The sequence below is a fragment of the Salvelinus alpinus genome, chromosome 6 (genome assembly GCF_045679555.1).
Source record: "Salvelinus alpinus chromosome 6, SLU_Salpinus.1, whole genome shotgun sequence".
Taxonomy (NCBI): domain Eukaryota; kingdom Metazoa; phylum Chordata; class Actinopteri; order Salmoniformes; family Salmonidae; genus Salvelinus; species Salvelinus alpinus.
The window spans coordinates 22803653-23092010 of record NC_092091.1 but is presented as its reverse complement, the minus strand read 5'-3'; the positions used below and the strand labels follow the sequence as shown (position 1 = coordinate 23092010).

General features: G+C 44.2%; 6 protein-coding genes and 1 pseudogene across 10 annotated transcripts in view; 2 read left to right on the top strand and 5 right to left on the bottom strand.

Annotated features, from left to right (window-relative positions):
- LOC139578392 (metalloprotease TIKI2-like) overlaps positions 1 to 10338 on the top strand; it is a 105275-nt gene extending 94937 nt beyond the window's left edge. The window contains exons 5-7 of one of the 2 annotated variants that reach the window (XM_071405902.1): positions 7478 to 7574; positions 9302 to 9553; positions 9770 to 10338. In XM_071405902.1, the coding sequence (XP_071262003.1) occupies positions 7478 to 7574; positions 9302 to 9553; positions 9770 to 10007 (587 nt within the window). In that variant the 3' untranslated portion in view covers positions 10008 to 10338. Of the gene's footprint in view, positions 1 to 7477; positions 7575 to 9286; positions 9554 to 9769 lie in introns of both variants that reach the window. The other variant, XM_071405901.1, reaches the window with a different exon arrangement.
- A 132425-nt stretch (positions 10339 to 142763) lies between these two features.
- Positions 142764 to 144655, bottom strand: LOC139578375 (forkhead box protein D2-like). The gene has a single exon (XM_071405869.1). It carries the CDS (start codon positions 144653 to 144655, stop codon positions 143549 to 143551), a length of 1107 nt encoding a protein of 368 aa, XP_071261970.1. The 3' UTR covers positions 142764 to 143548.
- Positions 144656 to 145098: 443 nt separating this feature from the next.
- Positions 145099 to 182715, top strand: LOC139578377 (protein FAM78B). 2 transcript variants are annotated; one of them, XM_071405871.1, is made up of 2 exons: positions 145099 to 145244; positions 180930 to 182715. In XM_071405871.1, the coding sequence occupies exon 2, from the start codon at positions 181078 to 181080 to the stop codon at positions 181450 to 181452; it is 375 nt and encodes a 124-aa protein (XP_071261972.1). In that variant the 5' UTR covers positions 145099 to 145244; positions 180930 to 181077; the 3' UTR covers positions 181453 to 182715. The 2 variants fall into 2 exon arrangements, with proteins under 2 accessions (XP_071261972.1, XP_071261971.1); XM_071405870.1 differs by lacking the exon at positions 145099 to 145244 and adding an exon at positions 178494 to 179750.
- Positions 149791 to 151567, bottom strand: LOC139577825 (forkhead box protein E4-like). The gene has a single exon (XM_071404994.1). The coding sequence runs from the start codon at positions 151429 to 151431 to the stop codon at positions 150181 to 150183; it is 1251 nt and encodes a 416-aa protein (XP_071261095.1). The 5' UTR covers positions 151432 to 151567; the 3' UTR covers positions 149791 to 150180.
- Positions 169493 to 173173, bottom strand: LOC139577824 (UMP-CMP kinase-like). The gene is given in 5 exon segments (XM_071404993.1): positions 169493 to 170267; positions 170383 to 170459; positions 170775 to 170927; positions 171066 to 171212; positions 173096 to 173173. Coding segments are annotated over 5 exon segments (600 nt in total). The 3' UTR covers positions 169493 to 170122.
- A 1754-nt stretch (positions 182716 to 184469) lies between the features above and the next one.
- Positions 184470 to 192075, bottom strand: LOC139578376 (UDP-N-acetylglucosamine transporter-like; annotated as a pseudogene).
- Positions 192076 to 195863: 3788 nt separating this feature from the next.
- LOC139578374 (neurogenic locus notch homolog protein 2-like) lies at positions 195864 to 255508 on the bottom strand. Of its 3 annotated transcripts, none has more exons than XM_071405866.1 (34): positions 255173 to 255508; positions 245739 to 245820; positions 225420 to 225685; positions 224509 to 224850; positions 221958 to 222080; positions 221556 to 221789; positions 221245 to 221400; positions 220907 to 221104; positions 220689 to 220802; positions 220478 to 220591; positions 220113 to 220346; positions 217030 to 217140; positions 216730 to 216922; positions 216490 to 216635; positions 216252 to 216365; positions 216016 to 216135; positions 215750 to 215902; positions 215335 to 215563; positions 214896 to 215097; positions 214656 to 214809; positions 214294 to 214478; positions 214061 to 214193; positions 213679 to 213930; positions 213470 to 213582; positions 212293 to 212834; positions 208548 to 208901; positions 208268 to 208410; positions 207840 to 208044; positions 207477 to 207558; positions 206617 to 206770; positions 206172 to 206491; positions 205301 to 205448; positions 202480 to 202577; positions 195864 to 200085 (listed from the first exon to the last, which is right to left on the bottom strand). In XM_071405866.1, the coding sequence occupies exons 1-34, from the start codon at positions 255243 to 255245 to the stop codon at positions 198694 to 198696; spliced, it is 7479 nt and encodes a 2492-aa protein (XP_071261967.1). In that variant the 5' UTR covers positions 255246 to 255508; the 3' UTR covers positions 195864 to 198693. The 3 variants fall into 3 exon arrangements, with proteins under 3 accessions (XP_071261967.1, XP_071261969.1, XP_071261968.1); XM_071405868.1 differs by having other exon boundaries at positions 220907 to 221092; XM_071405867.1 differs by having other exon boundaries at positions 207483 to 207558; positions 255173 to 255507.
- Between the last annotated feature and the right edge of the window lie 32850 nt (positions 255509 to 288358).

Genomic DNA, 288358 nt, shown 5'->3' with positions numbered 1-288358 from the left:
CTAAACAATGCAGAAAGAAAGAAAATAGAGAAGTAATAGAAACGTGACCGTGGGTCTTGACCACATGGACCAAGTCAGTGGATTTCTGTAGGAACATTTAAAGTGTTTCCCGCTGGCTTTAAATATTTAGTCTGTCTGTATGCTCTCACTTTAATAATAATAGATACACAATGACTAGCGATAACTTAGCTATATACAAGGAGTTACAGTACCGAGTGGATGTGCAGGGGTATGAGGTTATTGAGGTAGATAGATACTGTATGTACATATAACTAGGAATAAAGTGATAGATAATAAACAGTAGCAGCAGCGTATGTGATGAGTCAAAAAGGTTTGTGTAAAAAGGGTCAATGCAGATAGTCTGGGTAGCTACTTGGTTTACTATTTAGCAGTCTATTTAGCCGCCTTATGACTTGGGAGGATAAGCTGTTCAAGGTCCTGTTGGTTCTTGACTTGCATCGGTACCTCTTGGTTGACCTATAGTGGGTAGATGAGTATAAATATTACTATTATTATTGCTGATTTGGTTCATTAGGGGACCAGGATCGGGACACGACCATTCACAATTGTCGGTCATCACACCCCACCAGTCAAGGCACTCCGAGGGTCTCACCCACAGGGGGTAGATGAGGGTGTAATGTGGGATGTCTTACTTAAACAGCTGTAAAAGGTTGCTATTACCCAAGGAATAATTCCATGTATTACATATAAAAATGTCCAGTCGCAAAATCCTGCACGGAGCCTTCACCGTGCGCTGCCACTTTAAGAGAGCATCAGACGTAAGGAAGGAGGAAATAAAGACAGCTCTTCCGGCTCTCTGGAGTGAACTCTCGTTTGGCCCGACAGTTTGATAGTGTGTGGAATAAAGAAGTCTTCTTTATTTTCAGTGTGCATTAGGGGAACAGGACTGGGACACGATCGATCTCGGTCATCGGTCATCACCCCCCTCTGGTGGAGGCACTCATTGGGCTGCATGCATAGTAGGGTTGGCCGGTACCTTCATACAGTTCCTGTAACAAAGCATCCTTCACTCATGCTGCCAAACTTACCCTCGTAAAACTGACCATCCTACTGATCCTCGACTTCGGCGATGTCATTTACAAAATAGCCTCCAACACTCTACTCAGCAAATTGGATGCAGTCTATCACAGTGCCATCCGTTTTGTCACCAAAGCCCCATATACTACCCACCACTGCGACCTGTATGCTCTCGTTGGTTGGCCCTCGCTTCATACTCGTCGCCAAACCCACTGGCTCCAGGTCATCTACAAGTCTCTGCTATGTAAAGCCCCGCCTTATCTCAGCTCACTGTTCACCATAGCAGCACCCACCCGTAGCACGCGCTCCAGCAGGTATATCTCACTGGTCACCCCCAAAGCCAATTCTTCCTTTGGCCGCCTCTCCTTCCAGTTCTCTGCTGCCAATGACTGGAACGAACTGCAAAAATCTCTGATGCTGGAGACTCTTACCTCCCTCACTAGCTTTAAGCACCAGCTGTCAGAGCAGCTCACAGATCACTGCACCTGTACATAGCTCATATGTAGATAGCCCATCCAATCTACCTCATCCCCATACTGTATTAATTTATTTATCTTGCTCCTTTGCACCCCAGTATCTCTACTTGCACATTCATCTTCTGCACACCCTACCATTCCAGTGTTTAATTGCTATATTGTAATTACTTCGCCACCGTGGCCTATTTATTGCCTTACCTCTCTTATCCTACCTCATTTGCACATGCTGTATATAGATTTTTGTACTGTATTATTAATTGTATGTTTGTTTATTCCATGTGTAACTCTGTGTTGTTGTATGTGTCGAACTGCTTTGCTTTATCTTGGCCAGGTCGCAGTTGTAAATGAGAACTTGTTCTCAACTAGCCTACCTGGTTAAATAAAGGTGAAATAAGGGGCGCTATTTCTTTCCAAAGGTAAACTTTTATGCACAGAACGAATTTAGGCAGCAGGGATCTTGATCCAGGAGGGGATTGATTGTCTCTGCTGTAACTAAGAGGCTTAAGCTGGCAAGCTAGCTACTTACTTAGCAAGTTAGCCAACCAAATGCATAGCTGGAGCCCTGAGATAATTTATTTGGCAAATCTTAGATACTTAACTTTTAGTTATAAGCTGTAGCGTAGAAACCCCCTCTATAAGCTATAAGGGTGCCCCAACTGGTATTGAAAATCATACAGTCGGTATTTCAAAATACCCCGGTATACGGTATATACGGTATACCGCCCAAGCCTAAAACATAGGATATCAAATCATTACAGAGAAGAAGGGGAGAGACAAGGAGAGGAATGAGGAGGAGGAGGGGAAACCCTTCTGATTCCCATTAATCCCACTACTAAAACAGTGGGATTCAGGGTGGAATTTTCTGATTCCTTCCTTTAGATTTACACGTCAAGCGAGAGGTGCTCTGTTCAACGCCATGGTTCAGCTGGTTCAGATGCACTGCGGCTAGGATTTCTCTCCCTCGGTTTGTTGACTGGGAGGCTGGGAGGTGATTTATAGATGTGCTGGTACTGTAGAGGTGCAAATGTACACCCAAGGTTAAGGTGCAGGGATGCTGGAGTTATTAAACCTTTGTTACATTACTCATGCTCACGTTGTGGAATAGTACTCTGAACTACAATACTGGGAGTGAGTCAGACAGGGACTCCCCCGAGCATCTCAACACACACACACACACCACACACACACACACACACACACACACACACACACACACACACACACACACACACACACACACACACACACACACACACACATGTGCATGTGAACGTACACATGCATACACGCACACACGTTGTGAATGCATGCACTCAAACGCAAATGCACACACACACACACACCCAAACATCAGATAGCACACACATTTCCAATCAGGGTAGAGGAATCCTTATTTTCCTTGGCCAACTTATTTTATTTAGCAGTCCAGCTTTGTGTGGTTTGGTTCCACCCCTTTCTCTCTACCCATCCCTCTCTTCTTCTCTCTTTTTTCATGGTCTGTTGTTCCACAGCCTGTGAAGCAACAGCTTGTGTTTGTTTGCAGCATAGCAACAGTGCCCAGCGTGGGTTCTGTGTGTTCTGTGTGTAGTGGTCTACATCAGTGTCCTACTTACCCCCTCTTCCTTCCTCACAGGGGTCCACCAGCCAGCCTGACTGCCCATGCTCTGAGGGCATGGATCCCTCTCTCCTTCTGATGCTGATACAGTCTCCCTCTCTCCTTAAATCTGTCCTTATCCTCATCACGCTCTATATTATAGGACCATCTAGGTCCCCCGTGATACAAGTCAGTATTCGACGTCCATTCATGTCTTAGGACGTCAGGAGATGACATGGAAACCGGCCACTAGGGACAACAGAGAGAGCTGTTACCTTCAAGAATGTTTCGGTTTTGCTAAGGCGTTGCTAGCGATTTTTGTTTTACGCCTATCCCAAACCTTAAATCAAATCCTTAAGTCAAATGTCTTTATAAAGCCCTTCTTACATCAGCAGATGTCACAAAGTGCTAAACAGAAACCCAGCCTAAAACCCCAAACAGTAAGCAATGCAGATGTAGGAACATGGTGGCTAGAAAAACCTCCCTAGAAAGGCAGGAACCTAGGAAGAACCAGGCTCTGAGGGGTCGCCAGTCCTCTGCTGGCTGTGCCAGGTGGAGATTATAACAGTACATGGCCATTAAGGCCAGATTGTTTTCAAGATGTTCAAACGTTCATAGATGACCAGCAGGGTCAAATAATAATCAGTGGTTGTAGAGGGTGCAATAGGTCAGTACCTCAGGAGTAAATGTCAGTTGGCTTTTCATAGCCGAGCATACAGAAGTCGAGACAGCAGGTGCGGTAGAGAGCGAGAGAGAGAGAGAGAGTCGAAAACAGCAGGTCTGGGACAAGGTAGCACAGGTCAGGATTCTATAGCCGCAGGCAGAACAGTTGAAACTGGAGCAGCAGGACAACCAGGTGGACTGGGGACAGCCAGGAGTCATCAGGTCAGGTAGTCCTTAGGCATGGTCCTAGAGCTCAGTTCCTCCGGGAGGAGAGGGAATTAGAGGGAGCCCTTACCTTAACCATTCAGAGTTAATGCCTAACCTTAAAATGTTTGAGTTAATGCTTAAACTTAATAACCATTTAAAATTCGAAGTTAATGCCTAAACTAGATTCAGCGGCGGGACGATTTTTGTCAGAATGAATGGTCTGTGGGGGCGGACGGACGGCGAAAATAATTATAAGAATTTGTACAATGAAAGTTGACAACAACTAAGCCCAAAAACATTATCTTTATCTTTATTTTTAAAACTTAAAAAACACTTGTTATGTTGCATGTTGCTGACCTCTGTTATAGGGATTACCTCTATATCCTCTCCTCATCCAGCGTTGCTTGATTATATTGACAGGGTGCAGGGATGGGTAGAAGCAGGGATAGGTAAAGGAATGGAGAAAGGTATGGAGGGAGGGAGGGGTGCAAGTGTGGACAGGCGGTGTGAGTAATAAGGCGCTGACACGGCTGGAATCAGGCCCACAAAACCCTCAGCCTGGGTGGCAACCAGACACACGCTACTATAGAGGAGAGAGGGATGGGTAGAGAGAGAGAAAGAGAAATATAGAGGAAAATAGATTAGGAGAGAGATAAAAAGAAAGAATGAGGGAGCATGTTTTGGAAGGGAGAGAGGGGAAGTTACTGTAGATAAGTAATTAACTCTGGATTGAGGAGGAACAGCCTGGTAGGGGTGTGTTTGTAGCCCAGGATTTTCCAGTCTACCCTGACCAGTGGCACAACAGCAGGCAGGGCAGGAAAGAGCTATTTGATCCATAATAAGGCAGGACTTCTCTCATTAAGTGATCTAAATTCTCAGTGGTCTAAATCCTCAGTGTGGTCACCAAATAAACACACTGGCTGGCCGAGGAGGGCCACATACCGGACAGAGCCACAGAAGTCTGTTTACAGGGGAGGAGGATCTCCTCCTACTTTTAGAGGGATGTGTGTGGCTACTAAATGTGTGTGTTGGTGTGTTTGTTTGTTTGTATATGGGTGTTTATTTGTGTAGGTGTTTTGGGTGTGGGTGAGGGTGTGGGTGTGGGTGAAGGATTGAAGGCGTTTCACATATGACATTTGGTAACCTGGTTTGGTTTCTTGGATCGTTTGTGAAAATTCTACAGAATATGTTTTGCTTTCACAAGACCTGAAAATAACCGTTTCCGGGGGCGATTTACGAGACACACACTCTACATGGCGTTAGGAAGCTTGCTTATTTACAACGGACATAAAGTTCCACGCAACTTCCGCTGCCGTGTCACAATACCTGGTACTCTGGTCAGGGATTTTGGAACCTTTACACACGCAGGTCCAGGATTCATTTTAGCCAGGGTTCATTTGGGGTTCACACATGCTTTATAGCTGGATCAGGGTACCAAAGGCTCCAGGCTCCGGATCATACAGGGGATACGTGACAGCGCCCTCACAAATCAAGAAAGAGAGAGGAACGCAAGATATCAGAAATGTATTTTCGACCTCCTCTAATGGTCTCTTGAGTCAGAAACAGTCTGACCACAGACAGTGAATACACACATTCACTCTGAGCGACAGGTCAGACCAGACAGACGGGAGGGTGCACTTGGCCCCCTGTAGCAGGCGTGTGTTCCTGGCTACAGTCCTGATCTCTGTGGCTGTCTGGTGTCTGGTTAGGGAGATGACCATACACACATATACAGGCCCCTTCACACACACTTACACACTTGTAATTCATCCCACACAGCCCTCAGAACCGACTAAATTACTTCGCCTGCTGGCCTGTGGAAACCGTATGTCTCTGTAAGCCCTCTGTTCAGACTGTTTGTGTATGACATCTAAAAGTGAGAAAATTAACAAGACATCAAACAGACAGCTTGACCTAACAGACGGAATGCACAGGGCTTTTTCACTGACCGTAAAAGGGCTTCATAGCTGAAATTAATGAAATATCTGCTTGACAAAGACATGAGGGTCATTGAATCTGCCATTCTGGGAGCAGCCTTCAGCTGTGGGGGGGGGGGGGGGGGGGCAGGAGAGGATAGGAGAGAGGAAGAAAGGAGTAGAAAGGAGGAGTGGAGAGTAGAGGGAAGAGAGAAGGCAAAAGAGGAGAAACGTGAAGAGAGGAGAGGAGGGGAGAGGAGAAATAAGTAAAAGAGGAGAAAAGAGGAGAGGAGGAGACTGGGCCCCTCAATAGGGTGTCTGTCCCCTCCTCCTCTTCTCTCTTCTCTGGAGGGACTTGGTGTGGTGGAGGGAGAGTGCTGTAATCTGGCCGTCTGATCTGACCGACACTCGGCAGTAGCCTCTCCTCCCTCCCCTGCCAATCCCCTCGCAGTCTTTGAACTCCGCCGCCAAGAAAGTGTAGAGCCGCATTTTCTCCCCTCAGGAATGATCAGAAAAATCATAATAATAAAATAGAGGATCGGGAAAGCAGGCAAGCTAGGGCCCTTGAAGATTGCCAGCGTGCTGTTAATAAACTGAGGGAGCGTGCTGGGGGGGTGATGTCAGAGAGCATTAGGCCGTATTACTGGGTTGAGTGACACCTGGGATTATTCACGGTAGGGAGGAATAAAACTGCTTTCATCAGTGTGTGGCTGGGACCTGTCTGTTTGATGTCAGAATGAAGGAATCAGAAAAAAACAAGGGGTTTGGGGAAGGGGGCAAGGAGCAGAGTGCACTACAATATGGGGTCAATAAGGGTCAGTACATAGGAACAAGTGCAGAGAAAGATCAAGGGTCAGTATATGTTTGGATGGCCCGCCTGCCACCATAAAGGGTCGAACACATCGGACCAAATGTGGATCTCCAATTCATCTACCGATCCTTTAGAGAGCTGTTGGCGTCTGACTACCGATCCTTCAGCGAGCTGTTGGCGTCTGACTACCGATCCTTCAGCGAGCTGTTGGCGTCTGACTACCGATCCTTCAGCGAGCTGTTGGCGTCTGACTACCGATCCTTCAGCGAGCTGTTGGCGTCTGACTACCGATCCTTCAGCGAGCTGTTGGCGTCTGACTACCGATCCTTCAGCGAGCTGTTGGCGTCTGACTACCGATCCTTCAGCGAGCTGTTGGCGTCTGACTACCGATCCTTCAGCGAGCTGTTGGCGTCTGACTACCGATCCTTCAGCGAGCTGTTGGCGTCTGACTACCGATCCTTCAGCGAGCTGTTGGCGTCTGACTACCGATCCTTCAGCGAGCTGTTGGTGTCTGACTACTGACATTTTTGTGCGATTCTACATGTGAAATCGGTTTGCAGTCGGTTCACAAAGTACTCTCGGCAGGAAAACGCTATCCCTGTCTCTTCAGACCTCTGTTTTAGACTAGAGACTATCTTGTAGCCGTCTGTCATCATGACTAAGGAGAAGACATTTTATGTACCACATGGCCTGATCAGGGAAAACTCTGGGCCCTGTCTATCAGGTACAGCGTTATTTGAGATGTGAACTGACCTGTTGTGTTCCCTGTTAGGTCACTTCCTGGGGAACCACAGTGTGTTGGACATCCTGAGACAGGAGGGCTACGAGGTTGTGCACACACCATCACACTACCAGGAACCAATCACAGAGTGAGTACAGAGACACTCCCCGCCCACACAGCAGGGCCACAACCGAAACACATGCACACACATTGACATGTGTATGGGCATTGGGCACTAATTCATATGAACATTCAGAAACACACAGTCTCAGATTTACCACAGAAGTTTACGATACCACATCAACCGTATTCACTCAGAAACACATGCAGAAACACATGACATGTACTCATTGACCCCACTCATTGACCTCACCAGCCCCCTTGGCATGGCCACCTCAACCATCAGCCTTCTGAAGAGGGGTGCTGCATCTCCTCATGGAAACCAGCCCCCAGTCTCCCCCGTGAACTCTCCCACCCCTGAACACCCCGCACGCTGGCACAGGCTCCCTATCACCCTGCAGGCAGCAGCAGCAGGACTTGGGGGGTTGATCTAAGGCCCGTGCAGGTTGGGCCCATTAAAATAGCAGCGCTAATGGTTACAGCACTCACTTGAACCAGGGTGAAAATGGACAAATGAGGAACAACATGGGAAATCACATAAAGCAGAGCTACAGTAAAACATCTAATCCATCCACTGCTTTTACAAACTCACTTCCTTCACTGCAAATTACAGCTGTAACAAAACCATTCCTCCCTGGCTCATACACAGAGCATGCCCAGGCCCAGCCTCAGCCGAGCTGCAGGCCACAGCAGTTCTGCTTTAAAAGCTGACAAGTGGACTGACTGATTGTGGTCGAAAACACACAAAACCGCTCAAAACACTTTGTGCTCTCTGATATGAGGTGACAACAATACAATGTGGCAGGAAGCTTTTCGGGAGGTTATGAAGTGTAAACCTCAAAACTAGGCCTGCACCCAGAGGCATCATGTGCTTTCTGCTTAATATAGAGATGATGACAAAAGGAACCAAAGCAAAGTGACTCAGTGTAGAGTGGCTGTAGCCCACAGCAGCCAACATCTGTAGACAGTGTAATACTGGCTAACACGGAGCTGAACAGTGTGTGGTCTGAACCTGGGGCCTCATTAGGATGTCAAACCTCCAGGGTGTTTACTGACAGGGAAAGCAATATGACCCTTCATATGCATAGTAGGCAGAAGTTGCCCCTAAACGTTAAGGTCATTTTGCGGGTTTTCTGATCCTAGATCTGTGCCTACAGGCAACTACCGGTAATCAGATAGGGAAGGAAGTGGCATAAATGACAGGTAAGGAATGTGGATTAGTGTAGGACCAAGTTCCAATGCTTTTGAAATGTATCCTCCTTTCCTGCTCTCATATGACGGTGTTGATCAAAGCAATGTAACGGAAACCTTACTTTGCCCTATCTGACCGTGTTACATCCTTGACTACTTCAAGCAAATGAATATGGTAAGGATACATTTCTAAGGTATTGAGTTGTCAGGGTGGTCAGAGGGGTTACAGCTACCTCCCTTGTGGCTCGTGGCGGATTTAGACACTCAGTAAACTCTTTACAAGCACAGAGGACATTGTGTCCCTGTTGGAAGTTCAAAGCCCTTTGGAGCCTATAGGTAGGCTGGAGAGCACTGTGGTGGTTAGGTCACCTTAAACCACGCACCATTGCACATTCACACACAACCTCTAAGGAGAACCTCCCTAAAATATATTACATAACATAAATAAACTACTCACTAACATTATTCTGTTATCTTTCATCTATTCTAGTGATGAGGGAACAAACATACAGGTCTATACCACAATGTTCTAATATTTAATAAGCATAGTTCTTTGTCCCACAGAGAACCAACAGAGAGCCCCAGCGATGGGGGCTCTGATGCGGGTACAGTCTCTCCCTCTGACTGGGTGACCAGTCCCTCAGACCTGGATGATGGGCCGGAGGGGCTGGAGGATGAGGAGCTGCCCCACATGCTGCTGCCAGACAGCCTGAGCCAGCTGGAGGAGTTTGGGAGACACAAGCGCCCCCGGAAGGCCCACCGCGGTCACAGCCGCCCCCGCCTCTTCAGTGACCTGTGGGTCCGCATTGGTGACAGGTGAGAGGTGAACAAACACACACACTGTCTCTAGCTCTTTTTTGAAACCATCCAATGGCAACAAAGAATATCGTAACATGAAGAGCAGCAGACAGTGCAACTGCACACTCATAGGACAGGAAGAGCACTCACACAGCGAGAGACAGTAACAAGATCTGTCATTAACTACCGCAGTGTTCCTGTTAACCTGACTGATCTGGTTTTCTCACCCTCCAGTACCCCACCTCCTCAGCCTAATGTGAGGATAACCAAAGGCTACGTGACGGTGGAGCCCGCCCTCACCCACCAAGAGCAGCGCAGGAGGGCAGATCTCTACCCCTCCATGGAGGCCCCCAGCAAGGCTTCCCCCTCTGCCCTGCCCACCCCCAGCTCAGCCCAGTCCAACACTGGCACCACCCACGCTCTCACCTACCTGCTAACGTTGCTTATCACTTACCTGCTGTTTACCTCCTGACCACACAGTGGAGCTCTCTCCACACACACACACACTGACACTGACTGTCTCCATACCTGAGTGAGCATTGTTATGTGTCATAATCCTAGAACATACAAAGATCTACATATAAAGATTCTGCAAACGGGAACTGGAGGTGGATATTAACTGCAATGGGCATGGAACATACATTACACAGATCATTAGAATATTTGCACATTCACAGGACATGGATATGAGGGTTGGGGACAACAGACAGACAGAGACAGACAGACAGACAGACAGACAGACAGACAGACAGACAGACAGACAGACAGACAGACAGACAGACAGACAGACAGACAGACAGACAGACAGACAGACAGACAGACAGACAGACAGACAGACAGACAGACAGACAGACAGACAGACAGACAGACAGGGACCTCTGAGACAGACCGGTCCGTCTTCAGGCGTCTGTGAAGGGAGATGCAACAGTCTGTAAAAAGTGATTTAAACTCACACTGTGTGGAATAAGCTTTTACCCATGATGAAATGGATGAACGGTCTATCAGAGATCTAATGGAAGATACCATATGGCATCTATATTATGAAGTTGTCAGTTGTAGAGGCTGAGTCTTTAAACCTCAAGAAAAAAATATGATAGAATAATGAGTATAGCACAAGGTCTGGAACTCTCAGAAGAGTCTAGAGAGGTGTCTAAAATCACCTTAAATTAGATATTATTATGAATAATATTGATATTAATGATGATAATAAACATACTAATGACAATATTAACAGCTATAACTGTAATAAGGTCTAATATCTTATAGACATAGGACGAGGCACACACAGTGGAAGTTTTTGTAAATTGTGCATTTTGTTTATAAAAAAAATATTGTATATTTATTATTTCTCTAAGAGTATATTTTATTGCGTTTGATCATTACTGAAAAATAAACTTTTGGAAATTCACTTACATTTCTTGGGCTGCATATTTCTCTCGGCCTACATGTCCATATGAATGCAAGTTAGTTTTTTATTTTGAACATAGTGAGTGCAATAATGTAAAGGTCAAGCGTGCAGAACATCTCGAGGTGGAATTCTCTAAGTGAATTTACTCTGCCATCTACTGGTTTCAATGGGCATGCGGGGGTTTGGTCATCAAGTTACGCTGGTGCTACTTTCCCCACCAGGTGGCAATGGTGGCTCACACAAGAAAACAAATCACATGAAACGCTCAAACTCAAATATGAAACCAAAAAAATACCCCATGGTACTGTCCATCTCTTTCAGTAATGCTCTTGTTGGCTTTTATATACAGTACTACAATTATTGGTTATGTATAATTTCCACCAGCGTAGTTTTCAGCACAAAAATATATGTGTTGCTTCTTTTCTGCAGCAGGCCTCGTCTACAACATGCGGGAAGATGGTGACAGTGAGTTTACCATGCCAAGAACTAAAATAGACTGCTTAGTTTATAGAATAAGCTACTTTGAAAACTAGAAAGTAGGATTGTGGTATTTTCACCTGTGCCATATAATTGTATTTAATCCCCTATTCAGTGTCTTAAATTCATACCAATTATAGACCAATAGCATTATATATTTAAACTGCTGTAATTTGGTAAAAAAACAAAACAATTTCAGTGGTCAAATGTATTTGGTTTATGTTGGCCTACAGTTTATATGTACTAAATTCAAAATATAGGAAAATCCACAGTTGGCCTGATGTAAATTACGAAATGCAATGTTTTCAGGTTGGGTGACAAAACAAGGCTAGAACTTTTCCGTGTTTTGCCTAGTAATCCTAGGCCTATTCCATTTTGAATCTATCAGAGTAGTCCTACAGCTATTTAAATGACTTTAGTCGTTGCATTTATTTTTATGCACGGAATAATATAAATGGGTCATTATTTCTCAAGTAAACACTTCACATCAAATCTGACAGGTTTCTGAATAATGTTGCCTAATGTGAGCTAGCATCATACAGTAGCCTAAAGAGAGATGAATGAATTGTGTGAATTGTGTGAGCACTGTTCTGCCAAAGATAGTTCTGCTTCAAATGGCATAGTAAAAATGTTACACACCCTTATGTAGGCAAATCTTATATTTATATGGAAAATATTTATCTATGCATTTGTTAATTCTCATTTTCATTCAGTTATTGTCACACATTCACTCATTCCCAAAATCCACTTTGACAGATATGACTAATGCATGTTGCTGGATGTTCCTGTAGTCCTGTACACCGTCTGCTTTTAATGAACCTAACACACAGAACCTTGCAGTGGATGGAAAAAAAACACTAGACCTACATGTCCTGTATTTAGACCTACTGGAAATATGGATCCACTAAATAAACCGAAGAAGTCAGAGCAACAAAAGCCATTCAATGTTGAATGTGTTGATTATGTTGAGATACTGAGTAATATAGCTAGATATTGGATCACCTATATGTGATCTATTTATACGCATATGTAATCTATTTCAGAATTTGAATGCACAGAAGAACATTGGCTGGCTGAAATAGTGGCTCACCATGGGGAACACAAACCTAACACATTTTATGAGCTCAGTAATTATGACCTGTGTGTGATCCATCTATTCCATTTCGTCTGAGACAATCAAAATGTAGCCTAATATAAACAATCCCTTTAAGATTGAACATCTCTTTCCTCAGAGACACCTATAAAAGTTATTCATTTATGGAAGATGAACTATGCAAAACACAATCACAACTCCCTCAAAAAATTACAATTGCCAATAGTAATAATATAAATCAAGTATAACAGTGTGAATGTTTAGTGAAAGCCACTTCTTCACAAGTAGTACTGCATGCTACCATACACAGCCATTCCTCCAAGTAGTACTGCATGCTACCATACACAGCCACTCCTCCAAGTAGTACTGCATGCTACCATACACAGCCATTCCTCCAAGTAGTACTGCATGCTACCATACACAGCCATTCCTCCAAGTTGTACTGCATGCTACCATACACAGCCATTCCTCCAAGTAGTACTGCATGCTACCATACACAGCCATTCCTCCAAGTAGTACTGCATGCTACCATACACAGCCATTCCTCCAAGTAGTACTGCATGCTACCATACACAGCCATTCCTCCAAGTTGTACTGCATGCTACCATACACAGCCATTCCTCCAAGTAGTACTGCATGCTACCATACACAGCCATTCCTCCAAGTAGTACTGCATGCTACCATACACAGCCATTCCTCCAAGTAGTACTGCATGCTACCATACACAGCCATTCCTCCAAGTAGTACTGCATGCTACCATACACAGCCATTCCTCCAAGTAGTACTGCATGCTACCATACACAGCCATTCCTCCAAGTTGTTCTGCTGGTGGTTGCTTGCTAACCAAATACCCTCCGCCTAATTGAGATGCTCTAATGACACTCTTCTCCATTAATATTAATTGGATAATTATGATGATAACTGTCTAAACTTTGTTCCAATTTCAATTTGCTCCTGTCTTCCTTCCTCCAGACAGACTTTCTGGCATGATGGATAGAGGGGAACAAGTTTTTTTTTTTTAAACAGCTATTTCGCCCCTTAAGCCAAGACAGGACAATGTTTGCCTTTGCTAAAATACCATTTTCCCTGGGCTTTGGGTGTTGTTTGACGGAGTGGGGGTCCTAACAGGGTTCACAGAGGACTGACCCTCACACTGCCGGGAAGGGAGACCTGCCTGCATATAAATAAAAGATTACAGCGGAAAATCAATTTCTGGGCAAACTCATTAAAAATGCGTCTTCTCCTTAAATGATTCCCCTTCTTTTTGTATTCTCCCCTCTCTATCTCCCGGCGCTCACCTCTCTCCTCCCTCCATCCTTGATTCCCCTGTTGCTCTCCCCCAGCGGTAATTACCAGCACAAGTCGTTTTTTGCCCTTTGATTTGCACCGTTTCACAAATGAAGGTTAAGTTTGTTTAACCACGGTGGATTTGCCAGTCATGTTAAAGCATATAATGTGGCAGGTCCTTGCTTTCCCCACACACCTCCAGCCCTAGCCCCACTCCCCCTATCCACACTCCTCCTGGAGGGTTGGGGGGGGATCCAAGGTTAAGGCTCGCCGGTGCCGGGCCGAGGTCGACTGCAGTGGATCAGGCACCAGACTGAGTTGACCTGACTGGAGGGGGATAAGGAAGTTGTTAAAAATCACCTCTTGTAAAAGGATTTCAAAAAATACAACTGAAAAGCTTAGTGGCATGTTTGCCTTGTGAGAGCCTTTAGGGGCTCTTAGGAAACCATTGAAAGCAGAAAGATGGACAAGATAGATAAGAAAGTGATTGTTATCCAGTCCAAGGTCTTCCATCAAGGACCTTAGAAATCAATACCATTTTGCTTCTATGAACATTATGGTTTGTAAATTGTGGATATGGATTGAAAGGAAGGGAAATACACTAAAGACAGACACAACAATTGCTGTATGTTCTCATTTAAAACTATATGCCCACCAAACAAATAGATAAAGCAACATGTAAAGTGTTGGTCCCATGTTTCATGAGCTGAAATAAAAAATCCCAGAAAAAGTGTATTTCTCTCAAATTTTGTGCACAAATGTATTTATATCCCTGTTAGTAAGCATTTATCTTTTTCCAAGATAATATATCCACCTGACAGCTGTGGCATATCAAGGAGCTGATTAAACAGCATGGCCATTACACAGGTGCACCTTGTGCTGGGGACAATACAAGGCCACTTTAAATTGTGCAGTTTTGTCGCACAACACGATAACCCTTTAGCCTAACTCTTAAACTTAACCCTAACCTTAACCCCTAACCCCTAGCCTAGCTAACGTTAGCCAGAAAGCTAGAATTCGTAACATATCATATGTTTTGCAAATTCGTAACATATAGTACGTTTAGCAAAATTCGTAACCTTACGGTATTGTACGTTTCGTAGAAGGACAGACCCCCAAGACATTAACCTCACCTACATAGCTCATGTACAAAGCAATACAAGCTTACTCAACCTCTTCTCAGAGCATTTTTTATTGTTCTGCATGTAAATCTGAGACAATCCATTTAGTATGATATGTATTTATTTGTGGATGTCCATTCCCCATTTCGTATAAATGTTACATATTACAATGCGGATTATTTGTTACGAATTTGAAAAACGTACAATATGTTCAGAATTTGCTAAAAGTACAATATGTTCAAAATTTTTAAAATGTATGATATGTTACGAATTATAGCTAGGGGGCTAGGTGGCTAACGTTAGCTAGGCTAGGGGTAGGGTGAAGGTTAGGGTTAAGTTTAGGAGTTAGGTTAAAGGGAAGGGTTAGCTAAAATGTTTAAGGTTAGGTAAAAGGTTAGCTAAAAGGGTTACGGTTAGGGTTAGGGGAAGGGTTAGCTAACATGCTAAGTAGTTGCCAAGTAGCTAAAAAGTAGTCAGTAGTTGAAAAGTTGCTAATTAGCTAACATGTTAAACTTATCTTTGATGGGATTCGAACTCGCAACATTCGGGTTGCTAGATGTTCACGTTATACGACGCCAACCAATCCACCCCGACCAACCACCCTCCTTTCACTTTTGCTTTAAGTATCCATCTGTCTTATGTAATCATATGAAATGTAACATATCATACTACATGGAGTGTCTTGGATTTATGTACAGAATAATACGAAATGCTCTGAGACCAGATTGGTTTACAGAGTGGCTGATTAAAGGTCCCGCTCATTCATCCTATTTCCCAAGTAAAAATAGCCTTTGAATGACCAAAACCTAACCCATAATATTTTTACGCTATTGAAATGCTCGGAATTGAAGAAATTTTACCTTTTCTCTTATCTCAAACAATCAGGAAGACTGAAAGAACAGGCTAAGTGGGCGGGTAGCTTATATTCCTGAGCTCACCTTGACTGACAGCTCTTTGAAACGCTCTTGTGGTCATTGCCAGGTAACAAGGTAAACAATAGTTCCAGTCAGCATTCACTTAATAATAAGAAATTCCACACAACCACGGCCACACAAAAAAACATTCTATCCTATTGAACCCTATTGTAAAAGAGGGAACTTCGTTGTCAATTTTTTGTTATACATAAATAACAAAACATGCCGAAAAGTTGCTGTGTTGTTCAATGTACATGTAGCTAGTTCAAAAATCCCGAATTGGTTCGCAGTTCTCCCACATAGGGAAATAGAGCCAGCGAGAAGAGCCCTGTGGCTTCAGGTAATTCGGTGTGGGAGAGTGGGAAATGTGGGGACGCTGTGTCCAAGTAGGTTCTTCTCTTTATTATTTCCTATATTAAGCAAACCAGATGACACCATTTTTTTATTTACGGATAGCAAGAGGCACGCTCCAACACTCAGACATCATTTACAAACTATATGGGTGACCAGGGATATTCTCTTGATAAGTGGACCGTTTTCCTGTCCTGCAAAGCATTCAAAAAGTAGTTTTGGGTGTCAGGGAAAATGTATGGAGTGAAAAGTACATCATTTTCTTCAGGAATGTAGTGAAGTAAAAGTAAAAGTTGTCAAAAATATAAATAGTAAAGTAAAGTCCAGATACCCCCCAAAAAACGACTTAAGTAGTACTTCTAAGTATTTTTACTTAAGTACTTTACACCACTGGCTACACAAGTGAGAACGCTAGGGAGCAGGCAAAGTTGAAAAGTCACTTTTCTTAAATGTAGTTTTGGAATTGACTAAAACAAGCAGACAACAAGAAAATTGCGTTTGAAAAATGTTTTGTTTTTTCTGTGCAAAATGCTCTCATGGTCAAAAGAGCTAATCATGAACTGTTGAACATCAGACAAACAGCAACTAGTTACAAAACTACAGAAATGCAATTGTGTGTTGCTGCTGTTTGTCTGATATCCAGCAGATCATGATTAGTAAAGCCTGAGTCACCTTAGAGGGTTAGACATAAGGGAATGTACATGAAAACAACATACAATAAGTGAAATGGACAAGTTATTGGTACCTCTGTTATTGGTACCTCTGTTATTGGTACCTCTGTTATTGGTACCTCTGTTATTGGTACCTCTGTTATTGGTACCTCTGTTATTGGTACCTCTGTTATTGGTACCTCTGTTATTGGTACCTCTGTTATTGGTACCTCAGACCCTTTGCTATGAGACTCGAAATCGATCTCAGGTGCATCCTGTTTCCATTGATCATCCTTGAGATGTTTCCTGGAGTCCACCTGTGGTAAATTCAATTCATTGGAGGACATGATTTGGAAAGGCACACACCGAGACAGGATTGTGTCGAGGCACAGATCTGGGAAAGGGTACCAACATTTTTATGCAGCATTGAAGGTCCCCAACAACACAGTGGCCTCCATCATTCTTAAATGGAAGAAGTTTGGAACCACCAAGACTCTTCCTAGATCTGGCGTCCTGGGCATACTGAGCAGTCAGGGGAGAAGGGCCTTGGTCAGGGAGGTGACCAAGAACCCGATGGTCTCTCTGAAAGAGCTCCAGAGTGCCTCTGTGGAGATGGGAGACTCCTTCCAGAAGGACAACCACCTCTGCAGCACTCCACCAATCAGGCCTTTATGGTAAAGTGGCCAGATGGAAGCCAGTCCTCAGTAAAAGGCACATGACAGCCTGCTTGGATGAAACCAAGATTGAACTCTTTGGCCTGAATGCCAAGTGTCACGTCTGGAGGAAACCTGGCACCATTCCTACAGTGAAGCATGGTGGTGGCAGCATCATTCTGTGGGGGATGTTTTTCAGCAGCAGGGACTGGGAGACTAGTCAGGATCGAGGGAAAGATGAACCGAGCAAAGTACAGAGAGATCCTTGACGAAAACCTGTTCCAGAGCGCTCAGGACCTCAGACTGGGGTGAAGGTTCACCTTCCAACAGGACAACGACCATAAGCACACAGCCAAGACAATGCAGCAGTGTCTTCGAGAGAAGTCTCTGAATGTCCTTGAGTGGCCCAGTCAGAGCCTGGACTTGAACTCGATCAAACATTTCTGGAGAGACCTGAAAAAAGCTGTGCAGCGACACTCCCCGTCCAAGCTGACAGAGCTTGAGAGGATCTGCAGAGAAGAATTGGAGAAACTCCCCAAATACAGGTGTGCCAAGGTTGTAGCGTCATACCCAAGAAGACTCGAGGCTGTAATCACTGCCAAAGGTGCTTCAACAAAGTACTGAGTAAAAGGTCTGAATACTTGTGTAAATGTGATATTTCAGTTTACATTTTCTTATACATTTAAAACAATTATAAAAACATGTTTTTGCTTTGTCATTATGGGGTATTGTGTGCACATTGATGAGGCGAAAAAACAATTTAATACATTCTAGAATAAGACTGTTACGTAACAAAATGTGGAAAAAGTCAAGGGGTCTGAATACTTTCCGAATGCACTGTAAATGACAATATGTTCAGAATTGTATATATTGATCATACATTTATTTGATATTTTACAATTGGCCGGCATAGCCAACATATTGATCAACATGAACACTCAAGAGAAATAAAGATGAGAAATAATGGTGAGATATCATTTGACATAAAAAAATATAGAATTAGAGCCATAAGCCTAATACAGTGTGCAAAATCCATTGATTCGTACAATTTGTAACACTCGTCTCACGTCTGAATGCTTGAAAAACTATACAAAGTGAGATACTGTAGAATTGTATAGAAAACAGTATATACATATGAGATGAGTAATGCCAGATATGTAAACATTATTAAGTGACTAAGATACCGTAGAAGAGTATAGAATACAGTATATACATATGAGATGAGTAATGCCAGACATTTAAACATTATTAAAGGGACTAGTGTTCCATTCCTTAAAGTGGCCAGTGATTTCTAGTCAATGCCTATAGGCAACAGCCTCTAATGTGCTAGTGATGGCTGTTTAACAGTCTGATGGCCTGGAGGTAGAAACTGTTTTTCAGTCTCTCGGTCCCAGCTTTGATGCACCTGTATTGACCTCGCCTTCTGGATGATAGCGGGTTGAACAGGCAGTGGCTCGGGTGGTTGATGTCCTTGATGATCCTTTTGGCCTTCCTGTGACATCGGGTGCTGTAGGTGTCCTGGAGGGTGGGTAGTTTGCCCCAGGTAATGCATTGGGCAGACCGCACCACCCTATAGAGAGCCTAGAGGTTGTGGGCGGTGCAGTTGCCATACCAGGCACCCCGACAGGATGCTTTCAATTGAAAAGGACAGTGGCACGGCGGTCCTTCGTGTGCAAATTTTGTCATCAAAGTCTGGCATTGTCTGAATTTATTTGTGCTTTCAAAACAACTGGGAACTCTGAAAAAAACAAGGATGAATCATGATGATGTCATTGATCTTCAGGCCGTAGCTCTAGAAAGAAGCAGGATTTACAATTCCGAGTTGGATACTCGTCCAAAATGTATTTTCCCAGTCAGAGCTCATTTATTCCCGACTTCCCAGTTGTCTTGATCTTACTGGAGTCAAGTTTTCGCAGTTCTGAATTAACAGTTGCTTTGAGCGTGGCACAAATCATGCTTAATTGACATTATGGCCAATGTTGAATGTTTATAATTTTAAACTTGGAAAAGAGCCACTTAATCCCAGATTTGGGACCACACAGCCACTGTCACTGATTCCTTCCAAACCACTCATTGTTGAATTTGGGATTTCCAACTTGTTGTGGAATGTTTATGTCCAATGGCCGATGAGCACTGAAACGTTTTATCTGTAATTTCTCTTAATTATTTCTCTTCATATGACAAGGATAAAAAATGATTTGCCAGCAGATTGTCAACTTGATTCATGATGATGACTGTTAGCTAAGATTTTGAAAGTATGATGTTGACATGATCAGTCCAATCAAAGCTACTGTACATATAATGTGATTTGACGTAATTTTTATCTGTGGCCAATGGCCTTGAGCCTTCTTGGATGGGCACTTCTAATGTAACTCTATGGCAGCACCCAAGGGGCTATAATATTCTGAGTCTACCCTTAGCCTTGGCGGTGACGTAGTGTCCCCATGATTGGCAGAACACTGAGCCAATTATGGCTCAACACTCTGTATTTTCTGCTGGCTTGCCGCACCACCACAGAAAGCACTGAGCTAGGCTGAAACACCTGCATTTTGGAGCTGCCTTAAGAAAGCAAAGAGACCATGTTTGTATGCGGCTTTATTAACTCAATTATACAGTATATATATATATATTTTTACATTGTTTGCAATTTGATATGTGACACATATTAATGCCAAAATAACATTCAAAACAGGCAAGCTAAAAATGTGTTGGCACAAAACAGGTGGGACCCTGCCCTGAATGACGGGTCACCACTGGATAAGATGATAAGACACTGCCATTGGTGTATAACATTTCCATCTTTTTGCATAAAGCCAGAAGTAAATCTTTGGTTAAAGCCTACCTCCTGAATCCAAGTGTTTGACACGGGGACCAGTAACTTTATAATCCAACTTTATCAATGTACCAGCTACAGTCACCCTACTTTGAACTGGTTTCATCCAAATATCATCCAATTTGATGAAAACATGATTTTCACTGTTCAGGACCTTTCAGAACAGTAATATTTTCTGCCATAAGTACAAATAACCAGACAAAGACATTTGTGACTGACCGGCTCGATTCGGTCCTGTGTAGCAACATTTGAAATTGTGTTTTTTACATTGGCTAAAAGTACATGCTCTGAGCTAGAAAGTGGTACTGTATATCATACACTGCAGTTGAGGAACAATGGGAAAGTAATTCTGCTTTCAAAGTCAATTAACTTGTAACCCTACTTTTGAGAAAATGGCCCTTGAATTTTTTGGTACACCTACTGGAGAGCTCTTCTTTGTCTACACTCATTCAGCATCATTCATACTGTCTTAAGCCTTAGCCCCAACAATCTGTTTAAGGATTCACATGTGAGGCCATGTGCTAAACAGAGTGAGTAAGGTAGTGTAATAAACAACGAAAGATTTCAAGACTAAAAGTGATGAAAGTAGTAGCATAAATACAATTTATCTGGTCCTTGACCTATATCCTAATCTGACTTTGGTGCAGATCATGTTGTTCTTCACATTATCTTCTCTGGTAAACACGCTCTATATCAAATAAGTTTATTTGTCACATGCTCAGGATACAGAAGGTGTAGACAGTACAGTGAAATGGTTACTTGCATATTTGCATAGTAGCAATATCAAAAAGAGAAAGTGTCCAGATAAATATTGTAGAAATATTGTATAATTATTAGATGATTCTTACCCAGACACATTAGTCTAAATTGATGGGTCATGTGAAAGAAATGCTATAACCACCCCCAGACACATCTGGCTAACTTGACGGGTAATGTAATCATCTGGTGAAGTGGAGTCTTTTGTTTAGACATGTAGCTAGCTAGCTAGCTAGCTAAACAATTAACCTAACGGTGCTTTCAAAACAACTGGAAATTTGGAAAAACACCATAAAAAATACCCAACCCATACTGATGGTCATAGCTAACCACCATGCATGAATCTGCAGGTAGCTAAAGCTAACCAAATAGGTTCAATGTTAGCTTGCTAGCTAATATTACGCTATAACTAGCAATACAAATGGCTTTCTGAGATACAAATCATATTATTAAACAGATCATACACGTCACGTTAGCTAGCGACCCAGCCAGCTAACATTAGCTAGCTAGCAAACAGTACGCTTTAACTTGCAATGAAAATAAATTTCTGACTAAATAAGAAATGTATAATATCTGAAAATGTAGCTAGCTAGACTCTTATCCGTATACATGGATGAACGCTTCTCCGTCTCTGTCACGGATGCCTTGGTTGCCGTTAGTTTGAAGATGTAATCTGGAGACAGGTGTTTTATACAATAGCCTTCTGTGTTCTCTTTTCAACTCCCTCTGCAAATTTGTAATCAAACGCCAGAATTTTCTCCATCTCCTTAGCTATTGTGATGGTAAATGTTATGTTTGTGCTTTTCTAATAACCATTTCTGTGTTCATGCAAGTAACTGATTGAACGTTCCTGGGAGGAATCCTCACTATCAGTATCTGCAATTTGGCAGTACGCCCAGAACCTTGTTTGGAGAACAAAAGGGATATCTCAGTTTCAAGGTCTCAGCTTGAAGAGAAGAAGCCTCATGAGGTATTGGTCATTCACATGCATGTGCCAAACGTTAATGATTAATTAATTATGAATGATGAATAAACTAAATCATGTAAATATAACTTGTCTGTGTAAGCAGTATATAAGAGAACTAACGGGACTGCCCCGGGGGAGCTCACTTCAGACTGGTACTTTATGCGTCTAAGTTTGACTGTGACCTCTCCAGCTTGCTGTTAATAAAGATTGATTAATTTAAGATTGACTCCAAGTGTCCCTTGTGGTAATTTCCACGACACTATCAATACTCTGCTTCCACTGATTTCAACTTCTTCCATGACAACAACACTGTTGATCACTGTTTCTTCCCCATCACTGTCATCAGAATACTCTACAATGTCTGGTTCAATGAAAATGTTTTTACCTAAATCCGGGGTTTCCTCATCGTCTGATTCATTTTCAGAGTCAGAGAGTCAGCATGGCACGATCGTCCTCCAGAAAGTAGAGAGCAGTAGCAACACTTTTTCAGTTCATGATATTTTTCAAAAAAGCTGCAGTAGAAAGGATTATCTACACATACTACATTATCTACACTACATGGCAGACCAATCTGAACTCATCTCTCAACATGTCCAGCCTATCCATTATCTCAGCCAATCATGGCTAGCAGGAGGATTCCTGTCTTTTTCCATGGCTAAACCAACTAGGCTTGTAATTTAACAACTGTATTCGTATTTACAGATGGCAAACAAGTTTGCTATTACGGTACAAGGCATTTCGGAAGGCATTTCGGCCCAAAAAACGCATTATGATTTTTAAAAATCATGTTTACGTTCAAATGCCCTTCCTGTGAAGTAGTGACGTGCGACATACAGTACATCTAGTTTCCTGAAACGGATCACATTTGCAGAACATTTTCTAGATATAAATGTTCTCTCAGGTGACGATCACAAGAGGAAATATTCCTAGAGGAAGTCGTAGATGGCCCCTGCTGGACACTGCCGATATTTCTGAATCTCCTCAATACGCTGTATAGTGTCAGTGTCCAAAGGATCCTCAGCTGTCTTCCTCGTCCAGGCACTGGAGCTGGGTCGGGGAGTTGGAGCGGAGATTGATGAAGTGCCAGGGCAGAGAGCGAGGGTGCATCTGGGTGGAGCGTTGGCCCGGAACCAGGCCGGGGCTCAGTTCTGTCTTTGTTTTCAGATGTTTGAACTAGCCCTTTTTATTTAACCTTTATTTAACTGGGCAAGTCATTAAGATAACAACACAGGCACAGGATATTTCCCACTTACAATCTTTCCCATTCAGAAATGAGCTGATTTCTCATGTTCTAATTAGGTCTGCTGAGATAAGATCATGAACACACACAGATACTGTACAAAAGGATTCAGCTGCATGACAAGAGTACCTACACTGAGTATACCAAACATTAGAAATAACTTCCTAATATTGAGTTGGACCCCCTCTTTTGCCCTCAGAACAGCCTCAATTCGTCAGGGAATGGACTCTACAAAGTGTTGAAAGTGTTCCACAGAGATGCTGGCCCATGTTGACTCCGATGCTTCCCACAGTTGTGTCAAGTTGGCTGGAAGTCCTTTGGGTGGTGGACCCTTCTTTATACACACATGAAACTGTTGAGTGTGAAAAACCCAGCAGCGTTGCAGTTCTTGACACAAACCAGTGCGCCTGGTACCTACTACCATACCCTGTTCAAAGGCACTTCAATCTTTTGTCTTGCCCATTCACCCTCTGAATGGCACACATACACAATCCATATCTCAATCGTCTCAAGGCTTAAAAATCCTTCTTTAACCTGTCTCCTCTCCATCATCTACACTGGATTTAACAAGTGACATCAATAAGGGATCATAGCTTTCACTTGGATTCACCTGGTCAGTCTATGTCATGGAAAGAGCAGAAGTTCTTAATGTTTTGTATACACAGTGTACAGCGTGTCTGCCTGATGATGTTTCACGTAAACGCAAAGCTAACCCAGTTATCGGAGAATCGGCAGCAGCCGCACTCCTCGTTTCGTTCACCTTTTTCGAACATATTTGCGAACATACCGGTCCTGAATCGTTCTCCATTTCTCTTTGATATCAGCATCGGTGTTCAAATTTTGGCGATATCTCCCTCCAGCTGTAATCTTTTGTGTCTTCTCCGAATACAACTGCATCGAAGGATTGTAGAGGTCCCACCTCCTTGCACAGACGCTCCTCAAAACTGGACAGACATAATTGCGCATAGCAAAAGTTGAAATAAAAACACACACAAAAAAACGCTTGAAAGTAGAAGAGCAAGAGCAGGGATGTAGCAGCACGTCCATCTCTTCCATGTTTTTACCTGAAGGGATGTGATGTAGACACAGGGCGGGACTTCCGTTGCAAATGTCACTCAATACTGCCCCTCAAGTCCTCGCAAGAAATTATATGGTGGGTTTCAATTTCCAGGTAGTAAAAACTGCTCTTTTTTGTGACAAAAGACAACACTGCAACATTGTGCTACATTCCGTACCTTCTGTCTCCAGAGTGTGTGAATTTATCTTTCGAGACTAATTGCATTGACTGTCCACACATCCAACCCTTACACACAAGAACACCCACACAACCACCCATAAAAAAACACACACAAGCACATACACAAACTCACACACACACACATACACACACACATTGCACACACAAAACATACACACACAAACACACACACTCACACACACAATGCTGCTGTTCTATTATTTATACTTTTTTTCAACTGCGTGACCAACACACTACCCACTTTCTATTTGTAAATACAGTCATACTTGACACATTCATTATCTACACTGTATATCCCATTGTGTACATTTTGGCTACTACTTCTTCTATTACTTGTTATTTTTTATCTGACTCTTTATTACGGATATTGATTATTGTATTACATGTTGAGGGAGCTAGTGCATAAGCATTTCTCGACACCTTTTATACCTGCTGTAAACTGTGTAAGTGACAAATAAAATGTCCACCAAACCAAACGGCTGGTCTTCTCTGTCTAGCCATCAGCAATAAAGCTTTGGAAAACAAAATGGACTTTCTCTCAGATAGATCGCTGCCCTCTAACAGGTAATCCATTTGATAAACAACGCTGAGGCACACTGCAGATGCGGAAACAAGACTGCTCTATTCTAGTGACTGGAACATTATAAGAAACTCTACATCTTGTCTCTAGTCTACTAGGTTGATTGAACATTGGATGTCTGTCCATGTCCTGAGGCCATCGGGAAATGCCTTCAGAACCAGCGACTAGGGGCAACAGTGAGCGCTATTACCATCAAGTAGGCTGTGGAGGGGTGTAATCCCCGGGTGGTGGATGGGTGTAATCCCATGACTCCAAGAGTTCAGTGTTCAATCCCAGTGGTAGACAGTACTTTTACATTGTTCTGTTTTAACCCTATCCCAAAATGTACCCCTTAATTTAACTCTTCTGAATTAATGCCTGAACTTAATGTTTAAACCCTATCCAAAACCTTAACACTTTATTTCAAAATCTGACATTTGGAGAAACGGACCAATGGGTGTCCCATGACTCCGGATCCGAAGTTCTCGTGTTTAATCCCAGTGTTAGGATCCGAAGGTTGTGTGTTCAATCCCAGTTGTAGACAGTCATTTGAAATGTTTTTCTATTAATATCCCAAACCATAATCCTTAGCCATTCTGAATTAATGCCTAAACTTAATGTTTTAACCCTATCCCAAACCATAACCTAACTTCGAAATTTGGCAAATAGAACAAGAGGAGTCAACACAGGGTGTCAAAAACACATCAAAACTTTATGTTTGGAGAAACATGGATAAACGTCAGAATCCTTAGCCAAATTGGTCAAACTGTGAGATCTTGTTGTGATTGAAAAGCTACTGTTGCAGTAAGACTGAGCTCTGTGTGTATGGAGTCAGACAGGTCAGATGCAAGACCCTAAAGCCCAAATAGAGAAATAAACTGGGGAAAAATATAAATATATAATATCTCATATATATCATATGGGGTTCCTATTGTTTGGACTGTTTCCATACGTTTATATTATGCATAAATATGACAACTCAGAGTACTATCAAAGTGGCTGTTGGCCCTACAACATGGCAGTGTTTTGTGACATGAGGTGAGTGTGTGTTTGAGGAGGAGAGAGCGAGGGAGGGAAGAAGAGTGTGTGTACGAGAGACAGAGAGAGAGAGAGAGAGAGAGAGAGAGAGAGAGAGGGAGGTGAGAGTGATGTGTTTCACAGGTTTTTGCGGTGATGCACTGCTTTATTATTCAGCACAAGGGGCACTTCACCATCCGAATGGCTTCTCTTTGATATCGACAGCAGCTTGAGGGGGAGAGTGCACTCAAAAACAGGCGCGGGCCAATTTATTCTTAAAAAAAAAAATAGTGTACTTCTCTGGCAGCGGTGGCCGAACATGAGGCGAGCCAATCGCTTTGATGCTCCAACAGTGACACTCCACACAGTAATGAAATATGGTAATTACACACACATGAAAGCCTTGCGACACAGACCAGGGAAAAAAAGGATAAAAACAAATATGACTTTATCCAAAGATACCCTCTGTAATTAATTATCCTTTTCATAAACATATATTTTATTCTATTAGGGACTTACAAAGCAGCGTGAACCATCATTTGACCCAGTGACGAATCAGGGTGAGAGGTCCACTGATTAAGAATGTCAATAACAACACAGAGACAAACAGAAGAGGGGGATTGTCCACTGTGCTCTTCACTGTGCTGCTGCGGTTTCTCAGTCAGTACTAAACTGTTCACAGGAGAAATGATTGACAGGTCCTGTTGTGTTGGTCAAGGTACTCAAGGCAGTCCCCCAGCAGGGAATGCACCTGACACTGGACATTGGGATCTTCATGTTTTACCTTTATGTGCCAAATTCTGTGTCTGCACTATTGATTGACATATACATCTCTCACTTGTATACTTCACACATGCCTCTCAATAGAACCACATGATGCACTGAGCTTATATCGAGCTAGTTGGCCAAGGAGCATGGGAGGGAGTGGTGGGGAGGTGAAGGGGGGATAGAGAGAGGCGGAGAGGAAGAGATGGATAAAGAGTGAAAGAGAATGCAAGAGAATGGGTGGACAGGGCTATTTGTTGACCATCAGTGTTTGCTCTTGAGTCAGACAGCCAGAGCCAACCCCCTCATCTCTCTCACACACTCTCACACACTTTCACACTTTCACACACACACACACACACACACACACACACACACACACACACACACACACACACACACACACACACACACACACACACACACACACACACACACACACACACACACACACACGCGCGCACACACACACACACACACACACACCTTAGCCTTCATGCCCTGCTCCCTCCAGAGACAGAGCTGGAGGTCAGGGAGAAGGTGGAGGTCAAATGGGCTTGGATCAGTCCTGCTCAAACACTGCTAATAGGACACAGTGTGTGTGTGTGTGTGTGTGTGTGTGTGTGTGTGTGTGTGTGTGTGTGTGTGTGTGTGTGTGTGTGTGTGTGTGTGTGTGTGTGTGTGTGTGTGTGTGTGTGTGTGTGTGTGTGTGTGTGTGTGTGTGTGTGTGTGTGTGTTGGGTGGGGGGGGCGGGGGGGTGTCTGACCAGCTAACTGGGGCTAAATGCTCCATGAACAAACATACCCAGATGCACTGTGCTGATGTGCAAAAGCACACACACATACACTCTAACACGTACGCATGCACACACACACCTTAAGGTCAGAGCACGGGGTGAGAATGTTAAATGCCCATCCTAAGGACATTAAGTATTTTCCTATTTGTCACTAGTATCTGCAAAAAGCCTTCCTGAAATCTTTAAGAGGGAAGGAGAACTGAACCATGTAGTTTGTTAGCCGATAAGAAAAGTTCTCGCTTAATTGAGTTGAGCTGATGATAAACTCTGGGCACCAGTGGACATGGTACAGACATGGCAGACAGACACAGAGGTCCAGACAGACAGATGGGGCCAGGGACCAGCTAGCAGTGTCCTCTCTCTCGGAGTGTAGTGATAGGAGTTTTATTCCAGTGCTGAGCCTCTTTTATCACCCTCCTCCAACTGTATCCAGGTAACCCCAAGGCCACCTGGCTCTTAAAACAGGACAGTCAAGGTAACAGGTAATTGCAAAGGTGTCTCGTAAAATGGCCTGTTTGCCCAGAGCTGAACGAATACGGACTCCTCTATATGTCAACCTGGGACTCACAGGGAGCCCACACAGCAAAGGGGACACTGCCGGATACTGTTCCTCTATAGTCTTACTGTACTGTACCCTGGCTCTATTCCTCTCAATCTTTCTCCTTTCTCTTTACCTACATGTTTCTCCCTCTCTCTTTTTTTCTCTGTCTGTCCTTCCATCTAGATCTCAGTTGTTCTGCCGTCTCATACCCCCCGACTCTGTCATTCTTTTACCTCTTTCTCTGTTTTCATTTGTTTTTATGAGTAACCTGGTTCTCTGTTCACCTCCCACCTCCCGAACATCAGTCTTTTAATGTTTGATTCCAGGTGATAAGAGCATGGGAGATGAGCCAATAAGAGAGCAGGAGAGCAGGAGTTAATATGGTCAAAGGGCAGAGGGTGGGGAGGGGACAGCAGACACACACCACTCACACACACACACAAGCTGCACAACAAACTGCCTTTTGGGAGGCCTGGCTGCCCTGGCTTGGAGTCTCTGGACCAGGCCCAGTTCAGCACTCAAAGTGACAAAGGACTGAGAGGAAACTAGTCAAGAGCCAAAGTACTCCACCAGAACCGCTGCATGGTGGGCCACACACATCCACATACAGTATGCATGAGTGTGAGAGAGAACACCCAACACAATCTACACTACCGTTCAAAGGTTTGGAGTCACTTAGAAATGTCCTTGTTGTTGACAGGAAAGCACATTTTTTGTCCACTAAAATAACATAAAACAGCTTCATTAAATTGTACCCGCAAAACACCAGTCAACAGTGAAGAGGAGACTCCAGGATACTGGACTTCTAGGCAGAGTTGCAAAGAAAAAGACAGACAGTTGTCAGTTAACATATCTTTATTTAACTAGGCAAGTCAGTTAAGTACAAATTCTTATTTTCAATGATGGCCTAGGAACAGTGGGTTAACAGCCTTGTTCAGAACAACAGATTTGTACCTTGTCAGCTCGGGAATTTGAACTTGCAACCTTTTAGTTATTAGTCCAACACTCTAACCACTAGGCTACGCTGCCACCCCAACATACACTTAGGTTGGAGTCATTAAAACTCATTTTTCAACCACTCCACAAATTTCTATAGTTTTGGCAAGTCGGTTAGGACATCTACTTTGTGCATGACACAAGTAATTTTTCCAACAATTGTTTACAGACAGATTATTTCACTTATAATTCACTGCATCACAATTCCAGTGGGTCAGAAGTTTACATACACTAAGTTGACTGTGCCTTTAAACAGCTTGGAAAATTCCAGAAAATGATGTCATGGCTTTAGAACTTCTGATAGGCTAATTGACATAATTTGAGTCAATTGGAGGTGTACCTGTGGATGTATTTCAAGGTCTACCTTCATACTCAGTGCCTCTTTGCTTGACATCATGGGAAAATCTAAAGAAATCAGCCAAGACCTCAGAAAAAAATTGTCTGGTTCATCCTTGGGAGCAACTTCCAAACGCCTGAATGTACCACGTTCATCTGTACAAACAATAGTACGCAAGTATAAACACCATGGGACCACGCAGCCGACGTACCGCTCAGGAGGAGACGCGTTCTGTCTCCTAAAGATGAACGTACTTTGGTGCGAAAAGTGCAAATCAATCCCAGAACAACAGCAAAGGACCTTGTGAAGATGCTGGAGGAAACAGGTACAAAAGTATCTATATCTACAGTAAAACGAGTCCTATATCGACATAACCTGAAAGGCCGCTCAGCAAGGAAGAAGCCACTGCTCCAAAACCACCATAAAAAAGCCAGACTACGGTTTGCAACTGCACATGGGGACAAAGATCGTACTTTTCGGAGAACTGTCCTCTGGTCTGATGAAACAAAAATAGAACTGTTTTGCCATAATGCCAAATGTTAATGTTAATGCTTGGTCGCAAATGGGTCTTCCAAATGGACAATGACCCCAAGCATACTTCCAAAGCTGTGGCAAAATGGCTTAAGGACAACAAAGTCAAGGAGTGGCCATCACAAAGCCCTGACCTCAATCCTATAGAACATTTTTGGGCAGAACTGAAAAAGTGTGTGCGAGCAAGGAGGGCTACACACCTGACTCAGTTACACCAGCTGTGTCAGGAGGAATGGGCCAAAATTCACCCAATTTATTGTGGGAAGCTTGTGGAAGGCTACCTGAAACCTTTGACCCAAATGAAACAATTTTAAAAGCAATGCTATCAAATACTAATAGAGTGAAAGTAAACTTCTGACCCACTGGGAATGTGATGAAAGAAATAAAAGCTGAAATAAATCATTCTCTCTCCTATTATTCTGACATTTCACATTCTTAAAATAAAGTGGTGATCCTAACTGACCTAAGACAGGGATTTTTTACTAGGATTAAATGTCAGGAATTGTGAAAAACTGAGTATTAAATGTATTTGGTTAAGGTGTATGTGAACTTTCGACTTCAACTGTATCTCAGACTGGCCAATAAAAATAAAAGATTAAGATGGGCAAAAGAACACAGACACTGTACAGAGGTACTCTGTCTAGAATGCCAGCATCCCGGAGTCGCCTCTTCACTTTTGACATTGAGACTGGTGTTTTGTGGGTACTAATTAATGAAGCTACCAGTTGAGGACTTGTGAGGCGTCTGTTTCTCAAACTAGACACACTAATGTACTTGTCCTCTTGCTCAGTTGTGCACCGGGGCCTCCCACTTCTCTTTCTATTCTGGTTAGAGACTGTTTGAGCTGTTCTGTGAGGGGAGTAATACACAGCGTTGTAAGAGATCTTCAGTTTCTTGGCAATTTCTCGCATGGAATAGCCTTCATTTCTCAGAACAAGAATAGACTGACGAGTTTCAGAAGAAAGTTCTTTGTTTCTGGACATTTCGAGCCTGTAATCCAGCCCACAAATGCTGATGCTCCAGATACTCAACTAGTCTAAAGAAGGCCAGTTTCATTGCTTCTTTAATCAGGACAACAGTTTTCAGCTGTGCTAACATAATTGCAAAAGGCTTTTCTAATGATCAATTGCCCTTTTAAAATGATAAACTTGGATTAGCGAACACAACGTGCCATTGGAACAGGAGTGATGGTTGCTGATAATGGGCCTCTGTACGCCTATGTATTTCTCCTTCACCCAAATCCAGATAGCTGATGTTCTGAAAGAGCTGCAAAATCTGGACCCCTACAAATCAGCCGGGCTAGACAATCTGGACCCTCTCTTCCTAAAATGATCTGCCGAAATATTTGCAACCCCTATTACTAGCCTGTTCAACCTCTCTTTCGTATCGTCTGAGATTCCCAAAGATTGGAAAGCTGCCGCGGTCATCCCCCTCTTCAAAGGGGGTGACACTCTAGACTCAAACTGCTACAGACCTATATCTATCCTACCCTGTCTTTCTAAGGTCTTCGAAAGCCAAGTTAACAAACAGATTACCGACCGTTTCGAATCCCACCGTACCTTCTCCGCTATGTAATCTGGTTTCAGAGCTGGTCATGGGTGCACCTCAGCCACGCTCAAGGTCCTAAACGACATCATAACCGCCATCGATAAGAGACATTACTGCCGTATTCATCGACCTGGCCAAGGCTTTCGACTCTGTCAATCACCACATTCTTATTGGCAGACTCGACAGCCTTGGTTTCTCAAATGATTGCCTCGCCTGGTTTACCAACTACTTCTCTGATAGAGTTCAGTGTGTCAAATCGGAGGGCCTGTTGTCCGGACCTCTGGCAGTCTCTATGGGGGTGCCACAGGGTTCAATCCTAGGGCCGACTCTCTTCTCTGTATACATCAATGATGTTGCTCTTGCTGCTGGTGATTCTCTGATACACCTCTACGCAGACGACACCATTCTGTATACATCTGGCCCCTCTTTGGACACTGTGTTAAATAACCTCCAGACGAGCTGCAATGCCATACAACTCTCCTTCCGTGGCCTCCAACTGCTCTTAAATGCAAGTAAAACTAAATGCATGCTATTCAACCGATCACTGCCCGCACTTGCTCGCCCGTCCAGCATCACTACTCTGGACGGCTCTGATTTAGAATACGTGGACAACTACAAATACCTAGGTGTCTGGTTAGACTGTAAACTCTCCTTCCAGACTCATATTAAACATCTCCAATCCAAAATTAAATCTAGAATCGGCTTCCCATTTAGCAACAAAGCATCCTTCACTTATGCTGCCAAACATACCCTCGAAAAACTGACCATTCTACCGATCCTCGACTTCGGTGATGTCATCTATAAAATAGCCTCCAACACTCTACTCAACAAACTGGATGCAGTCTATCACAGTGCCATCCGTTTTGTCACCAAAGCCCCATACACTACCCACCATTGCGACCTGTACGCTCTCGTTGGTTGGCCCTCGCTTCATACTCGTTGCCAAACCCACTGGCTACAGGTCATCTACAAGTCTCTGCTAGGTAAAGCCCCGCCTTATCTCAGCTCACTGGTCACCATAGCAGCACCCACTCGTAGCACGCGCTCCAGCAGGTATATCTCACTGGTCACCCCCAAAGCCAATTCCTCCTTTGGTCGTCTTTCCTTCCAGTTCTCTGCTGCCAATGACTGGAACGGACTGCAAAAATCTCTGAAGCTGGAGACTCATATCTCCCTCACTAGCTTTAAGCACCAGCTGTCAGAGCAGCTCACAGATTACTGCACCTGTACATAGCCCATCTATAATTGAGCCCAAACAACTACCTCTACCCCTACTGTATTTATTTATTTATTTATTTTGCTCCTTTGCACCCCATTATTTATATTTCTACTTTGCACATTCTTCCACTGCAAATCTACCATTCCAGTGTTTTACTTGCTATATTGTATTTACCTCGCCACCATGACCTTTTTTTGCCTTTACCTCCCTTATCTCACCTCACATTGTATATAGACTTATTTTTCTACTGTATTATTGACTGTATGTTTTGTTTATTCCATGTGTAACTCTGTGTTGTTGTATGTGTCGAATTGCTATGCTTTATCTTGGCCAGGTCGCAGTTGCAAATGAGAAGTTGTTCTCAACTAGCCTACCTAGTTAAATAAAGGTGAAATATATATATATATTTTAAATGTAGATATTCCATAAAAAATCTGCCATTTCCAGCTACAATAGTCATTTACAACAAATCTACACTGTATTTCTGATCATGTTATTTTAATGGACACAAAATGTGATTTTCTTTCAAAAACAAGGACATTTACTATAAGTGACCCCAAACTTTTGAATGGTAGTGTACATCTATCTGCGTTGTCTATCTGCGTTGTCTATCTGCACAGCAGTAACTATTTAGATACAGTAACTACAGAATCTATATATCTATTACACAAACACACACACACACACACACACACACACACACACACACACACACACACACACACACACACACACACACACACACACACACACACACACACACACACACACACACACACACACACACACACACACAAACAAACAAACACACTAGGCTGCACAACACACTATTTACTGCTGGATTTGTCACACTCCATTTCCTCACCTTCAACAATTTCTTGTTTGTTTCCATCTGCAAACAAACAACAACACAAGCAAAATAGCCGCCATTGACAACGATAACTTAACTCTCTCTCAGACACACACACATCCTCTCTCTCTCTATCTCCATCTCTCTCTCGCCTCTCCCTCTCTCGCTTTCCCTCTCTCTTAGGGTTTCATCTGATTTGATCCCTCTGTGCTCGACATTATAAATTCATTGTGTGCTGCTTGTGGCTGGCGTGTCTGATTGAAGTGATGGGCTGATTCCTCTTGCTTCCTCCCAGATGGAGGGTGCTATAGCAAATAGCCCAATGGGTCTGTTTAGATAACACTGACCTCTCCCTGCCGGGCCGCCCGCGCTGTAAGTGAGCGGTTTAAGGGATTCTGCCTTCCCTAAGTGGAAGGGCAAAAAAGAAAAAGAGCCAAATTGATCAATTCAGAGATGGAGAGAGAAAAAAAGATGTGGCCAATGGTTGTGAGCGTATTGTAACTCCCACCTGCCTCTCCATGTACAGAAGTGATAGTCATCATCAGGCTGAATAGCAGGAGGACACAAGGGCCTGCCTCTGCTGATCTGCATCCCATTGGGTTACCCGGGAAACATACAGTGGGCTGAACGGGAGCCACTTGCGCTCTTCCTTGGAAATGGATATTCACGTCTTTGTTCCGTGTCATGATAGTATTTATAAAATGAATCCTGTTCAATTGTGTGCTCCTCTCAGCAGCCAGCGCTCCTGCGATTGCATCAGCCAACCTTCACACAGGTCAGGATTTAAACACTAATGTTGATCAAAGAAAATGAACCAAAGGAAGAGATGAATAAAGCTCTGTAGAAAAGATGCATAAATATATACTGATGAATTGACATTGAGAGAGACAGATTAAATATGGGATATTATATTTCCTGTTGCTTAGCCTGATGAAACTGCCATTATCTCTCTCTCCAGCTATAATGGTGTGACGCTTTCAGGATGGCCCCTGTGTGTTTCAAGCTAAATGGCCTGATCTCTTAGTCTCACATAAAAAGACACCATCAGCCTGTGTGTGTTTCCCCATCTCTATGGCCTTGTGCTTAAGTGTCCACTTTATGGGACACATCAGGGCACACACCCTGTTTTAATGTGCATTTTAAAATAATGATCTTTGACGTTATGCAACTCCTTGCAAACACAGAGGCCTGTTTAAAAGGGGGGAGATATTATGGCTCATCTCTGAAAGCTGGGGTTGTAAAACATCATTGTAACTCCCTCATGTGACAAGAGGTTTTATAATCGCACCATTAAAAGCCATTGAGTGTGTGGGCCAAGTTGGGCTGGGTGAGCCACTATAGGCCTTCTCTTCCTGGTTGTATGGCTGGATAGAGGTGGCATGCCTTACAGTGAGGAGTGGAGCTGCTCTAAGATAAAGACAATGTTGTTCTTTAATTAAAACAGCACATCTCTCGTCATTGATTCCAATGAGGGGAGGAGAGGAAACTGTGATAAAGAACACAAATAGACAGCATGTTATAAACTGCTTAGTAGTGAGAAATACTGTACACAAGCCATCATATGAAGTAAAGGCCTGGTCAATAGGTGTGGGTGTGTGTGAGCATTCTGGCGTATGCGTGTATGAGAGAAATAGAGAGAGACAGAGAGAGAACAGAGAATGAGAGAAATACAATCCAAAGAGGGACGGCCCTGTGCATAAGCAACATAAGAGGTCATCTAGCTCCCCCCTCCCCCCCCCAAGACAGCCACTCATTTAGCCCATGTCAGTTAGTCAGGAAATTACTTTAAAAACTGCAAAAATGTCTCTCCACCCCATGGCAAAATGTGTACAATTGCAGGAAATTAGCTGTAAAATTGCAAAATGTTCTCTTTGCCCACTTTCTCTTCATGCAAATCCGTGTGTATGCGGTGACTTTTCCTATAATATGCGGTGACTTTTCCTATAATATGACATACAAATTATTTTCAGCCTACGTGCTGTTTAAGGGCTGGGTTTTATTTGAATGTTACCACCCACCAGCACAACATTGTTGATTAACCAGAAACAGGTGCAAAGTTATTTCTCTTTGCGACTGAGATGAGCAGAAAGGCCGCTTGGCCGCCTGAGCAATGGAGTACATTTATATACGAGGTGCAAACTTGGATTTTTGCACATCCAATTTCTTTTACCATAACATTGCCGTAATCCATTGAATCATTTGTCAATTTTCACATATTTATTAGCTAGTCTGTATTAAAAATATATATACAGTACCTGTCAAAAGTTTGGACACACTCATTCAAGGGATTTTCTTTATTTTTACTATTTTCTACATTATACAATAATAGTGAAGACATGAAAAATAGGAAATAACACATATGGAATCATGAAGTAACCAAACATTTTTAAACAGATCAAAATATATTATATATTTTAGATTTGTCAAAGTAGCCCGCCTTCACCTTGATGGCAGCTTTGCAAACTCTTGGCATTCTCTCAACCAGCTTCACCTGGAATTCTTTTCCAACAGTCTTGAAGGAGTTCCCACATATGCTGAGCACTTGTTGTTGGCTTTTCCTTCACTCTGCAGTCCAACTCATCCCAAACCATCACAAATGGGTTGAGGTCCGGTGATTGTGGAGGCCAGGTCAACTGATGCAGCACTCCATCACTCTCCTTGTTGGTCAAATAGCCCTTACACAGCCTGGAGGTGTGTTGGGTCATTGTCCTGTTGAAAAACAAATGCTAGTCCCACTAAGCGCAAACCAGATGGGATGGCGTATCGCTGCAGAATGCTGTGGTATCAATGCTGGTTAAGTGTGCCTTGAATTCTAAACAAATCACTGACAGTGTCACAAGCAAAGCACCCCCACACCATCACACCTCCTCATCAAAGCTTCACTGTGGGAACCACACATGCAGAGATCATCCATTCACCTGCTCTGCGTCTAACAAAGACACAGCGGTTGGAACCAAAAATCTCACATTTGGACTCATCAGACCAAAGGACAGATTTCCACCGGTCTAATGTCCATTGCTCGTGTTTCTTGGCCCAAGCAAGTCTCTCCTTCTTATTGGTGTCCTTTAGTAGTGGTTTCTTTGCAGAAATTGGACCACGAAGGCCTGATTCACGCAGTCCCCTCTGAACAGTTGATGTTGAGATGTGTCTGTTACTTGAACTCTGTCAAGCATTTATTTGGACTGCAATTTCTGAGGATTGTAACTCTAATGAACTTATCCTTTGCAGTAGAGGTAACTCTGGGTCTTCCTTTCCTGTGGCGATCCTGAGAGCCAGTTTCATCATAGCGCCATAGCGGATTTTGCAACTGCACTAGAAAACGCTTTAAAAGTTTGTAAAGTTTTACGGATTGACTGACCTTCATGCCTTAAGTAATGATGGACTGTCATTTGTCTTTGCTTATTTGAGCTGTTTTTGCCATAATATGGACTTGGTATTTTACCAAGTAGGGCTAACATCTGTATACCACCCCTACTGTCACGCCCTGACTTGATATATCTCTGTTTTCTTTATATTTTGGTTAGGTCGGGGTGTGACTAGGGTGGGTACGTTAGTTTTGGTATTGTCTAGGGTTTTTTGAATATCTAGGGTTTTTGTAGGTCTAGGTGATTTGTATGTCTATGGTGGCCTGATATGGTTCCCAATCAGAGGCAGCTGTTTATCGTTGTCTCTGATGGGGGATCATATTTAGGTAACCATTTTCCCTTTGGTGTTCGTGGGTTCTTGTCTATGTGTAGTTGCCTGTCAGCACTCATTTGTATAGCTTCACGTGTCGTTTTGTTATTTTGGTTCGTTTGTTCAGTGTTCATTCTTATTATAATAAAGAATGTACGCATACCACGCTGCGCCTTGGTCTCCTTCTTTTGACGGCCGTGACAGAGGAACCCACCATAAAAGGACCAAGCAGCGTGTTCAGAAGGAGCAGACATCATGGACATGGGATGAGATTTTGGACGGTAAAGGATCCTGGACGTGGGAGGAAATATTGGCAGGAGAGGATCGCCTACCATGGAAGCAGGTGGAGATAGTGCAGGAGGAACGGCGACGATACGAGGGGACACGGTTAGCACGGAAGCCCGAGAGGCAGCCCCAAGTCATTTTTTGGGGGGGGGGGGGGGGGCACACGAGGAGATTGGCTGAGTCAGGTTGGAGACTCTTCCCCGCACTCGCCCTGAGGTGCGTGTCCTCAGCCCGGTACCACCAGTTCCATCCTACCAGATGGAGTGGAGAGGATCTGTGTCTGCACCACTTGCTCTCTCTTACTGGTGTCCCCCAGGGCTCGGTTCTAGGCCCTCTCCTCTTTTCTTTTTACATCAAGTCACTCAGCTCTGTCATATCCTCACATGGTCTTTCCTATCATTGCTATGCGGATGACACTCAACTACTCTTCTCCTTCCCCCTTTTGACACCCAAGGGGCGACACGCATCTCTGCGTGCCTGGCAGACATCTCAGCTTGGATGTTGGCTCACCACCTCAAGCCCAACAAAACGGAGCGCCTCTTCCTCCCAGGGAAGCTCTGCCCGCTCCAAGACCTCTCCATGTCAGTTGACAACTCCACTGTGTCCCCCTCCCAGAGTGCAAAGAACCTAGGCGTGAGCCTGGACAATACCCTGTCGTTCTCTGCAAACATCAAAGCAGCGACTCACTCCTGCAGGTTCATGCTCTTCAACATCTGTAGAGTATGACCTTTCCTCACAAAGGAAGTGGTGCCGGTCCTAATCCAGGCACTTATGTAAATTTCGGTGTTCCTCAAGGTTCCGTTTTAGGACCACTATTGTTTTCACTATATATTTGACCTCTTGGGGATGTCATTCGAAAACATAATGTTAACTTTTACTGCTATGCGGATGACACACAGCTGTACATTTCAATGAAACATGGTGAAGCCCCAAAATTGCCCTCGCTAGAAGCCTGTGTTTCAGACATAAGGAAGTGGATGGCTGCAAATGTTCTACTTTTAAACTCGGACAAAACAGAGATGCTTGTTCTAGGTCCCAAGAAACAAAGAGATCTTCTGTTGAATCTGACAATTAATCTTGATGGTTGTACAGTCTACTCAAATAAAACTGTGAAGGACCTCGGCGTTACTCTGGACCCTGATCTCTCTTTTGACAAACATATCAAGACTGTTTCAAGGACAGCTTTTTTCCATCTATGTAACATTGCAAAAATCAGAACATTTCTGTCCAAAAATTATGCAGAAAAATGAATCCATGCTTTTGTTACTTCTAGGTTAGACTACTGCAAAGCTCTACTTTCCGGCTACCCGGATAAAGCACTAAATAAACTTCAGTTCGTGCTAAATACGGCTGCTAGAATCCTGACTAGAACCAAAAAATTTGATCATATTACTCCAGTGCTAGCCTCCCTACACTGGCTTCCTGTTAAGGCAAGGGCTGATTTCAAGGTTTTACTGCTAACCTACAAAGCATTACATGGGCTTGCTCCTACCTATCTTTCCGATTTGGTCCTGCCGTACATACCTACACGTACGCTACGGTCACAATACGCAGGCCTCCTAATTGTCCCTAGAATTTCTAAGCAAACAGCTGGAGGCAGGGCTTTCTCCTATAGAGCTCCATGTGAGAGACGCAGACTCGGTCTCAACCTTTAAGTCTTTACTGTAGACTCATCTCTTCAGTAGGTCATATGATTGAGTGTAGTCTGGCCCAGGAGTGTGAAGGTGAACGGAAAGTCTCTGGAGCAACGAACCGCCCTTGCTGTCTCTGCATGGCCGGTTCCCCTCTCTCCACTGGGATTCTCTGCCTCTAACCCTATTACAGGGGCTGAGTCACTGGCTTACTGGTGCTCTTCCATGCCGTCCCTAGGAGGGGTGCGTCACTTGAGTGGGTTGAGTCACTGACGTGATCTTCCTGTCTGGGTTGGCGCCCCCCCTTGGGTTGTGCCGTGGCGGAGATCTTTGTGGGCTATACTCGGCCTTGTCTCAGGATGGTAAGTTGGTGGTTGAAAATATCCCTCTAGTGGTGTGGGGGCTGTGCATTGGCAAAGTGGGTGGGGTTATATCCTGCCTGTTTGGCCCTGTCCGGGGGTATCATCGGATGGGGCCACAGTGTCTCCTGACCCCTCTTGTCTCAGCCTCCAGTATTTATGCTGCAGTAGTCTATGTGTCGGGGGGCTAGGGTCAGTCTGTTATATCTGGAGTACTTCTCCTGTCTTATCCGGTGTCCTGTGTGAATTTAAGTATGCTCTCTCTAATTCTCTCTTTCTCTCTCTCTTTCTCTCTCTCGGAGGACCTGAGCCCTAGGACCATGCCTCAGGACTACCTGGCATGATGACTCCTTGCTGTCCCCAGTCCACCTGGCCGTGCTGCTGCTCCAGTTTCAACTGTTCTGCCTGCGGCTATGGAACCCTGACCTGTTCACCGGACGTGCTACCTGTCCCAGACCTGCTGTTTTCAACTCTCTAGAGACAGCAGGAGCGGTAGAGATACTCTTAATGATTGGCTATGAAAATCCAATTGACATTTACTCCTGAGGTGCTGACTTGTTGCACCCTCGACAACTACTGTGATTATTATTATTGGACCATGCTGGTCATTTATGAACATTTTAACATCTTGACCATGTTCTGTTATAATCTCCACCCGGCACAGCCAGAAGAGGACTGGCCACCCCTCATAGCCTGGTTCCTCTCTAGGTTTCTTCCTAGGTTTGGGCCTTTCTAGTGAGTTTTTCCTAGCCACCGTGCTTCTACACCTGCATTGCTTGCTGTTTGGGGTTTTAGGCTGGGTTTCTGTACAGCACTTTGAGATATCAGCTGATGTAAGAAGGGCTATATAAATACATTTGATTTAATTTCATTTGATGATCTCCCGTCTAGACTACTGGCAATTCTCTGTTGGCTGGGCTCCCCGCTTGTGCCATCAAAACCCTGCAACTTTTCCAGAATGCCGCAGCCCACCTGATGTTCAACCTTCCTAAGTTCTCCCATGTCACTCCACTCCTCTGCACATTCCACTGGCTTCCAGTCAAAGCTCAGATCATCTTCAAGACCCTGGTGCTTGCCTACGGAGCAGCAAGGAGAACTGCCCCTCCTTACCTTCAACCAATGCTCAAACCCTACATCCCAACCCAAGCAGAAACTATTCCGCTACCTCTGATCTGTTGGCCCTCCCACCCCTACAGGAGGGCAGCTCCCGCACAGCCCAGTCAAAGCTCTTCTCTGTCCTGGCACCCCAATGGTGGAACAAGCTTCCCCCTAGATGATAGTGCTAGCTAGGTGGTCAACAGCATTTTTGCCCTAGAACAACCCCAAAAAAGGCCTACTTCACACATTTGTGGAGGGAAATTTTTGTAATAATTTTTTGAAACATTATTATTATTATTTATTTTTTGATTTATCGGGGGTGCTGCAGCACCCTCAGCACCCCTACTTCCATCGGCTATGCAGTAACATCACTCAAACATATTTCTCAGGGAGATACTGGTGGAGACTGATTGAGTCTGATTTCAAGGGAACCTGAGCTGCACAAGTTGTGGTTGTGTAAACCCCAACACTGAAAGAGAGGTAACAAATGCTGTATACATTTTTTGTTATGATTTGTGATTCAATAATTATTTTGTTGGTAATCTACCAAAATAGTTAGCTATGTTTGCCTGCTCAAGACATTGCCTGCCTATATTCAGCATTGATTCCTACCTCGTGTGAACTACCCACCAGAACGACTGAATATCCAGCGTGGTCGGTCAAGTAAACAATGGCTCATCTGCGTGACATATTGGTGGACTATGGGCCATCAAGTAATAGGATGGTTGCATTAGCATGACACATGTTACACTTACTTATCATGCCTCGTTCAAAACAACTGGGAACTGGGAACTCGGAATTCTCAGACTTCAGAAACCTCAAAACAACTTGGAACTCGAAAGAAACTGTCACGCCCTGACCTTAGAGATCCTTTTTATGTCTCTATTTTGGTTTGGTCAGGGCGTGAGTTGGGGTGGGCATTCTATGTTTTGTACTATGTTTTGTACTTCTATGTGTTTGGCCTGGTATGGTTCCCAATCAGAGGCAGCTGTCAATCGTTGTCTCTGATTGAGAACCATACTTAGGTAGCCTTTTTCCACCTGTGTGTTGTGGGTAGTTTGTTTTATGTCTTTGTGTCTGCACCAAACAGAACTGTTTCGGTTTCGTTCGTCTTTTTGTTGTTTTTGTTATTTAGTGTTCTGAGTTAAATAAATTTAACATGGACCCTTACCACGCTGCGTTTTGGTCTGATCTTGACTACTCTTCATCAGACGAAGAGGAATATCGTTACAGAACTACCCACCACCAAAGGACCAAGCAGCGTGGAGGAAGGAGCAGAAATTGATGGACTCCTGGACATGGGAGGAAATCTTGGACGGCAAGGGACCCTGGGCACAGCCGGGAGAGTATCGCCGTCCTAAAGAGGAGCTGGAGGCAGCCGAAGCGGAGCGGCGACGCTACGAGGAGTTAGCTCGAGGAGAGGTGCACGAGAGGCAGTCCCAGAATGTTTTTTGGGGGGGGCACACGGGGAGATTGGCGGAGTCAGGTAGGAGACCTGAGCCAACTCCCCGCGTTTACCGGGTGGAGCGCCGTACTGGTCAGGCACCGTGCTATGCGGTGGAGCGCACGGTGTCTCCAGTACATGTTCATAGCCCGGTGCGCTACATCGCAGCTCCTCGCATCGGCCGGGCTAGAGTGGGCATCGAGCCAGGACGGGTTGTGCAGGCTTGTTGCTCGAGACCTCCAGTGCGCCTCCACGGCCCAGTGCATCCGGTGCCTCGGCCAAGGACAAGGCCTCCTGCATGCCTTCCCAGCCTGGTGAGTCCTGTGCCTGCTCCCAGAACGAAGCCTCCAGTGATGATCCATGGCAAGAAGCCTCGAGTGATAATCCATGGCACGAAGCCTCCAGTGATGATCCATGGCACGAAGCCTCCAGTGATGATCCATGGCACGAAGCCTCCAGTGAGGAGTTATGGCACAAGGCCTCCAACAAAAGCCGTCAGTCCGGAGCCTCCAGCGACGCCCTTCAGTCCGGAGCCTCCAGCGTCGCCCTCTTGTCCGTAGCCTCCAGCGATGCCCTCTAGTCCGGAGCCTCCAGCGACGCCCTCTAGTCCGGAGCCTCCAGCGACGCCCTCTAGTCCGGAGCAGCCAGCGACGCCCTCCTGTCCGGAGCTGCCAGAGTCTCCCTCCTGTCCGGAGCTGCAAGAGTCTCCCTCCTGTCCGGCGCAGCCAGAGTCTCCCTCCTGTCCGGCGCAGCCAGAGTCTCCCTCCTGTCCGGCGCAGCCAGAGTCTCCCTCCTGTCCGGAGCAGCCAGAGTCTCCCTCCTGTCCGGCGCAGCCAGAGTCTCCCTCCTGTCCGGAGCAGCCAGAGTCTCCCTCCTGTCCGGAGCAGCCAGGGTCTCCCTCCTGTCCGGAGCTGCCAGAGTCTCCCTCCTGTCCGGAGCTGCCAGAGTCTCCCTCCTGTCCGGAGCTGCCAGAGTCTCCCTCCTGTCCGGAGCTGCCAGAGTCTCCCTCCTGTCCGGAGCTGCCAGAGTCTCCCTCCTGTCCGGAGCTGCCAGAGTCTCCCTCCTGTCCGGAGCTGCCAGAGTCGCCCTCCTGTCCGGGGTCGGCGGGGGTCTCCGCTCCAGAGGCGCCACCTAAGTGGGCCAAGACTAAGGTGGAGCGGGGTCCACGTCCCGCACCAGAGCCGCCACCGCGGATAGATGCCCACCCAGACCCTCCCCTATAGGTTTAGGTTTTGCGGCCGGAGTCCACACCTTTGGGGGGGGTACTGTCACGCCCTGACCTTAGAGATCCTTTTTATGTCTCTATTTTGGTTTGGTCAGGGCATGAGTTGGGGTGGGCATTCTATGTTTTGTTCTATGTTTTGTACTTCTATGTGTTTGGCCTGGTATGGTTCCCAATCAGAGGCAGCTGTCAATCGTTGTCTCTGATTGAGAACCATACTTAGGTAGCCTTTTTCCACCTGTGTGTTGTGGGTAGTTTGTTTTATGTCTTTGTGTCTGCACCAGACAGAACTGTTTCGGTTTCGTTCGTCTTTTTGTTGTTTTTGTTATTTAGTGTTCTGAGTTAAATAAATTTAACATGGACACTTACCACGCTGCGTTTTGGTCCGATCTTGACTACTCTTCATCAGACGAAGAGGAATATCGTTACAGAAACAAGGTAAAATCGTGACTTCAATGATTTTTAGGTCGGAAAGTCAGAGCTCTAGAAAGATGCCAGAGTTTCCGACTTGGAATTCCAAGTTGGATGACTGTTCAAAAAACAAATAATCCCAGTTGGAGCTAGTTTTTTACAAGTTCACAGTTGTCTTGAACACACTGAAGTTGGAAGTCCGAGATTTCAGAGTTCCCAGTTGTTTTGAACTCTGCATTTTCCACTGTTTATCCGGCTTCTGGATTGGTCATGAGCAGCCTTTTTTTGCTTATTTTTCTCTTTTGGGGTCGAGTTGATTCATATCCAAGAACCGAGAATGATGCTTGTTTCTTTTCTCACTGCTACAAGGACAGTTTATCTGCAAACAAGTTAGATAGCTTGTTGGCTTCTTCAGCTCTGTGTTAGTTTCTGGCTGCTGTAATGTTAGCAAGTGGCTTTCATTTCTGCTCCGGGCCATGCCAGCAGGTTCATTTGAGTAGGCAGGATTTAATTCAAAGTCACACATTGCCCAGACGGCCAGTCCAAAGCCGCTCAGGGAAACCCTTCTTGTTTTTTATCGTTCAAAGTGAAAACACTACACAAGTAGGGCGATATAGGGTCGCCCACGACCTGCAGAATACTGCTTCAAGATGAATGCACTAATTGTAAATCACTCCGGATGAGGGTCTGCTAAATGACTAAAATAAATACAGTATATTTAAAAATGGGTGTGGGACTACTAATGCATGATAGTGTGAGTTTAGTTAAGCAGAATCAGTAGTCTGAATTGTCTCATATTCAACTAGTCGCCGTAGATGTGGATCAGACCACCTACCGCTGGTTTTAGATAAATAATCCCGCTCTCTCGGTGTTGAGTTTCCCGTGTGCTGTGGTTTCATCAGACCTCCCTCAAGCATCTGTAATGACAGATACTTGGCAGAACGCCCTCAGTACGGTTTAGTACAGAACGCAAAGCAAACCAGACTCTTGGCATAGTACAATATGACTAGACTAAAATGTGTCAAGCGTCAAAAACGTATAATAGCCAATATCTCTAGAAAAGTAATCCTGCACAATTGCAAAACGTCTGATAAACGTTTGTAACAAGTGATGATACAGGACAACATTTTTGTGGACAATTATTTCTTAACTATGTTCCACAGTCACTAGGAGAGGGTATGACGATTAACTGCCTTGATTGAGCCCATGGTAGCTAATTACAAACACTCCGTTTTGTAAGGAACCATCTACCTACCAAGGTAGAAATATCATTAACGACGTCCCAGAAATGAAAAGGTAATGGCGTTCCTCTGCCAAAGCGTTGCTGACGCATATCAGGTCTTGCAACGCCTGGATAGGTGTTTTAAGTATCAGCTAACCACAGTTTATTTTAAAGCAATCTGGTGCCCAGCGGCACAGTCGACGAAGTGGAACGCAACCAATGGTTGACGCGTTGAGCAGCGGACGCGATTTAAATCAGATCCCCATCTGACAGAATGGTTTGAAGAAAATATGTATAAATATAAAATAATGTACAATATTGCAATTTTCCGAATTTAAGCAGAAAATTGACCAACCAAATACACGAATAAAAAGAATAATTATTATAATAATGTAATATTGTATTTTTGTAGTATATTTGACTATTTGTTTAACCAACCTCTCAAACTGATGCCGGACACCAGATGTTTTCATCAGCAAACGAAGCCTGTTTGAGTCTAACCTTTATACCAGAGGGCTCGAACCAAGTGAGAAAATCCATAACAAAATACATTTTAATTTAAAAATAGGGACTATATATCAGAGGTGTTTTGGAAAGGGGTGGAGGGGGGTGGATAGAGACAGAATGTCATTTAAGATTCAAGATTTCCATTTGGCCATCTGAAAAGACAACGCAATTGTCCTCCTGGTCACCTCTCGGCTCTAGAATTCGATAGAATGCAAATGTTGGAGGTCTATATGGCTCGGTGTGGGTAATCCATTGATTTGAGATGAATACAGTGGCTACTCACAGACCCTTCACAGTTATTAGGACTAATAGAAAAACATAAAATAAAGAAAAAGGAGCAGGAATCTGCACAAAAGCTCCAAATAGCCAGCTCCTCCAAAGACCTCTCTGAGAGTTTGGCTTGCAATTTGCATTCCTTTGCGCGACAACTTGTAATCCCCTCCTCAGCATGCCAAGAAACACACAACAGATTTATTGTCCCAGTCAACAAATCGTTTAGGTCACCCAAACCTATTACTGGCTAATGCATCGGGAGCCCCTGCACTCCCCTCTGGTCTCATCACACGAACCAGTGGTTTCCAAACACCGGTCTGAGCCCCGCAGAGCCCAGCAGCTCCATAGCTTTGTTGGGCCCTGATCTATTCACGCCAAATACACTTCTGCAGCTTCAACACCTTCCCAGCGCGGCCTGGGAGACTGCTACAAAACTCAGAGACCACACTCTATTCTCGGCCAACAATGCAACACTAGTTTGGTGAAAAAGATACACACACACACGTATAGAAAATAGCCCATATGTTTTCCTATTTATATTCTAACACAAATTAAAAAGTCCTTGCAGAAATGATATAAATCAATGCGCCTAATGATGATGCAAACAGGCCATATAAATCCAATATATATATATATTTAAATGTATGTGTGTGGTTGGAATGGGCTGATTGTAACATTCTGTCGTTTTCGTTAGTAATGCGTGCATTTTCATTGTTTATGTGGCAAAATTTCTAAATGTTATATATGAACAGTACCAGTCAAAAGTTTGGACCCACCTACTCATTCAAGGGATTTTCTTTATTTTAGCTATTTTATACATTATACAATAATAGTGAAGACATCAAAACTATGAAATAACACATATGGAATCATGTAGTAACCAAAAAAGTGTTAAACAATTCAAAACATATTTAATATTTTAGATTTTTCAAAGTAGCCACCCTTCACCTTGATGACAGCTTTGCACATTCCTGGCAACCAGCTTCACCTGGAATGTTTTTCCAGCAGTCTTGAAAGAGTTCCCACATATGTTGAGCACTTGATGGCTGCTTTTCCTTCACTCCCCGGTCCAACTCATCCCAAAACTTCTCAATTGGGTTGAGGTCGAGTGATTTTGGAGGCCAGCTCATCTGATGCAGCACTCCATCACTCTCCTTCTTGGTCAAAAAGCCCTTACACAGCCTGCAGGTATGTTGGGTCATTGTCCTGTTGAAAAACAAATGATAGTCCCCCCAAGCGCAAACCAGATGGGATGGTGTATCTCTGCAGAATGCTGTGGTAGACATGCTGGTTAAGTGTGCATTGAATTCTAAATAAATCACTGACAGTGTCACCAGCAAAGCACCCCCACACCATCATACCTCCTCCTCCATGCTTCACGGTGGGACACACACATCATCCGTTCACCTACTCTGCATCTCACAAAGACACTGCGGTTGGAACCAAAAGTCTAAAATTTGGACTCATCAGACCAAAGAACAGATTTCCACTGGTCTAATGTCCATTGCTCGTGTTTCTTGGCCCAAGCAAGTCTCTTCTTATTATTGTTGTCCTTTTGAAGTGTTTTATTCGCGGCAATTCGACCACGAAAGCCTGATTCACGCCGTCTCCTCTGAACAGTTGATGTTGAGATGTGTCTGTTACTTGAACTCTGTGAAGCATTTATTTGGGCTGCAATTTCTGAGGCTGGTAACTCTAATGAACTTATCCTCTGCAGCAGAGGTAACTCTGGGTCTTCCTTTCCTGTGGCGGTCCTCATCATAGCGCTTGATGGTCTTTGCGACTGCTTTTGAAGAAACGTTAAAAGTTCTTCAAATTTCCATATTGACTGACCTTCACCGTCATTTCTCTTTGCTTATTTGAGCTGTTCTTGCCATAATATGGACTTGGTATTTTACCAAATAGGGCTATCTTCTGTATACCAACCCTACCCTGTCACAACACAACTGATTGGCTCAAACGCATTAAGACGGAAAGAAATGAACCTTTAACAAGGCACATCTGTTAATTGAAATACATTCCAGGTGACTACCTCATGACGTTGGTTGAGAGAATGCCAAGAGTGTGCAAAGCTGTCATCAATGCAAAAGGTGGCTACTTTGAAGAATCTCAAATCTTAAATATATTTTGATTTGTAACTTCTTCGGGATCGGTGTCCCTTCCACGGGAAGGTGGAGCTAACGTAGGCTAATGCAATTAGCATGAGGTTGTAAGTAACAAGAAAATTTCCCAGGACATAGACATATCTGATATTGGCAGAAAGCTTAAATTCTTATTAATCTAACTGCACTGTCAATTTACAGTAGCATTTACAGTGAAAGAATACCATGCTATTGTTTGAGGAGAGTGCACAATTTTGAACATGAAAAGTTATTAATAAACAAATTAGGCACATTTGGGCAGTCTTGATACAACATTTTGAACAGAAATAAAATGGTTCATTGGATCAGTCTAAAACGTTGCACACAACCTGCTGCCATCTAGTGGCCGAAATCTAAATTGCACTTGGGCTGGAATAATACATTTATGGCCTTTCTCTTGCATTTCAAAGATGATGGTACAAAAAAATACAAAATAATGTTTTTTTTATTTTCTTTGTATTATGTTTTACCAGATATAATGTGTTATATTCTCCTACATTCCTCTCACATTTCCACAAAATTCAAAGTGTTTCCTTTCAAATGGTACCAAGAATATGTATATCCTTGCTTCAGGGCCTGAGCTACAGGCAGTTCGATTTGGGTACGTCATTTTAGGCGAAAATTGAAAAAAAGGGGGTGGATCCTTTAGAGGATCCTTAACACTTTTTGGTTACTACATGATTCCATACGTGCTTTTTCATAGTTTTGATGTCTTCACTATTATTCTATAATGTAGAAAATAGTAAAAATAAAGGAAAACTTTGAATGAGTAGGTGTGTCCAAACTTTTGTCTGGTACTATATATATACACTACCGGTCAAAAGTTTTAGAACACCTACTCATTCAAGGGGTTTCCTTTATCTATTTACTGTTTTTTACATTGTAGAATAGAACAGTTGACCTGGGCAGCTCTAGCAGGGCAGATATTTGACGAACTGTCTTGTTGGAAAGGTGGCATCCGATGACGGTGCCACGTTTAAAGTCACTGAGCTCTTCAGTAAGGCCATTCTACTGCCAATGTTTGTCTATAAAGAATGCATGGCTGTTTGGTCGATTATATACACCTGTCAGCAACGGATGTGGCTGAAATAGCCGAATCCACTCATTTGAAGGGGTGCCCACATACTTTTGTATATATAGTGTATATAGAACCCCAGGGGTTCTTCTTCACTGAACCAAATTTGATTTCATATAGAACCTTTGGGTCCCAAAAAGGGTTCTATATGGAACCAATTTCGGTTCTTTATAGAACCTTTAGGGGTGCCATACATGGAGCAAGAATAGAACCCTTTTCGCTTCTATCCAGAACCTTTTTTTCTAAAAGTGTATTGTTCTATTCTTTATTTTCTACATGGGTTGATGACGATAATCGAGCTTAAAGCACGTCCTCAGGAAACTGCCATTAGAGCGTGTTATTTTTTGGTCTGTGTTATACTTTCGCATAGCTGTCTATCTATCCGTGGAGGGAGAGGCGAGAAGAGAGGACTGTCCATCTGCTCGCCTTTGTGCCTCACACGCATGGCATTAAATGAGAGGTCACCACCGAGAGAGAGGGAGAGATCTCCCACATAGACCCGACACGACAAACACAACGGATCCTTTGATTCGCTTGTTTGCACACATACATTTATCTCTAATTGTTGTTTTGGCTTTCAGTTTGGCCCCTTATAGAGACCGTGCACAGACTGCACATGAAAGCCATAGGCGCAATTGTTCGCGCACATTAAACTACAGACCTATTCAAGTTATCCAACATCAACACCAAATCCAGTGGGCACATTTTGACAGCCTCACAACTTTTATAAGCAATCAGTTTGAGAGTTTATATCTATTCTGGAAGTATTTGGGCGTCGGGGATCTCGATAGAAGATAGCGAAGTCGGAGTGAGGTTCTAGAACACATGCCAGGGGAACTTCTGATTAGAACGTTTGGTACTGAGGATGGCAGGAACAGAGCGCATGCAGATTAGGGCCAACATTTTCCCATTGAAACAAAAGTAGAAATAATACAACGTCCCCTCACTTTCATTTGACAAATAACATAGGCCTAACTAGAACCATTTTGTGAGGAATCAATTAACAATATTGGATAATAAATGATCGTTAATGGACAATCATTATTCTTGCCATTATTCAAATAGCCTATACAATCGCATCCGCCTTGCCTCATGTAAGCTACAGCCTTGGCATGATTTGGTAGGCAGACTGATACGATGGGCCGATTGCAGTCTGGATTACACTAATACAGTTATGAAGTCTGAGCACTGTCAAATATATTGCAGATTGCGTTTTAGTGAAAGGCTGCGGCCAAGCCTTCAATTATGATGGGCCCCTAACACGACTGCTGTTTAATGTATGGACTTGATTTGTTATGCCTTTATTATTTCATCATTGTTTGGTTCAACTATTGCCAGAAATCTGATGCCTGTGTAGGCCTAAATGTATTTAAAGATGCCCAGTTATAATATACAGTTAGAGACAGGATTTACTTAATTCTACTTCATTTTCTCTTCATTGTAAGCTTCGTTTCTCTTATTGAAACGTCTCCCCCGTAATTTAGATTTTTATTGGCAATGGCGACAGCTAGTCTTCCTGGGGTAACTAAATGATTTAATCACATAACATCACGGAGACAGGGTCATGAAATGATCCTCCAAAAGCGGCGGCATATCCACCGCAATACGGCGTGTAAAAGCCCTATTCGGAACTAAAGTTGAACCACCTGTTATTTTGTGGGGTCCATTTCCATAGCCTACTATTAGGACGACTTGTCGTGGAGAGCATAAAGGTGCGTAAGCGATTCAGACATATCGCACTGCGGCATTTAAAAGATAGGCCTATTTATATCGACTGATGGGTGCAGTGTTGCAGGCCTTACAAAGCCTGTTCAGTCTACGTTTGATGACAGAAGTATTTTCAACAGCCTATAGGCCTGCACGCATGGATAAATTATCATAAAATTACAAGCCCTGAGATTATGAATAGTCTTTATATATAGCTAGTCTTTAATTTAAATATTTAGGCCCTAATGAAAAGCATTATTATTTGTTTAATCCCAAAGCTGATTAACACTGCTGCACAACAGTCAATGGCCTGTTTTTGCTATAAGCATAATAAGCAGGCTTACAAAAATAACAATAATTTATCATTCATAATTGAGAAATAAGTAAGCATATGATGATGATGATGATTATTGTTGTTGTTGTTATTATGATAAAAATAATTGTTATTATTATGGTTTTGGGTAGGCTACATCTGAATGAAAAACAAATCACCTACATTTTAGTTCACCGTGAGCATAAAATAGGTCAGAGCAAAACTGAAATCCATCCGTGATGCTCTCCGTTATTAATTAATTTTGTCAAACTTAATTTTCCATTTCAGTGCGACAAGGCCAATAAACCGTGTGTTTTCAAGAGCGTATTTGTAAATTGTGCTTGGCAGCGCATGCAGCAGCGTTTGAAGATTTCACTTGTTTCAAACCCTTTGTTTATTAATTTATTTAATTCATTATTCATTTCTGATCTCCTGATCCTAGCAGTATTTAAATAGGATTAAGGATATTATGTGCCTTATTCAATCGTTTATTTTCTATATCCAAATAAATCTGATTAATTGCATTATACTTTTTTATAGGCCTACAATAAGTCTACGTTAAGAAATTAATCTTTAAATATTAGCCAAAGAGATATCATAACGAAATGGTAATATGTTCAATAATTTGGATATATGAAATATTGTCCCCTTGAGACCAATGCAAAGACCGGCCTTGTAAACTCTGAGTTCTGCGTATTAAAAGAGATCCACCGGAATGACCTAAACTCAAAAATTTCGTCTGAATGCATTTGTCTAGCCTCGTAGCTCCTCGCACACATGCGCTTCGTTAGGTTGTCTCTTTTCTGAGACTTCCTACAGATTCCCCGTGTAACTCAATATGTCGACAATCAACACGCTCCTGCCCTGAGCCTATCGAATAAATACATGATTTAATTATTTGGAAACTTTTGCGTCGCTTTCCCCTTTAATCGTATTCAACAAGGACACCTACTAATGCACAAATAGAGTCAGCTTTGGCACATAGACAAACATACAGAAAAATGAAAAATATACCACTTTCTTGGCTACACAAAATAACTAGGTTAGAAAGTATTGCTAACAATGCTACTACTATGCCTACTGCTACTACTAGTAGCTACAAATACGAATAATATTTGCCGTGATACTACAGTACTATATTCTGAGTTACATAGCACACATGTACCCAGTGAATGAAAGTTCCATGGAAAATGAATGAGGCAGGTGTTTGTTCTTAGCTGCTGAAGTGCCCCGGTGCCGAGGACACCCTCATCCCTGTTCCAGCCCCCATTCTGGAGGCGCAGCAATCCCCCTCCAGCCCGCTCCCTAGCTTCCCTGCTCCCCCAGGGCCTTTGATAAGGGCTTTACCCCCTCTGTCACAGCTGCCCGTGTGGGGGCTTTTATCTCACCTACAAAAACACTGCCTGCAGGGGGATCCACTCTTACATCCCCCCCAACCCTCAAACCCTACCCAAGACCACCATACCCAAGGAAACAGCAGAGCGGGTGGGATCGCTGTTTTGTTGAGTGAGTTTACAAGAGGGAGAGTGTTCGTCAAGCACACATGAACGCGTGAGAAGTTGTGTACTGTATAGTCTTTATGGCTATAGGAAAGAGAGAGCAAATGTGTTTGTGTGTGTGAGAATGAGACGAAGAATGACAAGCTATGCTTCACCTACGCTAACACATATGCCGACAGAGCAGCATTTCCCACACACAAACATACACAAGCACCAATAAGAGTCCACAACTTGCTTACATATGACTGTACTTAGTCACACCTGCAAGTCTTTATCGGAGCGACTGGTGCCCAAAGTTACTCCCCCTGTTTAGTTGACCTGAAAACTCCTCTTATTTGTAATGCCTGCTCAATTAAGTAAGAAGAAAACACCTTTGGTCTAGCTGGGAGAGGTGGTGAACGAGTTCCACAATCATAGTTTTAAATATTTATATTTTATTTACACCAGCAAACATTTGTTGATGCTGTTATTTTTCTTTTTGGGTAAAGGTTGTTAGTAACAGTTTAAAAGCCACTCTTCTCTCACAATGAAGCTAATCCTGCTGAGACATCTGGGGAGGATGACTCAACTGAATGTCTGAGGAACATCATATGTGATTCATTATCCTGAGGTTGCCTATTCCAGGCAAATTATCCTCTGTATATTTTCAGAGTCCCATACATATAGAACCTGGCTGAGATGACATGTTTGACCAGTGAAAGCTGTTCCAGGCTGTGTGACTGTGATGACTGGCAGGACTGATGGTGACATAGGAAGCAGCTTGGTCCCCCCCTCTCCACTGTCACCTGCCCCTGAGCCGGCAGGGGTCAATTAACTAATTAAGTGCCAATTAAACCATTAAATGCTTCCCCGGGGTTGTGTGGTAGCACCTGGTTAGGACACGGAGCAAGTGGTGAGGGTGTGAACCAGTCCAAGTTCAACAGGGCTTTATGTCCTCCTTCCACAAAGGCAGACATGGGGAGAGACAGAGTACAAGTGGGGATATCCTTTTTACACATATTCTTGATGTTACGTAAATTAATGTACATCACGTCGATATATAACATCTATAAAAATCCGAAATGTAACAGTTTGATATCATTAATTAGTGGATGGTTAGTTACCTGCTTAATTTCTCTGATAATGACCACACTGTAATGTAGTTCAGTAATATACCACAGTAACACATCTGAAACACGTGCTCCACCAGCACTCCTCTACTCAATTCACTTTCAATTTAAGGGGCTTTATTGGCATGGGAAACATATGTTTACATTGCCAAAGCAAGTGGAATAGATCATCAACAAAAGTGAAATAAACAATAAAAAATGTACAGTAAACATTACACTCACAAAAGTTCCAAAATAATAAAGACTGTGGTGTTTCACCCAATAGATATGGGATTTGATCAAAATTGGATTTGTTTTCGAAGTCTTTGTGCGTCTGTGTAATCTGAGGAAATGATGTGTCTCTAATATGGTCATACATTTGACAGGAGGTTAGGAAGCTCAGTTTCCACCTCATTTTGTGGGCAGTGTGCACATGGCCTGTGTTCTCTTGAGAGCCAGGTCTGCCTTCAGCAACCTTCCTCAATAGCAAGGCTCACCAAGTCTATACATAGTAAAAGATGTCCTTAATTTTGGGTCAGTCACATTGGTCAGGTTTTCTGCCACTGTGTACTCTCTGTTTAGGACCAAATTGCATTCTAGTTAGCTCTGTCAAGTAATTATCTTTTTGTTTTCTCATGATTTGGTTGGGTCTAATTTTGTTGCTGTCCTGGGACTCTGTGGGGTCGGTTTGTGTTTGTGAATAGAGACCCAGGACTAGCTTGCTTAAGGGGGCTCTTCTCCAGGTTAATTTCTCTGTAGGTGATGGCTTTGTTAAGGAAGGTTTGGGAATCGCTTCCTTTTAGGTGGTTGTAGAATTTAACGGCTCTTTTCTGGATTTGGATAATTAGCGGGTATCGGCATAATTCGGCTCTGCATGCATTATTTGGTGTTTTACAAGGAAGATATGTTTGCAGAATGCTCTCCTAGCCCAGGTAGGGTTGCACTCTGCTTTCCACTCCACTACCACTTGGACCACCGCTAACACCTCTATCTGTTCAACCTCACTCAGTCAGATGAGGGGTGGCGGTCGGTGCCGTTTAACTTTAGGGAGGACGCAGCATTTTTTATGAGTATGGCCTTATTTCTATTACAGCACATTGGATGACTGTCGTTCATATTCCATTCACCCAGCTCAATGTAACATCGATAGGTTTAGGTTACTACATTATACACAAATTTGCCCCATACCCTAAGCCATCATCAGGTTGCTAAAACCTAGCCTACAAATGAAAGATTATAAGGTGGGTGCACAGGTCGAGAGACAAATTGGAGTAGTCAACATTTACATTTTACATTTAAGTCATTTAGCAGACGCTCTTATCCAGAGCGACTTACAAATTGGAATGTTCATACATATTCATCCTGGTCCCCCCGTGGGGAATGAACCCACAACCCTGGCGTTGCACGCGCCATGCTCTACCAACTGAGCCACACGGGATCAAGGTGACAGACAGTGAGTGACACGTTCAGTACCGCCTTGCACACACTTGCCTGCATCTAGATGATCTGGGGTGTAATCATTAGTCCAAAACGTGAGTTTCTATTGGACAAATTCAGGTAGGTCCATCCCCGTTTCGTTCCCTTTGCTACGGTTTAAGATTTTTTTTTCAACAGAATCGGCGAATGAAGACTTCTAAATAGCTAATCAAATGGCTAACTCTCTTGCACTGACTCTATGTACACATACTGGACACTACCCACACACTCACGCATACTTACACTGACACCCCAAAACACACTACATACGCCCACACACACATAACATGCACACAAATGCATACTGATGCCACACACACACACACACACACACACACACACACACACACACACACACACACACACACACACACACACACCCACATAGTATTGTATAAGTAACCTTGTGGGGACACACAATTCAGTCCCATTCAAAATCCTATTTTCCCTAACACCTTAACCTAAATCTAACCCTTACCCTAACCCTAACCCTAACCCCAAAAGCTAACCTTAACCCTAACCCTAAAACTGAACCTAGCTCCTAACCCTAACCCTAAACCTAATTTGAACCCTAACATTCATTCTAACTTTAACCCTAAAACTGCTAGAAATAGCATTTCACCTTGCGGGGACTAACAGACTGTCCCCAGTTGGTCAAATTTTTGTTTGTTTACTATTCTTGTGGGGACTTCAGTGATGTACTAGGCAGTACGCACTACCCTCTATAGTGCCTTGCGGTCCGATGCCAAGCAGTTTCCATATCAAGCGGTGATGCAGCCAGTCAAGATGCTCTCAATGATGCAGCTGTATAACGTTTTGAGGATCTGAGGGCCAATGCCAAATCTTTTCAGTCTCCTGAGGGGCAAGAGGCGTTGTCATGCCCTCTTCACGACTGTGTTGGTGTGTGTGGACCATGGTAGATCCTTAGTGATGTGGACATCGAGGAACTTCAAGCTCTCTACTCGCTCCACTACAACCCGTCGATGTGAATGAGGGTGTGCTCAGCCTGTAGTCCACGATCAGCTCCTTTGTCTTGCTGACATTGAGGGTGAGGTTGTTGTCCTGCCACTGCCAGGTCTCTCACCTCCTCTCTATAGGCTGTCTCATTGTCATCATTGATTAGGTCTACCACCATTGTGTCATCATTAAACTTAATGATGGTGTTGGAATCGTGCACAGTTGCAGTCGTGGATGAAGAGGGAGTACACCGTCACTACATGGGGGCGGCCCGTCAGGAAGTCCAGGATCCAGTTGCAGAAGGAGGTGTTCAGTCCCAGGGTCCTTAGCTTAGTGATGAGCTTGGAGTGCACTATGATGTTGAACGCTAAGCTGTAGTCAATGAATAGCATTCTCACATAGGTATTGCTCTTTTCCTGGTGGGAGAAGGCAGTGTAGAGTGCAATAGAGTTTGCGTCATATGTGGATCGGTTGGTGCGGTATGCGACTTGGAGTTGGTCCAGAGTGTCTGGAATGATGGCGTTGATGAGCCATGATGACCAGCCTTTCAAAGCATTTCATGGCTACAGATGTGAGTGCTATGGGGCGATAGTCATTTAGAAAAGTTACCTTGGTGTTCTTAGACACAGGGACTATGGTGGTCTGCATGAAACATGTAGGTATTACAGACTGGGTCAGGGAGAGGCTGAAAATGTCAGTAAAGACACGTGCCAGCTGGTCAGCACATGCTCTGAGTACAGGTCATGGTAATCTGTCTGACTCTGCGGCCTTTTGAATGTTAACCTGTTTAAAGGTCTTACATTGGCTACGGAGAATGTGATCACACAGTGGCCCGGAACAGCTTGGTGCTCTCATGCATGGTTCATTGTTGCTTGCCTCGAAGTGAACATAGAATGCATTTAGCTCATCTGGTAGCCTCACGTCACTGGGCAGCTCATGGCTGTATTTCCCTTTGTAATCTGTGATAGTTTGCAAGCCCTGCCACATCCCACGAGCATCAGAGTCAGTGTAGTAAGATTTGATTTTAGTCCTGTATTGACGCTTTGCCTGTTTGATGGCTCATAGGAGATCATACTGGGATATCTTACAAGCGTTTGGATTAGTGTCCCGCTCCTCAAAAGCGGCAGCTCTAGCCTTTAGCTCAGTGCGGATGATGCCTGTAATCCATGGCGTCTGGTTGGGATATGTACGCACGTACGGTCACTGTGGGGACAACGTCGTCAATGCACTTATTAATGATGCCGGTGACTGATGTGGTAAACTCCTCAATGCCATCGGGTGAATCCCGGAACATATTCCAGTCTGTGCTTGCGAACAAGTCCTGTAGCTTAACATCCACTTCATCGGACCACTTCCATATTGAGCGCGTCACTGTTACTTCTTCTACTTTTTGCTTGTAACCAGGAATCTGGAGGATGGAGTTATGGTCCGATTTTCCAAATGGAGGGCAAGGGCGAGCAAGCTTCATATGTGTTTCTGTGTGTGGAGTTAAGTGGCTCTGGAGTTTTGTGTCCTCTAGTTGCACAGGTGACATGCTGGTAGACACTAGGTAAGACGAATTACAGTTTCCCTGCATTAAAATCACCAACCACTAGGACCGCCGCCTCTGGATGAGCATTTTCTTGTTTGCTTATGGCCTTATACAGCTCGTGGAGTACGGTCTTAGTGTCAGCATCAGTTTGTAGCGGTAAAGAGACAGCTACAAAAAATGATGAAAACTCTCTTGGTAAATAGTATTGTCTACAGCTTATCATGAGGTATTCTAACTCAGGCAAGCAGAACCTCTAGACGTCCTTAATATTAGAGATCCCGCACAAGCTGTTGTTACCAAAGAGAGACACACCTTCCCCCTTGAGCTGACCCGAGGCTGCCGTTCAATCCTGCCAATTCATAGAAAAACCAGCTAGATGTATATTATCCATGTCGTTGTTTAGCCACGACTCCAAGAAATATATGATTTTACAGTACTTCAGATGATAGAATAGTCTCGAACGGAGCTCATCCAGTTTGTTCTCCAGCGATTGTACATTTGCCAGTAGAACAGAGGGGAGAGGAGGTTTATTTACTCATTGATGTAGTTTCGTCAAGGTGCCCACACATCGGCCTGTCTTACGCCACGTCTTCCTTTTCCGAGTCTTGGGGATTAGGGCCTGGTCAGGGGTGAGCAGTATGTCCTGTAGATATCTTCATCCAAATCGACATTGGTGATTGCTGTTCTGATGTCCAGAAGCTATTTTCGGTCATAGGAAACAATGGCAGAAACATTATGTACAAAAAAAGTTATGATCAACACAAAAGAAACACAAAAATCGCAGAATTTGTCAGGAGCCCATAAAAGGGCCAATATAACTCTATAACAATATAATTGTTGTAACATTTTTGTTGTAAAAGGACCTGAAAGGAAGCATTTCACTGTTAATATACACCTGTTGTTTACGAAGCATGTGACATTTTATTTTATTTGGATTTGAATACAACCCTGATCACCCACACGCACAGTTCATTCATAGCAGCCACATACAGTATCATCACCAAACCTTCATACCATAACTGCTAACCGCTACACAGCCTACACCGTTTACACCATATTAACTAACATCATTGTCAATATTCTACTAATTCTAGAACTAGCGCATTAGTAAACCCACAATCCAAATCATGCAGTACAGTGTACAGCAAGCAGTTTAGCAGTAACTCAGGTAAGACGCGGTGGCAATAAATTAATAAAACCAAAAGCTTACCTTGACTTGGAAGAGTTGAAGTGTTGGATAGCCTTAGCCAGCTAGCTAACATAAATAACATTCCTCTCTGTTTGAGTCAGGTTGTTGATTAGGCTAAATTAGCTGCATTAGCTAGGTAAGTAAGTGAAAAGTAAACTAAGAAGAATAAAAAATACAATGAAATCTCTCTCTCTCTCTACTGCTTCTCCTTAATTAATTTTTTATTTTATTTGTTCAAAACTGTTAAACTATTGTCTTTCTCTCTCTTTTGAGTCAACTACTCGCCACACTTTATGCACTGCAATGCTATCTAGCTAGCTGTAGCTTATGCTTTCAGTACTATATTCATTCTTTGATCCTTTGATTGGATGGATAATATGTCATTTCATACTGCAAGAGCACTGGGCCCGGTTTTCCAAAAACATCTTAAGGCTAAGTTAATTGTTAGAACCATAAGATCCCATGGTCCTAAGATGTACTTAGCCTAAAGATGCTTTTGGGAAACCGGTCCCTGATAGGTTGGAGGACATCTTCTGGAAGTCGTCATAATTATAGTGTAAGTCTATGGAAGGGGGTGAGAAACATGAGCCTCCTAGGTTTTGTATTGAAGTCAATATATCGAAAGGAGGAGGAAAACTAGCTGTCCTCCGGCTACACCATGGAGCTACCCTGTTGAGGCTACTGTACACCTTCTTGGTCTTTTAATCAGTGATTTGGTGATGAGAATATATTTAGTATAGTTTTTTCTAAAAAGGATAACTTTTTTAATGTTTCACTGTTTTGATTTTTGAGAAATTCACTGAGTTGAATGATCCTCCCTTTCCTCCTCCGAGGAGCCTCCACTGGTCTCACTGCATTTATTTTGATCATACCAATCCCCTATCTATAACCTAGCCTCTGGTTCAACCTGACTCAGCCAAAGATGAGGGGGACCTGGGAGTCAGAGAATGTGGAGTGATAAGTCCTTCAGAAGGAGCCTGTACAGGTCATGGTTGGCCTGTCCCACTCCCTACTACACAGTTAATGGAGGTTTCTCCAGGGTTGGACAAACATGCTGCATGGTCCCTGGCTTCCATGTCTCCCCCTCTCAATGTGTTAACCCAGGCCCGCTGCCATCTCCCTTTCAGAAGGTTCACATAGAGTTTGTCTTTAACGGGCCAGGCGGCGCGCGCGCCAAGGAATCACATCATGACATGGCAGAGCCGCACACACAGCACAGCCGTCGTAAAGAGCCAGGGGGCTCGCTGGCCTCCTATTCCATCTGAAAACAGAGGTTTGAAAAGAGGGATGAGAGAAGAGAGGAATGCACCTATGTAACATGCCTGTAATCTGAGATGGTTTACATTCTATGGTGTGTAGTTTTGCTCAACCTTGTGATATGGTGTCATGGTGATAATGCATTATATAATGTCCCTCATTTGTGAGGCACTTCCACTCTGGTTTCTTAGGGGGTCTGTGGCTTCCCAGGACATTGCATCACAAAAATGTAGCCATCATCCCTCACAATTTTATCTAGCTTCAACCACACCATTAAAGATGTGTGTGAGATATACAGCAGGAAGGGAGAGAAAAGAAGGGATGAGGGGGGGACAGAGAGTCTGGAACTCTGAAGAATGTGAGACACCCAACACAAGGGAAGGTTACAACTGCCATAAATTACTATCATTTCGCATGGTCAGATTCTCAAACACACACACATGCAACCGCACACACACAGCAACTGCTTTCCATGCACCAATTTAAAAATGAGATCCATGGAATGGAGCAGAATGGAATTTCAGATATCTATGAAGAAATTAATAATTTCCCTTTTTATGGTATTTGGACCTGAAAATGTTAGTTATTGCGCACTGTAGGCAGTAAAGCCAGTGAGTCATCCACTTATACGATCAACCATATGAATGTTTCTACTTACGACACAATACTAAACAGAATGGGACTTTTATGAGTTAAGAGATCATGGCAAAGTGGGGAAAAGGGGTTTCCATCTTTTTTCAATTAATTCATAGGCAGACTTTGCTTGTTTGCAAACACTGAACCCTCAGTTACATCAGTCTTTTAAAATTTTCAGGAAATACTTTCTTCTCTTTCTTTTTCTCTTGTTCACCCTGTTTCTTCTGGCACTCAGTCCTCTTGCCTGTGCATCAACAAACACAAGGGGAAGAACAAGCAACTGTATTAACAGATGGTGAGAGTCAATAAAACACACACAAATCAAGTCTCTGACACATCTGCTCTGCGGCATTTAACTAATCTTTCTGTGTGGCTCGTTGGGAGTGCTGGGCCGCTGGGGCGGTGTGATGGAATCAGAGCAGGAGAGGTAGATTAGGGGGGACAGGGATCTCCCAGGGGAGGAAAACACATGTAATGAATCATACTGGGGTGAGAAACCTTTAGGAACCAGAGGTAACATGTTTCATGTTTACTGCACTGTATGATGAATCTACAAGATGGCTTCTTATGTTTACAGATCTGGAAGTCTTCATTTTTGATACATTTGGCATTTGGTTAGATTTACTCGCATTGCATGCATACCCAAAGTCTTATCAGTCTGTTCTGTCTATCTTTGACAGATTTACAAATAAGCCAATACTCCTCTAGAATCTGTATGACTTCTCTGTAGAGCAGCTGGAATAAATGAGTGTACCCTCTCTATGCCAGGGGAAACTGCTGTCCATTGTACCTGACATGGCCACTCCAGTAGCCAATTGTGTTGTTGGAAAGGCAAACAGTCACCATGACCTTTAATTGTAAATAAGCCATTATGGATCAAAGGCCATGGCTGGGATTGGACAGTGTGTGTGTGTGTGTGTGTGTGTGTGTGTGTGTGTGTGTGTGTGTGTGTGTGTGTGTGTGTGTGTGTGTGTGTGTGTGTGTGTGTGTGTGTGTGTGTGTGTGTGTGTGTGTGTGTGTGTGTGTGTGTGTGTGTGTGTGTGTGTGTGTGTGTGTGTGTGTGTGTGTGTGTGTTCAGGGGTAAAAGGTTGGTGTTGTAGTAACATGTAATCCCCTTGACTTTTCAGAAAATATATAAAACATAATTGTCTCTCGCAAAACTGGGACTGACATGCTGACCAGAAAAATAATTATAAAATAAAAAGACAAAAACATCAAACAGATTTAATCAGACGAGGTCGATAAGCATCCAGCTTCGGTTAATGACCAACAAATTATCTAATCCAGATGTTGTACTTGAAGTGTAAACACAGTGCCCTGCAGAATCATAAAATAAATAAGCATGAAAGGGGTTTAGAGTTTCAAACAGTCTAACCCCGGACTGAGACCTTTCCACTGCAAAAAAAAGCCCACATTCCCCCTTCCCCAGCCTTCCCTGCCTTCCCTGCCTTCTTGAAACAGGAAAATTCGGAATATGGAAATATTTAGTACGTGTTTTAAAACAGATCGGTTTTCTCAAGCAAAAAATAAAAACAGGCCCACACACGTAAAAGGCCTCCCCAGTCAGATTTCAGTGTGTGTTCCTCCTTTGTGTGCATGTGGATGTGCTGTGACTTCCTCTGTTTGCAAAATATTCCACCCAGAACTTAGCCTTTCTCTGATGTCTCCTCCCACTTCAAACCCCATACTGTATCTGCAGGGTTGTGTAACAATTCAACAACAACTTCACAATACAAAAACACTGCTCTAAAGGGTCATATAATCCATTTGCATGCAGGGTAATGTTTCTCCAAGCCAGAAAAGGAAAGGCAATGGAGAGATAGAGAGAGAGTTAGAGAGGGAGAGAGAGCTAGAGATCGCAAAGAGAGAGAGAGAGAAAGCGAGAGGGAGGAGCGAAAGAGAGGGAAACACTCAGAACATATGGATGTATTTAAGGACCACCAGGGAAGGGAAACTTCTGCATTTTCGCATAAACCCAGATAAACTCCAAATATGTAATTACATAGGGTTTAGGGGTTGTCTGTTGCCGATTCATTCAGGAATTTCTGGTCATGTCTGAGAGTTTAGTGTGCAGTGCTTTTTCACATCCTCAAGTGGTGGAAGAGGAGCTTAAGTGGCGAGGATCCAGAGCACGCTTTGCCTAGCCTGGCCTGGCCTGGCCTGCTCTGTGAGTGAGTATCATTGTCCCCTCTTTTACAAGGCTGCCCGTGAAAGAAGAAAGGAGAAAAATAAATTCCTCCAACTACATAAAAGGGAAAGAAGTGGGACTCTCATAAAATACCTGTAGCATGTTTTAAAACTTTCATCGCGTCCAGTATTTATAGTTCTTCGATTCCATGTCAGTGTTTGTAGCCAATTTGTTGTGCTCCAATAAATAGACCGGCCTATTTATCAGCAGACCACATGGCAGCCATATACGGCTCCTAACGAGAGGCAGATGTGCATTGTATATATTTTCACATGCAGGTTTGACGCACTGACAGACCGGGACAGATAGCTGAGACGCACAACCCTGCAGACCTGAGCCATAGCTAACTGACTTCCGTATCAGCTGTAAACACCCATGGTGATTAGACCATGAACACAGGGGCAGACCTGTCCACCACTCTCTCTCTCTCTCCCTTTCTGCCACATCATGACAAAGGTCATTAATACTTTCCATTACACTCTGACATTTACACTACAAGACACACAGGCATGCTCAATACACAGGTGTTCCATAGTGGTTGTTACTACTATGCTACTATGGAAACATACATGCACTTCCTATAGTTTTATATTTCAAGTCCTCATCAAAGGGCTATCAACATGCAGGTTCCATCTTTTCTTCTAGCTTCTGGAAAGCACATGCAATTCAACTGATCTGTGTGTTTATGTGTCTGTGTGTATACGTATGTGTGTTACTGTGTCTGTGTGCATAGGTGTGTGTGTTACTGTGTCTGTGTGTGTATACATGTGTGCGTTGCCAATTAGCTCTACTATAAATACAAGAGACCCATCAGTCACTGAGTTTCTGGGTGGCTGCTGCACCACCTTAATTGGTTTCAGATGGTCGCCATGATCTCTCTCCCTCTCCCCCTGCTAGAGCGCCTACCATCACAGCCTGTGTGCGAGAGAAAGCCACAGGGGAGAGAGCGGTGGGGAGGAGAAAGATGAATGACAGGACAGAAGTAAATACAGGAATAAACAAGCGGACACTAAATGTTTCGTTTACCCAGTCGTTTCCTATACAGTACATTTTCCTCAGCTCATCGAGTTAGGTAGGAGTGTGCAATAGCCTGGCTAAGTGAGTGAGGGGACACCAGCAATAACAAAGCGAGGGCAGATTAAACCTGTTTTGGAAGATTACATTTTTAACTGGCCTAATTGTTTCAGGAATTCTGTGAATGTGTACATTTAGCCAAAATCAACTAGTTGTCATTACATTTCTTACCCGCTGATATGGATGCAAAACAAAAAAGAAAATACATGTTTTAAACTGCAGAATATCGTTTGTAGTTGTAGGCCCGTGTTGCTCCAACACCTCTGGTCATGAGCATAAGGATAAAGCAAATAAGGAACACAAATATTTAAACAATTAGGTAGCCTACATATAATAATAATTTGGCATTCTTAATTGTAGCCCTATACATAACAGAACATATTAACACTACATTTTAATAATTAGCCTATATTTGGTTTTCCAGAAAAACTGAATTTAAAATTCAGTGAGTTATTTTCGATGTTTTAATTGTATTTATCTATGTCAATATTATGTTTATGATTGTAATTATTATTATTATGGTTATTGGGCTATTACAGTTGTTAAGAATAATAATTATAATATGTGAGTGTGATTATGTTTAGGATAGATATTAGTATTATATCAAATTAATTATTATTATTATTTATTTTATCTTTGTGGGTTTGCCATTTATGTTTATAGGTCAGCCTATACTGAGGCCTTCTTTCCCGAGCCCTTATAGTCTCTGGATTAGAACCTCGTGTGTGGAGAGGAAGGGAAGAAGTGACCCGCCCCTGGCCCCTGGAGACAGTTGATCAATGGACATATATTAACACCAAATTAGTATTGATCAATGAGGGACAGGACACCGTGACTCAATGACAGATGGGCTGCATAACCCACTCGTTCTCGAAGAACCCAAAAGGACTCAAATGAAAATGTCTAAAGAGTTTTTTAATGCTATTTTTTTCATGCATGGGCGTGCCATCCACGAAGAACGTACATATACCGCCGTTTCCAGCACAGCTAAAGCACGTTGAGCTAACATCTACTTTCCTCTCCTCTCTATATCTCAGACGGGCGCTGAGTGTGTGTGGTGGGGAGGACCGACCACCAATTACCGACGTCTTTGACTAGGCAAGGAGCCCCGCGGAATCTCGGAATCCCTAACTGCTATAAATACATTAAAGCTCCTCATTAGAGCACTAGCCTAATTACTGCTCGGCGGGGAGGAGGAGCGTGCATGCTGTTTCTCACCGGGTGTCGCCTCGCGCATTGACTCACCAGCCACCCGCAGTCATTAACGCATGCTACGGTGATAATTGCACAGCCTTGTTGACAGCAAATCAAAATTTCAACATCAATACATCAACGATACTAATTTCGACACCCCAAAATATCTCTGGCTATTTTATATGAAACCCGGTATAACTTCAATGCATGGATGGGTCAGTAGGGGGTTCACTCTGACAGGGAATTATATTGGCCTATGCAGCCTAAACGTTTTAGTTCCTATTCCCTAATATCCATTTTATGCAGGCTTAAATGAATGGATACGAACATGTCACTGAAATAATGATTTCAGAGTGGGCTAACCTGTCTTTATCATGGTTATTATTAACTTTAGTAGTTATACTTATTGTAAAAATCAACATGGGATATGTCAGATTGAACATGGCTTTAATTTATCATCTAATAAAAGCAGTAGGACATATTGCATAGTGATTGTGTTGAGCTTTCTAAAAAGCAACCCAGGGTGACCTATCTTTGATATGGAGTCCCCAAAAACAGAGCAGTCCGTTGTCAATGCTAGCTAAAACAGAGCAGTCCGTTGGCAATGCTAGCTAAAACAGAGCAGTTCGTTGGCAATGCTAGCTAAAACAGAGCAGTTCGTTGGCAATGCTAGCTAAAATAGAGCAGTTCGTTGGTAATGCTAGCTAAAACAAGAGGAGTTCGTTGGCAATGCTAGCTAAAACAGAGCAGTTTGTTGGCAATGCTAGCTAAAACAGAGCAGTTTGTTGGCAATGCTAGCTAAAACAGAGCAGCTCGTTGGCAATGCTAGCTAAAACAGAGCAGTTCGTTGGCAATGCTAGCTAAAACAAGAGGAGTTCGTTGGCAATGTTAGCTAAAACAGAGCAGTTCGTTGGCAATGCTAGCTAAAACAGAGCAGTTCGTTGGCAATGCTAGCTAAAACAGCAGCAAGGGAGAGTTTGACTCTCAGCAGTAAGCTAACTGTGCCATATGCACTGGAATCGTTGTAGACACTTTTTACAGGCAGCCCCCAAAGTCACATTCAAAGTTTGCATATTTTATAGAAAGATGTATTATGCAATTTCACATAGTATTAACTGAGACAGAGTTTGTCTTTTATTGTTCAGCCTTAAGGAAACTGTAAGAGGAAAGCTAGTATAACATATGCATAAATATTTAACTATTTATTAGGGCTACATTTCAAACTGCACTGAATGGAATGTTCCAGTTTAAATGTAAAGTTTAAGTCAGTTGTTTTTATTGTAAAGTATATACTCTGTGGCCCCCCCAACTTGATTTATAGATATATTCATGAATCATTGTGACAATTTGAACTGTATCAGCTAAATCCTATTTCCATGGTAAACTCTATACTCTTTAGTAAATGGACAATATTTTTTGTCCAATGGGAAGGGTCTTTGGATGTAGTTTCAGTGCAGAAAATCAGACCTCGGTGCAAAACAACTGGAGTGGGAGAGGGGAGGGAGGGAGTGACAGAAGGAGAGAGAGTGAGGAGGAGGAGAAGAGGAGAGGAGGATGTAGGGGAGGACTGGACTGCAGGCACTTGGCTGGAGAGCTGAGAGGGGATGAAGGCTACAGCTTGGAGTGTGGGTCCTTGTGTAAATGGAGATGTACTAAACCTTTGCTAACCTGTATCGGCCAAGATAAAATATTTATATATGCCATTGTCTAATGGAGCGCCGGCTGAAGAGAGACTTAATTTGTTTTCCTCCCTGGTAAATTAATGCCCTTACCCATCATCATCAGTTGTGTGGATAGTGATTGCTGCTGTTCTATCTTTGGCCCCTGATAAAACAAGCTCTCCGGATATTTTAATAGTCAAAGTCCACCTTACAATTATGCTTCATCTGATCCATACATTTCCATAGATTAAAGGTGAAGACACTTGAGGCTGCTTCTAGCTCTCCTCTCCTTTCTTTCTTTCTTCATTACTGCTCTCCCCCTCCCTCTCTCTTTTCTTGCCTTTCATCTTCTCTTGAATATCACCCGTTCTTTAACACCAATTATGAAAATGTGTGGATAATCAGACAAAACAAGAGATTTATCGTCAAAAACTGATTTAACAATCACGGACAAGATCATTGTCATTTACCTTACGGACGTATAGACTGGGGAGGGGTAGAGGCCAATCAAAACTATACATACGTGCATTGAGGGAGAAAAACGGCATCCTAGACAGAAACAAGAGAAGCATTAATCTAGCAGCATGTGTCTATAAACAACTGTATGTAAAACAGAGGCACACAGTGTGAAAAACATTTGGCTTGGGCATGGATTGACACTGATTGTCATGCTATTACGGTCAAACGGCAACCCTTGGTCTGAAGCCGACAGGGCATAATCATGTGTGACTAACTGTGATGGAGAGACAAGCAGGCACAAAGGAAAGAGATGGAGGCACAGGGCTTTTTGTTTCCCCTAACATCTTCTCTCTTTCACTCTGAGTAGGAGGGGGAGTAGACATGGTATCATCGAGGAGATGGCAGTTCAAAGAAGACCGCTCATTCATCTGATTTAAGACAATCATGTTGACTATGATGCACATTAGGGAAAGGTGGATACCTAGTCAGTTGTACATTAATCATGGCCCAACTGAATGCATTCAATTGAAATATGTCTTCCGCATTTAACCCAAACCCTCTGAATCAGAGAGGTGCGGGTGGCTGCCATAATCGACATCCATGTCTTCGGCGCTCGGGGAACAGTGGGTTAACTACCTTGCTCAGGGGCAGAATGACAGATATTTATCTTGTCAGCTCGGGGATTCGATCCAGCAACCTTTCGGTTACTGGCCCAACGTTCTAACCACTAGGCTACCTTACTGTAAACTACTGTACCAGTACCACCATCACTGAGGTTGGAAAGACAAGAGCAAGGAAATAAAACATCCCATATTCAGTAGTGATCATGGTGGTGGTGGTGGTAGTGGTGGTGGTAGTGGTAGTGGTGGTCGTGGTGGTGGTGGTGGTGGTGGTGGTGGTGGTGGTGGTGGTGGTGGTGGTGGTGGCGGCGGTGGTGGTAATGGTGGTGGTGGTGGCGGCGGTGGCGGCAGTAGTAGTATTAGGCAGCATAGTTGTCGTTTGAGTAATAGGTTCTTGTTGACACTTGGTGCTTGTCGCCAATGCAGATGAGTGTAAAAAGAACATTCAGAAACTGACTCCGAAGAGAATGAGGTAACTTGACGTAACTGAATGGGGTCTAAGGGGGAAGTTTCATATAGATAACATATTCTTACTTTCAGGGATCATTGCAACATCATCTGAACACTTCCAGCTACCACTTGCTTTGTCTCATGAGCCTACCGTCTCATAAGCCTACTTTCAATTTGCATTGATATCCCTTTGTTACAAGTAAACACATACTAATAAATACTGTATACCCCTTGGTTGGCCCATGCCACACAAGCAGAGTCCTATGAGTGGTGATTTAGCAGTGGGGCTAGTCAGTGAGGACATAGGGTTAAGTGTCTGGACAAACTGTTCTTGCCATGCCGTCTGATAACGTGTGCATTCCACGTATGATCCATGAGAGAGTTGAGAGAGCTCAGCTTTATTACTGCAACTCGAGCCCCCCTCTAAACAAACGGATTGGACCTGTGAAGAAACATCCCCCTAGCCCCTCCTTCATCTCCCGGTTGCTTGGCAGATCAAACCTCAGACATTATGAACCGGCCAGTGGCGTAGTTCCATTTCTTTATCTTTCCATTGTTCTTACTGTTGTTATTTGGCATATTGTCACAAGGAAATGTTAGAAGTGCCGCTGATGGGGCTTTTCCTTTGTGTGAGAGTGTGGATGAATGACTTAATTGATTCATCATGACATCAATCCTGGGGAAACTGGCTTTGACACCACGGCTCCAGTTAAAGGATATGCATTCTTTCATTTTCCCCCTGTCTGCCTCTCTCTGACCTTTCAACTATCTTTCTCTCGGTCCACATCTCATTCCCCCTCTCCTCTCCACATCACTTTGTCTCTGGGCTTGTCTTGGTTCCCTGTACTTTTGTAATCTTCTCCCCAGCATGCCTTCTACAGGCTATTAGACGTTGTTCAAGCTGTTTCCTCCAGAGTTCACTGCTGTTATTTTGATGGATGCTATGGCTCTTCCATCCGATGCTCCATCACTGATGCTCCTCAGGAAGTAATCACTGTCACTGCTTCAGCCAACAAACATATGCAAACACACAACCTTTGCTGTACACTTCACCTTTCTACAACCACACAATACCCTGCATAGGCGCAGAGAGATGTGGGGGGTTGAGGAGATGGAGGGAAAACAGAATGAGTGAGGAAGGAAGGAGTACTGAAGTGACAGCCTGTCATTCCCAGGCAGGCGGGGCGTGCCGGGAGTTAGACACTGTAATAGGAAACAGTGTGGCTCCCCCTCTTGTGTGCTTTGCCCTAGCTGCCTATCAAAAACTAATATCCTCAAATTTGACGCTTGTGTTGTCCTTTGAAATGAGAACGAATCTGTGTCTAATGCTGTAAGCCAAACCTTGCTACCCTGAAGTTTCTCCCTCTTCCCATCCCCATTTTCCTCCCTCTCTTCTCCCCTGTGATGTCCAGTCTACTCTAGTCTGCACCATGAGAGACCCGCCCCCAATACACACTCTGCCCCAAAATCCCATTGCCCCCGTCTCAGTCTGACTATCCAGTCATTTTAAATACAGTAACACAATCTGAGGGAAAACTGATATATTTTCTAAACTATAAAAGTCAGTCACACGGAGAAACATCTGCACGGTCATTTTTAAAACAAACTGGCAAGGAGTCGGATAACCTATAAAGGCCACTGGAAAAAGAGAAGTGGAGGGAGAGAGGGGAAGAGAGGAAAATAGAAAAAAACAGAGAGAGAGAGAGAGAGAGAGAGAGAGAGAGAGAGAGAGAGAGAGAGAGAGAGAGAGAGAGAGAGAGAGAGAGAGAGAGAGAGAGAGAGAGAGAGAGAGAGAGAGAGAGAGAGAGAGAGAGAGAGAGAGAGTCGTTTGTGTTTCTCACTGTACTTCAGCCCAAACACACACAGCTCACTCCATGAGAGTCTATTCTCCAATGTTTCTCTCCATCTTAGCAACGTGTGACACTTTAACAGCAAGTACTATAAACTTTTCATTTCCAGAAGCATTTTATTTGAAGGAGACAGACTGCCCCTCTCAAACCCAACCAGTACATTATTGAGTCCAGTTTGAAATGATGCTCCTGAACATAGCACTCACAGTTTGTCTGTTCACTCTGTTTTGAGCTCAGCCATGGATGGATTGGTTTAATTCATTTAATGGCTAGAGATTGTGAGAGTGGTAGCCCTGTTAGATGATATGTACACTGTATAGAATACTTCAATAAACTCAACTCAAACTATCTTACACAATCCATGTCAGTGTGTGCATAATGCATTGGTACAACATACTAAGAAACACATAAATGCACACGCACATTAGTTAACACGTGCGTGTGTGTGCACACACACACACACACACACACACACACACACACACACACACACACACACACACACACACACACACACACACACACACACACACACACACACACACACACACACACACACACTGTTACTCTCCCTGTTAATGGCTTGAATAACACCCAGAGTGGTGTGTAAAACTGCAGCCCAGGCGGAGCGGGGGGAGGAGGGGGGAGATATGGGGAGAGTGGCAGTGGATCCTGCTAATGCCACCCTGAATGGTGTCTCTAATTATTTGGCCTGGGGATAGCTTTTAGCTCAATCACATGCCTTCTGAAGAGGCTGTATCAACAGAGACAAGGGTCTGAACAATTGCATTAGGCCTCTCCCCATCCCCAGGTCCAGCACTAACAATCATGATGATTTCCAGGCGTTTCAGTGTTATCATCTCTCCATGACAATGATGTTTTCACTGTGATTTGGTGTCAAAGCAGGCACGAAGGCAGAGAGAGAGAAAGAGAGAGCAGAGAGAAAGAGAGCGCAGAGAGAGAGAGAGAGCGGGTAGAGAGAGAGAGAGAGAGAGAAAGAGCAGATAGAGAGAGAGCAGAGATAGAGAGAGCAGATAGAGAGAGAGAGCAGATAGATAGAGAGAAAGAGAGAGAGCAGAGAGAGAGAGAGAACAGATAGCGAGAACTTACTTATGTTAATGTTTTCCCTGCTAGTGGTGATGCTCCAGGAGAGAGAGCTGGGTGAGTAAAACTGGGTGAGTAAACCTGGGTAAGTGCTGAGTGTGGAGTGGGCTGCTGGCTTTAATTGATACTGGAGAGGGGTTGCATGACTGTTTTTCAGTGCTGACACCGGCACTCACGCACACGAATGTGCACATGCGAGCACACACAGACACACACAATAGAAATAGCACACAAACAGGTTAGAAAAAGAGCACGTACACACTCCCTCACATGATAACATGAGCTCAAGCACACAAACATGCCTCTTTCTTTTGGATTCATCTACGTAACAGCGTTTTGAGTAAACATAACACACAACATATGTTTCAAATATTCCACAAAGATTAGCCCAGTGAATTCAGTGAACAGGAAATAAGGTTCCAAATGGGCCAGATGCTTTAAGTTTCTCTAGAATATCCCCCACCAGGGAGAAGCTAGATGGTGTCTGTGTTGGAGGAATGATGAACCAAAGGACACATACTGTATGTGGACAGGACCGGGGTCATAGTCTAACCTCTGACCTCTCAACCATACCTAATGTATCTGACATGTGCTGTGGCAGTGGTTAGAAGCAGTACCTCAATACCACAATACCTCAGAGAGACAATAAGCATGGGTAGAAGTCCACACAGTTAGACTGGAGTTCAAATCAAATCAAATCAAATTTTATTAGTCACATACACATGGTTAGCAGATGTTAATGCGAGTGTAGCGAAATGCTTGTGCTTCTAGTTCCGACAATGCAGTAATAACCAACAAGTAATCTAACCTAACAATTCCACAACTACTACCTTACACACACACACAAGTGTAAAGGGATAAAGAATATGTACATAAAGATATATGAATGAGTGGTGGTACAGAACGGCATGGCAGATGCAGTAGATGGTATAGAGTACGGTATATACATATGAGATGAGTACTGTAGGGTATGTAAACATAAAGTGGCATAGTTTAAAGTGGCTAGTGGTACATGTATTACATAAAGATGGCAAGATGCAGTAGATGATATAGAGTACAGTATATACATATGAGATGGGTAATGTAGGGTATGTAAACATTATATTAAGTGGCATTGTTTAAAGTGGCTAGTGGTACATATTTACATAATTTCCATCAATTCCCATTTTTAAAGTGGCTGGAGTTGAGTCAGTATGTTGGCAGCGGCCGCTAAATGTTAGTGGTGGCTGTTTAACAGTCTGATGGCCTTGAGATAGAAGCTGTTTTTCAGTCTCTCGGTCCCTGCTTTGATGCACCTGTACTGACCTCGCCTTCTGGATGATAGCGGGGTGAACAGGCAGTGGCTTGGGTGGTTGTTGTCCTTGATGATCTTTATGGCCTTCCTGTGACATCGGGTGGTGTAGGTGTCCTGGAGGGCAGGTAGTTTGCCCCTGGTGATGCGTTCTGCAGACCTCACTACCCTCTGGAGAGCCTTACGGTTGTGGGCGGAGCAGTTGCCGTACCAGGCGGTGATACAGCCCGACAGGATGCTCTCGATTGTGCATCTGTAGAAGTTTGTGAGTGCTTTTGGTGACAAGCCGAATTTCTTCAGCCTCCTGAGGTTGAAGAGGCGCTGCTGCGCCTTCTTCACAACGCTGTCTGTGTGGGTGGACCAATTCAGTTTGTCCGTGATGTGTACACCGAGGAACTTAAAACTTTCCACCTTCTCCACTACTGACCCGTCGATGTGGATAGGGGGGTGCTCCCTCTGCTGTTTCCTGAAGTCCACAATCATCTCCTTTGTTTTGTTGACGTTGAGTGTGAGGTTATTTTCCTGACACCACACTCTGAGGGCCCTCACCTCCTCCCTGTAGGCCGTCTCGTCGTTGTTGGTAATCAAGCCTACCACTGTAGTGTCATCCGCAAACTTGATGATTGAGTTGGAGGCGTGCATGGCCACGCAGTCGTGGGTGAACAGGGAGTACAGGAGAGGGCTCAGAACGCACCCTTGTGGGGCCCCAGTGTTGAGGATCAGCGGGGTGGAGATGTTGTTACCTACCCTCACCACCTGGGGGCGGCCCGTCAGGAAGTCCAGGACCCAGTTGCACAGGGCGGGGTTGAGACCCAGGGTCTCGAGCTTGATGACGAGTTTGGAGGGTACTATGGTGTTAAATGCTGAGCTGTAATCGATGAACAGCATTCTCACATGGGTATTCCTCTTGTCCAGATGGGTTAGGGCAGTGTGCAGTGTGGTTGCGATTGCGTCGTCTGTGGACCTATTGGGTCGGTAAGCAAATTGGAGTGGGTCTAGGGTGTCCGGTAGGGTGGAGGTGATATGGTCCTTGACTAGTCTCTCAAAGCACTTCATGATGACGGAAGTGAGTGCTACGGGGCGGTAGTCGTTTAGCTCAGTTACCTTAGCTTTCTTGGGAACAGGAACAATGGTGGCCCTCTTGAAGCATGTGGGAACAGCAGACTGGGATAAGGATTGATTGAATATGTCCGTAAACACACCAGCCAGCTGGTCTGCGCATGCTCTGAGGACGCGGCTGGGAATGCCGTCTGGGCCTGCAGCCTTGCGAGGGTTAACACGTTTAAATGTTTTACTCACCTCGGCTGCAGTGAAGGAGAGCCCGCAGGTTTTGGTAGGGGGCCGTGTCAGTGGCACTGTATTGTCCTCAAAGCGGGCAAAAAAGTTGTTTAGCCTGTCTGGGAGCAAGACATCCTGGTCCGCGACGGGGCTGGTTTTCTTTTTGTAATCCGTGATTGACTGTAGACCCTGCCACATACCTCTTGTGTCTGAGCTGTTGAATTGCGACTCGATTTTGTCTCTGTACTGGGACTTAGCCTGTTTGATTGCCTTGCGGAGAGAATAGCTACACTGTTTGTATTCGGTCATGCTTCCGGTCACCTTGCCCTGGTTAAAAGCAGTGGTTCGCGCTTTCAGTTTCACGCGAATGCTGCCGTCAATCCACGGTTTCTGGTTTGGGAATGTTTTAATCGTTGCTGTGGGTACGACATCGTCAATGCACTTCCTAATGAACTCGCTCACCGAATCAGCATATTCGTCAATATTGTTGTTGGACGCGATGCGGAACATATTCCAATCCGCGTGATCGAAGCAGTCTTGAAGCGTGGATTCAGATTGGTCGGACCAGCGTTGAACAGACCTGAGCGCGGGAGCTTGTTGTTTGAGTTTCTGTTTGTAGGCTGGAATCAACAAAATGGAGTCGTGGTCAGCTTTTCCGAAAGGGGGGCGGGGGAGGGCCTTATATGCGTCGCGGAAATTAGTATAACAATGATCTAGGGTTTTCCCAGCCCTGGTAGCACAATCGATATGCTGATAGAATTTAGGGAGTTTTGTTTTTAGATTAGCCTTGTTAAAATCCCCAGCTACGATGAATGCAGCCTCAGGGTGTGTGGTTTCCAGTTTACAAAGAGTCAGATAAAGTTCGTTCAGGGCCATCGATGTGTCTGCTTGGGGGGGAATATATACGGCTGTGATTATGATTGAAGAGAATTCCCTTGGTAGATAATGCGGTCGACATTTGATTGTGAGGAGTTCTAGATCAGGTGAACAGAATGACTTGAGTTCCTGTGTGTTGTTATGATGATCACACCACTTCTCGTTAATCATAAGGCATACCCCCCCGCCCCTCTTCTTACCGGAAAGATGTTTGTTTCTGTCGGCGCGATGCATGAAGAAACCAGCTGGCTGCACCGACTCCGTTAGCGTCCCTTGAGTTAGCCATGTTTCCGTGAAGCAGAGCACGTTGCAATCCCTGATGTCTCTCTGGAATGCTACCCGTGCTCGGATTTCATCAACCTTATTGTCAAGAGACTGGACATTGGCGAGTAGTATGCTAGGGAGTGGAGCGCGATGTGCCCGTCTCCGAAGCCTGACCACGAGACCGCCTCGTTTGCCCCTTTTTCGGCGTCGCACAGGGTCGCCGGCTGGGATCAGATCCATTGTATTGGGTGGAAGGCAAAACACTGAATCCGTTTCGGGAAAGTCATATTCCTGGTAGGAACGATGATGAGTTGACGTTAATCGTATATTCAGTAGTTCCTCCCGACTGTATGTAATGAAACCTAAGATTACCTGGGGTACCGATGTAAGAAATAACACATAAAAAAACAAAATACTGCATATTTTCCAAGGAACGCGAAGCGAGGCGGCCATCTCTTTTCGGCGCCGGAAGTAGAGTTTTCACTACTACTGAAGCATTAGGATCAGAGAACGGGAGAACAAGCAATAGCCAGACACATCCATGAGAGACAGAGGGATAGAGAGACTATGGGGGAGAGGAGTGGCACTAAGTGGGGTTGGATCACTCAACATGCTGCCCCACCCTGTTGCCCCCTACACCCCCCTACTCCATCAGCCTCTCTATGGGATCGCCCCACCAGTCAGATACCACTGACACCAACACTGTCTACCCACTCACACCCGGTGAATGGGGGAAGAAACTGAGAGAGGCGAGAGGAGAGAGGGAGGCTGGGTCCTCTTCAGCTGAAGGGCCCTGCAATCACTGTACATATTTTATGGTGCACCATTTCAATATAGCAACCTTCTCTTCCCTCAAGCCTGTGACAAATATGTGCACACCTTATTGTCCTACTAACCGCTTCCACTCAGCGGCTGCACCTACGCACACTTGAACACACACGCAATCATGCATGCATGCACACGCACACACACACACACACACACACACACACACGCACACACACACGCAATCACACGCAATCATGCATGCATGCACACGCACACACACACACACACACACACACACACACGCAATCATGCATGCATGCACACGCACACACACACACACACACACACACACACACACACACACACACACACACACACACACACACACACACACACACACACACACACACACACACACACACACACACACACACACACACACACACACACACAGTTCCCTATGAAACATCTAAATGGTGTCCATACTTTACCATTGACTATGAACTACTGTGGCCTCTCTGTGAGAGAATAGGAAGAGGGTGAGCTGCTGGGAGAAATAGGGAATAGGGGGAAGAGAGGAGTGAAAAGTGGAGCACTGTTGGAAACGGCTGGGTCCCCCCTGTGAAGGAGGCGGCTCCCAGAGGTCTGAGACAATGGCACCAGTCAACAACAGGGCTGGCCTCCCTCTATCTATCCCTCTCTCTCTCCATCTCTCTTTTTCCCCCTCCATTTGTGCTGTGCCTCTCCCCTCTCCCACACAAAGGCATGTAGGATCAGTCAGCAAACGGGGAGAGGAGGACATGGCATTTTAATGGGAGAGTGAGCCAGGGGGATAAGAGAGGTGAGGGACCCAGAGAGGATGGCCTCAACACAGGGAGCAGCTCACTGATTCACAGGCCTATTTATCTGAATGATTGCCCCCAATTAGATCCTTGCTCAGAGTAGGTGAGAATGGGCTCCCATCTGGAGGGGAGGGGGGTGCTGGGGGAAGAGGGGTGAGAGGAAAAGGGGTGGGGGGGGGGGGGGGGGTACATCTGAGGACTCCTGATGATGGTGAGCATAGGCTTCTCATAAATATCAAATAAAATGTTATTCATCTCATGCTTCATAAACAACAGGTGTAGACTAACAGTGAAATGCTTACTTACGGGCCCTTCCCAACAATGCAGAGAAAAACAACTGTAAAATAATAACACAAGGTATAAATACACAATGAATGGCGCCGACAGAGATGGTCGCCTCGCTTCAGGTCCTTGACAAGCATTTCGCTACACTCGCATTAACATCTGCTAACCATGTGTATGTGACCAATACAATTAGATTTGATGACGATAACTTGGCTATATACACGGGGTACCAGTACGAGGTAATTGAGGTAGGCATGTACATATTGGTAGTGGTAAAGTGTCTAAGCAATAGGATAGATAATAAACAGTAGCAGTAGCCTATGTGATGAGTCAAAAGAGTTAGTGCAAAAAAGGTCAATGCAGATAGTTGAACTATTTAACTAACTATTTAGCAGTCTTATGGCTTGGGGCTAGAAGCTGTTCAGGGTACTGTTGGTTCCACACTTGGTGCAGCTGTACCGCTTGCCCTGTGGTAGTAGATAGAACAGTCTATGACTTGGGTGGCTGGAGTCTTTGACCATTTTTAGGGGCTTCTTCTGACACTGCCTGCTATAGAGGTCCTGGATGGCAGGGAGCTCAGCCGCGATAATGTACTGAGCCGTACTCACCAGCCTTGCGGTCGGATGCCAAGCAGTTTCCGTACCAAGCGGTGATGCAGCCAGTCAAGGTGCTCTCAATGGTGCAGCTGTTGAACCTTTTGAGGATCTGAGGGCCCATGCCAAACCTTTTCAGCCTCCTGAGGGGGAAGAGGCATTGTTGTACCCTCTTCACAATAATGTTGGTGTCTGTGGACCATGATAATTGCTTAATGATGTAGACACCGAGGAACATGAAACTCTCGACCCGCTCCACTACAGCCCCGTCATTGTGGAAGGCCATACGTTTCCTGTAGTCCACGATCAGCTCATTTGTCTTGCTGATGTTGAGGGAGAAGTTGTTGTCCTGGCACCACACTGCCAGGTCACTGACCTCCTCCCTATAGGCTGTCTCCTCGTCATGATCAGGCTAACCACTGTTGTGTCACCCTGAGGGCCCCCCGTGTTAAGGGTCACCTGGGGGGCGGCCCGTCAGGAAGTCCAGGATCCAGTTGCAGAGGGAGGTGTTCAGTCCCAGGGTCCTGAGTTTAGTGATGAGCTTGAAAAGCACTATGGTGTTGAACGCTGAGCTATAGTCAATGAACAGCATTCTCACATAGGTGTTCCTCTTGTCCAAGTGGGAAAGGGCAGTGTGGAATGCAATAGTTTGCATCATCTGTGGATCTGTTGGGGAGAATTGGAGTGGGTCCAGGGTGTCTGGAATGAAGGCGTTGATGTGAGCCATGACCAGTCTTTCAAAGCATTTCATGGCTACAGATGTGAGTGCTACGGGACGATAATCATTTAGACAGATTCTTGGGCACAAGGACTATTGTGGTCTGCTTGAAACATGTACACTACTGTTCAAAAGTTTGGGGTCACTTAGAAATGTCCTTGTTTTCCATGAAAACATACATTAAATTAATTGCAAAATGAATAGGGAAATATAGTCAAGGCATTGACAAGGTTATAAATAATGATTTTAAATTGAAATAATATTTGTCCTTCAAACTTAGCTTTTGTCAAAGAATCCTTCATTTGCAGCAATTACAGCCTTGCAGACCTTTGGCATTCTAGTTGTCAATTTGTTGAGGTAATCTGAAGAGATTTCACCCCATGCTTCCTGAAGCACCTCCTACAAGTTGGATTGACTTGATGGGCACTTCTTACGTATCATACGGTCAAGCTGCTCCCACAGCAGCTTAATAAGGTTGAGATCCGGTGACTGTGCTGGCCACTCTATTATAGACAGAATACCAGCTGACTGCTTCTTCCCTAAATAGTTATTGCATAGTTTGGCGCTATGCTTTGTGTCATTGTCCTGTTGTAGGAGGAAATTGGTTCCAATTAAGTGCCGTCCACAGGGTATGGCATGGTGTTGCAAAATGGAGTGATAGCCTTCCTTCTTCACGATCCCTTTTACCCTGTACGAATCTCCCACTTTAGCCCCACCAAAACACCCCCAGACCATCACATTGCCTCCACCATGCTTGACAGATGGCGTCAAGCACTCCTCCAGCATCTTTACATTTTTTCTGCATCTCACGAATGTTCTTCTTTGTGATCCAAACACCTCAAACTTAGATTCGTCTGTCCATAACACTTTTTTCCAATCTTCCTCTGTCCAGTGTCTGTGTTCTTTTGCCCATCTTAATCTTTTCTTTTCATTGGCCAGTCTGAGCTTTTCTTTGCAACTCTGCCTAGAAGGCCAGCATCCCGGAGTTGACTTGAATTGAGGACTGGCAACTTAATTAAAACCTGACATTGGAACATAGGAGTGAAAGTTGCTGATAATGGGCCTTTGTACGCCTATGTAGATATTCCATAAAAAATCTGCCGTTTCCAGCTAGTCATAGTCATTTACTTTCACACCCTGACCATAGAGGGCTTTTTATTCTCTATGTTGGTTAGGTCGGGGTGTGATTAAGGGTGGGTTATCTAGGTGAATTATATTTCTATGTTGGCCTGGTATGGTTCCCAATCAGATGCAGATGTTTATCGTTGTCTCTGATTGGGGATCATATTTAGGTAGCCATTTCCCCATTGTGCTTTGTGGGATCTTGACTATGTATAGTTGCCTGTGTTCACTATTATTAGCTTCACGTTTCGTTTGTTCGCGTTATTGTTTTAGTTCTTTGAGTTTTCTCTTCCTATTAAAAGAGATGGTAACATACCACGCTGCATCTTGGTCCACTCTTTTTGACGATCGTGACATTTACAACATTAACAATGTCTACACTGTATTTCTGATCAATTTTATGTTATTTTAATGGACCAAAAAAATTGCTTTTCTTTTAAAAACAAAACTTTTTTTAACTAGGCAAGTCAGATAAAAACCAATTCTTATTTTCAATCACTGCCTAGGAACAGTGGGTTATCTGCCTTGTTCAGGGGCAGAATTACACCTTATCAGCTCGGGGATTCGATCTTGCAACCTTTTGGTTACTAGTACAACACTCTAACCACTAGGCTACCTGCCACTCCCTATTTCTAAGTGACCCCGAACTTTTGAATGGTAGAGTAGGTATTACAGATGCACAAATATCATACCCCCAAGACATGCTAACCTCTTACCATTACAATAACATGGGAGATTAGTATTTTTGGGGGGTATGATATTTGTGCGTCTGTAACTTTCTCACTCAACATTATTCACTATTCATTCAGGACTATCCACAATCATGGTAGCATCCACATTAATGTAGAAGTGTTTAGAAACATATTCTACTCCTATTTACAATAAAAGTGACTCCAAAATGACACAATACATTAGTCACCATTAATATCAGTTGGGCACAAAATAATCTTAACACAACCAAAACAAACAGCAAATTAATCCAACAAGTTAATAGATTCACAAGCTTGATGTAATCATTGTGTGCAAGGAATATGGGACCAAATACTACACTTTTGATTTTCATACACAAGTGAATTTATCCCAATACTGTTGATCCCTTAAAATGGGGGGACTATGTACAAAAAGTGCTGTCATGTCTAAATGGTTCCCCCGATATAGTTGAAAACATCTTCAAATTAAAGCTCATAGTCACCGTACAATTTCAAATCCAAAGTGCTGGAGTACAGAGCAAAAACAACAAAAAATGTGTCACTGTCCCAATACTTTTGGAGCTCACTGTAGTTTGCAAGCCCTCCCACATCTGACAAGCGTCAGAGCCGGGGTAGTATGATTCGATCTTAGTCCTGTATGGATGTTTTGACTGTTTCATGGCACATCGGAGTTCATAGCGGGATATCTTATAACCATCCGGATTAGTGTACCGCTCCTTGAAAGTGGCAGATCTAGCCTTTAGCTCAGTGCGGATGTTGCCTGTAATCCATGGCTTCTAGTTGGGATATGTACGTACGGTCACTGTGGGGACAACGTCATTGATGCACTTATTAATGAAGCCGGTGACTGATGTGGTAAACTCCTCAATGTTATCGGATGTATCCCGGAACATATTCCAATAGCTTAGCATCTGCTTCATCGGACTACTTCCGTATTGAGCTAGTTCTTCCTGTTTTTTTGCTTGTAAGCAGGAATCAGGAACATAGAGTTATGTTCAGATTTGCCAAATGACGGGCGAGAGAGAGCTTTGTATGTGTTTTTGTGTGCAGAGTGAAGGTGATCTAGAGTTTTTAAACCTCTAGCTGCACAGGTGACATGCTGGTAAAAATGAGGTACGATGGATTTCAGTTTCTCTGCATTAAAATCATCTGCCACTAAGAGTGCAGCGTCTGGATGAGCATTTTCTTGTTTGCTTATGGCCTTATACAGCTCGTGGAGTGCGGTCTTAGTGACAGCATCGGTTTGTGGCGATACATAGACAGCTACAACAAAATATGGATGAAAACTCTCTTAGTAGCATGATCTGTAGCTTATCATGAGGTATTCTAATTCAGACAAGCAAAACCTTGAGACTTCCTTAACATTAGAGATAGTGCACCAGCTGTTATTAACGAAGAGACACACACCTCCCCCTTAACCGTACCCAAAGCTACCATTCAGTCTTGGCAATGCATAGAAAAACCAGCTAGTTGTATATTATCCATGACCTTGTTCAGCCACAACACAGAGAAAAATAGGATATTTAAAGTTTTTCATGTCCAAATGATAAGATAGTCTCGAATGGAGCTCATCCAGTTTGTTCTCTAGTGATTGTGTGTTCGCCAATAGAACGGAGGGTAGAGGCGGTTTATTTACTCACCTACGTAGTCTTGTCAGGGAGCCCGCTTGTTTGCATCTCTTTTACCGTCTCTTCCTCTTTTGATTCCGGATTATGGCCTGGTCCAGAATGAGCTGCCGAATCTTTGAAGAAGAAATCTACATCCAAATCAAGGATAGTGATCGCTGTTCTGATGTCCAGAAGCTGTTGTCGGTCATAAGAAATGATGACGTAAATGTTATATCCACACAGCATAGCAGAATTGGTCCTGAGCCTGTAAAATGGCAGCTATCCACTGCAGAGCCATCTTCACTCAGTCTCAATTATGGATTAAAAGCAGTGGGTTTCATTCATACAGGACAACAAGAACAACAGCTAAACCCCAACACTGCCGCTCTTGCTAAATGTTTACTTTGTTGTTGTCTTTAATCACGGGCAATCTAAACTGAAATGTAATTTTCCACTCTTCCACTCTTCCACAATTTCCCACTCACACGCATACAGTACAGCCCCTCTCTGTAATTACAAGCCAATTAGAGGTAATACCACTACCATTTCCTGACCAATCTGACCAATCACCTGAGACCTCACTGTGACTCCACCAGTGACACAGCCACAGCTGAGATGTTGTTTATACGTTAGTTGTGGTATGGGGTATACGGTATACTGTGCTTTTAATGTGTTTTAATGTGTCTGTTTTTGATATGTCTTTGGGATTCATTCAGTGTCTGTCAGGTTGGTGGAGAAAAAGTTTCTTCTTTTTATTTAGATAAATGTTAGTTCTGTGGAGTTTCCACAAAACGGTTACTGGTGTTAAGACACACACGTTGTTTCCGGGCAGAACTGAAATAACCCCTCCCTATGGTGCCCATGCCATATCACGGCTCACTGAGAGAATACAGGCCTTCTCCACTGAATGGTATTAGGTACACTTTATCCTTCCCTCTCCCCCTCTTCTCCTTTCCTCCGTCTCTTAACTAAGCTGTCTATATGTGAAACAGCTTAATGTTCCCCCTCTTCCTCCATGGTGTCAGTCTGACTGTAGCCTTTCATACAGGGGGGTTCCATGACACCAGGCTAACACAGGCTACGGAGGAATGTTGCAGTCATGCTGTCATAACTGAAGATATTTCTGGTGATTTACACTGCTTAATATAGATAAATATTGATTTTTTAAAATCGAAATACTGTAATTCATCATGTACTCAGTGACCGGGTCATAGCGGTATGAAGAGCCTGGAGATGAGAACATTGGCCCTAATTCCACCCTGGTTGAGTGACCATCAGATACAGTACCTTCAGAAAATATTCAGACCATTTGACTTATTACACATTTTGTTACGTTACAGCCTTATTCTAAAATGGATGAAATTATTTCCCCCCCTGATGAACCTACAGACAATACCCCATAATGACAAAGCGAAAACAGTGTTTTTTGATATTGAGCAAACTTATTAAAACCTTATTTACATAAGTATTCAGACCCTTTGCTATGAGACTTGATATTGAGCTCAGGTGCATCCTGTTTCCATTGATCATCTTTGAGATGTTTCTACAACTTGATTTCAAATCAAATCTTATTGGTCACATACACATGGTTAGCAGATGTTAAGGCGAGTGTAGTGAAATGCTTGTGCTTCTAGTTCTGACCATGCAGTAATTGTTACGAGATTGTGTTTAGAGGTAGGTGAAGGAGTCAAGCGCAGGAGAGCAGAGATATCCGAGATGTGTTTTTTTAATTAGGCAAGTCCACAAACATATAGGTCAGGTACAATACCAAAATAAACGCCCTTGACTACAGAGAAACCAGAACTCACGGAAGGAGGAAAAAACAACGCTCCTAAACGTATACACACTTGGTATAATACGTGAAAACAAAATAGGCACAACCTTAACGACCAACATCACACGAATAATCCCGCACAAACCTAGGCAGGCAACAGGGGTAATTATACACACAGAAATTAAAGCAAATGAAACCAGGTGTGAAAGAACCAAAGACAAAACAAACGGAAAAGGAAAAAAGGATCGGTGATGGCTAGTAGGCCGGCGACGCCGACCGCCGAGCACCGCCCGAACAGGGAGAGGAACCACCTTCGGTGGAAGTCGTGACAGTAATATCTAACAAGTAATCTAACAATTTAACAACTACCTTATACACACAAGTGTAAAGGAATGAATAAGAATATGTACATATAAATATATGGATGAGCGATGGCCGAATGGCATAGGCAAGAAGCAGGAGATGGTATAGAGTACAGTATATACATATGAGATGAGTAATGTAGGGTATGTAAACATTAAATAAAGTGGCATTGTTTAAAGTGACTAGTGATACATTTATTACATTCCTTTTTTTATTATTAAAGTGGCTAGAGATTTGAGTCAGTATGTTGGCAGCAGCCACTCAATGTTAGTGATGGCTGTTTAACAGTCTGATGGCCTTGAGATAGAAGCTGTTTTTCAGTCTCTCGGTCCCAGCTTTGATGCACCTGTACTGACCTCGCCTTCTGGATGATAGTGGGGTGAACAGGCAGTGGCTTGTGTGGTTGTTGTCCTTGATTATCTTTTTGGCCTTCCTGTGACATCGGGTGGTGTAGGTGTCCTGGGGGTCAGGTAGTTAGCCCCCAGTGATGCGTTGTGCAGACCTCACTAGCCTTGCGGTTGTAGGCGGAGCAGTTGCCGTACCAGGCGGTGATACAGCCCGACAGGATGCTCTCTATTGTGCATCTGTAAAAGAGTGTTCTTGGTGACAAGCCAAATTTCTTCAGCCTCCTGAGGTTGAAGAGGTGCTGTTGAAGAAGCCCTGTTGAAGAGGCGCTGTTGCGCCTTCTTCACCACGCTGTCTGTGTGGGTGGACCATTTCAGTTTGTCCGTGATGTGTACGCCGAGGAACTTAAAACTTTCCACCTGTGGTAAATTCAATTGATTGGACATGATTTGGAAAGTCACACACCTGTCTATATAGGGTCCCACAGTTGACAGTGCATGTCAGAGCAAAAACCAAGCCAAAGGAATTGTCTGTAGAGCTCTGAAACAAGATTGTGTCAAGGCACAGATCTGGGGAAGGGTACCAACAAATTTCTGCAGCATTGAAGGTCCCCAAGAACACAGTGGCCTCCATCATTCTTAAATGGAAGAAGTTTGGAACTGAGCAATGGGGGGAGAAGGGCCTTGGTCAGGGAGGTGACCAAGGACCCAATGGTCACTCCAGAGTTCCTCTGTGGATATGAGAGAATCTTCCAGAAGGACAACCAACTCTGTAGATCTCCACCAATCAGGCCTTTATGGTAGACTGGCCAGACGGAAGCCACTCCTCAGTAAAAGGCACATGACAGCCCGCTTGGAGTTTGCCAAAAGCTACCTAAAGGACTCTCAGACCATGAGGCGAAGGTTTACCTTCCAACAAGATTCTCTGGTCTGATGAAATCAAGATTGAAATCTTTGGCCTGAATGCCATGTGTCATGTCTGGAGGAAACCTGGCACCATCCCTACGGTGGAGCATGGTGGAGGCAGCATCATGCTGTGGGGATGTTTTTCAGCGGCAGGGACTGGGAGACTAGTCAGGATTGAGAGAAAGATGAACCGAGCAAGTACAGAGAGACCCTTGATGAAAACCTGCTCCAGAGCTCTCAGAACTTCAGACTTGGGCGAAGGTTCACCTTCCAACAGGACAACGACCCTAAGCACACAGCCAAGACATCGCAGGAGTGGCTTCTGGACAAGTCTCTGAATGTCCTTGAGTGGCCCAGTCAGAGCCCGAACATCTCTGGAGAGACCTAAAAATAGACGTGTAGTGACGCTCCCCATCCAACCTGAAAGAGCTTGAGAGGATCAGCAGAGAAGAATGGGAGAAACTCCCCAAATACAGGTGTGCCAAGTTTACAGCGTCATACCCAAGAAGACTCTATGCTGTATCCCCTCAAAAGGTGCTTCAACAAATTACTGAGTCTGAATACTTAAGTAAATGTTATATTTCAGTTTTATTTTTCTCTATAAATTTGCAAAAATGTAAAAAATACCTGTTTTGTATTGTGTGTAGATTGTTGAGGAATAAAAACTATTTCATCCATTTTAGAATAAGGCTGTAACGTAACAAAGTGCGGAAAAAGTCAAGGGGTCTGAATACTTTCCGAATGCACTGTATCTATGTATGGTCAAGTTCATTTCCCTTATCCCGGTCTCTACCCCCGATCTCCAAATCATCCTGACTTCTCCACCGCTAATATGAAGTGAACAAATCCTCTCTAAATGTGCATCCCGTGCCGATAGGATCATACAGTCTCAATAGTCTCCCATTCAAAACATTAGCGGATTGACACTATCACACGGGCAATCCGACAGAGCCACTTTCACACATCATTACAGGCTCTGGTTTCCCCTTGGCCCTAACAGGTGCAGAGGGAAAGAGAATACTCCAGGACCACTGTCTCCATGGGCTTAGGTTGCTTTCCTGGCACTGAGAGGCCTGCATTGACGAAGGAGACAGAGGGGGAGACAGAGGGGGATGCCAGGCCCAATAAATCACTGTGAACGTGTAAATGCCACTGAGCCACATTCCGCCACAGAACAGGGGGGCCAAACTGCTACAAGTTCCTTTCTCTTTCTGTTGCTGTTGTTTTAAGGACACTCCCTCCCACACACACAATCCATGCTTGTTTTCTTTTCCTCCCTATATCCCTCTTTTATTCGCTTGCTTCAGCTCACTCTCTCTCTCCCATCAGCCCCCCTCTCTCCCTCTCTTTTCTATTCATCCCTCAGCTCCCGCAAGAAGCTAATAGCTTAATGCGAGGAAGAATGTTCAGGGTTTCCTGTGAATTCCGCCATTAGTCATTGAAATTACCTTGCTGTTTCTCCCCTTTCCCTTCCTTGTCACATACACTGTACGCTCTGGAGCAACCAGTGCAAAGAGAGAGAGCGAGAGAGAGGCAGTGAGACGACAGAGGAGAAAAGAAGAGAGGAGAGGTGGAAGAGAGGGAGATCTACTGTAAATAAGAAGCAGAGGTGAGGGGTGAGGGGTCATGTAGAAACAGAGCCCCACTACTTATCCCCTGACACTGACCGGTTAACTGGGAGGGGAGGGGAGAGTTTGTGTTGCTTGTAACTTTCTACACAAATAAGCAGGGTAATTATTTGCTTGCTCAGTACAGTAACCCCATATGACTGTGTCAATAACGCTTATTTGAATTGATTAGAGAGAGGGACACAACGAAAGAGGCCATTATTTAAGTGCAGTTGCAACAATTACAGACATAAACATTGTTATCTCAGGCGACTTGGCCTAGTGCGGTGTGTAGGCTACAATTAGGCTGTGTTTACAAAGGCACCCCAATTCAGAATTTTTTTTCTCCCACTAATTGGTCTTTTGACCAATCACATCAGATATTTTCACACCAGCTCTTTTTCAGAGGTGATCTGATTGGTCAATAGACCAATTAGGGAAAAGAATATCAGAATTGGGCTTTCTGTGTAAACAAAGCCTTAGTTGCTTTGGGAGCAATAAGGCAAGGCTTGAAATGAATCTAAAAGAAAACAGAAATTGACAAACTAAGCTCTGAATGATGCGATATGTACTGTAAACAATCAGGAATTGTCACTGGCATTGATGTTTACAGACATTTTTGACGTTCCCTAGTCTCTTTGAATACTCCCCTATGGACACCACAGATACTCCACAATAAAGGAGCCTACATGTATCATTGAAACTGCATAAATAAATAATCAATATGGATGTCAGCCAAATGTACTGCTACATTCCAACTGATCTAATTCACTTTAATTGATCATCCTTAATTAGAAATCACTGCTAAATTGAATGTACTTGTTCGGCCAACTAAATGTGTGTTCCAGGAAGGAGCCTTCCCAGCATCAGGTCACATGAGTGGCTCTGCCAGGCCTTTACCTAGCCCCCTAGCCCCCTACCCCCCTTCATACCCCACCCTCCACCCCCACATCAAAGGCCATCAATCTCCAATAGTACAGGGGGAAAGGGAAATATTTAGATAAGGAAGGAGCCCTGATAAATCTGTTGTGGGAGTGAGAGGGAGAACATGATACATCCCCAGCCTCAGGCCAGACCCACAGCAGCCCTGCTAAACTAGCTGAAAGACAGATGAAGCAGAGGGAAGCAGGAGGAACAGGGGAGGAAGAAAGCAGCTCTGTGCCAATGGAAAGAGGATGGAGAGAGGGAGATTAGCTAAGGAGAGAAAAGTGTCACTTGCTTGTTAAACATATATAAAAACACATGTATACTAGCTGAAGTCCACACACACGCATGCATACACAGACACACAGACACACAGACACACAGACACACAGACACACACACACACACACACACACACACACACACACACACACACACACACACACACACACACACACACACACACACACACACACACACACACACACACACACACACACACACACACACACACACACACACACACACTGGTGAGACTCCCTACTTGGCCTTTGATTTACTATAACAACTCTTGGTTCCACTTGAGTGAGACCAGAATATTACCAAGTATTTATGTCCTTTTTCATTTCAAAACAATTGGCTTTGAGTAATAAAGAAAGGAACGCTGTGTTGACAGGTCAGGGGTGAGAGGTCACAGGGAGAGTAAATTGAGGGCAGATGAGATCCTGAACAAAGCATGGCCAATTTGTCGAAGAAATTCACTGGAGAGAATGAAGGCATGCTTTTCAACAGTATGAATACAAACATACGGTACACTCACTCACACTCCTACACACACACACACACACACGCTCCCACACACACACACACACACACACACACACACACACACACACACACACACACACACACACACACACACACACACACACACACACACACACACACACACACACGCTCCCACACACACGCTCCCACACACACACACACACACACACACACACACACACACACACACACACACACACACACACTCCCACACACACTCCCACACACACTCCCACACACACACACGCTCTGAGAGCAAAACAACATCCCCGGAACAAAGACCAACATCATAAATGCGTTTCACATCTCCAAGCAAAATGCCTTTAGATTGTTGTTATGGCCCTCGCTCCACACACAACGAGTCAATCAATTCTACTCTAACTACACTTTAATGCCTAGATAATACAATACACACACAGTGGCATCATGCAACACACATACACCCCACAGGGAGTGGTGTCCCCTACAGTCATCTGTCAGGGTGGTGTGAGCCCGTGAGGGATTTCCAGGGGATTTTCAGGGATTTTGACGCCCCTGTTGGCTGAGGTAGACTCCCAGGGGTTGAGGGATTGATCCCTGGGCATGGTGTGTCACTCCAGCCCTGGCCAGCCCTGACAGACTGCTGGATTGACTGGCCAACCCCAGAGGGACCCTGCCTGGGCCAGATAGAGACATACCTCAACAGCAGCAGTGGTAGTGGAGGATGGGCTGAACACTGGGCTGACACACACACAAATACACACAAGTCTGCACCTACATAGGCACACATGCGCACACACAGACACACACACACACTAGCACACGTAAACAGAACTGATGTAGGTGCATTCACGCACGCTCGCACACGCACTTCCACAGCTGCCATATTCATGAGCAGGACCAGAGGCTGAGACATTACCATGAGCCTTTGTTCTAGGGGTTTGTTGGCATTCCTGCCTGGCTCTCTGTCTCAAATGTCACGTCTCAGAAGACCTCTATATTTTGAGCATCAATGTCAATAATTAGCAATACAACAGTATGGCAGCCTTCTCTTTGCAGAAGACAAGTGTTTGGCTTTAATTATTTTTTTAACCTGTCTTCTCTTCAACAAAGGCCACGTACGACCTCACACTTTTCCCTTTGCTGATTTTAAGTTGCTAAGCCTTTTCTTTTTGGAGTCATGTTTTATTCCCCTCCCTCCTCTCTTCCTTCCTCCCCTCTTCCTCCCCTCTTCCTCCCACCTCCCTCTCTCCCTCCCTCCCCCTCTCTTCCTCCCTCCCTCTCTCTTTTACTCCCTCCTCTCTTTCTCCCTCCTGCCCCCCCCCCTCTCTCCTCTCTTCCTCCCCTCCTCCCTCCCTCCTCTCTTCCTCCCCCCCTCCCTCCCCCCCTCCTCCCTCCCCCGTCTCTTCTTCTGGTTCTGTGGAGTGAAGAATCCTTAGTCTCTCTATTAGACACACATCTTCCATCTTGTGTGGCAGGCTGACTACCCACAAACATCTGATACATGAAGAGACACATGCCATAATATGAGATAACTGGATCAGAAAACGCCATAGACTAGAGCTAAAGATCAAGTTGATCTTCTGTCATCATAAGACAATGGAGAGATCTGTCCTACCACCTATCCTTAGTTTCTCTACCCACTACAGTATATGTGACTTTGCACTGAAGTACAGATCTAGGCAGGGAGGAGGCCGCTGATGCAGGTCACTGTTCCTCTTTGGGCACAACAGCATCCTCCTGACAAAAATGTGTGGGGGCTGGGGTGGAGGGAGCGAGGTAGGAGGGGGCATGGACACATAATTGCTTCTTACTGATCCTAATAGCACATCAGAGGCGCCGCCACTTCACTGGACCTCCATAGAGATCCGCCAGGTTGGCTCCCGTTCATTACCAGGGTGACCCCCCCCCCCCCCCCCCATCCGCCTTCAGCCCCCTCCCCCGGATCATTGTCTCTGGGGTTTAATTGGAGCGATGTTCCCATTGTGAGGCATCTCAATGGCGGTGGAGGTCTCCATTGTGGCTGTGAATGGGGGCAGGAGTGTTCATTAGATGAGGGGCTGAATGGAGGCTTCTGGGGTAAGGCGCTGAGGGGCCGGGGTGCTGGGGGACCTCCGGGGAGGGTGAAACTGCATCGTCTCCTCTTCCCATCTCTCCTCTGCCCTCCGCTCATCTCCTCTACCCTCTTTCCTCAGCGGCCTGACGCTTGGCCCTGAAAGGCAGCGGCTGCGTTTGTTGGGGGGGGGGAGCTTTGTCTGGAGAAGAGGGAGAGGAGGATCAAAGAGGTCCAGTCTGAGAGAAGTGGAGAAGAGAGGAGGGCTCGTCCTATGACAGAAGTAAGGGTAGGGTACTGTACAGTACCTGAGGGCCAGGCATTCCAGGGCTCCATGCAGGCTGAGCCGGCCCCTCTCTGGTGGTCCCTCCACAACACCCCAGATGATCTCATGAATGACAAACCAACCACCTCACTCCCAGAGCATGACCCCTCTGCCGCTACAAATATGCCAGAAATAAGAAAGGGCCTTCAGCGTTTTTGAGCACAAGCAGGGCTCTCAAAAGCCATGATATGCATGAAAAAAGGCCACTCATCACAGTAGCGGCTGCTATTAATAAATGTAATGACTCTGGAGGAAAGGAAACAGCTGGGCATTTCGGCACCTCACATGACCAGAGCTGGCAGCATCCACACGGACTGGCACGATGCCAGGCCAGGCTGCAGAGCCAGAGCAATCATCCAGGCTAGATCAGTGGGTTACCGATTCAACTGATTAAACTGGGCATGTATTGGAACCCTGCAGGTTGAGCCCACTGAAACCAATTAGAAGATGCATGTACAAAGCATAGAACGGTTTGTAAGAAGAAAGACCAATTATGGAATAACAGTTAGGTTTAACTCCAGCTATCCCAAAACTATAGAGCACCTTTCATAGCTGCTACTTGTCCCCTTCCAGTCCAAACAGCTCTGGATGAGAACTTTAAGTTGAAATGAACTAAGCACCCTTGACAGTTAACCCTCTGACAATCCTCTGAGCACTGCCAGGGTTGAGTGGCTGTTGTGAGCATGGCTTGTGTTCCCAGTCTCTCTGTGTGACAGACTGCATCTCACACTGACCAGAGCCTCTCTCCCTCTCTCTGCTCACTGGCCAGCCATTGATGTCATTCCCCTTCCACCACACACAGCCTCTCCTCCTCAGTCTCCGCTCCCGCAGCTTCGGCCTTCCGCTGTTTACATTTTCACCAGCACCCAAAAACAATGCCAGACATCTTGCCCACCGCACACACACACACACACACACACACACACACACACACACACACACACACACACACACACACACACACACACACACACACACACACACACACACACACACACACACACACACACACACACACACACACACACACACACACACACACACACACACACACACATGGCCCATAGACTCACGCTAAATGCTAATCTGACATCATGGTTGAGGTGTGTCAAGTTACTGCTGTATGTAAACGGAGCACTTTGTCAGTGGACTGTTCTATTGCCACAACACACAAACAGATATTACACTGCCCTGACAAGGCTGTGTTCAGGTTCCTAAAACGGGATGATTCATCTGTCTCCTGGATTCTGACTTCAAACAGGCTCTTTTTCCTCTCACACTATTTATTTTTACATCTGCACAGGTCAAATAAAGTCCGTGGACAGGACTGTGTCGGCCCTCTTCTTGCACTAAGGAAAATAAGCACACACACACACACACACACACACACACACACACACACACACACACACACACACACACACACACACACACACACACACACACACACACACACACACACACACACACACACACACACACACACACACACACACACACACACACACACACACACACACACACACACACACACACACACACACACACACACACACACACACACACACACACACACACACATACATACATACATACATACATACATACATACATACATACATACATACACGCACGCACGCGTGCACACATACACACACACACACACACACACACACACACACACACACACACACACACACACACACACACACACACACACACACACACACACACACACACACACACACTACAACTGGCTGTGTGTGTGTGAGTCATGTGGAAAGAGGTAGTAGGGTCTGGGTCTATGTTCTAGGCTCTGACAGGCCGGTCCCCTCTGACGGTCTCCTGTCCCTTCCTGTTTAGCCGGGGTGTCTGCAGCAGGTAAACACACAGGGGCTGGGATGCTGCCACTCCTGGAGGGCCACCAGGAGGGCGCCAGGGGGGGATAATTTAAATCCCCCGGACAGAACAGCCACCCCAGTAAGGACTAGGCCAATCGAGACACCCAGGCTATTATAGACAGGGGAGGTATTGTACTGTAGGTCCTGTCTACTGAGGGAATGGACCTCCTTACGCTGTTCACCGTCACTGAGCTAACATAGATCACAGGAGTAGTTCTTGGGAGATAATTAATTCAAGAGAACCAACTTGTGTTGTGGCCCACCCTAACTCTCTGTTTCTCTCTCTCTGTTTCTCTCTCTCTCTCTCCCTCTCTCTCTCTCTCTCTCTCTCTCTCTCTCTCTCTCTCTCTCTCTCTCTCTCTCTCTCTCTCTCTCTCTCTCTCTCTCTCTCTCTCTCTCTCTCTCTCTCTGTTTCTCTCTCTCTCTCTCTGTTTCTCTCTCTCGCTCTCTGTTTCTCCCTCTCTTTCTCTCTCTTTCTCTCTCTGTTTCTCTCTCTCTCTCTCTCTCTGTTTCTCTCTCTCTCTCTCTATCTCTCTCTGTTTCTCTCTATCTCTCTCTGTTTCTCTCACTCTCTCTCTGTTTCTTTCTCTCTCATGTTTGAACTCTCGATCAAAGGAAACCAAATGACACCATTGGCAAGACCACACAGCAACATCACCATCAGCGTCAACATCATACATCATGATGTAATGGTGATAAGAAGTTAATGTACATGATGTTTAAGTGATTATAATATCTCAACTGTCTCCACTAATATGGTGACAAACATTGTTTAAGGAACATGGGCTATACAGTTGAGGGGTTCACATGTGTGTGTTCCACTTCACAGGTAGTGGCTGTGTCAAATTCTCACATTTGTTTGTTTTTCTGCCATCATACAATTAAAACTCTGGGCCAGGCCCCACCACCATGTTCCATGTAGGGAAATGTTTGACTGTGAGACTTTGAGAGATGGATCTGTGTAGCAAATGTTTCCCCACAGAGGCTGTCCACAGAGAAAGCAGATTAGAGAAGATCTGACGGTGTGAACGGCGAGTCTGCGGTGGGACTGGGCTGGGAGGCCCTGGGGCCCAGGCTCTGCTGAGGGCCTGATCAATGAGATTCAACTCCCTCTTGTCCCGAAGCAGCTGTATCCTGAATTCACCCAAATCATTCGGTCTGGGCCATTATGCAGGAAGAGGCGCAGCGCCCTGGCTCCCTCTGAAGAGAGAGAGAGAGAGAAAATAAGAGGGCGACAGAAAGAAAGAGAGAGAGAATGTCCCTCATGAGCATCCTAACTGGGAGAGAGCCATCTGGGGCTGAGCGCTGAGGGAGAGGAGGAAGAGAGGAAAAGAGGACGAGACGAAGAGAGGAGGAAAGGTCCGGGGCCAGAGTAGAAGAGGAGGTGGGAGTCCAGCTGCGTCCCATTAGGACCGGACCACATGTGCCTGCGGGGGGCGGCGGAGAGCAGGGCAGGGGGCAGCAGGGAGGAAGTGCTGAGAGGGATGTGCCCAGACCCTGTGAGGCTTTATTAGGCGAACTGCTCCTCTCGACAGGGACGCCCCCCCCCCCCCCCCCCCCCCCCTCTGCCTTTGGGCACAGCCAGGGCAAAGCAGTAGAAAGAGGGAGACGAGGCCAGACCACCCAGAACTCCAGCATAATGGCTTCCAGGAGGACGCCCCAACATGAGAACTGCAGCTGGTGAGCGAGAGGGAGAGACACAGAGAGACACAGAGAGACACAGAGAGACACAGAGAGACAGTGAAGACAGAAAGCTTTGCCATTCATTCATGTCACCTTCAGTTGTGGTGGTTTAGTTCTGTTTTGTTTTCCTGTTCATGATGCCTGTTTGTCTTGTTGCATCAAAGTTCATAATCGTTCAAACAAAGTGTGTGTGTGTGTGTGTGTGTGTGTGTGTGTGTGTGTGTGTGTGTGTGTGTGTGTGTGTGTGTGTGTGTGTGTGTGTGTGTGTGTGTGTGTGTGTGTGTGTGTGTGTGTGTGTGTGTGTGTGTACACATGTATGAGAAAGCGCCTGTGAGCATGTGTGTGTGTCTGTGGCATGACCCCAGTATTACGTGAGTCACACACCATGCAGCCTCTCAGCCAGTCGAGAGCTCCAGTCGAGAGGTGGTGGAAGACACAGGCCTGCCATAGCTCACATGCCTGCGGGCTCATCTGCCTCTCAGCCTCTCTCAACTCCGCGCCATCGTCACGTCTGTGGACGTGTGAGAAAGCTCGCCTGGAATCTGAGCCCTTCCTGAAATGCAGCTCTGCCAAATGAAGGGATCTGCAGGCTTTGTTGAACTAATGATTATCATGACTAATCACCTCAGCTGAGGGACGATAACAAGGCTTCAGATGGAGACGTGTCATATTGGTATGTTAGTATTAGCATACTTAGCTACTGCAGTGTTGGTGATGGATGTTTTTATGTTTCAATGTTTCCAGTTATGAGACTTTGGTTCTGTGGCATAGCTGGTGGTAAATGTAGAGGACCTAATGGTGCCCCAATGTGGCACATAGTAAATCAAGGATAGTTGAAATCACAGTGTTAGAAAAATGTGGGTTAAATTGACTCTACCGGGAGATATCTTAACATCAAGAGAGTGATACACTCCCTGGAGTTAGCGTTGTTAACTGGAGTTCAATGGGACGGAGTACTTTTAACCCCATTAAGAGTAACCAGAGACAGGGAGTTCAATCTATAGAGTTATCCATAGATGTGGGAGGGGCTTCATTGTCCATTTCCCAGCATGCTCTGTTGCAGGTTGATTTTTCAAACTGTTTGTTTCAATATCTGTGTTTTCGCATGTACATTGATTATTTTTGATCTTATACTACACAAAAATAGGAAACTTAAATTTTGTAAAATAATCCAATCTGTAAGTGGTTGGATTTAAAGCAATCGTTAGTGAGATAGTTGTTCCAGTTTACTGTACATGGTGTAGGTAGGCTTCATGTACTGTATTTTCTTCCCTACTCTGACATACATTCTAAATGCAAGTTGTGAATGATGTAAAAGTGATGGATATCTTCCTGCAAGTTGGCTTCCAGCAGAGATTGGATATCACATTGCAAACCACTCTAATGTGACACATAAATAAATATTCAAATAAGGCTTTACACCATTATAGCTCAAAGGACATAAACTGAAAGATACATTTATTTTGCTGATTGCTAATTCAAAACAACACAGAAAAGTGTAAAATGGCAAGGGAGTTGATTAAAAACAAGACTGAAATGAGTAATGGCAATTGGAGTTGAATTTAAGCAACTCTTTGACAGTTGGATATTTACTCAATATAGTGTCGTTTAACTCCAAAAATATGAACAACGTGACCAAAATGGGGGTGGAACAATATAAACCCCAACATTTGACTGCATAAGAGTTGAATTACCTCTAGCTATTTTACTGTGTAGTGTGTCTCTGCTCGACACATTAGTGTTCCACTGTACATCATATCTTAGGGTCTTGAGTTTTTCCTGGCCCTATATATCTGACCAGGAAACACTCTGGGCCCTAGTTATGAGGATAATTATATCTACAACCAAGTTTTCCAAGGTCAGCATGTGTACCAGTGTGGAACAGTACTCAGTGTGGAACAGTACTCAGTGTGGAACAGTACTCAGTGTGGAACAGTACTCAGTGTGGAACAGTACTCAGTGTGGAACAGTACTCAGTGTGGAACAGTACTCAGTGTGGAACAGTACTCAGTGTGGAACAGTACTCAGTGTGGAACAGTACTCAGTGTGGAACAGTACTCAGTGTGGAACAGTACTCAGTGTGGGTAACGTGTGTTGGCCATAGTTATAGGTCAAGTTTAATTTGGTCTTATGGGACTGAATAGAGTATCAGAGAATCCCAAAATAGTTGACTGCTAATGCTGTCTAAAAGAGCGATTGTCGTAAAATAATGTCTCTCTTACCCACACCATACAAAGATAACATTGTGGTATAGAGTCACCACTGGCTAGTCCTGGCTTTTATCTTCAATTACACCTGGAGGATTTTGTAGGATTTGTGCGTTACATACAGTGTATGACCCAAGAAATATGACCACCAGTGTTAAAATAGTAGGAAGACCAAACATCAAGCAACTCAAAGCTGAATTCGTAATGATCAGAGAGCAGAGAGGGAGGTGTTTATTCATTCACAGGTAATTATCAAACAGTCTATATTCCTCGGCTCCAACATAAAGATTTACTGAGGCAAGGCCTATGACCGGGTAGGACTGGGAGGTGTTTCAGAGTTTATCCACGTTCACCACATTGACACACTAAAGGGCTGTTCTCTCTCTCTCCCTCTCTCTCTCCCTCTCGCTCTCTCTCTCCCTACGCTCTCTCTCTCTCTCCCTCTCCCTGCTCTCTCTCTCGTTCTCTCTCTCTCTCTCTCTGTCTTCTTCCCACCCAGGTCAGCATGCATGCCCCAGTGAAAGGCCCAAGTTATAAGATTGAATACTTCAGCCATTCAATCATTAAGGTGTTTTATATAGCCAGTCCCAGGACCTTTCTTGCTTGTAAAAATAATATTTGTCTTTCCAACTGCACTGTGAACCACAAAGTCCTTATGTTTTATTTTAGTCAGCGCAGTAAAACCCTATTCTTCCCCCTTCCGTTCCCTTGCATGGTCTATTACCTTGTTCTGTAACTGTACTATGGGTGTGTGTGTGTGTGTGTGTGTGTGTGTGTGTGTGTGTGTGTGTGTGTGTGTGTGTGTGTGTGTGTGTGTGTGTGTGTGTGTGTGTGCCTGCGTCTGGGCCTGCATATGTGTGTGTGTAGGGGATGTGTGTGTGCCTGTGTCTGCATATGTGTGTGTGTGTGTGTGTGTGCCTGTGTCTGGGCCTGCATTTGTGTGCGTGTGTGTGTGTGTAGGGGATGTGTGTGTGTGTTTGTGCTGAGCCGCAGGCAAGCAGTTCTGCAGGGTGGAGGTCAAGGCTGCTTGAGATTGCAAGAGGAGTTCTTTAATTTCCCCGCCGGTTTTGAGAAGCGCTCAGAGAGATCTGTGTCTCGACACTGCCCTGACACCACAGTGGGCCTTGTTCAAGAGATCCACATAAATGTTTTTCCAGGGTTGAATTGTGGGTTTGATATGAGCTCCTTGGGGTAGGCTGTCTGGGGTGAACGAAAGGCTGGGAGGGAGAAAGTCATTGAGCAAGGAGTGAATGTAGAGAGAGAGAGAGAGAGAGAGAGAGAGAGAGAGAGAGAGAGAGAGAGAGAGAGAGAGAGAGAGAGAGAGAGAGAGAGAGAGAGAGAGAGAGAGAGAGAGAGAGAGAGAGAGAGAGAGAGAGAGAGAGAGAGAGAGAGAGAGAGAGAGAGAGAGAGAGAGAGAGAGAGAGAGAGAGAGAGAGAGAGAGAGAGAGAGAGAGAGAGAGAGACAGGGAGACAGTCCCCATCCTTGCCAAGACTCTCAAGGACGTCGCTCTAAACCGCAGCCCGACCTCTCCACCCAGGAACAGCGGAGCAATCTCCACCCCGCCGAGATCACCAAGACAACATCCCGGACCAGCACCCTGGACCCCCCAGCCACGACCACAGCACCACCAACCTCAATGCCCACCACAGCCAGCGCAGCACAGACCACCCCAGCCCAGCTTCAGAGCCACCCAGATGAGGCCTACCACCCCCCTCCTCCCCACCGCAGACCCACACCTGGAGGAGCCACAGCCCAGCAGGCAGAGCTACGCACAGGCTGTGAGAGGAGCAACTGGCCCAGCCCCCACCAACCAAATGAGTGACATTAAACAAATGCTGAGTCTACTATGCTCACATGTGATGGGCCGAGGGTCATGGTAAGATGAGCACAAGAACTCCACCATTCTCACACTACATCCACCCAAGTGGCATGACACAAATTCTATCTTAAATGATAAACAAATCACATTTGCAAAATAAGAGTTTACTTTAATTGAAAAATCCTATTTTAATGGTTCTTCTTGGATTGTGAGTGTTTGTCTCATTTTGAAAGGTAAAGAAAAGAGAAAAAAAAAAGTTATGAAGTCTTTTTACGTTGCATGTTGGAATATACAAGGATTGAAGTCCTCTGCTTTTGGGCTAAAGAGCAGAAACCCAGACTTCCTGAAAGAAATTGATGATGTTGATATTTTAGTACTACAGGAAACATGGTGCAGAGGTGATGTTTCCACTGGCTGTCCACTAGGTTATAGGGAGATAATCATACCATCCACTAAATTAAAAGGAATCAAACAGGGCAGAGACTCAGGGGGAATGCTAATATGGTATAAATCTGAACTAATTAATTCAATCGAATTGATCAAAACAGGAGAATTCTTTATCTGGTTAAAAATCAACAAGGAGGCTATCTTGACAGATAAAAACGTCTTCCTCTGTGCCACATACATTCCCCCCTCAGAGTCACCCTACTTCAACGAAGAGAGCTTCTCCATTCTAGAGGGAGAGATTAGTCACTTTCAGGCCCAAGGCAACGTACTGGTCTGTGGAGACCTGAATGCTAGAATAGCAGAAGAACAAGACACTATTAACAGTCATGGGGATAAACACCTACCAGGAAGCAATAACCTTTCCCTCCCCACATACCCCCACAGAAACAACTATGACAAAGTGAAAAACAAAAATGGATTACAGCTCCTGAGGCTCTGTCGAACACTGGGTCTGTACATAGTCAATGGCAGGCTGAGAGGAGACTCTTTTGGTAGGTACACCTACAGCTCATCCCTTGGCAGCAGCACTGTAGACTACTTCCTCACCGACCTAAACCCAGAGTCTCTCAGAGCCTTCACAGTCAGCCCACTAACACCTCTCTCAGACCACAGTAAAATCACAGTGTATCTGAGAAGAGCAGAACCCAACCATGAAGCATCATGGCCCAATAAATTACATGGTACTAAACAAGCCTATAGATGGAGTGCAAACAGTACAGACATCTACCAAAAAGCAATTAGTAGCCAAAAAATACAATCTCTCCTGGACAACTTTTTAGCCTTAACATTCTCCTTCAGCAATGAAGGTGTAAATTTGGCCGTTAGGAACATAAACTTTATATTTGACAAATTAGCCTCCTTGGCTAATCTAAAGAAGCATAAGAGCAAACCAAAAATAACAGATAATGAAAAATGGTTTGATAATGATTGCAAAAATCTAAGAAAGTCATTGAGAAATATATCTAATCAAAAACACAGAGAACCAGACAACAAAAATATACGCCTTCAATATGGGGAAACACTGAAGCAATACAAACGCACCCTAAGAACAAAAAAGGAACAGCACATTAGAAATCAGCTGGATGGAATTGAGGAATCCATAGAATCAAACCACTTCTGGGAGAATTGGAATAAATTAAACAAACCTCATCATGAGGAGTTGGCTATCCAAAATGGGGATATGTGGAGAAATCACTTTGCAAACCTCTACAGCAATATAACAAAGAGCCCAGAACAAAAAGATATACAAGAAAAATTACAAATCCTTGAATTAGCAGTCAAAGACTATCAGAATCCTGTGGATACCCCAATTACAGAAGAAGAATTATTGGAAAAAATATGCAATCTCCAACCCAAAAAGGCCTGTGGTGCTGATGGGATTTTAAATGAAATGATCAAATATACAGACCACAAATTCAAATTGGCTATACTCAAACTCTTCAACATTATCCTCACTGCAGGTATTTTCCCCGATATTTGGAACCAGGGACTGATCACACCAATCTATAAAAATGGAGACAAATTTGACCCAAATAATTACAGAGGAATATGCGTTAACAGCAACTTGGGGAAAATTCTCTGCAGTATTATAAATAGCAGACTACATCATTTCCTTGACGAACACAACGTCCTGAGCAGAAGCCAGATTGGATTTCTAAAAAATTATCGTACAACAGACCACATTTACACCCTCCACACTCTAATTGATAAACAAGTTAACCAAAACAAAGGCAAAATCTACTCGTGTTTTGTAGATTTCAAGAAAGCATTTGATTCAATTTGGCACGAAGGTCTTTTTTATAAACTAATAGAAAGTGGTATTGGAGGGAAAACATATGATTTTATTAAATCAATGTACACTAAAAACAAATGTGCGGTTAAAATTGGCAACAAGCAAACAGACTTCTTCTCTCAGGGGCGGGGAGTGAAACAGGGCTGCCCAATAAGTCCAACATTATTTAACATCTACATGAATGAATTGGCAAAAACATTAGAAGAATCGACAGCACCTGGTATCACCCTGCACAACACTGAAATCAAGTGTCTGCTGTACGCAGATGACCTGGTGCTGCTGTCTCCCACTAAAGAGGGGTTACAGCAACACCTAGATCATCTTCACAGGTTCTGTCAGACTTGGGCTCTGACCGTTAATCTAAAAAAAACAAATATAATGATATTCCAAAAAAGGTCCGGAAATAAGGATGACAAATATAAATTCTATTTGGACACAGTTCTATTAGAACACACCAAAAACTACACATATCTAGGACTAAATATCAGCAACACAGGTAGCTTTCACATGGCTGTGAATGAGCTGAGAGACAAAGCAAGAAGAGCATTCTATGCCATTAAAAGGAACATCAAAATTGAAATTCCAATTAGAATCTGGCTCAAAATTTTTCAATCAGTTATAGAACCAATTGCTCTATATGGCAGTGAAGTATGGGGTCCACTCTCTAATAATGAATTTACTAAATGGGACAAACATCCAATTGAAGTATTGCATGCAGAGTTTTGCAAGACTGTATTGCAAGTACAAAGAAAAACTCCAAATAACGCATGTAGGGCAGAATTGGGCCAATATCCCCTCCTCATTCGAATAGAAAAAAGAGCCATCAAATTTTACAACCATCTAAAAACAAGTGACCCTAAAACATTCCATCACACAGCTCTACAATGTCAAGAGATGAAACCAGAGAAGAGTCCCCTCAGCCAGCTGGTTCTGAGGCTCAGTTCACCAACCCAAACCAACCCCATAGAGCCTCGGGACAGCCCTCAGAAAATCTGGCCCAACCAAATCATCACAAAACAAAAAGAAAAATATATAACCTATTGGAAAGACACCACAAAAAATCAAAGTAAACTTCAATGCTATTTGGCTCTAAACAGACAGTACATGGTGGCAGACTATCTGACCACTGTGACTGATAGAAAACTGAGGAAAACATTGACTAGGTACAGACTCAGTGAGCACAGTCTGGCTATAGAGACCGGTCGTCACAGACAAACCTGGCTGCCCAGGGAGGACAGGCTGTGCTCACTCTGCTCCAGGGGAGAGGTAGAGACAGAAGTGCATTTCCTACTACACTGTGACAAATACTCAGACCTAAGAGCATATTTCTTTCCCAAAATTATAATTCAATACAAAGAATTTGAAACTATAAAAGATGAAGAAAAATTCAAATATTTGTTGGGTGAAAAGCCAAAATGTGCAGTTTTGGCAGCCAAATATGTGTCCTCCTGCCACAGCCTGAGGGACAGCCAGTGAAAAATGCAAAGTAATGTTGATAATATTTCCCATTTAGCTTAGTTTTGTTTTGTCTTTCGTACCAGGTCATGTGTCTTCTCAGTCATGTTGACACTGGTCTACTACTGTTGCTTTAATGTATTGTTGTTCTGATTAATATTGTTGTTGTAGCTGTTATTAATGGTAATCCCATGTCCACTACTACTATTATTATTACTGTTAGTCCCACCATTTATTTATATATAAATATATATATATTTTGTGTATATATATACATATATATTTTATTTAAATTTTTCGATATGTATACTTTGACAATGTAAGTAATAATAACTTGCCATGTCAATAAAGTCAATTGAATTGAATTGAATTGAATTGAGAGAGCTTCTATGATACAGAGGCGTTGTTCTGCACTCAGCTAGGATTAACCTCATAGATAATGCGAGAGCTTGGGACTATACGGTTCTATCTGAGAAAAAGATGATTCTGAGATAATTGGCTTTAAAGTTCTGAACCCTCATTGGTTTGAATAGTGTCAGCAATTTTTATCTTGTCTTCTTTGGAACTTAACAACATGAATTGAGGTATTCAAAATACTCTATAGGTAGAGAACATTGAACAGAACAAGGCTATGTCAAAAACTTAATTCTGAAAAGAAAAATGTAGTCTTTTGTTTGTTTATTTGTTTATTTGGTTCCCCATGAGCTTTTGCAGAAGCAGAAGCTACTCTTCCTGGGGTCCACAAAAACACAAAACATGAAACGTAACAAACCACTGATTCACTGATAGACTAGGACAGTAACACAAATGTAAAATACAATGATATACAAACAATACAACAACAAAATAATGTGTGTTGAGTGTGTCGATGTGTGCATGTGTTTGTGTGTGTCTCCCCTCAGTCCCCGCCGTTCCATGAGATGTTGTTTAATCCGTCATTTTGCTGTTTGTTTGAGTAATTGGAAATGGAAGGGAGTTCCATGCTATCATTGCTCTGTGTAAATTGCTCTGTGTAATACTGTGCGTTGCCGTGAATTTGTTTTGGACATGGGGGCTGTGAAGAGACCCTGGTGGCATGTTTTGTGGGGTATGTATGGGTGTCTGAGCTGAATGTTCATTGATTAGGCAGACAATCTGACATTTTCATCACAGTAATATTTCTCGTAAAAGCTAGGAGAAGTCTCTCGCCAACCCTCAACCAGGAAAGAGTGGTATGTTGTTGATGTTAGTTCTGTATGTGCACTAAGGGCAAGTTGTGCTGCTCTGTTTTGAGCCAGATGTGGCTTTGCTAAGTCTTTCATTGCTGCACTTAACCATATTACAGTAATCAAGACCAGAGCCTGAACTACTAGTACGATTTATTTTTGTGTCAAAAACGAAGAACATATTTTTATAACAGTAACAACTTTGTCAATATGACTTGACAATGATAAATGACCATCTAATATTATACCTAGGAGTTCAGCTTCCTCAACTTGCTCAATGGTCACACTCTTTATGCACAACTCCAGTTGAAGTTTAGGTCTTAGAGAATGTATACATAGTTTTTATGTATATATTTAAGACCAGTGTATTATTAATCACCCATTCTGATACTGACTGTAACTCCTTATTTAGAATTTCAGTGAGCTCATTGGCTTTGGGGGCTGACATGTAGATTTTGGAATCATCCGCGTACATCATTCTAGCTTTGTGTAAGACCAGTGGCAAATCATTTGTAAAAAGAGTAAAGTCCCAAGGCAACTGCCCCGAGGGACACCGCACTGTACATACAGTGGGGAGAACAAGTATTTGATACACTGCCGATTTTGCAGGTTTTCCTACTTACAAAGCATGTAGAGGTCTGTCATTTTTATCATAGGTACACTTCAACTGTGAGAGACGGAATCTAAAACAAAAATCCAGAAAATCACATTGTATGATTTTTAAATAATTAATTTGCATTTTATTGCATGACATAAGTATTTGATCACCTACCAACCAGTAAGAATTCCGGCTCTCACAGACCTGTTAGTTTTTCTTTAAGAAGCCCTCCTGTTCTCCACTCATTACCTGTATTAACTGCACCTGTTTGAACTCGTTACCTGTATAAAAGACACCTGTCCACACACTCAATCAAACAGATTCCAACCTCTCCACAATGGCCAAGACCAGAGAGCTGTGTAAGGACATCAGGGATAAAATTGTAGACCTGCACAAGGCTGGGATGGGCTACAGGACAATAGGCAAGCAGCTTGGTGAGAAGGAAACAACTGTTGGCGCAATTATTAGAAAATGGAAGAAGTTCAAGATGACGGTCAATCACCCTCGGTCTGGGGCTCCATGCAAGATTTCACCTCGTGGGGCATCAATGATCATGAGGAAGGTGAGGGATCAGCCCAGAACTACACGGCAGGACCTGGTCAATGACCTGAAGAGAGCTGGGACCACAGTCTCAAAGAAAACCATTAGTAACACACTACGCCGTCATGGATTAAAATCCTGCAGCGCACGCAAGGTCCCCCTGCTTAAGCCAGTGCATGTCCAGGCCCGTCTGAAGTTTGCCAATGACCATCTGGATGATCCAGAGGAGGAATGGGAGAAGGTCATGTGGTCTGATGAGACAAAAATAGAGCTTTTTGGTCTAACTCCACTCGCCGTGTTTGGAGGAAGAAGAAGTATGAGTACAACCCCAAGAACACCATCCCAACCGTGAAGCATGGAGGTGGAAACATCATTCTTTGGGGATGCTTTTCTGCAAAGGGGACAGGACGACTGCACCGTATTGAGGGGAGGATGGATGGGGCCATGTATCGCGAGATCTTGGCCAACAACCTCCTTCCCTCAGTAAGAGCATTGAAGATGGGTCGTGGCTGGGTCTTCCAGCATGACAACGACACGAAGCACACAGCCATGGCAACTAAGGAGTGGCTCCGTAAGAAGCATCTCAAGGTCCTGGAGTGGCCTAGCCAGTCTCCAGACCTGAACCCAATAGAAAATCTTTGGAGGGAGCTGAAAGTCCGTATTGCCCAGCGACAGCCCCGAAACCTGAAGGATCTGGAGAAGATCTGTAGGGAGGAGTGGGCCAAAATCCCTGCTGCAGTGTGTGCAAACCTAGTCAAGAACTACAGGAAACGTATGATCTCTGTAATTGCAAACAAAGGTTTCTGTACCAAATATTAAGTTCTGCTTTTCTGATGTATCAAATACTTATGTCATGCAATAAAATGCAAATTAATTACTTAAAAATCATACAATGTGATTTTCTGGATTTTTGTTTTAGATTCCGTCTCTCATAGTTGAAGTGTACCTATGATAAAAATTACAGACCTCTACATGCTTTGTAAGTAGGAAAACCTGCAAAATCGGCAGTGTATCAAATACTTGTTCTCCCCACTGTATATGATGTAAGAGAAGCTTCTATTGAAGAACACTTTCTGGGTTTTATTGGATAAATAACTCTCCAACCATGTGATGGCAGGTGATGTAAAGCCATAGCAAGTGAGTTTCTTCAATAACAATTTATGATCAATAACATCAAAGGCTGCACTGAAATCTAACAATACATCTCCAACCGTCATCTTATTATCCATCTAACCAATCATCAGTCATCTGAGTCAGTGCAGTACAAGTTGAGTGCCCTTCTCTATATGCATGCGGAAGTAGTTAACTTGTTCTCTGTAAAATAGCATTGTATTTGGTCAAGCACAATTCTCTCTATCAGTTTAGTAAGAACAGGCAGCAAAATTATTGGGCTGCTGTTAGAGCCAGCAAAGGGTGTATTTCTATTTATAGGCAGTGGAATTACTTTAACTTCCTTCCACGCCTGTGGACACACACATTCCTTTAGACTTTGGTTAAAGATATAGCAAAGAGGTGTGGCAATACAGTCTGCTACCATTCTCAAAAGTTGCCCGTCTAGGTTGTCTGTACCTGGTGTCTTACCCCAAGCCAAGCTCCCGAATGATCAGTGAGAGGAGAGCTACACCGCTGAGTCAAAGGACTGTATCTACTGCAGCCTCTACTGTGTCGTTCACATATATACCCTTAGGAAGAACTTCCAGTAAACTATTACTGTAGCCTCGGCTGTCATTCATATCTAGTGTAACCCCTTAGAAAGAACTACCAGTCCAGTACACTGTCTGTGAGTACACATAACCCCACTCACAGGCTTTCCCAAGCTGCCATGTGCACAGAGCTGATTCCCTGCGGCTCAGCACAAACACACACATCCCCTGAGTGTTTGCGTCGTCTGACATTGACTCATTAGCCACAAGTGTATTTTTAAAGCCGCGCTTTAGCTAATCAAACGAGTGAGAGGAGAGCCATCTTGTTAAGCAGGAGGAGACGAGACTAGAGCCATCTTGTTAAGCAGGAGGAGACGAGACTAGAGCCATCTTGTTAAGCACGAGGAGACGAGACTAGAGCCATCTTGTTAAGCACGAGGAGACGAGACTAGAGCCATCTTGTTAAGCACGAGGAGACGAGACTAGAGCCATCTTGTTAAGCACGAGGAGACGAGACTAGAGCCATCTTGTTAAGCACGAGGAGACGAGACTAGAGCCATCTTGTTAAGCACGAGGAGACGAGACTAGAGCCATCTTGTTAAGCACGAGGAGACGAGACTAGAGCAGGGATCATCAACTAGATTAAGCCACTGCCGATTTTTTCTTGAGTGGATGGTTGGGGGGCTGGAACCAGTGGCAATTTCAGAATGTAAATTATGATTGGGGCAAACCCCACCCAAAAATTGGGAACAATTTGGGGGATGCATGGCAGCAAAGCCACAACACAACATAACCCTAAACAATACATTAATTGCACTATAACGGTGGCAAACGGTGCCCACAAACTGCTAGGGCCTACATAAAGCTGTCCCAACAGCAGAGTCCCAACAGCAGTCCCAACACCTTACCACTGCTACACCTGGCTATCAGCTGAGCCTTGTCTGGCAGAGAAACAGTTAATTCAGCCTCATTTACTGCCTTTTAAAAAAACATAGTTGATATGGCTGACTTGCTTAAACAAATGTGGTTTCTACTAACACTTGAGATGTACAAACTATGGCATGAGGGGACGAAAAGTGGAATAGAGGCAATCCGTAATTTCAATTAAGACATTAATGAGCAAGCTAGGATGGACATAGTCAATATAACTATTGGTTCAGCACCTTTGAAATGTACAGAGACAGAATTCAGAACATGGGCTGTTCTTACAGTGTTCTCCCTGTACGCCAAGTTAGAACCGTAGGATAAATAAAGGGGGCATATAAACAGACAATGAAAGCTCTTACAATATTCGATGATTACATTTCTCTAAAACAGGTTATAGGCTACATGTGCACCGCCAAGTCAGAACAAATGGCAAATTAAGAGGGGAAAATATACCAAATTATAAGGGTGAGGCACATGGGCTACTAACAGCTTACTACACAACATACACTTAGTATTACTTTCTTAGCTACAGTATACATATCTCCCTGGCATTCAACATCATTTATGTAGCAGCATTATGTAACAGACATTTTTGGACTGTTGTGCTGTGCTCACTTGAACAGGAAGGTGGTGCGGTGGTCCTTCGTGGGTCAATTTTGTCATCAAACTTTATCAAAGTCTGGCATTCTCTGGATTTATGGTGCTTTCAAGACAACTGGGAACTCGGAAAAACACAAGGTAAAATTCTTCTTCTTTATTTAACAGTTAAGAACAAATTCTTATTTGAAATGACGGCCTACCCCGGCCAAATCCTAACCCGGACGACACAGGGCCAATTGTGCACCGCCCTATGGGACTCCCAATGATGGCTGGTTGTGATACAGCCTGGAATCAAACCAGGGTCTGTAGTGACGCCTCTAGCACTGAGATGCAGTGCCTCCCCTCGGGAGCCCAACCATGATGATGTCAGTGATCTTCAGGTCGTAACTCTAGAAAGAGGCGAGAGTTCCCGATTCACAATTCCGAGTTGGATGACAGTTAAAAACGTGTTTTCCCAGACAGAGCTAGTTTTTTCCCTAGTTCCCAGTTGTCTTGAACTCACTGAAGTCAGATTTCCCAGTTCTGAGTTAACAATTGTTTTGAGAGCGGCAGAAATCATCCTGGATTGGCAGCATAGCCAATGCTGAATGTTTATAATTTTAAGCTTGGAAAGGAGACCCTTAAACCCAGACTTGGGACCACACACCCACTCCACTGAATAGCAGGCTAGTGATTGCTCTGCAATGCTCGCAGTTAGCCACTGATTCCACTGAATTTGCGATTTACAAGGATTAAAAAAGATTTGCCAGTAGATTGTCACCTTGATTCATGATGATGACTGCTAGCAAAGATTTTGAAAGTATGATGTTGACATGATCAGTCCAATCTGTAGATTTAATGTGATATATCTGTGGCCAATGACCTTGAGCCTTCTTGGATGGACACTTCTAATGTAACTCCATGGCAAATTTCGAGCTCTACCCTTAGATTTGGAGGTGACATAGTGTCCCAACGAGTAACAGAACACTGAGCCAATCACAACGTAACTAGAAAACATTACCAACTCCTACGCTCCATATTTTCCACTGGCTGCCCCACCGCCACAGAAAGCACTAAGCTAGGCTGAAACACCTGCATTTTGGAGCTGCCTTACTCAAGAAAGCAAAAAATGTGGGGTTCAAAACAGCTCTGCCTCACCTGCCCTGAATGACAGGTCGCCACTGGCTGGAACATAATTACAATTTATTTATACACTGCAAATTGACCGCAACAAGTCCAAACAGATATAATATTTGACCAAAACATAATCATTTCATAACCTTTTTTACATTTGTATACGATCACCATGTATTACACATGTGCGTGGGAATACTTGGGAACAGATTTCCAAATTAAAAGTGCAGTTCGAGCTGATTTCCTGGTGTTTTTACATTATTTTATGTCCAACAATGAAAATTAAACAAAAAATCATATTATTGCTCAGAAAACTTGGAGGGCCAAATAAATGCACCCGCGGGCCTCCAGCTGGGAACCCTGGAAGAGAGGCATCTTACGGGCACCTTGCAGCGTTCTTGATAAGTCCCTCTCCCCCTCCAGGCTCCTCCTGGGAATAGAGCAGTACGAGTGGCGCATGATCACGAGAACTAACTGTTACCTATTGGGAGGGATCAATTTAGACCGCACATGAGCTAGACTAAGAACATAGTCAGACACAACACATAGGATGACTGTGCTACGTCTTGAATCACTGGCAGGAAGGATACATCTATATACCTTACATTTTTTCTCCATATGCAGCCAAGATACAACAACAAAAAAACATGATGTTTTTGGCAGTCTTCAGAAATAACAGAGATGCATTAGGGGGAAAAATACTGTCCTCAGATACTAGGTATGTAAACTACTAGGTATATAAACATTCTGGTTCCAGACTATTTACAGATTTACACAAAGATGAAAGCCGGCTTCTAGATGCATAGTGGTAATCTCCAATTAACCATTAACTCCTGTCCTCTACTCCACTCTTTAACCACCACACTTTAGGAGCAGTAAATTCCTTCTCTGCTCAAACACCCTCCTCTCCTCCCTCCCTTCCTCCTCCCTCCATCTACCTTACAGTTATGAGGTTAGGGCAGGTGGCCTCCACACAGCCATAGAGGCGAGATGGTGTGATAATGTTTCACCTTATCATGTTTCCACACCGTGAACAACAACAGAGTGTAGCTACTGCACCATGCCAGCCAAGGCCTACGAACCATACTCCTTTCCAATGCCACCCTAAAAAGGAGGGTCTGGGGCAGACCAAATGCCAATGGGTAGCTATATTACTGTACCACCACCATTGTTGGGGGTAACACGTTAAAAAAGTAACATATTATGTAATTACTTTTATGAATTTATTTTTCAAATTGGGAAATATTATTACAGTTACTTTGTCAAACAACGCATGCGTTCATTTCAGAATCATATCTATACCAGTTGCGCATCTCCATGCTCCGATCTCAACCTCGTCATTTAGTTCTCCAGCAAGCAGATAAAGGCTGTTCAGAGAAATGTCCTGACAGCTGCTGTCCATAGAAATCTACAGAGGGTGCACCTCTGATCTTTGCAATTGATCGTTTCTGTGATAGCAAAACCCATAGAGGGCTTTCCTGTCTAGTGGCAAATGTGCCCTCTATACAATTCTATGGGTCCATGTACGTGCGGTCTATAACCAGAACTGGCGGCTCGAGAGAAAGATTTAGAATTTTAGTTTAATTTGAATTTCATTGATTCTTTATTTATTCAGGGGAAACCCATTGAGGCCAGGGTATTATTCTCAGGGGTTCCGTGGTTACAGTAATACAACAATCAAATACAATGTGAAACAAAACAGCAGTCAATACAATGTAAAATACCAAAAAATACAGCACAACACAAAATGTAAGAAAAAACGTTACATTCCTCAGCTACTAGGTCCTCAATCAACACTTTAAATTGCCCAAGCGGCACCAGAAAATCCAATTGTAATGAGTTTTGTAAATTGTTCCAGCAGTGAGGTGCATTAAAACTAAAAGAGAATTGACCTAATTCGATGGAGACCCGAGGAACCTCAAGAGTTAACCAACCCTGTTTGGTAAGTCATGTTTTATACTTCAACAACAAAGTTAGGTAAGTTGGAAGCGTGTGTAGTAGAGCTTTGTTAAAACAAAGGGAATAATGAAGTGATCTACTGGACTTTAATAAAGAGCGGTCAACATTTTGATACAGGATGCAGTGATGAGTATTATAAGTGTCACCTGTGATAAAGTGAAGGGCGTTATGGTAGATGGCATCCAAAGGTTGAACAGTAGTGGCTGCTGCATTCTGGTAAATGGTGTCACCATATTCAAGAACTGGCAGGAACGTTAACTGTAAAATCTGTTTCCTGCTTTTTAGGGAGAGGCAAGATCTAGTTCTAAAAAAGAAGCCTACTTTAAATCTTGTCTTTTTAACTAGCTAATCAGTATGTTTTTAGATGTTAAATCCTTGTCAATCCAAATGCCCATATATTTATACATTTACATTTACATTTAAGTCATTTAGCAGACGCTCTTATCCAGAGCGACTTACAAATTGGTGCATTCACCTTATGATATCCAGTGGAACAACCACTTTACAATAGTGCATCTAACTCTTTTAAGGGGGGGGGGGGGGGTTAGAAGGATTACTTTATCCTATCCTAGGTATTCCTTAAAGAGGTGGGGTTTCAGGTGTCTCCGGAAGGTGGTGATTGACTCCGCTGACCTGGCGTCGTGAGGGAGTTTGTTCCACCATTGGGGTGCCAGAGCAGCGAACAGTTTTGACTGGGCTGAGCGGGAACTGTACTTCCTCAGAGGTAGGGAGGCGAGCAGGCCAGAGGTGGATGAACGCAGTGCCCTTGTTTGGGTGTAGGGCCTGATCAGAGCCTGAAGGTACGGAGGTGCCGTTCCCCTCACAGCTCCGTAGGCAAGCACCATGGTCTTGTAGCGGATGCGAGCTTCAACTGGAAGCCAGTGGAGAGAGCGGAGGAGCGGGGTGACGTGAGAGAACTTGGGAAGGTTGAACACCAGACGGGCTGCGGCGTTCTGGATGAGTTGTAGGGGTTTAATGGCACAGGCAGGGAGCCCAGCCAACAGCGAGTTGCAGTAATCCAGACGGGAGATGACAAGTGCCTGGATTAGGCCCTGCGCCGCTTCCTGTGTGAGGCAGGGTCGTACTCTGCGAATGTTGTAGAGCATGAACCTACAGGAACGGGTCACCGCCTTGATGTTGGTTGAGAACGACAGGGTGTTGTCCAGGATCACGCCAAGGTTCTTAGCACTCTGGGAGGAGGACACAATGGAGTTGTCAACCGTGATTGCGAGATCATGGAACGGGCAGTCCTTCCCCGGGAGGAAGAGCAGCTCCGTCTTGCCGAGGTTCAGCTTGAGGTGGTGATCCGTCATCCACACTGATATGTCTGCCAGACATGCAGAGATGCGATTCGCCACCTGGTTATCAGAGGGGGGAAAGGAGAAGATTAATTGTGTGTCGTCTGCATAGCAATGATAGGAGAGACCATGTGAGGATATGACAGAGCCAAGTGACTTGGTGTATAGCGAGAATAGGAGAGGGCCTAGAACAGAGCCCTGGGGGACACCAGTGGTGAGAGCACGTGGTGCGGAGACAGATTCTCGCCACGCCACCTGGTAGGAGCGACCTGTCAGGTAGGACGCAATCCAAGCGTGGGCCGCGCCGGAGATGCCCAGCTCGGAGAGGGTGGAGAGGAGGATCTGATGGTTCACAGACGGGAACTCGATTGATGGGAGAATTATATATTTAGTCTTCTTGCCCACGTTAAAGGGATACTTTGGGATTTTGGCAACGAGGCCCTTTATCTACTTCCCCAGAGTCAGATTAACTTGTGGATACCATTTTTATGTGTCTGCATGCAGTTTGAAGGAAGTTGGAGGTCGATTTGCAAGCCAATGCTAATTAGCATTAGTGCAATGACTGGAAGTCTATGGGTATCTGCTAGCGTTTAAGTACAAGTTTTAAATTAATTAGGGATTTTTGTAAGGCAACAAAATCAGATTGCAGCTCTAACAACGCCTTCTCTACAGTTGGGGCAATGGCATGCATAACAGTATCATCTGCATACAGGTGAATATTACAAGTTTTAACAGATAGACCTATATTATTTATATAAATAGTAAAGTGAACAGGTCCCAATACTGACCTCTGTGGTACACCTTTCATAATATCCAGGAAATAAGACTTAACATAATCAGAAATCACAGATTGTGTCCTGTCTGACAGATAATTCGAAAACCACTTGCAAATAGCCCGATCCAGGCCTATTTCAGTCAACCTTTGAATGAGAGTGTGGTCAACAGTGTCAAACGTCTTGGAAAGATCTATAAATAAGGCAGCACAATGATTTTTATGGTGCATGATATGGCTAATTAAGCAACCCATATGATAGCGCAGGACTTGTGGCCTAGCACAGGAAAGCAGCACAATAGATGTAAGGAAAAACTACAAACTAGTGATCAAACCTGAGTTAGTAAGTAACCTATATTTGGTAGAGCGCACGCGGTTTGCCTTGCTCCCTATGACAGTCAAACAAACGGTGAGATTTTTAGATTTTTTTAATGAAAGTAACGCAAAAAAATATAACTAGTAATATAACATGTTACTTTCCACACAAAGTAATATTGTAAAGTAAAGCATTACTTTTGTTAAATGTAATGAGTAATATGTAATATATTACTCTACAAGTAGCTCACCGAACACTGACCAACTCCAACAGGTTAATTCTCAGAATCCAATAGGGGGTTTACCCACATTTCCACCACTACATACAGTATCAGTCAAAAGTTTGGACACACCTACTCATTCCAGGGTTTTTCTTATTTTTATTTTTTTTCTACATTGTAGAATAATAGTGAAGATGTCAAAACTATGAAATAACACATATGTAATCATGTTGTAACCCAAAAAGTGTTAAACAAAATATGTTTTTTTATATAGCCACCATTTGCCTTGATGACAGTTTATACACTCGTGGCATTCTCTCAACCAGCTTCATGAGGTAATCACCTAGAATGCATTTCAATTAACAGGTGTGCCTTCTGAAAAGTAAATTTGTGGAATTTCTTTCCTTAAAGTGTTTGAGTAAATCACTTGTGTTGTGACAAGGTAGGGGTGGTATACAGAAGATAGCCCTTTTGATAAAATACCAGGTCCATATTACGGCAAGAACAGCCCAAATAAGCAAAGAGAAATGACAGTCCATCATTACTTAAGACATGAAGGTCAGTCAATATGGAAAATTTCAAGAACTTTGAACGTTTCTTCAACTGCAGTTGCAAAAACCATCAAGCGCTATGATGAAACTGGCTCTCATGAGGACCGCCACAGGAAAGGAAAACCCAGAGTTACCTCTGCTGCAGAGGACAAGTTCACTAGAGATACCAGCATCAGAAATTGCAGCCCAAATAACAGACACATCTCAACATCAACTGTTCAGAGGATACTGCGTGAATCAGGCCTTCATGGTCAAATTGCTGCATAGAAACACCTGCTAAAGGACACCAATAAGAAGAAGAGACTTGCTTGGGCCATAAACACGAGCAATGGACATTAGACCGGTGGAAATCTGTCCTTTGGTCTGATGTGTCCAAATGTGAGATTTTTGGTTCCAGCCGTCGTGTCTTTGTGAGATGCAGAGTAAGTGAACAGATGATCCATCTGCCATCCCATCTGGTTTCTGCTTAGTGGGACTATCACAAGGACAATGACCCAACACACCTCAAGGCTGTGTAAGGGCTATTTGACCAAGAAGGAGAGTGATGGAGTGCTGCATCAGTTGACCTGGCCTCCACAATCACCCAACCTCAACCCAATTGAGATGGTTTGGAATGAGCCGGACCGCAGAGTGATGGAAAAGCAGCCAACAAGTGCTCAGCATATGTGGGAACTCCTTCAAGTCTATTGGAAAAGCATTCCAGGTGAAGCTGGTTGAGAGAATGCCAAGAGTGTGCAAAGCTGTCATCAAGACAAAGGGTGGCTACTTTGAAGAATCTAAAATATAAAATATATTTAGATTTTTTTAACACTTTATTGGTTACTATGTGATTCCATATGTGTTATTTCATAGTTCTGATGTCTTCACTATCACACTACAATGTAGAAAATAGTAAAAATAAAGAAAAACGCTTGAATGAGAAGGTGTGTCCAAACATTTGATTGGTACTGTACCTATACATATACACAAACATTATCTGAGTATTGACAACTGTCACTAAGAGGGGTTGGGTTAAATGCGGAAGACACATTTCGATTGAATGCATTCAGGTATGCAACTGACTAGGTATCCCCTTCCCTTTCTATGCTGAGTAACCAGAGTTCTCGTAACAGGTTTTATTTAGTCTTTACTGTGTCTGGTTCCTGGAGAGGCACCGTAACTGACCCTAGATCAGGCCTGTGAGGAATGTGTGTGTGTGAAGTGACGGCTGTGGCTCATTTGTCACCTTTCTGTCACACAGGAATCCCTCTCTCTCTATGTCAACCTTCTGCATCCCACAGCAGAACACACACTTGCCCCTGCAGAGTTCCATTTATTACCTCTGTGGCTTTTAACACCAACATAGCCGCCGGACAGGACATGGAGAGGAGGAATGGGAATCTAACCTCTCTCTTTGACTCAGGCTCCGAGATATTTATTTTCCCTCAGAATATACAGTGGGGAGAACAAGTATTTGATACACTGCCGATTTAGCAGGTTTTCCTACTTACAAAGCATGTAGAGGTCTGTAATTTTTATCATAGGTACACTTCAACTGTAAGAGACGGAATCTAAAACAAAAATCCCGAGAATCACATTGTATGATTTTTAAGTAATTAATTAGCATTTTATTGCATGACATAAGTATTTGATACATCAGAAAAGCAGAACTTAATATTTGGTACAGAATCCTTTGTTTGCAATTACAGAGATCATACGTTTCCTGTAGTTCTTGACCAGGTTTGCACACACTGCAGCAGGGATTTTGGCCCACTCCTCCATACAGACCTTCTCCAGATCCTTCAGGTTTCGGGGCTGTCGCTGGGCAATACGGACTTTCAGCTCCCTCCAAAGATTTTCTATTGGGTTCAGGTCTGGAGACTGGCTAGGCCACTCCAGGACCTTGAGATACTTCTTACGGAGCCACTCCTTAGTTGCCCTGGCTGTGTGTTTCGGGTCGTTGTCATGCTGGAAGACCCAGCCACGACCCATCATCAATGCTCTTACTGAGGGAAGGAGGTTGTTGGCTAAGATCTCGCAATACATGGCCCCATCCATCCTCCCCTCAATACGGTGCAGTCGTCCTGTCCCCTTTGCAGAAAAGCATCCCCAAAGAATGATGTTTCCACCTCCATGCTTCACGGTTGGGATGGTGTTCTTGGGGTTGTACTCATCCTTCTTCTTCCTCCAAACACGGCGAGTGGAGTTTAGACCAAAAAGCTCTATTTTTGAATCATCAGACCACATGACCTTCTCCCATTCCTCCTCTGGATCATCCAGATGGTCATTGGCAAACTTCAGACGGGCCTGGACATGCGCCTGCTTGAGCAGGGGGACCTTGTGTGCGCTGCAGGATTTTAATCCATGACGGCGTAGTGTGTTACTAATGGTTTTCTTTGAGACTGTGGTCCCAGCTCTCTTCAGGTCATTGACCAGGTCCTGCCGTGTAGTTCTGGGCTGATCCCTCACCTTCCTCATGATCATTGATGCCCCACGAAGTGAGATCTTGCATGGAGCCCCAGACCGAGGGTGATTGACCATCATCTTGAACTTCTTCTATTTTCTTCTATTTTCTAATAATTGCGCCAACAGTTGTTGCCTTCTCACCAAGCTGCTTGCCTATTGTCCTGTAGCCCATCCCAGCCTTGTGCAGGTCTACAATTTTATCCCTGATGTCCTTACACAGCTCTCTGGTCTTGGCCATTGTGGAGAGGTTGGAGTCTGTTTGATTGAGTGTGTGGACAGGTGTCTTTTATACAGGTAACGAGTTCAAACAGGTGCAGTTAATACAGGTAATGAGTGGAGAACAGGAGGGCTTCTTAAAGAAAAACTAACAGGTCTGTGAGAGCCGGAATTCTTACTGGTTGGTAGGTGATCAAATACTTATGTCATGCAATAAAATGCAAATGAATTACTTAAAAATCATACAATGTGATTTTCTGGATTTTTGTTTTACATTCCGTCTCTCACAGTTGAAGTGTACCTATGATAAAAATTACAGACCTCTACATGCTTTGTAAGTAGGAAAACCTGCAAAATCGGCAGTGTATCAAATACTTGTTCTCCCCACTGTATATATCATTTTAGTTTTAGTTTTGTATTGATGTTGTACTTTGTGTGATTTATGATTTATGAGTTTTATAAATGTCCAAACAGACAGTGACAGAGACTATGTATCAATGAGTATGTATCAATGCGGGGCAGCAGCTGGGGTGTGGTGGAGGTGGAAAGGGATGGTTTGGGGTGCGGGAGAGAGACAGGGAGGTTGGGGTTGGGGGTGGCATGGAAAGAGAGTATTCAATGTCAGGGTTGGGTTTCAGGGTTTCAGACTTCAGCATTGTCAACACTTTCACTCCTCTGGCTTTCTGGCTCTCTGGCTCTGTGCCTCTCTGCCTCTCTGCCTCTCAGCCTCTCTGCCTCTCTGCCTCTCAGCCTCTCTGCCTCTCTGCCTCTCAGCCTCTCTGCCTCTCTGGCTCTGGCTCTGGCTCTGCTCAGCGCCATGCATGGAACAGGATGGGGTTTAACCGTACAGGAACAGCAGCACTCTGGCCGAGCCAAAACCACTCAAACTTTACAACACATGGACCTGCGAACATGAGACCGGGCGGTCATGGAAAACAACATGCAGTACCAATTCTGCAGTGCCCGGGCCATCTGAAATGAATGTTCTCACTCTACTGCTCTTGATGTTGTTATCCTTCTCTTCCAGGTTTGTATTTCCTCCCACATTCTTGGGCTTCACCACCCCATGGGTGAAAGACTCCCTTGTATAAATGTATTACAACATACTGTAGCTTAAAAAGATTAATTTGTTATGTTGGTGGTGGATGAGGTGAGATTCCCCCTTACTATGTAAAGTGCTTTGAGTACCTCAGTTGGTCGTTAAGCTCGATATAAATCCAACCCATTATAATAATAATAATAATTATTGTTATTATTATTATTATTATGTGTACATGTTAAAGTGTGTAGAATGTATGTCAAAGAATGGAAAAAATGAGGGAGCAAGAGGAAGAAGACAGAATGAGAGACAGCATGGAAGAAGGAGGACAAAGGGAGGTAATGATGGTGTATGATATGAGTGCTGCCATCTCTGTGAGGTATAGAGAATAGATCAGAACCAAGCAATGTTCTCTCTCTGTGAGGTATAGAGAATAGATCTAGAAAATAGATCAGAACCAAGCATGGTTCTCTCTCTGTGAGTTAAAGAGAATAGATCAGCAGGTAGCCTAGTGGTTAGAGTGTCGGGCCTGTAACTGAAAGGTTGCTGGATCGAATCCCTGTGCTGACAAGGAAAAAATTTGTCGTTCTGCCCCTGGGCACTGTGAATGTCGAGTAAGGCCTCTCTGATTCAGAGGGGTTGGGTTAAATGCGGAAGACAGATTTCAGTTAAATGCATTCAGTTGTACAACTGACTAGGTATTTCCCTTCTCTCTGTGAAGAATAGATCAGAACTAAGCATGGTTCTCTCTCTGAGGTATAGAAAATAGATCAGAACCAAGCATGGTTCTCTCTCTGAGGTATAGAAAATAGATCAGAACCAGGCATGGTTCTCTCTCTGAGGTATATAAAATAGATCAGAACCAAGCATGGTTCTCTCTCTGAGGTATAGAAAATAGATCAGAACCAAGCATGGTTCTCTCTCTGAGGTATAGAAAATAGATCAGAACCAAGCATGGTTCTCTCCCTACTGGCTGTGTTTGTACAGTGACTTTGGAAAGTATTCAGACCCCTTGACTTTTTCCACATTTTGTTACGTTATTCAAAAAGATATAAAAAAGATATATTCCTGATCAATCTACACATAATACCCCACAATGACAAAGCAAAAACAGTTTGTTTTAACATTTTTGCTCATTTATAAAAATAAAAATAAACTTAAATATCACATTTACATAAGTATTCTTTACTCAGTAGTTTTTTGAAGCACCTTTGGCAGCGATTAAAGCATTGAGTCTTCTTGGTTATGACGCTACAAGCTTGGCACACCTGTATTTGGGGAGTTTCTCCCATTCTTCTCTGCAGAGCCTCTCAAGCTCTGTCAGGTTGGATGAAGAGCGTCGCTGCACAGCTATTTGCAGGTCTCTCAAGAGATGTTTGATCTGGTTCAAGTCCGGGCCCTGGCTGGGTCACTCAAGGACATTCAGAGACTTGTCCTGAAGGCACTACTGTGTTGTCTTGGCTGTGTGCTTATGGTCGTTGTCCTGTTGGAAGGTGAACCTTCACCCCAGTCTGAGGTCCTGAGCACTCTGGAGCAGATTTTCATCATGGGTCTCTCTGTACTTTGCTACATTCATCTTTCCCTTGACCCTGGCTAGTCTCCCAGTCCCTGCCGCTGAAAAACATCCCCACAGCATGATGATGCCATCACCATGCTTCACCGTAGGGATGGTGCCAGGTTTCCTCCAGACATGACGCTTGGCATTCAGGCCAAAGTGTTCAATCTTGGTTACATCAGACCAGAGAATCTTGTTTCTCATGGTATGAGTCCTTTACGTGCCTTTTGGCAAACTTCAAATGGGCTGTGATGTGCCTTTTACCGAGGAGTGACTTCCGTCTGGCCTATACCATAAAGACTCGATTGGTGGAGGGCTGCAGAGATGGTTGTCCTTCTGGAAGGTTCCCCCATCTCCACAATGGAATTCTGGAGCTCTGTCAGAGTGACCATCGGGTTCTTCGTCACCTCCATGATCAAGGTCCTTCTCCCCCGATTGCTCAGTTTGGCCAGACGGCCAGCTCTAGGAAGTGTCTTGGTGGTTCCAAACTTCTTTCATTTAAGAACGATGCAGGCCACTGTGTTCTTGGGGACCTTCAATGCTGCAGACTTTTTTTGGTACCCTTCCCCAGATCTGTGTCTCGACACGAACCTGTCTCGGAGCTCTATGGACAATTCCTTTGACCTCATGGCTTGGTTTTTGCTCTGACATGCACTGTCAACTGTGGGACATTATATAGACAGGTGTGTGCCTTTCCAAATCATGTCCAATGAATTGAATTTACCACAGGTGGACTCCAATCAAGTTGTAGAAACATCTCAAGGATGATCAATGGAAACAGGATGCACCTGAGCTCAATTTCGAGTCTCATATCAAAGTGTCTGAATACTTATGTAAATAGCATATATTTTTTTGTCATTATAGGGTATTGTGTGTAGATTGCTGAGATTCAAAAAAATGTAATATACATTTTTAAATAAGGCTGTAACATCACAACATGTTTAAAAAGTCAATGGGTCTGAATACTTTCCGAAAGCACTGTATGTTCTCTAGTCTGATGACAACTGCCTTTTCTGGAACATGGCAGGACTCTGCCCACAGCGCACACCTCACCAGCACGAGGAATCACAGGAATCGCTACTGACTCCTCAGGAGAATGACTACAGATTACTGGATGAATTACTACTGAATCTTAAGTAGAGGCATCATGGCTGATCGAATAAGTCTGGCTCTTAAGTGAAATGAATCACAACCAACTTTCAATGAACCAGCGGAAAACTAAGCCACTCCACCCTTTGCCGAAACCAAACGAGTATGTGGTTCTCAAAGACTTTCAGCATGGCTTATTTTACCATGTCATTTATTAGGCTGGATTATTTATGGTTGAAAAAAGTGCAGTACATTGGCTGAATACAATCGGTTATTATAGAATAAGTGGAGCTACTTGATTAAAAAAGTAATTTGGGTGTACACCTCGCTCTGTAGCTCATAAGGAGGACACCTCAGAAGATGGAAGCTCTGAGAAGAATTACAATGAACCACGAATAGAATCAGGGAGTTCAAGAAATGACTGATTGAAAGATAAAACAGCTACAAGAAAAATATGAGAACTTTTTGATGATCCCCAAAGGGTGTAGTTTAACACCCTCGATGTCTCACACACACACACACACACACACACACACACACACACACACACACACACACACACACACACACACACACACACACACACACACACACACACACACACACACACACACACACACACACACACACACACACACACACACACACACACACACACACACACACACACACACAGGTCCCCATCTCTCTAACCACCCAGCCTCTGTCCCTTTGCCCACGCCCCTCACACCTCTCTGGGGCGCTAAAGCTGGAGAAAACTACACCGCTCAATCCCTCTCCCTCTCCCTGTACCCTCCCTCCTTAACCCTCCATTCCCCCAGTGCTCCCACTCATGTCGTAACAACTCGTAAAGGTGCGAGACTTTGACCCTCCCAGTAAAAGCCCCCCAGCCCCTCCAGACAGCTGCTGTGTGTGTGTGGCATGGCCACATCACATCACCCCCAGTACAGCCACAGCCCCCTCACAGTCACAGTCACAGAGAAAGAGTGGTCACTGGTCAGCCTGTTTACAATCAGGCTCGGATCACTATCTGATCCCTGCATGGAGAATGGGACCTGACCAGAAAAATATTTATTTATAACTAGGACCCAGAGGGTTTCCTGGTCAGGTCATGTGGTCAGGAAAAAGTCCTGACCCCATCCATTTAAGAGACCACACACACCACACTGAATGTTCATCTGCCGTTCGTTCGGAGCGGTGTTTTTTAGGGACAACCCTGCTGGTGGACTTCTGACTGCCATTATTGTCGAGCGATTCTTCATGTAGAATCGGTTTGCACTCAGTTTGCTAATTACGGCCAGCACTCTTTTCAGAGGTGCTAAGTACTCTCTGCCGGCAAACGCTGCTAGTGTTTCCATGCCTGAACATGTAATCTTGTCTATAAATAAAATGGACACATAAATAAGTAGCTCAAGGGAGCACAACTGTGTCCCCATCTGGGCAGAAATCCTGCAATTCACAGCTACCAGTTCTGGGTCTTTGTGGATTACCCTCTATTGCTGTCACAACATGTTCTTTCTGTTATGAATGGAGCATTACTGAGGGTACTTGACTCTGTTCAGCCACGTAAGGTCGGTCACTGATGTTATCCGATCAGGCCTGGCTCGCAGTCGGCGTTCCAATTCCCAAAGGTGTTCGATGGGGTTGAGGTCAGGGCTCTGTGCAGGCCAGTCAAGGTCTTTCACACTGTTCTCAACAAACCATTTCTGTATGGACCTCGCTTTGTGCTCGGAGGCATTGTCATGCTGAAACAGCAAAGGGCCTTCCCCAAACTGTTGCCACAAAGTTAAAAGCACAGAATCATCTAGAATATCATTGTATGCTGTAGCGTTTAGATTTTCCTTCACTGGAACTAAGGGGCCTAGCCCAAACCATGAAAAACAGCCCCAGACCATTATTCTTCCTCCATCAAACTTTACAGTTGGCACTATGCATTGGGGCAGGGAGCGTCCTCCTGGCATCCGCCAGATATAGAATAGTTAGTCGGACTGCCAGATGGTAAAGCATGATTCATCTCTCCAGAGAACGCGTTTCCACTGCTCTAGAGTTCAATAGTGGCAAGCTTTACACCACTCCAGCCGACGCTTGGCATTGTGCATGGTGATCTTAGGCTTGTGTGTGGCTGCTCAGCCATTGAAACCCATTTCATGAAGCTCCTGACAAACAGTTTTATGCTGACGTTGCTTCCAGAGGCAGTTTGGAACTCGGTAGAGAGTGTTGCAACTGAGGACAGATGATTTTTACGTGCTCCGTGCTTCAGCACTCGGTGATCCCGTTCTGTGAGCTTGTGTGGCCTACCACTTCGCGGCTGAGCCGTTGTTGCTCCTAGACGTTTCCACTTCACAATAACAGCACTTACAGTAAACCGGGGCAGCTCTAGCAGAGCACAAATTTGATGAACTGACTTGTTGGAAAGGTGTCATCCTATGACGGTGCCACGTTGAAAGTCACTGAGCTCTTCAGTAAGTCCATTCTACTGCCAATGTTTGTCTATGGAGATTGCATGGCTGTGTGCTCGATTTTATACACCTGTCAGCAACGGGTGTGGCTGAAATAACAGAATCCACCAATTTGAAGGGGTGTCCACATACTTTGTTTAAATAGTGTCTGTATGCTATAAATATTGATTTATTGGTGGGAGACCAAAGATATGTACAATGTTCAGACACACATTGGAATTTTTGTCAAGACCTACAGGTAACTGCCAAAATAAAGGAACAAACATTAAGTGTCTTAATAGGGCGTTGGGCCACCACGAGCCAGAACAGCTTCAATGCACTTTGGCAAAGATTCTATAAGTGTCTGGAATTCCATTGGGGGGATGCGACATCATTCTTCTGCAAGAAATTCCATAATTTGGTGTTTTGTTGATGGTGGTGGAAAATGCTGTCTCAGGCGCTTCTCCGGAATCTCCCATAAGCGTTCAATTGGGTTGAGACGGCCATGGCATATGGCTTACATCGTATTCATGCTCATCAAACCATTCAGTGACTACTCATGCCTTGTTGATAGGGCATTGTCATCCTATGGGGGCCATGGTTACCATGGAGGCCAAAATAAGGGCCTTCCCAGCATTTTTAGACATGGCCCTACGCATGATGGGATGTTAATTACCTAATTAACTCAGAAATCACACCTGTGTAGAAGCACCTTTCAATTTGTATCCCTTATTTACTCAAGTGTTTCCTTTATTTTGGCAGTTATCTGTATGTCACATTAATTGGAAGTGGCAGAAAACGCTTAAGAACTGAAAAACAGATATTAGCTTTCCTAAGTAGCTAGTGCCTCCTCTGTTTCAAAACATCAGCTCTTTTCATTCAATTGCTATGTTCAACATTCTGAACCTTCTCATGGTAATGAACATACCTCTGGTGTTTCTGTGAGCTACATGTCAGCACATTGCTAGACAGACCAAACAGACAGACAGACAGACAGACAGACAGACAGACAGACAGACAGACAGACAGACAGACAGACAGACAGACAGACAGACAGACAGACAGACAGACAGACAGACAGCAGACAGACAGACAGACAGACAGAGACAGACAGACAAAGACAGACAGAGACAGACAGTGATCGTGGCAGGGCCATATGTGGGAGTAGTAGCAGGAGCAGCAAAGAGAGATCAGGGGTCAGGGAGGGTTTGGGTTTCCTGCTCACAGCCTCCCGTAGAGTGCAGTCAGAACCCTTCCTCCACCACCCACAGCCCCAGCTCAGCCCTAGCTCCCTCCCAAGGAACAATATTAGTGTTGAAGCAGCATGGGGAGGATAGGAGGGAAGAGAGGAGAGAGGGAGAGAGGGGGATTTCTCTTCCTCTTTCTCTGAGCCGTGGTTGTGTTACTGGGTAGGGTTCCAGAGGAGCGACACACACAGAGGGAAGAGACACATCCATTCTCTATTCTCCTCACTACTGGACACGCAGAAGCTCCTCATGTTCAACCACACACGAACAGACATCTGTGGAAGGGCATGTACGTAAGAGCATCTGTCTGGGTGTGTGTCTGTCTGTATGCGTGTGTGTGTGTGTGTGTGTGTGTGTGTGTGTGTGTGTGTGTGTGTGTGTGTGTGTGTGTGTGTGTGTGTGTGTGTGTGTGTGTGTGTGTGTGTGTGTGTGTGTGTGTGTGTGTGTGTGTGTGTGTGTGTGTGTGTGTGTGTGTGTGTGTGTGTGTGTGTGTGTGTGTGTGTGTGTGTGTGGTGAGGGAGGCGCTGTGCTCCCACAGCAGAGCTCTTTATAAACACATCAGTTGGGCTGACAGCGCAGAGAGGGGTTAGAGAGAGCTGGAGAGGGCCAGGACACAGGCCTCATAAAAAATCACTTGTAATTTATTTCCCCCCAAATTGGAAAGTGCACGCTCACACCTGACTAAATCATCATGCGTCAACTGGATACGGCCCCCCACTGCACACAAGCGAAACCCAAGACCAGCTTTGCTGCGCGTTGCCGAGCCAGCGAGACAGAGAAAACATACGGACACACCACACACTCCTTAATGGCTTCTGCAGATGTGCTGCTCCTGATAGCCCCCCGCTCAATCTGCCTGCCTGCCTGGCCCCCACTATTCAACTGGGCTTTATCAAATTTGTCATTTCACCCTTTTTTTCCTGGCTGGTGTGGCCTCGGAGTGCCCTCGGACTCCCTCCGTCTCACCCTCTCTCCCTCTCTCTCTCCCTCCCTTTGCTCCTGTCATAGTTATTTCCCTACCCTAACCCTGCTCCCCCTTCCTCCGCTGTTCCTCCCTCCATCTCATCTGTCAGTCCCAGCCCAGTTGGCGTCTAGGAGCTGGGGGTTGTAGCTCATCATGCCTCGGAAAAAAGAGCAACGCTGCAGGGAGAAAAAAAGAAGGGCTCCTCTCCCTCCCTCCCCTCTCTCTCTCTCTCTCTCTCTCTCTCTCTCTCTCTCTCTCTCTCTCTCTCTCTCTCTCTCTCTCTCTCTCTCTCTCTCTCTCTCTCTCTCTCTCTATCCCTCTCTCCCTCCCTCTCTCTCTCTCTCTCTCTCTCTCTCTCTCTCTCTCTCTCTCTCTCTCTCTCTCTCTCTCTCTCTCTCTCTCTCTCTCTCTCTCTCTCTCTCTCTCTCTCTCTCTCTCTCTCCCTCTCTCCCTCTCTCTCTCCCACCCCCTGGCCCTAATGTGGAACCCACATGTTATTATTCGGCATTAGACACGGCTATCATAAACTTGACAAACACTAAACAAACAGCGCAGGTGGCCTACCAGGTTGGGGAGTCAGGGGAGGCCGGGGGCAGAGGGCTGGGAAGGCCACAGTGATGTCACTACTGCACCACAGCACTGGGGACCCTGGAGGCCCCTGGGGAACATAGGGGAAGCCCACCCACCCACCCAGACATACACCCAAGTAGAGTACAGCTGAAACACACCACAGCACAGCTGAAACATAGCCACGTCTTTCTAAAACACAGCAGCACAGCACATCCAAGAAAACACACCACAGTCAGTTGAAACACAGCACAATCACAGCACAGCTAAAACCCACTATCACACAACGGCTCAGCCCTGCTCGATAATGCTATACTTAGGAATGTCTACACTCTTACATTAAAGGGTTCCGAAAGGGTTCTTCGGCTGTCCCCATAGGATAACCCTTTTTGATTCCAGGGAGAACCATTTTTGGTTCCATGTAGAACCCTCTGTGGAAAGGGTCCTATATGGAACCCAAAAGGGTTCTACCTGGAACTAAAAGGGTTTTACCTGGTACCAAAAAGGGTTCTTCAAAGGGGTTCTCCTATGGGGACAGCCGAAAAACACTTCTAGGTTCTAGATAGCACTTTTTTTTCTAAGAGAATATCTACAATACTTGCTGACTCGTCACAAGCTGCAGACCTAAGGACAGTTTACAGATCAGTTTACAGATCAGTTTACTGACGTGGCCTTCACTTCGTAATATTATACCAGACTATGGCTTCATGTCACTATCTAATTAAATCTCTAATCTGGGAGTTAACCAGTGGAGGCTGCTGAGGGGAGGACGGCTCATAATAATGACTGCAACGGAGCCAATTGAATGTGTTTGCTGTATTTGATACCATTCCACTGACTCCGCTCCAGCCATTACCACAAGCCCGTCCTCCCCAATTAAGGTGCCACCAACCTCCTGTGGAGGTAAAGCACAAACATAAGAAACCCCAGGAGAAAGAGAGTGGAAGAGTAGGACATACAGAGGAGGGAGAGCAGCCAGTCATGCACATAGTGCACACTCATACAATCTGCCACATACACACAGGTACAAAGATTAACACACGAACACTCACTCGCATGCACACATATACACTCGGGGTACAAAACATTAGGAACATCTTCCTAATATTGCCTCCCCATTTGCCCTCAGAACAGCCTCAATTCGTTAGGGCGTGGACTCTACAAGGTTCTTGACACAAACCTATGCGCCTGGCACCTACTACCATACCCTGTTAAAAGACACTTAACACTTTTGTCTTGCCCAGTCACCCTCTGAACGGGACACATACAATCCATGTCTCAATTGTCTCAAGGCTTAAAGATCCTTCTTTAACCTGTCTTCTCCCATTCATCTACACAGATGGAAGTGGATTTAATAACAAGTTACATCAATAAGGGATCATAGCTTTCACCTGGATTCACCTGGTCAGTCTATGTCATGGAAAGAGCAGGTGTTCTTAATGTTTTGTACACTCAGTGTATGTGCATACACACACACACACACACACACACACACACACACACACACACACACACACACACACACACACACACACACACACACACACACACACACACACACACACACACACACACACACACACACACACACACACACACACTGGAATCAAAAATAGATAATAAACACGCAGAGACCAAAATCCAAACAGATGATATTTATATACTTTGGAAAGACACACCAGAGAAATAATTTGTGTATTATGATACTGTTCTTAGTAGCTCATAGAGTTGGACGGCCCACGCTCTAGGTGTCACTGTCTGTAGAGGGTTTATGGGGTAGTAAGGAGTGTGAGGGGTGTGAGATGTTAGGGTCACATGGAGGGGCTTTACACACTCGCCCTGTGTGCTGGAGGTGACGAGGCTGGGGGCATCAGGGTCAGGGAGGACAAGGCCCTCTCTCTCTCCCCATCTTGTCCTCCCCAGGGTAGCTCTCTGGGATGAGTAACTCTATCTCTGCAGGCCCTCACCAGATGTTCAACTCTGTATAACCCATGGCAGGCTAATCCAGACTGCTCCCTCCCTGAGCCTGCCTGCATCATCTTTCCCCTGCCTGCCTCTCTCTCTCCCGACTGGCACCTTAACCTCACTGTGTCCATGAGAGCCTATGATGTCACATACATACTTATTATGGTCTATCTACGGTAGAGTTCCTCGACCTCACAGTCGCCATACTGCTCTGCCCTGCAGACAGGCGGTGACAGAGAACAGTGAGGCCCTGTGTGTGTACAGACAGTGATGTATGGCCAACAGACTCAGCTGTCCTAGTCCCTATCCAGCCATCCCCATGTTTTTTGGGGGGATGGCTGGGGCCTTTTAAAATATTGTATCATGATAAAGATCAGGACAAAGTTAACAACAAGCAAGCCACCGGACAAACAAACAAACAAACAAAAAAACAGACAGATTGACATACAGACAGACAGACAGACAGACAGACAGACAGACAGACAGACCGACCAGAGCAACAGAGTGACGGCTGAGCTCAGCTCAGTGGTGATCAATCAGAGTAACACTAGCAGAGTGATCAGTGATCACATCAAGGCCTGCTGCTGATTGGTGTGTGATGAATGATCCAGTTGTTCCTCTGGCCAGAGCCAGTGTGCTGCAGGCTGCAGGGACGTAACCAGAGCCAGTGTGCTGCAGGCTGCAGGGACGTAACCAGAGCCAGTGTGCTGCAGGCTGCAGGGACGTAACCAGAGCCAGTGTGCTGCAGGCTGCAGGGACGTAACCAGAACCAGTGTGCTGCAGGCTGCAGGGACGTAACCAGAGTCCAGCCAACACAACACGGCGCCCTGTTCAAAGGCCTGTTTGTGTTATTACAGCTTGTCCAGCTGCTCAGAACAGACAAACATGTCTTAGTGCTCCGAGCAGCAAAACATGGACCCCCCACCCCAGCACACCCTAGCCTAAAACCCTGGGCACTCCTTAGCAGCTGCCCAGGGACGGACAAACAAACACACATACAGAGACAAGTTCCACTCTAAAGCGCAGGAAAATTCTAGTTTTAGTGTGTTTGATAACGAATAGTATATTTCATAGACACTTGTTCTGTTAGAAAACCATTTCCTGTCCTATTCTTCTCCTCTTGCACCTTTCTGTGTGCTAAAGTCAGGCCTCAGCCTCTCATTCTATCACTCACCCCCCCCCCCCCCTCTCTCTCACCCACTCTCCCACTCAGTATTTCAGACAGTCATTCTGTAACATTGAGGTCCATCAGATGAGGGGTGGTGTCTCCTGAGGCAATTGCCCTGTCTTTTCTTTCACTGTGCTAACTGGGCCTGCATTCTCAACAGAGTGAGTGAGTGAGTGAGTGAGTGAGTGAGTGAGTGAGTGAGTGAGTGAGTGAGTGAGTGAGTGATTGAGTGAGTGAGTGAGTGAGTGAGTGAGTGAGTGAGTGAGTGAGTGAGTGAGTGAGTGAGTGAGTGAGTGAGTGAGTGAGTGACAGAGAGAGACAGAGAGAGACAGAGAGAGACAGAGAGAGAGAGAGAGCAGATACACTTCCAAGTCTCCTTCATACTGTGCACACATTTCTACCTACTAGTCTCGCCATTGCAGTTTCTCTCAAAATGGCTCCCTCAAATGTGGTGATTAAGATCTGAGTACTAACTCTTCCTCCTCCTCTCCTCCTCCTGCTCTCTCCCTCTCTCAGTCCCTGTGTGCCTGTATGTAACATCAGTAAAGCTGTCAGCCAGCCCAGCCAAGGTAAACAGCCCAGCACTAGGTTCAGGGGTGACGGGGGCCGAGATGTTTTTCCTAAGAAACCCAGGGACCCCTGGAGGCTCCTTGCTGGGGCCGGGGAGGGGCAGAGGGGGGAAGACGATCCCCTCAATTGCCCCCCACACTAACACACTGGCCAGTCTCTCCCCCTGATCTGCATCTGTGTACACAACCCTCTCAACAGGATCCCCTTCACACGTACACACACACTCACTCATTCATTCACTTACAGGCCTTTCTCCCTAAATCAGCCCTGTGGCAACACAAAAGGCCAACACACGCATGCAAGTGCGTGCACATAGACACACGCACACAGTTGTCATGCTACTAAGATAAATGTTGTAAAATGTGTCACCGTACAAGCTTTTTGCTTTCAGTAGAAGTTCTAATGGAAATATGGAACTGTGTTAGTGGCGAAGTGTGCTTGCAGGTAATCTGCACAGTGAAGATAGAGAGAAAGAAAGAGGGAGGGAGGAAGAAAGAGGGGTAGAGAGGGAGGAGAGGAGCAGCGATATCACTCACCCAGGAGTAACCAGTCTCCAGCCCCCGTAAGCAGCTCCTACAGAGGCAGCAGAGAGAGATGGAGACCTTTCAGGAGCTGCAAATCAGACAGAGAAGCAATAAAACAGAACAACTGGGAGAGAGAGAGAGAGAGAGAGAGAGAGAGAGAGAGAGAGAGAGAGAGAGAGAGAGAGAGAGAGAGAGAGAGAGAGAGAGAGAGAGAGAGAGAGAGAGAGAGAGAGAGAGAGAGAGAGAGAGAGAGAGAGAGAGAGAGAGAGAGAGAGAGAGGGGCAGAGGACAACAGAGAGGGGGAAGAGAGGAGTGCAGTGAGGGATAAAGAGAGAGCAAAGAAAGAAAGAGAAATGGTTTAGAAGAGGGGTAACTCCAGGCGGTCATGCCAAAGAAAGCATGTAGAATTGAATTAGGGGAGAGAGCAGTGAAGAGCAGGGCAGAGGAGAGCAGGAGAGGGAAGGAGGGGTGTGAGGAGGAAGAGGAGGACCATTACCGTATCCACATCAGCCGTTACATCCCCTGTAGCTGAAAAATCTGTCCAGAAAGAGAGGAAACGATACAGACATGGATGGAATGATGGAAAAGGAAAGAGAGGAAAGGTTGACTGGACTGGGAGGAAGTATATGAGGGGTGTGCGATACAGAGCAGTGGTAGGGTGAGGAAAAATGCTACGGAGGTGAAAATGCAACTACTAGAATTTAAAGAGGTTAAACTTGCAAGACCTGGATGTACCCCTGTATCATATTTCTAAAGAAGCCAAGAGAAAAGCAGAGAAAATGAGAGAAAGAAAAGAGTAGTGAAAGAGACAGGGGGTGTAGAAAGAGAGAAAAAATAGAGATATAGATAGATTGAGACACAAAGAGACCACTACACAAAGCTTTCCTCAGAGTCCAAGTCCAAATCCCTCCCCTTGTGTACCAGAGAGTGCTGTTTCCAGCTCCAGCCCTCCAGCCTGAGCCCTCCAGACCCCAGCCCTCAAAGCCCAGCTCCAGCCCTCCAGCCCTCCAGCCCTCCAGCCCTCCAGCCTGAGCCCTCCAGACCCCAGCCCTCCAGCCCTCCAGCCCTCCAGCCTCAGCCCCAGCCCTCCAGCCCTCCAGCCTCATCCCCAGCCCTCCAGCCTCAGCCCTCCAGCCCTCCAGCCCTCCAGCCCTCCAGCCCTCCAGCCTCAGCCCCAGCCCTCCAGCCTCAGCCCCAGCCCTCCAGCCCTCCAGCCCTCCAGCCTTCCAGCCCCTGGCCCAGCACTCAAGGCCCAGCTCCATCCGTCCAGCCCCTGCCCTCTAGCCCCAGGGTTCCTGCTCCTCATCAATCCTAGCCTGCCACAATGGCCCGTGACAGTGCCAGGCAGGGCAGTGGGGAAGACAAACAACCATGGACACACAACTCACTTCCTCAACCCCCCACGCCACGCCACCACACCACAACCTCGAAATGCACACATCCCCGGGACAAACTTCCTGCTCCCAACCCAAACACTGGAGGAATGATAGGCGAGAGAAAGAGATGAGCAGGAGAAAAAGGGTGGAAGGAGAAGGAATGGCGAGAGAAAGAGATGAGCAGGAGAAAAAGGGAGGAAGGAGAAGGAATGGCGAGAGAAAGAGATGAGCAGGAGAAAAAGGGAGGAAGGAGAAGGAATGGCGAGAGAAAGAGATGAGCAGGAGAAAAAGGGAGGAAGGAGAAGGAATGGCGAGAGAAAGCAAAAGAGAGAGACTGCCTTGGTGAGCACAGAAAGAGGGACGTTTGGGAATGGAGAGATAGATGTAGGCTTGTGTAGTCTCTTAGATTTAATACTGAAAACATATGTTTACCATCATCAAGGCTCAATGCTAAAATAAGGATATTTGCACTCAATTATTCTATGTGTTCCTACTCACATGCTGAGAACATACAGCCCTGTGATGTCTACTCTCTCTCTCTCTCTCCCTCTCTCTCTCTCTCTCTCTCTCTCTCTCTCTCCCTCTCTCTCTCTCTCTCTCTCTCCCCCCCTCTCTCCCTCCCTCTCCCTCCCTCTCCCTCTCCCTCTCTCTCTCCCTCTATCTGGTCTCAGCATCTGCAGCATCTAAACACCTCCACTTAACCTCACTTTCTCTCTCCTTACCACCCCCCACCCCTTCAGCCTCCTCTCCCAATCCATCCATCTATCCATTCATTCATCCCCATCAGAAAAAAAACTCCTCACTGAAATGACTCTGAGCATTAATAATGAGGAACATTATGACCCCCCACCACACACTCACACACACACACAGAGCCAGATGCCCCTCCACACTGCTGCTGAGGCTGCAATCTCAGGCCACTTCACCTCTGTATCAGCCACTCACAGCAGACACCATTGTTTCCCTACAGCTTTTATTTCTTTATCTACAACATTTTTTTTCTAAATAAGTAGCATTAGAGTGGTCTTATCATCTTTCCCCCTTTTCACTCACTTTAGCTTTGAACTTGGGAACTGAGCACCGCAACCCTCTTCAAAACCTTTACAAGGCATGTCACACACATACACACACACATACACGCACACACACACACACATACACCCACACACATACAGTGCACACACATATACACCCACACAAATACAGTACACACACACACACACACACATACACACACACACACATACACGCACGTACAGTGGGCAGCAGTAATTATTTAGTGTTATGTGAACACAGCAGGGTGAATAACAGCAGCGGAAAGAGGAGGAGGTCTGGGAATGACAGACATTGAACCCCCCCCTTCCTCCCACTGCATAACAAGTGCTAACCCAGGAGCCTAGTTCGATCAACCACACAGAAGAAGGACATTGATCTGTGTGTGCAATGTGTGTGTGTGTGGCGTCCATATCTTTGCTGCTTTCACTGTCATACGACCTATCCTGACAACATTGTCTACCTCCTGCATAAATACCTATAGGCATAAACCCATAAACCCAGTGACTCAAACATACTTTACGTTCCTTGCAGATTCTAGCTAACATCAACTAATAAAGTAAGCCTCCCCTAGCCTGTTGTCTGAGGTAAGCCAGGCTTGCACACATATAGCATCCATTCAATCTCTTCAAGGGTTTTCATTGGATTTGACTTCCTGGAACTGATACACACTGTAGTTAGTGTTGTTGATCAAAACTGGTTTTCCTAAAGTCATACATCGAAAAGTCCCAGAAGAATGTAATTCAAAAGGACTTCAACCATGTTTGGTCTGCCTGCGCACATTTTTCTCAAGGTGCTGAACCACATAAACGTGCTTCTGTCAAACCTCCGCTTCTGCTGCTTTGAAAACAACTAGATATATTTAGGCTGGCCGGCACACTTCACATGTCTAAGCCAGGACATGTTAGCTGGAGAAGAGGGGGTTGCTGCCACTTCACACAATGCCCAAGCAGACCCTGTCAGTGAAGGTGCTGCACAAGCGGATGATGTGTTATTGAGTTAGTAATGAGGCTCTCTGTTCTCTCTAACCCTTCCCCCTCTTCTCCCTATTCTCTTTCTCATCACGTCACCCAACTGCCTCCCATTGAGTCTGGCTTGGAGGGGGACGAGTGGGAAGGGGAAAGGTTCTGGAGCGCGGTGGAACATTAAGAGTCTTGAGTCGCCCAGAGAACTCGAGTTCCCTTTGTGCGCTTACCCAGGGTTCAGTGGAAGCCTGTGCACCTCGGCCTGCCAGTGTTGAGAAAATGGGGCATGAGGGAGGTGGTGGGGAGAAGGTGGGGAGATGTTGGGTGCCGCATTCTCCACTCTCTCTTCACATAAGTGTGTGCTTGGGGTGTGACGTGACACAATATAGCTTCTGTTGTGGTTGCTCTGTGCTATTATCTGATGTGGCATCATATGGAACCACATTTTGTCAAATTGCACTGGCACGTTTGTGGGAACTAACAAATCACTTGGAACAGTATTGAATATGACATCAGTCTCTCAAGAGCAAAATGACTAGGATACACAGTTGTTTTATATTCTGACAGTCTACACAAGAATATCTGAAACCAACTCCAACGTTTACCACATGAATCTGCCTGTGTACCATCATTGAATGTAAAAACATACCAAGTACTTTGATTGTAACCCTAACGCAATTGTTTTATTCAATAGTTTTACCAAACAACATGCCTCAGGGATACATTCTAAATAGCTTTCACTGTTACACTACTTCAGTGGTCCTCTGAAGCTCAGTTGGTAGCTGTAGAGCATGGTGCTTGCAACGGCAGTATTGTGGGTTAGATTCCCGAGACCATCCATGCTGAAAATGTTACATGTTACATATTTAGTGTTAGTGTTTTCCAGCCCAAACTGCCTCAACGAAGCCTACTGACACGTTTTAATCTTCATTTTATAAATGTTTTGTTTGTTGTTTTACTTTTTATGCACTTTGACATTCCTTGAAAAACGTTATACAAGTTAAATAAATAATAATAATAAGATAGTGGTACTAGGAACAGTTACTTTGGCAATTGCCTCTACTAGAAGGATATTACCAATAATGTATTTGAAATAATAGGACCCCTAATAATAACAATAAAAGTAGTAGTAGCTTGTAGCTAGTGGTAGTAGCAGTGTTATTATAGTGCTACGTAAATAATAATTGTCTTTATTTCAGTTTAGCCAAATAGTTATATATAACATTTAGAATAATACATAAATAATAGTGTAAAGGATAAATAAAATGAATTAAATATAAGTGAAGGGTAAGGTACCATTATTTCGTGTGTGTGTGTGTGTGTGTGTGTGTGTGTGTGTGTGTGTGTGTGTGTGTGTGTGTGTGTGTGTGTGTGTGTGTGTGTGTGTGTGTGTGTGTGTGTGTGTGTTCTTCCACATCTGTCCTCCCTCAGATCCATGTTGTTACAACCGGAGTGCGTGAGGGGCGAAACACAATTCCCGCAAACGCTTCCTCCTCAGCGAGTTCAGACGCAGCGTTCTCCCGTGAGTGGAGCTCGGTGGGACCTAGGGTGAGAGGGCAGCTGAGGAGAGGAGAGAGGGAGATATAAGAGAGATAGGCTAGACTTGGACGACTCGGACACAGTGTCTGATGGAGATTCCAGCTGAGCAAACAAAAAACCCCAGAAACACCACAAAGCTGAGGGTTTGGAAAAATGTGTGGGTCTGGTAAGGTCAGATTCCTCACCGTAACTAATTCAATTTCACAAACTGTAAGAAAACACGGGGCTCAACGGAGTAGCCGCTACAGACGAGTTTCTTCTCAAATGGAATGAGAGAGGGTCATCAGCATCTGGCGCGTTCTTGGTTCAGTTACGAGTAGGCACGTTTTGGATTCTGAAAAAGTAACTAACTCAAATGAATGGAACTTCTTTAAAGTTATATAGTTGACAAATTATTTTGCGTGTAGGTCTACAGCTCACTGTTTTGACACTGTAGTCCCCACGTGCGGCCACAGAGTGGTGGCCAGCAGAGCCTTGTAGCCGCGGTGGGCTGCTCGGGCGGTGGGCTGCACTACACTGCTAAATACATTAGTGCTACATTCTGGGAGAACAGGGAGTCGCATAGACAGCGCTCACTTCTCTAAATAAACATTAGTCTTAAAAAGTTTGGCCCCTCGACCTCAGCATGATCGGATTTCACTCTGGATAGTAAACTTCATTTTTATCGCGAGGTTTTCCCATTCTTTCAGAAAACCGACTCACATTCGAAAATACTTAAACAAAGTTTATTTTTCACCTTTCTTGGGGAGATAATGTCCTTGAGTTAAAAAACAGTTTTCTTTAGTTTGCCAAACGATATAACACGTTCCCTAATCGAGTAACCCTGTTTTGAGACTCTATATTCCAGTTGTCATATTTTCCACCTTAATGTTCCTAAAACCGAAACAGAACACATACCCAAATAAATCTGCGTTAATAAGATATAATATTCATATAGTAAACTGCAGGGTAGTAGGCTACGCAACAATTGGAAGCACACCACTGAGGAAGACATATGTGCCCGATTTAAAGGAGTAGACATTCCAGGAGAAAGTTGATCAACACACTAACAAGTGCACATGTTCGTGTTTTGGTATGTCGTCACCATTCATTTTCCTGTGATACGCAGTAGATTGAAATGTTACATTGTGCGTAAAATAGAATTGTGTTTGGAGCGCTCGGGGATCAAGCCTTAAGAATTTGAAAGGGAATTTACCTAATGAAATAAAAACCCTGATTAATGAATAGGCTCTATGGGCAATTATAGGACATGTCGTGAAATAGGCCGATGTGTAATTAGGCCTATCCTCCATGAGTAACATGCCTATCTTTCCTGCGTAATAGGTTGACAAATAGGCCAACAGCAGTTATGGGGAAAACATAGGGATAAACAGTTAACCTCAAGGATAATAAAAGGCCTCATTGCCCCTCATAATATAGAGGTTAACTCATTTGTGGTAGGCCTACTACGAGTTTTTGGAGGGCTTTTCATTCCAACTCATGAGACGCGCCGTTTCCCAGAATCCATTTTATTCTTGTTTGTTCCATGCACACTCATCGAAGTACCAAGGAACGTGGGCTATACCCTATCAGTGTCCCAGCATGAAATGGACCTACTGTCCTACCGTCTGTTAGTGTCTACTTCTGTTAGCAATATCAGTGTGTTCGAGAAAGGCCACCAGCTGTGCCTTTCTATCAAAGCAATAGCGGGGAAAGTCACATAAAACCCTTGCCTTTTCATTACGTTACCGTTAAGTCCACGCGTTGCTCCAATAAGCCAACAACAACTCGGAACATCCTACTCCAAAAGAAAGACAGGAGTGCCTAGGTTGTCATGGAGCCCCTTATCTTAACCATAACCCGTACCGTAACCATTTTAAATGTCAACTTCAATGGGGTAGGGACGTCCGAATTGCAACTCGCTCTGCTCCAGTAAGACAACAACTCGAAGGAACGTCCCACTCCAAAAGAAAAACAGAAGTGGCTAGGTTTTCCAGTCAATTTGTCACTGCTAGTTGCGCTGTGATGGACACTAACGACTTGTTAATTAGGGGCATTCCCAATCGCCCCCTCCGTGTTTTTGCAGCGGACAGAGGAATATTCTGCTTAATTAATTTAGAATGTGTAAATAAAGCAAAGACAGTGAACTGCCCTCATCTCTAGCAAAATATTAAATTTGGAAGCGCTCGCCTTATCGACTTTGACACAGTGTGACACACTGACTGACACCTGCTGCTGGCCAGGCATCCCACACACAGAGAACATGGGGATTAATTACAGTGGATATTCAACTGCCCTGGTCACCAGACTGTGATAACAGCTGATCTAGCCCGCCGTTCACTTGCGTGTCTTGTAGCACTGCTCGTTCATGTACGTCCCATTACTCTCAGAGAGCACGCACATGGTGAGGGGAGGGATGTATGCATTTCTATGGATGTATGATCCTTTAATATGAACCCATAAGAGTCTAAGCCCTGTCTAAGCCGGGGAAGGGGGGGTTCTACTAAGCTATATGGAATTGTTTTAAGGTCATACCAAGGATCATTTTGCTATTTGATTTTGAATTTTAAGACCCCTTTAAGTATGCAAAAAATATACAGTATATAAAAAATGATTTGATGAAAAATAGGTTTTGGCCTTACTGCTATTAGCCCATACAAACGCACAGAATAACAGATTCATTACATGGAACATAAGATAGTTTATAAGAATATAAAAAGGAAGTTTGTTCTGAAGTGTCTGTCCTATATCCGAGAGATATAACAAAGATCAGGAAACATATATATTTTTTATATATATATATATATATATATATATTTTTTTTTACATGTATTTAACATGTATTTATTTTTGGAACTAAACAGTCTCTGTATATACTTCCATACATTTGTTCAACTGGTACAGGGTCTTGTGAGGCCTGTGGGCGTCCTAGAGCAAAACAACTGACATGGACGTGTTCGTGAGAGTCTCACCTTTCCAGGTGAGGTTGTACAAAAACACTAATATTATAGCCCAAACTGTTCGGTGGCTACAGACAGAAGTTGACAGATTGGCTGTACCGACTTCAAAACAGAGAAATCCATCTTGTTCACGAGAGTCTCATCTTTCCATAGAGGGGTCATAATAGTTTGTAGGCCAAACGTTCGGATGCTACAGAGGATTTTGTGAGAATACCGATTTTCCATCGTCTGACAAACACCTCTCTAGCTCTATCACCATTCACTTCAGATGCAGAAGTGTAACATAGGCGGATGCGGTGGATTGAGATGCATCCAATGCAAAAAAACAGATGTCTCTATCTTAAACAAATGGATTTCGATGGGGATGTTTTTATTATGCTAATTCGATTTCCGCGGGGGCACAGACATCGAACTTAGGGTTTTGTTAATATGATTATTAAGGTTTAGTAGGGTATGGAAGTCCCAAGGATCCCGGATAGCACTAACCAGTAGAGAAGGGCGGTTTTGATTTATTGTAGCCCGCGGCTCCTCTCCTGCAGGCCTCGATGCGCCTGGGGGCCCGGTCATCACATTCCTGTACTGTGTGCGCGAAAATGACCTTCTCTGCCTGCCTATTTCACAGCCTCGGCCTACAGGCTACCGCTACACAGCCAAACAATTTTGCAGGCAAGGCCTAAGAGTGCAATAGCAAAACCTCAAATACAATCTTTAGTACATGTAAAACAAGAGTCCTCATTTTGAAAGGGGCCAATATTTTACGTTGTTGATTTATTCCGTTCTGGGATTTAATTTGTCCACTGGAAATTGTGTGTTCACATGCTGCTTCAATAGCCTATACTGGAATGCAGGTTTGATAGAACAATCCTTGAATGAAACCTGCATCGACCTTTTATATATATATATATATATATGTATATATTGCTAGAGCCTAATAGTGCCTAAACGTGGAGTGAAACGTGTAGCCCTACCCATGGCCGAACTCACTTTGCAATGCCCGTTTGAAATGGAGTCCATGACAAAGAAAAACAGAACTGTCTGGCCTCCGGCTGCAACAGGTGTCCATTCATCATAGTTCATCTCAGGTGACCATTCTCTATTTAATAGACCGACGGTAATGTTTTGAGAAAGCTGAAATGGAACTTTAAGACCTTCTCATAAAGACTTTAGCCAAAGCCATGATGATATGGTAACTGTTTTTGTTGTTGTTGGATAAACACACCAATACACTGCCTCTCACTGTGGTGCTGCTGGCATCTATTTGTTTTAAACGTAGAGCTGACCACAACCATTTTTATAGTAATGATGGTTGCCTATATGATACATTTCAAGACATGATAGTAGATGCAGACCTTGTATATCCATAGGTTTTTTATCAACGTAGTTAAAACAAAAAATAGGATTACATTTTGACATTATAGGTTATTTTCTGCAACTCCCTGAATATCTATTTATTTTACAGATACTTACATTAATAAAAGAAAACCGACGTTTTGAATATATGCCAAATAATAATAATAATTGTTAATGTATTATTATAACGTTTTATCATCTGAAAATGATAGCCTATAATATTGTTGTTTTTTAAAATGTAGATGCTATTAATATTTTGAACAAGAAGCCTAATTCCCTATACCCGTTTTCAATATTCACCATTCTGTCCCTATGGGTATATCATTTCCCTGGAGGTAGGCCTGTCCTACAAGGACATATTGACTCCTCGGAATATCTCATTAGGCCTGCAGTATAAATACATAAAAAATAAAAAAACATTTTCCAAACGGCGTTGTCGAGCAGTAGCTAACTTGAATCATTTAAATTACGAGATAATATTACTTTTTCTTAGAATTGGAGATACACATCGTGATGCCCCCTAATGAACAAGTCGTTAGTGTCCTTCACAGCGTAACTAGCAGTGACAAATTGACTGATGGTGTAATTAGCATACGAGCCAGAGTGGGATATGCATGGTTTAAGCACAACGATTTCATGTAATCCCCTGCCCGCGCGCCGAGGAAAGGTGATGATGCGATGGTTTGGTGCAAGGTGACACTCGCACAAATTATATTGTAGAGTTCGGTCAAGTCATAGCCTAACAGGTATACTCAAACTAAATATTTTAAAGATATTCAATGTAACGAAGTAAAAATGCATAATCTAATCTACTTTTCCATAATCAAAGAAATCCTGTTACAGTAGCCGAATTTAATAGGAGCAGAACTATCGACAGCACCCTTCGATCAAGGAAACTGGTGTGGCGCCATAGTGAGAGAAATATGCCAATCAAAAGCAAATCCATGTCAAAGCTTAGGCTACATTTCTTTCATTCAGAAAGGCTACGAGTTGGTCTAGTCATAATGTTGTCATGTTTAAAATATACTCAAAGCATTTCAAACTCATTTTAGTGAGCCAAGCCTTAGGACAGACGACTGTAGGACAGACGACTGTAGGACAGACGACTGTAGGACAACTGTAGGACAGACGACTGCTGCAGAGACAGATAAAGAAACACATTCTGTCCCGAGACTGTGGGTGGTCCTCCTGTGACAAGTACACGGCATATTGAAAAAATTAAAGCAGAATGAACATGCTATTAAAACGATAACCAGTTGCCTTGGATATAATTGGATTAAATTATATTTGTGTGATTTGTGACCCGTGCAAGACGTATTATTAGTAATCTATGTTTTTATTCTTATTGTGGGTCACTTTAAGCATTACGATGATTGTTCCTAGGACAGCAGGCCTAGATGCATCATTATTTACGAGACAACTTTTTAGTAGTGTTTCCCAAACAAGCACGTAGAGAGAGAACGTTCACTATCTCCATTCAAATCTTACCTTAACATTCAAATTATTCCACAATAGTCTACTGACAAAGGATCATCTCCTAAAGAGATATTACCACCTATGGCTGCAAATAGGCTATTACATACATTTACATTAACAAAATCACAGATTGGGCACATCATTGCGCACATGTTGTCACACATCATGAAACACATTGAGGCAAAAATGACAGACAGTAACCTAGTCGTAAAATAGAACTCAATTGAACATGAAATTGGTTTCAATATGATTAAAATAGTATATAGGCCTGTGTATCTTTTAATTCAGTTATCTCGGTTTTTATTTTAAGCATAATTGTTATCCTTCACTTGTTTGTAACAATTGCAAATACTTTGGCACTTTGTATTTAGTCAACTTCGTTTTGAAGTTATCGGCAGTCACAGCCAGACAGATCTTGATTATTAAATGTTTAGTTCTTCTGGAAATGAAGTAACGTGGAAAGGCTAAAAGGCATCTAACTATAAACTTTGTCTGCTTTACGAATGTTCTCTATCACTCGTAGATGTGCAAAGGTTTTTAAGAGCCACGTTACTAACGAAGGCTCTGGAAAACAGCTCGGCTTACTAAAGATACACCATAAGAAGGTTCTAATGATGATCTTAACGCTACGAAGGCTCTGGGTTAGGGAAACGAGGAACGGTCTTGTTTGGATTACAGCAGCCTGTGATACCGGAGGCTATCGACAGTGGTGCATGCAATTGATCCCTTCATGTCCATGTGTTATAGTGAATATTTGACTCAAAACTATATTGAATATAATATGTGATACAATACCTAACATTCAATATGGCCACGGGGTGAACAGGGGGGTGCAGGCCCGTTATCTACGTTTGACAGAGATAGCCCAAAGGCCGGTATAATATAAACAAAAACAACAATCTGACCCTTTCAGTGCATGATCAAAGTTATGTCAAAGTTATGTACATTCAGTTATTTTGGTGTCTGATCTCCACAATGTATGTGTGTTAGAGTGAGAGGAGAGGTTGTGTGTGTGTGTGTGTGTGTGTGTGTGTGTGTGTGTGTGTGTGTGTGTGTGTGTGTGTGTGTGTGTGTGTGTGTGTGTGTGTGTGTGTGTGTGTGTGTGTGTGTGTGTGTGTGTGTGTGTGTGTGTGTGCGTGCGTGTGTGTGACAGCCTAAGTTAAGTGCGATTTTTGGCACCATGCTTAAAGTGAGCTTCTCCTCTCTACTGTCAAAACGGATTTGGTTTAATTCGTTTGCTGAAGTTGCGCTATGACACAGAAACTGAATTTAAAGAAGATCATATAAAAGGTATACTCTAAGGGCTTTCATTAACACGACACCAACAAAAGGAGTGCAAGAGACTTCATAAAAGTATGACTATCATGTTTGCGTTCTCTTCAAAGGCTTTGGGTGAGCTGAAGGGGAAAGTGGAAGAGGGGAGTCAGCCCTCCCACCCTTTATCCCTAATAATCAACTGTCAAAAACACCCCACCGAGTAATTTAACCATTTGCACACAGATCTGGTAAATAAAAGAGGCTTCTTACGCCCCCCTCTGCCTCGGAACATGTGCTTGGCCAACTTCGAAATGGAATAATCGGTCTGTTTTCTGCACTGAGACGAGTCCTGTCCCGCTACCTCCTTTGTATCTGTCCGGAGACAACACAAACGACATGAAAGCGAACAGCCGCGCGCCTTTTGAGAAGATCGCTTTTCAGAGGCAAATGTGTGTGGGTTGTCTCCGAGAGGACCCCTCGCTGGGAGCGCATTGAGCATGGGTCTTCAGTGACAACATCAACAAACGGGCAAAACGCCGGAATTATCGTGGATTAGGATCCTGATGAAAAATGCTGCTACAAATTAGCAACGAAACCCCAAGAGATCGTGGGTATCCATGTAGAACGTTCACATTCAATTACAGGCCTCCAAAACCCCCGATGTTCCCATTCATTTAGCCCGTTGTTACTTGCCAAAAAAGAGTCCATTATAAACGCCCTGAGAGCCACATAAGAGGAATGAATACATGCCCACTCTTCCAGAATATATCTCACAGCAAAATGTGGGAGTTCAGACATCACAAATCTGGATTTTAACGCTTGTTGGCTGTAGTGGTATATGGGCTAATAAATGGGCTACTTTTTGAAAATGTAAAATTGATAATAGAGAAGTAATAAATACTCCTATCGTTGCACGCAAGATTTAACTGAGATTTAAACCTATGGCACTATTGCGTAAATGACTATGAACGCTCATAATCGTTTCAGAAAGCGGCTCGTAGTAGGACTATCAAAGACCTGCGTATAGCGTTCAAACTGGGCCTACACATACAGATTGAAGTTTGACCTCGGAGCTAGATAAATAAAAACGTAAGCATATTTTCTATTTCCTTGTGGGATTTTAGGCTTTGAAGTTTTAATGGGTATTCAAATGTTTGAGTAGACCTATGTATGCAGGCATATGGCCAATAAAACGTTCCAATAAAAAAGTTAACGAAAGTATTTTGAAATTCACAAACATTTATTATTATTTTCATTACAACAAAAAATGACCTATGAACATTAAGTGTCTGTCTGTACACATAACATACGTTTCACTGATTGATTTCAATGAAATAGACAGGAACGAAAGCACAACAGTTTAACAGGATGAGAGGTAATGCGCTTTACACCAAAACCACATATCTGTCCACTGACAACATGAAACACTATCCATACAAATTCACCACAACACCGGTGTTAAGAGAACGAGGGGTAGTGGGAAAGGTTAGATTTGTTTAAATAACCCCCCTTGTCTCAATGTGCTTTCTAACAATTAAAACCTGAGTTTGCGTCTCGGTAGCCTATTAACAGTGCTTTATTTCACAACGCACACAATATATATAAAACAATATAAACCATAATAAAAATCTCAATTATAGTTAAGAAACAATTACATCTTCCCCACAGTGAGATTACATGAAATTTAACTTGCGTTAAAATAGCTGGATCTTTGCTCGCGATAGGTGAGGGCCTAGGCCAATGTAGGCCAACGAATACACTCAACATTGTCTTAGAATTTGTTTTCTGACTTCATCATGAATCTTCCATTTAGTGTATCCTATACATATTTACAATCCATAAATATAGCCACCTTTTCACTTTCCTCTCTCCGATCAGATCTAAGAAACAACGGGAAGAGCAACACTCTTATTTCTCAAATAATGTTTATCCTACCTTCACATAAGACGAATAGAACCATAATGGATTAATAGGATTTCTGCACGTTTTGCTTTTGCTGCCAGTTTAGAAATGACACATGTTTAGATTTGTAGTTTTGCTGGAGAATGTCTGTAAGCCAGGCTGAAGCATTGCTTCCTGCGAGAGGTTCAAGTGGTTAGAAGCTGAGGCGAGTGCAGGGTTCAACATGGCCAGGATCTGAGCCTGACTGTGGCTGCCCGACTGTGCGCTGTACGGGGAGGCCACGGAGTTAGCTGCACCGATTATATTGTCTATAGAGAAAGAGGGCCGAGTCGGAGTGTTAGTGTCCGTCTTGAGAGGCGCCAGGCCGGGCAAGGTCGGGCTTAGTTGAGGGTAGAATGGCTTTCGTAAATCAGCCCCTAATAGAGAGGGCAGGGGATGTGGCGTGGGGAATATTGAGGCTGGCGAGGGGAATCCACAAGATGTATTCTGGAAAGGGAAAGCGCCTGCTGGGAGGTGCGGGTGATAGGGGTTATGTGCATGGAAGTTCTGCAGCTGAAGTCCGTAGTTGTACCCATAAGGGCCGTATCCAAACCCGGGCAGGAACCCCCCGGCGTCCCTGAGGATTTCGTTGGCTTGGTGCCTCTTGAAGCGCTTCCTCCTGCGTAAAAAACTCCCGTTGTCGAACATGTCTGCGGACTCCGGGTCGAGGGTCCAGTAGTTGCCTTTTCCGGGGTTGCCAGGCTCACGTGGGATTTTGACAAAGCAGTCATTGAGAGAAAGATTATGACGAATGGAGTTTTGCCAAGCGGGGAATTTCTCCCGATAATACGGGAACCTGTTGCTAATAAACTCACAGATCTCGCTGAGAGTGAGACGTTTCTTGGGACTCTGGAGGATAGACATGGTTATCAGGGCTATGTAGGAGTACGGGGGCTTGACTAGAGCGTTCTTACCAGGCTTATCACCTATCATGGCCCCTGAATCTATACCAACTCCAACCTGGTCAGCCGGACACTCGGAGCTGCTGAGGCTGGGGGAGGAACCCCTCTCCCCCGCGTTCTGAGACAAATTATCGTCCGAGTCATTGTCCAGGAAATCGTGATGAAGGTATTTCCCATCCTTGCCAGCCGAGATGTCTCCCCCAACCACATCTATGTCCACATCTTCAGACAAAGCAGAGTTGTCGGACATATCCGTACCTAGAGTCATCCTTGGAGAGACTGGTTCTCTTCCTTCCTCTCGTTCCGTGCCGAGTCTTTTCAGCTCCCAAGCTGGGTGTACTCAGTCCGTGCGTAAAGCACTCAACCGCTCTTCAGATGACCAAAGCGAACTCCTGTTTACTTCTCCAAGCTGCATAGAAACATTAGTGGAATCTAGAAGAGAGCAAGACTACGCATGGATCCAGGTGTAACGCCACTCCAACCAGTTGGTATGGAGGCTGTGGTGTCTTTCACCGAGGATGAAACTCTTCTGAATTCAAGCGCAGGAAAACAAAACTGGAATGGAAAATTCAGTCAAGCTATTTACTTGAAGACCACTACAAGCATTTATACAATAATAATGTTTCTTCCTTGCACTCATTTGTGTTTTAGGTCGTTAGTTTACTGTTGCATATCTGTATGAATATCTTTACGCACAGGCACGGAGCAAGTATCCTGCGTGAACTTCATACTATTCCCATTCATAGCTCTCAAAAGCTATTTATTCAGCCGTCCAAATCACGTGGTCACGGTGTCACTGTTACCAGGAATTGAAGGAAAGGGAAAAGGGAAGGGAAGACGGACACGGGGAGGAGATGGTGAGTGCACTACTTTACACCTTCTCTTGGGTTAACGATACTCCAATTCACACACATCTTCTAAATATGGAATATCATCAAAAGTATTGGTTTTATGTTGTTGGAATGCATTGTAGCTATATCAAAAGACAAACAGGATGGACGTGTCCATAGTATCAGGGGTATTGACACCTCATAGGGTTCAATTCTTAAGAATCGGAGTTAGTTGATTGGATAATAAATAGACTACATAACACAGCCCAGGTCCAATACCAGACAATTTGCATATTTATGAAGAAGGATTTCAAGGCTAAAACATCTTCGTGTATTTGTTTGTTAGTCAGTGGATTAATTCAGTTGTCAATTGAATCTGATTTACAACATGATTCAAATTATGGCCTACTCAATTTCAAAATGTGTTGTAAAATATCCAAAATATTTCGTTGTCCAATTTGCAATTATGCACGCTCTCATACCCTTTTAAACAAAACAAAAATATTGCTTTAGATGCAATACAAATATCCACGATGGCTTTAAATCGATTTAAAAGTGCTCCAATAATTGCTTATTATCGTTGCAGTTAATAATAAGTGGTTATTTTGTTTTCTATGACGTTATGCGTTTGGGTCTAATATTATCCCATATTATTGGCCTACCATTTTGACTTTGATTACCACATATGCTATTAACCATTGATAATACACAGTCATTGATAATACACAGTCATTGATAATACACAGTCATTGTAATACAATTGAAAAACGGTATTATTAACTGTACATTTTACAATATTGAAACCCTAATTCAGTCAAATCACGACATATGTTATAAACAGTATAATTGTGTTATTAAACTGTACAAATGTGTTATTATTATAATGTATTATTTGTATTAGCCTATTATTATTAATCATATTATTATTACTATTATTATTGAGTCCATTGGGTTTAAACAAACGTATGAATTCTTACTTCTGTCCTCTCAGAGTTAAGGAGAATAGAAGCCAACATGAAACTGTTATCGAAAGGGAGATTTACAAAGTTTCACATACATACATACATATATATTCTGATTATTCATTTGAAACATGGAGCTGATATAGTAATTCACAGCCGAAACTGACAGGTAAATAATATATAACTCCACAGTGCAAGTTTTACAATTGAAAGCAATGTTTTCAGAATTGAGACTATGGGATAATTTTTTCCATGGAAAGAATCCTTCGTGAATGATAAAATGATATAATTAGCCTACTACTGTGTAATAATAATGATAGGCCTAATTATACGACAAACAATAACAGGGTTTAATAATAATATGCCCTTTCATTATTTATTTTCAGAGGAGAAAGGCAGCACGAGCTATGGAATTCCATGAACATGTGTTCCATTAATTCCCCGATCACTTCTCACGGGTTTTATGTTTAACTTGTCAAAAGTCAAAACATTATCCATCTACATTTTCTACATCATTCACATATAGACAAACACATATGCGCCTGCAACCTGCTTTAATTCGTCTTCGTCAGAGTACGCTATGTATGCTATGGACAGAACAGATGATGGGTCTGTGTGTTTCATGACAGCAGGGGAGCAGCGCTCGCATTCCAGTTCATTATGTTGCAGAAACATGGCGTTATTGTAATACACATCAGCACCTCATCCGTCTCTGTACAGGACCATCAGCTAACAGGACCCTTCATGTTAACACAGGCTTCTCCTGCCCAAAACACCACAGCAACTTTATTGGCAACGTTTGTGTCGGTTAAAAAGGCTTTCTTTTGTTTATGTAATATTCAAATCGATATTTCAACGAACCTTTCAGGATTTTCCCTGTACAGGCCCAAATATCATGAAAAAAAAGGGGAAATACATTTTAGGCGATCCCCACCTGCAAAAGCAAGTTATCGCACAGCAATGATAAACTACATTTAATTTACCTAAAGTCGACTAAAAAATATCGTCAATTCATGCCAACTCAATTGGATACATGTTACATCTGATGCATGACTCTCAAGTTCAGTTGTTACGGAGGTGGAGAGCGGTTGAAGGTATAGCCTAGCCTAACCGTGCGGAAGTGAAAGTGTCCGGAGTCGACCATGAGGTCCTCTCAATTGTACTTTATCTAAACACACTCACTCAGTCAGCAAATCCGTCACAGACCCCTTTCCCAATCCCAATCCTTCCCAGCCAGGGCAGGTCGAGCCGGACCGTCAGCTGGTAGAGGTTGCATTGTTCACATCGCTGAGTTGAGGAACCAGACAACTGCATGGGCGAAAGGTCAAATCTCAATTCATAATTGTTCTCTCAATAAGCTATCTCGCCATCTTAGACTTGAATTGATTTGGCAAAAAAAAACATTATGTAGCCTTTGCCTATTATTCAGGGTTTGGGAGTAACTGATTACATGTAATCTGGTTACAAAAAACTGTAACTGTAATCAGTAACGTTAACAGCAAAAATACTGTAATCAGATAACAGATTGCCTACTTTTTTAAAAACTAGATGATTACCTCTTGGATTACTTAAAAAAAATAGAAAGGATGTTTGAGGGGGAAAAAAACATAATGACACCTTTCTGTTTTCTCAATGACATTCAATTCAGCATTGAAAAAAGGCACAAGTTTAAGTTTGTTCCAGATGAGCAAGTCTGACCACAAGTCAGAGACCACTATGATGACACACCAAATGCGTTTGATGGATCCTTTTGGTCTTCTTCTAAAACTTCTAAAAGTAATCAGATTACATTAATGACTTTTGGTAATACAAAATTACGTTACTGATTACAATTTTGGACAGGTAACTAGTAACTGTAATGGCTTACATTTAGAAAGTAACCTACCCAACCCTGCCATTGATTATAGATGCACAATTACAATTGATCATCTTCCAAACCAAGACTTAGATTTGGCAATCTCATGGGTCTGCATTTCCACCAGACCCAAAAACAAAAACACTGACAAGAACGAATGACTTAGGAGGCATGTAATATGCCTTGGTCTATTTCAAAATCACACGAAGAAACAAACTAGTCTGTAATAGCCTATAGCATTTGCAGGATATAAACCAAAAATGTTTGTCTGGATTGCATTGGGACCACCATGGACTGCCAACTTCAAAATAGTGGTTTGTGCAGCCTTTATAGTGGTGGACATGGTAGCCTAAACGTTTTTTGTTATTGCCTCAAAATATTACATTTTCCTCAAGGGATGAGAACATATTTTACTTCCATCCATATTGGACTTTGGGCCGGAAACATAACAAACTCAACAACATCACATTACCATACGTTATTTTCATTTTTTAGGCTACTCTGTTTTTCAGTTTGTGACTTATTTGTATTGCATGACACCTAGTGGACAAACTGTAGAATCCGGCACCAATTCCAATCCACAAATCACTCCAGACAAACTTTTGATAGAGACCGCCAGGTGTCTCTCCAACTACGGGTAAATTATAATCTATTAGGCTACAGACTAATAATGTACAGACTCGTCAGAGGCACAGTTCGACAGTTAGAATAGCAAAGGTGCATGGATTCAATTACAAATACATTTATGTATGTTATGTCCTTGCCAAGTTGTGCATAGATAGGCCCTAGAACTCAAATATGCATATTAGCTAGGCTATCTACCATTGGCCTACACGTGAGCAAATATATCTCGTGCTCATTTTTGGCCAAAGAGCATGTAAAATACATCATATTGTAAAACATCTAATTAAATCAAATTGTATTCGTCATGTACACAGTTTACAGCAGGTATAAAGGTGCAGCGAAATGCTTGTGTGCCAGCTCCCTCAACAATGCAGTTGGGGGAGGGGGACAATTGTGGCAGTGCCAGCAGGCTATATGTGGTCAATAGATTTGGCTACATTATACAAAAAAAATCTACACAAGCTGACAATAACAGCAACACTATATTATTTAGGCGTTAATATGTCTAGATCAAGAGGTCCGTTTGGCCTACGATCTTCTTGGTCAAATCTGAAACGTGTTCGTAAACATGGATAAATGATGATAGAGCTACAAACATTTATGCTGTGACATTACTTCAAATAACTGTAAAGCATGACGTTTCTGTCCTACTATAACAACCCATACAAATTATCTTACAAGTCATGCAAATACAATACTGCCTATATTCCCTAGAAGTTTGTAATAAAACAAAAGGTTAAATTATGAGACAGTTGGGTAGAACTAATTCAACACGATACATTTGGCCCACGATTCCTGATTTGGACATTTTTATTTACACGCGGGAAACGAATTATATCAACACCATTAACGAAGTTATAAAGTAAGTATGTAGCCTATATTTCAGAATGAATGTGGAAATTCCCTTGCAGGCCTATATCTGAAATATTAATAGAAAATATTTTGTTTGGGTAATTTAAGTGTATAGGCTATTGGGTACACAGGAAAAACAAATACGGTTTATGGGAATTGGATTTAAAGTATTATAATGAGCAATCAAATATTAATTTAAAGTAGGCATAATTTAAATCAGAGGGGTACGTGCAGATCATAGGCATATTCAGTTCAACAGATGCAAGGAACAAGACCATGCTTATCAAAACATGTATTTATTACACGAACCAAAAACGGTAAATAACAATGTAGGCCTATTCAACATAATTCACAAGCAAATAAACTATTTACTTTTCACAAAATAGAACAGTATATGTGGCTAATGATATTGTTTAAGAAATCTTCTTTGTTCTTTGGAATTGTTCTCGGACAAAAAAGTACACGCAGATAGGCTACACAACATCTTAAGAACACATTAATATTAATTACATAAAACACATAAGGTAAACGAACCAAAAGCACTGGGAAATGAACACAACTATAATGGAATGTATTTTGGCATTTCAAACAAAGAAGAGGTGTCACACCTATTTCAAATGGAATGTATTTTGAGGCTCTATTGTTGTTTTTCTCTATAAAAATCAGTTTCTCACATATACCGATCTAGTCCTGACGCAAAGTTGGCTTGCCTCATGTAGGAGTTGTTGTAAGAGTTCATTGGGCTGGAGAGACCCAATAGTTGCTCAGTGTGTTCGGCGCAAGACCCGGAGCGCACGGCCGGTAGAGACATCCGGTTCCCGGTGCAGTACACCTGAGAAGTACCTGGAGAGAAACTGGACTGCGTCATGGAAGGCAGGTGGGGAGGGGATGCTGAGGAAGAGTATGGATAACTGGGTGCCAGGTTTGATGACAGTCCCCCACCGCCTCTGCCCAGTGAATTCCCTGAGGAATTAACAGTCTGCGTCTGGAAGCAATTGGAGGGGTCAGTGCCAGTGAGGGAGCAGCTAGCTGACATGGTGCCCAGGTCTCCATCGCCTAACCCCAGTGGGTTGAGCTCTCCTCCCTGCATCACCGACTGCTGGCTGATGATGTTGTCGATGCTGAACATTCTTGGCTGCCCTTGACTGACCCCGGCAGAGGTCTGATAATGATGCAGCATCCCCGGGTGGGGGGAACCTGCCAGCTGTGATCCGTAACCCGATCCTATTCCTGGGTACAGGGTGTTGGGGTATGCCGGTCTGCCCATGGAGGTCGAGGTGAACGCGCTAGAGCTCTGCAAGTAACCAGGATACGTGCTTACGTCAGTGCGCTTGAATCTTTTCCTCCTCCGCAGAAAACTCCCGTTGTCGAACATGTCTTCAGCGGCGGGGTCCAAAGTCCAATAGTTTCCCTTACCAGGCCTTCCAGGTTCCCGGGGAATCTTGACAAAGCAGTCGTTGAGGGTGAGGTTGTGGCGGATGGAGTTTTGCCACTTCTTTGAGTTCTCTCGATAAAAGGGAAAACGTTCCATAATGAATTTATAAATACCACCAAGTGTGAGTTTTCTCTCGGGGGAGTTGGCGATGGCCATGGCTATGAGAGCGATGTAACTGTAGGGTGGTTTCCCTCTCTGAACGGGCCTCTTCCTCCGTCGACTCCCCGTGGGGTTGAGCTCCTCGGTTTGACCCAGAGCAGCTCCCTCCTCTCGGTTCGTGTTCGGACTAGGTCCCCGGGGCTCAGACTTGATCAGAACCCCGTCCTTCGTCCGGGCCTGCAGCATCCGTGGTGGTGGCGGTAACGGGGAGTCCAGACTCACGTTAGGCGACATGACCAGCGGGCTGGCCGCCTCGGCTGGCGACTGCTGGGACTCAGCAGTCATGTTACACATGCCCGAAAAGTAAGAGAAATTTGCAAGATTCATAAAAAAAGATGTTTAATGTATGCTTGAAATGTAAAAAAAAAAAAAGTAATATTCAAATTGCCCCTGAAAAAATGCAGGCACCATAAAGTGAGAGGGATGTCTGCTATTGTTTTGTACAGAGACGGTGCGTGCGTTTTGGGTCCCTCCCTATGTTAATTTGAGTCCCTGTCCACCTCGCCGTCAGTGAGCATTCTCTCTTGCCAGGTGCGTGGCGTGGACAGTTTTATAAACCAGGGGTCGAGTGACGACACTGGCGATAGAAAAGGGGGGGTACTGCCCCCTGACAGATCAGGATTTTCAGATACCGGTATATCTACTTTTCTAAATTATATGTGGTAAGGAAGTTGCACTGTAACTCTAGGATGAATAACGTAATTCGTTTTTTTTTCTTGTGACCTATGTCAGTTACATTAAAACAGCTAAAACACATTTTTTAATGACATATTCTGAAGTTGGAATGCATATAGGCAACATTACATTCAAATAACCGATCAAACATGTTAGATGCTACTAAAATATTTTAATACAGTGTGAATGTAAAACGTTGTGATTGTGTTAAATTGACACAAGCACACACAGTCAGTTTAAGTGGTCCAATCACAAGGTATTATGTGAGTGATAAGTGAAGGACCAGGGAGCTCTCCCTCCCTCTCTGTTCTCTCCATGTGTCTGAGTCTCTGTGGGTTTGCTCTGGACTGCAGTGTATATCTAGGCCAGAAACAACATGGACAGAGCTGCTCTATGGGATTCCAAACCCAACGCTCAATCCACCAATTGAAAAATAATAACAATCCATTAAAAACAAGCAATTAAGCTGTGAAAGCTTTTGGGGAAGAAAAGAAAAATATCCCTCCATTTCATTAGGATGTTTGGAAATTGATAATGAAACTTTCCTCAAGGCTGAGGGGAGGGGTTATGTTTTGGGACATTGTAATAAGGAACAGCATATTGCACAAAGTCGCCATACAGACAAGCTATTAAAACACTATCACATGATAGCACTCCTAATTGATTATTTTGTCAAATTGGGGGTGTTACATTAATAACCCAATACAAGACACAGAAGATAATGTACCAAGACAACTATTTCGATATACGTTTTTCAACATAAAAATAATCTTAAATAGCTTCAATGGCTTTATTAAAAAAACGATTTGAATTGCATCAAATGGAGGACATACATTTTGCCAGTGAAAATAATATTCTGAAGGTTTGTTTATCTGAGTGTGACAGTGTTAGTAGGTGTTTGTGCATGCGTGTGTGTGTGTGTGAGAGAGAGAGGCTAAGAGAGAGGGGGGACAGTCAGAGTGTGTGTGAACGAGGGGCAGCGAGACACTGTGTTCAAAGCAAAGGTTAAACCAACAGGGCTCATTTACCGGCTCCCTCACAGGCTGATATGAAAGAAATGGTGTAATGAATCAAACCAAAGTCATAAACCATAAACGCCCTCCCTTCTACACTTCTCCACTCCCCACTAAGCATTCCCAACACAAAGTCCCCCCCCAGCACCCACCCCTCCTACAGCTCAGACGCACTAAGCCCAGCTAGCCACTCTCAGCCAGTGGCTAACAGCTTCAGACAGGCGTGGGAGCAGGGGTGTATCCAAGCAGGATCTGCCCCCAGAGCTGCCAGGTCAGGCAGGACAAACAGAGGCTATGGCCAGGAAACAGTCCCTCTGCCCTGGGGCCTACGGCCTCACTGTAATCCCTGTACCCTCCCACCTCCCTGTGCTCACACACACGGACACACACACAGACAAATATGCACGCACACGCACGCACGCACGCACGCACGCACGCACGCACGCACGCACGCACGCACACACACACACACACACACACAAAAAAATAATCTTATTTTCCCTAACCCCTAACCTTAACCCCTAACCCCTAACCGTAATCCTAAACCTAAACCTAACCCCTAACCGTAATCCTAAACCTAACCCCTAAACTGTGTAAGATGTCGTCTTTCGGATGGGACATTAAATGAGTGTCCTGATTCTCTGTGATCAGTAAAGATCCCATGGCACTTATAATAAGAGTAGGGGTGTTAACCACGGTGGCCTGGCTAAATTCCCAGTCTGGCCCTCATACCGTCATGGCCACCTAATCATACCCAGCATCCAAGTGGCTCATTCATCCTCCCTCCTCTCCCCTGTAACTATTCCCCAGGTCATTGCTGTAAATTAGAATGTGTTCTCAGTCAACTTACCTGGTAAAATAATGGTAAAATAAAAAATACAAGCTTAAAATAGCCCTTGTCCTCATGGGGATGTGAGAAATGTCCCCACAAGGGATAAATGTCCTTGTTTTAATATCCTTGTAGGGACATTTGGGGATTTCTGGTCCCCACGAGGATAGAAGAACAAGTCAAGACCACACACACAGTCTGCCCCTTCACCAACACATTGCACCAGTGCACTCCAAGCACTGTGAGGGAGCAACAAATGTATGGTATATGCAACATGCAAGTGTTTATCTAAATGTAATTATTCAATTGGTCACTAATTTACAATATGACACATTAACATGAATATTGATAGTTCTGTTAAGAAACCTTTGAGATGCTGTTTATAATTAATGTACAGCTAAGAAGAACTCAAGGTGTCAGATTCTCCAAGCATGTCTGAATACCACTTTGAAGTTCTTACTACATCAACTCACAGACTCCACAGACATTTAGAATTTTCACAGCTAGAAAGAGAATAATAATCTCTCCTCTGTTTCTCTCTCTGTGGGTACATGTTTAGCATCACCACATCGGTCTCTCTTTCTCTCTTTGGGAGAAAAAGAGGAAAACAAGAAAGGGAAAGAGAGAAAGAGGTCAGGAGGGAAGGAGTGAAAGAGAGAAAGAGAGAAAGGGGAAAGAAGGAAAGAGAGAAAGAGAATGAGGGAAAGAGAGAAAAGGGGAAAGAGGGAAAGCGGGAAAGAGGGAAAGAGAGAAAGAGAGAAAAAGGGAAAGAGGGAAAGAGAGAGTTGCTGAGTAAACACTTAGAACCCATTCATTGGCGAAGCGGCTCCAGGGGTGGAGGGGGGAAGCATGAGAAAAATAGGGGGAATGAAAGTGGGACAGAGAGAAAGAGAGAGAAACGCGCTAGAGAGAATTCTACCCTTTTCTTGCCCAAGCTCATCAAGTACGGGCCAGGGCTCCTGAAAACACAGGGATTATCAGAGTACTGGGGCTCTATTGGGCCGGCTAGGCCCTGCTCGCTCCTGCACTGCACGCCTCACTGCCCTGCTATAGCACCGCATATGGTTCTCACACACACACACACACACACACACACACACACACACACACACACACACACACACACACACACACACACACACACACACACACACACACACACACACACACACAACCTCCTCTCACTCTAACACACATACATTGTGGAGATCAGACACCAAAATATCTGAATGTACAGAGTGCACACGGAGTCAGAAAGTGAGACAAAGGACTTGTTCTGTTACTCAACTTCACTGTTACTGCCTCAGCGCCAAGTCCAACGGCGAAAGAACTGGGTTATTTGGGGTCATAGGTCATATAGAAATCAAACAAATGCTAACAAAGATAATGAAACCTCTATGAAACCTATAATGTACTGAAATATAATTCCACTGTTAACTCTTTTTATAATGGCCACAGCAGCTGTCACTGGTTTATTCAGACTTTGTCCCCTAGGTCTCTGTCAGGTCAGGAAACCCTCTCTAACAGGTATGAGCAACACACCCTGCAGCGCTGCGCTCATGCCTCAGGAATGAACTACTGACACCAAAAAGGAGGTGATGTCCTGTTTTCAGATACGCAGAGCAGTTCAACAATCAGGTGACGAGGTGGAAGATGTTGAGACGACAGGAATACTGAAGAACTGGCCAAGCCCTGTTGGCCATGTTTTACTTTATAATGCTTTTGGGTCATTCTCACTCTTCCTTTCCTACCTATAAAGCCCAGCTAGTTAGCAAGCAATACAAGCAACAACAGATGATGTGTTTCAGTGTTGTCATTGTTTCCAATTCTGAGTGGAGCGTATGTAGGCCTCATTGACTTACCAACCGTGGCCCCAGCTCTTCTTTACTTACCAATTTACCTTATAACCCTTCATCCTCTCCTTTCATTTGGTCTGAAAGGAAATACGGTTTCAATTGGCATAAAATAAAATAATGACTGTGTTTTTGTGGACTATATCAAAGCTAAATACACACCTTGTCGAGTGAACAGTTCTTTCCCAGTCAAATCAACCTCCTGGCAGGATTGGAGAGCTAGTGATAGGCCTACCACTCACAGGCAACATGCTCCCACATACCATCTTTGAAATAAGCAGGTGGCAATAGCCGAAGTGCATATTTGCAAAGTAGGCTATTGCTACCTGCTTACTTTGCCTACTTTGCAATTAAAGGGTATATGTGAGTGTTATGGAATAGGTTAGGTAGGTCAGGTGTTAGGAGCATGATTAGACACTACCACTTCTACACTCCATCCCCAGGGGGCAGCAGCAACCGGTTTAGATCATGTGCTCTGCCAGGAAGCCTTGATAATTACTCAGGTGTGAGCAATCAGGATGATTATCAGTCCGGGAGAGATAGGAGGCCAGAAGCTTCTCAGCCAGCCTTTGCTTGTTTCCTTGTGTTAGTTAAGCCTCTTTAGTTGGGCATGCCTTAGTTTCGTTTTTTGTACGTATTTATTTTGTCACCATTAATATATAAATAATCTGCTTGGACTGGCAAACCAAGAGGTCAAGACGGAGCTGGCGCTGAACTCGGAAAGTTTGCTGTCTCTTGGGTACAGATTCATATGTTAAATCAGGTTAACTAGGCCTAAGACCCCTAGACTTAGCGAGTGCAACAAAATCAGTAGGCTAGTTATTCATTTTGTAACATGAGCATTGTCATGGGGTAAAATCCCTATGGGAAAAATGAATGTGATGGAAGGATGAAAGAAAGAGTGATAACACAGAGAAAGCTGTCATTGCTCCACTGTTATCACACATTTTCCAACTCTAGGGTCATAGACCTTGAAGAAAATCATTATGAAACATTGTCACCCTAAGTGAGCCCAACTGACCCCCCTGCATGGACAAAATGTTTCGCTGATTATTTGGCGCCACAATACTTCCTGTATTTTTCACCTGTGACATGCGTCGCTTAGTTATTGCACACCCAATAAGCGTTTGGAAAATTGGTCATGTGACATTGTTATTCTTATGATTCCTGTTATCTGTGACAGGATGAACTCAAACGTTCAGTCATGAAGATCATCAATGTAATCAAGAAGTACATTTACTTAGGTCTGTATGAAAATAGACTGATTTTGTCAACATATTAGGTTTTCCTAATGTAGTCTACCCAATAACTAATAATAATCATCATTTGATGGGTGCTTATATTTGTCCTATTTCACATATGTACAAGTGTGTATTAATACAAATGTGTGAGTTGGAGAAAAAAAAAAGTATATCCCAACTCTCCCTAAGACACCCTCGGAGAGCGGGGTCACGGCCAGGGTCTGCCATTATCAACGGTGACCCTGGAACAATTAGGCTCAAGGGCACATCGACAGATTTGTCACCTTGTTTGTTCGGGGATTCAAACTATCGTCCCAACGCTCTAACTGCTAGCTATAGGCCTAATGTAGGCCTAGCTTATGTTATCACTCAAAGTTATTATTCATGTGAATAATGCATGTGCAAAATAACGTTTGTAAAAGTGTTTAAATAGAAAGCCTCCCATGCATTTCAACAGCCTTTCATGTGAAGGTCATGGAATAGCCAAAAAATACTGATTTGATCTAGATTTAGAGTTTTTGGGGGACTGAATGTCCTGCAGAGCTCAGAGAATGGTGTTTAAGATGTTGTAGACATTCCCTTAATACTCACTGTTTAAAGTTGCTACTTCCATTGTTGGACTTATAAATTAATTATATTTACCCATTGATTCTTGAAGAATATAACTTCTAAATGCCTCATGAGCTTAGTTCAACTGTCGTAACCCATCAGAACCCCAAATTATAAGCTTGTTTTACTCCAATGTTTGTGAACAATGTAAATGTAAAGCCTCAAAACATGGTTAAAACTATACTTTTGATATAATGGATGGTCAGTCCTTGCATCCATAGCTCTGTATATGAATTTCAGAGTGGTTACATTTCTCCCATCCCCCAGCTTTTTACCGAAACAGAGGTGGGGTAACTGCTTTGTTATTTTTACAGTAAGGACTCTAGCTTTAACTTGGCACACACCAACAAAGAGGGCCTAATAACTTAATGCTCTGAGCTCCTGTCTGACAGGGTGGGTCTCGTAGGACTACCTGCTATCCATAGGGCCACCAAGGAGAAAGACAAACAAGAGGATCATACTGCATCAGAGAGTTTCTAGGGGAAGAAGAAGAACAGGTTGTTTAGATCTTAAAATAAGATGTTGTCCTTTTCTGTGAGATGAAAACTCCCCGAATGTTTCTACAAGCTGTGATGGAGCTAAATAAGTCTGTGTGGAGCATTCCTGGGGGGCTATGTGGCCCAGACTGGAGGAGGATGAGTAGCGGCTTTTGGCAGGAGTGGAGGGGATGAGGTTTGGATCGGGTGGCTGGGTAGTCTTTGTGGGTGTGTGCGTGTTAATGTGTAGAGATGGGGAGGGGGTGTCGACTGAAGATCTATGAAAGTAGCCTAATCTACCTTTCAAATGTCAGAACACAAGGTTCTGAAGATGGGAGTTATTTCCCCCCCCCAGTTTATCAAGTAATATTGTTCTGCAGGACTAAATTAGGTATCAGTGAGGTGACGCAGGCAGACACGGCATTAGACGTCAGAGTTTCAGAGGACAGAGGGGTGAGAGAGAATCACGCTCTGTGAGAGGGGACAAGGAGATCCTTTCAAAGTCTCCTCACCATCTCTTTTCATAGTGCTAGCTGTCAACAGGTACTTCTCACTCGCTCCCTCTCTCTTCAATGCACTAGACTGAATTCCACTCTGTTCTCCACTGAAAAGGGGGTAACAACTAAGAGTTGCTCTATCATAACATCCAATATTTCATGCATACAATTTATGACTATTTATTTGTTTTTACTGAATATCCAAAGCATCTCAACACAAATTAAATCATTATATTGCATGGTTAATACTACAGTACAGATGTAGGAGCTTAATTTGAACCAGTTTACTATAACAGGAAAATAATCCTCCAGCAGCAGGAAATATTAATTATTATGTGGATTATAACTACTGGACAATTTTGTAGCAGTTGACAGGTTTTTCGTAATGGAAAATCAAGTCTGAAGTTTCAAAGTGGAAATTACGAACTTCAGAAGCTTTTTTAAACCTCAAACACTTTACACATTTTACCTTTCCAGCATTGCAGGAAAGTTGTCCTGCAACAGGGTGATCAAACTAAGACCCTACATCTGTATATGACAGTGCATCATACAAAAGGTAGACACAAAGTTGTCTCCTGTCATTGCTACAGTATATTACATATAGCTATGCAGACGACACACAATTAATCTTCTCCTTTCCCCCCTCTGATAACCAGGTGGTGAATCGCATCTCTGCATGTCTGGCAGACATATCAGTGTGGATGACGGATCACCACCTCAAGCTGAACCTCGGCAAGACGGAGCTGCTCTTCCTCCCGGGGAAGGACTGCCCGTTCCATGATCTCGCCATCACGGTTGACAACTCCATTGTGTCCTCCTCCCAGAGTGCTAAGAACCTTGGCGTGATCCTGGACAACACCCTGTCGTTCTCAACTAACATCAAGGCGGTGACCCGTTCCTGTAGGTTCATGCTCTACAACATTCGCAGAGTACGACCCTGCCTCACGCAGGAAGCGGCGCAGGTCCTAATCCAGGCACTTGTCATCTCCCGTCTGGATTACTGCAACTCGCTGTTGGCTGGGCTCCCTGCCTGTGCCATTAAACCCCTACAACTCATCCAGAACGCCGCAGCCCGTCTGGTGTTCAACTTTCCCAAGTTCTCTCACGTCACCCCGCTCCTCCGCTCTCTCCACTGGCTTCCAGTTGAAGCTCGCATCCGCTACAAGACCATGGTGCTTGCCTACGGAGCTGTGAGGGGAACGGCACCTCCGTACCTTCAGGCTCTGATCAGGCCCTACACCCAAACAAGGGCACTACGTTCATCCACCTCTGGCCTGCTCGCCTCCCTACCTCTGAGGAAGTACAGTTCCCGCTCAGCCCAGTCAAAACTGTTCGCTGCTCTGGCACCCCAATGGTGGAACAAACTCCCTCACGACGCCAGGTCAGCGGAGTCAATCACCACCTTCCGGAGACACCTGAAACCCCACCTCTTTAAGGAATACCTAGGATAGGATAAAGTAATCCTTCTAACCCCCCCCCCCTTAAAAGAGTTAGATGCACTATTGTAAAGTGGTTGTTCCACTGGATATCATAAGGTGAATGCACCAATTTGTAAGTCGCTCTGGATAAGAGCGTCTGCTAAATGACTTAAATGTTAAATGTAAATGTATATTCCATATGCAAATATATTTATTAAATCCAAGGCCTAATTGATTGAATGAGTGCTAATCTAGCCTACTGTTATCACCCTAGACATCAGCAGCAGCACTAGCTGTTCACCTCAAAGCACCTTCTGGCCCTGGCATTACCTGGTGATGACAAACAGACGGACAGACAGACAGTCCACCGGCAGACACCCAGAGGAGCGCACAAGCACGTGTGTGCTCGCAAACACACAGACAGACACACACGCACACATACACACACACACATACACACACTGAGGGCTCCAGTCCCAGAGTTCAACCTTTATCTCCATGAAACTTCATTAAAGCAGAAAGGTCAGCAGCAAACAAGTTTCACAGGCAGGCTAGGTGATTACACTCTGTACACCTCACCTCCCTAGTACACAGACAGGCTAGGTGATTACACTCTGTACACCTCACCTCCCTAGTACACAGACAGGCTAGGTGATTACACTCTGTACACCTCACCTCCCTAGTACACAGACAGGCTAGGTGATTACACTCTGTACACCTCACCTCCCTAGTACACAGACAGGCTAGGTGATTACACTCTGTACACCTCACCTCCCTAGTACACAGACAGGCTAGGTGATTACACTCTGTACACCTCACCTCCCTAGTACACAGACAGGCTAGGTGATTACACTCTGTACACCTCACCTCCCTAGTATACAGGCAGGCTAGGTGATTACACTCTGTACCCCCCACCTCCCTAGTACACAGGCAGACTAGGTGATTACACTCTGTACACCTCACCTCCCTAGTACACAGGCAGGCTAGGTGATTACACTCTGTACCCCCCACCTCCCTAGTACACAGGCAGACTAGGTGATTACACTCTGTACACCTCACCTCCCTAGTACACAGACAGGCTAGGTGATTACACTCTGTACACCTCACCTCCCTAGTACACAGACAGGCTAGGTGATTACACTCTGTACACCTCACCTCCCTAGTACACAGACAGGCTAGGTGATTACACTCTGTACACCTCACCTCCCTAGTACACAGACAGGCTAGGTGATTACACTCTGTACACCTCACCTCCCTAGTACACAGACAGGCTAGGTGATTACACTCTGTACACCTCACCTCCCTAGTACACAGACAGGCTAGGTGATTACACTCTGTACACCTCACCTCCCTAGTATACAGGCAGGCTAGGTGATTACACTCTGTACCCCCCACCTCCCTAGTACACAGGCAGACTAGGTGATTACACTCTGTACACCTCACCTCCCTAGTACACAGGCAGGCTAGGTGATTACACTCTGTACACCTCACCTCCCTAGTACACAGGCAGGCTAGGTGATTACACTCTGTACACCCCACCTCCCTAGTACACAGACAGGCTAGGTGATTACACTCTGTACACCCCACCTCCCTAGTACACAGACAGGCTAGGTGATTACACTCTGTACACCTCACCTCCCTAGTACACAGGCAGGCTAGGTGATTACACTCTGTACACCTCACCTCCCTAGTACACAGGCAGGCTAGGTGATTACACTCTGTACACCCCACCTCCCTAGTACACAGACAGGCTAGGTGATTACACTCTGTACACCTCACCTCCCTAGTACACAGGCAGGCTAGGTGATTACACTCTGTACACCTCACCTCCCTAGTACACAGGCAGGCTAGGTGATTACACTCTGTACACCCCACCTCCCTAGTACACAGGCAGGCTAGGTGATTACACTCTGTACACCAAAATCAAAATCTAAGTTTGTTGTGAAATGTAAGGAGAACAGTGGTTTAATCACCACAACATAATGATATCTTTTCAATTCAGTTGTTTTAACTACCAGTTAATCCAATAGCAAACAATGCAAAATACGGGCTTCAAATCACCCTTAGAAGTGCTGAAAGTAGATTACACAGTTTTCACATTATGCAGTACACTTACATTACCCAACAAAATTTACCAAAAATCTATAATTTCCATAATATCTATCCAATGTGTAATCAAAAGTGTGATCAATGCAATCATCCTTTATAATCATTCATGCAAAAAAAACATTGTATTTTTCAGATGTAATTGTAACCTACGTGTACTGTCTGTAATGAAATGTAAACAATTACTTGAAACAAATGAAATGAATGAATATAAAACATAACGTTTGGCACGCATTCATTTGCATCAAGCCTGTCTTGAGCATCTGGCCATACATTCTCATCACATCACAGTGAATGTCCTCATTGTTCATGCACCGCGGGAGAAACCTTTTGGCATGGAGAATCCAAGCTTGACATGGGTCTACATTGATGTCGTCCATGCCTCATCCATGGCCAAGAGGGTGGCACGCTCATGGGGATGGCGATCTAAACCTTCCACCATGCTGAAAAACAAATAGGGTTGAGGAAAGGACAGCATGGGGGCAGGTATAGGTTCATGAATCGGGGATGGGCCCCAAACCATGCCTGAACCACCTCTGCAAGGTGGAATCTGATATTGTCCTACACAATGACATAGGTGACCCCATCACCTTGACAGGCCTGCTCAATTTATCTGAGAAACACAATGGGTGTGCAGAGTTTTAGGATCCAAGTAACGGCCGATATCCTACCACACCATCTTCAGAGATGTTTCCCACATGTTATCCAGGCACTTGGAAGGTCGCCCGTTGGCCGATGAGGTTCCGCCCACGGTGCCGCGTTTTGGCCAGGTTGTAGCCCGCTTCATGAACAAAGACATAGTTGTGACGGTTCACAGCAGCATCAAGCACCATCACCCTCTAAACATATATTTGGGTTAGTTATTTTTACACTATAGTTCCAATATGATATTGTGAAGTAGCATGTGCATCAAATAGTAACAGTAATACAGTATATAGTGCTGTACCTGAACATACTCTGCCCTCTGTTGTTTCACCCGGTCGTTGTTTCTCTCAACAGGCACCACGTAAATGTGTGTCATAGATACCTAGTGCCTCTTTAAAAGGTGGTTGATTGTTGGTAGGCTGATGGATTACCCATTAAAAGGTGGTTGATTGTTGGTAGGCTGATGGATTACCCATTAAAAGGTGGTTGATTGTTGGTAGGCTGATGGATTACCCATTAAAAGGTGGTTGATTGTTGGTAGGCTGATGGATTACCCATTAAAAGGTGGTTGATTGTTGGTAGGCTGATGGATTACCCATTGGTAAAGTTGTTATTGTTTTCCTCAATGGACTGCTTTATTTTGGCGAGGCTCATGTCATTCCTGGCCATTACCATTTCCACCACTGCCCAATCCTGCTAGTTGGTCAGCACACGGCCACAGCCACCACCTTGGGGTCTTCTGTCAATTCTGAGGGTAGAACAGAATATACTGTCAATAGATCATACTGTAAGAATACTGTAACATGATTTGTGAATTTACATACATTACAATATGTCATTTACTGTAAGCGTAATGCTAAAGCATAGTGCATATCATGCAGACTTACCGGTTTTCTTGGCGAAATGTTCTCATGATCGAATTGAGAGTTGATCTTTTCAGATTGAGGTGAACTAATCTGGCAGCCTCTGTTTACCACATGGTCAACAACGATGGCCCGGACAGACACAACAGTTCCCTGCCATCTGCCTCCCTCTCTCTGATGTCCACTTCTTTGACGGGGCCCATGCCCACCTCTTTGACCTCTTTGACGGGGACCATGCCCACCTCTTTGACCTCTTTGACGGGGCCCATGCCCACCTCTTTGACCTCTTTGACGGGGCCCATGCCCACCTCTTTGACCTCTTTGACGGGGCCCATGCCCACCTCTTTGACGGGGCCCATGCCCACCTCTTTTGACTTCTTTGACGGGGCCCATGCCCACCTCTTTGACCTCTTTGACGGGGCCCATGCCCACCTCTTTGACCTCTTTGACGGGCCCCATGCCCACCTCTTTGACCTCTTTGACGGGGCCCATGCCCACCTCTTTGACCTCTTTGACGGGCCCCATGCCCACCTCTTTGACGGGGCCCATGCCCACCTCTTTGACAGGGCCCATGCCCACCTCTTTGACGGGGCCCATGCCCACCTCTTTGACGGGGCCCATGCCCACCTCTTTGACCTCTTTGACGGGGCCCATGCCCACCTCTTTGACCTCTTTGACGGGCCCCATGCCCACCTCTTTGACGGGGCCCATGCCCACCTCTTTGACAGGGCCCATGCCCACCTCTTTGACTTCTTTGACGGGCCCCATGCCCACCTCTTTGACCTCTTTGACGGGCCCCATGCCCACCTCTTTGACCTCTTTGACGGGGCCCATGCCCACCTCTTTGACCTCTTTGACGGGGCCCATGCCCACCTCTTTGACGGGGCCCATGCCCACCTCTTTGACGGGGCCCATGCCCACCTCTTTGACGGGGCCCATGCCCACCTCTTTGACGGGGCCCATGCCCACCTCTTTGACCTCTTTGACGGGGCCCATGCCCACCTCTTTGACCTCTTTGACGGGTCCCTTGTCCACTGGCTCTTTAATTTCTTCCTCTCCCTTGCTGTCTATCTGCTCCATGTTGAAAGAAATTGCAAGTGTTCACACACCCCCTTTCATATAGAGACCAACTGTGCTTACCACTATGTGAAATCAATTAGCAATAACCAGTAGTCATTATGTATCGTTATCATGTATCATACATGTCATTTAGATGTTTATACTTTACAAACACACATTTTATTTCTGTAGTTCTCAAAATTCATATATAGTAGACAACCTGTTTAAAATCTATAGGTTTACCAAGCGGTTAAGTGATTAACCGTTAAGCACAGTTGGATTAAGTGATGGTCAAATGTATTTAAACAAATGAGAAGAGAATCATATAAAGTATTGTGAGCATTGCATTGTGAAAGGCAATAATGTTATATGAAAGATATTTCTAGATGAAACACTGGTTGGTGAAATAGTTACTGTGGGACTTTGTGTGTTGTACTTTGTCAATTGAAAATGTATTTAAAGTTTTGAAAAAACAGCCTTTTTGATGATAGGTTTCTAGTTTTGTACTGAGTTGTGAAATTTTACCACATACTTGTGAAAATAGTACCAGAGTTATAAAAAAAACTATATTAAAAATAGATTTCAAACAATTTTATGTTAAATATTTAAAATGTTGGTATAAATTAAATTTGTCCCCTGCACAGGATTATGGTCATTTTAACATCTCCTTAACTGCCAGTAAAGATCTCCCTCCCCCACACCCCTCGCCCTGTCATTCCATTGTCCTTTAAGAGCCCAAGCCCAGCTCAAAGAGGTGGGATCAGCACCCATTATGTTCCACAAGACTTTAGGCACACAAATGGCCATTCACCTGGTAGACACCTAGCTAGCCACCAACACACACCCCTCATTAGTGCAGTGTCAGAAGTTTTGTTTCGCGGGTGCATGTCATCCCAGTCTGAGACATCCATTCGGTCATATCTGGAATAGGGAGACTTCACTTCCTGAGGTGCAAAGTAGCGAAGCATTCAATCCTAAAACTCTGAGAAACCCCAGGAATTATGGGATTGTAGACTGCACTCATAAAGCTCACTTCCGTACTATCACTTTATTCAAACATAAATGTGGATTACAAAATAGATGAATGAGTTCTAGGGTTAATTGTAATGTCAATGTATTTTTGGTCAGGAGGACCATCAAACATTGAGATGGGGAATAAAACAAAAGGTAAGCATTATATGACAGAGGTCAGGTCAGGATGTCAAAACTAGGACTCACTAGAAAGATGTCAGCAGAAAGGCTATCTGTACATGGAGACAATGGATAGTTACAGACACACCCATACTACCCTCTATTGGACTGTTGTAGGCAGTGCAGAGGAGCACTCCACTGGCCACGTCAATTAAACACGTTTACTTTGATCCAAGGTGGTTTATTATATGAAGTAATTCTTCGCTGCTTAGATTACAGAGTTGCAACTATAACTGAGATTCTGTAGTAATAGAGTTAACAGTGCACAGTAAGACTCACTATATATACATAAGTATGTGGACACCCCTTCAAATGAGTGGATTCGGCAATTTCAGCCACACCCGTTGCTGACAGATGTATAAAATCGAGCACACCGCCATGCAATCTCCATAGACAAACATTGGCAGTAGAATGGACTTACTGAAGAGCTCAGTGACTTTCAACGTGTCACCGTCATAGGATGACACCTTTTAAACAAGTCAGTTCGTCAAATGTCTGCCCTGCTAGAGCTGCCCCGGTCAACTGTAAGCGCTGCTGTTGTAAAGTGGAAACGTCTAGGAGCAACAACGGCTCAACCAAGTGGTAGGCCACACAAGCTCACAGAACGGGACTGCGAGTGCTGAAGGGGGTAGAAAAAATAATAATCTGTCCTCGGTTACAACACTCACTACCGAGTTCCAAACTGCCTCTAGAAGCAACGATCAGCACAATGACTTTTGTTGGGAGCTTCATGAAATGGGTTTCCATGGCCGAGCAGCCACACAAAAGTCTAAGATCACCATGCACAATGCCAAGCGTCGACTGGAGGGGTGTAAAGCTCGCCACCATTGGACTCTGGAGCAGTGGAAACGCATTCTCTGGAGTGATGAATCACGCTTCACCATCTGGCAGTCTGACGGACCAATCTGGGTTTGGCAGATGCCAGGAGAATGCTACCTGCATAGTGCCAACTGTAAACTTTGGTGGAGGAGGAATAATGGTCTGTGGGCTGTTTTTCATAGTTCGGGCTAGGCCCCTCAGTTCCAGTGAAGGGAAATCTTAACGCTACAACATACAATTACATTCTAGACGATTCTGTGCTTCCAAATTTGTGACAACAGTTTGGGGAAGGCCCTTTTCTGTTTCAGCATGACAATGCCCCCATGCACAAAGCGAGGTTCTTCCAGAAAAGGTTTGTCAAGATCGGTGAGGAAGAACTTGACTGGCCTGCACAGAGCCCTGACCTCAACCTCATCGAACACCTTTGGAATGTATTCCAAAGGTCCCCACAGCAATGTTCAAACATCTAGTGGAAAGCCATCCCAGAAGAGTGGAGGCTGTTATAGCAGCAAAGGGGGGACCAACTCCATATTAATGCCCATGATTTTGGAATAAGATGTTCGACGAGCAGGTGTCCACATACTTTTGGTAATGTAATGTACAGTATATCAAATAAAAATGAAAACATGTGGTTGCTATTTGCTATGGACCTTTAAATAGATAAAAAAATATGTGCAGGCAGGCTAGGTGCAGGCAGGCTATATCTTGACACAACAGACTGCAGTGCCCCACACCCCAATGGCCACTGCTTTACAACAATCCTTATAATTAAAGCCCTTTGCATAACACACTCATTCAAAATAATCATTATTGGCTTGTCATAGACTGTTCTCTCTGCTACCGCACGGCAAGCGGTACTGATGCACCAAGTCTGGAACCAACAGGACCCTGAACAGCTTCTACCCCCAAGGCAATAGTTAGTTAAATACTTAACCAAATAGCTACCTGGACTATCTGCATTGACCCTTTTTACAAGGACTTTTATGGACTCATTACGTATTCTGCTGCTACTGTTTACTATCTGTCTCTTTATTCCTAGTTATATATCTACCTCAACTACCTCATACCCCTGTACATCCACTCAGTACTGTAACTCCTTGTGTATAGCTAAGTTATTACCTCGTACCCCTGTACATCCACTCAGTACTGTAACTCCTTGTATATAGCCATGTTATTACCTCGTACCCCTGCACATCCACTCGGTACTGTAACTCCTTGTATATAGCCAAGTTATTACCTCGTACCCCTGTACATCCACTCAGTACTGTAACTCCTTGTGTATAGCTAAGTTATTACCTCGTACCCCTGTACATACACTCAGTACTGTAACTCCTTGTGTATAGCTAAGTTATTACCTCGTACCCCTGTACATCCACTCAGTACTGTAACTCCTTGTATATAGCCATGTTATTACCTCGTACCCCTGTACATCCACTCAGTACTGTAACTCCTTGTGTATAGCTAAGTTATTACCTCGTACCCCTGTACATCCACTCAGTACTGTAACTCCTTGTATATAGCCATGTTATTACCTCGTACCCCTGTACATCCACTCAGTACTGTAACTCCTTGTATATAGCCATGTTATTACCTCGTACCCCTGTACATACACTCAGTACTGTAACTCCTTGTATATAGCCAAGTTATTACCTCGTACCCCTGCACATCCACTCGGTACTGTAACTCCTTGTATATAGCCAAGTTATTACCTCGTACCCCTGTACATCCACTCAGTACTGTAACTCCTTGTGTATAGCTAAGTTATTACCTCGTACCCCTGTACATCCACTCAGTACTGTAACTCCTTGTATATAGCCAAGTTATTACCTCGTACCCCTGTACATCCACTCAGTACTGTAACTCCTTGTATATAGCCAAGTTATTACCTCGTACCCCTGTACATCCACTCAGTACTGTAACTCCTTGTATATAGCCAAGTTATTACCTCGTACCCCTGTACATCCACTCAGTACTGTAACTCCTTGTATATAGCCAAGTTATTACCTCGTACCCCTGTACATCCACTCAGTACTGTAACTCCTTGTATATAGCCAAGTTATTACCTCGTACCCCTGTACATCCACTCAGTACTGTAACTCCTTGTATATAGCCAAGTTATTACCTCGTACCCCTGCACATCCACTCAGTACTGTAACTCCTTGTATATAGCCAAGTTATTACCTCGTACCCCTGTACATCCACTCAGTACTGTAACTCCTTGTATATAGCCAAGTTATTACCTCGTACCCCTGTACATCCACTCAGTACTGTAACTCCTTGTATATAGCCAAGTTATTACCTCGTACCCCTGTACATCCACTCAGTACTGTAACTCCTTGTATATAGCCAAGTTATTACCTCGTACCCCTGCACATCCACTCAGTACTGTAACTCCTTGTATATAGCCAAGTTATTACCTCGTACCCCTGTATATCCACTCAGTACTGTAACCCCTTGTATATAGCCAAGTTATCGCTAGTCATTGTGTATCTAATATTATTATTAAGTGTTAACGTTTTCTATTATTTCTCAATTTTCTTTCTTGTTGGGAAGGGCCCATCAGTCAGCATTTCATTATTAGTCCACACCTGTTATTTACAAAGCACGTGACAAATAAAATAGGATTTCATTTTATTTGGTGGTGGTAACCATAACCTCAATAGACCCAACTTTCTGTTAGTGCAGGGTTAATTGCATCGGTGGATAGACAGGAAGCTGCTAAATTCTCTTGACTTCAGCAAATACCTGGAGGAGACAGGATACGATTAATTAAGCTTTTAGAGGATAATTATTATTTTCAATTAACAACACCACAATCACACAACACTGTACATAGAAAGAATGAGAAGAGTGTTTCACTTGTCAGCCACACATGTTCGGACAGCTGGGGTGGCCTGCTGAGTTGCCCCAGCAGCTCATAGTGATGTGGCGATCCACATGTGGTCATAGGAAGACAGTGCAACAGATATGTGACACTGTCTCTGTGACTGTGAACAGCCTGGGAACATATTACTCTGCATGTAATATACAGTATTACATTTTGACTATATACAGTATATAGTGTGTGTGTGTGTTTGTATGTGTTGTGTGTGTATGTAGCGTGGTTCGTTCTGCGTTGTGTAATTTTAATTAGGACGCTGCCACAACTGACGGTCTGCTCGTTGAAATCTTTTTATTTGCCCTGCACACGAAGAGACAACACACATGTTACCCTTGGCGCAGTCACAGCTCTCCGGCACCTGCGCGAGCACATGGACACTCACTCAACCACTGTCACAAGTACTCACAAGTTACAACAGATACCCCAGTCAGTGAGCTCTGTGAAACTTGTTAACATATATTCCTACACTGTCCACACTATAACAAACGTATGGTTGCAAAACAGTACATTGTATAACCTTATGACGGTTTTATATTAAACAGTTTCGGAGCCAAGGACAACATACCTTGCTAGCCGAAGGTCAGGCAAAAGAGAACGATAAAGGGGTATGGGAATACAGATAACCCGCGATGGGCCAAACCAAAATATACAAAACTTTTACAATCACATGTATGTACAATATTGGTATGAAAAAGTGTTTGTACACCAAATAAAAACATTAGCTATGCAGCTGTAATTAAATAAAAAAATACACTGAATTATTATTATTATTATCAAATTATTAACATCCCCTCTTGACCTGGCCTATTTGAATTGGTCGTTGTGTGCAATATGGTGCGTAATCTAGGGGAACAACAGCACACTGCTACATGTACATGACCTTACTGACCTCCTCCACACACTGCGAGAGGCATCCACGGTGCATACTTTCCTCTGTTGTTCATTCAGCTCTATGACGGGCCAGGTTGACTGCAGGTATGTCTGGACCCTTCAGCGCAGACCAGGAACATACACGAGACACACATCCTGGCATATCCATAAGACAAGACATCTCAGTACCACAAGAATAAATGCCTGGAGGCTTGTTGTAGGTGAGGCCCTACCGCTTCTCTAGACACCCTCTGTTGTCGTCTTAGCGTCCACTGCTCTCCCCTCAATTCAGACACCTGTCAAAACACACCTGCACACACACACACACACACACACACACACACACACACACACACACACACACACACACACACACACACACACACACACACACACACACACACACACACACACACACACACACACACACACACACACACACACACACACACAGGCAACCCTGCTGACTTTACCATTCACAATACCACATACACAATAGAGACTGACCCCTTTGTCTTGGGTCAGATCATTTCTTCATATGGACTGCTGCATTTAGGAGAAACGTATCAGAGATCACACAGCTCTTTCCCTGCTATTCCGGGAGATGTAGTTAGTTGCCTCCCACCTGATTGCTGTAGTCAAAGAAGAGGACGAATTGGACGTCAGCCTTCCCCTCTATGACACAGGTCCAGCCCTGGAAGTTGTCTTGGTTACGCAGAAAGCCATCAATTAGGAAGCAGAACTTTGACTGGTCCAGCTGCATCGTTTCCTCCATCGCCTGGGAGAAGGATGGGGGCAGGGGAGTTGGGAGGGTACAAACAGGATCTGATGACTGTATGTAGGTGTCAAATTTGAAAAAGGAAAAAACAATAAGGCAGGGTTTACTCAATTAACTGCAAACAAGATGATGAGGTACCTTCCTCAGTAAGTTGATTGTGATCTCCACAGGAACAATCTTGCCATCCTTGATGTAGCTTCCGATCAGCTGTCCATATTCAATGCCCTCCTGACCCCTCTCGGCCCGCAAGAGGTCGCCTGCAGACAGGTGAGTGCAGCCATAAGCCTGGAATACTTGAACAAGGGAAGATCTAAGAAAAAAAGGAAAATACACAAGTCAAAGCAATGAATTGTTTCATTAAGGAGGGCATTGGAATGCAGTGAATAGTTAATACCTGCACTGTGACTTTTCAAACTAGGTTATCCTCTGTTGGATGTCAATAAAGGGAGGGACCGTGTATGACCGAAATGACTGGTGTTTATGTGAGTGCTTATGCCCTTTGAACCCCAATGTTGACATGTCTACATTCCAGCCCAGGTCAACCCAGGTCAGTGTAGAACATAAACCCCACGGGAAACCCCTATTGGCTCCCAGGGTTATAAACTTTTATCAACTGTAGCTATTACAGAGTTCCAGTCCTGTCAGGAGGACACCTATGACTTAAAATCAGTTGCGGTCAGTGCCATTTAAGATTAGGGACAAAAACATTTTTTTATGAGCATGGCCTTATTTCTATTACACCATAATGGATGACTGTCATTCATACTCCATTCACCCAGTTCAATGTAACAGCCATATGTTTAGGCTACAACATTTTCCCTACACTCATGAGTTTGCTACAACCTAAGTTACCAACTTAGGGGCACACAGTTCAAGAGACAAATTTGAGGTGACAGACAGTGACACATGGACATACAATGATATTCAAAAGTGCCATGCACACTCTTGCCTGCATCTAGCTGATATAGGATGTAATCATTAGTCCAACAGTTGCAAACAAGAGTTTCTATTGGACAAAATCAGGTATGTTTATCCCCGTTTTGTTCAGTTTGCATCTGTTTAAGAAAAGTTTTTCAACAGAATCGGAGGGATGAATACACCCCTGATCAAGCGTAAACACAATTCACTTTCATAGCAGCCACGTTGTATTCCTTCTCGCATCTATGCGCTCTCGTCCTCTCACCTTCGCATGTGGACTTTAAAGTACAACACATCAGCTGAATGTGACCAGGCGAAAAAACTTTTCCAAACCGCTACACACAGCCTACATCGTTGTCACCATGTTAGCGAAAGTAACATCATAGTCAGCATAGCTAATAGAATTAATGCATTAGTAAACCTGCTGCAATCATGCAGTAACGTTACAGTGTACAGTCAGTAAGCAGTTATACCGGCGGGCCCCGGTGGCAATACATTTGTAAACCCAAAAGATTACCTTGACTTGGAAAAGTTCCAGTGTTGTGTTGGATAGTCATAGCCAAATAGCTAACACAGCATCCCTCTGTTTGAGAAGGGTGTTTCAGTAGGCTAAACTAGCTAGCTGCATTTGCTAGCTAAGTAAGTGAAAATAAAATTACGAAATCTCTCTCGCTATTTCTCATTTATCCAAAATGATCAACTATTGTCTTTCTCTATCTTTGAGTCAACTGCTCACCACATTTTATGCACTGCAGTGCTAGCTAGCTGTAGCTTATGCTTTCAGTACAAGATGAATTCTCTGATCCTTTGATTGGGTGGACAACATGTCAGTTCATGCTGCAAGAGCTCGAATAGATTGGAGGGGATCCTCCGGAAGTTGTCATAATTACTGTGTAAGTCTATGGAAGGGGGTGAGAACCATGAGCCTCCTAGGTTTTGTATTGAAGTCAATGTACCCAGAGGAGGATGGAAGCTAGCTGTCCTCCAGCTACACAATGGTGCTACCCTACAGAGTGCTGTTGAGGCTACTGTAGACCTTCTTAGCAAAATAGTGTGTTTTAATCAATGATTTGGGGACGTGAATATATTAAGTATAGCTTTATCTAAAAAGGATCACTTTTTTAATGTTTTACCTTTTTTTAATGAAATTCAAAGAGGAGGATGATTCTTCCATTCCTCCTCTGTGGAGCCTCCACTGCTTAAAATATAAAATATCTCCACCCTGACCGAAATTTCAAATGTTCACATGCCTCCACAATTTTGGCACGATGGGTTCCTTTCCCTGCGCCTGGTCCTCCAAGTACAGACAGAACTTGTGGATTCATCATGATCACAGTCAGTGGTGTAAACTACTTAAGTAAAAATTCTTTGAAGTACTACTTTTTTGGGGGTATTTGTACTTTACTATTTATATTTTTGACTACTTTTACTTTTACTTCACTACATTCCTAAAGAAAATAATGTACTTTTTACTTCATACATTTTCCCTGACACCCAAATGTACTGGTTACATATTGCTTAGCAGGACAGGAAAATGGTCCAATTCACACACTTATCAAGATAACACGTGGTCATCCCTACTGCCTCTGATTTGGCAGACTCACTAAACACAAATGCATAATTTGTAAATCAAATTAAATAAAATGTTATTAGTCACAATCGCCGAATACAACAGGTGTAGACCTTACAGTGAAATGCTTACCTACAAGCCCCTAACCAATAGTTCAGTTAAAAAAATTATGGATAAGAATAAGAGATAAAAGTAACAAATAATTAAAGAGCAGCAGTAAAAAATAACAATATATACAGGGGGGTGCCGGTACAGAGTCAATGTGCGGGGGCACCGGTTAGTTGAGGTAGTATGTACATGTATGTAGAGTTAATTAAAGTGACTATGCATAGATGACAACAGAGAGTGGCAGTGGTGTGGAGGGGGGGGGGGGGGGGGCAATGCAAATAGTCTGGGTAGCCATTTGACTAGATGTTCAGGAGTCTTATGACTTGGGGTTAGGAGCTGTTTAGAAGCCTCGTGGACCTAGACTTGGCGCTCCGGTACCGCTTGTCGTGCGGTAGCAGAGAGAACAGTCTATGACTAGGGTGGCTGGAGTCTTTGACAATTTTTAGGGTCTTCCTCTGACACCGCCTGGTATAGAGGTCCTGGATGGCAGGAAGCTTGGACACAGTGATGTACTGGGCCGTTCGCACTACCCTCTGTAGTGCTTTGCGGTCGGAGGCTGAGCAGTTGCCATACCAGGCAGTGACGCAGCCAGTCAGGATGCTCTCGATGGTGCAGCTGTAGAACCTTTTGAGGATCTGAGGACCTATGGCAAATCTTTTCAGTCTGCTGAGGGGGAATAGATTTTGTCATGCCCGCTTCATGACTGTCATGGTGTGCTTGGACCATGTTAGTTTGTAGGTGATGTGGACACCAAGGAACTTGAAGCTCTCAACCTGCTCCACTGCATCCCTGTCAATGAGAATGGGGGCGTGCTCGGTCCTCTTTTTCCTGTAGTCCACAATCATCTCCTTTGTCTTGATCACATTGAGGGAGAGTTTGTTGTCCTGGCACCACACGGCCTGGTCTCTGACCTCCTCCCTATAGGCTGTCTCGTTGTTGTCGGTGATCAGGCCTACCACTGTTGTGTCATCGGCAAATGTAATGATGGTGTTGGAGTCGTGCCCGGCCATGCAGTCATGAGTAAACAGGGAGTAAAGGAGGGGGCTGAGCACACACCCCTGAGGGGCCCCTGTGTTGAGGATCAGCGTGGCGGATGTGTTGTTACCTACCCTTACCACCTGGGGGCGGCCCGTCAGGAAGTCCAGGATCCAGTTGCAATGCCATTGGAGGAATCCCGGAACATATTCCAGCCATAATTCTATCCTCCTTATTCCTGCTTACAAGCAAAAACTAAAGCAGGAAGCACCAGTGACTCTGTTAATAAAGAAGTGGTCAGATGACGCAGATGCTAAGCTACATGACTGTTTTGCTAGCACAGACTGGAATATGTTCCGGGAATCTTCTGATGGCATTGAGGAGTACACCACATCAGTCACTGGCATCATCAATAAGAGCATTGATGACGTCGTCCCCACAGTGACTGTATGTGCATACCCCAACCAGAAGCCATGGATTACAGGCAGCATCCGCACTGAGCTAAAGGGTAGATCTGCCGCTTTGAAGGAGCGGGACCCTAACCCGAAAGCTTATAAGAAATCCCACTATGGCCTCAGACGAACCATCAAACAGGCATAGTGTCAATACAGGACTAAGATTGAATCGTACTACAACAGCTCCGACGCTCGTCAGATGTGGCAGGGCTTGCAAACTATTATAGACTACAAAGGGAAGCACAGGCGCGAGCTGCCCAGTGACGCGAGTCTACCAGACGAGCTAAATTACTTCTATGCTCGCTTCAAGGCAAGCAACACTGAAGCATGCATGAGAGCATCAGCTGTTCCGGACGACTGTGTGATCACGCTCTCCATAGCCAATGTGAGTAACACCTTTAAACAGGTCAACATTCACAAGGCCGCAGGGCCAGACGGATTACCAGGACGTGTACTCCGAGCATGCGCTGACCAACTAGCAAGTGTCTTCACAGACATTTTCAACCTGTACCTGACTGAGTCTGTATTGCCAATATGTTTCAAGCAGACCACCATAGTCCCTGTGCCCACGAACACTAAGGTAAACTGCCTAAATGACTACCAACCCGTAGCACTCACGTCTGAAGCCATGAAGTGCTTTGAAAGGCTGGTCATGGCTCACATCAACACCATTATCCCAGAAACCCTAGACTCACTCCAATTTGCATACCGCCCCAACAGATCCACAGATGATGCAGTCTCTATTGCACTCCACACTTCCCTTTCCCACCTGGACAAAAGGAACACCTATGTGAGAATGCTGTTCATTGACTGCAGCTCAGTGTTCAACACCATAGTGCCCTCAAAGCTCATCACTGAGCTAAGGACCATGGGACTAAACACCTCCCTCTGCAACTGGATCCTGGACTTCCTGACGGGCCGTCCCCAGGTGGTAAGGGTAGGTAACAACACATCCTTCACGCTGATCCTCAACACGGGGGCTCCTCAGGGCCAGTCACGACTCCAACACCATCGTTAAGTTTGCAGACGACACAACAGTGGTAGGCCTGAGCCCCGACAATGAGACAGCCTATAGGAAGAAGGTCAGAGTCCTAGCAGTGTGAAGCCAGGATAACAACATCTCCTCAACACGATCAAGACAAAGGAGATGATTGTGGACTACAGGAAAAGGTCAACCGAACACGCCCCCATTCTCATCTACAGGGCTGTAGTGGAGCAGGTTGAGAGCTTCAAGTTCCTTGGTGTCTACATCACCAACAAACTATCATGGTCCAAACACATCAAGACCGTCTTGAAGAGGGCACGACAAAGCCTATTTCCCCTCAGGAGACTGAAAAGATTTGGCATGGGTCCTCAGATCCTGAAAAAGTTCTACAGCTGCATCATCGAGAGCTTCCTGAGTGGTTGCATCACTATCTGGTATGGCAACTTCTCGGCCTCCGACCGCAAGGTGTAACAGTTTTAACTTTACGTCCGTCCCCTCACGCGAACCAGGGACCCTCTGCACACATCAACAACAGTCACCCACGAAGCATCGTTACCCATCGCTCCACAAAGGCCGCGGCCCTTGCAGAGCAAGGGGAACCACTACTTCAAGGTCTCAGAGCAAGTGACGTCACCGATTGAAAGGCTATTAGCGCGCACCACAGCTAACTAGCTAGCCATTTCACATCCGTTACAAAGGCACTACAGAGGGTAGTGCGTACGGCCCAGTACATCACTGTGGCCAAGCTTCCTGCCATATAGGACCTCTATACCAGGCAGTGTCAGAGGCAGACCCTAAAAATTGTCAAAGACTCCAGCCACCCTAGTCATAGACTGTTCTCTCTGCTACCGCACGGCAAGCGGTACCGGAGCACCAAGTCTAGGTCCAAAAGGCTTCTTAACAGCTTCTACCACCAAGGCATTAGACTCCAGAACAGCTAATCAAATGGCTACACAAACTATTTGCATTGCCCCCCCCTGTTTACCCTGATGCTACTCTCTGTTTATTATCTATGCATAGACACTTTAACTCTACCTACATGTATATATTACCTCAATTACCTTGACTAACCGGTGCCCCCGCACATTGACTCTATACCGGTACCCCCTACATATAGCCTCGCTACTGTTATTTTACTGCTGCTCTTTAATTAAATGTTATTTTTATTTCAATTTTTTAGTTAACACTTATTTTTCTTAAAACTGTATTGTTGAGGGCCTCCCGGGTGGTGCAGTGGTCTACGACACTGCATCGCAGTGCTAGCTGTGCCACCAGAGATTATGGCTTTGCGACCGGGAGGCCCATGGGGCAGCGCACAATTGTCCCAGCGTCGTCTGGGTTAGGGAGGGTTTGGCCAGCAGGGATATCCTTGTCTCATCGTGCACTAGTGACTCCTGTGTGGGCCGGGCGCAGTGCACGCTGACCAGGTCACCAGGTTTACGGTGTTTCCTCCGACACATTGGTGCGGCTGGCTTCCGGGTTGGATGTGCATTGTGTCAAGAAGCAGTAAGGCTTGGTTGGGTTGTGTTTCGGGGGACGCATGGCTTTTGACCTTCGCCTCTCCCGAGTCCGTACGGGAGTTGGTGATTGAACGATGAACTGAGGTCCACTCTCCAGCACAGTTGGTGGTGGTAATGCACCTTAAAGTTGGTTGCCAACCGCCATATAAAGTCCAGATAAGAAGAAGAAGCCTGAAGGAGGAGAGATTACTAGAAACAAACTCAGTTTACCCTTTTGTCTGTGGATTAATTGTCAGAGTAGAGGACCTTGTGCATTTCAGGGAAAATACCAAACCAATGTTTATATCCCAGGACAAATTAACTAGCAACAGCAAGCTAGCTAAATTGACATAAATGTTTCATGCTTTTCAACCGGTTCCCAAACGAATATAGTTGGTTCAGAGTTAGTCATGATATTTCAACCTGCATGTCCTGATCGCGTCTTGTGTGTGTGAACAAAATCAACAAGCATGCGAGCGGTGTGGTCAGGTGTTGGCAAAGGGATCACTGAAGTCCCAGCGTGCCAGTAATGGGAGGTGCTTTGTTATTACCGTCTACGTCAGATTCACTGGCAGGGCCAATCCCATAAACTGAAATGCCATGTCACATGTCGCTACAAGTGTAGAACCTCCCATTTGTCGTAGTTAACTGAAATTGGGCGTCCTTGTCTGCTCAGAATGCCACGCCTACCTTTATTTATGTAAAGAACTCGACTGTGGTTCATCATCATGTCAAACAAAGATTAGTAGGCTTTTCATAAGTGGTATAACTTGTGGCCTTCAATCAGAAAAGTGCTATTTATTTTTTAAGAATATCAAGCTCTCCTGCAAAAATCGATTTAAATTTGCCCTAAAATGATATGATATAATCATACAATTATAGCCTAATCTTATTGATTGCGCTGCCTTCAAATAATGGCATAGAGTAGACAAAAGCCTGCCATTGCATAATTGGTGTGAGTATGTCGCGCATAAAAAATGAAATCATCAATTGGTCAGGCATACGCTATAGCCATTCAAGCTAAGGAGGAAATGTACAGACTGTTACTGCCAAATAATGGACCCCGGCACTACCACGCGCTCAGTCTACCTCTGCTTTTCATTGGTTCACTCATCATCATCAGCACCAGGGAAGCTGAACAGCGACAGAGGACGCATTGCTTTCGGAGAAAAGAGGAGACAAGACAGAATCCCTAATGAATCCGTAATGTGTCTGAGTTCATCAAGCCATGCGGCGACAATTCGATACATTGATTGTCTGATTGGATAGAACTGTGGTAGGCTATAGAATTTCTCTTTTCTTAAACAATTGTTTTTCACACCCGCTGATTTATCGAGGCGAGAGGCTGTTGTTCAGCCAATTCTGCAGAGAGGAAGCAAGCGTTAAATGAAAAATGCGGGAATTCTCCGCTTTGGCCTTGTTTTTATCCATCGTTTTACTGTCATAGTGAGGAATGCTGGGTGGTGTAGATTGTCAATGTCATCGCTCCGATCAAGTGCACCTTGTGAGCCGCCAGCGCCGCATCAACAAGCATCACGACCACCACCCAACGGGGACATCGACACGACGCCTCTGAGTCCGCCGCTCTCCTCCGGCTTGTGACATGACAGCCCGGGGAAGAAAGAAGAGGATCAAGCGGCACAGACCTGCAAGCGGACGTGTGGATTTGAATACAAAGGCCGCGGGTAACAATCATTTTGAGGGGCTGGAGCCCACGGAAGCTCGGACTGCAAGAGAGGGCAGTGCCACACAGACACCGACAGGCTACACCTGCGATACGAGACATAGAGAGGATCCCATATCACCAACTGCTGTTATTTCATCTGTTCCCCTATCCCAAGATCAGGCCACCTATCTGTTTCATCTTCGTGCGTAAATGTGGATGGAACTGATTGCGTTTTTGGATGCATAAAATGCATTGACTAATGTGCCATTTTAACTATAGCGTCTGGAAGTCGATGGGACGTGACAGAGATTGATGACACATTTATCCCAAGTCCACAGTGTTATCATCCCGTCAAGTCCCCCTGGCTAGAACCCTAACCTCATCATGGGCTGCATACAGAGCATCACCTGTAAGTCGCGCATCAAACGTGAAAACATAGTGGTCTACGACGTTTCCGCCACTATCGACCACTGCCCAACAATCATTGAGGAGAACTCGCCTATAGTGTTGCGCTACAAGACGCCCTATTTCAAGGCCTCTGCACGGATAGTTATGCCCCCTATTCCCCGTAATGAGACTTGGGTGGTGGGTTGGATCCAGGCATGCACACAGATGGAATTCTACAACACCTACAACGACATCGGCATGTAAGTTGAGTTCTCCTCCTGTTTTGAATTCCCCCATCAGGAGGCTGGCTGCTGACTGTCCTCTGTCACAGGGGACTGATGCTCCACCCTTCCCCTGATGATATGTCCTAAACTGTCACTCTCTGGTGCATTGGGCAGGTGCCAAAGCAAAGGAACAGACCTTAGTCATTGTTCCAGTGTGTGTGTGTGTGTGTGTGTGTGTGTGTGTGTGTGTGTGTGTGTGTGTGTGTGTGTGTGTGTGTGTGTGTGTGTGTGTGTGTGTGTGTGTGTGTGTGTGTGTGTGTGTGTGTGTGTACGTGCGTGCGTGCGTGCGTGTGTGTGTGTGTGAGAGAGAGAGAGACATCTTAAATGCCACAAATGTCTAAATTGGTTTTGTGAGGCATCAAAAATGACGTGAATGCAATGCAACAGTTGATGTATGGCTGTGTGGGTGCATGTGTTGCAGAGCATTTGTGCACACAGCAGGGTAACTATGCTGTCACCGTCTTTCATTCAAACGCCCACCAATTGATTCTGTTCCTGTGATTTCAGCATCAAAATAGAAACAACTGAGGAGCTAAACAACTGCTTCTAGACACATTGTGTTCACCGAAACAATGGAGGGAGAGAGAGATGCACTGACACTCCCACGCTCCCTCCTCTACCGGAGACACAATCACACACCCACTGACGAGCAACACATACCTCCGCCTCCAGCACTGCCTGGGGGTATTTTTCACTGGAGGAGGCATATGTGAGGGGATGTTTAACCCTGGCTGGAGGTGGGGTGTCTTGGGGTGCAGAAAAACACAGTGTACAGACAGATGGAGTTATTCTGAGGGGGAGACAGTGGCATCAGGTCACACCAGCTGACACCCCCTCATTGGCCAACAAACAATGAGATATGAATCTACTACTAACGCACTGAACACATACAGTATGGAGCCCTGAGGTAGAATAGAGATGGACATGCTGATTCCATTTATCACACATACAGTATGTATTTGTTTGTCTTCCTCTGTTCTCTTCGAGAATGTCTAATTCCCAAATGTGTTTGTGTGAGACACCTAAAGCCTTTTGAAACTTCTCGTGACCCTACAGTGTTACAAGCCACAACACAATGTCAATCAGGGACCAACTAAGAACAGGCTCCAACCCACCATCTGTTAAACTGTAATCTGACCCTTTGTCCTCCTGCAGGTCTAGCTGGGAGCTACCAGAGCTGTGTGAGGGTCTTGTGAGGGCCATCAGTGACTCAGATGGGGTGAGCTACCCCTGGTACGGCAACACCACCGAGACGGTCACCCTGGCGGGGCCCACCTCCAAGCCCTCTCGCTTTACCGTCAGCATGAACGATAACTTCTACCCCAGTGTGACCTGGGCAGTGCCCATCAGCGACAGCAACCTTCCCCTGCTCACTCGCATCAAAAGGGACCAGAGCTTCACCACATGGCTGGTGGCCCTCAACACGGCCACGCGGGAGAAGATCCTGCTGCAGACGGTCAAGTGGCGCATGCGGGTGGACATCCTGGTGGACCCCTCCATGCCCCTGGGCTCCAGAGCCACCCTGATGGGCCGGACGCACCAGGACCAGCCTCGCGTCCTAACCCGCATGGAGCCTATCCCCCCCAACGCCCTGGGGAGGCCCAACGCCAACGACGCCCAGGTGCTGATGTGGAGGCCCAGGAAGGGCCCGCCTCTGGTGGTCATCCCTCCTAAGTAGAGAAGGAAGGAGAGAGGGAGGGGAGGTGGAACTATGGGTCCGGACATCCAGCCATGATGAGATCAATATGGACAACTGCCTTAAATCTCCACCACTGCCTTTGAGTAGAGAGGGAGAAGACCATTGCTTGGATCGAGTATAAATACAGGACAGACCCACAGATGGACCTCTGCCTTAATAAAGTCATTTGGCCTGGAGAAGCAGGGAGGACTTGTGGGTGTGCCAGGCCCAGCGGGCTTCAGAGTAGGCTACACTCCAGGGGAGCAGCCTGTAACCTATTGCACACCATGCTGCCTCACCGAGATGACAGAGCAGCCATCTTTAATCACAGATTGCTCTGGGTCTATGACAGTGATGTAGAGGGCTGTGTCTCAAATGGCACCCCATTACTCTTTGGCTCTGGTTAAAGGTAATGCAGTATGTGGAGAATGCGTTGCCATGTGAGACTAGCCCAAGGTGTGAGAGGCACAAGAGTACATGTATGTGGCTTTATGGGTATAATACAGGTGAGATTGAGGTGTATAATGTATTTTATATGTAAGAACAAAGATTGTGGTACATTTAAAGTCAGCCTTCATGCTCAGTACAGTTACAGAAAGGGATGGATGTGTTACTGGGAGAGGGGAAAGACAGGGTCTCTAGAGCAATCTACAGCAGGCCCAATGAGAACAGCAGTGTAGGCCAGGCCAGGTAGTAGAGGAGTTTCATTACAAACGCTATATATTCATTTTCAGAAATGTTGGTAAATTAGCTTTTATTGTTTAAAGAAATAATGAAAGAGATTTATGTGTTTTTTCACTATCTAATCATGGCATGTTCAATGACAGACATGCATTTGTTTAAATCTATCACTTGATGGTTTCATTTCAGAGAGACAAATTATATTTTTGTTGTGCAAAATGCTATATATCCACCTCACTCTCTGAGAAATAAGTAGTTACGCTAGGTTTTATAGAATGAAATGTAACAAATAGCTACATTTTTAATAAAGAAATGTACAAATGATACATTTTTGATATCTTTATATATTTTATTTTACAAAAATAATTAAACACAGTAATATGAGATCTATATGTAAAACATTTACATTTGACATTTTAGTAATTTAGTAGATGCTCTTATCCAGAGCTACTTACAGTAAGTGCATTCATCTTAAGATAACTAGGTGGGACAACCACATATCACAGTCAAATATACAGGATAGAAACATTCCATTCGAGCTAAACAATGGATATATAGCGTTTTCCCCCAAAAAAACATTTTCATACATATCTAAAATCTATGAATAAAAAATATGAGAAAAGTAATATTTTATAAACACATGAAGGTGAAAAAATAATTTCTGGTGAAAAAATACAAATGTAAAAAATTGGTGGATATAGCGTTTTGGAAATCAACTTTTCAGATGCAGAAAGGAGACTGAGTGGGCCAGGCCAGGTAGTAGATGAAGAGCAGACTGAGTGGGCCAGGCCAGGTAGTAGATGAAGAGCAGACTGAGTGGGCCAGGTAGTAGATGAAGAGGAGACTGAGTGGGCCAGGCCAGGTAGTAGATGAAGAGGAGACTGAGTGGGCCAGGCCAGGTAGTAGATGAAGAGCAGACTGAGTGGGCCAGGCCAGGTAGTAGATGAAGAGGAGACTGAGTGGGCCAGGCCAGGTAGTAGATGAAGAGCAGACTGAGTGGGCCAGGCCAGGTAGTAGATGAAGAGGAGACTGAGTGGGCCAGGCCAGGTAGTAGATGAAGAGCAGACTGAGTGGGCCAGGCCAGGTAGTAGATGAAGAGGAGACTGAGTGGGCCAGGCCAGGTAGTAGATGAAGAGCAGACTGAGTGGGCCAGGCCAGGTAGTAGATGAAGAGCAGACTGAGTGGGCCAGGCCAGGTAGTAGATGAAGAGGAGACTGAGTGGGCCAGGTAGTAGATGAAGAGGAGACTGAGTGGGCCAGGCCAGGTAGTAGATGAAGAGGAGACTGAGTGGGCCAGGTAGTAGATGAAGAGGAGACTGAGTGGGCCAGGCCAGGTAGTAGATGAAGAGGAGACTGAGTGGGCCAGGTAGTAGATGAAGAGCAGACTGAGTGGGCCAGGCCAGGTAGTAGATGAAGAGGAGACTGAGTGGGCCAGGCCAGGTAGTAGATGAAGAGCAGACTGAGTGGGCCAGGCCAGGTAGTAGATGAAGAGCAGACTGAGTGGGCCAGGTAGTAGATGAAGAGGAGACTGAGTGGGCCAGGCCAGGTAGTAGATGAAGAGGAGACTGAGTGGGCCAGGTAGTAGATGAAGAGGAGACTGAGTGGGCCAGGCCAGGTAGTAGATGAAGAGGAGACTGAGTGGGCCAGGCCAGGTAGTAGATGAAGAGGAGACTGAGTGGGCCAGGCCAGGTAGTAGATGAAGAGGAGACTGAGTGGGCCAGGTAGTAGATGAAGAGCAGACTGAGTGGGCCAGGCCAGGTAGTAGATGAAGAGGAGACTGAGTGGGCCAGGCCAGGTAGTAGATGAAGAGGAGACTGAGTGGGCCAGGTAGTAGATGAAGAGGAGACTGAGTGGGCCAGGCCAGGTAGTAGATGAAGAGGAGACTGAGTGGGCCAGGCCAGGTAGTAGATGAAGAGGAGACTGAGTGGGCCAGGCCAGGTAGTAGATGAAGAGGAGACTGAGTGGGCCAGGTAGTAGATGAAGAGCAGACTGAGTGGGTCAGGCCAGGTAGTAGATGAAGAGCAGACTGAGTGGGCCAGGCCAGGTAGTAGATGAAGAGGAGACTGAGTGGGCCAGGTAGTAGATGAAGAGCAGACTGAGAATGTAATGGGCGTGTTCCTCTGCCCAGGTTTCGCTGACGCATGCCAGATCTTACAGCGTGTGAATATTTTAAGTTTCAGCTAACCACAGCATTATGGTTGCGTTCCCCTGTTCAGACGTTGCATGCATCAACCAATGGTTGCATGCCACATCATCAACTGTGTCATCGACTGACAGATTGCCATAACATATGATATGGTTAGCTGATACGTAAAATACCTATCTAGGCATAAGTTCTGGCAGGCGTGAGCAACGCCAGGGCAGAGGGACGCGTCCTACGTTATAGCAAAATGTCAGTCGATGACAGTCAATGACGTGGCACGCAACCATTGGTTGATGCATGCAACGTCTGAACAGTGGAATGCAACCAATATGAACTCCTCATGCTGCTCATTACTGAGGTGTAAACCATACTAGCCTTTACACTGACAAACACACACATCCCCTCTGTGACTAAACACACATGCAGACACACACTTATTCACACATCCCCTCTGTGACTACACCCAAGTCATTATCATAAGAGGGACGGGTGGTTTATTACAAACCATTTGTTTAGATTGGAGGTCATATCACATACCGTGTATGGTGGCCACTGTATGGTGACAAACGTCCATTGAGAGCCAGTCACTCACAGTAAGACGTGCCTGAGAACAGAATGACGCGGACTGGAGGATGTACTGGGACACCGTGGGGTGGTACTTTACAGGGTTTCAGAATGGATGGGTGGGAGCTTTTGCATGCAAGCAGTGTTTTTAATTCAATAAAATGATTCAAGTAAAATGTGTCTTTTTTTATAGAACCTATTTAAATCCCTCTGCAAACGTAATCATTTCCCCCCTCAGTTGCACATTGAGTTCATGGATGTATGTGTTACAGGGGGTCTCATGCACAATATGCACTCACTCAGAAAATTTATTAGTGGCAGAAACAATAGGGAGTGCATCAGTTTGACTGTGTCTGTTCATATCATGGCTCAGAGCACTTGTAAAACTTCTACAAGGGAGCATTATATGACGCACAATGTTACAACAACAGAATCGTGATATAGAATGACACACTCGTCTTTGACGTAGGAAACATTTCCTTTATGGACTTCGTGTTCCTAATGATTGGTAAATACAGTAATAAAGTCAACCTTCCCCACTTCCCCAAATAACACACAAATCACATTACGCAAATGCGTGGAAAAGTACAGCAGGTCTACAGGTCTACAGCAGTGAAGCAGTAACATAGTTCATCAGTATGTCTGTGGAGTCCAACACATCCGGACTATTGTCACAAGCCATGAGTGAACATTATGGCCTTCAGGGAAATGCACAAGTCAGAAAACATCCCTGCCTGTGTCTTTTGTTTTATCCATCATCTTCATTATTAAGATGATGACAATAATATAAAGACAGGGGACCCTACCCAACCAGTTTTGACTCAGTGCAATAACCTGCCTGGCAGGTGTGTCCAGTACACTGTTGAGCTTGGTCATGACTCATGGGTCTATTTCTCTGTGGTGGAAACTTCCTGATCACACTTTTTTAGTCGAGGAACTTATTGGGCTGCGTTTACACAGGCATTGTACCGATGTTTACATATAGCCGCGTTTTCACAGGCAGCCCAATTCTGATATTTTTTTCACTAATTGGTCTTTTGACCAATCAGATCAGATTGAAAAAAGATCTGATGTGATTGGTCAAAAGACTAATTTGTGGAAAAAATATCAGAATTGGGCTGCCTGTGAAAACGCAGCCAGTGTCTGAGGCCCATGTCAACAATGCCTCTAGGCTAGTGTCCTTCGCTCCTCTTTTCTCTCTTCCGCTCCACTGTTTTCTTCTCCTCTTCTTTTCTCTTCCCTGACATCCCCTTCGGACCTCGGTGATGTCCGCTAGGTACGGCTGGGGTTGGGGGATGGCTTGTCCTCGTAGCCATACAGGAAGGTGGCCACGATGACCAGTACTGCACCAAGGAAGAACACACTGAAGAGGACACAAATAAATTAAAAACACAGCATTACACGTGTCAGAGCCAAGGGACATTAAAATAGGAAATTTAAATAACCTGGCTAGAATGTGTGTACCTTGTGGGGTCAAAGTCCTGCAGCCAGAAGTAGGATATGAGGGTTGACAGGATGATGGAGAGTGACGTGGCAAAGCCCTTCAGGATGTTGTCTGCATACTTGATGACAGCTGCTATAGCCAGCCCTCCTAGTGCCTAGAGAAACACACACCAGACATGGACTGGATGAGCAGAGTGGGGTAGTTTGGGCAAAACGGACACTATAATCAGATCAAGCAATATTCCCTTAGTAAAGAGGCATGCAAAATATTCATTCTGCAATATTAACAGAGCAAGCTTTTTCACTTAAAACGGAACACTATTTGACCGGAGTCTGGTTAAGTGGGTAACACTCTCGCCTCTGAAACCGTATACTAATAAAAAACGGAACATTATTTCTCCACATTGGTAGCTTGCGAATTAGTATTACATTTGGCTAAATTTGCCCTAAAGCTGATAGGTGAAGTGAAAAGACAATAGTGAGATGTACCTGCAGAGCCACCACTGTCCAGGTGATTGTGTTGTATCCCTTGAACATCCCAGATTCTCGGACTCTCTCCCCATCGTACGCAAACATCCCCATCAGACCAAACACCAGGCCAAACATTCCTACAGCCAGACACACAGGTCAGATGATATAACAGTTTGAACTGATGTAGGATTGATAGGAAAGTAGATTTAGCATAACCCTGCCTGCGTTAATCAAAAAACAATAACCTGTGGTGCTTGACTGGGAATCAAAGACAAATTATGTCTACATGCATAGACATGAATACATTCATGCTAAAAACACTACACTCGTTCCATTCTTTATGAGGATGAATCAAGTCTATTCTCTGTACATACACTTGATACAGGAAACTAGCACAAGTTCACACCAGGAAATGAATCACAGGAGAATTAACACACGCTTCACACGTTCAGAGGTAAAAATAAACTCAGCAGGAAGACTCATTTGTCAGAAAAGGAGCTGAGAGACAAACACAGGGTTTCTGAGCAGTGAAAAGGAAAAAACACTGTAAAACCTCCTTTCAAGGACCCGGTAGAGATACTGGAGCTCTGTCATGAATAACATATCTTTAAAAATAATGGGGCAATTCTGGGATGAAAAAGTGCCCTTATAGCAAGAAAACCCTACTATAGTAGAAACCTTTCATGCTGACCCAGTTGGATGTTGCGGACCCAGACGCTCTATTTGGTCTCTTTGAGGATCTTCGCAAAATAAACCCCAGCGAAGCCACTGGAGCAGCAGGCCACCAGCACCGCCACCACGCCCACAAACTGGGACCCTTCAGACATCTGCTCCTTCTCAGTGGCCCCGAGGGATTCAGAGGGCCACTAGACATCGGACACACAAAAACACACACACTTGCACTAAAACAATTTAGTCACTGAATGCAGGTTTAAAAAAAGTGGATTGTAAAGGAGTTAGAGTAGAGTTTACCTGCACAAGTGCGACCCCAGCCATGAGGATGAGCAGGGAGAGCCACGGGTACACACCCAGCCTCCGGCCCAGCATGGACACTGAGAACAGGGCTGTGGTGAGGATCTTCAGCTGATACGTCACCTGGTGGAGAGAGACAAGGGGAAAGCAGGGGACACCATTTAAAGACAATAAAAAGTACACTACCCCAGACACAAGTAGATATCCCACACAGAAACATATGCATGTGTCCACACAATTACAAAAGAGACAAACACACACTAAGTGGAGGCTGCTGAGAGGAGGATGGCTCATAATAATGGCTGGAACGGAGCAAATGGAATGGCATCAAACACATGGAAACCATTTCACTAATTCCATTCCAGTCATTACTATGAGCCTGTCCTCCCAAATGAAAGTTGCCACCAACCTCCTGTGCACACACTCCATAACAGGTTGTCTAACCTGGTAGGTGGCAGCGTCCAGGTTGGACAGAGCCACATAGAGCACGTTGTTCTGTAGGGTGTAGATCCCAGAAGGAATGGCCAGCTTCAGGGTCTCTATAGGCTTGTGAGTGATCTCTTGCCTCAGAATACTGTTCAGAGCCCGAATATTGTAGCCTAAGAAACACAGCCAGACAGGAGAGAGTGAAAGAAAGCATTTCATTGGACAGTGTATGCCATGTGTATCATGTACATATATGACTAATACAACTTGAAACTTGAGAGGGAGACAAATGGAGGGCCAGCTTGCCTAAATGTATACTTGCACATGTATATTTTTAAACAGTTGTATTATCTTTGAGGACACTCACTGTGCTCCTTGAATATGAGCAGCACACAGGTCATGATCTTCATGAGCTCAGCCACCACCACAGCAGAGGAGGCCAGGTAGCGGGGGCCGTCCCCCTGTAGCGTGCGGGAGTAGCGCATGGTCAACACCAGAAAGGTGGTCTGGAACACCAGCACCCACAGAGACAGGTACTTCAGCCTGGACGACACCATGTTGGGGACAGCAGGGTCACTCTGGTCTGCAGGGATCACCGATAAATCCACTATAATTGAGAATTTAAATAAGCATTTCTCTACGGCTGGCCATGCTTTCCACCTGGCTACCCCTACCCCGGTCAACTGCCCGGCACCCTCCACAGCAACCCGCCAAAGCCCCCACCATTGCTCCTTCACCCAAATCCAGATAGCTGATGTTCTGAAAGAGCTGCAAAATCTGAACCCCTACAAATCAGCCGGGCTAGACAATCTGGACCCTCTCTAAAATGATCTGCCGAAATTGTTGCAACCCCTATTACTAGCCTGTTCAACCTCTCTTTCATATCGTCTGAGATTCCCAAAGATTGGAAAGCTGCTGCGGTCATCCCCCTCTTCAAAGGGGGTGACACTCTAGACCCAAACTGCTACAGACCTATATCTATCCTACCCTGTCTTTCTAAGGTCTTCGAAAGCCAAGTTAACAAACAGATTACCGACCATTTCGAATCCCACCGTACTTTCTCCGATATGCAATCTGGTTTCAGAGCTGGTCATGGGTGCACCTCAGCCACGCTCAAGGTCCTAAACGACATCATAACCACCATCGATAAGAGACATTACTGCGCAGCCGTATTCATCGACCTGGCCAAGGCTTTCGACTCTGTCAATCACCACATTCTTATTGGCAGACTCGACAGCCTTGGTTTCTCAAATGATTGCCTCGCCTGGTTTACCAACTACTTCTCTGATAGAGTTCAGTATGTCAAATCGGGGGGCCTGTTGTCCGGACCTCTGGCAGTCTCTATGGGGGTGCCACAGGGTTCAATCCTCGGGCCGACTCTCTTCTCTGTATATATCAATGATGTTGCTCTTGCTGCTGGTGATTCTCTGATACACCTCTACGCAGATGACACCATTCTGTATACTTCTGGCCCCTCTTTGGATACTGTGTTAAATAACCTCCAGACGAGCTTCAATGCCATACAACTCTCCTTCCGTGGCCTCCAACTGCTCTTAAACGCAAGTAAAACTAAATGCATGCTATTCAACCGATCACTGCCCGCACCTGCTCGCCCGTCCAGCATCACTACTCTGGACAGCTCTGACTTAGAATACGTGGACAACTACAAATACCTAGTAGGATTGGTTAGATTGTAAACTCTCCTTACAGACTCACATTAAGCATATCCAATCCAAAATTAAATCTAGAATCGGCTTCCTATATCGCAACAAAGCATCCTTCACTCATGCTGCCAAACATACCCTCGAAAAACGGACTATCCTACCGATCTTCGACTTCGGTAATGTCATCTATAAAATAGCCTCCAACACTCTACTCGACAAACTGGATGCAGCCTATCACAGTGCCATCCGTTTTGTCACCAAAGCCCCATACACTACCCACCATTGCGACCTGTACGCTCTCGTTGGTTGGCCCTCGCTTCATACTCGTCGCCAAACCCACTGGCTACAGGTTATCTACAAGTCTCTGCTAGGTAAAGCCCCACCTTATCTCAGCTCACTGGTCACCATAGCAGCACCCACTCGTAGCACGCGCTCCAGCAGGTATATCTCACTGGTCACCCCCAAAGCCAATTCCTCCTTTGGTCATCTTTCCTTCCAGTTCTCTGCTGCCATGACTGGAACGAACTGCAAAAATCTCTGAAGCTGGAAACACTTATCTCCCTCACCAGCTGTCAGAGCAGCTCACAGATTACTGCACCTGTACATAGCCCATCTATAATTTAGCCCAAACAACTTCCTCTTCCCCTACTGTATTTATTTATTTTGCTCCTTTGTACCCTACTATTTCTATTTCTACTTTGCACATTCTTCCACTGCAAATCTACCATTCCAGTGTTTTACTTGCTATATTGTATTTACCTCGCCACCATGGCCTTTTTTTGCCTTTACTTCCCTTATCTCACCTCATTTGCTCACATTGTATATAGACTTATTTTTCTACTGTATTATTGACTGTATGTTTTGTCTCAACTAGCCTACCTGCTGCAAGGTGAGGGGGCAGTCTTGAAACATTCAAAGGAAGGACCAATGGGCCAAATGGCTGCAACTCTTGCTCCTGTGGTCGGGCACTGGAGACAAGCTTCAGTGGTGTGAAGAAAAATTAGCTTACACTGACACTGTGGCCAGACAAACATGCTGGCCTCCTGCTGGCTCAAAAACAGCAACACAATGCTCTCTTTGTCCACAAGACCAGGGGCACCAGCAGATACCATATGACAGTTTCCTAGTCCATCAAAGATTAACTGACTTTTAATTGTAGTGTGGTAAGGTCCGTTTGGACATTGCCATGATTGTAGAATCCCCTTTTCAATGATTTTACAGACAAAAGTCAGGCTACATGCATAATGACAGAAAGTCAACAATGACTACATTAATACTTCAACTTTTGTTTATTCAGTTTAATTACAGTCAAAACAAGTGACACCTTCCTATAAAGTTGTCTAGCTAGTTTGTGCAGGCGTCTTCTCACATTCATCAACAAGGAAGCAGGCAAGCTAACGTTACGCTCGCGCCACTGACTCATCATTCTCACCCAGTTTGATAATGCAAGGATTGCAGACCTACCTGGTGGCACCGGAAGAAAGCTAGCTAGGTTATACAAAAGTTGAGCCGTAATTCTTGAAGTGTTAGTTGTAGTGCAAGCTAGCTAACGTTAGCTTAGCTGCCCTGAGTAGCTAATTAACTCAGCGGTCTGTTAGCCACACATTTCAAGCAGAGTTTCTAAACCATATTGTACTGTCTTTGGTTCAAGTCCTCTCGTCCATTGACCCAGGCTGGCTCACAACAACGGTATTCTACCATTGCCCCTTCATACCAACGTTGTTGGATGTTAGCTCTCCGTGTACTTTTAAGGGCCAACCTTGCTGCCCTGTTCTGAGCCAACTGCAATTTTCCTAAGTCCCACTTTGTGGCACCTAACCACACTACTGAACAGTGGTCTAGATGCGACAAAACTAGGGCCTGTAGGACTTGCCTTGTTGATAGTGTTAAGAAGGCAGAGCAGCGCTTTATTATGGACATACTTCCCCCATCTTAGCTACTGTTTTGACTATGACAGTTTACAATCCAGAGTTACTCCAAGCAGTTTAGTCACCTCAATTTACTCAATTTCCACATTATTCGTTACGAGATGTAGTTGAGGTTTAGGGCTTAGTGAATGATTTGTCCCATGTACAATGCTTTTAGTTGAGGAAATATTTAGGACTAACTTATTCCTTGCTACCCATTCCCAAAACTAACTGCAACTCTTTGTTCAATGTTGCAGTCATTTCAGTTGCTGTAGTAGCTGACGTGTATAGTGTTGAGTCATCTGCATACATAGAACATATTTGGTATAACTCTGTTTCATAGGCTCATGATTACTGCATACAATAGCTGTAGGATCAACAGAGGTAATTAGGGGGACATAATAGAAGTTACTTACATTGTGTCTGCCAACGCCCCTGGGATAATGTAAGTTTTATGCAGCATTATGATGACTCATTGTCACAATGGTAGGGGTTAATTGAGCTGGTCATTGATAAATCATTGTTTGAACACAGCCTTGAAACGCTTGGTTGCTTGACTGCCGTTGAACGCTCAATCAACCCCCCTTGGCCAGAGCTCCCAGTGTGCGCTCCGAGAGCAAAACACTCTGAATTTATGAACTGACAATCTGACAACGATTTACGAACTCTGGCGCACTTTGGCACTCCAGATTGAATTTACCAACACACCCAAAATCGTAAAATGTCTAGCTAGTCATTTGTCATGCTAGCAAGAGGTTGCATAGCAACAGCATCAACTTCCGGTAGACAGGCGAAGCTCTAGTACGCTCAACACATTTTATTTTTTTTATTTTTTTATTTAACCTTTATTTAACCAGGTAGGCAAATTGAGAACACGTTCTCATTTACAATTGCGACCTGGCCAAGATAAAGCAAAGCAGTTCGACACATACAACAACACATAGTTACACATGGAGTAAAACAAACATATAGTCAATGATACAGTGAAAAAAAAAATAAGTCTATATACAATGTGAGCAAGTGAGGTGAGATAAGGGAGGTGAAGGCAAACAAATATATGTATAAATAAATAAAAATATAAAAAGGCCATGGTGGCGAAGTAAATACAACACAGCAAGTAAAATAAAACTTAAAACACTGGAATGGTTGGTTTGCAGTAGAAGAAAGCGCAAAGTAGAGACAGAAATAATGGGGTGCAAAGGAGCAAAATAAATAAATAAATACAGTAGGTAAAGAGGTAGTTGTTTGGGCTAAATTATAGATGGGCTATGTACAGGTGCAGTAATCTATGAGCTGCTCTGACAGCTGGTGCTTAAAGCTAGTGAGGGAGATAAGTGTTTCCAGTTTCAGAGATTTTTGTAGTTTGAACATGAACATGAACGATACCATTCGTTTACAGTATACTAAAATGAACTAATAGTATGTAGTATATACTCATTAAGTATGTAGTATACAGTATGTTAGTATGAGTATTCTAACACGACTTGTACAGTATTTTTGTCTTCCTCATCTGATTAGAAGAACATCAAGAACTAACCTTCCGCTCGCCCTTTACTGCCACCTGCTGGATGGGTGGACAGGGTTCTACTGAAAACCCATGGTGGCAGGCTTGTTCGTCAGTGTTGGAGACTGCCGAGTGACTTATTTTAATGACTGTTGACATCCAATATGTTGCATTACTGCCACCAAATGAACTAAAGTAATGTTATTTACTGCTGCTCTTTAAGTATTTGTTATTCTTATCTCATACTTTAAAAAAAAAGGTATTTTCTTAAAACTGCATTGTTGGTTAAAGGCTTGTAAGTAAGCATTTCACTGTAAGGTCTACTACACCTGTTGTATTCGGCGCATGTGACAGATAAAATTTGATTTTGATTTGACAAATCCTTTACACTTTGTGATACAAAATGAGAAAAGGGCAAACAATAAAACCCACCACCTTATTCCACTACTTTAACCCTATCTGACCCTACCCTGGCCAACGACCTGAGAGGACGGTAACCCTATCTGATCCTACCCCAGGCCAACGACCTGAGAGGACGGTACAATACCACTCAACACACCCTGTAATTATTTTATTTTTTCCTGAATTCAAACCTCGTACCCCCAAGTACTTCTCTGGAGCTGCCACCACAACATCTATTTTCTGTGACTTTACGTTCCATCTCTGCGGTACAGTTGATAACCATTGCTATGAACACTAGGAAGCCAACCTTACTGAAATATATCACTCATTGGCCTATCCCTCTGTTCTGGCACAGATCTACTATTCACAGGGATCCTCTCAGGATCCCTCACCCTTGATCCACACTCCTCTACTTTCTTCACTGTCTCAGCATACGACATCTTCTGCACTACTCTGACCCTGGCCACCTCAACCTGCCTCCCTCGCACCAGACATCACAGATCCCCAGCAACATGGGCACCTGTACAGATGACACACACAACTTTTCTCACCGAAACTATGCATTTCTCTGTGCACACGTCCCACATCTTGGAATCTCCATCCTACAGTGCTGCCACATGCCCATAAGTGTGACACCTATAATGTGAATTATGTATTTGATGCTCTTGAACCAGTGTCTCGAACACAACCCTCCCAAGTGGGAGGATCAACACAAGTGGGTCTATCGAAAACTAACAGCTAATTGGGCAGATCATTTTCCTAACCTTAACCTCATTCTTGTAACCTGCTAGGGTAGTTCTCCTAACCAGCCACGTTAATTCACCTAACCTGCCATGTTTATCCTAACCTGCTACCCTAATTTTCCTAACCTGCCACGTTAATTCTCCTAATCTGCTATGTTAGTATTCCTAACCTGCCACGTTAATAATACTAACCTGCTACGTTAATGATCCTAACCTGCTTAGCTAAAAGGATACAAGGAAAGAAGCAGCCACATAAAACAAAGTCTTGAGTGGCAACCAATCTGCCCAATTAGCTGTTAGGTTGACACACCCACTGGTGTTGAGCCTCCCACTTGTTTTGTAATGCCCACTTTCATACACATTCCACGTATGCAGTTACTGTACACATACTTGGATTAATTAGGTCTTTACTGTGTTCTCCACTTTTACATGAAGCGGCTATGCTACACTAAAAGTATGTGGACAACCTTTCAAATTAGTGGATTCGGCTATTTCAGCCACACCCGCTGCCGACAGGTGTATAAAATGGAGCACACAGCCATGCAATCTCCATGGACAAACATTGGCAGTAGAATGGCCTTACTGAAGAGGTCAGTGACTTAACGTGGCACCGTCATAGGATGCTACCTTTCCAACAAGTCAGTTCGTCAAATTTCTGCCCTGCTGGAGCTGCACCGGTTAACAAGTACTGTAATTGTGATGTGGAAACGTCTTGGAGCAACAACAGCTCAGCCACAACCCTGTGGGCCACACAAGCACACAGAACGGGACCGGCGAGTGCTGAAGAGCGTAGTGCGTAACAATCGTCTGTCCTCATTTGCAACACTCACTACCGAGTTCCAAACTGCTTCTGGAAGCAACGTCAGCATAAAAACTGTTTGTCAGGAGCTTCATGAAATGGGTTTCTAAGGCAGAGCAGCCGCACACACGCCTAAAAGCATCATGCGCAATGCCAAGCGTCGGCTGGAGTGGTGTAAAGCTCGCCGCCATTGGACTCGCTGAGAAGTGGAAACGCGTTCTCTGGAGTGATGAATCACGCTTCACCATCTGGCAGTCCGACGGACGAATCTGGGTTTGGCGGATACCAGGAGAACGCTACCTGCACCAATGCCTAGTGCCAACTGTAAACTTTGGTGGAGGAGGAATAATGGTCTGGGGCTATTTTTCATGATTCGTGCTAGGCCCCTTAGTTCCAATGAAGGGAAATCTTAACGCTACAGCATACAATGACATTCTAGACGATGTGTGACTGCAACTTTGTGGCAACAGTTTTGTGGCAACATCAGCACCCGACCTCACTAATGCTCTTGTGGCAAATGGAAGCAAGTCCGCACAGCAATGTTCCAACGTATAGTTGAACGCCTTCCCAGAAGAGTGGAGGCTGTTGTAGCAGCAAAGGGGGGACCAACTCCATATTAATGCCCATGATTTGCTTTATCAGTGAATTGGTTCAATGCCATAGTGTAATACAGAAAACAAATCTATTGTAATATGCATTGTTTTGAACAGTTTATTCATTTTCATTTCTAAAAACAATTCCTGTGTTTTACCATGAGAATGACACGTACGTGCACAATAGGCAGATATACAGAAATAAAGTCAGACTTTTTAGATCTATAATATGCATCATTTGTTTAGTATATTTCATATCAGACAGGTTTTGTTCTTTATAAACAGGCATATTTTCCTCATCATACAAATATGAGGGGAAGCTACTTCATATAACGTGTATATATATATATGGTTAGCAGAAAAAGTACAAACATTCAAAACTTGTTTATATACAGCACTTAAAAAAATAGCCTTGCATAATGCGGCATTTAGGTGTAAATACCATACTCCACGAGCTCTGCTGATTTGATTATGTGGATAGTACATCAGAAGTAATTTGTAGTGGGGGATATTAAGTGCCAGATAGGGGGAATGGGAAAGGATTTTGGGGATTTTGGTATGTAGTTCTCATAAAGGCACTCGCATGATACCTTACCATGTGTGACGGGGCGGCAGGTAGCCTAGTGGTTAGAGCGTTGGACTAGTAACCGAAAGGTTGCAACATTGAATCCCCGGGCCGACAAGGTAAAAATCTGTCGTTCTGCCCCTGAACAAGGCAGTTAACCCACTGTTCTTAGGCCGTCATTGAAAATAAGAATTTGTTCTTAACTGACTTGCCTAGTTAAATAAAAGGTATAACAATAATCAATTACTGTATTTGGATTTTGCTCCGTCAAAGCCACATTAATCTTTCAAATACATTGTAAAATTAATCCACTTTGATTAGACAATACCTCCAAAATGCAACATTTCCAAAGAACACTTTCAACAGTCACCAATGTCATGGATTTGCAATGAATCACTTTGGTCTTGGAGACATTGATTTACATTTACATTTAAGTCATTTAGCAGACGCTCTTATCCAGAGCGACTTACAAATTGGTGCATTCACCTTATGATATCCAGTGGAACAACCACTTTACAATAGTGCATCTAACTCTTTTAAGGGGGGGGGGGGTTAGAAGGATTACTTTATCCTATCCTAGGTATTCCTTAAAGAGGTGGGGTTTCAGGTGTCTCCGGAAGGTGGTGATTGATGTTCCATTTATCGGTACAAAATAGAAACAATCAATGATTGTCTGTAATCACAGAGCATTCACATAAGGCTGTGCTCATATGAGAAACATTAGGATGACAACAATACTCATTATACAATTGTTTTTATCTTAAACGACTTGGTTTATGAATCACACAAAAAAGATACACAAATACACTGATTGTAATTAAGCAAAAAAGTGATTACATGATGTTGGAAGAAATACTGTACCTCAACGCTCAACTGTTCTATCAAAGTGATTGACTTAGTAACATAATGTAAAGCATCTTTGTCCTCGTCTTATTTCACACACCATAGTGAAACCCCCATGGTGAGAGAACATCGAGAGAGACAGTGCAACATCAAACGATGCCTTTTTCTTTCATTTGATTTTTCAGTCACAATCTTTTCTTTTGTATCCATAACCGTACCATACATCTTAAACTCTTTAGTAACACAGATTCTCCTGACACAGAACACCACAGCCCCCACTAACTGACATCCTCCCTAAGGTGTAGGGGAGAGACAGAGGCTACACTGTAACAAAGGCAATAATGAAAAAGAATACAGGAACTTACACTGAGTGTACAAAACATTAAGAACTCCTGCTCTTTCCATGACATAGACTGACCAGATGAATCCAAGTGAAAGCTATGATCCCTTATTGATGTCACTTGTTAAAATCACTTTAAAAAAAAATCTTTGTAGATGGGAGGAGACAGGTTAAAGAAGGATTTTTAAGCCTCGAGACATATTGTATATGTGTGTCATTCAGAGGGTGAATTGGGCAAAACAAAAAATGCAAATGTCCTTGAACAGGATATGGTAGTAGGTGCCAGGTGCACCAGTTTGTGTCTAGAACTGCAATTCTGCTGTGTTTTTCATGCTCAACAGTTTCCTGTGTGTATCAAGAAGTCTGTTCTTAGGGCAAAAGGGGTGCATCTCAATATTAGGAACGTGTTCCTAATGTTTGGTATACTCAGTGTACATGACAACTATTTACACCACAGTTTAGCTTAGAACCACACATTGAAGAGATGTATCTGCATGTTTTTAGCTTGTGTGTGTGTTTCTAACCACACAATAGCCCCTCAAATAGCATCACCACATCCTAATCAGATACATTCCATAATAAGAATCCATAAGGCAGTCTTCGCTTAGTGAACACATCTTAACATAAGCGAACGCAACCCATCATATAAAAAGTCAAGTTAATTTTCAATGAAACTGTATGTCCTTGGCAGAGGTCTACATAAAACAGTAAATGAAAATGATAGCATGTTAAATGAGCAATTATTTCCTTAAAAAAAGTAAAAAAATAAGTCTCAGCCCAAAGAAACGTCCCAAGAGGGATGACAATAAGAAGCAGAGTTAGGCAATATCTAATGTCGATTCTGTCTTGGTGTCTTCTTGAACAGTCCATTTTCCTTACATGATCACCGTTTGGCTCTGGTTCCTTGTTTGATTTCTGATGATCCGTCACTTTTAAATGTCAAAGGTACTTAAACAGTTTTTGGTTTTAGTTGACAATACTCATACAAGACTATACACTATCTTTAAGTGCAAAATTGAAGAAAATCATGTGACAATGAAGTGTAAAAATGATTACTGTAACCAGAGAGACGATAAGACAAAAGCAAATGACGAAAGAAGTGATGGATAAGAGTTTAAGTGTTGTAACTACTAAGATCAACAAAGCATTTAAGAGTTGGGCACTTTAAGAGAGTCCTCTTGTCTATGCAAACACCTGCATGTTGCCACGCTGAGGCTGCTGGGGGTTCTGTTGTGTCTGCTGGGACTGCGGCTGCAGCTGCACCTGCTCCGGAATGTGTGTGTGGCGGAGAGGCAGCAGTGCATGGGGGTTCCCCAGGGGGGTGGGGCTGGTGGTGACGTCAGACCAGTCTGAGTTGGAGTGGGGGGAGGAGGAGGACCAGGGGTCAGGGGACTCAGGGGAGGGGGTGAGGTAAGGGTGCTCACTGGGCGGGTGAGCCGGATACCCTGGGGTGGTGCTCTCCGAGCCAGCCGTAGCGTAGCTGTGCTGAGAAGGAGGGGTTGGGTACTTATCCACGGGGCTCTGCATAGCCTGATAGGGAGGGAGCTGTTGGCGTGACTGGCCATCCTGCACCATGCCGTGGCCGTGGGCCAGGCCATGGGAGTGAGGGTGAGGGAGGCTGTGAGACAGGCTGTGCTGGAGGCTCATGTTGGGCATCTGGTACAACATGCCCTGGGTGCAGTGCAGGTGAGTAGGGCCCTGCTGAGATTGGGGCTGGCCCTGGTTTTGGCCCTGGGACTGCACCTGCCCAGGCTGGGGCTGCTTCAGCAGGGCCTGCCCGCCCCCCGGCGCCATCATTTGGAAGGTAACAATGGGAGGCAGCTGCTCACGGCTCATGGTGACATTCATAGGGGTGAGCAGGCCTTGGCCGTGGTGCTGGGACATGCTAGGGTGGCCACTGCCCATCTGCTGGGGGAGGAGGCTGAACATGTGGCCACCGTAGCCATGCTTCAGGCCCACCCAGCTCTGCTGCTGGCTCAGCATGTGGCTGACTGGGGGCAGCAGGGGCCTGGAGGAGGGGCTGCCCAGGAGAGGAGAGTTGGTCGTTTTGGAGGCCCCGGCAGCATCTCCTATGTATGAGTGTGGAGACTCCAGGGAGTCGACAGGGGACATGGTGACTGAGCTCTCCGACAGCCCTCCTGCAGCTTTAGTGCCGTTGCCACTGGCTCCTCCCACTGCAGGCCCTTCTCCTCCCGTTGGCTTCTTTCTCCGCTTGGCCTTCATGTCTTTCAGCTCTTTTGCTGTAGCCCCACCCACCCCTCCAACCTTTGCCCCACCGCGCCTGCTCTTCTTGCCCTGGGGTCCGGGGCGCATGCCCATGTAGCCAGCGCCATTGCCGCCACAGACCAAGGAAGAGTGTCCCCCGCCCATGTGGTTGGGGCCATTGTGAGGGCTGTGGACCAGGTTGTACTGGTCAAGCAGACGTACGATGTCATGGTGCATGCGCTCCTGTGCGGTGTCGCGGGGCAGCCGGTCCAGGTGGTCTGTGATGTCCCTATTAGAGTAGTGGTCCAGCAGAACCTGGGCCGCCTCAAAACTACCCTCTCTGGCTGCCAGGAACAACGGGGTCTGCTCCTGAAGGAACACAACAGGAGAAACAACCCATGAAGGCATGTACCAAGCTAATAAAACATTATCCTCGTGATAGAATATGGGACATACAGTGCATTCAAAAAGTATTCAAACCACTTCACTTTTTACAGCCTTATTCTAAAATGGAATAAATACTTTTTTCCCCCTCTTCTCAAATCTACCAATACCCCATAACAACGTAAATATCACATTTACATAAGTAGTCAGACCCTTTACTCAGTACTTTGTTGAAGCACCTTTGGCAGCGATTACAGCATCGAGTCTTCTTGGGTATGACATTACAAGCTTGGCACACCTGTATTTTGGGAGTTTCTACCATTCTTCTCTGCAGATCATCTCAAGCGCTGTCAGGTTGGATGGGGTCGCTGCACAGCTATTTTCAGGTCTCTCCAGAGATGTTCTATCGGGTTCAAGTCCGGGCTCTGGCTGGGCCAAGGACATTCAAAGACTTGTCCCAAAACCACGCCTGCATTTTCTTGGCTGTGCTCTTAGGGTCGTTGTCCTGTTGGAAGGTGGAACTTCACCCCAGTCTGAGGTCCTGATCGCCCTGGAGCAGGTTTTTATCAAGGACCTCTCTGTACTTTACTCCATTCATCTTTCCTCTCAATCCTGACTAGTCTCCCAGTCCCTGCCGCTGAAGAAAATCCCCACAGCATGATGCTGCCACCACCATGCATCACCGTAGGGAAGGTATTGGCCAGGTGATGAGCGGTGCCTGGTTTCCTCCAGACGTGACACTTGGCATTCAGGCCAAACAGTTCAATCTTGGTTTCATCAGACCAGAGAATCTTGTCAGGTCTGCCACGAGCTGACCATGCTTTCACATGCGCCTTCACGAGGAGGACCTCCGTTCCACCGTTCTTCTGAAGTCAATCTAATTCTCCGGTTGGAACGTTATTCAAGATGTATGTTAACATCATTCTAAAGATTGATTCAGTACATCGTTTGACAAGTTTCTACTGACTGTTACGGAACTTTTGGACATTTCGTGACGTTATAGTGGATGCGCTTTGTGACTTTGGAATTGTTTACCGCTAACGCGCTAACGTAGCTAATTGGACATAAAAAACGGACATTATCGAACAAATCAAGCATTTATTGTGGACCTGGGATTCCTAGGACTGCATTCTGATGAAGTTCATCAAAGGTAAGGAAACATTTATCATGTATTTTCTGGTTTCTGTTGACCCCAACATGGCGGCTAATTTGGCTATTTTTCTGAGCCCCGTCTCAGATTATTGCATGATTTGCTTTTTCCGTAAAGTTAAAAAAAAATCTGACACAGCGGTTGCATTAAGGAGAGGTATATCTATAATTCCATGTGTATAACTTGTATTATCATCTACATTTATGATGAGTATTTCTGTTGAAACGATGTGGCTATGCAAAATCACTTGATGTTTTTGGAACTAGTGAATGTAACGCGCCAATGTAAACTCAGATTTTTTGTTATAAATATGAACTTTATCAAACAAAACATGCATGTATTGTGTAACATGAAGTCCTATGAGTGTCATCTGATGAAGATAATCAAAGGTTAGTGATTAATTTTATCCCTATTTCTGCTTTTTGTGAAAGCTATCTTTCGCTGGAAAAATGGCTGTGTTTATTGTGGTTTGGTGGTGACCTAACATAATCGTTTGTAGTGCTTTCGCTGAAAAGCATACTTGAAATCGGACACTTTTGTGGGATTAACAACAAGATGACCTTTTAAATGATATAAGACACATGTATGTTTGAGGAATTTTAATTATGAGATTTCTGTTGTTTGAATTTGGCGCCCTGCACTTTCACTGGCTGTTGTCATATCAATCCCGGTAGCGGGATGCAGCCATAAGAAGTTTTAAGAATGATGGAGGCCACTGTCTTCTTGGGGACTTTCAATGCTGCAGAAATGTTTTTGTACTATTCCCCAGATCTGTGCCTCGACACAATCCTGTCTCAGAGCTCTACAGACAATTCCTTAGACCTCATGGCTTGGTTTTTGCTCTGAAATGCACTGTCAACTGTGGGACCTTATATAGACAGGTGTGTGCCTTTCCAAATCATGTCCACCTGAGCTCAATTTCGAGTCTCATAGCAAAGGGTCTGAATAATTTAGTAATAAGTTATTTTTGTAATAATATTTTTACAAGAAATTCTAAAAAACAGTTTTCGTTTTGTCATTATGTGGTATTATTGTGTGTAGATTGATGAGGGGAAAATGTATTTAATAAATTTTAGAAGAAGGCTGTAACTTAAAAATATATAGAAAAAGTGAAGGGGTCTGAATACTTTCTGAAAGCACTGTAGCTTGACTTAAAGACTACTTTTGAAATTTGAAAACGTGTGCAATACAAGGTAGAGACGTGAAATGCAAACTGAGGTAGTACAAACCTTGTTGTCCTGCATGTCTCTGTTGGCTCCATTCTTCAGCAGCACCAGAGTGGCCTCCACATTGTTCACAGCAGCTGCCCAGTGCAGAGCAGATTTACCTGAGAGAGGAATATGAGTCAAAGACAGACATGCAAATTGCTCTAAACTATTTTGACTGCCCACTTTTTATTTTTTTGAGAAGGTTAGTCCTCAAGCAATGGCATGACCGAAATGCAAATGACAAAACCGCAATACAAACTCATGACCCAGCTTTAATGGAATTGTAATGGTAACTGAGCTCCATTGAGAGCGAGATTGAAACCATGGGACTATAAAGTAGACTTTTTTTGTTTTTTTAAATAGTTAAAATCACATAATTCATATTTAGATGGTTCTTCATATGTCTGTGAAGTAAAATGTTTGATAGTTAATTTTAAGTGAAAAAATGAAAAACTAAAAAGTTCTCTCCGCATAAAACTATTTGAACTTGCCACTAGAAGGTTCTATCTGCAATCCAATCACAAGCCTGAACAAATAGACAGACCAATCAGCACACGTTCTTGCCATCTCTCTCCATGTATGGGCTAGTCTAGCCAGCAATAATGGCACGTAAGCAAAAAACAAGTAAATGATGTTGTCACATAGTCATTCAGTGATGACAGTAATTTGTCTGATTATCATAATACATTTCTTGATGTATTTGATGTGTTCTGACTGTCTTGGTAAAATAATGCTATTCTATAATTTATCATGTATTCAAATAGCTACAGTTTTCTGTCTAATTCAGAAAGAACCTAGTGGCTGAACCCAGATTGACATGTCACAGCCATAAGGTTCTATCTTCAATTGCATCCCCTAAAAAAAACTGATTTACAAATGTCTCCTGATTTTGATATTCTGCACTTTAGGTACCTATAAGGTGAGGACCTTAATGGGTTATGAAAGAAGAGTTCACTACAAAACAGTTATGAGATCTGAAAACGATGCTTAATAGGGGCGGCAGGTAGCCTAGTGGTTAGAGCGTTGGGCCAGTAACCGAAAGGTTGCTAAATCAAATCCCCGAGCTGACAAGGTAAAAATCTGTCGTCCTGCCCCTGAACAAGGCAGTTAACCCACTGTTCCTAGGCAGTCATTGTAAATAAGAATCTGTTCTTAACTTCTCTAGGGTAGCATTTTCACGTTTGGATGAAAAACATGCCAGTTACTCATTGCCAGGAGATAAGATATGCATATTATTAGTAGATTTGGATAGAATGTTTTCTATCGGGGTTTCGAAGTTTCTAAAACTGTTTGAATCATGTCTGTGGGTATAACAGTACTTATTTAGCAGGCGAAACCCCGAGGACAAACCATTCATTTTTTTTTTTTTTTTTTTTAGGTCACCGTCTTTTCAATGAGTTTTTATTGGGACACCAGATTTCTAAGCAACTTGCTTGCAGTTCCTACGGCTTCCACTGGATGTCAACAGTCGTGAGAAATAGGTTGAGGTTATTCCTTTGTGTAATGAAGAAATACGGCCATCTTGAAGTCGAGGCACTCCTGGTGTCCTAGACATGCGTTTCAATCAAACAGAAGGCATGCTACATATCGTTTTAATCCTGTATTGAACACATATCATCCCGTCTTCAATTTTATCGATTATTAACGTTAAAAAATACCTAAAGTTGTATTACATAAGTAGTTTGACATTTTTTGGCAAAGTTTAAAGGTAACCTTTGATATATTTTGTCGTTATGTTTGAGCAAGTTGGAACTGGTGTTTTTCTGGATCAAACGCGCCAAATAAATGGACATTTTGGACATATATCGACGGAATTAATCGAACAAAAGGACCATTTGTGATGTTTATAGGACATATTGGAGTGCCAACAACAGAAGCTCGTCAAAGGTAAGGCATGAATTATATTTTTATTCTGCGTTTTGTGTCGCTCCTGCAGGGTTGAAATGTTTTCTCTCTTTTGTTTACAATGGTGCTATGCTCAGATAATAGCATCGTATGCTTTCGCTGAAAAGCCTATTTGAATTCTGACATGTTGGCTGGATTCACAACCAGTGTAGCTTTAATTTGATATCTTTCATGTGTGATTTAATGAAAGTTTGATTTTATAGTAATTTTCATAGTCATTCATTTTAATGTGGCGCTATGCATTTTCTCAGGCTTTTTGCCAAGTGATACAGTAGCGTCTTGCCTAAACTCATATTTTTGGATATAAATATGAACTTTACCGAACATAAAATACATGTATTGTGTAACATGAAGTCCTATGAGTGTCATCTGATGAAGATTATCAAAGGTTAGTGATGAATTTTATCTCTATTTATGCTTTTTGTTAATGCTCTCTTTAGCTGGAAACATGGCTGTCTTTTTCTGTGACTTGGCTCATACCTTACATAATCGTTTGGTGTGCTTTCGTCGTAAAACCTTTTTGAAATCGGACACTTTGGCTGGATTTACAACAAGTGTAGCTTTAAAATGGTGTAAAATACTTGTATGTTTGAGGAATTTAAATTATGTGATTTCTGTTGTTTTGAATATGGCGCCCTGCAGTATCACTGGCTGTTGATACCCTAGAGAGGTTTTAACTGACTTGCCTAGTTAAATAAAGGTAAAAAAATTATAATCTCAGAACTATGCTTTGCGCAGATAGAACCTTACAGTCCCAAGGTCTTTCCTAATTCTTGCCCTGTATGGCAGTGCTCAATGAGAAAATCACTAAAACAACATTTCATATTTAAGTATTCCTGAACAGTTAGTCTCAGTTTAGAACAAATCTCTAATCCCACCTGTATAAAACAAATGTAAAATCATACAAGATACATGTAAAAACAATGCCAGTGCTCACCGTGGTCGTCGACAGCGTTGATGTCAGCGTGGCAATGTACCAGTTCCTCCACCATGCCTTCCACAGCCAGCCTGGCAGCCAGGATCAGAGGTGTGGTGCCATCGTTCATCCTGGCATCCAACTCCGTGGCCCGGTTACGGATCAGGATCTGAGAGGGGAACAGTGTTAAAGGGGCAGTGCAGTCAAAAACTTTATTTTCCTCTGTCATGTTTTGTACACTCAGTATATATTTAACAGTGGTTTAGATGGTACAATGATTCTCTACACTATACATTTCTTGTTTTATCACAAACTGAAATTAGGCAAACTTTTAGAAATTTAGCAACCAGGAAATGGCGGAACAATTTCTGCATATTGCACATTTAATGATATTTCCACACTGAGGTTGTAATAACAATGAAATTTAAAACAAAAAAATGGTGATAATGCCCTTTTATTGTAAGAGCCTAATTAAAAATTAAAAAAAACACCTGGAATTTCAATCTGTTCAGGTGGGATAGAGTTTTTGGGCCACAGAATGACATCACAATCTGATTATTCTGACCAGCCCCACCAACGGCTGCACCTATGCCCAGTAAAGTGAAATCCATAGATTAGGGCCTAAATCATTTATTGACTGATTTCCTTATATGTAACGTAGTAAAATCTTTGAAATTGTTGCATGTTGCGTTTATATTTTTGTTCAGTATATTTCAAGTTATTTTCCATTACATAAACCCACAGTGATTTATTAAACATACAGTGATGATTTCAAAATAACATTTAAAAGACTGCATGGAGACTTTAACTCAATAAGCGCAATAAGATTTTTGAACTGGTGCCCATGTGAGCGCAGCTGCTCCAATGAGAGTCTGTTTTTCTAGCCTCTCACCTGGAACACTCCCTGGGCATCGGCTGCCACAGCAGCGTGGAGAGGGGTGCGACCCATGTTGTCGTGAGCGTTGGCGTCTGCCCCAGCGTCCAGCAGCCTCTTGGCAGCGTCGGCCCGGGCGTAGCGAGCAGCCAGGTGGAGCGCCGTCTCCCCGGTGCGGTCTGTCTGGGCCATGAGTGTTGCACCCTGGGTGATGAGGTCTGAGATGGCGTTGGGTCCCGGCTCGTCTCCCCCGCTCTCTTCCTCCTCCTCCGCCTGCAGGCCGCAATCAGATGCCCCTCCGTTTCGTAGAGAGGCCAGCATCAGGGGGGTGAAGCCATCTGGAAAATATTTTTGCCATTTGGTCAGAGTCAAAAAACGACAGAGTTACATACACAGCAATCACTTCTCAGTTAGGTATCCTTACACTTGATTGACACCAATCCTATTCAATCTTAAACTCTACCTGGTCCTTTGACATTGACATCCAGGCAGTCTGCCTCCAGATCAGTCTGTGGTGGAGTGAGAGAGATGTCAGCAGCCTTGTGGTGCTGCAGGGTCCACTCCCGTCTGTCCACTCCTCCATCCACACCCATGGGCAGCAGGGGCTTGTCCTCAGTCTGGGGGAGAGGGAGGCAAAGGGGGAGAGATTTTTAGACACTGACTCAATGCCATTATGTATAGTAGGGTTGTTCCGCCAATTAGGTGCCTTTAGAGTACTGTAACTTCGTGGATTTCACCTAATTTTACCTTTCTGTCATAAAGACCACATAAAAAAAACATGTTTTTCCATCTCAAGAGGTTAAATAAAACCTAACTCTGGGTAACAGGGTTGACGTGTTATGCTCAACTCGCTCAGTTTTCCACCACAAAAAGAGTACAACCAGCTCACCTGCTTTGGAATATTTTCACCATATGGAAACAAGAGTTCAGTTCACGTAAAAAGGTTGACCTTAAAATGAATCACTTATCACATGAAATGAATAATAACCTGTCGAAATGACTATGTTAAAATAACAAAATAACTAGGGCTTTACAATGTTGGAGAAAAGTTGGGGTTAAGTGGGTTAAAATCTTGCTAGAAGTCACAGAGGATGCTTAGAGGGACATGTCAAAATGTCCCGGATTTATTTAATTTTACATATAGTCTATATTAAAAGGGCACTTCCTTTAATATACAAGGCTTTCAGATTTCAATATTTGTCCAACATTTCTACTTAAAATATCAAAGGGAGGCAAAAGTCACTAATTTCCTGGAACGACGCAGTAGCTGGTGAGCGTTCTGACCCAAAATGGCTGCCAAGAATGGTTCCTCTTCTCGCTCACCCTTACTTTTTTTGGAGGAGCCTCCTCTTCCATCCACCTCTGGCCTCCATCCATCATCCCTCCATCCTGGGTCTTGAAGTTCCTGCAGGGAGAGGAAAAAGAGGTCAGTGTGTGGCTCAGGAGAATTACACCCTACATTATGGTACACCAGTCAAACATTTGTCTCAGTTCAGTATCATTCTGAACATACTAGAGTATGGTACAGTATAGAGGTACACATTTGTCTTTATTCCCGGTGTAGTGCAGTAATTTAATAAAACAATAAATATATATTGACCGTATGCAGGCCCTGGTCAAATGTAGTGCACTATACATGGAATAGGGTGCCATTTCAGACGCAACTTCTGTCTTTTCTCCACTCACTTCATGCCGAAGTCGTCCTGGCCCACGGGTTCTCGCCTCTTGTCATCCTTCTTGGCCAGGAAGCCATCGGGGAGCCAGAGGGCGCCGTGTTTGCGTTTCCTCTTGGCGGCCAGCACGCCCAGCACTAAGATGAGCAGGATGATGACGGCTGCTCCCACAGCCAGGTAGAGCAGGAAGGGGGGCTTATGGGGTTCCGTAGGGTCACCTGGTGGTGGAGGAGACATGGAACTCTTAAGTAGGTGATGCTATCTGAAATGGACTCTGCATTCAGAGCATGGAACCGAGTGTCCATTTGGTACCAAAGAACATGATAAGTGGGTTTAATCAGGTCTGTGATCAAAGATAATTGTGTGCTGATGTAACATAACCATTAGGGTGTTTTAAATGTGTCTCAGAAATCACACTGGGAAGAAAGGAGAGGGACTTACTGTTGACAGAGACCACAGGGTAGGGCAGCTCAGATTTCAAGTACTCAGCAGCGATGAAGGATGCAGCCAGCTCTGTGCTGGAGAAGCAGTCCATGGAGCGCTCAGAACACTTACGGTTATCGATCTCCAGGTACACCTTAGACCTGCAGCAAACACAACTTCCGTTAGTCTTACTTTCCAACATGGAAGACTATACACACACACCTCATCTTATCTAGTAGAGAAAGAGAGAGAGACAGAGAAAGAGGGAGACAGACTGGATAAATACACATCTCCTTACCCGATAACCTCCTTGTCTAGCTCCCGTTTGCCTCTAAGCTTCATTGTAGAAGGCTGTACTTCATTGGCATCGTCGTGCTCCAGGCCGTAGTACGGATACAACATAGGTTTCTGCTGGTCGTCCATCTTGACACGTAGGTTGGTGTGCAGCAGGGATCCCAGGGAGCGCAGGAAGCCTCTCATGTCTCTCATTAGCTCCTCAGGCTGCAGTAACACTACGATCACCAGCGTTCCATCAGCCACAACAGCAGGGGTGTCCCCAGAGCAGTCCAGGCCGTCCCAGCCACATGCCTCCGTGTTACAGCCCTTATCACAGATCTTGTTGGCATAGTGGGCCGCACAGTACTTATCATACCTGTATATAGGACAAGGGAGAGGGTTAGGGAATTCAGAAGACTCTAGGAGTTCCTATGGGTTAATAAGCTTTGAAATTTGAATGTAATTAATAAGACATACACACTGAGTGTACAAAACATGAAGAACACCTGCTCTTTCCATGACAGACTGACCAGGTGAACCCAGGGGAAAGCTATGATCCTTTATTGATGTCGCTTGTTAAATCCACTTCAAAATCAGTGTAGATGAAAGAGAGGAGACAGGTTAAAAATATATTTTTAAGCCTTAAACCTCTTATGGCTGAGATCGGCTAAGATCCCGTTAACGGGATCGATTTGACAACAGCCAGTGAAAGTGCAGGGCGCCAAATTCAAACAACAGAAATCTCATAATTAAAATTCCTCAAACATACAAGTATTTCACACCATTTTAAAGACAAACTTGTTGTTAATCCCACCAGTGTCCGATTTCAAAAAGGCTTTACGACGAAAGCACACCAAACGATTATGTTAGGTCAGTACCTAGTCACAGAAAAACACAGCCATTTTTCCAGCCAAAGAGAGGAGTCACAAAAAGCAGAAATATAGATAAAATGAATCACTAACCTTTGATGATCTTCATCAGATGACACTCATAGGACTTCATGTTACACAATACATGTATGTTTTGTTCGATAAAGTGCATATTTATTAGAGGTCGACCAATTAAATCGGAATGGCCGATTAATTAGGGCCGATTTCAAGTTTTCATAACAATCGTAAATCGGTATTTTTGGGCGCCGATTTTCCGTTTTTTTTTTTTATACCTTTATTTAACTAGGCAAGTCAGTTAAGAACACATTCTTATTTTCAGTGACGGCCTAGGAACGGTGGGTTAACTGCCTTGTTCAGGGGCAGAACGACAGATTTTCACATGGTCAGCTCGGGGGATCCAATCTTGCAACCTTACAGTTAACTAGTCCAACGCAATAACGACCTGCCTCTCTCTCGTTGCACTCCACAAGGAGACTGCCTGTTACGCGAATGCAGTAAGCCAAGGTAAGTTGCTAGCTAGCATTAAACTTATCTTATAAAAAACAATCAATCATAACCACTAGTTAACTACACATGGTTGATGATATTACTAGATATTATCTAGCGTGTCCTGCGTTGCATATAATCTGACTGAGCATACAAGTATCTAAGTATCTGACTTAGCAGTGGTAGGCAGAAGCAGGCGCGTAAACATTCATTCAAACAGCACTTTCGTGCGTTTTGCCAGCAGCTCTTCGTTGTGCGTCAAGCATTGCGCTGTTTATGACTTCAAGCATATCAACTCCCGAGATGAGGCTGGTGTAACCGAAGTGAAATGGTTAGCTAGTTAGCGCGCGCTAATAGCGTTTCAAACGTCACTCGCTCTGAGCCTTCTAGTAGTTATTCCCCTTGCTCTGCATGGGTAACGCTGCTTCGATGGTGGTTGTTGTGTTCCTGGTTCGAGCCCAGGGAGGAGCGAGGAGAGGGATGGAAGCTATACTGTTCCACTTGCAATACTAAAGTGCCTATAAGAACATCCAATAGTCAAAAGGTTAATGAAATACAAATGGTATAGAGGGAAATAGTCCTATAATTCCTATAATAACTACAACCTAAAACTTCTTACCTGGGAATATTGAAGACTCATGTTAAAAGGAACCACCAGCTTTCATATGTTTTCATGTTCTGAGCAAGGAACTGAAACGTTAGCTTTCTTACATAGCACATATTGCACTTTTACTTTCTTCTCCAACACTTTGTTTTTACATTATTTAAACCAAATTGAACATGTTTCATTATTTATTTGAGGCTAAATTGATTTTATTGCTGTATTATATTAAGTTAAAATAAGTGTTAATTCAGTATTGTTGTAATTGTCATTATTACAACAACAAAAAAAATAAAATAAAAAACGTCCGATTAATCGGTATCGGCTTTTTTTGGTCCTCCAATAATCGTTATCGGCGTTGAAAAATCATAAAATCGGTCGACCTCTAATATTTATATCCCAAAATCTGTTTACATTGGCGCGTTACGTTCAGTAATGTTTTGCTTCCAAAACATCCGGTGATTTTGCAGAGAGCCACATCAATTTACAGAAATAGTCATCATAAACTTTAATATAAGATACAAGTGTTATGCACAGAATTACTGTCAGATTTTAAAAAGCAAACCATGCAATAATCTGAGTACAGCGCTCAGACAACAAAACCATGTTGGAGTCAACAGAAGTCAGAAATAGCGTTATAAATATTCACTTACCTTTGATGATCTTCATGAGAATGCATTCCCAGGAATCCCAGTTCCACAATAAATGTTTGATTTGTTCGATAAAGTACATAATTTATGTCCAAATACCTCCTTTTTTCCCGCACGTTTAGCCCAGTAATCCAAATTCATGAGGCGCGAGCAGACGAAAAGTACAAAAGTTCCGTTACAGTCTGTAGAAACATGTCAAACGATGTATAGAATCAATCTTTAGGATGTTTTTATCATAAATCTTCAATAATGTTTCAACCGGAGAATTCCGTTGTCTTCAGAAATGCAATGGAACGCACGTGAACGCGCGTGGTCAGCTCATGGCACTCTGTCAGACCCCTGACTCAAAGAGCCCTCATTCCCCCCTCCTTCACAGTAGAAGCATCAAACAAGGTGCTAAAGACTGTTGAAATCTAGTGGAAGCCTTAGGAAGTGCAATATGACCAATATCCCACTGTATATTCGATAGGCGATGAGTTGGAAAACTACAAACCTCAGATTTCCAACTTCCTGGTTGGATTTTTTCTCTGGTTTTTGCCTGCCATATGAATTCTGTTATACTCACAGACATCATTCAAACAGTTTTAGAAACTTCAGAGTGTTTTCTATCCAAATATACTAATAATATGCATATCTTAGCTTCTGGGACTGAGTAGCAGGCAGTTTACTCTGGGCACCTTATTCATTCAAGCTACTCAATACTGCCCCCAGCCATAAAAAGTTAAGACATGGATTGAGCATGTGTGTCATTCAGAGGGTGAATGGGCAAGACAACAAATGGAAGTGCCTTTGAACGGGGTATGGTAGTAGGTGCCAGGCGCACCAGTTTGTGTCAAGAACTGCAACACAGCTGGGTTTTTCATGCTCAACAATTTCCTGGGTGTATCAAGAATGGTCCACGACCCAAAGGACATCCAGTCAACTTGACACAACTGTGGGAAGCATTGGAGTCAACGTGGGCCAGCATCCCTGTGGAACGCTTTCGACACCTTGCAGATTCCATTCCCCGACGAATTGAGGCTGTTCTGATGGTAAAAGGGGGCGTGCAACTCAAAATTAGGAACGTGTTCTTAAATGTTTGGTATACTCAGTGTACATGTGTATTGATGTCTTTATGTTGTTGCCAACTCTTGTACCTACTTGCAGTAAGACTGTGCGCTCTCCTGACACTCGAAGCTGTCGAAGAGGCAGCCAGAGTTGTCACACTCGGGGTCACATCGGCCGTTGCGGAACAGCTCCCAGCAGGGCACCGGGGCGGTGCAGTTGACCCATGGCTGGCGCCAATATAGAGAACAGTCCCCTCCGTCCCATTGGCACTCATGGCTGTTGCACTGCGGGTCACACACCTTATCCCCAGAATGCTGCTCACACTCTACGTAGGGGCAGGAAGCGGGGGTGCTGGGAGACGGATCGAAGATGACATTCTCACAGTGCCTGCCTGAGAAGTGGGCTGGGCAGTGACAGCTGTACTGGTAGGGTTGGTTCGTCATACAGGTGCCCCCGTTCAGACAGGGCCGGTTCTGGCAGCTGTGGACGGTCTCGCAGCGGGGCCCACTGAAGCCTGGCTGGCAACGGCAGTGCGGACGACCAACCTGAGACTCCTGGCAGTGCCCACCGTTCTGGCAACGCAGCTTGGCACAGTTGTAGCCCTCCACCTCTCCACAGTTGAAGCCAGTGAAGCCCTGAGGGGTCGGAACAGAGTGGGCATCAGACATGTGAACAGACTGGCTAGACAGATACCTGTGGTCTCCGTTTTACATATCTAACATGCATTACTGCAGTTGACTAGTCAGAAAAGCTGGGAGAATCTACTAACTTTGGTATCTTCCTAGAACACTGCTGTTCTCAGTCATACCTGACCTGTGTTGTTTCACCCTCTGAAGCAAGTGTGACAATAAGGAGAAGGAAGGGGTTAGTGGTTTGGAAAACAAGCCAGCAGGTCAGGGTTTCTCAAACTCGGTCCTCGGAAACACAAGGGGTGCCCGTTTTGGTTTTTGCCTTAACACTACCTAGTTGATTCAAATTATCAAAGCTTGATGATGAGTTGATTAATTAAATCAGCGGTGTAGTGCTAGGGCAAAAACCAAAACATGCACCGTGTTTGGAAACCCTGCAGTAGGGAAAGAAAACTCACTCCATATCTACATTAGAGGTAAATACAATTTTATACAGCACAATGCAATTTCTATGCAGTTGGAAATCCATTCAAAACAAAGAGAAAGATCAGCAAGCTGGCACATGGAGTACTTAGTAACACAGCAGTCTGGCAGTTGGAAAACAAACATTGAAAATGGTAGAGTAACGTTATATGACTTACTGGTTGACAGATGCATGTGTATCCATGCACTGAGCTCATGTTCATGGAGCAGGTGCCACTGTTATGGCACGGCTTCGACTGGCACAGGTCCACCATGGACTCACAGTGGCGTCCTAGGACAACAGACAGACATGTCATGTTATACAGCATGAATGTGGGGTAAGCTAGGTAACTTGATACTTTCTAACATATACAGAGGGGCACTCTACCTGTGTAGCCCAAGCGACAGCGGCACTGGTAATCATTGGCCAGCTGTACACAGTCCAGGCTACCAGGAGAGTGGCAGGGACCAGAGAGACACTCGTTGACATCCCCCTCACAGTGTTCCCCAGCGAAGCCAGGGGGGCAGGAGCAGGTGTAGCGTCCCACCCCGTCCATACACTGGCCCCCGTTCAGACAGCGAAGCTCCCAGGAGCCAGGCTTGGGAGCACAGTCGTCCACATTCACCTCACACTGAACACCTACAGAGAAGGGGAGGAGAGAGAGAGGAGAGTGGGAGGGAAGAGGTCAGAATTATAGTTGTACATTATGCAAAACCAATGGGCCAGAAAGAGATAGATAAAGCAAGAGTATCTTCCGGTATCTGCTTACCATTAGTGCCAGGTGGGCAGGCGCAGGAAAAGCGGTTTATGAGGTTGATGCAGGTTCCTCCGTGGTGACAAGGATTAGAGTGACACTCATCCACATCATATTCACAGTTCACCCCCTGGTAGCCAGCCTTGCACTGGAACAGATTAATACATTTTTAGATGTTTCCCTGGGTGCAGTACAGTAAGTGCAATACTTAGATCCCACACGCAGACACACATTCATACACAACTTACCATACACTCATATGTGCCCTGGTAGTCCATGCAGGTGGCCCCGTTGCGGCAGGGGTTGGAAAGGCACTCATCCACCATCTCGTTACAGTAGCTGCCCGTGTAACCAGGCAGGCACTGACACTGGTGGGCATTACCCACGTTCACGCAGCGACCCGAGTGCTTGCACACTAACTCCACTTGTATACCTGGCCGAGACAAAGACACACACAAAGACACGTTAACCAGAGACGCATTATGAGTAATATATCTTCAAATGGTCTTTACCTCAAATATATCTTTACCTATATAAGTTTCATATTTCACTGGTGACAGAGAGGTGACTGAATGAAAGAAATGGTACTATAGAGGCATTGCCTGCTCACCGTTCCGAGCAGCATAGTCCTGACAGGACATGTTGGGGACATCACAGTACATGCCAGTCCAGCCCACAGGACAGTGACACAACCAGGTGGTCTCTGACTGGGAACAAGACCCTCCATTTTGGCACAGTGGCTGGCTACACAGGTTCACAAAGTTCTGCATGGAGAGAAAAGTGAGTGTACAATTTTAGCATTGATTTTCAAATGAAGAACCAGGCAAGAACCATACTACACACACTCTACCTGGCAGTTCTGTCCATTGTAGCCCACAGGGCAGGTGCAGCGGTAGGAGCCCAGGCCGTCAGTGCAGGTTCCTCCGTTCTGGCAGGGCTGAGAGTCACACTCATTCTGCTCATACTCACAGAAGGTGCCGTAGAAACCAGGACGACAACGACACGAGAAGGTGTTGATGTCATCAACACAGGTCCCGTTATTCAGACAGGAACTAGAGGGAGAGAGAAAGAGAGATGTAGTCATGCATGATGGAAAGTCGAACATATGTAGGTAGATAGGAATTCCTTGTGCGTTGCAAAGGAAATTCATTTTCAATACATGTTCTATACATCTAAATGTGTCCCAATCCTCATATCAAAAAGGAAACTCATCGAAGAATAATTCTGAGTGCATCTCAACGTTAAACCCTTTAAAATTGTGACTATAGTTACAGTCCTTTGTAACCCACCTCTCAGTGCATTCTGGGATGTTGTGTTCACAGAGGATTCCATCGAAACCTGGCCGGCACACACAGACAAAGCTGTTGACGTAGTCCCGGCACACAGCTCCATTCTGGCACGGCTGACTGGCACACTCGTCCACTTCTGCCTCACAACGCTCACCATCAAACCCTTGCCGGCAGTCACAGGAGAACCCTCCCACTTCGTCCACACAGGAACCACCGTTCAGACACGGGTCTGAGAGGGAGAGAGAGACACATAAAAAGAAAGGGTTGGAGTCAGACAAGAAGTTTAAAAGACCCAGAATAGTAACTAACTACGGACATGAGAGTGTACAAGGTGCTCATGGAGAGTACCCAATATGCAGTAGTATACGTGTTGATAGTACAAATTAAAGTAAAAGAGAAATGTGTGATAACTCACTGGGGGAGCAGTCATCGATGTTGGTCTGGCAGTTGAGACCGCTGTAGCCTGGTCGACACTTGCACACGTAGCTGCCCTGGCTGTTGATGCAACGGGCCCTGTTCTGACATGGGTTCTTCATGCACTCATCCACATCCTCAGTGCAGCGGGGGCCTATTCACAAACATACCATTTCAATTAACATCAACGCAACAACTGAATGGTAAAAAATGTCCCCCAACACACACACACAAACAAACCTTTTCTCTCTTTCTATGAATACTCACCTTGCCAGCCGCTGGAACATCGACAGGTGTAAAAGGTGTAGTCTGGGGTTGGCTGACACACACCCCCCCTCTCACATGGATGAGATGCACAGGGAACCAACTCGTCCTCACAGTGTTTTCCTGTGGACGCACATAGCAATATTGGTAATATCCAAAATGGCCACGATACAAATCAATTCAGCTCCAACAGAGGGAATGTGTCCTGGATAGTACAGTAGTGTGGCTGGTGTTGTTACCGGAGTATGGAGGATCACACAGGCAGCTGTAGGTGTTGACTCCGTCCACACAGGTACCATGGTTCTCACACGGGCTTGATGCACACTCCTCCATGTTGAACTCGCAGTTCACACCTGAGGGGAGAGGGATGTTTTTAACTAAAATGGTGAACAGAAAAACACGTGTATCTGTTAGGTACTGCAGTTTAATGGGATCATCTGTATATTAATAAAGGATAAATGAAACCCTGATTCAGACCTGTGAATCCGGGGCGACACTGGCAAGAGTATCCGTTGAGTCTGTCCACACAGGTGCCTCTGTGCTGGCAGGGGCTGGACTGGCACTCATCCTTCTCCTGGTCACAGTGCTGCCCCACCCAGCCAGAATCACACTCACAGTTGTACCTACATACAGACCAGGGGAGGGGTAGGAATATTATTTTACATGAAGTACGTAACTCAAGAAAGAGATAGAGAGATAAGGTGAGGAGAAGCGTACCCGCTCTGCTGCTCTACACAGTCTCCGTGTACACAGGGCTGGGGGGCACAGTGGTTGGTGCCAGAGTGGCACAAGGGGCCGTGGGTGCCAGGGGGACACTGGCAGATGAAGCCGTTTACCTTGTCCACACACGTACCCCCACTCATACACGGGCTGGAATTACACTCATGGATATCCACGTCACATTTTGCACCTGTGAGAGAAGGAATTCAGAAAGTTAATTCATTCACTGGAAAAAATCAGGCTGTCATTAACATGGAAATGCATCTGAATAGATGAGAGGGAGAAGTGTGTGTTTACCTGCGTATCCTGGAGCACAGACACACTTGTACTCGTTGATCCCGTCCTGGCACTCTCCATATTCACAGGGGTTACTGGCACAGTCGTCAACATTGAACTCACAGTTCACCCCTGAGAAGAAAACCAGAAGACAAACCATTTAGTCTTGAGTCTAATGTAAGAAAGGAAGGATGCATTTTGAAGTTACTTGAACAGGCTCTCCATTACACAAGGTAGACGCAGTTCCAATGGCCTCCACCAGGGGGAGCTGTGGACTAGCTGATAGTGCTTAACAGGTGTGTTCCAAAGAGAGCTGAGCGAGTGAAAGTGTGTGTGACCTAAGCTAGCTAACTGGCTGGCTGACTGGCTGTATGTGTCTGTCTCGGTCGGTGTGTGTGTACAGCACCAGTGCTCTGGCCGCACTAATCCCCCCAGGCCACTGCAGCGTGCTGGGCACAGCAGGGCAGAGCTCGGACGACCCTTATGACTGTTCCACTCCTGTCTGAGTGCATTGTGCTGAGAGCAACAGGAAGCCCCTTCCACACCACAGAACTGAGTAGGAACTGCTGGTGTTTCAGGTTCAGAGCAGCACATAGCTTTGGGGCTGAGAGCACCTTCTGAGCAGCAGTGTAAGTTGGGGCTACATGACACCAATGAAGTCATGGTCTACTAAAGTTTACAAACTATAGTTTGGTCATGGTCAAGACCAGAGTTTTACACATAACAGTGTTTTCCCTGGGATTTTTTTCAGAAGTGGTGGCTAAGGTAGTGGGGTGGGGGATACCCCACCAGGAGATCTTTTTGGTAGAATGACTGCGAGGCCATTTCTGGTGACAATTTAAAAGGACATTCTACTCCAAAACGTATGAACTTAAAGGTGCTCTGCTGCTCCTCTCTCCCTTCTCTGTGCTCTTGCTCTACCCCAGGGGTGTCACACTCATTTTGCAGCACGGGTCACATTTGGTATTCACTGAGGTCCGGAGGGCCGCAAAAAAATGGTCCTCTATCCAAGAGGTCTTCAACCTTTTCTTGCCCAGGGAACCCTCCCAGGCAAACCAGCGACCCAGGGAACCCCATCATAGAAAACATTTTAACAGGTCTTGTCTTATCATCAGGTGAATGATAATGGAAAGGAGAAGTGATCAACATTTAAAAATTAATAGTTAGATTGTTTTGATGTCCATACATAATTGGAAGAGGACGTGTAAACTAACACAGCCAATAAGCTAGAAAGGTAACTCCAAACACATTTTCACTAAGATCAGCTATTTAGCTGGTTAATCAAAGGTTAGACATACATTTTTGCCAACACATGACCAAGTCAAGAGAGCTAACCAGCAGCGCTTGTTGAAAAAGCAGTGTTATAAAATGTTATTTGTCAAATGTGCCTAATACAGTGGGTGTAGACTTTACTCCAGTGATCCAGTCAAATACGCCAGTGAATGTAATTTGTTGAGAAATAAAGTAATTAGAAATAAAATCTCTCTTTTCCACTGTATGTAATTACATTTGTTTTTCTATTGTTGCTAGCAATATTTATATATATTTTTTAAATAAACACTTTTTTCACAACAGTAAATTCTTCTTTTTTTTTATGCAGAGCCCCATGCAGTGCAGACCGCCGGTTGAACACACCTGCTCTATAGATCACTTTTGGCATTTTTGACGCTCCCTGACTGTCTAGCTTTTGTTTCGATGACTGTTAGCAAACAGGTCAGAGTGAAGGAACTATAAATTAAGTACACTACATGACCAAAAGTATGTAGACACCTGCTCGTTGAACATCTCATTCCAAAATCACGGGCATTAATATGGAGTTGGTCTTCCCTTTAGCTGCTTTAACAGCCTCCGCTCTTCTGGGAAGGCTTTCCACTAGATGTTGGAACATTGCTGTAGGGACTTGCTTCCATTCAGCCACAAGAGCATTAGTGAGGTCGAGGACTGATGTTGGGCGATTATGCCTGGCTCGCAGTCGGCGTTCCAATTCAGCCCAAAGGTGTTGGATGGGGTTGAGGTCAGGGCTCTGTGCAAGCCAATCAAGTTCTTCCACACTGATCTCAACAAACCATTTCTGTATAGACCTCGCTTTGTGCATGGGAGCATTGTCATGCTGAAACAGGAAAGGGCCTTCCAAAAACTGTAGCCCCAAAGTTGGAAGCACAGAATCGTCTAGAATGTCATTGTATGCTGTAGCGTTAAGATGCCCCTTCACTGGAACTAAGGGGCCTAGCCCGAACCATGTAAAACAGCCATTATTCCTCCTCCACCATACTTTACAGTTGGCACTATGCATTCAGGCAGGTAGCATTCTCCTGGAGTCCGCCAAACCCAGATTTGTCCATCGGACTGCCAGATGGTGAAGCGTGATTCATCACTCCAGACAAAATGTTTCCACTGCTCCAGAGTCCAATGGCGGCGAGCTTTACACCACTCCGGCCGACACTTGGCATTGTGCATGGTGATCTTAGGCAAGTGTGGGGCTGTGCGGCCATGGAAACCCATTTCATGAAACTCCTGACGAACAGTTCTTATGCTGACGTTGCAGTTTGGAACTCGGTTGTGAGTGTTGCAACCGAGGACAGACAATTTCTACGTGAGCTTGTGTGGCCTACCACTTCGCAGTTGAGCAGTTGTTGCTCCTAGACGTTTCCACTTCACAATAACAGCACTTAAAGTTGACCGGGGCAGCTCTAGCAGGGCAAAAATTTGATTAACTGACTTGTTGGGAAGGTGGCATCCTATAACATGCCACATTGAAAGTCACTGAGCTCTTCAGTAAGGCCATTCTTGTACCAATGTGTGTCTATGGAGATGGTATAGCTGTGTACTCGATTTTATACACCTGTCAGCAATGGGTGTCACTGAAATAGCCGAATCCACTAATTTTAAGGGGTGTCCACATACTTTTGTATATAGTCATTTCAATGCCATTCGAGATCGTTTTCCCCCTATTATTTTACTTCATATTTTTGGGAGAGGCAATGGTTTAGCAGATGTAAGTTTATTTTCTGTTTGTCCAAACATTCTCTTGTTGCTTTCCTCTTATTACAAAGTTTTTGCTCAATAAAATGAAAATAGTCCACCCATTCTCTGTCTCTGCTCACCCGAGGTGCCAGGCAGACAGTTGCACTGGTACTTGTTGACCAGGTCGATGCAGCGTCCACGGTTCTGGCAGGGGTTGCTGTGGCACTCCATGACCTGGACGTTGCAGATAGAGCCGGTGTAGCCCGGGTCACAGTCACAGGAGAAGGTGGCGATGCCGTCACGACAAACCCCATGGTGACAGGGCTCTGGGTCACAGTCATCTATGTTCTCCTTACACAACGGCCCCGAGAAGCCTGGGAGGGGAAACCAAACTTTGAGTAACAGTTAAAGATTCCCTGTATTAATGCTTTAGTTTAGACATCATGTTTAAAAATGTGAGAAAGGTACGTTAATTAAAGTTGAGATAGTGAAGGCTGTCTAGTACCTTCAGCACATTCACACTCGTAGCCATTGGGACGGTCGATACACTTGGCCCCGTTGAGACATGGTGTGCTGGAACACTCGTCAATGTCGATCTGACACATCTCCCCACTGAATCCTAAAGGCCAGGGACGGAACCCAGCTTCAAATACTGTAGATACAAACCTTCTGAAACACTATGACAAATGAATTTGATTAGAAAAAGGCAGACGAACCTAGAGGGCACTGGCAGACGTAGCGTTTGACTTGATCCAGACAGATCCCTTGGTTCAGACATGGAGAGCTGGCACACTCGTTGATGTCAATCTCACAGTGTGTTCCCTCAAATCCTTGAAACAGAGAGAGAATATTACACAACAGTACTGTGTGAGTGTGTGTGTGTGTGTGTGTGTGTGTAATTAGAAAGAGATAGGGAATCACTGATCACACACACCTTCCATACAGATGCAGCTGTAGTCTCCTATGCGGTCCAGACAGGTGCCGTCGTTCTGGCAGGGGCTGGACGCACACTCATTGATGTCTGTCTCACAGCGCGGCCCACCATAACCTCTCGCACAGTTACATGTGAACGAGCCATCTGTGTTCACACACGATCCTCCATGCTCACAGGGGTTTGGACCTGAGGGGAAGCCTGAGAGAGGTTAAATACACAGAACTATAAAGGAGTAACGAAAGTATCAAAGGGAAAGGAAGGATTTTTCTTAAAGAATAGTCTGTAGAGTCAAATTACAAAATCACTCTAGGTATCATGTGTTCTGATCTGTCCCTCACCTATGATGCACTCGTTGATGTCGTCATTGCAGGTGCTTCCTATGTAGCCTGGGGCACAGTTGCAGTTGAACATGCCGTTGATGGGGTTGGTGTCGCACTGCGCCCCGTCCCGGCACGGGCTACTAATGCAGGCATCGTTCACGTGGCAGAGCAAACCTGGTAGGGAATACTCAACAGTCAGTCAGCCTGTGTGTTTTCTGTGCTTATAGATAACCCTTGTGGATTAATACACTCTCTTTCTATTTATCCATCAGTCTGTCCATAAAAGATGTCTGTATATATCTATACTATAGACAGGCTTTGTCCCACACCTGTTTTTCCATAGGGGCAGACACAAAGGAAGGATGCCACACGGTCAATACAGGTGGAGCCATTGGTGCAGGCAGCCGTAGCACAGTCATCTATGTTTTTAGAGCAGTCCAGGCCACTCCAGCCGTTGACACATACACAGGTGTAGCTGCCCTGGATGTTGCTGCAGGTCCCCCCGTTCTGACATGTGTTGGGCTGCAGGCGACACTCATCCACATCCTCAGTACAGAACTGACCTGTAGGGGGAAAACAGTTGGACATTCGAGAAGAAAAAACTCCCCCAATTTGGACACAGAGAGAAACCACAGACAAACAAAGAAACACAGACACTGAACGAAAAACTGAAACAAAGAAGAAAAGCCAACCAGACAGACACAAAACCATGGACTATTCTTTATCCTTACCAGTCCATTCTGGGGGGCATTGGCAGTTGTAAGTATTGACACCGTCCATGCAGGTCCCACCATTTCGGCATTGATGGCCGGGGCAGTCGTCAATGTTGTTCTCACAGTTAGTACCATTGAAGCCTGCCATGAGAGAGACAAAGACAGATATGATACTTAGGCTAATTACACTACATGAAAGCCCGAACCATGAAAAACAGCCCCAGACCATTATTCCTCCTCCACTAAACTTTACAGTTGGCACCAATGTTCCCTCTTAGCTGCGGGCAGGCACGCAGTAGCTCCGAGACTGCCGCACAGAATATCAGCCCACGGAGAGAAGAACGAGATTGACCTTCACTCAACTTTCTAGAGTAGTGGTCACCAACCGGTCGCTCGCCATCGACTGGAAATCTCCAAAGCATTCCTAGTCGATCGCCAAACATTTCTGTGAATAACCCAACGATAAAGCCTTGTGCACTATAGGCCTACCTCTCACCAATCGGATGGCTCAGATTACCATGTCTGCAGTAAAGTAGCAGGCATAAGAAATCTACAGCAAAGTTGATACTGTGAGATTTCAAAATGTTTAAAACCATGACTAGAGAGAGACTGTCAACGAATACAGCAAAGAGCTGCTGTTTTTATGACTTCATGTTTAACTTCTTAAATCAGCACCGTCAACTAGAGGTGGACCGATTAATTAGGGCTGATTTCAAGTTCATAACAAAATCGGTAATCGCCATTTTTGGACACCGATTACACTGCACTCCACGAGGAGACTGCGTGGCAGGCTGACCACCTGTTACCCGAGTGCAGCAAGGAGCCAAGGTAAGTTGCTAGCTAGCATTAAACTTATCTTATAAAAAACAATCAATCTTCACATAATCACTAGCTAACTACACATGGTTGATGATATTACTAGTTTAACTAGCTTGTCCTGCGTTGCAAATAATCAATGCGGTGCCTGTTAATTTATCATCGAATCACAGCCTACTTCGCCAAACGGGTGATGATTTAACAAGCGCATTCGTGAAAAAAAGCACTGCCGTGGCACCAATGTACCTAACCATAAACATCAATGTCTTTCTTAAAATCAAAACACAAGTATATCTTTTTTTAAACCTGCATATTTTGTTAAAAGAAATTCATGCTAGCAGGCAATATTAACTAGGGAAATTGTGTCACTTCTCTTGCGTTCTGTGCAAGCAGAGTCAGGGTATATGCAGCAGTTTGGGCCGCCTGGCTCGTTGCGAACTGTGTGAAGACCATTTCTTCCTAACAAAGACTGTAATTAATTTGCCAGCATTTTAGGGATGCCACCCGTTCGACAAAATACGTAACGGTTCCGCGAAACCTGAAGGATCTGGAGAAGGTCTGTATGGAGGAGTGGGCCAAAATCCCTGCTACAGTGTGTGCAAACCTGGTCAAGAACTACAGGAAACGTATGATCTCTGTAATTGCAAACAAAGGTTTCTGTACCAAATATTAAGTTCTGCTTTTCTGATGTATCAAATACTTATGTCATGCAATAAAATGCAAATTAATTACTTAAAAATCATACAATGTGATTTTCTGGATTTTTTAGATTCCGTCTCTCACAGTTGAAGTGTACCTATGATAAAAAATTACAGACCTCTACATGCTTTGTAAGTAGGAAAACCTGCAAAATCTGCAGTGTATCAAATACTTGTTCTCCCCACTGTATATCACTCCAGAAAACACGTTTCCACTGCTCCAGAGTACAATAGCAACGAGCCTTACACCACTCCAGCCGATGCTTGGCATTGCGCATGGTGCTCTTAGGCTTGTGTGCGGCTGCTCGGCCATGGAAACCCATTTCATGAAGCTCCTGACTAACAGTTCTTACGCTGACGTTGCTTCCAGAGGCAATTTGGAACTCGGTAGTGAGTGTTGCAACCGAGGACAGAGGATTTCTACGCACTCCGCGCTTCAGCACTCGCCAGTCCCATTCTGTGAGCTTGTGTGGCCTACCACTTCGCGGCTGGGCCGATGTTGCTCCTAGACGTTTCGACTTCACAATAACAGTACTTGTTGCCTGGGGCAGCTCTAGCAGGGCAGAAATTTTACAAACTGACTTGTTGGAAAGGTAGCATCCTATGACAGTGCCACATTGAAAGTCACTGAGCTGTTCAGTAAGGGCCATTCTACTGCCAATGTTTGTCTATGGAGATTGCATGGCTGTGTGCTCGATTTTATACACCTGTCAGCAATGGGTGAATCCACAAATTTGAAAGGGTCTCCACATACTTTTCTATATATAGTATTTCACTACTATCAATCTTGCTGGCAATCTCTGTCATATAATGTATAATTTACACAGTGATGACAAGTTATATTGTAAACAGATAACATGGGCTAGGGTTGACAGTTGATTGTTGTGCCCACAAAACGCCATTGGGAACAGTAGGGATTTAATACATAGTGTCTAGTGTTATAGCGCCCGTAGGATTCTAGTTCTTGGACCTCAAACATTGATTGCAACAAGCTGCATTCATACAGGCCTCACTAGGCATTTCTCCATCTTTCTTTCCCTCTCTCTCTCTCTTACCTGGCAAGCAGTGGCACCAGTAGCTGGTCTCAGAGGTTGGGCGACACGTGCCCCCGTTGAGGCAGGGTGAGGGGGAGCAGGGGATGTAAGGGGTCTCACATTGGCGGCCAGTGAACCCGGGGGCGCAGTTACACCTGTAGGAGCCGGGGGTGTTGACACACCCCCCTTGGTTCTGACATACCGGGGCAGAGGCAGCACACTCGTCAGTGTCGTTGAGGCAGCGAGGACCCCAGTAACCTGGAGGACAGGTACAGCTGAACTTGCCCCCAGACAGAGAGCTGCAGGTGCCTCCATTAGCACAGGGTCCCGACAGACAGCTGTCCTCACGATTACAGCGCATGCCTGGACACACGGAGAGAGGCAGTGGAAAAAGAGATGAGTGGGCCGAGGTTATATAACAGAGAAATAGGGGAAATAGTGGGGAAGGGGATACCTAGTTAGTTGCTCAACTGAATGAATTCAACCGAAATGTGTCTTCTGCATTTAACCCAACCCCTCTAAATCAGAGGTGTGGGGGGCTGCCTTAATCGACGTCCACGTCATCGGTGCCTGGGGAGCAGTTGTTGTTGGGGGTTAACTGTCTTGCTCAAGGGCAGAACGGCAGATTGTTCCACCTTGCCAGCTCAGGGATTCAAACCAGCGACCTTTCGGTCACTGGCCAAACGCTCTTAACCGCTAGGCTACAGTGCCTCATGTCCTTGGTTACTTATCATAGCCACAACATACAAAACAGACTTCTGATCAATGCAAAAGCTTCTGATCAATGCAAAAGCTAAGGGCTGTCCTGAATACATGCACCAAACAAATGACGACATAGTGGAAAGAATGGATTTGGACTAGTGAACTGCACAGCACTTAGCAGGAGCGCTCGTACAGTATTTAGCAACAGTTTGAGTCAGAGAGAAGCTGACCTGTCCATCCGTGGGCACACTGGCACTTGTACTTGTCGAGGGAGAGCAGGGTGCAGACTCCTTGGTTGGCACATGGGTTTTTGGGGAAGCAGGTGGAGTTCTGGGGGGTCTGGCAGTGCTGCCCGGTGTAGCCCAGGGGACAGGAGCAGGTAGGGCTGCCCGGGATGCCCGACACAGCCACAGAGCAATTCCCCCCATTCAGACAGTAACCAGGGTGACACGGGTCTTTGTGATGGCAGTAATCACCCAGGAAACCTGCGGCACACCTGAAGACAAAGGACAATAGAAGTTGTCTCATCAATACATCACAAACAGGACATTATCAGCTATAGAAACCTACAGAACAAACACTATAGATCAAAGAGGAACAGGAGCAGCAATAGTGGACAACAGTACAAATCAGTCATAGCGTAAGAATCTTACAGTGAGCTCCTAAAGTATTGGGACAGTGACACACTTGTTGTTTTGGCTCTGTACTCCAGCACTTAGTCATTTTATCATTTCAAATCCTATGAGGCTAAAGTACAGACTGTCAGCTTTAATTTGAGGGTATAACCATCCATATCGGGTGAATCGTTTAGAAATTGTCCTCACATTTTAGGTTACCAAAAGTATTGGGACAAATTCACTGATATGTGTATTAAAGTAGTCAAAAGTTTAGTATTTGGTCCCATATTCATAGCACGCAATGATTACATCAAGCTTGTGACTCTGCAAACTTGTTGGATGCATTTGCCGTTTGTTTTGGTTGTGTTTCAGATTATTTTGTGCGGGGTAAAGGTTGACAGCAAGGTCAAGTTCTCAAAATATTTAAAAGCAGAAGGATGCGACGAGGTGGTGTTAGATGGAAGTGGCAATTTACCACAGGTGGACTCCAATGAAGTTGTAGAAACATCAAGGACGATCAATGGAAACAGGACGCACTGGAGCTCAATTTTGAGTCTCAGCAAAATGGGGGGGACTATGTTCAAAAAGTGCTTTAATTTCTAAACGGTACCCTCAAATTAAAGCTGACAGTCTGCACTTTAGCCTCATAGTCATTGTATCATTTGAAATCCAACGTGCTTGAGTACAGAGCCAAAACAACAATAAAATTGTCACTGTCCCAATACTTCTGGAGCTCACTAAGTCAGAGAGGTTATGTGGGATAATTTAATGAATACAGGGAAAAATACTACACTGAACAAAAATAAAGGCAACATGCAACAATTTCAAAGATTGAGGTACAGTTCATTTAAGGAAATCAGTCAACTGAAATAAATTCATAAGACCCTAATCTATGGATTTCACATGACTGGGAATACAGATACGCATCTGTTGGTCACAGATACTGTACCTTAAAAAAGGGTGTGGATCAGAAAACCAGTCAGTATCTGGTGTGACCCCCCTTTGCCTCATGCAGCGGAAGATCTCTTTCCCATAGAGTTGATCAAGGCTGTTGATTGTGGCCTGTGGAATGTTGTCCCACTCCTCTTCAATGGCTGTGCAAAGTTGCTGGATATTGGCGGGAACTGGAACACGCTGTCGTACACATCAATCCAGAGCATCCCAAACATGCTCAATGGGTATCAGGTGAATATACAGGCCATGGAAGAACTGGGACATTTTCAGCTTCCAGGAATTGTGCATCATCATGCTGAAACATGAGGTGACAGCGGCGAAGGAATGGGACAACAATGGGCCTCAGGATCTCGTCACAGTATTTCTGTGCATTCAAATTGCCATAGATAAAATGCAATTGTGTTTGTTTTCCGTATCTAATGCCTGCCCATACCATAACCCCACCATCTACCCGGTACAGTTGAAACCGGGATTCATCCGTGAAGAGCACATTTCTCCAGCGTGCCAGCATTGAAGCCGGATGTGGAGGTCCTGGGCTGGCGTGGTTACACGTGGTCTGTGTTTGTAAGGCCCGTTGGAAATACTGCCAAAGTCTAAAACGACATTGGAGGTGGCTTATGGTAGAGAATTTAACATTCAATTCTCTGGCAACAGTTCTCGTTGACATTTCTGCAGTCAGCATGACAATTGCACGATCCCTCAAAACTTGAGACATCTGTGGCATGTTGTGTGACAAAACTGCACATTTGAGTGGCCTTTTGTTGTCCCCAGCACAAGGTGCACCTGAGAGAGATACGTTTTTTGTACGTATGGAACATTTCTGGGATCTTTTATTTCAGCTCATGAAACATGGGACCAACACTTTACATGTTGCGTTTATATTTTTGTTCAGAATAGTTAGACTAATCATGTTCATGTCACTGGAGCTACTGTAAATCATTTGAATAGAGCTGAGCAGGGGAAAGGGTGACAGCAAGGTCAAGTTTAAAAAATAAAAATGCAGAAGGATGCAACGATGTGGTGTTAGATGGAAGTTGGCCAAGTGGCAAAAACAAAAAACAAGAACAATCGTATGTGAAGTTGCACAAATACTTGTAAACATAAAAACAAGGATATATAAGGCCAGCTCACCATCGCTAGATAGTGTGTGTGTGTATGTGTGTGTGTGTTAAGTCACAAGACATAGAGAGAAGAACAGAGAAAGAAATGCCCTATGTAAAGTGATTTAACGACATGACTAACAGCAGAGTGGGAATTACAATATTGCACAAAAGGACAACTGAAAACCCCCACTCTGCCCCATACTTTCACTGTTTCTTCACATTTCCCTCTCAGTTTGACATTGTCATTTTGTACTGTAGTCAGCTCGAAGTCTGTGTATATTGTATTTTGTATTGTCTATTTTCTTAAGTTCTGTCTACTGGTTGTGGTCACAGACCGATGGAGGTTGAAGCATGATCAGTGGTCACGCTGCTCTAGACAGACACGGTCTCAGGGCTCTATTGCTTCTCAGCACACCGGAGTGTGTGTCTGGCACACTGCCAATATACTGTCAAGAGACTCTCAGCCATAGAGTAAACGGCTGACTATCAGATATAGGTCTTCACACCTACCTCCCTGAAGGGGCTCAGCGCAGGCGGCTGGTGACATCTTAATTGGGGAGGACAGGCTCATAGTAATGGCTGGAACGGAATAAATTCCATTCACTGACACACGTCCCCCTCCCTCCCCCACACACACACTTCCTTTTTGAGAAAAGGAATACATTTTTATTTCACAGATCATTGAATGACAAACATGTCGGAGCACAGTAAACGGGAAAAATTTGAATCTTTTGAAATGGAGATGGGAATCATTTTTAAATGTCTCACACGTACTATATATATATATTCTGCACTACACCCAAACACAGCTTGAAAATATTAGGTTGAGAGAGCATGGGAAACTCTGGCTGTCATGATTCATGACAGTGAGAACTCCAGAGTAGATCGACTGAAAGTGTATAAGTGTAACCCTAATATTTATCACACAGTCGCAGGCTTCAGAGGATTCACATACCTGTTTTAACATGCTTGTTTCACACATACACGCACAACCTTAAAAAACAGATCTTCAAAGAGCTGTAACACAGACCTCCTCACCTCTCTCCGATTGGACATGCTCCACAGGCATGACTAGGCTACTTCCCTATAATACGTTCTCATCCCTCCATCCCTCCCGTGTCTCCTCTCAGTCTCAGCACTCCTCTCCTCGTCTTTGGTTACACTATACCCTCACCCCACCCAAAAACACACACAACTAAGCACAGCCTGTCAATGATATCACAACAATATGTGCTACCCTGGGAATTTACTCTCCCCTCCACTCTACTCCAAGGCAACCTCTCAACCCTCTGAAACAATGATGACACGGCCCCTGACATAGATCACTTTAGCAGCCTGTCAAATAAAGCTGACCATGTCCATGTAGGTAATCGTTTTATATTTCAGCAGACCTATAATGTATGAGTAATGGGGAACATGATATTTAACAAAAAATAAAATCTCTCTGGAATTCAACTGTGTTGAAAGAAAAGATTACATAAGTTTGATTTCATTTAATTGGGTTTATAATTTCTGTATCCTTTCTATTTCTGTTGACAGAAAGAAATGTCTTGTCCTTCAGCTTTGTATGCTCTATTTAATATAATATTGCACCCTAACAAAAATCCCCCTACAGCTAAAGAACAAGGCTAAAGAACAGCATTATTATTCCCAGGGAGTTTCTAGGTGAAAACAGGAGAGGACCTAATATGACTTATAAGACAACAAACCATGTTGGCCTGTGTAGTCTGTTCGCTGCAATGTGCTGAAGCATGTTGAAAGAAACGAATAAAACACATTAACAAAAAAAGAAATGGGACAAAGCAGTGCACAAGGCCCTACAGTCAAATACAGTCCAGACTGCTCCTCACCACACAGTAGTCAGCTCAACATTCAGGAAGAACTCAGTGGTTCTGCAGCCAAACTCATCTATAGGATTCTTTGTTATTCTCCATGTGGGATTTTTCATTCCCTCCCTCCCACTCAACCTTCTTCCCTGTCCTTCTCTAAGTGCAGTTCGCAGCAGCTTTCCTCTCCCTCCTCGGGGTGTCAGGTTTCTACAGCTGGTTCACATTAGAGAGCCCCGGTCCCGTCAATGCACCTCCTCTCCCTCGGCTCTCTGATGGCTGACCTCTCCCTGTCCTGTCAATGGGGGCGTGGGTTAGGGCTTGGGGATTGCCTCTCCAACTCTCTCATGGACCCCCGCCCGCTCACTGATGCCTAAACTCCATCATTGGTACTCTACCCTGCACGTTAGAGACTACTGTCCTATATGCAGTGCCTTCGGGAAGTATTCAGACTCCATGACCTTTTCCACATTTTGTTACGTTACAGCCTTATTCTAAAATGTATCAAATAAAAATCCTCATCAATTTACAAACAATACTCCACAATGACAAAGTGAAAACAGGTTAAGGAATCTTTGCTAATGTATTCAACATAACCTTACTTAAGTATTCAGACCCTTTGCTATGACACTCAAAATTGAGCTCAGGTGCATCTTGTTCCCCTTGATCATCCTTGAGATGTTTCTAAAACTTGATTGGAGTCCACCTGTGGTAAATTCAATTGACAGTGCATGTCAGAGTAAAAACCAAGAGATCAAAGGAATTGTCAGTAGAGCTCCAATAGACAGGATTGTGTCGAGGCACAGAACTGGGGAAGGGTACCAAAACATTTCTGCAGCATAGAAGGACATCAAGAATGCAGTGGCCTACATCATTCTTAAATGGAATAAGTTTGGAACCACCAAGACTCTTCCTAGAACGAGCAATCGGGTCACTCTGACAGAGCTCCAGAGTTCCTCTGTAAAGATGGGAAAAACTTCCAGAAGGAAAACTCTGCAGCACTCCACCAATCAGGCCTTTATGATAGAGTGGCCAGATGGAAGCCACTCTTCAGTAAAAGGCACATGACAGCTCACTTGGAGTTTGCCAACAGGCACCTAAAGGCTCTCAGACAATGAGAAAAAAGATTGTCTGGCCTGATGAAACCAAGATTGAACTCTTTGGCCTGAATGCCAAGAATCACATATGGAGGAAACCAGGCACCATCCTTACGGGGAAGCATGGTGGTGGCAGCATCATGGGGCATGTTTTTCAGAGACAGGGACTGGGAGACTAGTCAGGATCGAGGGAAAGATGAACAGAGCAAAGTACAGAGAGATCTTTAACGAAAACCTGCTCCAGAGCACTCAGGACATCAGACTGGGGTGAAGGTTCACCTTCCAACAGGACGACCCTAAGCACACCAAAACAATGCAGGAGTGGCTTCGGGACAAGTCTCTGAATGTCCTTGAGCCAGAGGCCGGACTTGAACCTGATCGAACATCTCTGGAGAGACCTGAAAATAGCTGTGCAGCAACTCTCACCATCCAACCTGAGGGAGCTTGAGAGGATCTGCAGAGAAGAATGGTAGAAACTCCCAAAATACAGGTGTGCCAAGCTTGTAGCGTCATACCCAAGAAGACTCGAGGCTGTAATCTCTGCCAAAGGTGCTTCAACAAAGTACTGATTAAAGGGTCTGAATACCTATGTAAAATGTGATATGTTTTTTAAAAGCCTGTTTTTGCTTTATCATTATTGGTTATTGTGTGTAGCTTGATGAGGGGGAAAAAACAATTTAATCCATTTTAGAATATGCTGTAACATTACAAAATGTGGAAAAAGTAAAGCGGTCTGAATACTTTCCGAATGCACTGTACATAGTCATTGACCACTGGTCAATTTAATAATGTCTACATCTGGTTTTACCCACTTTATATGCATATACTGTATTCTAGTCATGGCCATCCTATACAACTACTGCTGTACACATCTTTTCTATTAATATACTGTCCATATATTCTGATACGTCCAATTTCTTGCTCTTTTGATAAATATTTTACTGTCATTGTATTGCTAGAAATTGCAGCACTGTGAGAGCTAGAAACATAATCATTTCGCTGCACTGGTGATAACATCTGCAAATCTGTGACCAATAAAATTTGATTGGATGTAGGTCTGACCCCATTTAGTCGACTGGTTAATTGTTTTGTCGATAGGCTGTTGGTCGATAGAGATTATTTTAGTTTAGCAGTGGCAAATATATCAAAAAAACTATTATGGCACATGAGACACCTGTCTGATTCACACATTTACAATGTTTGTTTGGTTACGGTACTTTGTTGATTGCATTCAATATATTATTGTTACAGTCTTATCATTGTCATTGTACTAGTGGACATGTTTGCAGAGCGCACAACCTAGGCTACACTTATTTAATTCCTTTTAAGAGTTGTCAATATATTCATTGTCTTTTGTTTGGAGCGCGACTGTCAATCTTGAGTAACAAGCTGACCACACCGCTCCCATTACGTAAAATAAATGTAGACATACACTACCGGTCAAAAGTTTTATAACATCTACTCATTCAAGGGTTTTTCTTTATTTTTTACTATTTTCTATATTGTAGAATAATAGTGAAGACATCAAAACTATGACATAACACATGGAATCATGTAGTAACCAAAAAAAGTGTTAAAATCAAAATATGTTATATTTGAGATTATTCAAAGTAGCCAAAATTGATGACAGCTTTGCACACTCTTGGCATTATCTCAACCAGCTTCATGAGCTAGTCACCTGGAATGCATTTCAATTAACAGGTGTGCTTTCTTAAAAGTTAATTTGTGGAATTTATTTCCTTCTTAATGCTTTTGAGCCAATCAGTTGTGTTGTGACATGGTAGGGGTGGTATACAGAAGATAGCCCTATTTGGTAAAAGACCAAGTCCATATTATAGCAAAAACAGCTCAAATAAGCAAAGAGAAATGGCAGTCCATCATTACTTTAAGACATGAAGGTCAGTCAATCCATAAAGTTTCACAAACTTTTAAAGTTTCTTCAAGTGCAGTCAAATCAAGCACTATGATGAACCTGGCTCTCATGAGGACCGCCACAGGAATGGAAGACCCAGAGTTATCTCTGCTGCAGAGGATAAGTTACCAGCCTCAGAAATTGCAGCCCAAATGAATACTTCAGAGTTCAAGTACCAGACTCATCTCAACATCAACTGTTCAGAAGAGACTGTGAATCATGCTTACATGGTCAAATTGCTGCCACAAAAACACTACTAAAAGGACACCAATAAGAAGAGGAGAATTGATTGGGCCAAGAAACAAGAGCAATGGACATTAGACCGGTGGAAATTTGTCCTTTGATCTGGAGTCCAAATTGGAGATTTTTGGTTCCAACCGCCGTCTTTGTGAGACGCGGTGTGGGTGAACGGAGGAACTCCGCATGTGTTTTCCCACCGTAAAGCATGAAGGAGGTGGTGTGATGGTGCTTTGCTGGTGATACGGTCTGTGATTTATTTAGAATTCAAGGCACACTTAACCAGCATGGTTACCACAGCATTCTACAGTGATACTAAACCCTAACCAGATGGGATGCCGTGAGATTATAATTTGTTTTTCAACAGGACAATTACCCAACACACCGCCAGGCTGTGTAATGGCTATTTTACCAAGAAGGAGAGTGATGGAGTGCTGCATCAGATGACCTGGCCTCCACAATCCCCCGACCTCAACCAAATTGAGATGGTTTGGGATGAGTCGGACCGCAGAGTGAAGGAAAAGCAGCCAACAAGTGCTCAGCATATGTGGGAACTCCTTCAAGACTGTTGGAAAAGCATTCCAGGTGAAGCTGGTTGAGAGAATGCCAAGAGTGTGCAAAGCTGTCATCAAGGCAATGGGTGGCTATTTGAAGAATCTCAAATATAAAATTCATTTTGATTTGTTTAACACTTTTTTTGGTTACTACATGATTCCATGTGTTATTTCACAGTTTTGATGTCCTCACTATTATTCTACAATGTAGAAAATAGTAAAAATAAAGAAAAACCCTTGAATGAGTAAGTGTTCTAGAACTTTTGACCGGTAGTGTACATGTTATTCAAGCATTTCATCCAAACTGCTCAAGCGCGGCTGCATACCCTGGTGCTAAAATAAATAAATGTTTACACTTGATGTGCTGCAAGTCCACACTCCCATCTCTTCATTGGTTTTTAGGAACATATACCCACATGGGTGATAGAAAACTGTACTGCAGTCCACACTCCATTCCAGTTAGTGGTGGTAATGAACCTTAAAGTTGGTTGCCAACCGCCATATAAAGTCAGAAGATGACTGAAGGAGGAGAGATTAATAGAAGCTAACTAGGTTGACCTTTTTATCTGTGGATTCATTATTAGAGTAGAGGACCTTGTGCATTTCTGGTAAAATAAACAACCAAATTAGCTAGCAACAGCAATCTAGATAGCTAAACGGCCCTGAATATATCATGCATTTCGACGTGACCCAAATTAATATACACTGCTCAAAAAAATAAAGGGAACACTAAAATAACACATCCTAGATCTGAATGAATGAAATATTCTTATTAAATACTTTTTTCTTTACATAGTTGAATGTGCTGACAACAAAATCACACAAAAATGATCAATGGAAATCAAATTTATCAACCCATGGAGGTCTGGATTTGGAGTCACACTCAAAATTAAAGTGGAAATCCACACTACAGGCTGATCCAACTTTGATGTAATGTCCTTAAAACAAGTCAAAATGAGGCTCAGTAGTGCGTGTGGCCTCCACGTGCCTGTATGACCTCCCTACAACGCCTGGGCATGCTCCTGATGAGGTGGCGGATGGTCTCCTGAGGGATCTCCTCCCAGACCTGGACTAAAGCATCCGCCAACTCCTGGACAGTCTGTGGTGGAACGTGGCGTTGGTGGATGGAGCGAGACATGATGTCCCAGATGTGCTCACTTGGATTCAGGTCTGGGGAACGGGCGGGCCAGTCCATAGCATCAATGCCTTCCTCTTGCAGGAACTGCTGACACACTCCAGCCACATGAGGTCTAGCATTGTCTTGCATTAGGAGGAACCCAGGGCCAACCGCACCAGCATATGGTCTCACAAGGGGTCTGAGGAGCTCATCTCGGTACCTAATGGCAGTCAGGCTACCTCTGGCGAGCCCATGGAGGGCTGAGCGGCCCCCCAAAGAAATGCCACCCCACACCATGACTGACCCACCGCCAAACCGGTCATGCTGGAGGGTGTTGCAGGCAGCAGAACGTTCTCCACGGCGTCTCCAGGCTGTCACATGTGCTCAGTGTGAACCTGCTTTCATCTGTGAAGAGCGCCAGTGGCGAATTTGCCAATCTTGGTGTTCTCTGGCAAATGCCAAACGTCCTGCACGGTGTTGGGCTGTAAGCACAACCCCCACCTGTGGACGTGGGGCCCTCATACCACCCTCATGGAGTCTGTTTCTGACCGTTTGAGCAGACACATGCACATTTGTGGCCTGCTGGAGGTCATTTTGCAGGGCTCTGGCAGTGTTCCTCCTGCTCCTCCTTGCACAAAGGCGGAGGTAGCGGTCCTGCTGCTGGGTTGTTGCCCTCCTACGGCCTCCTCCACGTCTCCTGATGTACTGGCCTGTCTCCTTGTAGCGCCTCCATGCTCTGGACACTACGCTGACAGACACAGCAAACCTTCTTGCCACAGCTCGCATTGATGTGCCATCCTGGATGAGCTGCACTACCTGAGCCACTTGTGTGGGTTGTAGACTCCGTCTCATGCTACCACTAGACTGAAAGCACAGCCAGCATTCAAAAGTGACCAAAACATCAGCCAGGAAGCATAGGAACTGAGAAGTGGTCTGTGGTCACCACCTGCAGAACCACTCCTTTATTGGGGGTGTCTTGCTAATTGCCTATAATTTCCACCTGTTGTCTATTCCATTTGCACAACAGCATGTGAAATTTATTGTCAATCAGTGTTGCTTCCTAAGTGGACAGTTTGATTTCACAGAAGTGTGATTGACTTGGAGTTACATTGTGTTCCCTTTATTTTTTTGAGCAGTGTAGGTTCAGAGTTTGTTTTGATATTTCAACCTGATCGCGTCTGGTGTGGTTGGACAAAATCAACATGTGCGCGATGGCGGACACACGCACATGCCTGATCTAGTTAGCATGTAAGGACACGCACCTGATTATGCATAGAAGTAGGCCTAGGCTACCTGGCCTGCGTGCAAATGTAGGCTCATAAACTGTGCACATTTGGGGGATCTGATACTAGTTCTGATTGTCTTAATTTCCCCACAATTTTTTTATTAGCCTCAAAAACAAAGTCTGTTTTTACATCAATTGAGAATGACAATAGTTCTCTCAAATGTAGCCTATATGAAATATCTTTCCAGCGCTTTCCCTTTTGATAACCACTCAGCATGAAAGAGAAAAATGTCATGCTCTGATCCTGTGGAAACGTCATAAAATTGGCCTACCTGATTACTTATTATCAAGGGCTTGACTTGGACTGAAATAGGTTCTGGTACTCATTTTGTGTGCTGGGACTGTTTATATTTAGGTGCAGGAGCTCCACAATACTTTTAAGATAATATTCTATAAAGAGGAACAGGTGCTCAAGCAGTAGAACATTTGAGGTGCCGGTACTCAGCTCCGGTGAGCTCCTGCCCAAGTCAAGCATGGCTTCTTATCCCTTCCGCAAATTGCCTAAAGCTGTGTCTGTCCCGAGCTCACTGGTGCAGGAAACTGAGGACCCAGAATTTTATATGCAATGTTGAAAGTTCACTAGTGCAAGCTTCAGGTGGACCCAAGTTAAATAGTTGATTCAATGTTTCAAGTTCGTTGCAGACAGGCCATGTGTAACCAATGTGATTTATAGGATTTATTTTTTAAATCAGGATATTTTCTACCTGCAGGTTGCAATATTTTTTATTTGTGGGCTCCAAAATGACTGGCACCCCTGACTGGCAATGCACAAACAATGCTTAAACAAACATAAACAATATAATTATAGAGATAAACTCAAAATACCAACATGTGAGAAATACTGTACTTTATTCATGTTTCAATGGAACCAACCAAAACAATTTATTGATTTAATTAAAAATCAATGTCCTCCAAATCAAGGTTTCACAATTAATGGCACCCTTAAAGATTATTGCAAATAACATCTACCAAAATTAAACCACTAATTAAATTACACTTATTTAAGTTTATCTAAGTCTTAAGGAACTATATTGAGCCATTACATCACTTCCTGTTTCACCAGGGTATAAAAATGAGGTAACACACATGCAATATCCCGCTGTCATCCAACACCATGAAGAAAACAAAAGAACTAGCAGTTAAAAAGAGACAGATGGTCGTAGACCTTCATAAATCTGGTAATGGCTACAAGAAGATCCACAAACGATTGAATATACCACTGAGCACTGTCAGGGCAATTATTAGAAAATTCAAAAGATGTGGAACAGTAGAAAACCTCAGAGGACGCGAATGCATTTTGCCCCCCAGGATAGGGAGGAGGATGGTGAGAGAAGCAACAAAATCCCCAAGAATCACTGTGAAAGAATTGCAGGCCTTGGTGACGTCTTGGGGTTACCAGGTTTCAAAAAGCACCATCAGACGCCACCTCGACATCCACAGGCTCTTTGGAAGGGTTGCCAGAAGAAAGCCCTTTCTGACCCCAAGACACAGACGCAAGCACTTGGAGTTTGCCAAACGTCATTTAAATTATGACTGGAAGAAGGTGCTCTGGTCAGATGAGACCAATATTGAACGTTTTGGTCAGATACAGCATCGGCATGTTTGGCGTCGAAACAGAGATGCATACAAGGAGAGGCACCTCATACCCACGGTGAAATATGGAGGGGGGCCAGTGATATTTTGGGGCTGTTTTAATTCCAGAGGTCCAGGGGCACTGGTTAAGATTGATGGCATAATGAATTCTACCAAGTATCAGGCAATTTTGGCTGACAATCTGGTTGCCTCTGCCAGAAGGCTGGGTCTTGGCCGTAGGTGGACTTTCCAACAAGACAATGACCCGAAAGATACCTCAAGATCCACACAGAAATGGTTCTGTGACAACAAAATCAATGTTCTGCCATGGCCATCTCAGTCGCCGGACCTCAATCCAATCGAAAACCTGTGGGCTGAGTGGAAGAGGGCAGTTGATAAGCGCAAACCCAAGAACGTGAAGGATCTTGAAAGGATCTGCATAGAGGAATGGTCCAAAATCCCTCCAAATGTATTCCTTAACCTTGTCAAACATTACAGGAAAAGACTCCATGCTGTTATCCTTGCCAGCGGTGGTTGCACTAAGTACTAAATGAGGAGTGCCAATAATTATGAAACCTTGATTTTGGTTTAAATTATTTTGTATTAAATAATTGAATGATTTTGGTTGGTTCCATTGAAACATTAATAAAGTACAGTATTTCTCACATGTTGGTATTTAGAGTTTCTCTCTATAATTATATTGTTGGTATTTTGAGTTTCTCTCTATAATTATATTGTTTATATTTTTTTAAGTATTGTTTGTTCATTGCCAGTCAGGGTTGCCAGTCATTTTGGAGCCAACTGTGTGTGTGTATGTGTGTATATATATATATATATATATATATATATTCTACAGTAGAAAGTAGAGGTCGACCGATTATGATTTTTCAATGCCGATAACGATTTATTGGAGGATCAAAAAAAGCCGATACGATTTTAATTTTTTTACATTTGTAATAATGACAATTACAACAATACTGAATGAACACTTATTTTAACTTAATATAATACATCAATAAAATCAATTTAGCCTCAAATAAATAATGAAACATGTTCAATTTGGTTTAAATAATGCAAAAACAAAGTGTTGGAGAAGAAAGTAAAAGTGCAATATGTGCCATGTAAGAAAGCTAACGTTTAAGTTCCTCGCTCAGAACATGAGAACATATGAAAGCTGGTGGTTCCTTTTAACACGAGTCTTCAATATTCCCAGGTAAGAAGTTTTAGGTTGTAGTTATTATAGGACTATTTCTCTCTATACCATTTGTATTTCATATACCTTTGACTATTGGATGTTCTTATAGGCACTTTAGTATTGCAAGTGTAACAGTATAGCTTCCATCCCTCTCCTTGCTCCTACCTGGGCTCGAACCAGGAACACAACGACAACAGCCACCCTCGAAGCAGCGTTACCCATGCAGAGCAAGGGGAATAACTACTCCAAGTCTCAGAGCGAGTGACGTTTGAAACGCTATAAGCGCACACCCCGCTAACTAGCTAGCCATTTCACATCGGTTACACAAGCCTAATCTCAGGAGTTGATAGGCTTGAAGCACAGCGAAGAGCTTCTGGCAAAACGCAGGAAAGTGCTGTTTGAATGAATGCTTACGAGCCTGCTGGTGCCTACCACCGCTCAGTCAGACTGCTCTATCAAATCATAGACTTAGTTATAACATAATAACACACAGAAATACGAGACTTAGGTCATTAATATGGTCGAATCCGGAAACTATCATCTCGAAAACAAGACGTTTCTTCTTTCAGTGAAATACGGAACCGTTCCGTATTTTATCTAACGGGTGGCATCCATAAGTCTAAATATTCCTTTTACATTGCACAACCTTCAATGTTATGTCATAATTACGTAAAATTCTGGCAAATTAGGCAGCCCAAACTGTTGCATATACACTGACTCTGCGTGCAATGAACGCAAGAGAAGTGACACAATTTCACCTGGTTAATATTGCCTGCTAACCTGGATTTCTTTTAGCTAAATATGCAGGTTTAAAAATATACACTTCTGTGTATTGATTTTAAGAAAGGCATTGATGTTTATGGTTAGGTACACATTGGAGCAACAATACGCACCGATTATATGCAACGCAGGACACGCTATATAAACTAGTAATATCATCAACCATGTGTAGTTAACTAGTGATTATGATTGATTGATTGATTGCTAGCTAGCAACTTACCTTGGCTTCTACTGCATTCGCGTAACAGGCAGGCCCCTCGTGGAGTGCAATGTAATCAGGTGGTTAGAGTGTTGGACTAGTTAACTGTAAGGTTGCAAGATTGAATCCCCCGAGCTGACAAGGTAAAAATCTGTCGTTCTGCCCCTGAACTAGGCAGTTAACCCACCGTTCCTAGGCCGTCATTGAAAATAAGAATATGTTCTTAACTGACTTGCCTAGTTAAATAAAGATTAAATAAAAGGTGTAAAAAATATATATATATAAATCAAAAATAAATAAAAAATCGGCCAAATCGGTGTCCAAAAATACCGATTTCCGATTGTTATGAAAACTTGAAATCGGCCCTAATTAATCGGTCGACCTCTAATAGAAAGTTTAAATTCAAAACCAAAAATAATGGTGTAGGTTGAGAAGATTTTGAGATGTGTGTCTTATGAGATCTAGGCTATAGGACATGGTATAATAGGAAAAGTCTTCCTTGGTTTCTTTACAATAAAACAATTTCTCTCATTCCTTTTTGCTCAATACCTTCTATGCTCAGAGGAAATGTTAGAGTAGTATTTTTGGAAGCAAGCACTTTCATAAAGAGAAGAAAGGCTGCAAAAACAGCAAGCGATTGGGGGGGGGGGGGGCGAAGTTGCGAACGGCAAGAAATTAAGAGAAGATGTGTGGCTTGTAGGGAGATGGGAGTTAAGCAATGAAAGGCAGGAGGAGAGGAGAGAAAAAGAGACTGTCGGAGAGTGGAGACTGACTTTGGGCTGTGGTAAAATAGCACACTATATTTAAAAGAACACTCCAAAAGAATCAAGATCTGACAGATGAAATAAGGAATCCATTTTGATTCTGTATGCTCCATCTGTTTTCCTCTGTTGTGTGGTGTCATTTAGTTATGAATCTCTAGGAGGCCTGAGGCCAACATCTTTCATTGAAGTCATGCAACCACTGGGCATTTGAACTTCACAGGGTTAGCCTACTTTGTTGTCATTATCACCACAGCTCTTGCCACTGCAGTGTCTTGTGGGTTTAGAATCTGGTTGTTACATTCCCCACTATTCTGTAGGGGTTCCTCCCTTTCAGATTGAGAGTGGGTGTATGGGTGAAACACACAAAAAGGGACAGTCCCTCTTGGCCAGCAGGCCATGCTGACCCTATCTAGTGAGTTGACAATGATGAATGGTCTCGTCTCCACCCCATCAAGACCCCTGCCATAGACCATACACACAGGCCTAGTCATACCCCACTCTAACATCCCCACCGGCAGACCCCTTTCTTAGCCCTCTGTGCCAGCCACACTTCAGCTCTTTCCCTGCCCCACTGTCCCAGGGCCAGGCCAGCCACTATCTTGTCTCAAGGTGCCCCGGGCCTGTCTTTAGTCTCTTATCCGTGTGGTTTCATTCTGTCAGTACATCTCATTGAGCTGTGGTTGGCAAGTGGACTGGGTGGAAAATCAACACCCTGGGTTTGTTTCTTCAAAATCACAGGGTTTTGTTAACTCAGGTTTTGGTCATGGGTTTGCCTGGCCACTCAGTGTGTGTTATGAGCTACTGTGGTTGTGCGCGTGCTGGTCTGCTGGAGTAGAGGAGAAGCGGAACAGAGTGGTTGCAGTGAAAGGAGTGAGGGAGAGATTAAGCTCCTCCACTCAGCTCTCCCTCCTCCCTTGTGCTGGAGTTTCTGGTTCTCTCCTGTTTCACCTGAGGCTATGGGAGGCTCAATGGGGATAGGAAATCACATCGTGGCTCTCTGTAGGGCAAGCTCATGATGAAAGAGAACTGACATATATTGACAGGGGTAAAAATCGGGTGAGGTTAAGTCAGTGGGGCAAAGGCAAGGGGTAACAGAGGATTTGAGGGTCTGAGACAGACAAAAAGTAGGGTGGAGGGGTTAAATGAAGAGAAAGAGATGGTGGAAATAATGAAAAGGGGGATAAATTGAGGGAGAGAGAGAGCGAAGGATTAAGAGGCCAGGTGAGATGTGTCCAGAGGCATTTAGCTCGGCGGAATGAGGGATGATTGATAGACAAAGTGATGAGGAAGGGGCAGTGACAGGGTAATTTCTGTCCCTCTCCTTTCTCCTCCCCATCCCCCTCTCTCACCTCTCATCAGTGACAAGTCAGCTCTGAGATACTCTCCTCAAATTACTGCTAAAGAGGCATCCTCCTTTCTTTACTCCCTCTTTTTTTCCTCTCTCTGCCCCAAGCAAAATTATATCTGTCAGATCAAACCAACTACTACACACCAAACTCTCTCTCTCCTTCTCTGTTCAGTCGAGAGAGAGATAATTAATCAGTTTGCACCATGGCACTGCAGTAGACAAAGGGATCTTGTTCAGGGAAAAAAAGGTTTGGATGCCATCACTCTCGCCCTAGGGTTGCTGTGATGAGGTAATAGGCCCAACTCTAAATCTATCCTGAGAGCGCGAGAGCGAGCGAGAGAGTGAGAGAGCAAGAGAGAGATAGATAGATATACATTTTTTATTGGAAACCTTTTAAGTTTACCAGAATTTTGATAACTCAAGGATTTGATGTAATTTCTCTCAAGACATCAAGTGGCCCTTTTGAGTCCTTCAGATTATCACATGCATCTCCCTGGCCCTCTGTGGGCTTATCACATGTCAAATATATCAAATAATAAATAAAGATCAACACACTTTGCTGTGACTTACCAGTACACTTGGGCACTAACGAAAGCCCAGGCTCAACAGACAGTGACACACAAACACACAGTGGTGACACACGCCTCTTTCTCACACCCTGGCTGAAGGCTTGTAGTCCCACCGGTTCAACAGCTTAAACACACCCTGCTCTGCCAGCCAGCCAGCCTCTCCCTCCCAGACTCATCTTTCTCTCATTAGGTTCCCAGTAAGCAAAAAGACAGACAAAAATGAGTGCTTGGGTGTCACCTCCACAAAAAAGCATTACTAAGCATCAGCTGAAAGTTCCCCTAATTCCTTCTCTGTATCCTCCTGTTCCCTTTGCACAAAAGCCAACTGGCAGCTATCAATCTGTCTTGGAGCACATTTCAGCCTGCCTCCCTCGTCCCCCAGCAGTGTTTGGCCTTGTCCGAAGACAGCATATCAACACAATAGTAGTCTTTATAATTAACTCTGACCCCTGGGCTGCTGCACAGTCCATAATTGCACTTGTCTTGAGGGAGATGGACCAGGCACTTTTTTTTCACTGCTTGCCTTAATATGTTGGAAGTCTAATAAACACATAATGGGATTTTCACACAATGACTCTTTTGAGGTCAGCAAGCGGGCAGGCAGGAGGGAGGGAGCTGGGACTGTGTGTGCCGTCTGACTGGTTAATCAGTCTAACAGTTGCCCTCCTCTGTCACCCGACTGGCCTTGGACTGAAAGACTCCTCTCTTAAGGAGGAGCAACCCGCTGCCCGATATGGGACAAAGGACTAAATTAATTAAAATAGATAATAGAGAAGAGGGACAAACTCAAATGTTGAAACTTCCTTCTGGGGCAGTCAGCCAGTTACACAAGTCACCGTTAAAACCAGTGTGTGACTCAAGCGGTCTGTTCAGTGTTCTTTGTCTTGGGCTCACTTGTCCTCCTAGTCGCTCTCATTACAACCACTGATTTTTCTAAATGTATTTTATTTCACCTTTATTTAACCAGGTAGGCTAGTTGAGAACAAGTTCTCATTTACAACTGCGACCTGGCCAAGATAAAGCATAGCAGTGTGAACAGACAACAACACAGAGTTACACATGGAGTAAACAATAAACAAGTCAATAACACAGTAGGGGAAATGAGTCTATATACATTGTGTGCAAAAGGCATGAGGAGGTAGGCAATAAATAGGCAAATAATTACAATTTAGCAGATTAACACTGGAGTGATAAATCATCAGATGATCATGTGCAAGTAGAGATACTGGTGTGCAAAAGAGCAGAAAAGTAAATAAATAAAAACAGTAAGGAGATGAGGTAGGTAAATTGGGTGGGCTGTTTACAGATGGACTATGTACAGCTGCAGCGATCGGTTAGCTGCTCAGATAGCAGATGTTTAAAGTTGGTGAGGGAAATAAAAGTCTCCAACTTCAGCGATTTTTGCAATTTGTTCCAGTCACAGGCAGCAGAGAACTGGAAGGAAAGGCGGCCAAATGAGGTGTTGGCTTTTGGGATGATCAGTGAGATATACCTGCTGGAGCGCGTGCTACGGGTGGGTGTTGTTATCGTGACCAGTGAACTGAGATAAGGCGGAGCTTTACCTAGCATGGACTTATAGATGACCTGGAGCCAGTGGGTCTGGCGACGAATATGTAGCGAGGGCCAGCCGACTAGAGCATACAGGTCGCAGTGGTGGGTGGTATAAGGTGTTTTAGTAACAAAACGGATGGCACTATGATAAACTGCATCTAGTTTGCTGAGTAGAGTATTGGAAGCTATTTTGTAGATGACATCGCCGAAGTCGAGGATCGGTAGGATAGTCAGTTTTACTAGGGTAAGTTTGGCGGCGTGAGTGAAGGAGGCTTTGTTGCGAAATAGAAAGCCGATTCTTGATTTGATTTTGGATTGGAGATGTTTAATATGAGTCTGGAAGGAGAGTTTACAGTCTAGCCAGACACCTAGGTATTTATAGATGTCCACATATTCTAGGTCGGAACCGTCCAGGGTGGTGATGCTAGTCGGGCGGGCGGGTGCAGGCAGCGAACGGTTGAAAAGCATGCATTTGGTTTTACTAGCGTTTAAGAGCAGTTGGAGGCCACGGAAGGAGTGTGGTATGGCATTGAAGCTCGTTTGGAGGTTAGATAGCACAGTTTCCAAGGAAGGGCCAGAAGTATACAGAATGGTGTCGTCTGCGTAGAGGTGAATCAGGGAATCGCCCGCAGCAAGTGAAAGCTAGGCCTAGCTTAGGTCAGTGTCTTGTTCTACACCAGAGGCGAACACAATGTAGGATCCTATAAAATCCATAAAGCGGAGAACGCAGACGGAATCACGGAATCTAGACATTAAAACGGAATTCAACAACATTCAAAAATGTATTGAACTTAGTATGAAATCAAATAATGTATTCAACTTACTACAACATGTATTAAATTTGCCCAAGACATTCAAAAATGATTCAGTGATTCGTATTTCCTTCAACTTTCTGAAGAGGTTGTGGATGAGCTGGTAAGTAAGCATTTCACAGTAAAGTCTACAACAACTGTATTCGGTCTATGTAGCCAATAAAATGTGATTATCCAGTGGCGATGTATTTAGCAAACTCTGCAATTACATGTGTGGTACAGAAACACAGCTAACCAAACAAGTCTCTCTTCCTGGTGCTCAGTTGAATTAAAGGGCATCTACATTTATTAGATTTTTCCCAGACCCCAAAAGTGGTCTCCTGATGGGGTTTAAGCACTTAAAACATCCAAATGATGTGATTTTGAGAGTGAAAACCCCCCAAAAATGAAACCTGGAAAAACAAAAATGGAAGAAACAGAATTTAGGAAAAGATAAAGCAGACTTTATAGGGCCCTAATAATGGACTCCATACACCTGTAGGGGAACATTATTTGCTTTATAGTTGAATTGAAAACATTGACTATAGCCTAGATGTTATCTATTTATTTCAGAAGCAGCAAACTTTTCAGATTCCACAGGTCTGGGAACAGAAACAGAGCGTGACTCACATCCCATTACATCCAACGTGATAGGTTCATGACCCAGCTGTGTGTTTCTATAATTGGTGTATAGATTGGGAGTGTCCCTTCTTTCTATGCTAAGTAAATTCATAATTACAAGCACTGTCAAAAGCACTAGGCATATATCATGACAAACCAAAATAACTGCAGAACTTTACAGAACATTAAAAAGCAATACCCAATCTGGATTTAGACAGTGACCCATTGAACCACTGCCATTGAATACAGTGGAAGAGTCTTGATTAATTTGGCAACACGAGACCCCTTTGAAAATGTACGACTTGGGAGATCCCCCGTAATCTCTACAAAAAAACAGCTTGGAGGTGGAAGTATGCTTTGGTGGGGATGCCAGTATTGTTATTACTCAGTGATCCTTGGGTTGGTACTGGACCCAACAACCACCTGAGAGGTTTCTCCTCAGCCAAGCCAGTCTTACCTGCAGTATCCTGTCCCGTTGGTGAAGGTGGCACACGTAGCATTGTTGACACACGGCTTAACAGCATCCAGACACTGGAGAGCTGCAACAGACAGGAATACAACACATCAGTCAAGAACACACAACCTGATGAATAGCTTTTGTGATTCTTTCCAATAGGCCTTCATCTATCTGTTTATTCAGAATCCTCTTGAAAACATGCATTTAAAAAAAATCCTAATATATTTCAGTCTTATGCCATCCAAACTCAAGCACATCTTACCACTCCTGCCACCCAACCCCAGGTGATTATAGTAATATAGGAAACTACAAGAGCCACATGGGCCAGCCAGTGAACATGCAGCAGACAGAGACATCAGTGAGCCTTGATAGAGACCACAATGCTCATCTACATCAGGGTTTCCCAAACTCAGTGCTGGGGCCCCCCCCGGTTGCACCTTTTGGTCTTTGCCCTAGCACTACACAGCTGATTCAAACCAACTCTTCGTCAAGCTTTGATGATTTGACTCAGCTGTGTAGTACTAGGGCAAAAAACAATATATACGTGCACCTGGGGGGGGGGGGGGGGAGTCTGGGAAACTGCTAATCAGACACTCAGGCTGAGCGTGACTTCCCTGTCAAAATAAAGGTTAAAAAACAATATGTTTAAAAAAAATAAAATAATCCTCTATTGTGTGGGGAGGATGCAACCAGAGACGGCACTCAAGTGCTCCTGATGCATACCAGGTGGTAGTTAGGCTTGGGCGGTATACCGTATACCGGGGTATTTGGAAAAAGCCACTGGGATGTTTTTTTTAATACCATCAAAACTATTTATTTGAAGTTTTTGTATCTACTTTATTAATGAATACCTGCAGTCAATTTGTGCAGAACGTTAGGAGAAAGCAGATTGCGTACTTCATTTCACCCGTAACATCACGGTATGAAGCTTACCGTAGTTCCCCAGAACAGTTGAACCAGTCACGTGTTTGTTTGTAAATAGCACAATGGGAGACGTCCATAGCGTTCTATATCTATCGTCAAGTCTCCGTTGTGTTGCGAACATGAGGTGATGACGTTTCACTTGTATGCAATTCACTACTAAATGTTTGCCATCAGATATCTTATAATGGTTTCTGCCAGAAGTCAAAGAGCTCTGGATGAGTTGCCTGGACAACTCCAATTTTTTCCTTGTGATTCCTACTAGTGTTTTCTCCCCCTCCTCCGTTCTTCTCCCCTCTGCTCAATGTACACATGCTGCTATTCCTTCAGAAACGCAAGCATGACAACTTTGTTAATTTGTACAATTTCTCATTCACTTTCACTTGTAAAATGTCCACACTCACTAAAAATGACAGTCGGTAGCTACTAGCTATGCTTGTACAACTTTATGAGCTGGATTTGCACGTCTTTGCAATTAGTTTGTTAGTTGTCTTTGTGATTTCGCTATTAGTTTGTGCACATTTTGTTAGCATTCCAGTAAGAGACGTCCAATGGGCTTTTCTTGCGTTTTTAGCACACCGTTGTGTGCTATGATAGTAATACCGGAAATCCCAGGAAAAGAGGACTGTATTACAATATGGAAATCTGGATACCGCCCAAGCCAAGTGGTGGTATGCCACCACTTGGCTTGGGGGGGGGCAAACTAAGGCCCATTCAATCCAGCCCGCAGGAGGTTTGAGGTAAAAACAGAAATAATACCCTTTTTTTTAAGAACAGCTTTTTTTCCATTGATGTTTGATTTAACTTAGTCTGAATCTTAGCCTGGGGTTCACTGTTATAATCAACCTGGGAGGGCCCCAGCACCGAGTTTGGGAAACCCAAAACACAGCGCTCTTTCCTGGAAGAAAGGGCAGGTCAAATGACTTCACAGCAACGCCAATCCTCACATGACAGCCACGTCATCAATGCACAGGAAGTGTGCTCAGCATAACACTACTTCCTGTGACAAGACCGTCACATATTGTATGCACCACTCTGAAAGGAAGAAGTACATGAACGCTTACACACACATCTGGAGCTACTTCGATTTTAAAGGACAAGCCTAGTAATTTGAACAACCGAGTGCTGGTTGGAATCAGACTCCCAAGGTCCAAGAATCACAGATATAAACTCAGTCAATCATAGTGGTTATTGGTTCAAATCAAATTTAGGAACAATGGTATTAAACACAACCACACTACAATTTAGAGCAACAGAATGAGACTGGAACACCTGAGGCAAGACACACATCTCATAAGGCCAGTAAATATCAGCTGACATATCACACCAGATACTGCTGTGCTGCATACTGCTGCACAGTTAGGCTGTGATATCATGTGTGACTTTGCATGATGACTGACCACGAACATAATACCCCCCATTACTCATGCTACGAGACAGTACGACATCACAGATCACACTAAGGTCACTCCCTGTCTGGATCCTTCACTTTCATCTCCATATGACTGATCATTCAAGGTTAACTTGTGATATGCGGTTAATGCACATAGCTTAGCCATAGGCATAAATAGGCTATGCATTGATTATTAATGGGATATTTGCATGAAAATGCATGTCAAGAAATGATATACAGTACTTAGGCCTAAAATGTATTTGGAAGCTCTAGAAGCAGACATACTTTTCCTATGCCGTCTCATTGGTGGTCACTGTGGTTAAAAAGAAGTGCCAAAAATATGCACATGATTGAACAGTGAAGTTCGCGTCTGGGGTTTCACTCTCTCTCTACTGACATTGGCTCATTAAATAGGAAATACTTCAGAAAAAAAACTGCTCCAGCCAGCCACAATTCTTAACTTTTTAGACACGAAGGAGAGAAATAAACAGAAAGCAGGAAGCAAAATATACAGGGGTAAAGAAAGACAGACAATGAGCAACTGAGGATAAGGATTAGAGGTTGACCGATTAATCGGAATGGCCGATTAATTAGGGCCGATATCAAGTTTTCATAACAATCGGAAATCTGTATTTTTGGACGCCGAAATTGCCGATTTAAATGTTTTTTTTTTTTTTTTTTTACACCTTTATTTAACAAGGCAAGTCAGTTAAAAACACATTCTTATTTTCAATGACGGCCTAGGAACGATGGGTTAACTGCCTAGTTCAGGGGCAGAACGACAGATTTTTACCTTGTCAGCTCAGGGTTTCAATCTTGCAACCTTACTAGTCCAACGCTCTAACCACCTGCCTCATGAGGAGCCTGCCTGTTACGCGAATGCAGTAAGAAGCCAAGGTAAGTTGCTAGCTAGCATTAAACTTATCTTATAAAAACAATCAATCAATCATATTCACTAGTTATAACTACACATGGTTGATGATATTACTAGTTATCTAGCGTGTCCTGCGTTGCATATAATCGATGCAGTGCACATTCTTGAAAAAGGACTGTCGTTGCTCCAAAGTGTACCTAACCATAAACATCAATACACAGAAGTAAATATTTTTAAACCTGCATATTTAGCTAAAAGAAATCCAGGTTAGCAGGCAATATTAACCATGTGAAATTGTGTCACTTCTCTTGCGTTCATTGCACGCAGAGTCAGTGTATATGCAACAGTTTGGGCCGCCTAATTTGCCAGAATTTTACGTAATTATGACATAACATTGAAGGTTGTGCAATGTAACAGGAATATTTAGACTTATGGATGCCACCCGTTAGATAAAATACGGAACGGTTCCGTATTTCACTGAAAGAAGAAACGTCTTGTTTTCGAGATTATCGTTTCCGGCTTCGACCATATTAATGACCTAAGGCTCGTATTTCTGTGTGTTATTATGTTATAACTAAGTCTATGATTTGATAGAGCAGTCTGACTGAGCGGTGGTAGGCACCAGCAGGCTCGTAAGCATTCATTTAAACAGCACTTTCGTGCGTTTTGCCAGCAGCTCTTCGCAATGCTTGAAGCATTGCGCTGTTTATGACTTCAAGCCTATCAACTCCCGAGATTAGGCTGGTGTAACCGATGTGAAATGGCTAGCTAGTGGGCGGGGTGCGCGCTAATAGCGTTTCAAACGTCACTCGCTCTGAGACTTGGAGTAGTTGTTCCCCTTGCTCTGCATGAGTAACACTGCTTCGAGGGTGGCTGTTGTCGATGTGTTCCTGGTTCGAGCCCAGGTAGCGGTGAGGAGAGGGATGGAAGCTATACTGTTACACTTGCAATACTAAAGTGCCTATAAGAACATCCAATAGTCAAAGGTATATGAAATACAAATGGTATAGAGAGAAATAGTCCTATAATAACTACAACCTAAAACTTCTGGGAATATTGAAGACTCATGTTAAAAGGAACCACCAGCTTTCATATGTTCTCATGTTCTGAGCGAGGAAATTAAACGTTAGCTTTCTTACATGACACATATTGCACTTTTACTTTCTTCTCCAACACTTTGTTTTTGCATTATTTAAACAAAATTGAACATGTTTCATTATTTATTTGAGGCTAAATTGATTTTATTGATGTATTATATTAAGTTAAAATAAGTGTTCATTCAGTATTGTTGTAATTGTCATTATTACAAATAAATAAATAAATAAAGTCTGATTAATCGGTATCGGCATTTTTTGGTCGTCCAATAATCGGTATCGGGAGTTGAAAAATCATAATCGGTCGACCTCTAATAAGGATATCAAAATAGTATAAGGAGGAGTGCTAAAAAGAGCAACAGGGAGAGACAGGGTGAGAAGGAGAGAGTGAGCGAGTAAGCAGCGGAGAAATCTCTTTCCCCTGACTGGTTTGACGAGCTCCAGTCCACATACACGCACGCTGTCACAACGCCAGGCGTAATGATCTCACAGGATTTGGGACAGGCTGACACTAATTACTCGATTTCCATTCTGAAGCAGGCCACCAGCCCGGGCTCTGGCTCTGGGAGAGGGTGGGGAGGGAGGAGAGGATCCCCCCATTGCAGCTCGGCCCCACCGCTCTCACACAGACCCAACAAGCAAACAAACAATACCACCACGCGTCACAGACCCCGCTGACAAATAACTTTTACCAGCCTGTTTAACTACAACTGACATTCTTTCTTCTCCCTAATGGAGGCTCTCCTATTCTATCAGTGAAAGCTGGTCTAGGGGAATTTTCTTGGGATTGTAGACATGATAAGAACCAGGCGGCTAAGGGAAAAAAGGAAATTGGGGTTGGTTGAAGAGGAAGGGAGGGGGGGGGGCAAATGGTATTTAACACACAGATGAGATGACTAAAACATACTCATCGTCCTTCAGGCCAGGCTAGTAGGCCAGACACACACACAGAGAAAGGGCCAGTAACGACGACTCAGTGGCGCGAGCAGGAGCATGTGTGACTGCGGTCAAACAGACTGTGTGGGCTAGACAATGGAATCCCCACATTCGTAGAAATGGAAGTGAATCTCTCGCTCGCTCTCTTTCCCTCTCACTCGTTTTGTCTCTGTGCACTGTATGTTGTTCTCTGTCCATTTTAAGAACAGATCAAGGACATACAAACGAAGAGTATGTCTAGTCAGGGTCATGGGCCTTGGTATTTGGCTGTACAGCTGGCTGGCACACGTTGGTTCCTCCCTCAACACGCACCACTGCTTTGTCACTGAAACCACTACAAACCCCTGGGGAGGGGAGGCTCTGTTAGTTGAGTCTGATTGCGGGGAGGGAATTTGTGACGGACTGACAAAGAGTGCACACGAATGGGCGTCCCCAAGCACAGGCTCCAGTCCCATATTGGAGAGGACAGGAAGTTGTTCGCACCAACTGAGGAAGTAACCCAGTTTCCTGGAATTGCTATAGCCCATATCCGTTGGCAAAACAAATCAAATTTTATTGGTCACATACACATGGTTAGCAGATGTTATTGTGAGTGTAGCGAAATGCTTGTTGTTCTAGTTCCGACAGTGCAGCCATATCTAACAGACGACAAGCAAACAGTTGCCATGGCAGGGCTCCAGACTAACATTTTCCCCTGATGGCACTAAGTTTTTCAGTACGTGGCACCAGCCCATGATTTGGTTGCACCAATTTTTTCCCGCAGCGTCACACAATAGAACAAATGAGTATCATCTTATAACGTAATTCGCAGTGATTTGTTAAAAAGGTCAAATAGTCTACTGAGATGGTATTCAAGAAATAAGTTGTTTCATCTTTTCATGTTGTGATTCTAAATATTCTCATGTGCAACCAATCCAGTGATTGTCATGCATGTTGGGTTGACATTTAAGCTATCGTTGTTATATTTTATTGTTAAAAATAGTGTTGCAGGGGCCTCCTGAGTGGCACAGCGGTCAAAGATACTGCATCGCAGTGCTTGAGGCGTCACTACAGACCCGGGTTCGATCCCAGGCTGTGTCACAGCTGGCCGTGAACGGGAGACCCATGAGGCGGCGCACAATTAGCCCAGCGTCGTCCGGGTTAGGGAGGGTTTGGCCGGCCGGGATGTCCTTGTACGATCACGCTCTAGCGACTCCTTGTGGCGGGCCCGGCACCTGCAAGCTGACTCGGTTGCCAGTTGTATGGTGTTTCCTCCGACACATTGGTGCAGCTGGCTTCTGGGTTAAGCGAGCAGTGTGTCAAGAAGCAGTGCGGCTTGGCAGGGTTGTGTTTCGAAGGACACATGGCTCTCGACCTTCGCCTCTCCCGAGTCCATATGGGAGTTTCAGCGATGGGACAAGAATGTAACTTCAAATTGGACAAAATTGGGGAGAGAAAAGGTTAAAAGTACAAAAAAATAAGTAAAATAAAAAGATATTGGGTTGCAGAATCTTAAAAAAAAACTTCCGTGGTCTTTATGTGCACTAATATCATAGGCTAATTTATTTGGGTCTAAAGCTTACCGTATGCTTCCAAATTGAAACAGTTTGCGCATATATTATGACTAAATTGTGTGATGTTTTGGTTAATTTTTGTCTTTGAAAGTTGTTTTTCCAGCAGTTTGTGCACACAAAAAAACATCTTGAGGCAAGTCGAAGTTCAGTAACTGAAGTCTACGCCCCTTCGTCGGTGATTGGTCAACAGTACTACTCCTAGTTGACTTAGCATGCACAGAAACTAAGCTAAACGACTTTGCCCGAGGGTTACTTATGTCTGTGGCCCACAAAAACAGCAGCATCAACATCAAGCTGGGTTTGTACTAGGACTAGTAGGTCACATACAGCGAGGGAGGTGACGTTACAAATTGCCCAGTTCCAACAGCAACAGTAAAGTCCTGATGATATACAGCGAGGGAGGTGACACACCATGCTGTTACAATTAGGAAGAAGAATTAGCACCCCTGATCTAAATCTGTGTATACAGAGGGCCATCCTCTGCAGGCGGAGTGGCCTTCACACTGCAGTGCTGGGGTGTAGTGTAGCGCCGTGGACATGGGCACCAGCGCTCTGCCCTCATGGCTCCAGGATTATTGAGCTCTGCTGGGGCAGGAATGTAGGACATCTTAATTCTCTGTTCATTTGCTAACCTGCTCAACAGTGCAGTCACAACCCTCTGTAATCACTCCCACTCTTCACAGCAGCACCTCCCATTAACCACACCAAGCCCCCCTTTCCATCAGATCGCCTCCCCTCTACTCGACTAAATACCTATCTGAAGCACACTCCTATCCCGTTCTTATCACACAGTTGTTCTTTGCTGCTGTAACTTGAGGTAATTTACTACTACAACAACCAAAAGAAACAGGCAAAAAACATGTGTTTTCTTTTAATATGTACATATAGCTTAGGGAGGAGAATGGGTTAAGAAGAAGAATCAACAAACATAGAAAAATATTACAATTGTCTGGGGGCAGACTGAGCTGGGATGAACTGATGCTCCGACCACTGTGCCCTCCACTGGCATTGTGAAGAGCCAGTGCTCAGCAGCTCAGTAATGCAGGCAGGTCAATAAACAGAAGCTTGTGTTCCACGTGGAGGACGCCGCATGTCACAGATAAATCACATTTCACACCAGGCTCCAGCATGGGTCAGACTGCAGAACAAGCAATGCAGTAACAGGCACAATCACGGGGCTTTTCATTGCACAGGCATGCTGTCAGGACTGAGTAAATACATGCAGCCATGGACCCACGCAGTGGAGGCAGGCAGGCAGCACCAAGTCGTGTGCCACAAAAAAAGTCAGAAGCTTCATCCTCAAGGGACATCATCTGCTTGACACAATAGGGAGGCAACAGCCGATTTCTATGCTGTAAGAGTGGATGGGTGAGTGAGTGTGTGCGTGTGTGTGAGAGGGAGAGAGGGAAAGCATGAGAGGGTCAGAGAGAGAGGGAGAGAGAGAAAGCATGAGAGGGTCAGAGAGAGAGAAAGCATGAGAGGGTCAGAGAGAGAGAGAAAGCATGAGAGGGTCAGAGAGAGAGAGAGAAAGAGGGAGGAATGTGAAACACCAACAGGAACATTCCACCCATTTCTTCTCCTGCCTGCAGCAGCTTTACGTTGTCTTGTGTTCTTTTGTGTCAATCCTCTGTCCAAAACGTGAGAAATTATGGTCACATACATACATGAGGTCGAGGCAGAGATATGGCTCATGTAATCACTTTTATGTTAATGTCCCTTACCTGGCTGGAATTAATGTGTTTTGTTATTAACCACCATTTCTGTGCTATGACTTTGAGTCTGTAGCAGTACTTTGTTGAATTTGGGAACTTTCACAAAGGAGCAATAATAGTACAGAGCAGATAGTAATAGTAACAATTTCAGTATGGATATCATTGCTATTAGCCCATTTTTTTATTGTGTAACGATTAAAAGTACTGTATTAACAATACTACTGTTAGAGTTATGATAATTGTGATTATCATCAATGTGATGTTATAGTTGTGTTGTCATAAAAAATGAGCCAAAAGTAGCCAATCCGCAATAAGCATTAAAAACACGCCCAACACGAACTAAAGAAGAACAAAAATGTCAAATCTATACTCCATCAAACTCAAATGACAAAATATATATTTATTTGTAGCTAACACAACAAAACCATTTTGAATTCCTTTCACTAACTATATTGGGCGGGCGCGCTGGTTAACTAACATCTGGGCAGCGCTGCGAGACATCGAGCATAGGTGTCAATAGCTAAATTGTGGCAACTAAATATAATTTGTAATTAAACACCATCCACAAATCTTACTTGATATTGTGTGTGTACTGTCGGTTACACTAGATTTAAGATAGACGTATACAATGTACTCTAAAGAATAAACTGCCAAACAAAACAGTACAGCTGTGCTGTAGCTTTTTCCCATTCTTCACCTTGTCGCGAGCTGCTTCTGACTACTTTATTTGTTACAAAGTTACTAAACTGATGGTTAAGAGGCACGTGACAAAGTATTAATATCGACATGTGTTACTTTGGATCCAAAAGTCGCCTAATCAGTCCATGTTATTATGCAGAAGCGTGTGCAGATGCTTCGCCCCATACCAGCACAGATGCTAAGTAATTAGCGAGAGAATACGATTTAGGTCATAGAAATGTATCAAAAGCTAAACTTATCTCAGTAACTTACCCAAAGAAAGTCGAACGCAGCAGACGACGATGACTAAGACTTTGCCCGAAGAGAAAACGGGTAATTGGCCCATATTTTCTGTAAAATCCACATAGAGTCGCCAGCGCGAGGCTGAGCTCTGTCTCCGGTTAGGTGAACTAAACTTCTAAATGTGTCGTCAAGAACAATACTATTACGGAGTTAAAATAATAAAGGCCCCGTTCCCCTTGTTTCGTCCACGTCTGTTTTTACTTTCAAAACTTCGTTTTTGTTTCTATTTTCCTATAAAAGACAACAGCACTCTATTCAGTTTCTTCACCCCTCACCTCGTCACTGAAGTCACTTAGAGGAAAATCTATTCCTCCGCAGAAGTTACAGAGGAGGATCTATCTGAGCAGTATATATGAGTGTCGGCACATTTGAAGATACACTTGACACTCACCAAACCAACATTGCATTACAAATTGATTACTGAGATATTTTAGTGTTTGTAATTGTGGAACTGTTTTAGAATTCCACTTTTCGAATTTTACTTTTATTTTTCTCTGTCGCCGCGGCGGAGGAATTTTCACATATTTTCTACCTCTCAAAGCTTCGTATGACTGAAATTTAACCCGTTCATAGATTTTTTTCTCCCCACATTGGGCCTAGATGTTGACGCTTTTCCGTTCAGCCTTTTAACTCCCACTCTTTCCTAATTGTACTACTACAGGTTGCCCTCATTGGCAGGTTTACTGGTATTTGTGACTCATGAAGGTGATCAGAATATTTCCCTTCAATAACTATACCATAGTGTTTACTGTCAATGTTGTTTTGATGAACAATATTACTTTCAATAACCAGATTAGTAAAACAAACAAGCAACATCAATAAACTTGCAGTCACAGTGCAATCTGGTAGCCTACAGTATATGGTGTGATAGGCTATACATTTGACTAATTGTAGGCCTTGTCATACAGTATTAGAAATAGGCTGTCTTGTGATTTGTGATATCATAGCCTACTTCCATCATGAGGTTTGAGAACAAGAGCAGCACTTTATTGGTATCATTCAACCTCCAATATAACAATAAACTGAATTACTTTATATTCACAGATACTAACAACAGTTATTGCAGGCTATTATGGTCACATCATTCTGATTCAGGTGTAAATCACTGACCCATGACCTAAACACAGAGCTCATCCCATTGTTTGTTTTCACACCCTGTTAGAGAAACTTTGCAGGACCCCTGCTGTTGGGACCATAGACATTAAATCCAGGACGTCTGTCTGTCCCTATTGACCCCTCATGAAAGAGCTGGGACCAGGGGGAGCAAATTGATCTCCTCAGGGGTTCCACTTAAATCAAATCAAATTGTATTGGTCACATACATGTGTTTAGCAGATGTTATTGCGGGTGTAACGAAATGCTTGTGCTTCTAGCTCCGACAGTGCAGTAATATCTAACAAGTAATATCTAATAGTTTCACAACATATACCCAAAAAACACGTAAATCTAAGTAAGGAATGGATTGAGAATATATATACATATATGTCAGAGCGGCATTGGACTAAGATACAGTATAGTATAGAATACAGTATATACATATGAGATGAGTTTCTTTGTTGACCAAGAACTTTCTTTACCCAGTGGGACAGACTATGTTTGTTCTCACACTCGGGACTCTGACTCTCTATTGGTTACACAGACTTTTGGCCTCCCATCCCATTCTAACCACCTCTCGCCGGCTTTGTATTCATGTTACCTGATGAAATTGCTGTACAATATGATCTTGTTGCCGTCTGATGCACATTCAGATGTCATAAATCAGCACTGCAGAGCTCCCCTCTCCTATGCCGTGCCTTGATTGTATTACTGTTGATGATATCTGGAAATGTGCATGTACATCCTGGCCCATCTACTGTTGCTAGCCCCAATTCTGCTCTGATATCTGCTTCACTGATTTCTGCTCCTGTAAAGGCCTGGGTTTTCTGCACGTTAACACTAGAAGCTTATTGCCTAAAATGGATCAATTGAAAGTGTGGGTTCACCCCTCCAATCCAGATGTGTTGGTAATTTGTGTTTTGAATACTGATGTTAACCTTTCTGGTTATAACCTTTTTCGGCAAGACAGATCTTCCAAATGTGGGGGAGTGGCAATCTTTACCAAGGATCGCCTTCAGTGCTCAGTTGTCGCCAACCCAAACAATTTGATGGTTTAAACTTTCAAATAGCTCTTTGTTGACTGTTGCGATCATCCTCCAATTTTTATTTAACTAGGTAAGTCAGTTCAGAACAAATTCTTATTTACAATGATAGCCTACCGGGGAACAGTGGGCTAACTGCCTTGTTCAGGGGCAGATTTTTACCTTGTCAGCTCAGGGATTCGATCCAGCAACCTTTCGGTTACTGGCCCAACGCTCTAACTACTAGGCTACCTGCCACCCCGAAATGATTAAAGTGGCTCGTGTTTCATTTCCTTAAAGTGGCCAGTGATTCCTAATTTATGTCTATAGGCAGCAGCCTCTGATGTGCTGGAGATGGCTTTTTAACAGTCAGTGGTGTAGTATAGAATACAATACAGTAGATTTATATGAAATGGGTGATGCAATATGTAAACACAATTTAAAACTGTCTAAGATACCGTAGAATATTGTGGAGTGCAGTTTATACATATGAGATGAGTAATGCTAAATACGGAAACATTATTAAAGTGGCTAGTGGTCCATTTCTGAAAGTGGCCAGTGATTCCTAATCTACAGTGGGGAGAACAAGTATTTGATACACTGCCGATTTTGCAGGTTTTCCTACTTACAAAGCATGTAGAGGTCTGTCATTTTTATCATAGGTACACTTCAACTGTGAGAGACGGAATCTAAAACAAAAATCCAGAAAATCACATTGTATGATTTTTAAGTAATTAATTTGCATTTTATTGCATGACATAAGTATTTGATCACCTACCAACCAGTAAGAATTCCGGCTCTCACAGACCTGTTAGTTTTTCTTTAAGAAGCCCTCCTGTTCTCCACTCATTACCTGTATTAACTGCACCTGTTTGAACTCGTTACCTGTATAAAAGACACCTGTCCACACACTCAATCAAACAGACTCCAACCTCACCACAATGGCCAAGACCAGAGAGCTGTGTAAGGACATCAGGGATAAATTGTAGACCTGTACAAGGCTGGGATGGGCTACAGGACAATAGCCAAGCAGCTTGGTGAGAAGGCAACAACTGTTGGCACAATTATTAGAAAATGGAAGAAGTTCAAGATGACGGTCAATCACCCTCGGTCTGGGGCTCCATGCAAGATCTCACCTCGTGGGGCATCAATGATCATGAGGAATGTGAGGGATCAGCCCAGAACTACACGGCAGGACCTGGTCAATGACCTGAAGAGAGCTGGGACCACAGTCTCAAAGAAAACCATTAGTAACACACTACGCCGTCATGGATTAAAATCCTGCAGCGCACGCAAGGTCCCCCTGCTCAAGCCAGCGCATGTCCAGGCCCGTCTGAAGTTTGCCAATGACCATCTGGATGATCCAGAGGAGGAATGGGAGAAGGTCATGTGGTCTGATGAGACAAAAATAGAGCTTTTTGCTCTAAACTCCACTCGCCGTGTTTGGAGGAATAGAAGGATGAGTACAACCCCAAGAACACCATCCCAACCGTGAAGCATGGAGGTGGAAACATCATTCTTTGGGGATGCTTTTCTGCAAAGGGGACAGGACGACTGCACCGTATTGAGGGGAGGATGGATGGGGCCATGTATCGCGAGATCTTGACCAACAACCTCCTTCCCTCAGTAAGAGCATTGAAGATGGGTCGTGGCTGGGTCTTCCAGCATGACAACGACCCGAAACACACAGCCAGGGCAACTAAGGAGTGGCTCCGTAAGAAGCATCTCAAGGTCCTGGAGTGGCCTAGCCAGTCTCCAGACCTGAACCCAATAGAAAATCTTTGGAGGGAGCCGAAAGTCCGTATTGCCCAGCGACAGCCCCGAAACCTGAAGGATCTGGAGAAGGTCTGTATAGAGGAGTGGGCCAAAATCCCTGCTGCAGTGTGTGCAAACCTGGTCAAGAACTACAGGAAACGTATGATCTCTGTAATTGCAAACTAAGGTTTCTGTACCAAATATTCAGTTCTGCTTTTCTGATGTATCAAATACTTATGTCATGCAATAAAATGCAAATTAATTACTTAAAAATCATACAATGTGATTTTCTGGATTTTTGTTTTAGATTCCGTCTCTCACAGTTGAAGTGTACCTATGATAAAAATTACAGACCTCTACATGCTTTGTAAGTAGGAAAACCTGCAAAATTGTCAGTGTATCAAATACTTCTTCTCCCCACTGTATGTCTATAGGCAGCCACCTCTGATGTGCTAATGATGGCTGTTTAGCAATCTGATGGCCTTGCGATAGAAGCTGTTTTTCAGTCTTTTGGTCCCAGCTTTGATGTACCTGTACTGACCTCGCCTTCTGGATGATAGTGGAGTGAACAAGCAGTGGCTCGGGTGGTTAATGTCCTTGATGATCTTTTTGGCCTTCCTATGGCATTGGGTGCTGTAAGTGTCCAGGAGGGCAGGAAGTTTTTCCCCCGGTAATGCGTTGTGCAGACCGCACCACCCTCTGGAGAGTTTTGCGCTTGTGGGCAGTGCAATTGCCGTACCAGGCAGTGATACAGCCCGACAGGATGCTCTCAACCTAACTCTATTGTTGCTGTAATCAATGTCAAGACAAGCCTTAAGGCTGCAGGGTAAATGTTAGGTAAAGCACAAAAAAAGGAACAAAACTGATCACACATTTGCTCGCTTTCTATTCCTTTATTTACAGTAACATCCATTTATCTTTCTCTCTGTTCTCCCATCTGGCTTCATGAAACACTAGTTTAACAGCCAGGACACAAATTCACTGCTGTAGAAACAATTCATGCAAGTAAAAAATATCAAAAGAGTTTAATGATAAATCATGAGTGGGCCCTGTGAAAAAACACTCTATCCCAACTGTGAAAATCCCAAGTTACATGAAAATGACACAGACTTAAACAGGTACTATGATATACATTTCACAATGGAGTCTGCGGTCATATGTGTCCAAAGTAATGTAAAAGGAAACATTACAGTTGGTCACTGTCTAGTGTACTGTTATTCATATGATGTAACTTCGGATGTGGCCTTCCGAAGTGTGTATGAGAGTGTGGGCCTCTAGCTTAGCCATGTGCAGAACTAGCCGATTACTGCAGTTCCTCATTACTATTGCACTGATGAAAAAGAAACAGGGACTTAAGAGAAAATAAATAAATAAATAAATACATCATAATAGAGTTGGAAAACCCCTACTTGGTCAGCTATAACACATGGCATTATACCTCAGCATCAACTCTGAACAATGGATGTACTACTAGAATACGGGTTGCTTTATGTCTCTCTGCTTTAGTTTTTTCAATCCTTTCTTGGTGCATTGGTGTCTGGCTGCCACATGCTCATTAATTACTGTTCTCACAAAAAACTCAAGTATTTTTAATAACCAAGGACATATACAGTGGGGAGAACAAGTATTTGATACACTGCCGATTTTGCAGGTTTTCCTACTTACAAAGCATGCAGAGGTCTGTAATTTTTTATCATAGGTACACTTCAACTGTGAGAGACATAATCTAAAACAAAAATCCAGAAAATCACATTGTATGATTTTTAAGTAATTAAAAACATAAGTATTTGATACATCAGAAAAGCAGAACTTAATATTTGGTACAGAAACCTTTGTTTGCAATTACAGAGATCATACGTTTCCTGTAGTTCTTGACCAGGTTTGCACACACTGCAGCATGGATTTTGGCCCACTCTTCCATACAGACCTTCTCCAGATCCTTCAGGTTTCGGGGCTATCGCTGGGCAATACGGACTTTCAGCTCCCTCCAAAGATTTTCTATTGGGTTCAGGTCTGGAGACTGGCTAGGCCACTCCAGGACCTTGAGATGCTTCTTACGGAGCCACTCCTTAGTTGCCCTGGCTGTGTGTTTCGGGTCGTTGTTATGCTGGAAGACCCAGCCACGACCCATCTTTAATGCTCTTACTGAGGGAAGGAGGTCGTTGGCCAAGATCTCGCGATACATGGCCCCATCCAACCTCCCCTCAATACGGTGCAGTCGTCCTGTCCCCTTTGCAGAAAAGCATCCCCAAAGAATGATGTTTCCACCTCCATGCTTCACGGTTGGGATGGTGTTCTTGGGGTTGTACTCATCCTTCTTCTTCTTCCAAACACGGCGAGTGGAGTTTAGACCAAAAAGCTCTATTTTTGTCTCATCAGACCACATGACCTTCTCCCATTCCTCCTCTGGATCATCCAGATGGTCATTGGCAAACTTCAGACGGGCCTGGACATGCGCTGGCTTGAGCAGGGGGACCTTGCGTGCGCTGCAGGATTTTAATCCATGACGGCGTAGTGTGTTACTAATGGTTTTCTTTGAGACTGTGGTCCCAGCTCTCTTCAGGTCATTGACCAGGTCCTGCCGTGTAGTTCTGGGCTGATCCCTCACCTTCCTCATGATCATTGATGCCCCACGAGGTGAGATCTTGCATGGAGCCCCAGACCGAGGGTGATTGACCGTCATCTTGAACTTCTTCCATTTTCTAATAATTGCGCCAACAGTTGTTGCCTTCTCACCAAGCTGCTTGCCTATTGTCCTGTAGCCCATCCCAGCCTTGTGCAGGTCTACAATTTTATCCCTGATGTCCTTACACAGCTCTCTGGTCTTGGCCATTGTGGAGAGGTTGGAGTCTGTTTGATTGAATGTGTGGACAGGTGTCTTTTATACAGGTAACGAGTTCAAACAGGTGCAGTTAATACAGGTAATGAGTGGAGAACAGGAGGGCTTCTTAAAGAAAAACTAACAGGTCTGTGAGAGCCGGAATTCTTACTGGTTGGTAGGTGATCAAATACTTATGTCATGCAACAAAATGCAAATTAATTACTTAAAAATCATACATTGTGATTTTCTGGATTTTTGTTTTAGATTCCATCTCTCACAGTTGAAGTGTACCTATGATAAAAAATTACAGACCTCTACATGCTTTGTAAGTAGGAAAACCTGCAAAATCGGCAGTGTATCAAATACTTGTTCTCCCCACTGTATATATATATATATATAGCCGGAAACTACCCCACTCACTTCAGAGTCTTTGATTGAACAGTGCAGTGTCACAAAGGATGACCTGAACAATTTGTCTTTGTAGCACCCATTTCCTGATGTGGGAGGCAAAACAAGGATACAATCTATTAAGTTAAAGAAATTGATCTGTTCAATTAAGGAAGATGTAGGCCAATAGATATTGAAATGTTCTGTATAGTTCTGTGTATGTGTAGTACTGGAGATTCAACATGTGTGTTTGCCAATCGATTTTGGAGCAGTGCAGTTCACACCAGTGTAGTGATCATCAGGAAGACACCTGCTGTCAGACAATAGATTTATAGCGGTGGACATTGGTGTCAGGGGGCAGATAAAGGGCTGCAGAGTAATTGCCCGTGGATTGGTCCCCCCCTCACACCACAACTCCCCCACCCCGATTTGATAACCGTGGGAAACCAAATCACTGGTTGTCATTCTAGAAGGAAATAACGCTCTGTAGGGGCATAGTTGGCAATATATATATATATATATATATATATATATATATATATATAATATATAGTTAGACATGTAGACATGAAGTCTGATGGTTGGTGGAGTTGTTTACATGTAATTCACTACACTCATCTACAAAACATTTCGCCTAGTGGCCTCCTGGACTGATCCACTAAACAGAGGTGAATACATACAAATGGATAGAAATAGTTACAGTTAGTGATAGCTGGCGTTATTTAATTAACCTCATTCATCAAACATGGCCCCTCGTTGTGGCATCCTAGACTGGTCGACAGAACAGAGACCAACAAAGATCAAAGACCACAGGGCAGTGGACCTAAAGTGTTGAAGTGTCGATGCCCCCCCCCAGGCTTGACCCTCACGCACACCATGCCGGAAACATCACCCATCTTAATGTCCCTTCAAGTGAAATGGGAGCCGGGTGACAGGAAGCAACGGGTATATTTAGGGAAGATTATGAACCCTTTCTCGCCGACCTGTCACTGACCTGTTTAGACTTACAGACAGCTATACATGTCTGTAAGACAGAGCACTGAGCAGGACCGTTGCATGTTAAGATGTTACAGTATAAGTAAGGGTATGTACTGTGGATATACAGTGGCTATCAGTTAGAGGACTAGATGAGTTACAAGATCCTAGTAGATGAGAGACAAGATTTGCCCACTGTCACCGAACAGATATTTCAAGAGTGGACACTGCATTGGATGCAACTGTTTTCTTACTATATCATCAAAATGTCTTTAGTGTTTGTAGTCTATGCTAGAGATTAAGAGATACAGTAGCTGAAACGGGATTCCAAAATAAGATGCAAATTGCAATGAATCACATTGGTGTGACTTGAGCTTACATCAGCCAATGTTAAAAGCCCAATGCAGCCGTTTTTTTTCTCAATATCAAATCATTTCTAGGTAACAATTAAGTACCTTACTGTGATAGTTTTCAATCAAAATGGTCAAATAGAAACAAAAATACCTTCTTAGCAAGAGCAATTTCTCAAGCAATAATTTTTCTAGGACTGTCTGGGAGTGGTCTAAGTGCGGAGGGGAAAACTGAAAACGAACTGTTATTGTAACGGCTGTCTTCGGGTGAAAGAGAGGAGGACCAAAATGCAGCGTGATGATAATCCATATTTTAATTAGGATATTTAAACGACGAACAAAAACAACAAACTGACAGAAGGAACCGAAAACGCTACAGTCCTGAACATGGGACCACAGAACAGATGAACACACGAACAGGAACAATCACCCACAAACAAACAGTGAAAACAGGCTACCTTAATATGGTTCCCAATCAGAGACAATGACAAACACCTGCCTCTGATTGAGAACCATATTAGGCCAAACAACAAACCCAACATAGAAACACAAAACATAGAATGCCCACCCAGCTCACGTCCTGACCAACTAAACAAAGACTAAACAAAGGAAATAAGGTCAGGAACGTGACAGTTATTGTCAGAGAATTTTTGAACTCTCTTTCGTATTGGTCTATTGTCACCAGGCAGGCCAAAACTCTATCCCACAATTAAAAACAAAAATCTCACAATTTCACAGTATTATTCAAACCCAATATCCTTTTAGTTACGGCAATTGCACCGCCAGCGAACCGCATGGCTCTCCAGAGGGTGGTGCGGTCTGCGCAATGCATAACCGGGGGAAAACTACCTGCCCTCCAGGACACCTACAGCACCCGATGTCACAGGAAGGCCAAAAAGATCATCAAGGACATCAACCACCCAAACCACGGCATGTTCACCCCGTTATCATCCAGAAGGCGAGGTCAGTACAGGTGCATCAAAATTGGGACCGAGAGACTGAAAAACAGCTTCTATCACAAGGCCATCACACTGTTAAATAGCCATCACTAGCCGGCTTCCACCCGGTTACGCAACCCTGCACCTTCGAGGCCGCTGCCCTATATAGACTTCAAATCCCTGGCAACTTTACTAATGGAAAACTAGTCATTTTAATCATGTTTAAATAATGTTGACATACTGCTTTACTCATCTCATGTGCACAGCACCAGTCAAAAGTTTGGACACAGCTACTCATTCCAGGGTTTTTCTTTACTTTTACTATTTTGTACATTGTAGATTAATAGTGAAGACATCAAAACTATTAAATAACACATATGGAATCATGTATGTAACCAAAAACGTGTTAAACAAATCAAAATATAGCCACCCTTTGCCTCTCAACCAGTTTCATGAGGTAGTCACCTGGAATGCATTTCAATTAACAGGTGTGCCTTCTTAAAAGTTAATTTGTGGAATTTATTTCCTTCTTAACGCATTTGGGCCAACCACTTGTGTTGTGACAAGGTAGGGGTGGTATACAGAAGATAGCCCTATTTGGTAAAATACCAAGTCCATATTATAGCAAGAATAGCTCAAATAAGCAAAGAGAAATGACAGTCCATCATTACTTTAAGAAATTAAGGTTAGCCAATGCGGAAAATGTCAAGAACTTTGAAAGTTTCTTCAAGTGCAGTCGCAAAAAACCATCAAGCACTATGATGAAACTGGCTCTCATGAGGACCGCCACAGAAAAGGTAGACGCAGATTTACCTTTGCTGCAGAGTACAAGTTCATTAGAGTTACCGGTCTCAGATATTGCAGCCCAAATAAATGCTTCACAGAGTTCAAGTAACAAACACATCTCAACATCAACTGTTCAGTGGAGACTGTGTGAATCAGGCCGTCATGGTCGAATTGCTGCAAAGAAACCACTACTAAATGACACCAATAAGGAGAAGAGACTTGCTTGGGCAAACACGAGCAATGGACATTAGACCGGTGAAAATCTGTCCTTTGGTCTGATGAGTCCAAATTTTAGATTTTTGGTTCCAACCGCCGTGTCTTTGTGAAACGCAGAGTAGGTGAATGGATGATCTCCGCATGTGTGGTTCCAACTGTGAAGCATGAAGGAGGAGGTGTGATGGTGTGGGGGTGCTTTGCTGGTGATACTGTCTGTGATTTATTTAGAATTCAAGGCACACAACCAGCATGGCTACCACAGCATTCTTTTTGTTGACCTTCCTGTAAGATTTGACATTTAGATTAGATTAGATTAATTTATTAGTCACATCCACAGGTTCGCAGACGTAATTGCAGTGAAACTCATAAGCTCAGAAATCCAACAGTGCAGGTCAAAAAGAGAAGAGAATGAAACAATAATAACAAATAATATATATATATATACATATTTACAACTGTAACAATGATAAATGTCCATTGGGGGCAGGGTAAATGTCCATTAGATAAGAGATGCGGCCTGAGACCTTGGTCTCCGTAGTGTCTCCACACACTGGTTGAGATATACAGCGAGTGACCTATTACAAAATCCCATACAAAACTCCATCAGGTTCTACAGCAGCACACAATATCATATTGCACTTGATGTTCATACATGCAAATCTGCTTATTTCAAAACCTCACCAGAACAAGTTGGTTAGCAGTGCATGAGGCTCTTGCTTGTGCTTGTGTTGTCATTGGCGCGCCAACGTGCCAAGTCATGGCGTTCCACAGTGGTCAGGATTAGAGGGTCAGTGAGCGCGAACCGACGACCCAGTGACCAGGCAGGCAGGATATAGGCTGGATGCCTTCAGAGCAAATGGGTCCTGCTAAGGGGGGTGTGGAGAAAGAAGTGGTCGGCGGGGAAGCAGTTTGAAGGTGTGAGGTTCTTTGGGGAAGTGGGAGGGGAGGCATAGGTCCTGAAAGGTGACCTGGGTGCTGGCAGGGCTAGGTGCGCTAGAATGTGCTGCTGTGCATGGGATCTTCCCTGAGCGGCCCTGCCGTCACCCCACCCTACTCTACCCTGGGCTATTTATACTGCACTGTGGGAAAAGGATGGCCCCAGCAGTGTGAGCTGGGTTCTGCAGGGTTTATTTCTCAAAGTAATATTTATGACCTGGAGGCTCAAAGACATGAAATGTGGAACTGTCTGCCACAGGGTCCAGGTCTGCTTGTAGGGTGGTAGGGTTGAAGCTGATGTGACTGGAGCAGATTAGTTAGAGGAATAATAGGGGGAGTACTGAGGTCAATACCAGGACCTCTTTAATACACCATAAGAAATGCATGTGTATGTTGGAGTCATTTGATTTGGTATATGGGCTGACGTTGGAGTTCATAGTGCCAGCTCCCTCCCCCTGCCTCTCTAGCCCCAGGGTACACTGAGGTCAAACTAATTTAACATAGTCTATGACATTTTAACCACACTAACACACTGACTGGGTGAGAACGTGAGAGAGGAAGGGAGTGGGAAGAGAGAGAAAAAATGAAAATAAAATGGCGGGAAAACATTGTACAGAGAAGTACTGGTTCTGTAAGTCAGTGATGAGTGTTTATCAGGCTTGTGCAAGTGAATGCACTGGTGTGTGCATGAGTGCATGTGTGTGTGTGTTTGTACTTGTACGTGTTTGTGTGTGCGAGTTTGACACACTGAGTAGGCTAGTAGCCAATGCTCAAAAAGGGCTTTGGTTTTTGATATTCCCCTTCCCGAGGTATAACAAAGCACAGCCATGTTTTTCACTAAGGTCTCCCATATAAAAATACAAATATTTTTTAAATGGTTAAAGTGATAGATATTTTTGACACACCCCCTTAACTCAAACAGTGCAGAATAATGCCTGGCTGGAGGGGTGGTGAGTGACCTAAGCTCATGTAACCCAATACTGCAAGCTCTGATATTGCAAAAAAAAAAGCAAGTAGTCAGTTGTCTGCACTACATACACAAACAACAACATTAGGATATCTTAATGCATCTTGGAAATATAGACCTGTAAACACACAGATACAATAGTCTGAAATATCAACTATGAATATTTATGATGAATATAAACCTCACTTTTTGGTTGCTGTTCAAATTTGCTCTCATTCAGTGCTGTATGGTGCCAGTGGAGGCTGCTGAGGGGAGAATGGCTCATAATAATTGCCGGAACGGAGCAAATGGAAGGGCATCAAACACCTGGAAACCATTTGATGTATTTGATACCATTCCGCTGATTCCGCTCCAGTCATTACCACTAGCCCGTTCTCCCCAATTAAGGTGCCACCAACCTACTGTGGTATGGTCCTGCTTGAGAAAAAGGCATACATGTTTTTTGATGTTATGGCCATTGTAACCAGCTCTAAGGCAAGTGGGCTCAGACACTGAAAATTGTCATTTTTCCCAGTCAAAGGTTCCTCTGTGGATGTTATATGTTTAGCCCCTACTCTTGCAATTACGTTAGGGGGCCCCCCTAGATTTGACTCCAAATCCAATATGGCTGCCACATTACCATTAAATGGTGGTTTAATCACCTGTATCTGTACATGTTTTAAATGAGAGCCATTTTTCAGATTTGTGTACTGTACTTCTGACCTGTACTCAATACTATTTTTGTGTATGTCAACTACTGTATGTTAAGAATCCAATATGCCCACCATATACACTCAAACACCTTTATCTGGATATATAAAATGCAGCAGACAGCTTGGCATGGCAACACCAAGTATTCTTAGTCACAAGCCTCTTTGAGGATCAATAAGACAACTAGGAGGCTCCAACGAAGGTAAGAAAATCCACCCCTGGACTCTAACATCCTCTCCCTAACTCTACAACTTGCCCCCACTGTGGTATAACTTGCCCCTCCAGGATTGGGCTCTTAAGTCACCTCCTTATCATTTAGATGTGAGCTTTGATTCATTGCTAGTCCAATACATCTGCCTGAATCCAACATAACCTTATTGCTGGCTCACTGCATTTGTGATGCACTTTAGGATGTTCCGGTGCACTCTTATCCTGTTGGGTTGACCTGCCACTTTGCTTCTTCCAGACAATCATATCCAATATCCTGACTGTTTGGCCTGGAGTTGCCATATATGTTGACTTGGTGACAGTTATGGTGTATGGGGAGGATGCAACCACACATGACAAGCCATAAGACAGGTGTTCACTACAATGAACCAACACAACCTGACACTCATTTGATAAGAAATACCATCAACTTATTGGGCCTTCATGTCATAGGACTTGCACCTCCCCAATTTCAATGTCATCCTGAATCTCCCAGAAATGTCCATGATAGGCCCACTCCACCATCAGTCCTCCCCTCAGGCAGTTACTAGAGACAGAGACACCATGGAACTGGACTGCCACATGTCAGGAGGTCATTCCACAGCGAAAATGCTGTCTGGAAATGTCTGCCGTGCATTATTCTCATATGTACCTATTTTTCTATTAACCCTGGCTGGCCAGCCCATGTGACACTTGAACTGGACTCACATGTGAAGAATGAGCATTCATGCTGGGGTGACTCATGCATTGGTTTGGGAAACTACAGTAATCCCAACATCCTTGTACGGACATGCCATTTATGGCAAACAAGAGGCACTGTAGGATGGTAAAACTTGCTGTATGTGATCATTTATGGTGGCTGGGTATTGACTGTGAGATAGTGGTCTTTGTGGACCATGCTTCATCAGCTCCACCTCCTCTGCAACCCTTTTACTGTTCATCAAAGCCCAGTGATCATCTTCAAATGTATATGTGTGTGGAGCTGTGCTTCGTTCCTCACAACCAATGATTCTTAGTCATAGTCTATGACCTACACTCCAAGTAGCCTCTAATTAACCTGAGTTCACCCTTACCGGTTCAGTTACTCTCCTCATCTCCTGCTGGGCATGCCACAGTCCGTAATCAATACCAACCACCCACAGTTAATATCAGCCAAATTATAATCCTATCTGACTTCCAAAGGAATATAAAGAAATATGTAGGATGTGACCTGCAAGACTTTTTGCCACATTCAACATAAAAAACTCCACCCACAATTAGGCATTGGAAAGTTTGCAAAGTCTGTTTGTGACAGCCCTTTCACAGACTTTCCTTCAGAACCAGACAACCACCCATTCTACTACTGGAGTATCCCCAGCATCATCATTCAGACTTTGATAGCATTCCTGTTAGTCATTGGTTCTCTTTGGTATGCAAGCTGCATCTGCTAACTGCCTATAGCGAACTGTAGAAATGGAAACGGATCACACCACAGCCCCAATGCCCCGCCAGTCAGCTTGCACAGAATGACCAGTTAGCTGTGCAAGCTGGTCAGGCCCCAGAACTACAACCATCACTGGCTGCTGGTCAGGCCCCAGAACTACAACCACCACTGGCTGCTGGTCAGGCCCCAGAACTACAACCACCACTGGCTGCTGGTCAGGCCCCAGAACTACAACCACCACTGGCTGCTGGTCAGGCCCCAGAACTACAACCACCACTGGCTGCTGGTCAGGCCCCAGAACTTCAACCCCCACTGGCTGCTGGTCAGGCCCCAGAACTTCAACCCCCACTTGCTACTGGTCAGGCCCCAGAACTTCAACCCCCACTGGCTGCTGGTCAGGCCCCAGAACTACAACCACCACTTGCTGCTGGTCAGGCCCCAGAACTACAACCACCACTGGCTGCTGGTCAGGCCCCAGAACTACAACCACCACTGGCTGCTGGTCAGGCCCCAGAACTACAACCACCACTTGCTGCTGGTCAGGCCCCAGAACTTCAACCCCCACTTGCTACTGGTCAGGCCCCAGAAATACAACCACCACTGGCTGCTGGTCAGGCCCCAGAACTACAACCACCACTGGCTGCTGGTCAGGCCCCAGAACTACAACCACCACTTGCTGCTGGTCAGGCCCCAGAACTTCAACCCCCCAACCCCCACTTGCTACTGGTCAGGCCCCAGAAATACCACCACCACTGGCTGCTGGTCAGGCCCCAGAACTACAACCACCACTTGCTGCTGGTCAGGCCCCAGAACTACAACCACCACTTGCTGCTGGTCAGGCCCCAGAACTACTACCACCACTGGCTAATTTGTCTCCACACCCGTTAAGGACACACTCATGTCCTGGTCACCTCAAAGACTTTGAATCAACCTTGCATACTTAGTTGTAGTGGGGAAAAGAGGGCTATACATATAAACTATTAGAGTAGCTAACTGTTGTACTATGGTTACTTTCCTGTAACTTGGTTACACTAATGTGTGCTCGTGTTGTGAAAGGCTTGTTATTATATTTTGTGGAATTTCCCATTGTTGATATGCTGTAAGTGTGTGAATGAGATTAAAGCATGAACACACATTGAAAAACGAGTTGGCTTCGGCTATTCAAACACAACAGAGTCATGGCAGTGCCACTCATAGTCCTAGATAAAATATACCAAGAGCCTTACGAAACCATTTTAAAGACAGAATAACACAATACAAAAATAACAGGGGCTACTTACAATCAGGCGACAGTGTTTGAGTGTAATCATGTTGGACATATTGGATTCAGATTAAAAATTATTCACACCAACAGTATTTATAGGCATGAGTGTTGTACACAATAATAAAATAAAAAAACATATTTACAGGTGATTTAACCTCCATCAAAGTTATTATGATAGCCATATTGGATTTTGGACGCCATATTGGATCTGAGGCTAAATATGAAGATCATCTGTGATGGCCACCTGATTTAATTGCAAGACTAGGGGCTACATTTTCAAAATCCTTTAAGGAACATGTCTGAGCCCACTTAGTTTTCTTAGAGCCAATTACAAGTCACAACATCAAAAACATTGTAACTGTATGCATTTTTGTCAGGCAGAACTATACAGCGCTGAATATCTATCAATCTAACCACTTTTGCAGTACATGGGAGACCTTACAAAGAGACCTTACAGATATGGAAACACATGCTTGTGTTTTGTTATACCTTGGGTATGGGTATCTAAAAATAAATGTGGGGCTTTGCCACTAGCCTAGAGATAGTGTAAAGTGAGTGAGCCTGTCGTTTCTCCAGGCGGGGGTTAATTGTATCATAAATTCACGAGTTGTTAGAGGATAGGCATGACTGGTATTCACACCTCACCGTTCTAGCTCAGAGAAGAGGCCAGGGATCCACATAGGACACTATTAATAAACTCAGATGGTGCATCACCATCTCAACACAAGAACCATAGGCCTCCACAGTCAGGTGAAATTGTAAATGGTCCGTATCTCGGTGTACCCAATATAATGGCAGACAGTGACCTAATATCTGACCCATTCAAACATAAAGTACATAGTGCACATTTTCTATTTCTGTTGCCAGACTTGTGACTTTGCCATAAATTCTCCCATTGTGACGTGTGTTTAGGGCCACACAGTACCTGCATGTGATCATGGTGGGAACAAATCTGTTGTAAAGCAATGGTAAGCAAATGGTTTTATTATGGAGCAAACGTTGTCTTGTTGTCCATACTGTATACTCTCATGTCTCATTATGACGGCTGTGGACTTGTGATGGGGTGGTAAAGTACACAGAGGGTGATGGGGGAAGCAGGCCCGGAGAACAGCCCTGCTCCACGCTGCACCGTGGTCCTCTGTGAGAAGAGGACAGTTCCCAGGCCCCCGTGTGTACGTTGGAGGGTAATAACTCAGAAGGTCCCCCTTACTTCCTCTTTCGGCCCTCACTTTACAACCCCGTCCACTGCCGTACAGCTGCTGCCTCCATGTGCCTGGATGGGAGGGAGTGTGAGAGAAGAGGAACAGGAAGGGACAGGGAAGCATCAGGACAGCTGGGAGGAGACACACTGGTTGCATGACATTGATTGTTATTGATATTATTCAATACTGACCAGGGGAAAGGAGGAACTCCCATTTACTGTCAGCATCATATAATTATCTATAACAGTAGGTGACAATACTTTTTTAAATTATATTTTTCCGTTATAGTAAATATAATTATATTGAAGTTGTAGAACTACAATAGAGAGCCTTGTACTACTATAGTAAAAACTGATACCACTTCATGTAAGTTTCAGGGTCACATGCACATTTAAACTCAGGGTAATTTACACAGGACAGTTGTGTGTGTGGGCCTTTATATCCTCACATCCTGTCTAGTAAGACTCCTGGTCTGGACTGAATCCATGTTTCATAAGCTTGAAATATCGATCTGTTATTGAATTTCCACTCAAACAAGGTCTACAGAATGTGGCTCGGATGTCATAAATTTCAAGGTGCTGCTGCTTTTTAAATTAAGAAGTGCAGGAGACATGAAGGACTAAGGGTACCTATTCGCCTGTTTGTAAGTCTTTTTTGCAGTAAACTTCTTTAATGAAGTAAGCGGGGCATGCATTGCCTATTGTGTCTATGTCACTGTGGTCTAAATTTGGATGCTATGCGCTATGAACTTAACGTGAATGTGTGTGTACGTATGTTGTGTGTGTGTCTGCCTGTGTCTGTGTATATATATATAATCCGTTTATGGTGCGTTTAGTGCGTGTGCAGTTTTCCTGACCCCTGATCACACAAAGTATTTTAATCCAATCAGCTTCCTATTCACATGACTGTTACTGCTGCCATGGTAACATACAGAGGAGGGAAAAAGGACAGAAAGTAGAGCAGTATATTGCTCTCACAAGTCCTTCAGTCTTTTTATCAGCCTGACATTTCAGCTCTCCCATAGTAAGGATCATGCCATGGGGTGGAATTCTACTCCCCCCGTCCCCCTTCTATGCTGCTCAAGCTACATAGTAGATATGTGTCTGAGGTGAAGACATTGCATAAATCATCACATACTAATTTTCTACTTTGTTTCCAAATGACACTTTTACAGTTTTGGAGAACTTACAGTATGTGGACACATAACAGGGGACATAGGGGCAGTGAACTTCATGTATGAACTTCAGTAGGCAGGAGATCACTATTGGAGAAGAAGCAGCCTGATTAAAACAAAGTTACTCGAAACAGAAGTTGATGTTGATGTTCCTTCAACATAATTGAGATATGGAGGATGACAGTAAGGTAGGCCTACGTGATTCTATAAGATGTGCTCCAAAATATAGTTCATGTGCTTTTTATGTCGGTTTTTACGAAGTTATGTTTTTTTAAACCTTGCCCTACTAGTACATTTGGTTCGTTGGAGGTTGTGAATACGTAAGTTTTTTCTTTCCCATTGGTTCTGGGAACGAAGTCATAAGTTTCCTGACTGGTAAAACGGAATGTTTTTTTTTAACATTCTGAGAACAGAAGAGAACATTTTCCTTGTTCTAGGAGTGTAAATAGTGGGCGTGGCCAACACACCTGAACACACTGAACAAGATAGAGGACAGAGAGAGTTTTGTTGACGCTGAGAATGGAATGTATATGTTTTTAAATAACATTCTTTGAACGTTCTTTGAACGTTATTAATGCTTTCTTGTGGTTTCAATGGAAAGTTTTCTCAATGTTCTGAGAACATGACTGAGAACCATGAGGAAACCTGCAGAAAATGTTATGCTGAAGTACTGAAATTCCCACAGAAGAACGTTGTTTCTTAACGTTCTCTAAACATTCTGAGAACATGACTTTAAATAGAACCATTAGGAAACTTGTAGAAAACGTTATGCTGAAATTAAACGTTAGTACTGAAATTCTCACAGAATAATGTTTTTTTCCTAACGTTGTCAGAACAATTTGAGAAAACATGACTTTAAATAGAACCATGAAGAAACCTGGTGGAAACGTTTTGCTGAAGTATTGAAATTCCCACAGGAGAACGTTGTGTCTTAACATCCTCTGAACTATTGGAGAACATTCCCAATGTCAAACCAGATGGAGAACATTCCTAGAACATGACCAAAAATGTAAATAAATGTAACCATGTTTGAACTTTTAGGAAACATTATGTTAAAGTAATACCAAGAAAATAATGTTATTTTGTCAAGATCCTTAAATGTGATGAGAAAGTTCCAAAGCCAAGTAACTATCCTGCACCATTCCCAGAACGTTGTGGGAAGGTTGTATGCAAAATAACCACAGGACAACCACACTCACAAAACTCACCAAACTCGAAGAAAGACCAAACTCGAAGAAACATATGGTTCTCAGAACGTAATGTGCTAGCTGGGTGATAAGTGCCTCAGTAAGAAATAGCACAATTTGATATCTTATTTGTCAGGAGCCATGAGTTTGATTTATAGGAGAGCCCGTTTGTGTGTGTAGGCTGTGGCATCTCATGAATTGAATGCCAGTTTACAATAATATTTTAATTTACTATAGCTAGTCATACAGTAGCCTACAAAGCATCATATAGACTAGGCCTACCTGGCCTGGAAGTGATAGACTACCTGTACAAACCTTGCAGCAGTGTTAATCTTCCACCTTGAATCATCCATGTAGCCTAAATAATTAACCTTATAATTTAGATGCGGGCAGCAATGAACGAGGTTAGAAAGGACAAAAGATCAGTTGGATAACAAAGCATGTTTAGCAACACTGAGCCATGCATGAAAGGATTACCAGGATGCATTCTCAGAGCATGCGCTAATCAGCTGGCAAGTATTTTCACTGACATTTTCAACCTCTCTCTGACCGAGTCTGTAACACCTATATGTTTCAAGCAGACCGCCAAGGTAACCTGTCTAAATGACTATCGCACCGTAGCACTCACATCTGTAGCAATGAAATGCTTTGAAAGGCTGGTCATGGCTCACATCAACACCATCATCCCAGACACCCTAAGCCCACCCCAATTAGCATACCGCCCCAACAGATCCACAAGATGATGCATTATCTATTGCACTCCACACTGCCCTTTCCCACCTGGACAAAAGGAACACCTACGTGAGAATGCTGTTCATTGACTACAGCTCAGTGGCCATTGTGCCCTACAAGCTCATCACTAAGCTAAGGACCCTGGGATTAAACACCTCCCTCTGCAACTGAATCCTGAACTTCCTGACGGGCCACCCCCAGGTGGTGAGGGTAGGCAACAACATATCTGCCATGCTGACCCTCAACACGGGGGCCCGTCAGGGGTGCGTGCTTAGTCCCCTCATGTACTCCCTGTTCACCCACGATTGTGTGGCCGCGCATGACTCCAACACCATCATCAAGTTTGCAGACGACACAACGGTGGTAGACCTGATCATCGACTACAATGAGCCAGCCTAAAGGGAAGAGGTCAGAGACCTGACAGTGTGGTGCCAGGACAACAACCTCTCCCTCAGAGGAGTTGATCATAGACTACAGGAAACGGAGGGCCGAGTATGCCCTCATCCACATCAATTGGATAATGGAACCAAGATGGCGTAGCAGTCGGACGTGTGTTTTGTCTTGTCCCGTGTAAATATCGTTTTTCCTTGTTTTTTTTCGAATATATTTCATATATATTTTAATATCACTTTCCATCTACGAACTGAATATACTCTCCTGCAACCCGCCTCACCCAATGTGGTACGGATCTGCAATTTTTTATACTTAAGAACCGGAACCCCCATCAAAAGCTAGCCAGCTAACTGGCTGCTAGCTAGTAGTCAGTTAGCCATTGCTAGGCCCATCTGCTAGGCCCATCTCCTGGCAAGCCGAAGAGACCCATCAGCCACTCCTTGGGCTACAATACCTGGACCCCCGCCGACCCATCACGACTGGACTACCGACGTAATACCGCCCGAGGGGGTTTTTCAACTGACTCCTCCGTCGCGACGTCCCCTGAATGTCCACCCGCTAGCTGTCTAGAGCACATCGGACTGTTAGCTTAAGAGGCCCATCGGACAAATTCTTTGGCCACTATACCTATTTTGCCAATTGGCCTGGTATACCACACAGAGCCCTGCTGATCCATCCTCTGAACCGGAACCCCCCAACAGAAGCTAGCCAGCTAACTAGCTACTAGCTAGTAGTCGGCTAGCCACTGCTAGAGGTCATCAGCTACCTTTAGCCTGGACAACTCTCGCCAGTCTGCACAGCGCGACTCAAACCAGAGCAAATCAGACTTATTTTCCCCATATCTCCGGATTCCTACCGCAAGCTCTGAACCTTTTTTTCTTTTTCTCACCTGGATCATCGCAGCTAGCTGCTATCCAAGTGGCCACCCCTGGCTAACGTCTCTGTCCCGAAGCAAGAACTAATTGGCCTGGAGCTAGCCTTGCCAGGCCCATCTGCTAGCCTGCTAGCCGCGGCCCGCTAGCTGTCTAGAGCACATCGGACTGTTAGCTTAAAACTTCTTTGGGGTAGGGGGCAGTATTTTCATGTCCGGATGAAAAGCTTGCCCAGAGTAAACGGCCTGCTACAAAGCCATAAAAGCTAGAATATGCATATTATTAGTAGATTTGGATAGAAAACACTCTGAAGTTTCTAAAACTGTTTGAATGATGTCTGTGAGTATAACAGAACTCATCAGGCAGGCATAAACCTGAGAAAAAATCCAACCAGGAAGTGAGAAATCTGAGGTTGGTCGATTTTCAACTCAGCTCCTATTGAAGATACAGTGGGATATTGGTAATGTTGCACTTCCTAAGGCTTCCACTAGATGTCACCAGTCGTTAGGACCTTGTCTGATGCCTCTACTGTTTAGTGGTGCCGAAGGAGAGAGGAATGAGTAAGGTCTGCCATGACCTGAACATGCTCTGACCATGCGCGTTCACGTGAGAGCGAGCTCTGTTCCATCGCAATTCTGAAGACACGGGAATACTCCGGTTGGAACATTATTGAAGAATTATGTTAAAAACATCCTAAAGATTGATTCAATACCTAGTTTGTCATGTTTTTACGGACTGTAATATAACTTTTTTAACTTTTCGTCCGTACTTTCCGCTGGATCTGCCCGCGCGTCGTGAGTTTGGAAAGTGTACTGAACAATAGAACAACAAGGAGGAATTTGGACATAATTTTTTTAAATTTATTTTTATTTTATTTTATTTCACCTTTATTTAACCAGGTAGGCTAGTTGAGAACAAGTTCTCATTTGCAACTGCGACCTGGCCAAGATAAAGCATAGCAGTGTGAACAGACAACACAGAGTTACACATGGAGTAAACAATAAACAAGTCAATAACATGGTAGAAAAAAAAGAGAATCTATATACAATGTGTGCAAACGGCATGAGGTAGGCAATAAATCGAATAATTACACAATTTAGCAGATTAACACTGGAGTGATAAATCATCAGATGATCATGTGCAAGAAGAGATACTGGTGTGCAAAAGAGCAGAAAAGTAAATAAATAAATAAAAGCAGTATGGGGGGTGAGGTAGGTAAATTGGGTGGGTAGTTTACAGATGGACTATGTACAGCTGCAGCGATCGGTTAGCTGCTCGGATAGCAGATTTTTAAAGTTGTTGAGGGAGATAAAAGTCTCCAACTTCAGAGATTTTTGCAATTCGTTCCAGTCGCAGGCAGCAGAGAACTGGAAGGAAAGGCGTCCAAATGAGGTTTTGGCTTTAGGGATGATCAGTGAGATACACCTGCTGGAGCGCGTGCTGCGGGTGGGTGTAGCCATCGTGACCAGTGAACTGAGATAAGGCGGCACTTTACCTAGCATAGCCTTGTAGATGACCTGGAGCCAGTGGGTCTGACGACGAACATGTAGCGAGGGCCAGCCGACTAGGGCATACAGGTCGCAGTGGTGGGTCGTATAAGGTGCTTTAGTAACAAAACGAATGGCACTGTGATAAACTGCATCCAGTTTGCTGAGTAGAGTATTGGAAGCTATTTTGTAGATGACATCGCCGAAGTCGAGGATCGGTAGGATAGTCAGTTTTACTAGGGTAAGTTTGGCGGCGTGAGTGAAGGAGGCTTTGTTGCGGAATAGAAAGCCGATTCTTGATTTGATTTTGGATTGGAGATGTTTGATATGAGTCTGGAAGGAGAGTTTGCAGTCTAGCCAGACACCTAGGTACTTATAGATGTCCACATATTCTAGGTCGGAACCGTCCAGGGTGGTGATGCTAGTCGGGCGTGCGGGTGCAGGCAGCGAACGGTTGAAAAGCATGCATTTGGTTTTACTAGCGTTTAAGAGCAGTTGGAGGCCACGGAAGGAGTGTTGTATGGCATTGAAGCTCGTTTGGAGGTTAGATAGCACAGTGTCCAAGGAAGGGCCGGAAGTATATAGAATGGTGTCGTCTGCGTAGAGGTGGATCAGGGAATCGCCCGCAGCAAGAGCAACATCATTGATGTATACAGAGAAAAGAGTCGGCCCGAGAATTGAACCCTGTGGTACCCCCATAGAGACTGCCAGAGGACCGGACAACATGCCCTCCGATTTGACACACTGAACTCTGTCTGCAAAGTAGTTGGTGAACCAGGCAAGGCAGTCATTAGAAAAACCGAGGCTACTGAGTCTGCCGATAAGAATATGGTGATTGACAGAGTCGAAAGCCTTGGCCAGGTCGATGAAGACGGCTGCACAGTAATGTCTTTTATCGATGGCGGTTATGATATCGTTTAGTACCTTGAGCGTGGCTGAGGTGCACCCGTGACCGGCTCGGAAACCGGATTGCACAGCGGAGAAGGTACGGTGGGATTCGAGATGGTCAGTGATCTGTTTGTTGACTTGGCTTTCGAAGACCTTAGATAGGCAGGGCAGGATGGATATAGGTCTGTAACAGTTTGGGTCCAGGGTGTCTCCCCCTTTGAAGAGGGGGATGACCGCGGCAGCTTTCCAATCCTTGGGGATCTCAGATGATACGAAGGAGAGGTTGAACAGGCTGGTAATAGGGGGTGCGACAATGGCGGTGGACAGTTTCAGAAATAGGGGGTCCAGATTGTCAAGCCCAGCTGATTTGTATGGGTCCAGGTTTTCCAGCTCTTTCAGAACATCTGCTATCTGGATATGGGTAAAGGAGAAGCTGGGGAGGCTTGGGCGAGTAGCAGCGGGGGGGGCGGGGCTGTTGGCCAAGGTTGGAGTCGCCAGGAGGAAGGCATGGCCAGCCATTGAGAAATGTTTGTTGAAGTTTTCGATTATCACGGACTTATCAGTGGTGACCGTGTTACCTAGCCTCAGTGCAGTGGGCAGCTGGGAGGAGGTGCTCTTGTTTTCCATGGACTTTACAGTATCCCAGAACTTTTTGGAGTTAGAGCTACAGGATGCAAATTTCTGCTTGAAAAAGCTGGCCTTTGCTTTCCTGACTGACTGCGTGTATTGGTTCCTGACTTCCCTGAACAGTTGCATATCGCGGGGGCTCTTCGATGCTATTGCAGTTCGCCACAGGATGTTTTTGTGCTGGTCGAGGGCAGTCAGGTCTGGAGTGAACCAAGGGCTATATCTGTTCTTGGTTCTGCATTTTTTGAACGGAGCATGCTTGTCTAATATGGTGAGGAAGTAACTTTTAAAGAATGACCAGGCATCCTCAACTGACGGGATGAGGTCAATATCCTTCCAGGGTACCCGGGCCAGGTCGATTAGAAAGGCCTGCTCGCAGAAGTGTTTTAGGGAGCGTTTGACAGTGATGAGGGGTGGTCGTTTGACCGCGGACCCGTGGCGGATACAGGCAATGAGGCAGTGATCGCTGAGATCTTGATTGAAGACAGCAGAGGTGTATTTGGAGGGCAGGTTGGTCAGGATAATGTCTATTAGGGTGCCCATGTTTACGGATTTAGGGTTGTACCTGGTGGGTTCCTTGATGATTTGTGTGAGATTGAGGGCATCAAGCTTGGATTGTAGGACTGCCGGGGTGTTAAGCATATCCCAGTTTAGGTCACCTAACAGAACAAACTCTGAAGCTAGATGGGGAGCGATCAATTCACAGATGGTGTCCAGGGCACAGCTGGGAGCTGAGGGGGGTCGGTAGCAGGCGGCAACAGTGAGAGACTTATTTCTGGAGAGATTCATTTTTAAAATTAGAAGTTCGAACTGTTTGGGCATAGACCTGGAAAGTATGACAGAACTTTGCAGGCTATCTCTGCAGTAGATTGCAACTCCTCCCCCTTTGGCAGTTCTATCTTGACGGAAAGTGTTATAGTTGGGTATGGAAATCCCAGAATTTTTGGTGGCCTTCCTAAGCCAGGATTCGGACACGGCAAGGACATCAGGGTTGGCAGAGTGTGCTAAAGCGGTGAGTAAGGCAAACTTAGGGAGGAGGCTTCTGATGTTGACATGCATGAGGCCAAGGCTTTTTCGATCACAGAAGTCAACAAATGAGGGTGACTGGGGACATGCAGGGCCTGGGTTTACCTCCACATCACCCGAGGAACAGAGGAGTAGTAGGATGAGGGTGCGGCTAAAGGCTATCAAAACTGGTCGCCTAGAGCGTTGGGGACAAAGAATAAAAGGAGCAGATTTATGGGCGTGGTAGAATAGATTCTGGGCATAATGTGCAGACAGGGGTATGGTGGGGCACGGGTACAGCGGAGGCAAGCCCAGGCACTGGGTGATGATAAGAGAGGTTGTATCTCTGGACATGCTGGTCTCAATGGGTGAGGTCACCGCATGTGTGGGGGGTGGGACAAAGGAGGTATCAGAGGTACGGAGAGTGGAACTACGGGGTCCATTGCAAACCAAAACAATGATAATGATAACTAGCCTGAACAACAGTATGCAAGGCATATTGATATTTGAGAGAGACATACAATAAGGCATAAAGTGATTGCAGGTCTTGATTGGGAGAGCTAGCTAAAACAACAGGTAAGATAACAGCAGCAATAACAGGGTGCTAGTCTAACACAGCAACAACAGGTAAAAATGGCGACGACTAGGCAGAGAGGGTCGGATTAACTACACACAGATCCTGAGTTAAAGCACAGAGCCGACAGATAAAACACAAATAAACAGAATGGAGTACCGTGAATTAATGGACAGTCAAGCAGGCATCAGCTATGTAGCCAAGTGATCATAGTGTCCAGGGGGCAGCCGTAGATGGAGCAGGGAGGCCTCCACTAAGCTAGCACGCGGCGTTTAAAGTTAGTAGCCCGGGGGGTGGTCTGCTCAGACGGAGGGGGTCTGCTCAGACGGAGGCCGGTTGAGGGCACAGCGGGTGGGGTATTCGTCTGCAGACCAGACGTGGTCGTGTCGACAGAGAATCCAAGCCGGATGGCGATGGCGAAAGAGAGGTTGTGAATTGTAGAATTGTGTTTGCTAACTGGTGCTAGCTTCGTGGCAGTGGCGCTAGCTGCGCTAGCTGCAAGCTAGCTGTGAGGATCAGAAGTAGTGGCTCAGGGATTACGGCAGGAATCCGGCGTTGTTGTCGAGAGACAGTCCGATGCTGGTAAATTGGTGAGTAATATCCAGGCTAATAACAGGGCTGGTGTCTGTGCAGAAGGTAAAAGCTGCTAGCAGCGGCAAAAAATGGCTAAATTAGCTTGTAGCTGATTTAGACCAGTTGTGATGGATTGGCAGGGCTCTGTGTCGGCAAAAAAAGGTCCAGGCCAATTGGCAAAATATGTATTGTAGCACAAGAATTAGCCGGAGGACCTCTTCGGCTAGCCGGGAGATTGGCCTAGCTCGAGGCTAGCTCAAGGCTAACTGTTGCTTGCTTCGGGACAGAGACGTTAGCCAGGAGTAGCCACTCAGATTGCAGCTAGCTATCTGATCCGGTGTAAAGGTCCAGAGCTTGCGGTAGTAATCTGGAGATTTGGTAGAGAAAAAGCAGTCCGATATTCTCTGGGTTGATATCGCGCTGTGCAGACTGGCATGTATTGACCAAGCTGAGGCTGGCTGGTGTCCGAGTTAACGGTAAAGACCACTAGCAGTGACTAACTGATAACTAGCTAGTAGTTAGTTAGCTGGCTAGCTTCTGATGGGGGTTCCGGTTCTAAAGTATAAAAATAGCAGATCCGTACCACATTGGGTGTTGGGGGTTGCAGGAGAGTATATTCAGTCCGTAGATGGAAAGTGAGATTAAAATATAAACGGAAAAAACGAGGAAAACGATTATTTACACGGGACAAGACAAAACACACAAAACACACGTCCGACTGCTACGCCATCTTGGATTAGATGATGGACATTATCGAACAAAACAAACATTTATTGTGGCACTGGGATTCCTGGGAGTGCATTCTGATGAAGATCATCAAAGGTAAGTGAATGTTTATATTGTTACTTCTGACTTCTGTTGACTGCATAATATGGCGGCTATATTTGTGTCTTGATTGGGCTCTGAGCGCCGACTCAGAGCCCACTCAGAGATTATTGCATGGTTTGCTTTTTCCGTAAAGCTTTTTTGAAATCTGACACAGCGGTTGCATTAAGGAGAAGTGCATCTAAAATTCCATGCATAACTGTTGTATCTTTTAGCAATGTTTATTATGAGTATTCCTGTAAATTGATGTGGCTCTCTGCAAAATCAAAGGATGTTTTGTGACTTCTGAACGTAAGGCGCCAATGTAAACTCAGATTTTTGGATTTAAATATGAACTTTACCGAACAAAACATTCATGTATTGTGTAACATGAAGTCCTATGAGTGTCATCTGATGAAGATCATCAAAGGTTAGTGATTCATTTTATCTCTATTTCTGCTCTTTGTGAATCCTCTCTTTGGCTGGAAAAATGGCTATGTTATTCTGTGAATAGGCACTCACCTAACATAATCGTTTGGTATTCTTTCGTCGTAAAGCTTTTTTGAAATCGACCACTGTGGCTGGATTTACAACAAGTGTATCTTTAAAATGGTGTAAAATACATGTATGTTTGAGGAATTTTAATTATGGGATTTATGTTGTTTTGAATTTGGCGCTCTGCACTTTCACTGGCTGTTGAAGAGGTGGGACGTTAACGTCTCACGTACCCTAGAGAGGTTTGAAGAGGCTCATCGGACAAATTCTTTGGCCACTATACCTATTTTGCCAATTGGCCTGATTTACAACACGGAGCCCTGCTGATCCGTCTCCCGGCGTCACAGCACGAGGGGGCCACAACAGACTTTCTTCCGTCGCGACGTCCCTCGAAGGCCCTTCTGCTAGCTTGCTAGCTGCCTGAAGCCGCTCACTGGACTCCTATGATCACTTGGCTACGCATGCCTCTCCCTAACGTCAATATGACTTGTCCATTGCTGTTTTGGTTAGTAATTATTGCCTTACTTCACTGTAGAGCCTCTAGCCCTGCTCAATACGCCTTAGTTAACACTTAAGTTCCATGTCCCACACATGCGGTGACATCACCTGGTTTGAATGATATTTCTAGAGACAATATCTCTTTCATCGTCACTCTATGCACAGGTTTACCCCCACTGTATTCTCATCCTACCATACCTGTGTCTGTTCATTATGCCTTGAATCTATTCTACCGTACCCAGAAATCTGCTCCTTTTACTCTCTGTTCTGAACGTACTAGACGGACAGTTATTTTAGCCTTTAGCCATACCCTTATCCTACTCCTCCTCTGTTCCTCTGGTGATGTGGAGGTTAATCCAGGCCCTGCAGTGCCTAGCTCCACTCCCATTCCATAAGCTCTCTCATTTGTTGACTTCTGTAACCGTAAAAGCCTTGGTTTCATGCATGTTAACATTAGAAGCCTCCTCCCTAAGTTTGTTCTATTCACTGCCCTAGCACACTCTGCCAACCCGGATGTCCTAGCTGTGTCCGAATCCTGGCTTAGGAAGACCACCAAAAACCCTGAAATTTCCATCCCTAACTATAACGTTTTCCGACAAGATAGAACTGCCAAAGGGGGCGGAGTTGCAATCTACTGCAGGGATAGCCTGCAGCGTTCTGTCTTACTATCCAGGTCTGTGCCCAAACAATTTAAGGTTCTACTTTTAAAAATCCACCTCTCCAGAAACAAGTCTCTTACCGGTGCCGCTTGCTATAGACCACCTTCTGCCCCCAGCTGTGCCCTGGACACCATATGCGAATTGATTGCCCCCCATCTATCTTCAGAGCTCGTACTGTTAGGTGACCTAAACTGGGACATGCTTAACATCTAAGCTTGATGCTCTCAATCTCACACAAATTATCAATGAACTCACCAGGTACAACCCCAAATCCGTAAACACGTGCACCCTCATAGATATCATCCTAACCAACCTGCCCTTCAAATACACCTCTGCTGTCTTCAACCAGGATCTCAGCGATCACTGCCTCATTGCATGTATCCGTAATGGGTCTGCAGTCAAGCGCCACCCCTCATCACTGTCAAACGCTCCCTAAAACACTTCATCGACCTGGCCCAGGTATCCTGGAATGATATTGACCTCATTCCGTCAGTAGAGGATGCCTGGTTATTCTTTAAAAGTGCCTCCTCACCATTTTAAATAAGCATGCCCCATTCAAAAAATGTAAAACCAGGAACGGATATAGACCTTGGTTTACTCCAGACCTGACTGCCCTTGACCAGCACAAAAACATCCTGTGGCGTATTGCATTAGCATCGATTAGCCCCCGCGATATGCAACTTTTCAGGGAAGTTAGGAACCAATATACACAGGCAGTTAGGAAAGCTAAGGCTAGCTTTTTCAAGCAGAAATTTGCATCCTGTAGCACAAACTCCAAAAAGTTCTGGGACACTGTAAAGTCCATGGAGAATAAGAGCACCTCCCAGCTGCTCACTGCACTGAGGCTAGGAAACACTGTCAACACCGATATATCCGCGATAATTGAGAATTTCAATAAGTATTTTTCTACGGCTGGCCATTCTTTCCACCTGGCCACCCCTACCGCAGTCAACAGCCCTGCACCCCTCACTGCAACTTGCCCAAGCCTCCCCCATTTCTCCTTCACCCAAATCCAGATAGCTGATGCTCTGAAAGAGCTGCAAAATCTGGACTCCTAAAAAGCAGCCGGGCTAGACAATCTGGACCCTCTCTTCCCAAAATGATCTGCCGAAATTGTTGCAACCCCTATTACTAGCTTGTTCAACCTCTCTTTCGTATCGTATGAGATCCCCAAAGATTGGAAAGCTGCCGCGGTCATCCCCCTCTTCAAGGGGGGAGACACTCTAGACCCAAACTGCTATATCTATCTATATCTCTCCTATATCTATCCTACCCTGCCTTTCTAAGGTCTTCGAAAGCCAAGTTAACAAACATCACTGACCATTTTGAATCCCACCGTACCTTCTCCGCTATGCAATCAGGTTTTCGAGCTGGTCATGGGTGCACCTCAGCCACACTCAAGGTCCTAAACGACATCATAACCACCATCGATAAGAGACAATACTGTGCAGCTGTATTCATCGACCTGGCCAAGGCTTTCGACTGGCAATCACCACATTCTTATCGGCAGACTCAACAGCCTTGGTTTTTCAAATGACTGCCTCACCTGGTTCACCAACTACTTCTCTGATAGAGTTCAGTGTGTCGAATCGGAGGGCCTGTTGTCCGGACCTCTGGCAGTCTCTATGGGGGTGCCACAGGGTTCAATACTTGAGCCGACTCTTTTCTCTGTATACATCAATGATGTCGCTCTTGCTGCTGGTGATTCTCTGATCCACCTCTACGCAGACGACACCATTCTGTACACTTCTGGCCCTTCTTTGGACACTGTGTTAACTAACCTCCAGACGAGCTTCAATGCCATCCAACTCTCCTTCCGTGGCCTCCAACTGCTCTTAAATGCAAGTAAAACTAAATGCATGCTCTTCAACCGATCGCTGCCCGCACCTGCCCGCCCATCCAGCATCACTACTCTGGACGGTTCTGACTTAGAATATGTGGACAACTACACCAACCTAGGTGACTGGTTACACTGTAAACTCTCCTTCCAGACTCACATTAAGCATCTCCAATCCAAAATTAAATCTAGAATCGGCTTTCTATTTCGCAACAAAGCATCCTTCACTCATGCTGCTAAACATACCCTTGTAAAACTGACTATCCTACCGAACCTTGACTTCGGGCGATGTCATTTACAAAATAGCCTCCAACACTCTACTCAGCAAATTGGATGCAGTCTATCACAGTGCCATCCGTTTTGTCACCAAAGCCCCAGATACTACCCACTACTGCGACCTGTACGCTCTCGTTGGCTGGCCCTCGCATCATATCCGTCGCCAAACCCACTGGCTCAAGGTCATCTATAAGTCGTTGCTAGGTAAAGCCCCGCCTTACCTCAGCTCACTGGTCACCATAGCAACACCCACCCGCAGCACACGCCCCAGCAGGTATATTTCACTGGTCACCCCCAAAGCCAATTCCTCCTTCGGCCGCCTTTCCGTCCAGTTCTCTGCTGGCAATGACTGGAATGAACTGCAAAAATCACTGAAGCTGGAGAATCATTTCTCCCTCACTAGCTTTAAGCACCAGCTGTCAGAGCAGCTCACAGATCACTGCACCTGTACATAGCCAATCTGTAAATAGCCCATTCAACTACCTCATCACCATATTGTTATTTTATTTATTTATTTTGCTCCTTTGCACCCCAGTACCGCTACTTGCACACTCATCTTCTGTGTATCTTTCACCCCAGTGTTTAATTTGCCATACTGTAATCATTTCGCCACTATGGCCTATTTATTGCCTTAACTCCCTTATCTTACCTCATTTGCACACGCTGTATATCGACTTTTTGTTTTATTTTTTCTATTGTATTATTAACTGTATGTTTGTTTATTCCATGTGTAACTCTGTGTTGTTCTGTGTGTCGAACTGCTATGCTTTATCTTGGCCAGGTCGCAGTTGCAAATGAGAACTTGTTCTTAACTAGCCTATCTGGTTAAATAAAAATAAAAATAAATAAAAAATGGGGCTGTAGTGTAACAGGTTGAGAGCTTCAAGTTCCTCGGTGTCCACATCATTAAGGAATTATCATGGTCCACACACACCACAGTGGTGAAGAGGACACGACATCTCCTCTTCCCCCTTAGGTGGCTGAAAGGCATGGGCCCTCAGATCCTCTAAAAGTTCTACAGCTATACCATTGAGAGCATCTTGACTGGCTGCATCACCGCTTGATATGGCAACTGCTTCTCATCCGAACGCAAGGCGCTACAGATGGTAGTGTGTACAGCCCAGTACATCACTGGGACCGAGCTCCTTGCCATCCGGGACCTCTAAACCAGGCAGAGAAAGGCCTAAAAATGGACTCCAGCCACTCAAGTTATAGACTGTTCTCTCTGCTACCGCATGGCAAGCGGTACAGATGCACCAAGTCTGGAACCAATAGGAACCTGAACAAGCCATAAGACTGCTAAATAGCTAGATAAATAGTTAATCAATAGCATTGACCCTTTTTGAACTAACTCTTGTCACATATGCTGCTGTTACGTTTTATTATCTAGCCTGTCGCCTTAGTAACTTTATCCCTACCTACAGTATATGTACATGCAGTATCTACCTCAATTACTTTGTACCCCTGCATATTGACTCGGTACTTACCCAGTATCCAAGTTATCGATACTGACTGTGTATTTATTTCTCGTGTTATTATTTTTCATATTTTTATATTATTTTATATTGTTTTCTCTCTGCAATGTTGGGAAGGGCCCGTGAGTAAGCATTTCACTGTTGGTCTACACCTGTTGTTTACGAAGCATGTGATAAAGAAATTATATTTTGATCTTTCAATACCACAAGGATGACGCAAGTGAAGTTTAGTCTAGTGCTGTAGGTTGGTTATATTTGAATGCAGCAGGTAATCATTCTTAAACTCATTACAGTGCATTCGGAAAGTATTCAAACCCCTTGCCTTTTTCCTACATTTTGTTACATTACAGCCTTATTGTAAAATTGATTCAATCGTTTTTTTTATTAACTTACCAATCTAAACACAAAACTACATAATGACAAAGTAAAAACAGGTTTTTAGAAATTTTAGCAAATTTATTAAAAATCTAAAAGGAAATATCAAATGTACATAAGTATTCAGACCCTTTACTCAGTACATTGTTGAAGCACCTTTGGCAGCGATTACAGCCTCAAGTCTTCTTGGG

Excerpts from the sequence above, each read along its gene's own strand:
- LOC139578375 (XM_071405869.1), bottom strand. The coding sequence starts at position 144,655 with ATGACTCTAGGTACGGATATGTCCGACAACTCTGCTTTGTCTGAAGAT.
- LOC139577825 (XM_071404994.1), bottom strand. The coding sequence starts at position 151,431 with ATGAATCTTGCAAATTTCTCTTACTTTTCGGGCATGTGTAACATGACT.
- LOC139578377 (XM_071405870.1), top strand. The coding sequence starts at position 179,488 with ATGGGCTGCATACAGAGCATCACCTGTAAGTCGCGCATCAAACGTGAA. Across the intron at positions 179,751-180,929 it reads ACCTACAACGACATCGGCAT|GTCTAGCTGGGAGCTACCAG; the intron begins GTAAGTTGAGTT and ends GTCCTCCTGCAG.
- LOC139578374 (XM_071405866.1), bottom strand. The coding sequence starts at position 255,245 with ATGGGCCAATTACCCGTTTTCTCTTCGGGCAAAGTCTTAGTCATCGTC. Across the intron at positions 216,136-216,251 it reads GTGTGATCCTCCATACTCCG|GAAAACACTGTGAGGACGAG; the intron begins GTAACAACACCA and ends GTGCGTCCACAG. Across the intron at positions 206,771-207,476 it reads CTCCTCCAAAAAAAGTAAGG|ACTGAGGACAAGCCCCTGCT; the intron begins GTGAGCGAGAAG and ends CCTCTCCCCCAG.